The sequence below is a fragment of the Mus musculus genome, chromosome 14 (genome assembly GCF_000001635.26).
Source record: "Mus musculus strain C57BL/6J chromosome 14, GRCm38.p6 C57BL/6J".
Taxonomy (NCBI): Eukaryota; Metazoa; Chordata; class Mammalia; order Rodentia; family Muridae; genus Mus; species Mus musculus.
The window spans coordinates 5,096,655-5,320,122 of NC_000080.6; the positions used below are offsets into that span (position 1 = coordinate 5,096,655).

Genomic DNA, 223,468 nt, shown 5'->3' on the forward strand with positions numbered 1-223,468 from the left:
GCTGGGAGATTTCAAAACAAAACCAATAGAAACATCAGGAATACTAACTACAACAACTTTTTAAAAACCTTCTGAGTGCTAGGATTGCAGGCATGTACCAACTCTGCCTTATAATAAACAAACAAACAAACAAACAAACAAACATCCCTATTCCAGTCCTAACAGTTGCCCCAGAGAGAGCTGTGTGACACTGCATACTGCTTCCTTTCCCCAGATAGCTCAGGTCTTCAGTTCTCTACCAGGTCTGCTGGACCTAAGATACTGTAGTTGAACTTCTTGGTTCCATGGTATGATTCTGCAACAATCCTTTTCTTGGTAAAATTGAGCCTCTATAGAGTAAGCCCCTTGTTGGTGGATCCAGGACCCTTTAGGCCAGCAAACACAGGAGGAAATGTGGAGATAAGGTGTGGAGCAGAGAATGAAGCTAAAGCCATCCTGAGCCTTCCCCACCTGGAGATCCATCCCACATACAGACACCAAGGCCAGACACTATGGAAGATGCCAATAAGTGCTTTCTGAGAGGAGCCTGCTACAGTTGTCTACTCAGAGGCTCCACCTGAGAGTGACAAATACCAAGGCACATTTTTGCAGCCCCTCTTTGGAATGAGCATAGAGTCCCCAGTGGAAGAGTTGGAGAAAGGACTGAATGAGCTATAGGGGGTTGCAACCATAGGAAGAACAACAATATCAACCAACCATATCCCCTAGATATCCCAGGGACTAAACCACCAATCACACATGGACTGGCCCATGGCTCTAGGCACATGTGTGCCAGATGACAGCCTTGTTGGACATCAATGGGAGGAAAGGCCCTTGGTCCTTTAAAAGCTCCATGCCCCGGTGTATAGGAATGCTAGGCTAGCAAGAGAGCACTGTGTGGTGGAGCACCCTCATAGAAGCAGTTCAAAGGGGCATGAGGTAAGTGGGTTTTAGGCAGAAAACCGGAAAAATAGCTAACATTTGAAATGTAAGATTAAAGTGTTTTAAAATAGAAAAAGAAATGATTTGAAGACAGAGAAATTAAACTAGACTGATGGACACTTGATCATGGACAAAGTCATGAATATGCAATGCAAAAAGAAACATCTTCAATAAATGTCGCTGGTCTAACTTGGAGTAAGTATGTAGAAAAATGAAAGTAGATGCATATTTGTCACCTGGCACAATACTCAAGGCCAGGTGAATTAAAGAACTCAACATAAAACCAGATTCACTGAATCTAACTGAAGAGAAAGCAGGAAAGACCGTCAAACTCATGGGAATGGGGATAAATGTCATAAACAGAAGTCCAATAGCTCAGACTCTAACATCAAAATTTATAAATGGGCCACAAGAAACTGAAAAGCTTCTATAAGACAAAGGGCATAGCCAATAGGACAAATTGGCAAACTACACATTAGGAAAAAAACGTTCACCAACAATGTCAAGGTCTGCCTGATCCAAAGTCAGGACTATGAAGCTCAACCCTATCTCAGAAAAGCAAAGCTAAACAAAAATAAAAATAAATGTTTGTCAAGAAAGCACTAGGTAGAAAAGTACTCTCATCTGTCTGAAATGCCCAAACGTGGTGGTGTGTGCTGTAGATTCAGCTACTCAGGAAACTGAGGCAGGAGGATGGTTTGAGGTCAGGGATTAGGTGGGAAGAACATAACAGACCCTGTCTCCTTATAAAAATAACCCAAATAACCCAAAAAACACCCACATCTGTAAAACAAAAAGCCCCAGAGTGAGAAATAAGTGCATAGGTATGTGTGTGTGTGTGTGTGTGTGACAGAGAGAGAGAGAGAGACAGACAGAGACAGACAGAGACAGAGAGAGAGACAGAGACAGAGAGGTGGTGCTAGCCCAGGGGAGCTTAGAAATAGTGACCATCTTTATTTCAGCTCCTTGAATGGTAGTTTTACCCCCACGGCCATCACATTCTTTTGAGAACATTTTCTGTACCACACATCACCACTTTTAAAATCTTTTTTAAAGAGGAGGATCTTATAATGCCTCTGTAAGCATGGAGTTTCTGCAGCTTCATAATTTTAATGTTTTGCATATCACGTGTTTAGAATGCACTGAAAGCCTCAGCTTTGTCAACCACGATGTCAGTGGTTCTTTCTCAACCTGTGGGTCACAACCCCTGTACAGGATACCCTGCATATCAGATATTTACATTAAGACTCATAACGGTAGCAAAATTACAGTTAAGAAGTAGCAATGGAAATAATTTTATGGTTCAGGCCATGAGGAACTGTATTAAAGAGTCACAATTATGAAGGAGGAGAACCACTGCTCTGGCCAATCATATCTGACTCGGTCTGTTTCCAGAGCAAGGCAGGTGCTTTGTAAATGTGTGCCTGTGTCATTCTGCCCACTTTCTCCATTTCTCTCCTGGGTTTAATTTTGTGTACTGTTCTTTTTCTTATGTTCTTCACAGTCTGTCTCAGGCTTTGTTTTGGTAAAGTATGGACAGGCGACTGTTATCTAAGAAGGTTATGTTGATCAGGCAATACGTTCAGTAAGGGCACACCATGTGGTCTCCCTGACATTCTCACAGCACTGCTGAGGGATGAAGTAGATGTTCTCTTCACATCCACCATAACAACCCCAGGGGTACCATGATGACACTCTCTCCTGTAAGGCCCATAGAGAAACTCAGATTTCAACTGAGTGACAGCTGCCACTCAGGGGATCCAAGTGAGACACTATTAGTTCTGGGTAACATAGGCACAAAGGTGCAAGTAGTTTTTATTCCTTTGGCTTTTTGAGGCAATGTCTCTCAAAGGCCTTGAACCCCTGATCCTTCCCACCCTTTCAATTGATTTCTGAAGATTGAATAAGTATCAGGAATTTTGAATTACCTTTTCCTTAAACTGGGTTCTCTTGCAGAACTCGGGCTATGTTGTGTTTTATTTTGTTTTTCGTTTTCACTTCCACAGATTTGGAATGTTTTGGGTTGAACAGTATGTTAGAATGCAAGGGAGGTCTATCAGTTCTTAGTGGCTTTAAAGATTGGAGGGAAATGATGAGACTATTGTATAACAATGTTTGAAAACATGTTTAGATGGTTTCACAATGAATACATTGTTGTGAGAACAGTGTTGATACCATGAGCCCCTGAATAATTCTTTTGTTTTTACAGTGTTTGTGGGTTTCCTCTTTCCCTTCCCTCCTCCATTTACTTCCATCTCTTCCTCCATCCACCCCTCTACCCCTCTCTCACTCCCTCTTTCCCCCTCTCCATCCCTCCCTCCTTCCTTTCTTCCCTTCCTTACTTCTATGAGGTTATATAAAGGAGGAACAGAGCAAGGAGAAAGAGTGGAGGATGCAAAGAAAAGCAGTGATGTCACACCTCACATTTTACCTTGTGTTTATAAACTAGTATGTACATTATTCATGATGGTCTCTAGTTATATTTTTTATATTTTAATGTTCACAATTGTATTACAAACATCCTTAAAAAGGAGATACTAGTAGTATGAATGCCTATGAAGTTGGCGTGTTACCACATCCAAGTCATTAAAGAAACTACTAAGTATTTATGAACACTCAACATCAAAACTTTAAAAATCTAAGTATATAGTAGCCTCCAAAAAACCTCCAGCTTGCAGATGGTGGTGGAGTAACCATTACTGCATCACCAAGGAGGCAGGAGCAGGGAGATCTGTGTGAGCGTAAGCCTAGCTTGATGACAGAAAAACTGCTTCAAATTAACAAATGAACACATAAACAAACCCTGGGGGGAGGGGGAGCTACAGACTGTATTGAAAACTTCTTTCTCTACCACAGTACTAGGGATTGAACTCAGGACCTTGTGAATATTAAGTTAGCACTGCAAGCACCCACTACTGAGCTACATCCTGATAACATTCAATAAAATCCATTCATACGTGTATACAATGTATCTTAGTTGTAGTCATTCCTTGGTTACTCCCTCTAGCCTTACCACCATCACCTCCTGCCCCTAGCCTGTCTTCCATATGCTTCGATCAACACCCTTCCCTCAACAAGTCTCCTGTATCCCTCCCAACTTCATGTTGTTTAATAAAATCATCCACTAAGTCCAACTGGTGCTGCCTGTATTCGTGCATGCCTGCTGGGCATACAAAGGGGCGTGGGAAACCTGCCAATGGCCACCTTTCTCAAAGAAAAGTGGCTCTCTGTCCTTTAGCTTTTATCAGTTGCCATTAGCAACTCAGCAAGGGATGGGGTTGGGGTATTGAGAATCCCTCCCCCTCCACAATGGAAAGTTTAACTCTCTGGATCTTGTGAAGGGCTTGCATGGGTAAACACAGCTGCTGTGAATGTGTGTGTGTAACAGCCATGGTGTGTTCAGAGGCCAGCCTCTCACAGTATTCCTCACCATTCATCAGGTTTTTACACTCACTCTTTCCATAGCTTCTTCAATACTGTTTCCTGAGCCTTGAAGTAGGTAGGGATCCTCTACAAAACAAAAAACTGCATGATATTTATACAGAAGCCAGTGTTAAGCCGTACTTAAGGTTCACATTTGTAATGAAATAAGTAACTGGGCCTCCACAAGTTCCATGGGAATCGCAGACTAACCATTTGGTTTTCCTCTGCCTCATTTTCTCCTCCTCCTCCTGCTCCTCCTCTTCCTCCTCCCCTCTCTTTAGCATCCTACTCCTCCTTCTTCTTCTACATCCTCCTTTTCCTCTTCCTCCTCCATCTTCTCCTCTCCTTCTCCTCTTCCTCCCCTTCTTCATCTTTTCATTCTTCCTTGAGCCTCCTGGCCCACTAGGGCCCTTCTATCTTGCATCACCTCTGCCCTCTCAAGGCATGCAATATCCTGTATCTCATTCTTCCTTTAGTTCAGCTGCCTTCTCTTCACATGGTGGTCTATCTTGGGCTGTCTGCTCAGACCACATCTCACCCAATTTCCTTGCTACATTCCCAGTGGACAAGCCCGGTGATTCACTCTTGATCTTTGGACAATATTCAGAATGAAGCAGGAAGAAAGCAAGCGGTAGTCTTTTGTGAGTACCTAAATCTTCATTTTTCTTCAGGTCTTTTCTTATTGCCTTTAAGAGGAACATAATTCTTCATCAGCTATCATAGCCTCAGAGCAAGCCTTGTCACTTGGAGCTGTATCTTCAGGTTTCACCTTTTCCTTTGTAGGCATGAAGGTCCTCTCCAAGAACTCAGCAAAGCTGACTGGAATCCAGGCATTTCTTTCTGTTCTCCTGGAAGTCTGCAGGAAGACAGCTCCTGGGCCTTTTCTTCCTCCAGCCAACCAAGTCTCCTTTACCCAAGGTGACCCATGGCGTGCGGGGAGAAGGGGGGCTCTATCTGAGTGGGCTTTTTCCTGAGTCCAAACCAGATGCTTCCTTCTCCATACGATTGTCAGCTGGCTTCACTTTTCATATTATTTTAAGCTTTAATTATTTTTCTCTCCTTGTGGAGCAACAATTGTGGTAATAAAACCAGATACCAACTCTTATCTCAGGTTAGTAATAAAGTTGTTGCCTACTATCTAGAAATGTACCTGCCTTTTCTTTTTTCTTTCCTTTTCTCTTTCCTTTCCTTTCCTTTCCTTTCCTTTCCTTTCCTTTCCTTTCCTTTCCTTTCCTTTCCTTTCCTTTTCGTTTCTTTTCTTTTCTGTAAAATGTGGCATATTACAGGTTGGGATGTATCACCGTTGGTGGAGTGTTTACCTAGCTAGTATATACAAAGCCCTTGTTTAAATTCCTAGCACTGTGTAGGTATGGTGACTCGTGTCTGTAATCTCAGAACTCTACAGGTAGACATGTGGGAAGCAGAAATTCATCCTCAGCATACAGTGAGTTTCAAGTTGGCCTGACCCAGAAGAACTCAGGGGAAAAAAGCTGATGTCTTTTCTCTCTCTCTCTCTCTCTCTCTCTCTCTCTCTCTCTCTCTCTCTCTCTCTCTCTCTCTTTCTCTCTTTCATAATTCTTTTGGTAGAGAGAAGGAAAGAGATGAACATGTATTAAGTTCCCTGGTATCTACCAAATTTGTGTATTACTTGTCGGTTAATATTATAACAAACATTAAATTGTATTCAGAACCATATTTTGATTATTATCTTTGTGTGCTTTGGATCTCACGACAGTGATAGTTACCTGAGGTGCTTAACTACCGTTTCTGTGACAGTAAATTATTTAAGTTTACTCTCTCCCTCTACAGCCCAACAGTGTGTAGTTTGTATGGTTCATTTGTTGTTGGCTTGTTGTTATTGATGTTGTTTGTGTTGCTGATGCTAGAGTCTGGGGCCTTGGACATGTTCGGCAGGCAAATGCTCCACCACTGAGCCTCCAGCCACTTTGCTGGAGGTTTTTGTAGCTGTAGATTGTAATGAAGAAGTTTTTCATCTTTTATATTTGAAAAAGATACCACGGCACGATACACAGCTACAACCAATGCACTAAGATAAATAACCAACCCAACAGAGTGACATTATGATGCAGTAGTTGTAAGAATCAATTTAAAAGATATATCACTTCAACCTTGGGTTTGCCTATGTTCTCATCTGTGAGATTTAAAATCTTTTGAAACATTGAATGAAGCCTCTCATCTATCATCTACTGCCATTAAATATCACATATTCACAGCTGGAGAAATGGACCAGCCGACATCCGGAAAAGTCCTCCAGTCATTCAAGAAAGAGTTCCTGACTAAGGACAAATTGTTTCAACTGATTTCTTTCCTAAGGTTTGATTTTGCATTGTATGTTCACTTTTATAGCGGCTTGCTGATCTCTTCGTGGACCAGAGAAGGAGGAAGTACTACTCTCTGTTTATTTTTTCACCAAAAGATTAATTCAGGTCAATCTCATCTCTCAGGTTTGTTCTTGTAGTGGTTTTGAAGGTTTCAAAGGAAAGGTTGCTGCATGGATTGCTATGAAGCTGCAGATGTTTGCAAGTGAGTTAGAGAGTGACTTCTACAAGCAGATCAGATTGGTGGTCCTGGTCTTCTGGCTGTTAGGGGAACACCACTTTGGCCACTGATTCAAAGAATGTTCTGTTGAGAGCATTTGCTAAGGGGGTTCTGATGATGGCAACTTGCTGATGTCAGGGAACTCCAGGGACACGAGCTCACTGAATCACTGCTTTCATTGGAAAAGTAACTTTTGGCCATAACAATTCTCTGCTGGCTAACTTAATGTCAACTTGGCACCAGCTGAAGTTATCTGAGAGGAGGGAACCTCAATGGAGAAAATGCCAACACAAAATCATGCTGTTGGTACACCTATAGGACATTTTCTTAATTAGATTGATGGATGTGGGCCCAGCCCATTGTGGGTGGGGCCGTCACTTGCCTGGTGGTCCTAGGTTCTATAAGAAATTAGGTTGAGCAAGCCATAAGGAGCAAGCCAGTAAGCAGTATTCCTCAGTGGCCTCTGCATCAGCTCCTGTCTCCAGATTTCTATACTGTTTGAGTTCCTGTCCAGATTCCTTCCATGATGAGCTGTATTGTGGAAGTATAAGTCAAATAAACTTTCCTTCCCAAGTTACTTTGGTTATGATATTGCCACAATAGCAGCTCTAAGAAAGAAATTCCTATTAAAAAAAAGTCATTTAACATACCAACTAATAAATCTATTAGGATGTATGTTGGCACGTGATAGCAAGTAGGACTCTAAATGTTAATTTCTATGATAAGGGTTTGTTATTCCTAAGCACCAAGGAAGTGCAAATCAACCACAGTGACATTCTGCCTCATACCCCATACCTGTGAGCACAGATATCAAAAACAGAGCAGAGAGATCAGGCCCTGCTGACAGCATACAGTAAAGGCATCATTCTGTGTCTCTGCCTTCCCTCTGGGGGTCATGAATGCCACCAATGTGCCACTTGGGGAAGGCAAAACTCAGGGATATTAGGCTGTGTTTCTTCCTAGCCCCTGGGGTGCTGAGCCACATTGCTCAGGGAAGGCTGAAACAGTCTCAGATAGGGGGCCCAGCCTGTGTTTCTCTGGCTGAAAACAGCAGGGTTGGGGGGAGGGGGGGTCCTATGCACCCAGAAGCTCCTGGGAACCATGATGAGTTGAAAATGGTTGTCCCAATCCTCTTGTGTACGCAGATACCACTGAGAACTTCAAGTAGTTGGGAACAGGAGCCAGTAGCCATATATGAACCCAGTGTGGGGAATTCAGCTTAGCTCCAGGTGAGTGCCAGGACTATGGAGGGGCTAGAAGAGGGGTCCTCTACAGGAGACTTAACCACAGCTCTGTGTGTCTAAGCCTAACCCCCGCCATCCCCATCCCCCCACAGCCCACTGTCCCCCACACCCTTCAGGTCTTTGATGAAGAAGACAGTCCTTGCTTGTCTAAACTGTTTTATTCAGGGTAGATGAAAATGCACAAGTCTTACTCTGGGTGAACCAGAGATTGAATATCTTTCACAGAATTGGAGGGAAGCTCATTGGCTAATCACTTAGAGCCTAGCTAGATACCCCATCACAATAGAAAACTCTATGCAATGTCACCGGTTGTCATGGTCCTCTGGTGACACAGTCCACTGCCTCACAAAGGATATCTGTGTGCACTCCAGGCAAGAATGTAAATTGGTGGAGCCACAGGCAAAACAACATGGAAGTTCCTGAAAAGAAATATAAAAAAGATGTAACTTCCTCATGAGGTGTTTGAAATAATTGTCTAATATTGGCCTGTAGGCAAGTCTGTCGGGCATTTTCTTGATTAAGGATTGATGTGGTAAGGCTAAGCCCACTGCAAGAAGTGGGTTGCCTTGGCAGGTGGTCCTGTGGTGTAAGGAAGCAGGCTGAACAAGCCATGAGGAGCAAGCTTGTAAGCAGGGCTCCACCATGGCGTCCTGCACTGACTTCAGTTCATGATGGTCTATAACTGTAAGCTGAGAGAAACTCTTTCCTGCCTGTGGTAGTCACTGTTCTATTACTGTGATGAAATACTACAAACAATGTAAGATACAATGAAGCTTTTAACTGAGGGCTTGCTTAGAGTTTCATATAGTCCAAGGTCATCATGGTTGGAAGTATGACCGCAGACAGGCAGGCCTAGTGCTAGAGCAACAGCTAAGAGCTAACTAACATCCTGATCTTCAGGGAGAAAGAGATTGACACTGATTCTGACTTGGTCTTTTGAAATGGGCTGAGAAAGAAGTTAGGGAAACAACACTGTTCACAAGAGTAAAAACCAATAGAAAATACCTTGGTGTGACTCTAACTAAGGAAGTAAAAGATCTGTATGATAAGAACTTCAAGTCTCTGAAGAAAGAAATTAAAGAAGATCTCAGAAGATGGAAAGATCTTCTATGCTCATGGATTGGCAGGATCAATATAGTAAAAATGGCTATCTTGTCAAATGCAATCTACAGATTCAATGCAATCTTCCTCAAAATTCCAACTCAATTCTTCAATGAATTAGAAAGGGCAATCTGCAAATTCATCTGGAATTACAAAAAACCTAGGATAGCAAAAACTGTTCTCCAGGATAAAAGAACCTCTGGTGGAAATACATACAAAAGTTGACCAGATTTGGTACAAGCTTGTAATTCCAGCCCTCAGAAGGTTTTTAAAATTGTTGTTGGTAGCCTGACCTAAAGCTGTACTACAGAGCATTGTGATCAAAAATTGCATGGTCTTGGTATAACGATAGACAAGTAGACCAATGGAATAAAATTGAATACACAGAAATGAACCCACACACCTATGGTCATTTGATCCTTGACAAGGGAGCTAAAACCATCCAGTGGAGAAAAGACAGCATTTTCAAAAAATGGTGCTGGCACTACTGGCGGTTAACATGTAGAAGAATGGGAATTGATCCATTCCTATCTCCTTGTACTAAGGTCAAATCTAAGTGGATCAAGGAATTCCACATAAAACCAGAGACCATGAAACTTATAGAGGAGAAAGTGGGGAAAAGCATAGAAGATATGGGCACAGGGGGAAAGTTCCTGAATAGAACAGGAATGGCTTGTGCTGTAAGATTGAGAATGGACAAATGGGACCTCATGAAACTGCAAAGCTTCTGTAAAGCAAAAGACAACGTCAATAAGACAAAAAGGCCACCAATAGGTTGGGAAAGGATCTTTACCTATCCCAAATCGGATAGGGGACTAATAACCAATATGTATAAAGAACACAAGAAGGTGGACTTCAGAAAATCCAATAACACCATTAAAAAGTGGGGCTCAGAGCTAAACAAAGAATTGTCACCTGAGGAATACCGAATGTCAGAGAAGCACTTGAAAAATGTTCAGCATTCTTAATCATCAGGGAAATGCAAATCAAAACAACCCTGAGATTCCACTTCACACCAGTCAGAATGGCTAAGATCAAAAATTCTGGTGACAGCAGATGCTGGCAAGGATGTGGAGAAAAAGGAACATTTCTCCGTTGTTGGTGGGATTGCAAGCTTGTACAACCACTCTGGAAATCAGTCTGGCAGTTCCTCAGAAAATTGGACATAGGACTACTGGAGGATCCCAGAATACCACTCCTGGGCATATATCCAGAATATGCCCCAACTGGTAAGAAGGACACATGCTCCACTATGTTCATAGCAGCCTTATTTATTATAGCCAGAAGCTGGAAATAACCCAGATGCCCCTCAACAGAGGAATGGATACAGAAAATGTGGTACATTTACACAATGGAGTACTACTCAGCTATTAAAAAGAATAAATTTATGAAATTCCTAGCCAAATGGATGGACCTGGAGGGCATCATACTGAGTGAGGTAACCCAATCACAAAAGAATTCACATGATATGTACTCACTGGTAAGTGGATATTATCCCAGAAACTTAGAATACCCAAGATATGAGATACAATTTGCAAAACACAAGAAACTCAAGAAGAACTAAGACCGAAGTGTGGACACTTTGCCCCTTCTTATAATTGGGAACAAAACACCCAGGAAAGAGTTACAGAGACAAAATTTGGAGTTGAGAAGAAAGGATGTATCATCTAGAAACTGCCATAGAAGTGGATGCTCACAGTCAGCTATTGGATGGATCACATGGCCACCAATGGAGGAGCTAGAGAAAGTACCCAAGGAGCTAAAGGGATCTGCAACCCTATAGGTGGAACAAAATATGAACTAACCAGTACACTCCCCCCCAATCCCCCCCCCCTCTGCCGGAGCTCATGTCTCAGTCTGAGTATGTATCTGAAGATGGCCTAGTTGGCCATCAGTGGAAGACGAGGCCCCTTGTTCTTGCAAACTTTATATGCCTCAGTACAGGGGAACACCAGGGCCAAAAAGTGGGAGTGAGTGAGTAGGGGAGTGGTAGGGGGAGGATATGGGGGACTTTTGGGATAGCATTGGAAATGTAAATGAAGAAAATCACAAATAAAAAAAGGGAAAAAAAGAGAACTTCAAGTCTCTGAAGAAAGAAATTGCAGAAGATCATAGAAGATGGAAAAGATCTCCTGAGCTATCTGGGGAAAGGAAGCAGCATGCAGTGTCACACAGCTCTCTCTGAGGCAACTGCTAGAACTGGAATAGGGATGTTTGTTTGTTTGTTTGTTTGTTTGTTTATTATAAAAGCATACAAAAGTTAGCCAGAGTTGGTACATGCCTGTGATTCCAGCACTCAGGTTTTTAAAAAATTGTTGTTGTTAGTATTCCTGTTGATTCTATTGGATTTGTTTTGAACTCTCCCAGCTATTTGCACTGGACCCAGAAAATTAAGCCCATGCTCTGTACAGACCTATCATTCATGTTAATCAGTGATTTTATTCTTAGCAATCACTCCTCAGATGATCTCATTACTCACTTTCAAATAAGGAAAACAGTCATACAAACATTAGTTAACTTGTATGGTCTCACGTAACCAACTCATCATGACTATAGAGTGGCATCCCAATCTTTGGAATACCCAAGCTTCTATTTTTGAGATGACAGGCCTCTGTGGAAGACTCCATTAGCTGGCAGAGGACCTGGAATGTCTGGCGCTTGAAGGCCAAGGCTGCCCCTCCAGTGTCTCTGAAGCTTGAGGCAGAGGTCAGCCAACAACACAGGAACACTTGGCCACAGCTGGTTCAGGTCTGTGTTTTGGATGAGCCCTGAGACCTGGATGAACACAGGTCTCCAGAGTTCTGGTAAAGGTGAGCACAAACACTTAGACTCGAGGAGAATGATGGACCTTTGGGATGCAAGTCTTTCTTTTTTTTTTTATCTTTGCTTTGTACATAGTTTATGTCAAAATCAACTTTTTCTATACTCCAGACCTTACTTAATCAGTCTGACAGAAATTTTGAACCCTCTGACAAACATCACTCCATCCCTCTTCTACCTTTTTCCCTGGACCATCATTCTCAGAGATGAGCCATTCTGAGGGAATCCTAATAGCCCCAAAGGTAGTCATCTTTGGCACTTGATCTTTAGGAAAGTAGGCAGAGTTCTGCCCCAGATGATTGCAGATGTTCCTCTTGGCCTCCAACTTGTCTGGAAACCTTTGGTCTTACTTCTCCCTTCTCATCTTATTTGGACCTAGATCCCAATATTTGCACACAAAACAGAGGCTGGAGATTCTTAATGATACCTTGTAGTTTATTGTTTCTGTTTAAAACACTAGGTAGAAACTCCCATGACCTCCCAAGACAAAATGATTTACAATTTGAAAGTCAGTGACCAAATGCCCTATTGTCTCCTCCCTGGAGAAATCATGATTAAAAAATTAATAATAATCCACGGTGGTAGAATGTTGCTTTGTTTGTTTGTCCGTTTATTAGTTTTGGTGGTGGTGGGTTTTTTATTTTGTTCTGTTTTTTTGAGACAAGGTCTGTCAGTGTAACCCTGGATGTCCGGGGAACTTACAACATAAAGCAGGATGGCTACAACCTCAGAGAGATCCACCTGCCTCTGCCTCCCAAGTGGTGGGATTAAAGTCGTACACAAGCATATCAGATAATAATCTTTTAATTGCCTAAACTATATCTCATAAAGGAAGAAAAACAGAAGTCAAAATTGCCTCACTCTAAAGCTACTTTCATGATTAATTAAAAGCAAGGTACTCATCAGCTGACTGTGTTCTGTGTTTAGCACACTTTTGCCAAATTTAGAGAACAATTTAAAGCCATTCAGAATTAACAATGAAAATACATGAATGTCAAACAAAATAAGAAATCCATATCTTACTCAGGAGACATTTTTGACACACAAAGATTTCTGACCTTGGCTGAGATAATTGTTTTATTGTTGTTTTGGGGGGTTTTGTTTGTTTGTTTTTTCTTTTTGTTTGTTTGTTTGGGTGTTTTTTTTGGTATTTTGGTTTTTTTTTTCTGAGACAGGGATTCTCTATGTAGCTCTGGCTGTCCTGGAGCTCACTCTGTAGACCAGGCTGGCCTCGAAGTCAGAAATCTGCCTGCCTCTGCCTCTCAAGTGCTGGGATTAAAGGCATGCATCACCGCTGCCAGGCAGGCTGAGATAATTCAATGGCTGAAAGTCATGGAGACAGTTCTCATCCGAGTGTACCACCGTATGACCAACCATTAACTATGCCAGCTTGAAAGTAGAGCAACAATCTCCAGCCATTGAGGCATAATGAAAGATTACTGTACTCACAGGCCAACAAAAGGCGCAAACAGACTTATTCACATTCAGAGTTTATAGCAATGTCCTTTCAGACCATTGATATCTACGAAATGCATATGAAATACCTACAGCACTGAGTCTAAAGGGGACTCCACCTCACAGGGAACATACAGAAGGGTAAAGAGGAAAACCAAGAATGGAAACCTTACTGCTCCCAGTTGCCTTTTTCAAGCCAACATCTCTTTCAAGCCTGCAGATTTTTTTTTGCCTTTGGGAAATTAAGTTGGACACAAAATCATCTTGCTTTTCACATAGCAACGTAAATGTAACTACCTGAAGTCCTACTCAGCTGACAGGAGGAAAGATACAAGTGAAAAACAGAGAATGAGTAAAGAGGAAAAAAATGTACCTAGTCAATAGGAAGATGAACAAAATGGACCAAAGACATCAAAAAAGATGGAGGTGAGGAGGGCACTAATATACAGGAGATCACTGTCAAACTACATGCCCTTCAAAGAACAGTCTTAGCCCTGAGCTGGGGCAGTGCCAGCACACTTTTTTTTTTTTAATTTTTTATTAGGTATTTAGCTCATTTACATTTCCAATGCTATACCAAAAGTCCCCCATACCCACCCACCCCCACTCCCCTACCCACCCACTCCCCCTTTTTGGCCCTGGCGTTCCCCTGTACTGGGGCATATAAATTTTGCGTGTCCAATGGGCCTCTCTTTCCAGTGATGGCCGACTAGGCCATCTTTTGATACATATGCATCTAGAGTCAAGAGCTCCGGGGTACTGGTTAGTTCATAATGTTGTTCCACCTATAGGGTTGCAGATCCCTTTAGCTCCTTGGGTACTTTCTCTAGCTCCTCCATTGGGAGCCCTGTGATCCATCCATTAGCTGACTGTGAGCATCCACTTCTGTGTTTGCTAGGCCCCGGCATAGTCTCACAAGAGACAGCTACATCTGGGTCCTTTCGATAAAATCTTGCTAGTGTATGCAATGGTGTCAGCGTTTGGATGCTGATTATGGGGTGGATCCCTGGATAAGGCAGAAATTACATGGTCCATCCTTTCATCTCAGCTCCAAACTTTGTCTCTGTAACTCCTTCCAAGGGTGTTTTGTTCCCACTTCTAAGGAGGGGCATAGTGTCCACACTTCAGTCTTCATTTTTCTTGAGTTTCATGTGTTTAGGAAATTGTATCTTATATCTTGGGTATCCTAGGTTTTGGGCTAATATCCACTTATCAGTGAGTACATATTGTGTGAGTTCCTTTGTGAATGTGTTACCTCACTCAGGATGATGCCCTCCAGGTCCATCCATTTGGCTAGGAATTTCATAAATTCATTCTTTTTAATAGCTGAGTAGTACTCCATTGTGTAGATGTACCACATTTTCTGTATCCATTCCTCTGTTGAGGGGCATCTGGGTTCTTTCCAGCTTCTGGCTATTATAAATAAGGCTGCTATGAACATAGTGGAGCATGTGTCCTTCTTACCAGTTGGGGCATCTTCTGGATATATGCCCAGGAGAGGTATTGCTGGATCCTCCGGTAGTACTATGTCCAATTTTCTGAGGAACCGCCAGACGGATTTCCAGAGTGGTTGTACAAGCCTGCATTCCCACCAACAATGGAGGAGTGTTCCTCTTTCTCCACATCCTCGCCAGCATCTGCTGTCACCTGAATTTTTGATCTTAGACATTCTGACTGGTGTGAGGTGGAATCTCAGGGTTGTTTTGATTTGCATTTCCCTGATGATTAAGGATGTTGAACATTTTTTCAGGTGCTTCTCTGCCATTCGGTATTCCTCAGGTGAGAATTCTTTGTTCAGTTCTGAGCCCCATTTTTTAATGGGGTTATTTGATTTTCTGAAGTCCACCTTCTTGAGTTCTTTATATATGTTGGATATTAGTCCCCTATCTGATTTAGGATAGGTAAAGATCCTTTCCCAATCTGTTGGTGGTCTCTTTGTCTTATTGACGGTGTCTTTTGCCTTGCAGAAACTTTGGAGTTTCATTAGGTCCCATTTGTCAATTCTCGATCTTACAGCACAAGCCATTGCTGTTCTGTTCAGGAATTTTTCCCCTGTGCCCATATCTTCAAGGCTTTTCCCCACTTTCTCCTCTATAAGTTTCAGTGTCTCTGGTTTTATGTGAAGTTCTTTGATCCATTTAGATTTGACCTTAGTACAAGGAGATAAGTATGGATATATTCGCATTCTTCTACATGATAACAACCAGTTGTGCCAGCACCATTTGTTGAAAATGCTGTCTTTCTTCCACTGGATGGTTTTAGCTCCCTTGTTGAAGATCAAGTGACCATAGGTGTGTGGGTTCATTTCTGGGTCTTCAATTCTATTCCATTGGTCTACTTGTCTGTCTCTATACCAGTACCATGCAGTTTTTACCACAATTGCTCTGTAGTAAAGCTTTAGGTCAGGCATGGTGATTCCACCAGAGGTTCTTTTATCCTTGAGAAGAGTTTTTGCTATCCTAGGTTTTTTGTTATTCCAGATGAATTTGCAAATTGCTCCTTCTAATTCGTTGAAGAATTGAGTTGGAATTTTGATGGGGATTGCATTGAATCTGTAGATTGCTTTTGGCAAGATAGCCATTTTTACAATATTGATCCTGCCAATCCATGAGCATGGGAGATCTTTCCATCTTCTGAGATCTTCTTTAATTTCTTTCTTCAGAGACTTGAAGTTTTTATCATACAGATCTTTCACTTCCTTAGTTAGAGTCACGCCGAGATATTTTATATGATTTGTGACTATTGAGAAGGGTGTTGTTTCCCTAATTTCTTTCTCAGTCTGTTTATTCTTTGTATAAAGAAAGGCCATTGACTTGTTTGAGTTTCTTTTATATCCAGCTACTTCACCAAAGCTGTTTATCAGGTTTAGGAGTTCTCTGGTGGAATTTTTGGGGTCACTTATATATACTATCATATCATCTGCAAAAAGTGATATTTTGACTTCCTCTTTTCCAATTTGTATCCCCTTGATCTCCTTTTGTTGTCAGATTGCTCCGGCTAATACTTCAAGTACTATGTTGAAAAGGTAGGGAGAAAGTGGGCAGCCTTGTCTAGTCCCTGATTTTAGTGGGATTGCTTCCAGCTTCTCTCCATTTACTTTGATGTTGGCTACTGGTTTGCTGTAGATTGCTTTTATCATGTTTAGGTATGGGCCTTGAATTCCCGATCGTTCCAGAACTTTTATCATGAATGGGTGTTGGATCTTGTCAAATGCTTTTTCTGCATCTAACGAGATGATCATGTGGTTTTTGTCTTTGAGTTTGTTTATATAATGGATTACATTGATGGATTTTCGTATATTAAACCATCCCTGCATCCCTGGAATAAAACCTACTTGGTCAGGATGGATGATTGCTTTAATGTGTTCTTGGATTCGGTTAGCGAGAATTTTATTGAGGATTTTTGCATCGATATTCATAAGAGAAATTGGACTGAAGTTCTCTATCTTTGTTGGATCTTTCTGTGGTTTAGGTATCAGAGTAATAGTGGCTTCATAAAATGAGTTGGGTAGAGTACCTTCTACTTCTATCTTGTGAAAAAGTTTGTGCAGAACTGGAATTAGATCTTCTTTGAAGGTCTGATAGAACTCTGCACTAAACCCGTCTGGTCCTGGGCTTTTTTTAGCTGGGAGACTATTTATAACTGCTTCTATTTCTTTAGGGGATATGGGACTGTTTAGAAGGTCAACTTGATCCTGATTCAACTTTGGTACCTGGTATCTGTCCAGAAATTTGTCCATTTCGTCCAGGTTTTCCAGTTTTGTTGAGTATAGCCTTTTGTAGAAGGATCTGATGGTGTTTTGGATTTCTTCAGGATCTGTTGTTATGTCTCCCTTTTCAGTTCTGATTTTGTTAATTAGGATTTTGTCCCTGTGCCCTCTAGTGAGTCTAGCTAATGGTTTATCTATCTTGTTGATTTTCTCAAAGAACCAACTCCTCGTTTGGTTAATTCTTTGAATAGTTCTTCTTGTTTCCACTTGGTTGATTTCACCCCTGAGTTTGATTATTTCCTGCCGTCTACTCCTCTTGGGTGAATTTGCTTCCTTTTTTTCTAGAGCTTTTAGATTTGTTGTCAAGCTGCTAGTATGTGCTCTCTCCCGTTTCTTCTTGGAGGCACTCAGAGCTATGAGTTTCCCTCTTAGAAATGCTTTCATTGTGTCCCAAAGGTTTGGGTACGTTGTGGCTTCATTTTCATTAAACTCTAAAAAGTCTTTAATTTCTTTCTTTATTCCTTCCTTGACCAAGGTATCATTGAGAAGAGTGTTGTTCAGTTTCCAGGTGAGTGTTGGCTTTCTATTATTTTTTTTGTTATTGAAGATCAGCCTTAGACCATGGTGATCTGATAGGATACATGGGACAATTTCAATATTTTTGAATCTGTTGAGGCCTGTTTTGTGACCTATTATGTGGTCAATTTTGGAGAAGGTACCATGAGGTGCTGAGAAGAAGGTATATCCTTTTGTTTTAGGATAAAATGTTCTGTAGATATCTGTCAGATCCATTTGTTTCATCACTTCTGTTAGTTTCAGTGTGTCCCTGTTTAGTTTCTGTTTCCATGATCTGTCCATTGGTGAAAGTGGTGTGTTGAAGTCTCCCACTATTATTGTGTGAGGTGCAATGTGTGCTTTGAGCTTTACTAAAGTTTCTTTAATGAATGTGGCTGCCCTTGTATTTGGAGCATAGATATTCAGAATTGAGAGTTCCTCTTGGAGGATTTTACCTTTGATGAGAACGAAGTGCCCCTCCTTGTCTTTTTTGATGACTTTGGGTTCGAAGTCAATCTTATCAGATATTAGGATGGCTACTCCAGCTTGTTTCTTCATACCATTTGCTTGGAAAATTGTTTTTCAGCCTTTCATTCTGAGGTAGTGTCTATCTTTTTCTCTGAGATGAGTTTCCTGTAAGCAACAAAATATCGGGTCTTGTTTGTGTAGCCAGTTTGTTAGTCTATGTCTTTTTATTGGGGAGTTGAGACCATTGATGTTAAGAGATATTAAGGAAAAGTAATTGTTGCTTCCTGTTATTTTTGTTGTTAAAGTTGGCATTCTGTTCTTGTGGCTGTCTTCTTTTAGGTTTGTTGAGGGATTACCTTCCTGTTTTTTCTAGGGCGTTGTTCCCGTTCTTGTATTGGTTTTTTTCTGTTATTATCCTTTGAAGGGCTGGATTCATGGAGAGATAATGTGTGAATTTGGTTTTGTCGTGGAATACTTTGGTTTCTCCATCTATGGTAATTGAGAGTTTGGCTGGGTATAGTAGCCTGGGCTGGAATTTGTGTTCTCTTAGTGTCTGTATAACATCTGTCCGGGCTCTTCTGGCTTTCATAGTCTCTGGTGAAATATCTGGTGTAAATTCTGATAGGCTTGCCTTTATATGTTACTTGACCTTTTTCCCTTACTGCTTTTAGTATTCTATCTTTATTTAGTGCATTTGTTGTTCTGATTATTATGTGTCGGGAGGAATTTCTTTTCTGGTCCAGTCTATTTGGAGTTCTGTAGGCTTCTTGTATGTTCATAGGCATCTCTTTCTTTAGATTTGGGAAGTTTTCTTCAATAATTTTGTTGAAGATGTTTGCTGGTCCTTTGAGTTGAAAATCTTCATTCTCATCCACTCCTATTACCCGTAGGTTTGGTCTTCTTATTGTGTCCTGGATTTCCTGGATATTTTGAGTTAGGATCTTTTTGCATTTTCCATTTTCTTTGATTGTTGTGCCGATGTTCTCTATGGAATCTTCTGCACCTGAGATTCTCTCTTCCATCTCTTGTATTCTGTTGCTGATGCTCAAATCTATGGTTCCAGATTTCTTTCCTAGGGTTTCTATCTCCAGTGTTGCCTCACTTTGAGTTTTCTTTATTGTGTCTACTTCCCTTTTTAGGTCTAGTATGGTTTTGTTCATTTCCATCACCTGTTTGTATGTTTTTTCCTCTTTTTCTGTAAGGACTTCAACCTGTTTGATTGTGTTTTCCTGTTTTTCTCTAAGGACTTGTAACTCTTTAGCAGTGTTCTCCTGTATTTCTTTAAGTGATTTATTAAAGTCCTTCTTGGTGTCCTCTGCCATCATCATGAGATATGCTTTTAAATCTAGGTCTAGGTTTTCAGGTGTGTTGGGGTGTCCTGGACTGGACGAAGTGGGAGTGCTGGGTTCTGATGATGGTGAGTGGTCTTGGTTCCTGTTAGTAAGATTCCTACGTTTACCTTTCGCCATCTGGTAATCTCTGGAGTTAGTAGTTATAGTTGACTCTGTTTAGAGATTGTTCTTCTGGTGATTCTGTTACCATCTATCAGCAGACCTGGGAGACAGATTCTCTCTTCTGAGTTTCAGTGCTCAGAGCACTCTCTGCTGGCAAGCTCTCTTACAGGGAAGGTGCGCAGATATCTTGTTTTTGGACCTCCTGCTGGCCTAAGAAGAAGGCCCAAAACAGGGACTTTCTCAGAAGCTGTGTTGCTTTGGCAGTTCCCAGAAGCTGTCAGCTTCTGTGGTGCAGACTCTCACCTGTGCAGACTAAATTCCTAAGTTCCAGGGAGTCCCGGAATCAAGATGGCGACCGCTGCTGCTGAGGCTGAGGCCGCCTCCCAAGCCAGGCGGACACCTGTCCTCTGGTCCGGACGGTGGCCGGCTGTCTGCGGCCCGCCAAGGGTGCTGCCTCAGCGGCTCTGTGCTTCTGCCTGCCCCAGAAGCTGTCCGGTTCTCTGCTGCACCCTCTCACCTGTTCAGACTAATTTCCTAAGTTCTGCTGAGTCCTGGAACCAAGATGGCGACCGCTGCTGCTGAGGCTGGGGCCGCCTCCCAAGCCAGGCGGACACCTGTCCTCTGGTCCGGATGGTGGCCGGCTGGCCAGCACACTTCTTTTTCTCTGCCTGTCTGTCTGTCTGTCTGTCTGTCTGTCTGTCTGTCTCTGTGTTTCTCTGTCTCTGTCTCTCTCTCTCTCTGTTTCTCTGTCTCTGTCTCTCTCTCTCCCTCCCTCCCTCTCCCTCCTCCGTGTCTTTCTCTCTCCCTCCCCCTCTCTCTCTCTCACACACACACACACACACATCCTATTCTTTACATTAAAAGTTGTCCTATACACTACCCTGCCCCCCAAAATGGTGAGATTAGTGTACTGTCCTAAAACCACCAATTTCCTCCCACTAAAATGATTAATTAAATGATCTCATACCGTGTTATTTCAACCAAATGAAACTGTCTACACTTTGCCAACTTTGAACTGCTGAAAGCAATTTAGCACAGCTCATCTGAATGGCCTACTATCACTAAAAAGAAGGAAGTAAATATACAGAAAGCCATTAGGGAATAGTCCTACTAGCAGTTTTTAAACAGAATATATACACATTGTGTGTGTGTAGAAATATCTACGAATATAAAAATAGACAGTGATATTTTCTAAATGTCTATTTTTTGAGAGAGGGTCTCACTATGTCACCCAAGTTAGCCTTGATCTTTAGGCAATCCTCCTGCATCAGTTTCCCTGGTGCTGGGACTACAGGTATATACCATGTTATTTGGTTATCTTAAAAAATGTATAAATGCATATATATATATGCGTGTGTGTTTATATGTGTGTATATATACATACAGACAGACACACACACACACACACACACACACACACATATATATACATATATATATATATATATATATATATATATATATATATATTCTTACGTGTATGTTGTACATAAATAATATATAACACTTGTAAGTGCATAGAGATTTTCTGGAAGCACCGCAAGAAAACATCACTTACGATTGCCTCTGAGAGGAAACCAGAGATCAGTGGAAGATGGGATTTCTCTCATGGCTAGAATCCTTTCCTGTAGCCTCTTGTATTGTTAGTATGTGTGGGTTTGAATATGCTTGGCCCAGGGAGTGGCACTATTAGGAGGTATGGCCTTGTTAAAGAAGGCATGGCCTTATTGGAAGAAGTGTGACAGTGTGGGGGTGGTCTTGTAGACTCTCCTCCTAGCTGCCTGGATGCTAGTCTTCTCCTGCTTGACTTTGGAACAAGATGTGGAATTATCAAATATTCCTATACCATGCCTGCCTGGATACTGCCATGCTCCAGCCTTGATGATAATGGACTGAACCTCTGAACCTGTAAGCCAGCCCCAATTAAATGCTCTCCCTCTGTTGCCTTGGTCAAGGTGTCTCTTCATAGAAATGAAACCCTAACTAAGACAGTATTTCTTGCTACATACATGTCTTATTGTTGTTTTGAGATAGGGCCTTACAAGATAGGCCAGACTATAGTCAAATTTACCATCCTCTTGCCTCAGCCTTCTGAGCAGTATAATTAAAATACCCATTGCCAGCTTGTACAATGTTTTCAATTAAGAAAATGCCTAGACACTTTTCAAATGTCTCAAGTAAAGCAATGTCCATTTTAGTATGCAAATACTTTAGTGTATCATGAAATATTTACAAAAAGTATTTCAAACAAGGTTAATTACTTAAACTCTGGCCTTTTGTTAGTTTGGTTTTGAGACAGAGTTTGATGTAGCCCAGGCTGGCCTGGGACTCCCTTTTTAAATGAGGATAGTCTTGAAGCACTTATCCCCTGCCTCTATGCCCTGAGCATTAGAATTCCAGGTGAGTGACACTGCACCTTGTTTCTATGCAATACTGGGAACTAAATCCAGAGCTTCATGCATGCTAGCAAAGCAGTCTACCAGTGAGCTGCCTCCCCAGCCCAAACTGTTCTGCACTGTTCACTGCCTGCCAAACAGGGGAATGACCCCGGGGATCTTCAATGGGAACTAAAGTCAGTGGGCTTGTTCTAATGATAATATTCACATTGCAAGTATTTCATAACTATGCAGTCATTCATGGAAAGATATTTGTGTGTGTGTGTGCACGCGCGTGCACGTCACAAGCACATATTCGATGAGGTCATGGTCAGCTGTCTTCTTCTTCTTCTTCTTCCTCTTCCTCCTCTTCTTCCTCCTCCTCCTCCTCCTCCTCCTCCTCCTCCTCCTCCTCCTCCTCCTCCTCCTCCTCCTCCTCCTCCTCCTCCTCCTCCTCCTCCTCCTCCTCCTCTTCTTCTTCTTCTTCTTCTTCTTCTTCTTCTTCTTCTTCTTCTTCTGAGACAGGATTTCTCTGTGTAGCCCTGCCTTTCCTGGAACTTACTTTGTAGACCAGGCTGGCCTCAAACTCAGAAATCCACCTGCCTCTGCCTCCCAAGTGCTGAGATTAAAGGCTGGCATCACTATGACCTGCAGCTGTCTTCTTTAGTCACTTTGCTCTTTAATTTTTGGACAAGGTTGATCCTTAAACCTGAATCTCTGATTGGCTTGGCCAACAACTCATGGGGATCCTCCTGTGAATGCCTCCCCAGCACCTGTCTTTTATCAAATGTGGTAGAGGGGTCTGAATAAGAATGACTGCCCCCATCCCTGACCCCTCCCTACCCCCACTCCACACAAGCATGCCCCCAGTCTATGGAATGTAAACACTTGGTCCTCAGTCAGTGGCATTATTTGGGAAGGAATTAGGAGTTTCTTTCTGGAGGAAGTACCTCACTTGGGGGGGGCAGTGTCTGGGAATTTAAAGCTTCACACTGCTCTCAGTTGGCTCTCTCTGTTCCAGGCCTTCAGTGCATCATGCTGCAGCTTCCTGCTTCTACTGCTATGCCTGCCTCATGCAGCCATGCCTCCCCACCAGGATGACCTCTTATGCTTTTGGAAGTAAAAGCCCCAAAACAATCTTCTATAAGCTCTCCTGGTCAAGGTATTTTTATCACAGCAACAAAAAGGCAACAAAGACACATGAGTATTGGGGATGTGCCTCAGTTCCTCCACTTACACAGCAAGCACCTTACAGTCCGAGTCCTTGCTCCTCCCCTCAAATATTTTCAAGTTCTATGAACAACACACTCACCTGTGGGCCATACACCTAACTACACAACTCGATCAGGAGCACATTTGCACATCTATATGTAAGCATGTAGTATGTATAAGTGTGTGAATGCAGAACTAAACGCACTATTAGTAATCCTAATCCATCATACTTAGAGGGTCTTGATGTATCTTCAGGATGACTGAGAAAACACTGTTAGTGTGGCCTCAAAACCAACTAAGCCTTAGCCAAATCTGGGGCCTGTGCCTCTATTCAAGCCTCTCTCACCTTATACTCCTAGGGAGAAGATGAGGAAATATCTTCATTCTCCTAAGGGTGTTTCTCTTCTTACCTGGATAATTCCCAAAGACTAGGAACCCACTGTTACCTTTAGTAGCTCTACTTAAATTACCTCCTCCACAGACCTCACCTTCTCCTCTCAGGAGCAGTATGTGAGCTAAGAGCCACCATGATGGGCACAACAGCACAAGTTACAGCCTGGACTGCAGGAGGTGGGCCATGAGGCAGAGGCCCGTTAGTCTTAGCAACTTATTACTGTGACTTCAGATGTTTGAACACAAAACCATTTTTTATAAATACTGACATATGAGCCAGTATAAAATGCAGATTTCCTGATATTCTGATATGAATATCAGAAGCAGTATTCCAAAACTTGATAATTAGCCATAATCGTGGCAAATGTTTCTCAGAAAGTCCAAAAAAAAAAAAAAAAAAAAAAAAAACAACAACAACAAACCCAAACACCTTTAATCCCAGCACTCAGGTGTCAGAGGCAGGCAGATTTCTGAGTTTGAGGAGAGCCTGGTCTACAAAGTGAGTTCCTGGACAGCCAGGGCTATACAGAGAAACGCTGTCTCGAAAAACCACAACAACAACAAAACAAAAACAAACAAACAAAAAACATTTTCTTAGATTTATTGTAGCCGTCATAAACATGCTTTATCCAAAAATTGAACATTACAATCTTTCATGTTCATTAAGCCAACAACTTAATAGTGCCCTCTATCAAATTTTTTGTTCAATCTTACTTCCTCAGTTCAATTTATGCCATCCCTAATTTTTTTTCAAATGGCATGAATCTTACTTGCCGATATTGATATTAATAGGCATGGAATTTTGACCATTGCATATAAGTATATGATGTGCCAAATTTGAAACCTGCCATTTTTCTCTTTAACTCACTTTTTCAGGTTTGTTTGTTCGTTTTGTTTTGTTTTGTTTTTTATGACACAGGGTTTCTCTGCATAGTCCTGGCTGTCTTGGAACAACCTTTGTAGATCAGTCTTGAACTCAGAAATCTGCCTGCCTCTGCCTCAGGAGTGCTGGAATTAAAGGCTTGTGCCACCACTGTCCGGCCAGGGTTTTGGGTCTTTTGGTTTGTTTATTTTTGTTTTTGTTTTGTTTTGTTTTGAATAATTTTTCACAAGTTAAATGTATGGTTAGCTTTAGTTTTCAAAAAATCGAAATTCAGAAAAATTACAAATGCTATGAACTTCAAATCCGTCTCCATTAAACAGTAGTTCCAAGATGTCTGAGTAAACATGGCTGAAGCAACCTTTGACTCTGGTAACTGAAGTCATTGTCATGTATACATCTACTGAATTTTACATGCCAGCACATGCTCAAACAAACACTAATCCAAACTGTTTCCATGTAAGACTCCCATAAGCCTTAGGCAGTTAATTGTCATGAAATGACTGTAGATGAATTGCTTTTGCAAATCTGTTACTAGAGGGAGCATCCACTAATTTAATCATTTCCCTCCTCAAAATCTTGCTTTAACTCCTCCACCAACGACAGTCTAGGTGTTGAAGACTTCTAAACTAAGAAGAACTTTAGAATATCTAAGTCCCTTAACATCCAGTAGCCTCTGCCTTCATTATTAAAGGAAAGCTCAACTTTGAGACTAATCAGCACAAAAATGCCACAAAAGCACTACCACACCCTGAAATACCCTAAAGAAATTAATTTGTGATGAACCACCATGGATGTCTGAGCCCTACACTTTGAGGGAACCTGCAACACAGAAGCCTGGGCAGCCTGTGGGCACAGCACACCAGGGAAACTGACTGAGAGTCTCAAGCTGCTCAGCTTGCTGTGGGTGGGAAAGCACAGTGGCTGGCAGAATACAGCATCCAGCAGGGCTTCCATAGCATGCAGCTCATGGGTGAACAACCAAACTCCCTTTAAGTTTCCTAGGTGGGATCTCGCCACCCGGCTCTAACCGTGCTTCAAGATGCTTGCTGTGATGGCTAGACAAGTGTTCCAGAACACACCCTAGATATCTCTTAAACCCACCTCAGGAATCCCTAGAGCACCTTCCAGTCCTCTGCGCCAGGCCACGCCCCATCCAGGTCGCCCCACCCCCGCCCCCCCTGCACCACTCTTCTGGATACCACTTCCAGGGATCTCCCAGAGCATTCCCTCTGCCCACAGCCCTCTCACAGGTCCACGGCCGAGCCTTACCTTGGTCCCCATCTGTTCAGAGGTGGACACTTTATGGATCAGCTTCTGGGGCCCCCCCTGTTCCAATTCACTGTAGGATGAATCCTTTCCAGGTCCTGCAGCAGTGGGGCAAACCACACTGGCCTCAGGGACAGCTCCTCCTGCGAAGCCCTGAGGGTGGTGCTGGCTGCAGGCCCAGGCATCCTCTCTGATTCCTGCAGGGACACAGCAGTGCCCCAGGGGCTGTGGTCAGCTGCTGGGCTCTGCCCGAAAGTCTGAGCCCTGCCCCTAGCTAGCACCATCTTCCGTGATCCCCTCCGCGCAGCACCCTGGACCCGGGACCCTGGATCACAAACCTCCCCTGTCTAGACCTCTTGGGTCCTCTGTGCACTTCACGCCTGGGCACCCAGCCTTGGGATGTTCTGGTGTTGCTGACCCAGGATATGACCAGCACCAGAATGAGATGACAGATGTCGAGATACGCCTCGAAGGACCTCCCTCTCACTCCTCCTAGGGTCTGGAGGGCTCAGAGGGAATAGAGTAGAGATAGGAAGGGGCATGAAGCAGCAGGTCAGGCAGTGGAGATCCTCCTCCCCTTGTTCTAGGCAGCAGGAGTGAGGAGAAGGCTCCTGAGGGAAAGGGGGACATGGAGCTATCTCCTATGTTCTAGGGTGCACTCTGAACCCCGAATCCCTCCACATACTTGGACCACAAAGTACAACTCCAGCTAATTAAATGTTCCCTCTGCCCTGGAGAAGAACTCGGTCTCATGGACCCTCACTCAGCAACATTGCTAGGACCTTGCCTTCCCACCTCTGACTGGGGGTTCGGGGCCTTTAGGCCACCTCTACAGTGCTGTTTAGCTTCGGGCCCACCCCCATCTGGCGCATTAGGTAGAGAAGAGCATTTTCTGGGAGGTTCAGCTCTGCTCTGAGAGCTTTTGGTTCAGAAAGAGCGATTCCCTTTGGCTAACAGGAAGCTGGGAAGGGCATGGTGAGGACTCAGAAACAAGAGAGGACATGCATGCAGCCCAAGATGACAATATGCCGAAATAAATGTCTAGGCTAAAGCGCCCATCCAGAATGCCTGGAAGAATGCACCGAACTACGTGAACAAAGTATAAAGCAAAGAATATATATACACACATCCACAGGAGAGAACACCACTCCCTGGTCCAGACTAAAGTCTGAGGAAAGAGAATCCACAGGCTGGAGCCTCAGCTCCCAGGCTTCCCTGGCCAGCTGCTTCAGCACAGCCACAGGGAAGAGCTACCTTGCAGCAGCAGTGCACAATGCACATTCGACCTCAAAATCCTACACAGGTGGGGGAAGAGGGGCTGAGGGAGAGGGTAGGAAAAGGACAGGCTTCCTGCTGTCCACCTTAGAAACCTTCACAGTGCTGTTAGTGATTTTCCAATGGTGAAGTCCCTACCGACTTGGGGGGGGTGCTCTCTTCAGTAGATCAATTCTTTTAGCCCTTCAGGTTCCTCCCCTAGTTTGTCACTTAGCCTTGACCTTGAAAATTCCTGGAAATTAAGATTTGGGGTTTTGATTCTTTCAGGTTTCAGGTGCAACCTTAAGCCCAGCTATGATCAGCTGCCAGCTCTAAGAGATTTTAACTACACTGAAAACGTGAAATCCCTTTAGGTCATTCAGCAAGAGAGTGCTGCCATGTTTCTCAAACACAGAGACAGCCTCTCTTGTGCTTCAGTTATTCTCTTTAGCTAGGGAAAACATGGGGTAAAATGGACTTCAAAAGTCCTTCTGGCCCTATAATATGAACTTCTTTACCTACAAGTACACACTGCCGAGAACTTTCTAAGAAACAATAGCATTAAATGGCCTTGGTCGGAGATCCAGATCAGTGCCTAGAGTACAGAAAGCCCATACACGGCCAAAAACAAAACAATGCCCTTTTATTGACCTTTGTCTTAGTCTGACTATTTGGTCACAGACAAGTCAAGACAAAGACCCCTAGTAAAAGGCTTACCACAGTTCAGACTTTTCCTTTTAATGTAAAGAAGACAGAGGGCACAAGCTGGGACCAAAATGTGATTATGATTCTAATGTTCTCTTCCCCACACTCTATATAGTGAAAGGTCACTTTGGCAGCTATCCTGTATTTCAACCTACACATTAAACTTTCAGGTTTTATATAGCAACATTTCCCAGAATCCAGTCAAGGGTGACTGAAGTGAAAGGTGGTCTAAGGCCCATGCCTATTTGGGGAAGAAGACGGGTTCCATTTCTTACTCTTTGAAAGGATGCTGATTGCTTAGAGACACATTGCACAGCTTCACATCCAGGAGCCAGGCAATTAATTCCTCAAAGTTCAGGTATCCATTACTTATAAAAACCTAGCCTTGCAGCCCACTCTGATCAACACAGAATTCAGTAGCCAGCTCCTAAGGCCTGTAACTTTGAAAAGCAAAGCCAGTCTAAGCTGGTTCCTGCTAAGTAAATGACTGCAACTCAACAGCATCTGCAGCTGTAGAGGAAACCCAGGATGGCTGAAAATACTGTGTAGGCAAAGAAAGGAAAGCTGCCTCATTTCCCACTAAAGGCAGCTCAGGGGAAAAGCCTGGTAGAAGCCCATTGCTTCTGAGAAACTTTCAAGGAATCCCCAATTTAAAATAGTTTCTGACCTACTAACTGCTTCTCCTACTTAAAAGCTTTCACAGTGGTTCTCTGACCTAAGGGACATGCACTTGCCTTTTCTTTGTTCAGTTTGTTTCTTTGTCTTGAGGGAGTCCCCTAGCACACCTCAGGCCCAATCTGACTTGGCATTTATGGCAGGTCTCCAGCATCAAACTCTATTTCTCTAAATGGCTACTACCATTTCAAATACATGGCATATTGTCTCATTTGGTTTATAAAAAGTTCCTTGACTTTCTTTAGTGTTTTAGATTTTCAAATAATTTCTCCCATGCTGCTCACGAATTCTCTTTTATTACTGTTACTTTGAGATCTTCATTGGTCAGCCATTGTAGTGCACACCTTTGGTTGCAGAATTCCAGAGGCAGCTGCCAGCAAGCCTCTGAAATGTGAAGCCAGCCTGGGCTATACAATAAAACTTCCATGTAGAACATATCACTAATCTTGTTGAAAGCTTGCATGTTGGAGTTTAAGATATGAGTGCTCCCAAGAGCTGGAAGCCCGTCTGGCCTACATTGTAACAGGCCCGCAAGGGCTACACAGCAAGATCTTGTTTCAAACAAACAAACAAACAAACAAACAAACAAAAGCAAGAAAGAGTCTTGGCCGTACAGTGTATAGATGCTACAGTCAGGGTTATACAGAAAGGAGTAAAGCTGAACCCCCAGTCAGTTTTCTTCTTAATAAGGTGCCATACCCTCACCCCCAAATTACAAGAGACATAAGCCAAAGCTGATTAAAACTTTATGAACACTCTATTACTACTTACACGTATTTTGAACTAATCAATTGCTCACAAGCAGAATCATGAGACACTTAAAGTGTCTAATCCCATGTTCTAAGGTTTTACCTTCAATTGTGATAGAACTTAAGAGTTATGTGTCATATCTTGAAAACCATGAGTGGGTACTTGAGAAGCCATGGTGCAGGGCTCATGTTCCTGATCAGTCCAGAAGCAAAGGACTACAGATGGAACCAGCACAGACTGGAAGGCTGCCCTGGCAGCAATATGGAACCGATTCCGCAATCACTATGTGTTCCGTAGTCAGAACTTAACATTCAAAACGTTTGCCCTGGGTCAATTTTCTTAGTTGTTACGCGGATAACAAAACATTCCGTGAGCAACAGTGCTGTCGATTACAGGAACTTCTGTGGTCCTAGCCCACAAGGGCAAAGACTCACCATCCAGGCAGAAAGGGGAACTGTACAACCTCTAGCTTGTATTGTGGCCTTTTTGCTTTGAAACACTTCTCTTTCTAAGTGTCCATTAATTCTGGACTATTAACTGGTATACTGCCATCAGTTAATGCCAACAGGTACAGAAACATTTGAAAATAAAAAACAATTTTAGGCAATGACGTATAGTCAAGCCTCTCTCCACTTAAGGTATTTTGTAAATACTCCCACATTTTTAAACTGAGCTCGAATTCTAACTACCTATCTGCTACCCACTCCCACCCAAGATTAAGGACTGCTTTGCTAAATATCTTCTAATCGCTCATTCTCAACAGCAAAACACTTTGATTCTACTTACTTATTTACTTTAGTGATGCTAGGGCAAGCCTTGCACTGGCATATGCTCTGTCCCAGATCTACATCCCAGGCCCCATTTTTTTCTTCTGTCTCTGGATCCAGAGTCTCAATATGTAGCTTATGCTGGCTCCCCAATCTGGGCCCTCTTTCCTCACCTAGTTGTTGTGAATACAGGTGTGCAGCACCGCACCCAATTCCCCAAATACTTTTTGGGCTAAAATTTAAATTATGCCTATATTCACTAACACTGGACTATATTCCAAAGCTAGCAACAAAGAAAACCAAGAAACTTACTATGCTAGCAAGTGTCTCCTTTAGGCTCAAGACTTAGCCAGAATAACGCTAAATAAATTAATATGTATCCAAATGTATCTTATTAACTTAATTTCACTCCCTCACAGAGAGAATGGCAGAAAGTCCCAGAAAATCCCTTTTCTCCACAGGAATCTCCAAGGAATCTTTTGATTTTCTCTCTGAATAGGAGAAATCAGGCCATCAAGGTTTAGGCTCCATCAGGAGAGAGGGAGAAAGGGAGATAGAGGAAGAAAGAGAGAGAGAGAGAGAGAGAGAGAGAGAGAGAGAGAGAGAGAGGGAGGGAGGGAGGGAGGGAGGGAGGGAGGAAGGGAGGGAGGGAGGGAGAGAGAGAGAGAGAGAGAGAGAGAGAGAGAGAGGGAGAGAGAGAGAGAGAGAGAGAGAGAGAGAGAATGAGAATAAGGGAAGGGAGAAGGGAAGAAGGGAGAAGGGAGAAGGGAGGAGAGAGGAGAAATTAGAGAGGAGAGAGAAGACAGAAGAGAGAAGAGAAAGCATAGTATGCCTTGGTTGCCTGGTGAAACAAAAAACATCTATGAGTATTTTAACCTATATGTCTTTGACACTGCAGACCTATTGCATAGGAAGTCTTTCCATCCAGAAAATAAGCATCAGAGAGATAGTCAGCTGTCCTTTCAAAATAGGACAAGAGAAATATACTCTTCTGCATTTTGGCCAGAATAAACCTGATAATATGCAAGGCTTCTCTCTCTTTTAGGGGTGATGATCAGAATGGTCTCAAGCAACTCCAGAATTTCCACACCAAAGCAGAAGGCTTATGAACTCAAGGACCAAAAAGTCCAGCCAAGCAGCTATTGATGCTAAAACTAAAGGCAGATTCATCAGTGCAGCCAAATCCCCACTGAATCTAATGGAAGAGAAAGCAGGAAAGAGCCTCAAACTCATGGGAATGGGGATAAATATCATAAATGAACTCCAATATCTCAGGTTCTAACATCAAAATTTATAAATGGGCCACAAGAAACTGAAAAGCTTCTGTAAGACAAAGGGCATAGCCAATAGGACAAATTGGCAAGCTATATATTCGGAAATAATGTTTACCAACTCCCCATCCAATGCACAGCTAATATACAAAATATATAAAGAATTCAAGTAGCTAACCACCATAAGAGCTAAGTACACCATCTAAAAATGGGGTATAGAACTACACAAAAAATTCACAATGAATCTTGAATGGCTGAGAGCACTGAAGAAGTCTGCAACATCCTTAATCTTCAGGGAATAAAACCAAAATGACCCTGAGGTTGGTGTCCAGGAGTATACTTTCTAGTGAAGAATGCCAAGATCAAAAACTTCTGTGAAAACACATGGTCAGAATTTAAAGAAACAGAAACATTCTTCCATTTCTGGTAGGACTGCAAACTGCTATGACAACTATGGAAATCAATATGGAGGTTCCTCAGAAATTCCCACATAGATCTACTTGAAGGCCATGTACCAACCTTACTGGTGAATGGCCTGCAACTTTCAGTTTTCACTTGATGGCTTATTACTCAGATTTTCTTATTTATTGAGCTATGACTTTGCTCTTGGAAAGCATTTGGTCTCTCTGATTCTAAAGCAGTTCTTTGTTCTTACACATTTTTTGAGGAACCTCTATCCACTGGGACTTATTTATACCTTCAAATCCCTCTAAATTGGGGGACTTTTTATACTTGAGGAAGCTGAGTGACAAAAGCAAAGTATGTTGAGCCCTTTGGTGTCCAGTGCACACGAATCTATGGGAGTCTAGATATGATAATCCTCTAGAACATTCCTTAGGAAAGCAGCAGGAAAACAGCAGTATGCTCTAAGGTACCTGTGTGACCTCACTTACCTTTGCCAGCTTTGTGGGTTTCTCTACTGCTGGTCTGAGAACAATTGGAAACTCCTGGAATAGATGTCTCATATCTCATTTCCTTTGTCATTGTTAGTATACTAGTGGGAGTAGGTTTGAAGGAAAAATACTCTCAAGAACATTAATAAAACAAGTGCTTCATATGGACCATCAGGATGAAGTACCAAGTTCAAGGACAGTTCTGCAAGAACTGCTCAAAGCCAGCCAAGTGGAGCAAGAAGAAAGCCAAGCAGAAGTCATTCATTACCAGCACCTGCAGCACCTTTCTCCAGGACAGGGTCACTTAGCTTTGGTAGGAGAAGGGATGACCTGAGATAGCTGCCCCATATTCCTTCAGAAAAGAAGCAGCCAGCAATATTGGGGAAAGAATATGGGTGTCAGGGGGCAAAAAAACAGAGTGTAAAGTGAATTAGTAAAAAGATATTAATACAAAAATATTTAATTATTTAACAAAATGTGACAAAATGTATTGTTCTAGTAACTCTAGTGTGTATACACTGGCAATCACTTTAACACACAGAGAGACTAGAAGTTGTAAAGTAGGGTACCTTTTTTATTGACATAAAATATGAACATAGCAAAGATAAATAAAAAAGAAAGACTTGCATCCAAAAGATCCATTATTCTACCCAAGTCTAAGTGTTCGTGCTCACCTTCACAAGAATTCAAGAGACCTCTGTTCATCCAGGTCTCAGGGCTCATCCAAAGTACAGTCCTGAACCTGATGTGGCCAACCAAGTGTTCCTGTGTTGTTGGCTGACCTCTGCCTCAGGCTTCAGAGGCACTGGAGGGGCAGTCTTGGCCTTTAGGTGGCAGCCATTTCAGGTCCTCTACCATACCAGATAATGAGTCTTCCACAGAGGCCTGTCAACTCAAAAATAGAAGCTTGGGTATTTCCAAAGTTTGGGATGCCACTCTACAGTCACGATGAATTGGTTACATGAGATCATACAAGTTAACTAATGTCTGTATGACTATTTTCCTTATTTGAAAGTGAGTAATGAGATCATCTGAGGAGTGGGTGCTAAGAGTAAAATCACTGATTAAAATGAGTGATAGGACTGTACAGAGTATGGGCTTAATTTTCTGGGTCAAGTGCAAATAGCTGGGAAAGTTCAAAACAAAACCAATAGAAACAACAGGAATACTAACAAAAACAACTGTTTAAAAACCTTCTGAGTGCTGGGATTACAGGCATGTACCAACTCTACCCTACTTTTTTGTGTATGTATAACAAACAAACAAACAAACATCCCTATTCTAGTTCTAGCAGTTGCATCAGAGAGAGCTGTGTGACACTGCATGCTGCTTCCTTTCCCCAGATAGCTCAGGTCTTCTGTCCTATACCAGGTCAGCTGGAGCTAAAGCTGGTGCCATGCCATGATTCTGCAACAATCCTTTTCTTGGTAAAATTGATCCTGTATACAGTGAGCCCCTTGTTGTTGGATCCAGGCCCCGTTAGGCCAGCAAACACATAAGCCACCCTCAGTGAAAGAGAAAAGGAAAATTGGAAGAAAAAGACCTCAACTTTGAATCTATCACCTATCTCCCCTTGATTTTTGAGCTCTGCATATTGATATTGTTTGGCTCAAGAAGGGAGTGAAATTCAGATGGTTTCCCAATGAAGACATACATAGTTTTTCACTCTTTATCTGTGAGGTTAGCGGGCATTATAGCACAGATTCAGCAGACCCAGCATAAGAACACAGAAGCCAGAGATGATAATGCCAAGGGACAGCATCCTGAACTTATAGACACATTAAAATTGAGGTTTCATCTCAACTCAGGCCATTGCACTCCCTGTCCTACCTCCTGAGTCTTATACTTGCTGTGAGTACAGTATCACGGTACAACCAGCAACATCCTTATTGCTCAACTTCTCCATTCCGGAAGACAGATATTGGAGAAGTTATTGCAATGAGGCTAAAATGAAGTAATGTAAAGTCCGGGATGATCTTTGCTCTCTGATGCCCACTTAAATTGTCTGGTTGTATTTGAGAACAGGACCATGTGCAAGATAATGTTTTGAAGATGGGACAGCAAGTTTACCATTTATATTTGCCCTGTAGTTGATCCCCTATGTTTGAAAGAATAGGGAGTTTTCCTTATAAAAGATAGCATTGCAAACCAGAGATTTTGTGAAACACATAGATATATATATACGTATATATGTATGTATTTATGTATGGAAAGAATGACAAGAATAACCACTATCAAGGAATGCACCGTTAGAAAATATCATCCAGGTTTTATACAATTAAATGTATAGGAGAAAGATATTTGCCTCTGTGATACAGGAAATCCCTGGGAAATTGGAGTATATGTCATATGAATTGATTCAGGTGGCATATTTATTTTTGAGAAAAATCTACTACATCCACAGTCCCTAGAGATTTGGGGCTAACAAAATCTCTTAAGCATGTCAGAGTCCTAACCAACGTTCCTCCTCAAAAGCACATGACATCTAATAAAGCAGTTAGAACTCTCCAGCTTTGGAAGGATAGGTTGCCAAAGGGGATCCCACGGGTCCATGAGAGGCTCCAGGAGAGGCACCCCAGAAAAGGACCAAGTTGGGGAGAACTAGTTAGCAGGTAGGTCATGGCAGTTGCTAGTGATATCATCAGTAATGCCTTCCTTGGAGAATCTCTTGTATCTAGGATAGAACTAGAATCTTCTGTGTTGTCACCTGTGTTGTGGTGACAGCAACTGCCTGTGGTTCATCACTTCTGTTTGCTCTGGGATTACCAGCAGGAATGTTTTCCTGGCTGCTCAGGCTATGTCAGAAAGAGAATGGCGATGAAGGAGAGACCAGACCAACGGAGAAGGAAGAGGGAATCCTTTCTCATGAAAAAGGAAGAAGGAAGTCATTCTTGAGAAGGCACAGTGAGTCCTGGGCAGAGTGGGGAACTTCCTGGTAGAGGTAGGCTTGAGCTGGGCCGTCCAGGAGTAGGTCTTACAAGCTGAAGCCTTGGACTTTGTCAATGTCAGACAAAGAGTCAAAAATTTCTGATAACTAGTTTAACAGAGCCAGGAATTGACAAACCTGCAGCTACTTTTCTGGGAGCTATTTAATTTCAATTTGAGTGGCAAAGAATGCCAGGAGTGGGCACTATGGGAATATCAGTGTGTTATTCCTTTCATGGAAGGGAGTTGAAGCACTTCACCTTCCAGATTACTGTAGGTAACTTGAGTATCTGATGAAAAGAACAGAGAAGGATGCTCCCCTGGTCATGTCATGTGGTGAGGACTCAGACACATTGGATTTGAAGACACACTATTAATTAGTGCTTGATAGTGCTAAGCACTATGAAATCCAGGATTTCCCTGCAACACATCTGATATGACCTGACAATGTTCCCCATATCTTTACGTCTGAGGCAAATTATAGATTTCAGGGCAAGGGGTCCTGTAATAGGGAGTGTGGCATATGTCTGACAATGGTGGTTAGGAAGAGGACATAGCTTAGCAAACCAGCTGGAAGATAGCTTTTCTGCTCTTTTAGGGATTCACCCTGTCTTTACCTTTTCTCTCCCTCAGTCTTCTTCTTGGGACTCAGAATGGTCTCCCCTCTCCTGGGCCATCAAGTATGCAAATTCTTTTGTGTTTACCTATCTGCAGGGTCTGCTAGAAATACTTCAACCCAAAATTCCAAAATGACTAAGAAGAGATCAAAAATAAATGAACTAGAAGAACTGAAATTAGATATGAGGAAGATCAGCAATGACATGGAGGAAATGTGTGGAATCCTGAACCTTTACATGTATGAGGATTTGAACTACAGGTAGGAATTATGCCCAGTACCCTGTTGCCTGTATTGTGCCATCTGTTAACCCAATTTCCTTCCATGAATGGAGTGTGTCATCTCCCATCATTCAATTAAGTAGCCCTGACAGGTGTTTAATTGTTGGATAAACAAGGTGCTGTGTGTTTATTATCATCTTTTGTACTTGACCTTGGGGTGCTTGCAATCTGATTGTTGCTGTCAACAGCTGGAAGGACCTGCTCACACTTACTGTCTCTCAGTGTGTGAATGCAATACCTGCAGGCTATCACACGTTTACTCTGATATTGTTCATTATATTCTGAGAGATGGCACCTCCCTGGATTTATTTGGCATTCTAATTGTGTCTATGTGTGTGAACTTAGCTGTGTATGTTTTGTTCAGGACTGAGGCTCTGGGACCTTTGATGGGGTCTGAGGATTTGTGTGATGCACAGTTTGCAGGTCCTTTTAGTGTTTGTCCATAGAGGTCCAAAGTGATCACCAGGGAAGTTTGCTCCTGGTGTTTCCTTGTTGTCACACAGGAATCTCCTGGGGGAGGAGATGTGATAAAGCCTTTCTCCTGTAAATACTAGTTGTGTCCTCTGGGAATTCACATAACAACAGGAACCAAGGAATGAGAATCCCTGCCTTAAAAATAAGAGGAAAGTCATTACAGATATCTACTGGACCCATGCCTGTGGCACAGTGTAGTGTAAAATTGTCATAGAAGTACTCTATTCCTACATGCTTGCCCGGGAAGCCATTGAAGGTCAGCTAGCTCCATTTGGTCCCCTGGCTCTGCTGTCCTCTGCCCAGGATAGTAAGTTTAATTAGCACCTAGGGGACCCAGTTTTAAGGAACTAGGATGTGGCATGCAATTGGCTTGGGTAGTCCATGATACAGCCTGTTTGCACATGATTATTGAATCCTCAATTCAGCAGATTATTTGCTTCTTGGGCCATGCCCTAACACAGAATGAACACTGAATTCAACATCATTAAATCACAACATGAGAAGACAATGTTGGATATGGATAAAATGACCCAGTCCATAATTATTTCCATGAAGTTCTCCGAGGAACTGTTAAAAGATAACTATTCCTACAGGTGAGTCAGTGACACAACTGAGACCCCCAGAACTAGGCAGGGAATGCTTCTGTCCTTTTAGGACTTTGAACAAATGCAAGGGCTCTGGTTCTATGTTATCTGTTTTTTTATTTAGGAAAACTGCCCTGAGGCAAGGGTCTTGGATTTGTACCTCTTGGACTCAGTTGTCCTAAGTGTGAAGAGTGTCCAAGACCCTCCAATCTTTATTCTTCCAAATTCAAGGCCCTCTATATAGAAAACTTTTCCACCACGCTGGGAATATCCAGGAACCCTGAACCTCTAGGGTTCTGACCACAGATTAAAAGATCTAGGATTCCCGACAAAAATGGAAAGAGTGTACACTTGTTGGGTCAGCTCACCTCTCTCAGAGGAGATAAGCCCTCTCCCTGCTGAAGGTTTTATGGTCCCACAGACCTATAATCAACCATGAAGAACATTTCCTCTTCTGTGATGTATAGGGTGCACTCTTGGTGTCAGGGCTTTCAGAAGTTTGTTGAGTCCTGTGGAATATGGCTGGTATCTTGATTTGACCTGCCTCTGTTTGGTGCTGCTACATATACTGTAGACTCTTCTGGGACTGTCAGGGGTTCAGGGCCCTAGTGAGACCATGGGACTTGTAGGAGTGGAAAGCCAATGGAATCTGGCTGGGAATCACCAATTTTTCTTTGTGGATCAGCATCAAGCAGAAACACCGCCTCCGTGAGTGCACTCAACTAAAGGAAAAAGTGAGGATATTACTGAATGAGAACAGAAAGCTGCTGGTGGAGCAGGCTGGAACGCAAGTGTCCCATGGGGAAGAAAAGAGGTTCTGTGAGGAGGCCAGCAAGAACATCTGTGCCTCAAGTGCCAAGGAGCAGCAGGTAGGATGATGTGTATCAGAGGCAGATTGCCCTCATGTCTAAACATAAACATAGACAATCAAATGTAATAGTCCACCAACTTCTCCAGGCACTCACCTATGTCTCCTCCAAGTGTTTGTTTATGTGATCATCTACAGGACTCTCTGTGGAGGTAGCCTGGTTCAAGAAACTGCATGTTTGGCATGCAAATGTTCCTGCTCTGCTAGAATCACTAAGGGAGATAGGTTGATTACACATCACAACACTACATGCCTTAAGTTTGAAGGATGCTGTGTTGGAGCCCTTCTTGATAATAGAAAGAGCTTTGAAGGAAGAAGTAAAGGCCTGTAGCTCATTTGCTTTACAGGGATCTTATGAGATTCTAGGTAGGAAATAGTTTGCAGGGATGACAGCCTTGTGTAATTGACAAATAAGTGGATTTCATAGCTGTCTTTTTGCCACTTCCATTCACCCCTTTCCCCTCTATCTCAAAATAGTCTCTACAGGCTTCATATATCTTGGTTCACACTGAGAGGTCCTGAGTAGCATATTGTCAGTCCCATTTTCTTTGAGTGATGTTGGAGTGGTCATTCCTGGGCCTTAGAGTCTGGAGTTGTCTGGATGACCAGAGATGACAGAGAGGCTTCTCACAGGCTCAGGTTTGGTGTGTGATTTCTGAGGCTTCATGAAAAAATTTCTTAATATATGCCCCCAATTCTGACCAAGAAGAGTGTTCTCTAGTGATTTTTGTTAGATGTTTTTTTTTTTTTTTCTCTCCCCTGTGACAGGGATTCTCTGTGAAGCACCTGCTGTCATGGAACTCACTCTGTAGACCCGGCTGTTTTTGAATTCAGAAATCTGCCTGCCTCTGCCTCCCAAGTGCTGGGATTAAAGTAGTGAGCCACTATGACCTGGCTTCTCTAGGGCATTTTATTCCTCTAAAATAATCGCAGAGTCGTTGGGTCTCCCTTGAAACATCTCCTCTGCATAGTCTGAATTATCTTGGTCCTGAACCATAACAGATACCTCATTGTTTTCTGCTCAGTTATGATTTTATGTGAATCAGTCTGTGTGTGCTTCTGTGTGTGTCTTTGTCTCTGACAGTATGTCTGTGTGTTTCTTTTTGTGTATGCATTGTTTTCTTGACCTGTGTCTCTCTCGGTATGTTGGGAGGCCATTCAGTGACATCTGAGTTGTCCAGTTATTCTCTATATTACTTCTTTGAGCATTGGTCTCTCAATAAAAGTGACATTTCCTGTTTTGTTCTGTCCAGTAGTCTTTGCATCTCCTGTTCACTATCAGGTAGCACCCCCTCTCTCATTTATTTCATCAAATTAATAAACAATACAGCTATTTTAAAAATAAGTGTTAGATTTCTTCACTTTCCCTGCATAGAGTTATCTCCCTAGGAGATTTGGGTTTGTCTTATTGGCTCCACCATGAACATGCATAGAATCCTACTGTGCATCCCTCTGCTAACATGGCTTTTGCTAACTATATCGTGGGCATGGCTTTGTTTCAGGATAGATTCCTCCTCATAGTTGGCACAGTGCTGCATTTCATAAATGTCACAGCACGTTATTTCACCAGCTTTTTTTCTGACTGATATTGAGGAAGATTTAATATCACATGAACTGTAATAGGTTGAAAAGTTCCTGGGTAGTGACCAAAAGTCACTGTCTTCCTCTGATGCTACCAAGGAACCAGTGTAGGTATAGTGAGGGGACCGAGAGAGTCAACATGGGGCTTGCTGGGGGCTTTTCTTAGGAATCTCTTTCTTGGGAATTTGGTATTGTGTTGTCCAGGTTATCTGTGCAGAGCTTGTAACTTCCTGGTAGGACCAGAAAGCATCTGCATAAAAATTTTTTTGAAGAGGAGTTAATTACAGATGAGGGCCGCAAAGACTGCCTGAGTCTAAGAACCTTATACACATATACATCAGAGGTCCCAGTAGCTGCTCATGCAACAGGAACTTTGCTGGGCGACAGTAATATTTTCATTGATTTGTGTTTGTGTGTCTCTGTGTGTATTGTGTGGTGTGTATGTTTTTGTTCCTTGTGTGTGGTGTGTGTGTTTGTCTGTGTGTGTTTGGACCACGTTTGGCTGAGCTTGTTTATACTAAAGTTGTGTATTAGTGTAATACTAGGTAATTTTGTGTTTGTGATATGGGTGCTTATATATACAAATGTGTGTGTGTGTGTGTGTGTGTGTGTGATTGTGCATAAATGCAGCTGTGTGTGTCTCTAGAGGTCAAATTTAATGAGAAATACACTCTGAGGTTTGAGTTTGCACCTATGAAATATCAAATACAGCAGTCCAATTATTCTGCATGCTCACCTAACACCCAAGAATAAAAGGACACAAGAATTCTTGTAGGGTCAGATTTTTAACTGACTAGAGACAAAACTATTGATTCTCATTGAAATCTTTAGAGCAAATGTAAGGGATATTGTATATGGAGGTAAGGAGGACATTGCTGTATAAAATCGTTGTGTTTATGACCCTTTTCTGCTCTTGGTGACCTGTGAAGGACCACTGGAAGGTCAGGTGGCTCACTGTGTCTTCTAAGCATTCCAGGTTGTTTTCCTCATTGCCTGCCACCATTACATTTCCTGCTATCTCTGCTCAGTAAAGCTTTGCCTTGTACTTTGTCTTGGATTTTACTCATTGAGAGATTGAGTTGCTTGGAGCTGAACTTTGATCCAGCAGAATTCCCATAGCTGTGGAGCAAACCAGGCCTGCTTCAGGAGCCCATTGACGGTCTTGATAATCTAAAGTACTCACACTATCTTATCTGTGTAGCATTCAGAGGGGCTGTTCTTCAACATCATTTTCTCAGAGTTAAAATCAGCCTCAGTTGGGGTTGGGAGAAATGAGGACCTTCAGACAGTTCTGGTAGTATAAAATTGGTTATGTCTGTTAGAAGCCATGTTCTGAAAGTAGAAAAGAAGTCCTCATTGACCCAGTCCTTCCAGAACAAGTAGGAGGTATCCACAGAGTCTAGGGTATTCAGGGTTGTAGTGGTCCTCAGAGCAACCCTGAAGGTGAAGTTATCCTGATGTCTGTTTGCTGAAGAATGAAATGGTACTGTGTGGTGCAGCCCTTCCATGAACTCAGTGTGAGATAATCCATGCAAGCTTTTGTCCTTCAACTAGTCAGCCTTTTCTTACTCAAAATAGCCCTGAGACAATCACATTCTGGGGAGAAAATGGTTCCTTTGGATCCTGTTATAGACAGTTCCTATTACTCTGGGCTCATACCTTTGGACACCAAGTCAGTTAGGTGATGGAAAATGGAGATCCTATTGAAAGAATTTGTTTACTTTGAGACAAGTCTGAAACAGTGATCAAGAACAAGAGGCTGGTCCACCACCAACATGTGAGTCTAGGCTGGGAAACAAACCTATTCTACACAGCCTTGGGAACTTGCTGAGCCAGATTGGATAATAGGACAAGAACCCTGATTCCCAGACCGGTTTATGAGTGGAAAGCATATCACTGACTGCGCTGCCTATATGCTTTGCCCACTAAGTACCTTTCCCATTCAAGATTTGGTTTTTTATGCCTCTAAAGTTTCCTGGGAGATTTTTATATTTGTATTAACCGGGAAACTAAACGGGGCACTGCAATACAATATGCTTTTATTGCATAAACACAAATAGGTGTGTTTGAGAGTATGCCCTACAATAGTCATAGATGTACAGGGGTGTTCTGTTTTTTTCATGACCATCACTTTTAAGGTTCATTGCTCGGCCTTGGGAATGTTTTTATTTAGCAAACTCTTGCAGATTCTAGGACCTATGAAGTACCCATGGGGTTTTGTGTTGTATGTTGTCTCTGGTTATTTGGAGATAGAGGGATTGACAAGAGGAACCTTGTGAGGTTCCTGCACTGGAGAAATAATCATAGCCTTCACTTCAGTTCAGGGCATGCTCGCACCCCATAAGGAATCCACATGGTTTTCTAGGTTGCACACATCTCTCTTGGACTCACATTCAGACATTGTTCAATTGTTATTACTCAATATAATATACCCGCACAACTGGGGAAATGTGGTGTTTTTTATAAACTCCAGTATAATGTGACATTGACAGTTCTGATTCTAGCAGTTTTTAAAAGGTGAGAAACAATTCCAAGCTCAGGTGTTCTATGACACTTGGGATGCACGGTATGATCTCAGCTGATAGGTCATGTTGGTTTGTCCAGCTGAATAGAGCTGTTCTGGGAGGGACAGCTCAATTAACAAATGCTTACCAGGCCTTTGTTTCTTCCTTCCCTAAGTCTGAAATAGTCCAGCAGAAAGCAGAACATGGCACAGACCACGACATGATCTCCCTCAAAGAGAAGTGCTGGATGAAGAGCACTGAGTGTGCACAGGAAATACACCACTGTTGCCTCTCATCCCTAATAACCATGGCTGTAATGGGCTGTATGCTCCTCCTTTATTTTGTTTCTTTGGTATGAACAGGCTTTAATTTCATCTAGGCTCTGGCCCAGGAAGAGTGCACATTTAAAGGGATTAAGAGAAATGCTGAGACACATTAAGAGCTGCTGGGCATCCAGGAAGAATCTGAGTGCAAATTTATCTTTTCCTGATGGGTCATCATGACTAATTACATGGAGATCAGTCAACAAAATTGTAAAACCTTGGATCCAAGTCTACAACATGTGTTCTGCTTTGACTTGGGAGGCCATATCCTTCAGACCCACACTCCAAAAGGAGAGTGTTGCTTAAATTTCTCCTGCAAAGATTTTTACCTGCAGGAACTGCTTTTCTACTTAGTTGCCAAGGACAGCCACAGGCTATAAGTCTGTGCTACAAAATAAGCAGACTAAGAATTTTGCTTTGCACAATTTTTTGGTTTGATTTTGGTTTGAGTTTTGATTAGTTTAGTGATTTGGTTTTTCTTGTTTTCATTCAAAGTTTTGTTATTAATTGGTTGTTTATTTGTTCTTGTAATTAATTTGATATTTTGATAAGGCTATATACAGTACATATTGACTGTCAGCTTTTAGTTACAATTGAGTACATTGCATTTATTCTTATGACTAACACCTTGATCTCCAACTCTTCACTCTTAAAAACCTTGTTATTTCAGGTGTGATCATGAAATCCCACAGATATCAGACCCAGATGGATCTCTGCATTCTTCACGGGACCTGGGCTCCATAGTTTCTTCTGAGCCAGACTGCACTACAAAGTCCATCATAAATTCATTGTGGAGAGTGTGTCCAACTCTCTGGATAGGAACTTAATGTTGGAAAACTTACCCATGCTGCATCCTTGTTGTCAAATATTTAGCTACTGTGAAAATTCTGTGGATGATGATATTGAACACATTAATGGCAAATACATCAGTATTTCTGTAATAACTCTCATTAATTAAAAGCATAGTCTAAGGGAATAAAAAGCTGTCAGAAAACACAGCAGTGTATGCTTCAGCTTTCCTTCAAATATAAAATCACTGGTAACTGCAAGTAGAGATAATAAATTCCACAATCTGTTTGGGGACAGGTTTCTCTACGGGTCTTTCAACATTCATTTTATTACTTTATGATTCACCTGTGTCTGCCAAAAGACATCATTCAAAAACGATGAAGACTGCAATTAGGTATCATCCTATAAAATCCTAACATAAGCTTTTTTATTTGATATTTTCTTTACATACATTTCAAATGTTAAACCCTTTCCTTGTTTCCTCTCTGAAGATCCCCTTTTTCCTACCCCCAACCCCTGATTCCCAACCTCCCCACTCCCTCTTCCTGGCCCTGGCATTCCCCTTTACTGTGGCACAGAACCTTCACAGGACCAAGGATCTCCTCCCAGTGATGACCAACCAGGCCTTCCTCTACTACATATTTAGCTAGATCCATGAGTTTCACCATGTGTTTTCTTTGGCTGGTGGTTTAGTCCCAGGGATCTCTGGAGGTACTGGTTAGTTCATATTGTTGTTCCTTCTATGGGGCTGCAAACCCTTCAGCTCCATAGTTCCTTTCTCTAGCTCCTTCACTGGGGACCCTGTGCTTTGACCAATAGATGGCTGTGAACATCTACTGCTGTATTGGTCAGGCAGTGGCAGAGCCTCTCAGTAGACAGATATATCAGGCTCCTGTCAGCAATCTCTTGTTGGCATCTGTTGTAGTGTCTGGTTTTTGTGGTTGTTTATGGGATGGATCCCCAGGTGAAGTCTCTGGATGGATATGAGGTATCCTCCTGCCTCAGCACAAATTTGAACACAAATTTGTACACATGCATCCACACACAGGTATACAGGCACACCAAACAGGCGCTGACACTGTAACCTAAGTACATTATGAATCCCTTTGACCTTTTCTGGTCTATGCATCTTTTATCTGTCTTTAAACACAGACAACATACCTGACATACCACTTTGTAACCTGTAGTCTCCCCTCCCCCAGCCTGAAACCTGCTTGCTCAGGGGTGGAGCTTCTTGCTCAATCATTCTGCCATGCCCACTGCTGGAACCTGCTGCTTTGCTGTTCGGAGCCCTGCACATTGTCACTCTGCTATTGGAACCCAAGATTAATTGGCGGGAATAGGGGCCCCCTTTCCCTGCTTTATAGTTGCGTGTGGAACAGTAAAATTGAGCTTTGATCAGAATGACTGTCTTAGCTACATTTCTTTATCTCGCCACCTAGCCCCTCTTCTCTTCCAGGTTTCCAAAATGCCTTTCCAGGCTAGAACCCATGTTGTGATCTGCTGGCCGGACACAACAGTAACCTCATGTACTAAAGAGAAGTTCTTTAAGTCAGACGTGATGGAACATTACTGATATCCAAAGACTCAGGAAAGGTGTGAAAATTACAAGTCCAGGGCCACCATGAGCTACATCATGCTATTTCCAAACAAAACAAAACAAAACAAAACAAAACAAAACAAAACAAAACCAAAGTTTGTTTTATAAGCATTTGTTCAGTTGGTAGAGTACTTCCCTAGCATGAACTCAGGGAGATGGAGACAGGTAAGTCAATGTCTTCCGCTTCATAACAAGTTTGGGAGTAGTCTGGCTACAGGGAAATGGGTAGATGTGAGATCAACAATACAGTGTGTGTGTGTTCTCAGAGAGAGAGAGAGAGGGAGAGAGAGAGAGAGAGAGTTTATTGTTAAGACACTTAGATGTGACTTTGATAACTTCTCTCTTGAGCAGTCCATGGGCACTGTGGAGGTCTGAATGCAAATAGCCCCCATATATTTGGGAAGGATTAAGAGGTGTAGCCTAATGGAGGAGTTTCAAAAGCCGATAGCATTCCCTGTCTCCTGCCTGTGGATCAGATGTAAACTCTCAGCTACCACTCCAGTATGATACCTGTCTCCTGCCATGCTCCCCACCATAAGAGTCATGGACTAGCACTCTGCACCCAGGAGCCCCTGTAGACGCCTTCTTCTATACGTTGCCTTGGTCATGCTTTCTCTCCATAGCAGTAGCAAAGTAACCAAGACGGCCCCGTGATATGTACAACTACCACCCCCCAACCCCCACACAGTCGTTCTCAGTAAACTCCATTTATGGTTCATACAGACTTGTACTGAATTTCTCTTTTGTGGTGTAAGTTAAGAGTCTCATTTTTCAGTGAGTAGAAGTCCCCCTAAGGGACAGTTGTCAATGTTGAGCTGTGTCTTCCTTTTCCACTGCCATTACTATGCAGCCCAGGACTGCTTGGGGAACTTTCCTGAAGTGCCTTTCCCAGCCCTTAAGTTTCAAAGGCCCTCTCTAGTCTCCTGGATTCCTGCCTCCCTGCTAGATGTCATGCTGGCTACTGAGTCACCTACAGCTGCCTTCAGGCTCCTTATGTGATTAATCTCCAGAATTGATTCTGAGAGAATAATCACAGAATTATTGATCCCGAGAGCACCTGGGTTGATTCTTGGCAACTGCGTGTCTTGGCTTTGGAGCTCTAAGCTGGAATCTGAAGTGGCTGGGTCCTACCACTGTATAGAGGGGCTCTGCTAGAAGTATTCTTGGGGGATCATAAGAACTAGCTTCCCATGCTGCCCCTGGCTTTTCCCCTGCACATTTGGAGGGAACCTCATATTTTCTATTTCTTTAAAAGAAAACGTATTTATTTTCAAGTTTATTTTAGGTGTATGAGCATTTTGCCCACAGTATATGTCTTTGCACCATGACTTTGCTGTATGCGTAGAGGCCAGAAGAGGGTGTCAGATCCTCTGAAATTGGAGTTGCAGATGAATGTTAGCCATTGTGTGAGTGCTAGGAACCCAACTTGGGTCCCCTGGAAGACAACCAGTGCTCTTAACCTATAGCTGACTCTCCTGCCCTGAACGTGTCATTTCTTGAACTACAAGTAAATCTGTCACAATTTATATTTATTTTAGACTCAATTGTTTCATCCTCTCTCTGTGGAAAGCAGACCTCATGTTGGTTTGTTCTTTTCTCTGCATCGTTAACAACCTCACCCAGCAGTCATGGAATACTTTTTCATAGTTTTCTATACTGATCTCTTTGTTAGATGAATCATTTGTAATTATTAATCATTTTCTTCTCTTACAAGCAACAACAACTTTGCGGAGAAAAAAATACATGATCTTACCATACTTTAGCCAAAAGGAAGGAAAAAAAATACATGCAATTATGGAATCCTGTTGCACATTAATAACCAGTAGCCATGTTGAGACATAACCTACCAATTCAAAAATTCTTATTTTATCATATGTACACTTTTTACACATTGGGCTTTAGGTAGTTAAAATATTTAACAGTTTTTTATTTTTAATAATAACATTTTTTTTTACTATTAGTAATGTGTGTGTGTGTGTGCAGAAGAACATGCTATTCTGTACATGTGCGGGTCAGGGGACAACTTTGTAGCCTTAGTTCTCTCCTTCCACATTTATGTGCATTTAGTGATCTATTTAACTGACATCATTAGGCTTGTGTGGCCCATGCCTTTACCCACTGAGCCATCTCACCAGCCCTATATTGTGCTTTAAAAAATCTGTCTTTCATTTTAAAATGACATTTAGTTTTTTTTTCTCTCTTAATAATTAGGTGAGATGAGGACAACAGGAAAATAAGGTCATTTGTAGAATTTACACCTTGAGTTATGAGCTAGAAATAACACCAAATCCAGACACTATTGCTGATGCCAGGGCTATGTAGAAAGATCCTGTTGTACATACATGCCCACCCACCCATGCCCACATACAGGTTTAAAAGATAAATAAAAAACAAAGTATATTAAAAACGACCTAACAGCTTTTTAAAAGAATGAGATGAAAGTTTTAAGGAGATTAATAAATGAGAAGACAGTGGTCATATTAAGAAATTAAGAAGCAGGCTAAACAGAGACAGGGAGATTACTACAAGTTTGAAGCCAGTCCCATCTCTGTAGAGACTGGTAGGCCAATCACCAGAACTACATAGCAAAACCTTACCTCAAAAGGACAAGAAATCAGCACTGGCAACTGAACATTGTTGCAAACAAAATTAGGGAATTGGATAATATTTCAGAGAAAAGTATCCAAGACTAGCAAAACACACACAGACACAAACAAAACAAAACAAAACAAATCATCATCACCATCACCATCACCAGCAACAACAACAACAACAACAACACCAAACAGGAGAATGGTGAAAGAAAGATCGAGATTTGGAGGATAGTATAAAATCTCTGTGTCAAATCTAGTTATAGAAACTCAAAATAGAGAAAATTGCATGGAACAGGAATGAAGATAAGTAACAGTTGAATTTAAAACATTTTCAGTCTTCTCTTGAGGGACATCTGGGTTGTTTCCAGCTTCTGGCTATTATAAATAAGGCTGCTATAAACATAGTGGAACATGTGTCCTGGTTATATGTTGGGGTATGTTTTGGGTACATGCCAATTAGTGGTATAGCTGGGTCTTCAGGTAGATCTATTTACAAATTTCTGAGGAATCGCCAGATTGATTTCAGAAGTGGTTTGACCAGCTTTCAGTCCCACCAGCAATGGAGGAGTGTTCCTCTTTCTCCGTATCTTCGCCAGCATCTGCTGTCACCTGAATTTTTGATCTTAGCCATTCTGACTGGTGTGAGGTAGAATCTCAGGGTTGTGTGGTTTGCATTTCCCTGGTGACTAGGGATGTTGAACATTTCTTTAGGTGCTTCATGGTCATTCAGTATTCCTCAGTTGGGAATTCTCTGTTTAGCTCTGTTCCCCATTTTTAATAGGGTTATTTGGTTCTCTGGAGTTCTTCTTGAGTTCTTTGTATAGACTGGATATTAGCCTTTGATAGTATATAGGATTGGTAAAGATCTTTTCCCAATCTGTTGGTTGCCATTTTGTTTCATTGACAGGGTTCTTTGCCATACAAAATGTTTGCAATTTTTTGAGGTCCCATTTGCCGATTGTTGATATTAGTTATCTGGAGACACCAAACCCAGACACTATTGTTGATGCCAAGAAGCACTTGCTGACAGGAATCTGGTATGAGTGTCCCCTGACCAATACAGATGCAGATACTCATAGGCAACCATCTAACTGAGCATGAGGATACCAGTGAAAGAGCTAGGGGAAGGACTGAAGGAGCTGAAGGGGGTTGCATCCCCATAGGAAGAGCAATATCAACTAACTGGACCACCCCATGCTCCAAGAGACTAAACCATCAACCAAAGAGTATACATGGAGGGATCCATGGCTCCAGATACATATGTAGCAGAGGATGACCTTGTTCGGCATTAGTGGGAGGAGAGGCCCTTGGTCCTGTGCAGGTTTGATGACCCAGTGTAGGGGGATGCTAAAGGAAGGGTGGGAGTAGGTGGGGGAGTGGGGGATCACCCTCATATAGGCAAAGAGGAGGCAGGAGAAAGAGGGTTGGGTGGGGGTGGTTGTGGACAGTTAAAGGGGGATATCATTTGAAATGTAAACAAAATGATTAATTAAAAATCCACCCCCCAAACACAAAAAACATTTTCAGATTTAGAGAAGGATTTATATTTCAGGGTAAAATGAATATCAATTTCATAAGAAGAAACAAACAATCCTAAAACTAAAATCCACTTAGATTCAAACCATTAGTCCAAACACAAAATGAAAATATTAAAACTTGATGGACAGAAACATAGTGGACTGAGAGTAGACATCTCATTGCTGGCCCAAGGTGCCAAAAGGTTGTTATGAAGGGTTGGTGTTAATCACTTTCCATGTAGAATTCTGTAGACATTGAAATTTTGATGTAGGCATAGGAGGAAATAAAAATACAAGACTCAGAGGCCTTTGGTGAAAGAAATTGAAAAGCACATTCTCAGACACACACACAGACACACACAGACACACACACAGACACACACACACACAGACACACACACACACAGAGATACACACACACACAAACACCAGTGTCTAGAGTTCTGTGAAGCAATGCCCCTCCCTGCCTTTTTTGTCTCCCACAGGAGACGCTATATCACTTCCCTCCTCTGTAAAAAGCACATTCTCAGACACACACATACACACACACACACAGACACACACACACACACAGAGACACACAGACACACACACACAGACACACACACACAGAGAGACACACACACATGCAGACACACACACAGACACACACAGACACACACACAGACACACACACACACACAGACACACACACAGACACACACACACACACACACACACACACACACACACACACACACCACTGTCTGTAGAGGTCTGTGAAGCAATGCTGCTCCTTGCTTTTTTTGTCTCCCACCCCAAACTCTGTATCACTTCCCTCCTCTGTATGAGGGCAAAGCCTTAGGAGGTGGATGGTAATGTGGAACAGAGGACACACCCGATAATCTCCTAAAGTGTACTGTTCCCTGAGAAGGAAATAAGGTGAGGGGGAGGGGCAGTGGCAGCAAGGTTTTCCTAGAGCCCTTTAGTCTGATTAATACACACAATGAATGAAAACAGTCATGCTAAAAGTAGTGCTCTTAGGATGGTCTGGTAGTAGTGAGATCAAACCGTATTTTTAGGACATCCTTAAAACACAATGACTTGGAAGAGTTGAAAAACAGAACTAGTTATACTGTGCATTCAGGAGCAAAGAGAACACTTTTATTATACAGGACAGAATTTAATGTTATAAGACAATGGAGATGGTATTCTGTTTCTTGCTTTATGTTTTGAATTGTTTTATGTGAGTGTGTGCCTGCCTGTCTATCTGGGCACCATGTTCATGCAGGTACCTGAGGCCAGAAGAGGGTATTGGATCTTTTGGAACTGGTGTTACAGGTAGCTGTGAGCTGCCCAAGGTGGTTACTGGGCACTGAACGTGGGTCCTCAGGAAGAACACTGAGTGTTCTTAGTCACTGAGCCATCTTTCCAGCCCCTCCACCTACAAGACACCAGTTCCATTTATACAGAATCTGCTATCATAACCAGACCCCTTCCTTAGGTGCTCATGCAAGTTAGGACTTCAACGGGAACTGGGGAGATACGAACATTTAGAACATAGAAACAGCTGTATATGTAGTCACATTAATGAAGCAATCTGGATTATAACCCTGGCTCTGGGAGATACACAGGTCCCTGGGCAAGCTGCATTCTTCTTTTCTTGTTTTAATGTCTTTTCTTTCTTTCCTTCCTTCCTTCTTTCTTTCTTTCTTTCTTTCTTTTTTTCTTTCTGTCTTTCTTTCTATAAAAAATAACGTATGTGTGTGTTTGAGACAGAGACAGGGACAGAAAGAGAGAGAGAGAGAGAGTGAGAGAGAGAGAGAGAGAGAGAGAGAGAGAGAGGAAACACAACTTTTTGGAGTTGGGTTGCTCATTCTGCCAGATGGGTTTGGGAGTCTGAAAGCAGGGAGTTTGCTTTGGAGCACCCACACTGGGTGCCTCCTAACTCCAGCTCTAGGGGTACTGGATGCTTCTGGCCTCCATGAGAATTCACACTGCTGTGCACAAACCCACACACAGACACAGACACCCAAGTGAAAAAGAAAAGTCAAAAAATGTAACAACATGCTTGAAAACCAGCAGTTCGCTTCTGGTCTGGGATAGCTCAGTTGGCCTAGAGGAATGAAGGGCTGGGTTTGAGTGAGCCCCAGTGTTCATCTGTGATCCCAGTGCTGAGGTAAAGGCAGCATGGTCAGAATGATGGAGATCTGTGAGTTATCATCTGGCTGCTAACTAAAAGCAAGGGAGGAACTTGTAGACTGCTCACTCACCCCACTTAACCCTCATTCAAAGTAAATGAAGGACAGGCTACTTAGGCAGCAGATAAGAGGCCACTGAACAAAGCATAGTCACAAACAAAGAGGACCCAACATTCCAAGGCCCCTTTAAAGGAGAGATTCAGGAATGCAAATCTAGTCAGTCAAGTCACAGAAAGTGAGGGCTGGAAACCATCCAGTGGCTTAGCTCTCTCCACAATCCTTAGTGACCTTTATAGGTGTAGCTCCAGTGGAATATTAGCCTTGGAAGTTAGTATGACGTGGGAGCATGCTGGATCAAGTATGTGTTTTGAATTCTCGGTTTCAAAACGTGTGAATGCATCTGTCTACCAGACTAAGGGCCAGGAGATGCAGGAGTCTGAAGTCCATGAGAGAGGAAATGATCCATGCAAATGCAGTCACTCCTCTGTTTGCAACTAGATGGAAACTGTCTCCACTGCCAGTAAAGATGATTTCAGAAAAGATGATTGAAAAACTTGCTAGTTGCAATTTTCATTTTCTTTTTCCCAGAGAGCAGCAGGAGAGACAGTTGACATTTGAGCTGTCTCTGAACTGCCCCTGTCCCTAATTTGAGTTGAGAGCTCACAGGGAACCACAGACCTGCTCCTTAGCTGGTTTTCTTTTCACAAAATCTTTCATCCATAGAAAATGAACAAAAGCAGGGCTCCCCAGCCAGCCCAGCCAGACATCCCAGCTGCCAGAATAGGTGCTTGGGAGCGGCTCAGGGGCGCAAAGCACAGCCTTGCTCTGTTGAAGCCAGGTACTGTCCTGGGCAATTGGCTCCAGGCTCAGCTCAGGAGGCAACCACCTGGAGCTACAGGCACCCGAGGCAAGGAATGCCTGAAGGAAAGGGGCCAGGTCCTGCTCAACCCTCCTGAGCTACTTGCCCCTGACATCCCCGATGCTCCTGTTGAGCCTGGGTCCTTGGTGAAGCTTCCTCTTTTAGCTGCACCACCGCCAGGTGCCTGTGACCGCCTGGTGGCTGCTTTCCTTTCGGCGCCATATATGGCCTGGCAGGGGGGGTCACATGCATCCCGGGCCGCCGGCCGGGAGGGGTCGCTGGGGAAGGGGCAGACGGCGGGAGAAAAGGGGAGGGGGTCGGAGGCAGAGACAGGAGAGGGGTGGGGTGGCAGATTCTGGGGCCATGGGAGGCAGCAAAGGCTTGAGGAGCCCAGTGCTCGCCACCGCGCCATGGAGCTGCACTCATGCGGCTGCGGAGGTGGTGGTGGAGGAAGGGACCGGCGCGGGGGGCGGGGGGGGGGGGTGGCGAAGGCGTCCGAAGCCAGAGAGCGCCGTGTCCCTGGGCTCCGTCGGTCAGCGGGCGCGGGCCCGCAGGATGGAGCCGCAGCACGTGCGCCCCGTGCTTGGATCCCAGAGCCCAGCCTGGGAGGAACCGGTGAGTACCGCGCCCGCGCCCGCGCCCGCGCCCACCCCTCCCGCTTGTCCTTGCTCCCCGCCTCGACGTCCCGGCCAGGTTCCGTTCCGGAAGCGGTCCGGGATGAGGTCCCCAGCTGCTTCCCAGCCGGGACAGCGCTTCCTCCCGCGCCCTGGCTCCTCCTTGCTCCCCGCCCGAAGCGCCTTTGTCTGGTCCGCCTCTGGATCCGGAGAGGACCATTTCCGCGCTTCATCCTTTTCTCAGCTTTGCACTTTATTTCCTAGAGTGGCATGGAGGTCAGGGAACTGGAGGGGGCTGGGTTGCGCGGTCAGCGGGTGCGGCCAGGAGGAGATGGGGGTTCACCTCTTGACCATGAGCTGGCAGTCACCTGGGCACGCAGGTTCCCGAGGACCGCCGCCTGGGAAGGCCCGCGGCTGCCAGAAGCCCAGAGCCACGCCTCCGACTCGGGTAGCCTAGGCTGCCCTGAACTGTTCTGAGGGTCAAGGACCTGGCCAGGGATCCAGCCCCAGATAACTTCGCTTTCCCCTGGACCTCACAGCACACGCCACGCGCAGATTGAGTCACTTTTGGGGCTCAGTGTTGCCTGTGAGAAGATGCGAGTCGGGGTCTTTGGATTTATTCCCTAAAATCCATTAACTTATTTCTTGCACCTCAAACTGAACCTTCTGTTATCCATCCATCCATTCAGGGATTCCTCGCAGGAATCCCCGCCCTGCGTAGACCCTTGTAATCTTGAGTGGGCAATGAATTTTGGCCCTGCATACCCTATCTATGTATTTCTTACTCCTTTTTGATTGACGTTGTGAACCGTCTCAAAAGCCTGGTCTAAAATTTCTGGCTTCATCCCTGCTGAGGTGCTGTTCCAGTGAAGTTGTCCCAGGGACTTCCTGAGTCTGCTCAGGTGCGCCCTCTGCCTGTTGAGAGCTTGTAGGTCAGGGGCCAGGCTTGCTTCTTTTCCTACCCTTAGACTTCCAGCCCTTTTGCCAGGGTACAATTTACTGCCTCCTGCTTCCTGACCTTTCACGAGTGTCCTTCGACTTTGATCCATCTGCCACTGCGTTTGTTTTTGTGAGTTTGCACGTTAGGTAGCCCATCTGCTCGTGTTCTATTGCGATCATTATTAGGGAGTAAGGTGTTCTTGGTTAAACATACAATTCAGTCTTGACATTTTAGATCATTGGGAATGAAATCCAGCGACCTGTTTTGAACTTTACTATATAAAATCTTATCAGCTTCCACCACGTACAGCGGGAAGCTCCAAGTTATGTGTGGTGCTTTTTGGGTGCTGAATGCTAGGACTTCACCGCAGTTAGGAAATTAGAGAACCTCCGGCTTTCTTCTCCAAAGTGCTAAGAAACAGAGTGCTTTCTTATTCTCCTAGAAAATCTTCAGTACTCGTCTCGCAACATGAACGTTTAAAGCTAAAACCTTCACAGAGATGTGAGATGGAGCAGGAGCAGTGGCTAAATGTTGAACTCTTCAAAACTTGGCGTATGTAAGTGGCTAAGGCATTTTATTAGTTCAGCACATATTCTTATCCAACACCTGTCGTGTTCTGAGATTGTTGGGCAAGCTGTTAACTCTCAGACAAGCGTTGTCCCCAAGAACCTTACTTTATAGCTGAAGGTTGACATCTATCCAAGTATGTGTCATAAAAAGTTCTCACGAGGGATTTTATTCAGAACTTTGTGTAATGACTACAATATTTAAGGATTTTTCAAATGCTTTATATAACTACATAAGAAAGTTGTGTTACCTGAACGACTAAAAGAGGAGTGTATTCAAGAGAAAGCAAGAATGTAGTAGAGGAAACAGCTTTAAATGTTAAATTTTCTGGCATGGGGTGCAATGGGGTTGACGATTTAATCTAAATATGTTTTGAAGGAACACTGGGTCCATCCGAATCTGTGTTGTTTATGTTTGGGACAGAGCATCACACTGTAGGACAGGCTGCTGTGGGATTTACCCGGTAGGCCAGGCAGGCCTGAAACTGCATGCCCTGCTCTTGCTTCAGCAGAGTACAAGGCATCATCAAATTCCCCAAAATCAGAGTCTTTAACTTTGATTCAGGGATCTCAAGAATCTGAATGAAGTGAGTTCTGGTTTCCTTCAGAATGAATCGATATGACCGTCATGCGGCATGCTATACTTACAACATTAATTGCTAGTCTATATATAATTTTAAGAAGCCACACTGTCTGTCTGTCTGTCTAACACACACACACAGACACACACAGACACACCGACACAGAGAGAGAGAGGGGGGAGCGAGAGCGAGAGAGTAAGAGAGAGAGACAGAGAGAGAGAGAGATATCAGATCTAAGCAGTAGAATCACAGCTTTTTGAAGCCCCAACTCTGTGTGCTCAGAGACTCTCATTTTCAAGCTTTGTGTGTGTCCCCTCCCCCCATTGCTTCCTAGTAGGTGGCACAGAACAAGCAGCTGGTACATGCTCTGGCAACCACAACTAGAGACCCAGCTCCATGCCTTTCCCACCAAGATATATTTATACTCTGAACCAAAATAAATCCATACTCTCTTAAAACAAAATGAAAGAACAACAAAGAAAGCAAACCTGTTTTCACTGGGATTCCAGTTCTGAGTTGGTTTTTCAAAAAACTTTCTTAAAATTTAAATATAGGGAATTTAATATTTTACCATACAAACTTGACTAAATGGGATTACTGTGTTATCATGGCATGTGGCAACATGTATGCAAGAATTTGCTCTCTCTCTCTCTCTCTCTCTCTCTTCCCCTCTCTCCCATCTATGATGTATTTTTCAGTGAACACAGTTTGAGTTTCAAGAAGATTGGATCTTGTAACAAAGGGTATATTTTAATGTTTGAAGCTATATGTGATCATATTGACTAACAGCACACATGTGGTCCAGGCTTCATAAGAGAATGACAGTAAAAGAGCCATTAGCTACAATCCAAGTACCTTCTGCCCTGCTTTCTATTAGAGGTAGGGACCAAAGAAAATGTTGGGACACAAGTTGAAGTAGGGGAGAGAAAGGAGGTGATGGGAATGCCTGGCCTGGTTCTGCCTGCCTTTAATTTCAGCACTTGGGAGTACTCAGAGACAAGTAGATATCTGTGAGTTCAAGGCCCGGCAGGCTCTTCCTGGGTGTGCTTCCAAGCATCAGTACTTGAGGCAGGTGTTCCTTCTGCATCCATATTCATCCTAATCTGAATTTTCAGGAGTATTTTATTTCACATTTAGATGAATAGGGGAATTTTGAGAAAGAAATGAAACATTCCTGGGGAAATTTTTGAAAATAAACAATCAGTTCCCCATGGGGGAATTAGTAATGAGTTTCCAACCAATCTAATGGAGGTCTTTGGAAGGAGGAGGTACTGAAAGGATTCCCTTCAGTGTTAGGAGTGGCTCCTGGAAAGTGCATCATGAATTGTGAGGAGAGCTAGTTAGCATGGTTGCAGTGTCAGCTCCCCATGACATCAGCAGTTCCTTCCCTAGACATTCTTTTGTATCCTGGAGAGGCCTGGCATGGTTTGAGATGTCACCTGTGTTGTGGCAACACCAACTGCACTTGGACCACTTTATGCACTGCCTTTCCTAATCATCCATAGATATGTTGGCTAGAGGAAGGATGCTACTTAGGAGAAAGAATGGACACAAGTGAGAGGAAGAAAGATGACCCTTGACCCTCAGACCAAAGCATCAAGAAATAAATGGTCCTTGAAAATGCGCCACCATAAGTATTGGTCAGAAGATGGGAAAATTCCTGAAGGAGACCACAGTCTGTTTCTGGGTCTTCAGGAATTGGGACTCAGTAGTTAGTCTCTCTGGGAAGCTTCTGGCCTTCCCTGCTTGTCATGGATCCTGAATTTGTCAATGATTACAGGACATTAGTTTGTCCCAGATCAATGAAGTTTTAAGGCCAAAGCTGTTGTCCTGGGAGTTTCAGGCTTCTGCTCTTACAGGGGAAATGGGTTTGAACGGGACAAAAGTGAAAGCAGCAGCAGGCAGAGGACTGTGAGTGAGATGTCAGCACCTCAGGGCTGGGCATCACTGTCCTTTACCCCAGGGACTCCATTAGGTGAACTGTCTGTCCAGCTCTCCTAAGAAGGAAAGAAATTGGCTTCCCAGGGAAGACCTTTCATTTCTCAGATGTCACAGAAGAACGTCTCTGAACAGTGTTCCCTAAAAGTTGCCCACATAGGTAGCAGGTGTGGGTATCAGTTTGTTCTCTAGTCTAGCCACTGGACTGTCAAAATAGTGAGCCAGAGTAGAGACTGGTGCTTTCTTGCCAACTCTGGGCACACTGGGCTCTCACGCAGCTGACTTGGTGAGTCTGGGAACTCGTTGTGCTCTTGCACTGTTTTTCCATCCATAGTCTTGTTTCTAGAGTGACCTGACAGGAGATATGGGCATCTCCACACCATCTTGGTGCTTGTGGGCTATGATAATTTTCTGATGGTTTCTATACCACAAGCTTATGGACAGTACTGCCTAATTAAATCATACGCAGCTATGAATAGGCCTGAGGATCCTGTCCTTGGTCACATGATGCATGTGCAAAGTGAAGCGAAAGAGGAATGACTGGGTCACATGCATTCCTGTTTTGTCAGATGTCTGTATAGGACTCAGTGTTCTGTCAATGCTCTGTTCCTTGACAGTATGCATATTCACTTGTGTTCATCTACCCATAGGGGCTGCTGGTGTACCACCATCATCCCCAACACTCCTGTTCAGAAGATGGGTGAGGAAAGTGGAAAGTCTAATCAGTCAGCCGATGACCAGTGGGAAAAATGAGCTACAAGATCACCTGATCTTCATCAGTGAGAAAGCTTTGCACAAGAGGTATTTTTCATTCTGTCAAACATCATGGTCAATTTCTTGGGTCTATGGTATGGCCTACAATTTATTCTTATTAAATTTTATGGTACTGGGAGACTGTAACTCCAGGGTGTCACTGTGCCCAACCTTTTCTCCCTAAACATTCTCACAGGCTGAACTTGAAGTCAGAGCAGGAGTGAGCTGCGGACATAGGGTATTCTATTTTTTTTATATGAAAATGAAATCCTACCACTCAGGGATTGAAGAGGATGTGATGTCTCAGCATGTATTGATAGAGGCACTGACATGTGACCGTTTGAGTGAGATATTAGTTGCTGTGAGGTTTTGATTGATTGTTTGCTTGCTTGAGTTCATTGTTTGTTTGTTTGCAAAGCTTTGTAATTGTCTGGCAGGTGTTGCTTGCTGAAGCTTGCTATATCACCAGGAAAGCTTGGTCCCATTTGGTCCATCCTGATACATGATAGAAGGTCTTGGGCTCATTAATACTCTTCTCAGATTTTGGGCCTTATAAACAGAATGTCCTCTGCATTTCCTCTGGATTCTATTTCAATTGTACTTTCTCATTCTCCCTGCAAATACACCCTGATTCTGTGTGCATGCATGTGTGTGTGTGTGTGTGTGACTCTCTCTATATTCTGGTCATAAGGGTATGTGCTAGGCCCTGAGGAATTGCCTGCCTTACAGTCTGCTGACAATGCCAATGCTTAGGACTGGAAACCATACTTCAAGCAACAATGCACTTGCATTATGTGTTCAACTTGATGAAATATTTGAGTTCTGTGGTGAATTCACCATGACCTCCTCATTCTGGGTAATTCTCCCTGAAATGTGGATTATATAGTTTGGCCAAATTCATAGGACTAGGCCAAAGATCAAGAGTCCTTGTTCTGAAAGAAAAAAAAAAGGAGAAATGTCCTCATAGTTTCTGTATACCCACACCTGTGCCATAAACTACTGAGAGTTTAGAGACCTCGTCTGTCCCTCCAGGCCTATGCGGGAGCTCAAACAACCAGAACTCTAACCACCTGGACACCCAGCCTCTGGAGACCTTTGGACAAGATAGCAAGATTAATAAGCTTAGATGATCCTAGTACATAGGAGGTAGAAGGTAACATACTGTGAGCTTGGATAGTTCAGAATCCATCCTGGATTCAGGTGACCCTTGAAGCCTGTGTTCTTGGGACTCTTTGCTCTTGGGGCCAGGCCCAACCACAGATCAAATCCTTACTATGAAAAATTGAAAGTGGAGACTAAGCAGGTAATGTTGGACCTGCAGAGCTTACAGAATGTGTACACTGAGGCCTCAGAGACATTTGAATTCCTGGCAAAGAGAAAGGCTGCTATAGGTAACTGTCTGTCTTGCTTGGGAGCACATGAGCTGTAGAATTGCCATCTCTGCTTTTGATCCTGCACAGGAGACTCTCGACCTCTGGTTCTTGCTTTCTGCCACTTCACACAGGAGCCTTTAGATTTTTCTGTTGTAAACCTGTGGGTTGAAACACTTTTTGGGGTAAAAAAAAAAGGTCAAAGGACCCTTTCACAGAGGTTGTGTATCAGACAATCCTTTATCTCAGACACTTCTATTATGGCTTATAACAGTACAAAAATTATAGTACCCAAGTAGCAATTAAAATAAGCTTAAGTTGGGAGGTCACTGCATTAAAGCATCCACAGCATTTGGTAAATTGAGAAACCCTGGTCTTGACAGAAGAACTATTTGTATCATGTGAGGTCTTCTTGACCCCCGGGGCTGAGTCAGGATCTGTAGAGAGCTAGTTACCAGCAGACCCATATATAGCAAGTGTTCCCCTTGTTTCTCCTTTCCAATTCATAGTGCCTTTGCCCATTCCTTCGTGATGTTTCTCCATTAGGATGGACAGATAGGGACAACTGTAGTCCACTTCTTCTTTTTAGGAAACATGGATCCCTCTTAGTGTTGGGACTTTTGGAAGTAGCATGAGTGTTTCTGGAATTTGCTGTTCTCTAATTTTTGCTTTCTGAGTGCAGCTCACCTAGATGTCCTGAGTTCTTATCTAGGTCTTCCTGAGAACCAGGGTCTGATGGGGTTGATGGTGTTTCTTATAAGTTAATAGGAAAAGGATAGCAGGGGCTTTGTATGCATTGGGTGTTTGCAGAAACCTGCAGAGCCACCTTCTGATGGAACTGAATCAGCTGAAGAAGAAGGTAGACATGCTGAGGAGGCACAGGAATAAGAAAGTGCTGGAAGATGAGGCACTGGTGCTGCAGTACTTGTGGGACTTAAAGGGGCTCCATAAGGACCAATAGGAAGAGGCCAGTGACTTCCAGAGTCAGGAACAACAGGTAGAGACAGGCAGCTTTGTCAGGCTAATGGTTAGCTCCATCTGCCCTTGTAACTTCTAGACGAGCTCATCCACCTACCTGTGCTTTCATCCATCATCTTACTCATCCACACAGCAATCTAAGTACATACCTCATGACAGCCAATTGTTCAGGTCTATGTCCAAGCACAAATATTTCTGGGGAATGAGCTTCTTGTGAGAAAGTGGATTATCAGCAAGCAAATCCACCTCTGCTTAATACTTCAGCCCAAAGATGAGTACAGTTCAATAATACACCACACGCCAACAGGGTTCAGTGCACAGAGCTTTAAGTGAGTGAAGTCAGGGCTTGTGGCTTATTTGCTTGGCATCAGTCATATAATTCACATGTGAGAAGCAGCTTGCAAGGGTGGGGGGAATCCCTTTGCAAATGCCAAATGAGCAGTTCTTGATGTCATCTTTTTTGGGGTGACATGTGGCATTTCTCATCTTTGCTGTCTACATTTCAAGACAATCTTTTTAATCTGCCCAGGACAGACTCACACTGACTGAACTCTGACTAGCAGAGTGTTAGCCATGTTTTTTGTCAATGAGGCTGGAGTATTCTCCTTTTCTGTAGATTGCATTCTCCTGTTGACTGGATGACTATGGATGTGGGTAGGGATTCTGACAAGCTAGGGTCATGGTGTCAGAGATTTAAGATTGCAAGAGGAAATTTTATGCAACCACTTCAGCATAGTCTGGCCAAGCAAAGCATGCTCACCATAGCAATTGTATCTTCCACCTTTTGTTTAGCATAGTGTAAGATACCGCTCAAATTGCTGGTATGCTATAACTAAACGAATGTGTTCTTGCAGCACGAGGTGCTTTCTTTTTGGTATTTTGCTCTCATTTACATACTCTGTGTGTGGTGGATAGGCTGCGGATATGTGTGTTTTTGTGTGTGGGTATATTTTCTTTTTTGTATAGTATAGGCATGTGGTATTTTTTTTTCATGCACTTTTTCATGCATTTTCTTCATTTTCTAGAAGGTCTCATTGGGTTTCATTTTCAGCCTCTGTCTTGAAATACTGTTTGCTCTTTCGCCCAGAAGCTGGCTGCTTTGCTTGCCTGGCTGATCATCAACCACTGGTATCCTTTGCAAACACTTGCATTTTTAATCCAGTGTGTGCATGCTTTTTGATACCCCTCCACTAAGAACATATATTCTAATTATCAGGAACAGGATAGTCTGGAGCAAAGGCTATAGTACTGCTGAGCAGAAGGACCTGGTCATGCAGAAGAAGAACAAGCAATAAAAAAAAAATCTGGTCTTGCTTGGTTGTCTCTCAGATGAAGTAGGAACAAAGCCTGGGAGGATCCTGTGGAGTGACTTTTGTGGGCTTCTTTCTGCTCATGGACAACCTGATGGTCACAGCCAGAAAGAGAACACATCAGAGTTTACATGGATCTAGTCTTCAGGACCTTCTGTCCAGGAAACAATATGTTTGATACTCAGTGAGTGTCTTCCTCCATTCCAAACTCTCTGATATGTTATGAGCTTGCTGTTTTTGAACACACAGAGATGCTCCTGTTTATAACTTTTAAGTGATGGGATTTAAAGGAGTGCATAACCATGGTTGGAAGAAACTACACTTTTATTGAGAAATACTGCCTGTAGACCTGAGATTGCCACCCTTGAACCCGGGTCTCTGCAGTTTCTGCCTATTTCTAGTGAATAGTGTTCTCTGGATAGAGAAGATTTAGGAGGTAGCTGGATGAACCCAGGCAGAGCCTCTGCTGCAGGGATGCCTAGAGCACTTCAGAGGAGTGTTCTGTAACAGAGTCCCATAAGAGCCAGCATACAGCATCCAGAGCTAGTCCTAAGTCTAACACATCATAATGAAAGTCATTTTTAAACAAACAGGATCACTTTCCCTCCCAGGTCCTTCCCTCCCTCCCTAACATGGTAGGGGGCAGTTGGTGTGGGGAGAGGGAAACCTGATCTGGTATTGGTAGAGGGAAAATGACTGAAGTCCTGATGTCTGGCAGAAAGAATGTAAACAGGCAGCCTCAGGAAACTGGACCCCCAGAATGCACCAGAGGCAGTGTCTTTTGCTTTGCAATTTTGTGAGGTCCCATTTGTCGATTCTCGATCTTACAGCACAAGCCATTGCTGTTCTATTCAGGAACTTTTTCCTTGTGCCCATATCTTTGAGGCTTTTCCCCACTTTCTCCTCTATAAGTTTCAGTGTCTCTGGTTTTATGTGGAGTACTTTGATCCACTTAGACTTGAGTCTTGTTTAAGGAGATAAGAATGGATCAATTTGCATTCTTCTACATAACTGCCAGTTGTGGCAGCACCATTTGGTGAAAATGCTGTCTTTTTCCCACTGGATGGTTTTAGCTCCCTTGTCAAAGATCAAGTGACCATAGGTGTATGGATTCATTACTGAGTCTTCAATTCTTTTCCATTGATCTACCTGTCTGTCGCTGTACCAGTACCATGCAGTTTTTAGCACAAGTGCTCTGTACTACAGCTTGAGTTCAGGCATGGTGATTCCCCCAGAGGTTCTTTTATTGTTGGGAATAGTTTTTGCTATCTTAGGTTTTTTTTATTATTCCAGATGAATTTGCAAATTGCATTTTCTAACTCAGTGAAGAATTGAGTTGGAAGTTTGAATCTGTAGATTGCTTTCATCAGGATAGCCATTTTGACTATATCAATCCTGCCAACCCACGAGCATGGGGGATCTTTCCATCTTCTGTGTTCTTCTTCAATTTCTTTCTTCACAGACTTGAAGTTCTTATCATACAGATCTTTCACTTCCTTAGTTAGTGTCACGCCAAGGTATTTTATATTGTTTGTGACTCTTGTGAATGGTGTTGTTTCCCTAATTTCTTTCTCAGCCCGTTTATCCTGTGTGTAGAGAAAGGGCATTCATTTGTTTGAGTTAATTTTATATCCAGCTACTGCACTGAAGCTGTTTATCAGGATTAGGAGTTTTCTGGTGGAATTATTAGGGTCACTTATACATACTATCATATCATCTGCAAATAGTGATAGTTTGACTTCTTCCTTTCCAATTTGTATCCCCTCGATCTTTCTTTGTTGTCGAATTGCTCTGGCTAGGACTTCAAGTACTATATTGAATAGGTAGGGAGAAAGTGGGCATCCTTGTCTAGTTCCTGATTTTACTGAGATTGCTTCCAACTTCTCTCCATTTTGTTTGATGGTGGTTTTCTGTAGATTGCTTTTGTCATGTTTAGGTATGGGCCTTGAATTCCTGATCTTTCCAAGACTTTTATCATGAATGGGTATTGGATTTTGTCAAATGCTTTCTCAGCATCTAATGAGATAATCATGTGTTTTTTTTCTTTGATTTGGTTTATATTGTGAATTACGCTGATGGATTTGCGTATATTAAACCATCCCTGCATTCCTGGGATCCAGCCTACTTGGTCATGATGGATGATTGTCTTGATGTGTTCTTGGATTCGGTTTGTGAGGATTTTATTAAGTATTTTTGCATCCATGGTCATAAGAGAAATTGGTCTGAAGTTCTCTTTCTTTCTTGGATCTTTGTGTGGTTTAGGTATCAGAGTAATTGTGGCTTCATAGAAAGAATTGGGTAGAGTGCCTTCTGTTTCTATTTTGTGGAATAGTTTGAGGAGAGTTGGAATCAGGTCTTCTTCGAAGGTCTGTTAGAACTTTGCACTAAACCCGTCAGGTCCTGGACTTTTTGGGGCTGGGAGACTATTGATGACTGCTTCTATTTCTTTAGGGAAATGATAGTGTTTACATCGTTAATCTGATTCTGATTTAACTTTGGTATCTGGTATCTGTCTAGGAAGTTGTTTATTTCATACAGGTTTTCAGTTTTCCTGAGTATAGCCTTTTGTAGTAGGATCTGATGATGTTTTGGATTTCCTCAGGTTCTGTTGTTATGTTATAAAGAACTCAAGTAGATAACCTTCATAAGAGCTAAGAACACAATCTAAAAATGAGGTAGAGAACTAAACACAACATTCACAACAACGCATCTTGAATGGCTGAGAAGCACTGAAGAAGTGTGCAAAGTCCTTTTTTTTCAGGTAAATGAATACCAAAATGACCCTGAGGTGGTGTCCAGCGTTATACTTTCCAGTGAAGAATGCTAAGATCAAAAAAACTCATGTGAAAACATATGTTGGTGAGAATTTGAAGAAAGAGGAACATTCTTCCATTTCTGGTGGGACTGCAAAGTGCTATGGCAACTCTGGAAATCAAAATGGAGTTCCTCAGAAATTTTCAGATAGATCTACCTGAGAGCCAAGGACCAACCTTACTGGTGCATGGCCTGCTACTTTCAGTTTTCACTTGATGGCTTGTTACTCAGATTTTCTTATTGGACTATGACTTTGCATTGTCTTTCTGATTCTCAAGCAGTTCTCTGTTCTTACACATTGTTTTGAGGTACCTCTAGCCACTGGGACTTATTTATAGCTTCAAATCCCTCTAAATTGGGGGACTTCTAATACTTGGAGAAGCTGAGTGACAAAAGCAAAGTATGTTGAGCCCTTTGGTGTCCAGTGCACACGAATCTATGGGAGTTTAGATATAATAATCCTCTAGAACATTCTTTAGGAAAGCAGCAGTATGCTCTCAGGTCCCTGTGTGACCTCAGTTACCTTTGCCAGCTTTGTGGGCTTCTCTACTGCTGGTCTGAGAACAATTGGAAACTCCTGGAATAGATGTCTCATATCTCATTTCCTTTGTCTTTGTTAGTATACTGATGGGATTCGGTTTGATGGAAATATACTCTCAAGAATAATTAATAAAACCAATGCTTCTTACGGACCATCAGGATGAAGTACCAAGTTCAAGGACAGTTCTGCAAGAACTGCTCAAAGACAGCCAAGTGGAACAAGAAGAAAGCCAAGCAGAAGTCATTCATTCCCAGCACCCTCAGCACCTTTCTCCAGGACAGGGTCACTCAGCTTTGGTAGAAGAAGGGATGACCTGAGATAGCTGCCCCATATTCCCTCAGAAAAGAAGCAGCCAGCAATATTGGGGAAAGAATATAGGTGTCAGGGGGCAGAAAGCAGAGTGTAAAGTGAATAAATAAAAAGATATCAATAAAATATATTTAATTATTTAAAAAAATTGGACAGAATGTATTGTTCTAGTAACTCTAGTGTGTATACACAGGCAATAACTTTAACACCCAGAGAGAATAGATGTTGTAAAGTAGGGTGCCTTTGGTATTGACATAAACTAGGAACATAGCAAAGATAAATAAAAAAGAAAGATGTTTGTCCCATAGATCCATTATTCTCCTCAAGTCTAAGTGTTTGTGCTCACTTTTACCAGAACTCTGGAAACCTCTGTTAATCCAGGTCTCAGGGCTCATCCAAAGTACAGTCCTGAACTGGCTGTGGCCAAGGGTTCCTGTGTTGTTGGCTGACCTCTGCCTCAGGCTTCAGAGGCACTGGAGGGGCAGTTTTGGCCTTCAGGTGGCAGCCATTCCAGGTCCCCTACCATACCAGATAGCAAGTCTTCCACAGATGCCTGACATCTCAAAAATAGAAGCTTGGGTATTTCAAAGATTGGGATGCCACTCTACAGTCATGATGAGTTGATTACGTGAGACCATACAAGTTAACTAATGTCTGTATGACTGTTTTCTTTATTTGAAAGTGAGTAATGAGATCATCTCAGGAGTGGTTGCTAAGAATAAAATCACTGATTAACATAAATGATAGGACTGTACAGAGCATGGGCTTAATATTCTGGGTCCAGTGCAAATAGCTGGGAGAGTTCAAAACAAAACCAACCAAAGCAACAGGAATACAAACAACAACAATTGTTTAAAACCCTTTTGAGTGCTGAGATTACTGGCATGTACCAACTGTGGCTAACTTTTTTTGTTTTTATAATTAACAACCAAACATACAAACAAACAAACATCCCTATTCCAATTCCAGCAGTTTGCATCAGAGAGAGCTGTGTGACACTGCATGCTGCTTCCTTTCCTCAGATAGCTCAGGTCGTCAGTCCTATACCAGGTCAGCTGGACCTAAGACAGTGTAGTTGAACTACTTGCTGTCACGACATGATTCTACAACAATCCTTTTCTTGGTAAAATTGAGCCTCTATAGAGTAAGCCCCATGTTGTCGGAACCAGGACCCTTTAGGCCAGCAAACACACAAGCCACCCTTAGTGAAAGAGAAAAGGAAAAATCACATTGGAAAAAAATATGCGCCCTAATTGTAAGAAAAAGCCCTCATCTTTGAAGCCATCACCTATCTCCCCCTGATTTTTGAGCTCTGCATATTGATATTGTGTGGCTCAAGAAGGTAGTGAAATTCAGATGTTTTCTGAAAGAAGATATACATGATTTTTCACTCTTAAATCTGTGAGGTTAGGGGGCACAGGTTCAGCAAAGCCAGCATAAGAACACAAAAGCCAGAGATGATAATGCCAAAGGGACAGCATCCTGACCTTATAGACACATTAAAATTGAGGTTTCATCTCAATTCAGGTCATTGCACTCCCAGCCCTACCTTCTGAGTATTATATTTGCTGTGAGTACAGTATGACGTTACAACCTGCAACACCCTCATTTCTCAACTTAGCAATTCTGGAAGACAGATATTGGAGAAGTAATTGCTATGAGGCTACAATGCAGTAATGTACAGTCCAGGATGACCACTACTCTCTGTTGCCCACTTAAATTGTCTGGTTGTATTTGAGAATGGGAGCATGTGCAGGATAATGTTTTGAAGAAGGGACAGCAAGTTTGTAAAAGATAGGGTTGTAAACCAGAGATTTTGTGAAACTCATGTATATATATATATATATATATATATATATATATATATATGAAAAAATGCCCTCTGTCAAGGAATACACCGTTAGAAAATATTGTCCATGTTTTGTACAATTAAACCTATAGGAGAAAGATATTTGCCTCTGTGAGACAGGAAAACCCTGGGAAATTGGAGTGTATGTCACATGAATTGACACAGCTGGTATATTTACTGTTGTGAAACATCTACTACATCCACAGTCCCTAGAGTTTTGGGTGCCAACAAAATCTCTTAAGCATGTCAGAGTCCTAAGCAACGTTCCCCCTCAAAAGCACATGACATCTAATGAAGCAGTAGAATTCTCCAGCTTTGGAAGGAGAGGTTGCCAAAGGGGATCACACGGGTCCATGAGAGGCTCCAGGAGAGGCACCCCAGAAAAGGACCAAGCTGGGCAGAACTAGTTAACAGGTAGGTCATGGCAGTTGCTAGTGACATCATCAGTAATGCCTTCCTTGGAGAATCTCTTGTATCTAGGATAGAACTAGAATCTTCTGTGTTGTCACCTGTGTTGTGGTGACAGCAACTGCCTGTGGTTCATCCCTTCTGTTTGCTCTGGGTTCACCAGCAGGAATGTTTTCCTGGCTGCTCAGGCTATTTCAGAAAGAGAATGGCTATGAAGGAGAGACCAGACCAACAGAGAAGGAAGAGGGAATCCTTTCTCATGAAAAAGGAAGAAGGAAATGGTTATGGAGAAGGCACAGTGAGTCCTGGGCAGAGTTGGGGAAATTCCTGGTAGAGGTAGGCTTGAGCTGGGCCTTCCAGGAGTAGGTCTTACAAGCTGAAGCCTTGGACTTTGTCAATGTCAAAGAGTCAAGAATTTCTGATGATTAGTTTGACAGAGCCAGGAATTGACAAACCTGCAGCTACTTTTCTGGGAGCTATTTAATTTCATTTTGAGTGGCAAAAAATGCCAGGAGTGGGCACTATGAGAATAACAGTGTGTCCTTTCATGGAAGGGAGTTGAAGCACTTCATCTTCCAGATTACTGTAGGTAACTTGAGTCTCTGATGAAAAGAACAGAGAAGGATGCTCCCCTGGTCATGTCATGTGGTGAGGACTCAGACACTTTGGATTTGAAGACACACGATTAATTAGTGCTTGATAGTGCTAAGCACTATGAACTTCAGGATTTCCCTGCGTCCCATCTGATATGACCTGACAATGTTCCCCATATCTTTATGTCTGAGGCAGCTTATACATTTCAAGGCAACCGGGCCTGTAACAGGGAGTGTGGCATATGTCTGACAATGGTGGTTAGGAAGAGGAACATAGCTTAGCAAACCAGCTGGAAGATAGCTTTTCTGCTCTTTTAGGAATTCACTGTCTTTATCTTTTCTCTCCCTCCATCTTCTTCTTGGGACTCAGAATGGTCTCCCCTGCCCCTGGGCCATCAAGTATGCAAATTCTTTTGTGTTTACCTATCTGCAGGGTCTGCTAGAAATACTTCAACCCAAAATTCCAAAATGACTAAGAAGAGATCAAAAAGAAATGAACTAGAAGAACTGAAATTGGATATGAGGAAGATCAGCAATGACATGGAGGAAATGTGTGGAATCCTGAACCTTTACATGTATGAGGATTTGAACTACAGGTAGGAATTATGCCCAGTACCCTGTTGACTGTATTGTGCCATCTGTTAACCCAATTTCCTTCCATGAATGGAGTGCGTCATCTCCCATCATTCAATTAAGTAGCCCTGACAGGTGTTTAATTGTTGGATAAACAAGGTGCTGTGTGTTTATTATCATCTTCTTTTGTACTTGACCTTGGGGTTTTTGCATTCTGATTGTTTCTGTGAACAGCTAGAATGTCCTGCTCACACTTACTGTCTCTCAGTGTGTGAATGCAATGCCTGCAGGCTTCAAGGCTTTACTCTGATATTGTTCATTATATTCTGAGAGATGGCACCTGTCTGGATTTATTTGGCATTCTAATTGTGTCTGTGTGTGTGAACATAGTTGTGTGTGTTTTGTTCAGGACTGGGGCTTTGGGACCTTTGATGGGGTCTGAGGATTTGTGTGATGCACAGTTTGCAGGTCCAGTTAGTGTTGAGTCCATAGAGGTCCAAAGTGATCACCAGGGAAGTTTGCTCCTGGTGTTTCCTTGTTGTCACACAGGAATCTCCTGGAGGAGGAGATGTGATAAAGCCTTTCTCCTGTAAATACTAGTTGTGTCCTCTGGGAATTCACATAACAACAGGAACCAAGGAATGAGAATCCCTGCCTTAAAAATAAGAGGAAAGTCATTACAGATATCTACTGGACCCTTGCCTGTGGCACAGTGTAGTGTAAAATTGTCATAGAATTACTCTATTCCTACATGCTTGCCCGGGAAGCCCTTGAAGGTCAGCTAGCTCCATTTGGTCTCCTGGCTCTGCTGTCCTCTGCCCAGGATAGTAAGTTTAATTAGCACCTAGGGGACCCAGTTTGAATGAGCCAGGATGTGGCATGCACTTGGCTTGGGTAGTACATGATATAGCCTGTTTGCACATGATTATTGATTCCTTAATTCAGCATATTATTTGCTTCTTGGGCCATGCCACAGGATGAACACTGAATTCAACATCATTAAATCACAACATGAGAAGACAATGTTGGATATGAATAAAATGATCCAGTCCATAATTGGTTCCATGCAGTATTCCAAGGAACTGATAGAAGATAACTATTCCTACAGGTGAGTCAGTGACACAACTGACACCCCCAGAACTAGGCAGGGAATGCTTCTGTCCTTTTAGGACTTTGAACAAAAGCAAGGGTTCTGGTTCTATGCTATCTGTTTTTTATTTAGGAACCCTGCCCTGAGGCAAGGGTCTTGGATTTGTACCTCTTGGACACAGGTGTCCTAAGTGTGAAGAGTGTCCAAGACCCTCCAATCTTTATTCTTCCAAATTCAAGATCCTCTACATAGAAAACTTTTCCACCACGCTGGGAATATCCAGGAACCCTGAACCTCTGGGTTTCTGACCACAGATTAAAAGATCTAGGATTCCCAACAAAAATGTAAAGATTGCACACCTGTTTGGTCGTCTCACTTCTCTCAGAGGGGCTAAGCCCTCTCCCTGCTGAAGGTTTTATGGTACCACAGACCTATAATCAACCATGAGGAACATTTCCTCTTCTGTCATGTATATGGTGTACTCTTCGTGTCAGGGTTTTTAGAAGTTTGTTGAGTCCTGTGGAATATGGCTGGTATCTTGATATGACCTGCCTCTGTTTGGTGCTCCTATGTAACTGTGGACTCTTCTGGGGGCTGTCTGGGAATCAGGGCCCTTGCAGGGATCATAGGACTTGTAGGAGTGGCAAGCCAATGGAATCTGGCTGGGAATCACCAATTTTTCTTTGTGGATCAGCATTAAGGAGGACCACCTCCTCCGTGAGTGCACTCAACTCCACGAAAATGTAAGGATATTACTGAATGAGAACAGAAGGCTGCTGGTGGAGCAGGCTGGCCACAAGTGTCCTGTGGGGAAGAAAAGAGGTTCTCTGAGGAGGCCAGCAAGAACATCTGTGTCCCAAGTCCCAAGGAACAGCAGGTAGGATGATGTGTATCAGAGGCAGATTGCCCTCATGTCTAAACATAAACATAGACAATCAAATGTAATAGTCCACCAACTTCTCCAGGCACTCACCTATGTTTCCTCCAAGTGTTTGTTTATGTGATCATCTACAGGGCTCTCTGTGGAGGTAGCCTGGTTCAAGAAACTGCATATTTGGCATGCAAATGTTCCTGCTCTGCTAGAATCACTAAGGGAGATAGGTTGATTAGACATCACAACACTATATGCCTTAAGTTTGAAGGGTGCTGTGTTGGAGCCCTTCTTGAGAATAGCAAGAGCTTTGAGGGAAGAAGTAAAGGCCTGTAGCTCATTTGCTTTACAGGGAACTTGTGAGATTCTAGGTAGGAAATAGTTTGCAGGGATGACAGCCTAGTTTAATTGACAAATAAGTGGATTTCATTACTGTCTTTTGGCGGCTTTTCTATTCCCCCCTTTTCTGCTCTATCTCAAAATGGTCTCTTCAGGCTTCATATATCTTGGTTCACACTGAGAGAGCCTGAGTAGCAGCTTGTCAGTTCAATTTTCTTTGAGTGCTGTTGGAGTGGTCATTCCTGGGCCTTAGAGTCTGGAGTTGGCTGGATGACCAGAGATGATAGAAAGGCTTCACACAGGCTCAGGTTTGGTGTGTGATTTCTGAGGCTTCATGAAAAAATTTCTTAATATATGCCCCCAAATTGGACCATTGTTAGATGTTTCCCTCCCCCCCTCCCCCCAGACAGGGTTTCTCTGTTCACACTGGCTGTCCTGGAACTCACTCTGTATACCCGGCTGGCCTCAAACTCAGAAATCTGCCTGCCTCTGCCTCCCAAGTGCTGGGATTAAAGGAGTGTGCCACTATGACCCCACTTCTCTTGTGCTTTTTCTTCCTCTAAAATAATCGAGGAGTCCTTGGGTCTCCCTTGAAACATTACCTCTGCATAGTCTGAATTATCTTGGTCCTGAACCATAACAGATACCTCATTGTTTTCTGCTCAGTTTTGATTTTATGTGAATAAGTCTGTGTGTGCTTGTGTGTGTGTCTGTGACTGTGTGTCTGTGTGTTTCTTTTTGTGTATACATGGTTTTTCCGACCTGTGTCTCAATCAGCCTCAGTGGGGGTTGGGAGAAATGAGGACCTTCACACAGTTCTGGTAGTATAAAACTGGTTATGTCTGTTAGAAGCCATGTTCAGAAAGTGGAAAAGAAGTCCTCTTTGACCCAGTGCTTCCAGAACAAGTAGGAGTTATCCACAGAGTCTAGGTGCTCAGGGTTATAGTGGTCCTCAGAGCAGCCCCAAAGGGAGAAGTCATCCTGATGTCCATCTGCTGAAGTTTGAAAAGGCCCTGTGTGGTGCAGCCCTTCCATGAACTCAGTGTGAAATAATCCATGCAAGCATTTGTCCTTCAACTAGTCAGCCTTATCCTACTCAAAATAGCCCTGACACAGTCACATTCTCGGGAGAAAACGTTTCTTTTGGATCCTGGTTATAGACAGTTCCTATTACTCTGGGCTCATGCCTTTGGACACCAAGTCAGTTAGGTGATAGAAAAGGGAGATCCTATTGGAAGAAACTGATTACTTTAGGACAAGTCTGAAACAGGGAACGAGAACAAGAGGCTGGTCCACCACCAACATGTGAGCCTAGGCTGGGAAACAAAACTATTCTACATAGCCTTGGGAACTTGCTGAGCCAGATTGGATAATAAGACAAGAACCCTGATTCCCAGACCGGTTTATGAGTGGAAAGCATATCACTGACTGCGCTGCCTATATACTATGCCTACTAAGTACCTTTCCCATTCAAGATTTGTTTTTTATTCCTGCAAAGTATCCTGGGAGATTTTTATATTTGTATTAACTGCGAAACTAAAAAGGTCACTGCGATACAATATGCTTGTATTGCATAAACCTAAATATTATGTGTGTTTGAGAGTATGCCCTGCAATAGTCATAGATGTACAGGGGTGTTGTTCTGTTTCTTCATGACCATCACTTTTAAGGTTCATTGCCCAGCCTTGGTAATATTTTTATTTAGCACACTTTTGCAGATTCTAGGACCCATGAAGTAGCCATGGGTAGTGTGTTGTATGGTGTCTCTGGTTATTTGCAGATAGAGGGATTGACAAGAGGAACCCTGTGAGGTTCCTGCACTGGAGAAATAATCATAGCCTTCACTTCAGTTCAGGGCACGCTCCTACCCCATAAGGAATCCACATGGTTTCTAGGTTGCACACATCTCTCTTGAACTCACATTCAAACATTGCTACAATGTTATTACTCAATATAATATACCCGCACAACTGGGGAAATGTGGTGTTTTTTAGAACTCCAGTATAATGTGTAGCTGACAGTTCCAATTCTAGCAGTTTTTAAAAGGTGAGAAACAATTCCAAGATCAGGTGCTCTATGACACTTGGGATGCACGTTATGATCTCAGCTGATAGGATATGTTGGTTTGTCCAGCTGAATAGAGCTGTTCTGGGAGAGACAGCTCAATTGACAAATGCTTAACTGGCCTTTGTTTCTTTCTTCCCTAATTGTGAAATAGTCCAGCAGAAAGCAGAACATGGCACAGACCAGGACATGATCTCCCTCAAAGAGAAGTGCTGGAGGAAGAGCACTGAGTGTGCACAGGAAATACACCACTGTTGCCTCTCATCCCTAATAACCATGGCTGTAATGGGCTGTATGCTCCTCCTTTATTTTGTTTCTTTGGTATGAACAGGCCTTAATTTCATCTAGCCTCTGGCCCAGGAAGAGTGCACATTTAAAGGGACTCAGAGAAATGCTGAGACACATCAAGAGCTGCTGGGCATCCAGGAAGAATCTGAGTGCAAATTTCTCTTTTCCTGATTGGTCATCATCAATAATTACATGGAGATCAGTCAACAAAATTGTAAATCCTTGGATCCAAGTTTACAACATGTGTTCTGCTTTGACTTGGGAGGCCATATCCTTCAGACCCACACTCCAAAAGGAGAGTGTTGCTTAAATTTCTCCTGCAAAGTTTGTTACCTCCAGGAACTGCTTTTCTACTAAGTTGACAAGGACAGCCACAGGCTGTAAGGCTGTGCGACAAAATGAGCAGACTAAGAATTTTGCTTTGCACAATTTTTGTGGTTTGATTTTGGTTTGAGTTTTGATTAGTTTAGGTATTTGGTTTTTCTTGTTTTCATTCAAAGTTTTGTTATTTATTGGTGATTTATTGTTCTTTTAAGTAATTTGATATTTTGATAAGGTTATACACAGTACATATTTAATGTCAGCTTTCAGTTACAATTGAGTACATTGCATTTATTCTTATGACTAACACAGTGATCTCCAACTCTTCACTCTAAGAGCCTTGTTATTTCAGGTGTGATCATGAAAGCCCACAGATATCAGACCCAGATGGATCTCTGCACTCTTCATGGGACTTGGGCTCCATAGTTTCTTCTGAGCCAGACTGAACTACAAAGTCCTTCATACATTCAGTATGGAGAGTATGTCCAACTGTCTGGATAGGAACTTAATGATGGAAAACTTACCCATGCTGCATCGTTGCTGTCAAATATTTAGCTACTGTGAAAATACTGTGGATGATGGTGCTGAACGCATTAATGGCAAATACATCAGTATTTCTGTAATAGCTCTCATTAAATCAAAGCATAGTCTAAGGGAATAAAAAGCTGTCAGAAAACACAGCAGTGTATGCTTCTGCTTTCCTTCAAATATACAATCACTGGAAACTGCAAGTAGAGATAATAAATTCCACAATCTTTTGGGGGATAGGTTTCTGTGGGGGTCCTTCAATGTTCATTTTATTACTTTATGATTCACCTGTGTCTGCCAAAAAACATCATTCAAAAACAATGAAGATTGTAATTAGGTATCATCCTATAAAATCCTAACAAATGCCTTTTTTATTTGATATTTTCTTTACTTACATTTCAAATGCTAAACCCTTTCCTAGTTTCCCCTCTGAAGATCCCCTGTTTACTACACCAACCCCTGCTCACCAACTCACCCACTCCCTTCCTCCTGTCCTAGGCATGCCCCTCTACTGGGGCATAGAACATTCATAGGACCAAGGACTCTCCTCCAGTTGATGACCAACCAGGCCATCCTCCTCTACACATTTACCTAGAGCAATGAGATCCATCATGTGTTTTCTTTGTTTGGTGGTTTAGTCCAAGTGATCTCTGGAGGTACTGGTTAGTTCATATTGTTGTTCCTCTTATGGGGCTCTAAACCCTTCAGCTCCATAGGTCCTCTCTCTAGCTCCTTCACTGGGGACCCTGTGCTCTGACTAATTGATGGCTGTGAGCATGTACTTCTGTATTTGTCAGGCACTGGCAGAACCTCTCAGTTGGCAGCTATATCAGGCTCCTGTCAGCAATCTCTTGTTGGCATCCGTAGTAGTGTCTGGTTTTTCTGGTTGTTTATGGGATGGATCCCCAGGTGAAGCAGTCTCTGGATGGTCATTCCTTCAGTCTCTGCTTCACATTATGTTGCTGTCACTCCTTCCATGGTTATTTTGTTCCTCATTCTAATAAGGATCAAAGTATCCTCACTTTGGTCTTCCTTTTTCTTGAGTTTTGTATGCTTTGCGTTTTGTATCTTGGGTATTCCAAGGTTCTGGGCTAATATCCTCTTATCAGCAAGTACATGTCATACGTGTTCCTTTGTGATTGGATTACCTTACTCAGGATGATATCCTACAGATCCATCCATTTGTCTAAAAATTTCATGAATTCATTCTTTTTAATAGCTGAGTAGTTCTTCATTGTACAAATGTACCATATTTTCTGTATCCATTCCTCTGTTGATGGACATCTTGGTTCTTTCCAGCTACTGGCTATCATAATTAAGGCTGCTATGAACATAATGCAGCTAGTGCAGATTCAAGGCAATTTATATACTACATAGCCTATAAAACATCATTGTTACCCGACTTGGAAGGGACACAGCAAGTCAGACTCATCTGTCATTTGGGGACAATAAGACTTGAGAGTAACTTTTAGGAGTTTTCAAGTTTAAGACAAGCTTAAGTAGAGGACCAAAAGGGGAATGTGGCTGTTATCAGTCTGCAATCAGTTGACCCCTAGAAAGGTTGTTATTTTTTAAGTGCTATATGACTCTAAAAATCCTAGTGTAAGGGGTCAGATTAACCCTGCAATTGAAAACATTACCAAACCAGGAATGTGCTATGCTGAGCACTCACAGAGAGTTATGAGGAGCTGCCCTAGGCTCCTTTTACAGCAAGTAAAAATAGACAAAGAGATCAAATATCCTAACACCACAAGATGATAAAGCTGACAACTGTTGATTGCACTGAGTATCAGGGAGTTTAGATTCTTGTGCATCTATAGAATGTCATGCAACATCTGCATCAGGGACAATATATAAGGAGGTGGTGCTCAGTGGCATGACAAACAACCAAGAAGAGCCATAGCCTCTACCCCTCAGCTCTGGATGCTGATACTAAAAGGTTTTAGTTTGTCACCACCTGTCCCAGGACTGCTGGCATCATTTCTTGCATATGTTTACTCTAGCACTTGTCTACCTTGGGTACAAACCCAGAGGTCAGTCCCACAGCCCAAAGAAGAGGCTCCACTCCACACACTCACTCTATCATGACCAGGATCTTAGAATCCCAGGATCCCAGAATCCCAGGAGTTAGTCACACAAGAATCTTAGAGTCTCACAGGCAACTTGTCTCCCAGGAACTGCGACACACCCAGAATCTCAGGGTCACAGGATCCCGGAATTTTACACCTGTATCCTTATAGCTTTAATGATCAAGGACAAGGATGCAGCTGGGACTGAGCGTGTGAAGAAGATGCAGGACATGTTCAATGCTGAGATCCTGTTGTCTAGACATTCTTAAGCTCTGCAGATGTGGGCTTACAGATGCATCTTTGCACTCAAATGACATATACTGATTTTAAAATTAGAATTACCTTTAATCTTGCTTTTTCCTTAGAGAAGTGAGGTAGGATTTCTTCCTTGGGGAAACAATATTTTCATGCTTTCTTAAGCACTTCACTTTTACTGTGAAATCTTTTGAAATGACTTCCTGAAGATGCACAAACTGTGATTCCCTAGGCTCATGTTGAATCTCCTTCAAAGTCTCGTCAGCAGACTGATCTAAGAGTAGGGACCAGATGTCATTGTCATAATTCTGTTCAGGTTTGTACTTTAAACTTTTGCTGAATATGTGCTCGTGGAATGTTTTTTTTTTTTCCCCCAGAGGTCTTGTTTTCAAAATAACTCTGTCTTTACATATTACTATGTATGGATGAAGAAAAAGGGGCAACTACTTACTAATTCTCAGTTAAATATCTTCTTATGTGTTCCTGTACTCACACAGTCACTAGAAATTGTTAATCAGTCAAAATCATTTATTTTAGTAGAGTAGATTATAACCATGAACCAATATACTTAGTTTACTATTGATGACTGTGTTGATTACAATAAATACATGAATGATAGGACTGTACAGAGTATGGGCTTAATTTTCTGGGTCCAGTGCAAATAGCTGGGAGAGTTCAAACTAAAATTAGTAGAAACAGCAGGAATACTAACAAATCCCAAAGATCTAATATTCTACTCATGTCTAAGTGTTTGTTCTCACCTTTACCAGAACTCGGAAGAATTCTGTTCATCCAGGTCTCAGGTCTCATCCAAAACACAGACCTGAACCAGCTGTGGCCAAGTGTTCCTGTTCTGCCTCAAGCTTCAGAGACCCTGGAGGGGCAGCCTTGGCCTTCAGGTGGCAGCCATTCCAGGTCCTCTGCCAGCTAATGGAGTCTTCCACAGAGGCCTGTCATCTCCAAAATAGAAGCTGGGGTATTCCAAAGATTGGGATGCCACTCTACAGTCATGATGAGTTGGTTATGTGAGACCATACAAGTTAACTAATGTCTGTATGACTGTTTTCCTTATTTGAAAGTGAGTAATGAGATCATCTGAGGAGTGGTTGCTAAGAATAAAATCACTGATTAACGTGAATGATAGGACTGTACAGAGCATGGGCTTAGTTTTCTGGGTCCAGTGCAAAGAGCTGGGAGAGTTCAAAACAAAACCAATAGAAACAACAGCAATACTAACTACAACAATTTTTAAAAAACATTCTGAGTGCTGGAATTACAGACATGTACAAACTCTACCTTATAATAAACAAACAAACAAACAAACATCCCTATTCCAGTTTTAGCAGTTTCTAGCAGTTGCCTCAGAGAGAGCTGTGCGACACTGCATGCTGCTTCCTTTCCCCAGATAGCTCAGGTCTTCAGTTCTCTACCAGGTCAGCTGGACCTAAGTTACTGTAATTGACCTTCTTGGTGCCATGGTATGATTCTGCAACAATCCTTTTCTTAGTAAAATTGAGCCTGTATAGAGTAAGCCCCTTGTTGGTGGATCCAGGACCCTTTAGGCCAGCAAACACAGGAGGAAATGTGGAGATAAGGTGTGGAGCAGAGAGTGAAGCAAAAGCCATCCTGAGCCTTCCCCACCTGGAGATCCATCCCACATACAGACACCAAGGCCAGACACCATGGAAGATGCCAATAAGTGCTTTCTGACAGGAGCCTGCTATAGTTGTCTCCTCAGAGGCTCCACCTGAGAGTGACAAATACAGAGGCACATTTTTGCAGCCCCTCTTTGGAATGAGCATAGAGTCCCCAGTGGAAGAATTGGAGAAAGGAATGGATGAGCTATAGGGGGTTACAACCATAGGAAGAACAACAATGTCAACCAACCATATCCACTAGAACTCCCAGGGACTAAACCACCAATCACACATGGAGTGACCCATGGCTCTAAGCAGATGTGTGCCAGATGACAGCCTTGTTGGACATCAATGGGAGAAAAGGCCCTTGGTCCTTTAAAGGCTTGATGCCCCAGTGTAGGGGAATGCTAGGCTAGCAAGAGAGCACTGTGTGGGTGCCTGGAGGAGCACCCTCATAGAAGCAGTTCGAAGGAGCATGAGATAAGTGGGTTTTAGGCAGGAAACCAGAAAAATAGCTAACATTTGAAATGTAAGATTAAAGTGATTTAAAAAGGAAAAAGAAATGATTTGAAGACTGAGAAATTAAACTAGACTTATGAACACTTGATCATGGACAAAGTCATGCATATGCAATGCAAAAAGAAACATCTTCAATAAATGTCGCTGGTCTAAATTGGAGTAAGTATGTAGAAAAATGAAAGTTGATCCATATTTGTCACCTGGCACAATACTCAAGGCCAGGTGGATTAAAGAACTCAACATAAAACCAGATTCACTGAATCTAACTGAAGACAAAGCAGGAAAGAGCCTCAAACTCATGGGAATGGGGATAAATGTCATAAACAGAAGTCCAATAGCTCATATTCTAACATCAAAATTTATAAATGGGCCACAAGAAACTGAAAAGCTTCTATAAGACAAAGGGCATAGCCAATAGGACAAATTGGCAAACTACACATTAGGAAAAAAAACGTTCACCAACAATGTCAAGGTCTGCCTTATCCACAGTCAGGACTATGAAGCTCAACCCTATCTCAGAAAAGCAAATCGAAACAAAAAAAAAAAAAAAAAAAAAAAAAAAAAAAAAAAAAAACGTTTGTCAGGAAAGCACTAGGTAGAAAAGTACTCTCATCTGTCTGAAATGCCCAAACGTGGTGGTGTGTGCTGTAGATTCAGCTACTCAGGAAACTGAGGCAGGAGGATGGTTTGAGGTCAGGGATTAGGTGTGAAGAACATAACAGAACATGTCTCCTTATAAAAATAACCCAAATAAGCCAAAAAACACCCACATCTGTAAAACAAAAAGCCCCAGAGTGAGAAATAAGTGCATACGTGTGTGTGTGTGTGTGAGAGAGAGAGAGACAGAGAGACAGAGACAGAGAGACAAAGAGACAGACAGACAGAGACAGAGAGACAGAGAGACAGAGACAGAGCAACAGAGACAGAGAGACAGAGAGAGAGACAGAGACAGAGACAGAGAGACAGAGTGACAGAGAGAGACAGAGAGACAGAGAGATGGTGCTAGCCCCAGGGGAGCTTAGAAATAGTGACCATCTTTATTTCAGCTTCTAGAATGGTGGTTTTACCCGCAAGGCCTTCACATTCTTTTGAGAACATTTTCTGTACCACACATCACCACTTTTAAAATCTTTTTTAAACAGGAGGATCTTATAATGCTTCTGTAAGCATGGAGTTTCTGCTGCTTCCCAATTTTAATGTTTAGCATATCACGTGTTTAGAATGCACTGAAAGCCTCAGCTTTGTCAACCACGATGTCAGTGGTTCTTTCTCAACCTGTGGGTCACAACCCCTGTACAGGATACCCCGCATATCAGATATTTACATTAAGACTCATAACGGTAGCAAAATTACAGTTAAGAAGTAGCAATGGAAATAATTTTATGGTTCAGGTCATGAGGAACTGTATTAAGAGTCACAATTATGAAGGATGAGAACCACTGCTCTGGCCAATCATATCTGACTCTGTCTGTTCCCAGAGCAAGGCAGGTGCTTTGTAAATGTGTGCCTGTGTCATTCTGCCCACTTTCTCCATTTCTCTCCCGGGTTTAATTCTGTGTACTGTTCTTTTTTTTTTTTTTTTTTTTTTTGTTCTACGCACTCTGTCTCGGGCTTTGTTTTGGTAAATTATGGACAGGCGACTGTGATCTAAGAAGGTTATGTTGATCAGGCAAGACGTTCAGTAAGGGCACACCATGTGATCTCCCGGACATTCTCACAGCACTGCTGAGGGAGGAAGTAGATGTTCTCTTCACATCCACCATAACAACCCCAGAGGGTACCATGATGACACTCTCTCCTGTAAGGTCCATAGAGAAACTCAGATTTCAACTGAGTGACAGCTGCCACTCAGGGGATCCAAGTGAGACACTATTAGTTCTGGGTAACATAGGCACAAAGGTGCAAGTAGTTTTTATTCCTTTGGCTTTTTGAGGCAATGTCTCTCAAAGGTCTTGAACCCCTGATCCTTCCCACCCTTTCAAATGATTTCTAAAGACTGAATAAGTATCAGGGATTTTGAATTACCTTTTCCTTAAACTGGATTCTCTTGTAGAACTCGGGCTATGTTGTGTTTTATTTTGTTTTTCATTTTCACTTCCACAGAGTTGAAATGTTTTGGGTTGAACAGGATGTTAGAATGCAAGGGAAGTCTGTCAGTTCTTGGTGGCTTTAAAGATCGGAGTGAAATGATGAGACCCTTGTATAACAATGCTTGAAAGCATTTTTAGACGGTTTCACAATATGTTATTGTGAGATCAGTGTTGATAACATGAGCCTCTGAATAATTGTTTTTTTATTATAGTGTATGTGGGTTTCCCCTTTCCCTTCCCTCCTTCCATTTACCTCCATCTCTCCCTCCATCCATCCCTCCACCCCTCTCTGCCCCCTTTCTTTCCCTCCCTCCCTCCCTGCTTTCTTCCTTCCTTCCCTTTCTTACTTCTATGAGCTTGCATAAAGGAGGAATAGAGCCAGGAGAAAGAGTGGAGGATGCAAAGATAGGCGGTGATGTCACACCTCACATTTTCACTTCTGTTTATAAACTAGTATGTACATTATTCATGATGGTCTCTAGTTATATTTTTTATATTTTAATGTTCACAATTTTATTACAAACATCCTTAAAAAGGAGATACTAGTAGTATGAATGCCTATGAAGTTGGCCGTGTTACCACATGCAAGACATTAAAGAAACTACTAAGTATTTATGAACACTCAACATGAAAACTTTAAAAATCTAAGTATATAGTAGCCTCCAAAAAACCTCCAGCTTGCAGATGGTGGTGGAGTAACCATTACTGCATCACAAAGGAGGCAGGAGCAGGGGGAATCTGTGTGAGTGTAAGCCTAGCTTGATGACAGAGAAACTGCTTCAAACAAACAAATGAACACATAAACAAACCCTGGGTGGAGGGGGAGCTACAGACTGTATTGAAAACTTCTTTCTCTACCACAGTACTAGGGATTGAACTCAGAACCTTGTGAATATTAAGTTAGCACTGCAAGCACCCACTACTGAGCTACATCCTGATAACATACAATAAAATCCATTCATACGTGTATACAATGTATCTTAGTTGTAGTCATTCCTTGTTCACTCCCTCTAGCATTACCACTATCACCTCCTGCCCCCAACAGGTCTCCCATACTTTTGGAATCACCACACTTCCCTCAACAAGTCTCCTGTATCTCTCCCAACTTCATGTTGTTTCATAAAATCACACACTAAGTCCCACTGGTGCTGCCTGTATATATGCATGCCTGCTGGGTCATACACAGGGGTGTGGGAAACCTGCCAATGGCCACCTTTCTCAAAGGAAAGTGGCTCTCTGTCCTTTAGCAGTTATCAGTTGCCATTAGCAACTCAGTAAGGGAAGGGCATGGGGTATTGAGAATCCCTCCCCCTCCACAATGGAAAGTTTAACACTCTGGATCTTGTGAAGGGCTTGCACAGGTAAACACAGCTGCTGTGAACGTGTGTGTGTAACAGCCATGGTGTGTTCAGAGGCCAGCCTCTCACAGTATTCTTCTCCATTCATCAGGTTTTTACACTCACTCTTTCCATAGCTTCTTCAATACTGTTTCCTGAGCCTTAAAGTAGGTAGGGATCCTATACAAAACAAAAAACTGTATGATATTTATAGAGAAGCCAGTGTTAACCTGTACTTAAGTTTCACATTTGTAATGAAATAGTAACCGGGCCTCCACAAATTCCATGGGAATCGCAGACTAACCATTTGGTTTTCCTCTGCCTCATTTCCTCCTCCTTCTCGTCCTCCTCATCCCCATTATCCTCATCATTGTCATCGTCGTCCTCCTCCTCCTTCCCCCCTCCCTCCTCCCACTTCTTTTTCTCCTCCTTCCTCTTCTTCTCCTCCTCCAATTTCTTCTTATTCTCCTTGTCCCCCTCCCCTCCTCCTCCTCCTCCTTCTTCTACATCATCCTTCTCTTCTTCCTCCTCCATCTTCTCCTCCTCCTTTTCCTCTTCCTCATCTTCTTCATCTATTCATTCTTCTTTGAGCCTCCTGGCCCACCAGGGCCCTTCTATCTTTCATCACCTCTGCACACTCAAGGTATGCAATATCCCCTAGCTCATACTTCCTTTAGTTCAGCTGCCTTCTCTTCACATGGTGGTCTATCTTGGGCTGTCTGCTCAGACCACATCTCACCCAATTTCCTTGCTACATTCCCAGTGGACAAGCCCTGGGATTCAATCATGATCTTTGGACAATATTCAGAATGAAGCAGGAAGAAAGCAAGCGGTAGTCTTTTGTGAGTATCTGAGTCTTCATTCTTCTTCCGTTCTTTTCTTATTGCCTTAAGAGGAACATAATTCTTCATCAGCTATCATAGCCTCAGAGCAAGCCTTGTCACTTGGAGCTGTATCTTCAGGTTTCACCTTTTCCTTTGTAGGCATGAAGGTCCTCTCCAAGAACTCACCAAAGCTGGACTGGACCCAGGCATTTCTTTCTGTTCTCCTGGAAGTCTGCAGGAAGACAGCTCCTGGGCCTTTTCTTCCTCCAGCCAACCAAGTCTCCTTTACCCAAGGTGACCCTTGGCGTGCGGCGAGAAGGGTGGCTCTACCTGAGTGGGCTTTTTCCTGAGTCCAAACCAGATACTTCCTTCTCCATACTATTGTCAGCTAGCTTCACTTTTCATACTATTTTAAGCTTTAATTTTTTTTCTCTCCTTGTGGAGCAACAATTGTGGTAATAAAACCAGATACCAACTCTTATCTCAGGTTAGTAATAAAGTTGTTGCCTACTATCTAGAAATGTACCTGCCTTTTCTTTTTTCTTTCCTTTTCTCTTTTCTTTTCTGTTCTTTTCTTTTCTTTTCCTTTCCTTTCCTTTCCTTTCATTTCCTGTTTGTTTCTTTTCTTTTCTGTAAAATGTGGCATTTTACAGGTTGGGATGTAGCACCGTTGGTGGAGTGTTTACCTAGCTAGTATATACAAAGCCCTTGTTTAAATTCCTAGCACTGTGTAGGTATGGTGACTCGTGTCTGTAATCTCAAAACTCTACAGGTAGAAATGTGGGAAGCAGAAATTCATCCTCAGCGTACAGTGAGCTTCAAGTTGGCCTGACCAAGAGAAACAAGGGGGGAAAAAGCTGATGTCTTTTCTCCCCCCCTCTCTCTCTCTCTCTCTCTCTCTCTCTATTTGTCCTAATTCTTTTGGTAGAGAGAAGGAAAGAGATGAACATGTATTGAGTTCCCTGGTATCTACCAAATTTGTATATTACTTGTTGGTTAATATTATAACAAACATTAAATTGTATTCAGAACCATATTTTGATTACTATCTTTGTGTGCTTTGGATCTCATGACAGTGATAGTTACCTGAGGTGCTTAACTACCATTTTTGTGACAGTAAACTATTCAAGTTTACCCTCTCCCTCTACAACCCAATGCTGTGTAGTTTGTATGGTACATTTGTTGTTGGCTTGTTGTTATTGATGTTGTTTGTGTTGCTGAGGCTAGAGTCTGGGGCCTTGTACATGTTGGGCAGGCAAATGCTCCACCACTGTGCCTCCAGCCACTTTGCTGGAGGTTTTTGTAGCTGTAGATTGTAATGAAGAAGTTTTTCATCTTTTATATTTGAAAAAGATACCACGGCACGATACACAGCTACAACCGATGCACCAAGATAAATAACCAACCCAACAGAGCGACATTATGATGCAGTAGTTGTAAGAATCAATTTAAAAGATATATCACCTCATCCTTGGGTTTGCCTATGTTCTCATCTGTGAGATTTAAAATCTTTTGAAACATTGAATGAAGCCTCTCATCTATCATCTACTGCCAATAAATATCACATATTCACAGCTGGAGAAATGGACCAGCCGACACCCGGAATAGTCCTCCAGTCATTCAAGAAAGAGTTCCTGACTAAGGACAAATATTTCAACTGATTTCTTTCCTGAGGTTTGATTTTGCATTGTGTGTTCACTTTTAAAGCTGCTTGCTGATCTCTTCGTGGACCAGAGATGGAGGAAGTACTCCACTCTGTTTATTTTTTCACCACAAGATTAATTCAGGTCAATCTCAGCTCTCAGGTTTGTTCTTGTAGTGGTTTTGAAGGTTTCAAAGGAAAGGTTGCTGCATGGATTGCTATGAAGCTGCAGACGCTTGCAAGTGAGTTAGGGAGTGACTTCTACAAGCAGATCAGATTTGTGGCCCTGGTCTTCTGGCTTTTAGGGGAACACCACTTTGTCCACTGTTTCAAAGAATGTTCTGTTGAGAGCATTTGCTAAGGGGGTTCTCATGATGGCAACTTGCTGAGGTCAGGGAACTCCAGGGACATGAACTCACTGAATCACTGCTTTCATTGGAAAAGTAACTTTTGGCCATAACAATTCTCTGCTGGCTAACTTAATGTCAACTTGGCACCAGCTGAAGTTATCTGAGAGGAGGGAACCTCAATGGAGAAAATGCCAACACAAAATCATGCTGTTGGTACACCTATAGGACATTTTCTTAATTAGATTGATGGATGTGGGCCCAGCCCATTGTGGGTGGGGCCGTTACTTGCCTGGTGGTCCTAGGTTCTATAAGAAATTAGGTTGAGCAAGCCATAAGGAGCAAGCCAGTAAGCAGGATTCCTCAGTGGCCTCTGCATCAGCTCCTGTCTCCAGATTTCTATACTGTTTGAGTTCCTGTCCAGATTCCTTCCATGATGAGCTGTGATGTGGAAGTATAAGTCAAATAAACTTTCCTTCCCAAGTTACTTTGGTTATAATATTGCCACAATAGCAGATCTAAGAAAGAAATTGCAATTAAAAAAAAAGTCATTTAACATACCAACTAATAAATCTATTAGGATGTATGGTGGCACATGATAGCAAGTAGGACTCTAAATGTTAATTTCTATGATAAGGGTTTGTTATCCCTAAGCACCAAGGAAGTGCAAATCAACCACAGTGACATTCTGCCTCATACCCCATAGCTGTGAGCACAGATATCAAAAACAGAGCAGAGAGATCATGCCCTGCTGACAGCATACAGTAAAGGCATCATTCTGTGTCTCTGCCTTCCCTCTGGGGGTTAGGAATGCCACCAATGTGCCGCTTGGGGAAGGCAAAACTCAGGGATATTAGGCTGTGTTTCTTCCTAGCCCCTGGAGTGCTGAGCCACATTGCTCAGGGAAGGCTGAAACAGTCTCAGGGGGCCCAGACTGTGTTTCTCTGGCTGAAAACAGCAGGGTTGGGGGGAGGGGGAGTCCTGTGCACCCAGAATTTCCTGGGAACCATGATGAGTTGAAAATGGTTGTCCCAATCCTCTTGTGTATGCAGATACCACTGAGAACTTCAAGTAGTTGGGAACAGGAGCCAATAGCCCTAGATGAACCCAGTGTGGGGAATTCAGCTTAGCTCCAGGTGAGTGCCAGGGCTATGGAGGGGCTAGAAGAGGGGTCCTCTACAGGAGAATTAACCACAGCTCTGTGTGTCTAAGCCTTACCCCCCGCCATCCCCATCCCCCCACAGCCCACTGTCCCCCACACCCTTCAGGTCTTTGATGAAGAAGACAGTCCTTGCTTGTCTAAACTATTTTATTCAGGGTAGATGAAAATGCACAAGTCTTACTCTGGGTGAACCAGAGATTGAATATCTTTCACAGAATTGGAGGGAAGCTCATGGGCTAATCACTTAGAGCCTAGCTAGATACCCCATCACAATAGAAAACTCTATGAAATGTCACCGGTTGTCATGGTCCTCTGGTGACACAGTCCACTGCCTCACAAAGGATATCTGTGTGCACTCCAGGCAAGAATGTAAATTGGTGGAGCCACAGGCAAAACAATATGGAAGTTCCTCAAAAGAAATATAAAAAAGATGTAGCTTCCTCATGAGGTGTTTGAGATAATTGTCTCATAATGGCCTGTAGGCAATTCTGTGGGGCATTTTCTTGATTAAGGATTGATGTGGTAAGGCTAAGCCCACTGCAAGAAGTGGGTTGCCTTGGCAGGTGGTCCTGTGGTGTAAGGAAGCAGGCTGAACAAGCCATGAGGAGCAACCCTGTAAGCAGGGCTCCACCATGGCGTCCTGCACTGACTTTAGTTCATGATGGTCTATAACTGTAAGCTGAGAGAAACTCTTTCCTGCCTGTGGTAGTCACTGTTCTATTACTGTGATGAAATACTATAAACAAGGTAAGATACAATGAAGCTTTTAACTGAGGGCTTGCTTAGAGTTTCATAGAGTCCAAGGTCATCATGTTTGGAAGTATGGCCGCTGACAGGTAGGCCTAGTGCTAGAGCAACAGCTAAGAGCTTACTAACATCCTTATCTGCAGGGAGTAAGAGATTGACACTGATTCTGACTTGGTCTTTTGAAATGGGCTGAGAAAGAAATTACGGAAACAACACTGTTCACAAGAGTAAAATCCAATAGAAAATACCTTGGTGTGACTCTAAGGAAGTAAAAGATCTGTATGATAAGAACTTCAAGTCTCTGAAGAAAGAAATTAAAGAAGATCTCAGAAGATGGAAAGATCTTCTATGCTCATGGATTGGCAGGATAAATATAGTAAAAATGACTATCTTGTCAAATGCAATCTACAGATTCAATGCAATCTTCCTCAAAATTCCAACTCAATTCTTCAATGAATTAGAAAGGGCAATCTGCAAATTCATCTGGAATTACAAAAAACCTAGGATAGCAAAAACTGTTCTCCAGGATAAAAGATCCTCTGGTGGAAATACATACAAAAGTTGACCAGATTTGGTACAAGCTTGTAATTCCAGCCCTCAGAAGGTTTTTTAAAAAATGTTGTTGTTAGCCTGACCTAAAGCTGTACTACAGAGCATTGTGATCAAAAATTGCTTGATCTTGGTATAACGATAGACAAGTAGACCAATGGAATAGAATTGAATACACAGAAATGAACCCACACACCTATGGTCATTTGATCCTTGACAAGGGAGCTAAAACCATCCAGTGGAGAAAAGACATCATTTTCAAAAAATGGTGCTGGCACTACTGGCAGTTAACATGTAGAAGAATGGGAATTGATCCATTCCTACCTCCTTGTACTAAGGGCAAATCTAAGTGGATCAAGGAATTCCACATAAAACCAGAGACCATGAAACTTATAGAGGAGAAAGTGGGGAAAAGCATAGAAGATATGGGCACAGGGGGGAAAGTTCCTGAATAGAACAGGAATGGCTTGTGCTGTAAGATTGAGAATGGACAAATGGGACCTCATGAAACTGCAAAGCTTCTGTAAAGCAAAAGACACCGTCAATAAGACAAAAAGGCCACCAACAAATTGGGAAAGGATCTTTACCTATCCTAAATCAGATAGGGGACTAATAACCAATATGTATCAAGAACACAAGAAGGTGGACTTCAGAAAATCCAATAACCCCATTAAAAAGTGGGTCTCAGAGCTAAACAAAGAATTGTCACCTGAGGAATACCGAATGGCAGAGAAGCACTTGAAAAATGTTCAGCATCCTTAATCATCAGGGAAATGCAAATCAAAACAACCCTGAGATTCTACTTCATACCAGTCAGAATGGCTAAGATCAAAAATTCTGGTGACAGCAGATGCTGGCAAGGATGTGGAGAAAGAGGAACACTCCTCCATTGTTGGTGGGATTGCAAGCTTGTAAAACCACTCTGGACATCAGTCTGGCAGTTCCTTAGAAAATTGGACATAGTACTCTTGGTGGATCCCAGAATACCACTCCTGGGCATATATCCAGAAGATGTTCCAACTGGTAAGAAGGACACATGCTCCACTCTGTTCATAGCAGCCTTATTTATTATAGCCAGAAGCTGGAAATAACCCAGATGCCCCTCAACAGAGGAATGGATACAGAAAATGTGGTACATTTACCCAATGGAGTACTACTCAGCTATTAAAAAGAATGAATTTATGAAATTCCTAGGCAAACAGATGGACCTGGAGGACATCATCCTGAGTGAGGTAACACATTCACAAAGGAACTCACACAATATGTACTCACTGGTAAGTGGATATTAGCCCAGAAACTTAGAATACCCAAGATATAAGATACAATTTCCTAAACACATGAAACTCAAGAAAAATGAAGACTGAAGTGTGGACACTATGCCCCTCCTTAGAAGTGGGAACAAAACACCCATGGAAGGAGTTACAGAGACAAAGTTTGGAGCTGAGATGAAAGGATGGTCCATGTAGAGACTGCCATATCCAGGGATCCACCCCATAATCAGCATCCAAACGCTGACACCATTGCATACACTAGCAAGATTTTATCGAAAGGACCCAGATGTAGCTGTCTCTTGTGAGACTATGCCGGGGCCTAGCAAACACAGAAGTGGATGCTCACAGTCAGCTAATGGATGGATCACAGGGCTCCCAATGGAGGAGATAGAGAAAGTACCCAAGGAGCTAAAGGGATCTGCAACCCTATAGGTGGAACAACATTATGAACTAACCAGTACCCCGGAGCTCTTGACTCTAGCTGCATATGTATCAAAAGATGACCTAGTCGGCCATCACTAGAAAAAGAGGCCCTTTGGACAGGCAAACTTTATATGCCCTAGTACAGGGGAACACCAGGGCCAAAAAGGGGGAGTGGGTGGGTAGGGGAGTGGGGGCGGGTGGGCATGGGGGACTTTTGGTATAACATTGGAAATGTAAATGAGCTAAATACCTAATAAAAATGGAAAAAAAAGAGAAAATATTATCCAGGTTTTATACAGTTAAACATATATGAGAAAGATATTTGCCTCTGTGAGACAGGAAAACCTTGGGAAATTGGAGTGTATGTCACATGATTTGACTCAGGTGGTATATTTATTGTTGTGAAACATCTACTACATCCACAGTCCCCAGAGATTTGGGTGCTAACAACATCCCTTAAGTATGACAGAGTCCTAGCCAACGTTCCCCCTCAAAAGCACATGACATCTAATGAAGTAGTTAGAATTCTCCAGCTTTGAAAGGAGATCCCACAGGACCGTGAGAGGCTCCAGGAGAGGCACCCCAGAAAAGGACCAAGCTGGGGAGAACCAGTTAGCTGTTAGGTCATGGCAGTTGCTAGTGACATCATCAGTAATGCCTTCCTGGAGAGTCTCTTGTAATTAGGAAAGAACTAGAATCTTCTGTGTTGTCACCTGTGTTGTGGTGACAGCAACTGCCTGTGGTTCATCCCTTCTGTTTACTCTGGGTTCACCAGCAGGAATGTTTTCCTGGCTGCTCAGGCTATGTCAGAAAGAGAATGGCGATGAAGGAGAGATCAGAACAACAGAGAAGGAAGAGGGAATCCTTTCTCATGAAAAAGGAAGAAGGAAATCATTCTGGAGAAGGCACAGTGAGTCCTGGGCAGAGTTGGAGAACTTCCTGGTAGAGGTAGGCTTGAGCTGGGCCTTCCAGGAGTAGGTCTTAGAAGCTGAAGCCTTGGACTTTGTCAATGTCAGACAAAGAGTCAAGAATTTCTGATGATTAGTTTGACAGAGGCAGGAATTGACAAACCTGCAGCTACTTTTCTGGGAGCTATTTAATATCATTTTGAGTGGCAAAGAATGCCAGGAGTGGGTACTATGAGAATAACAGTGTGTCTTTTCTTGGAAGTTAGTTGAAGCACTTCATCTTCCAGATTACTGTAGGTAACTTGAGTCTCTGATGAAAAGAACAGAGAAGGATGCTCCCCTGGTCTTGTCATGTGGTGAGGACTCAGACACTCTGGATTTGAAGACACATGATTAATTAGGGCTTGAGAGTGCTAAGCACTATGAACTTCAGGATTTCCCTGCATCCCATCTGATATGACCTGACAATGTTCCCCACATCTTTATGTCTGAGGCAGCTTATAGATTTCAAGGCAACGGGGCCTGTAACAGGGAGTGTGGCATATGTCTGACAATGGTGGTTAGGAAGAGGAACATAGCTTAGCAAACCAGCTGGATGATAGCTTTTCTGCTCTTTTTGGATTCACCCTGTCTTTATCTTTCTCTCCCTCCATCTTCTTCTTGGGACTCAGAATAGTCTCCCCTGCCCCTAGGCCATCAAGTATGCAAATTCTTTTGTGTTTATCTATCTGCAGGGTCTGCTAGAAATACTTCAACCCAAAATTCCAAAATCACTAAGCAGAGATCAAAAATAAATGAACTAGAAGAACTGAAATTGGATATGAGGAAGATCAGCAATGACATGGAGGAAATGGGTGGAATCCTGGAACTTTACATATATGAGGATTTGAACTACAGGTAGGAATTATGCCCTGTTGACTGTATTGTGCCATCTGTTAACCCAATTTCCTTCCATGAATGGACTGTGTCATCTCTCATCATTCAATTAAGTAGCCCTGACAGGTGTTTAATTGTTGGATAAAAAAGGTGCAGTGTGTTTATTATCATTTTCTTTTGTACTTGACCTTGGGGTGCTTGCAATCTGATTGTTGCTGTAAACAGTTGGAAGGACCTGCTCACACTTACTGTCTCTCAGTGTGTGAATGCAATGCCTGTATTGTTCCTTATATTCTGAGAGATGGCACCTCACAGGATTTATTTGGCATTCTAATTGTGTCTGTGTGTGTGAACGTAGTTGTGTGTGTTTTGTTCAGGACTGGGGTTCTGGGACCTTTGATGGGGTCTGAGGATTTGTGTGATGCACAGTTTGTAGGTCCTATTCGTGTTGAGTCCATAGAGGCCCAAAGTGATCATCAGGGAAGTTTTCTCCTGGTTTCCTTGGTGTCACACAGGAATCACCTGGGAGAGGAGGTGTGATAAAGCCTTTCTCCTGTAAATACTAGTTGTGTCCTCTGGGAAATCAAATAACAACAGGACCTAAGGAATGAAAATCCCTGCCTTAAAAATAAGAGGAAAGTCATTACAAATATCTACTGGACCCAAGCCTGTGGCACAGTGTAGTGGAAAATTGTCATTGAAGTAGTCTATTCCTTCATGCTTGCCCAGGAAGCTCTTGAAGGTCAGCTAGCTCCATTTGGTCCCCTGGCTCTGCTGTCCTCTGCCCAGGATAGTAAGTTTAATTAGCACCAAGGGGACCCAGTTTGAATGAGCCAGGATGTGGCATGTACTTGGTTTGGGTAGTCCATGATACAGCCTGTTTGCACATGATTATTGAATCCTTAATTCAGCAGATTATTTGCTTCTTGGGCTATGTCCTAACACAGGATGAACACTGAATTCAACATCATTAAATCACAACATGAGAAGACAATGTTGGATATGAATGAAATGATCCAGTCCATAATTGGTTCCATGCAGTACTCCAAGGAACTGATAGAAGATAACTATTCCTACAGGTGAGTCAGTGACACTACTGAAACCCCCAGAACTAGGCAGGGAATGCTTCTGTCCTTTTAGGACTTTGAACAAAAGCAAGGACTCTGGTTCTATGCTATCTGTTATTTTTATCCAGGAACCCTGCCCTGAGGCAAGGGTCTTTTATTTGTACCTCTTGGACACAGTTGTCCTAAGTGTGAAGTGTGTCCAAGACCCTCCAAACTTTATTCTTCCAAATTCAAGATCCTCTACATAGAAAACTTTTCCACCACGCTGGGAATATCCAGGAACCCTGAACCTCTAGGGTTCTGACCACAAATTAAAAGATCTAGGATTCCTGACAAAAATGGAAAGAGTGTACACCTGTTTGGTGGTCTCACCTCTCTCAGAGGGGATAAGCCCTCCCTTGATGAAGGTTTTATGGTACCACAGACCTATAATCTACCATGAGGATCTTCTGTGATGTATAGGGAAAACTCTTGGGGACAGGGTTTTCAGAATGTTGTGGAATCCTCTGGAATATGGGTGGTATCTTGATTTGACTTGTCTTTGTTTGGTTCTGCTATGTATATTGTGGACTCTTCTCTGGCTTTCTGGGGATCAGGGCCCTTGCAGGGATCATGGGACTTGTAGGAGTGAAAAGCCAATGGAATCTGGCTGGGAATCATCAATTTTTCTTTGTGGATCAGCATTAAGGAGGACCACCTCCTCCGTGAGTGCACTCAACTCAGCGAAAAAGTAAGGATATTACTGAATGAGAACAGAAAGCTGCTAGTGGAGCAGGCTGGAACGCAATTGTCTCATGAGGAAGAAAAGAGGTTCTGTGAGGAGGCCAGCAAGAACATCTGTGCTTCAAGTGCAAAGGAACAGCAGGTAGGATGATGTGTATCAGAGGCAGATTGCCCTCATGTCTAACCATAAACATAGACAATCCAATGTCACAGTCCACCAACTTCTCCAGGCACTCACCTATGTCTCCTCCAAGTGTTTGTTTATGTGATCATCTATATGGCTCTCTGTGGAGATAGCCTGGTTCAAGAAACTGCATGTTTGGCATGCAAATGTTCCTGCTCTGCTAGAATCACTAAGGGAGATAGGTTGATCACAACACAACAGCACATGCCTTAAGTTTGAAGGGTGCTGTGTTGGAGCCCTTGTTGAGAATAGCAAGAGCTTTGAAGGAAGAAGTAAAGGCCTGTAGAACATTTGCTTTACAGGGATCTTGTGAGATTCTAGGTAGGAAATAGTTTAAAGGGATGACAGCCTAGATTAATTGACAAATAAGTGGATTTCTTTGCTGTCTTTTGGTGGCTTTTCTATTCCCCCCTTCCCCCCTCTATCTCAAAATGGTCTCTTCAGGCTTCATATATCTTGGTTCACATTGAGAGAGCCTGAGTAGAAGCTTGTCAGTTCTATTTTCTTTGAGTGCTGTTGGAGTGGTCAATCCTGGGCCTTAGAATCTGGAGTTGTCTGGATGACCAGAGATGATAGAAAGGCTTCTCACAGGCTCAGGTTTGGTGTGGGATTTCTGAGGCTTCATGAAAAAATTTCTTAATATATGCCCCCAATTCTTACCAAGAAGAGTGTTCTCTAGTGATTTTTGTTAGATGTTTCCCTCCTTCCCCCCTCCCCCTGACAGGGTTTCTCTGTTCACACTGGCTGTCCTGGAACTCACTCTGTATACCTGGCTGGCCTCGAACTCTGAAATCTGCCTGCCTCTGCCTCCCAAGTGCTGGGATTAAAGTAGTGTGCCACTATGACCCGGCTTCTCTAGTGCTTTTTATTCCTCTAAAATAATCGCAGAGTCGTTGGGTCTCCCTTGAAACATCTCCTCTGCATAGTCTGAATTATCTTGGTCCTGAACCATAACAGATACCTCATTGTTTTCTGCTCACTTATGATTTTATGTCAACAACTCTGTGTGTGCTTGTGTGTGTGTCTGTGTCTGTGACTGTGTGTCTATGTGTTTCTTTTTGTGTGTGCATGGTTTTTCCGACCTGTGTCTCTCTCTTGTATGTTGGGAGGCCATTCAATGACATCTGAATTGTCCAGTCATTCTCTATATTACTTCTTTGAGCCTTGGTCTCTCAATAAACGTGACATTTACTGTTTTGTTCTGTCCAGTAGTCTTTGCATCTCCTGGCCACTATCAGGAAGCTCTCCCTCTCTTATTTATTTCAACAAATTGATAAACAATACAGCTATGTTAAAAATAAGTGTTAGATGTCTTCACTTTCCCTGCATAGAATTATCTCCCTGGGGGATTTGGGTCTGTCTTATTGTCTCCATCATGAACATGCACAGAATCCTACCATGCATCCCCCTGCTAACATGATTTTTGCTAACTATATCGTGGGCATAACTTTGTTTCAGGATACTTTCCTCCTCATAGTTGGCACAGTGCTGCATTTCATAAATGTCACAGCACGTCATTCAACCAGCTTTCTTCTGACTGATATTGAGGAAGATTTAATATCACATGAACTGTAATAGGTTGAAAAGTTACTGGGTAGTGACCAAAAGTCACTGTCTTCCTCTGATGTTACCAAGGAACCAGTGTAGTTATAGTGAAGGCTACTGAGAGAGTCAACATGGGGCTTGCTGGAGGCTTTTCTTAGGAATGTCTTTCATGGGAATTTGGTATTGTGTTGTCCAGGTTATCTGTGCCGAGCTTGTAACTTCCTTGTAGGACCAGAAAGTATCTGCATGAAAAAAGTTTCTGAAGAGGAGTTAATTAGAGATGAGGGCCTCAAAGACTGCCTGAGTCTAAGAACCTTATACACATACACATTAGAGGTCCTAGTAGGTGCTCATGCAACAGGAAATGTGCTGGGCGACAGTAATATTTTCATTGATTTGAGTTTGTGTGTCTCTGTGTGTGTATTGTGTCCTGTATATGTTTTTGTTTCTTTTGTATGGTGTGTGTGTTTGTCTGTGTGTGTTTTGACCACCTTTGCCTGAGCTTGTTTATACTAAAGTTGTGTGTTTGTGTAATACCCTTGTATTTTGTGTTTGTGATATGGGTGCTTGTATATACAAATGTGTGTGTGTGTGTGTGTGTGAATGTGCATAAATGAAGCTGTGTGTATCTCTAGAGGCCAAATTTAATGAGAAATGCACTCTGAGGTTTTAGTTTGCACCTATGAAATATCAAATACAGCAGTCCAATTATTCTGCATGCTCACCTAACACCCAAGAAAAAAGGACACAAAAAATGTTGTAGGGTCAAATTTTTAACTGACTAGAAACAAAACTATTAATTCTCATTGAAATCATTAGAGCAAATGTAAGGGATATGGTATATATAGGTAAGGAGGACATAGCTGTATAAAATCCATGTGTTTATGTCCCTTTTCTGCTCTTGGTGAATTGTGAAGGACCACTGGAAGGTCAGGTGGCTCACTGTGTCTTCTAAGCATTCCAGGTTGTTTTCCTCATTGCCTGCCACCATTACATTTCCTGCTACCTCTGCTCAGTAAAGCTTTGCCTTGTAGTTTGTCTTGGATTTTACTCATTGAGAGATTGAGTTGCTTGGAGCTGAACTTGCATCCAGCAGAATTCCCATAGCTGTGGAGCAAACCAGGCCTGTTACAGGAGCCCATTGAGGGTCTTGATAATCTAAAGTACTCACACTATCTTATCTGTGTAGCATTCAGCGGGACTGTTCTTCAACATCATTTTCTCAGAGTTAAAATCAGCCTCAGTGGGGGTTGGGAGAAATGAGGACCTTCAGACAGTTCTGGTAGTATAAAATTGGTTATGTGTTTTAGAAGCCATGTTCAGAAAGCAGAAGCTATCCTGATGTCCATCTGCTGAAGAATGAAAAGGTCCTAATGGTGCAGCCCTTCCATAAACTCAGTGTGAGATAATCCATGCAAACTTTTGTCCTTCAACTAGTGAGCCCTATCTTACTCAAAATAGCCCTGACACAATCACATTCTGGGGAGAAAATGTTTCCTTTGGATCCTGTTATAGACAGTTCCTATTACTCTGGGCTCATACCTTTGGACACCAAGTCAGTCAGGTGATGGAAAGGGGAGATCCTATTGGAAGAAACTGTTTACTTTGGGACAAGTCTGAAACAGTGAGCAACAACAAGAGGCTGGTCCACCACCAACATGTGAGCCTAGGCTGGGAAACAAACCTATTCTACACAGCCTTGGGAACTTGCTGAGCCAGATTGGATAATAGGACAAGAACCCTGAATCCCAGACCGGTTTATGAGTGGAAAGCACATCACTGACTGTGTTGCCTATATGCTATGCCCACTAAGTATCTTTCCCCTTCAAGATTTGTTTTTTATGCCTCCAATGTTTCCTGGGAGATTTTTATATTTGTATTAACCGGGAAACTAAACAGGTCACTGCAATACAATATGCTTGTATTGCATAAACACAAATATTATGTGTGTTTGAATGTGTGCCCTACAATAGTCACAGATGTACAGGGGTGTTGTTTTGTTTTTTTCATGACCATAACTTTTAAGGTTCATTGCTCGGCCTTGGGAATATTTTTCTTTAGCAAACTCTTGCAGATTCTAGGACCTATGAAGTACCCATGGGCTTTTGTGTTGTAAGGTGTCTCTGGTTATTTGCAGATAGGGGGATTGACAAGAGGAACCCTGTGAGGTTCCTGCACTGGAGAAACAATCATAGCCTTCACTTCTGTTCAGGGCACGCTCGCACCCCATAAGGAATCCACATGGTTTTCTAAGTTGCACACATCTCTCTTGAATTCACATTCAGACATTGCTACAATGTTATTACTCAATATAATATACCCGCATAACTGGAGAAATGTGGTGTTTTTTTTAGAACTCCAGTATAATGTGTAGTTGACAGTTCAGTTTCTAGCAGTTTTTAAAAGGTGAGAAACAATTTCAAGCTCAGGTGCTCTATGACACTTGGGATGCACGTTATGATCTCAGCTGATATGTCATGTTGGTTTGTCCATCTGAATAAAGATGTTCTGGGAGGGACAGTTGAATTGACAAATGCTTACCAGGACATTTTTTTCTTTTTCTCTAAGTGTGTAAACTCCAGTAGAAACCGGAACATGGCACAGACCACGACATGATCTCCCTCAAAGAGAAGTGCTGGAGGAGGAGCACTGAGTGTGCACAGGAAATACACCACTGTTGCCTCTCATCCCTAATAACCATGGCTGCAATGGGCTGTATGCTCCTCCTTTATTTTGGTTTCTTTGGTCTGAACAGGCCTTAATTTCATCTAGCCTGGACTGGAATCCAGGCATTTCTTTCTGTTCTCTTGGAAGTCTGCAGGAAGACAGCTCCTGGGACTTTTCTTCCTCCAGGCAACCAATTCTCCTTTACCCAAGGTGACCCTTGGCGTGCGGCGAGAAGGGGGCTCTACCACAGTGGGCTTTTTCCTGAGTCCAAACCAGATGCTTCCTTCTCCATAATATTGTTCAGCTGGCTTCACTTTTCATGCTATTTTAAGCTTTAATTTTTTTTTTCTCCTTGTGGATCAACAATTTTGGTAATAAAACAAGAAACAAACACTTGTCTCAGGTTAGTAATAAAGTTGTTGCCTACTATCTAGAAATGTACCTGCCTTTTCTTTTTTTCTTTTTTCTTTTCTTTTCTTTTCTTTTCTTTCCTTTCCTTTCCTTTCCTTTCCTTTTCTTTTTCTTTCTGTAAAATGTGGCATTTTACAGGTTGGGATGTAGCACCGTTGGTGGAGTGTTTACCTAGCTACTATTTACAAAGCCCTTGTTTCAATCCCTAGCACTGTGTAAGGTAGGTTGTGACTCGTGTCTGTAATCTCAGAACTCTACAGGTAGACATGTGGGAAGCAGAAATTCATCCTCAGCGTACAGTGAGTTTCAGGTTGGCCTGACCCAGAGGAACATGGAAAAAACAAAAACAAGAAAACCTAAAAGCTGATGTGTTTTCTCTCTCTCTCTCTCTCTCTCTCTCTCTCTCTTGTCATAATTCTTTTGGTAGAGGGAAGGAAAGAGAAGAACATGTATTGATTTCCCTGGTATCTACCAAATTTGTATATTACTTGTCGGTTAATATTATAACAAACATTAAATTGTATTCAGAAACATATTTTGATTATTATCTTTGTGTGTTTTGGATCTCATGGCAGTAATAGGTACCCGAGGTGTTAACTACCGTTTCTGTAACAGTAAACTGTCTCTCTCTACAGCCCAATGCTGTGTAGTTTGTATGGTTCATTTGTTGTTGGCTTGTTGTTATTGATGTTGTTTGTGTTGCTGAGGCTAGAGTCTGGGGCCTTGTACATGTTGGGCAGGCAAATTCTCCACCACTGAGTCTCCAGCCACTTTTCTGGAGGTTTTTGTTGCTGTAGATTGTACTGAAGAAGTCTTTCAGCTTTTATATTTGAAAAAGATACCACGGCAAGATACACAGCCACAACCAATGCACCAAGATAAATAACCAACCCAACAGAGCGACATTATGATGCAGTAGTTGTAAGAATCAATTTAAAAGATATATTACCTCATTCTTGGGTTTGCCTATGTTCTTAATTTTTAGATTAAAAATCTTTTGAAACATTGAATGACACCTCTCATCTATCAACTACTGCCATTAAATATCGCATCTTCACAGCTGAATAAATAGACCAGCCAACATCCAGAATAGTCCTCCAGTCATTCAAGAAAGAGTTCCTAACTAAGGACAAATTGTTTCTACTGATTTCTTTCCTGGGGTTTCATTTTGGATTGCATGTTCACTTTTAAAGATGCTTGCTGATCTCTTCGTGGACCAGAGATGGAGGAAGCACTCCACTCTATTTATTTTTTCACCACAAGATTAATTCAGGTCAATCTCAGCTCTCAGGTTTGTTCTTGTAGTGGTTTTGAATGTTTCAAAGGAAATGTTGCTGCATGGAGAGCTATGAAGCTGCTGATGTTTGCAAGTCAGTTAGAGAGTGACTTCTACAAGCAGATCAGATTGGTGGCCCTGGTCTTCTGGCTGTCAGGGGAACACCACTTTGGCCACTGATTCAAAGAATGTTCTGTTGAGAGCATTTGCTAAGGGGGTTCTGATGATGGCAACTTGCTGATGTCAGGGAACTCCAGGGACATGAGCTCACTGAATCACTGCTTTCATTGGAAAAGGAACTTTTTGGCCAGAACAATCCTCTTAGAATCTATCTTTCTGCACAGCAGCTCTGGATCATTTCTCCAATGCCCTGACTGGTTTAGCCTTAACTATAGGGGAAATCACACACACACACACACACACACACACACACACACACACACACACACACACACACACACTGTGGTTAGCATCTGCTTTCTTTCCCTGTCTACCTGGGCCACAAAATTTCTCCACCTCAAATATTTTCAGGTCTCAATAGATAAAAGTTCTGAAACTTCATCTTGATATGCACCAATAATACAGTAACACACAATTTCTAGCAGTCTATGTAACATTGATGTTTTGTCCAGGAGGCTCATAGCTCTTTTTTCAAGTAATCACCTAATCCAACCCTAAGTCACAAAAATTGCAAACCTGAAGACAAAAAGAATCTATTCTGAGTCAGGTGAAGTCTCTGCAATGTTCTTTTGAAGTTCATATACTGTTTTCAGATCTTCCCTCTGATATTCTAAAATGTCACCATCATTCCTTCACTGAGGGCTTTATGAAGAATGAAGTAGGAATATTGAATCCTCTCTGTGGCATTGGCTTTAACTCACTCAGTCTTGGAAGATACACTCATATCATGGATAAATTCTGTTCTGCCACCCACAGTGCAGAGCAAGTTACAAATCTATCAGATATGTGTCAGCATCTACATGTTCACAGTAATTCATGCTTCATGATTTATGACCACACATCTTGAACGATAATATGTCCTGTCTTGATCAAACAAGCTTCACATTATCATCCCCAAATTTTATCATTCGCCATCACCTTCAGTTTTAAAACAAACCCTGTAACATCAGTTATGGTTCTCTCTGCTGGAAATCAGGAATGCATGGAAAATAATTTGTAGGGTCCTTATGATCTGTTTCTGCTATCACAAAATTCAGGAAGTCATAATTTTCCCAATAACTCGAATTATCATTGTCATGACAGCTTTAGTCATCTCAGGGTTATGCTTTCTACATCCTAAGCTTCAGTCAAAATATTAATAGCAACCTCCAGCTATGCTGACCGAGTGCAGTTTGCTGTTTCTGTCTAGTAGTTGTGCTGTCACATGATCCATAAGTGATCCTCATATAGTTTTCCTTTATACTCAGCTGGATCTCATCATAATGAATGGGGCTGGGAGCCCACAATTCTGCCTTGTATATAGGGTGTCACCCTGCCTCTGGATAATTTTGCATTGTACTATCTGTACACGTCTTTCAGCTGATGTTCATTGATCCAGCAACAACATACATAGCTGTTGAGCTTCAGGGTAGTATATGAAATAGCTCAGCCAAATGATTAGTAGCTCCAACCTGCAATGTGCATATTGCCTGGTAAACATAGAGCTTTTTCAAGCATTGGTATATTTTGCCCTGAATCATCAATCTCTGTTGGTATAAAATACACTGTCTTGGCTTGCTGACCTGTGGAGAAAAGTAAGTTCCTCATTAGGCTGATACTATAATATGCTTTCAGTCAATCTCTGCTTGTGACCTTCTGGAGAAGTAGCTGAACATTGGGAGCATCTGCTCTTCAAAGAGGTCAAACATGCCCTCTACAAATACTTTCTCAGGACTGGACATTTCAGTCCAGCGGTGAAACCGGAGTCTCCAGTAATTTTCTTTATGGAGGAACAAATGAGTAACGGGAGGAATGTGGGACTGTTGTCATCTCTGACACAAATTATCTTCGTCCACATGTTACTCTTGTGCGTGTGATGGAGTCATTCTGCTTTAGCACTGTACTGGGGTTGGAATCTTATGCATTTGGTTGTCATCTGTTTGGATAACAACCTAGATCAACACAGTTGACAACATTCTTTCATGACACATTTCCCTACACATAGGGAGAACTGAGGACTCAGTAAGCTTACCACTGCCTTGGGCAGTAAACTGAAAAGATTCTTTCTTGCTCACGTGCAAATCTTCCCTCCATGTGGGCTACTTGTTGGTGGATATCTGGGTTTTGAGTACAGTTATAAGGAGTTGGGCAGAGGACATGGAAGTTGAAAGGAGGGGCAGTTGAGTGCAGAGAAAGTCAATGTTTGACCTTGCTTACTGAATGTAATAAACCAAAGGGGCAGTGGTTCCCATAATCCAAATAAGTGAATCATGTGACTATGAAACAGCATGTGATTATATTGGAGAGTCCTATATTACTGGATAACTGGATAGATACCAGGACATTTTTAGCTCTTTTGTTTTCAATGAAGTAGTTCAAACTTCTATGTAGGTTTGTATTTTTAGTGTATTTTGCAAAGAGTCACTTTCTTGATGCATATACTTTTTCCAATTATGGCCACTCCCACCTAATTTATCGAATTGGTTTTTTCTTCCAAGTCCACTGAGTACTTCAAATTTAATATGAGAAACTGAAGACAATGTCCTAAATCTTGTCTCTTGTCTTAGGATTTCCATTGTTGTCAAGTGACACATGACCACAATAATTCTTAGAAAGAAAAATTTTATTGAGGCTGGTTTACAGTGCAGAAGTTTAGTCCATTATCATCATGGTGGGGAGCATGGCAGTGTGCAGGCAGAAATCGAGCTGGAGGACCTGAGAGCTCTAAATTTTGATCTGCAAGTAGCAGAAAGAGATTGGGTTATACTAGGCTTGAGCATATATCAGACCTTGAAGCCCTCTTCCAGTTACACACTTCCTCTAACAAGGCTACACCTAGTGCAACAAGACCACACCTCTTAGTAGAGCCATTCTCAATGGGTCAAGCATTCAAACACACAAGTCCATGCAGGCCATGCCTATTCCAACCACCTCATCTTGGAATTACTCCACACTATCAGCTGGTATCTCATCCTAATTAGGACCAGGTGGTAAATTGTACTGAAATCCTGAATTGGGGAAGTTTTGGGTCCTAGTAATTCTTCATAGCTCCAACAGTCATTAAGTTCTGTGTCTGTTGTTCTGTCTTTATCGTTGAGGAGAGCATGCCTACTTCTTTTGTATTTATTTTAATGTTTCAAAATGTTATTTACAATCACATAATACATTTTTATCTAAAACACCACACTTTACTTCCCTCAATTCGTTCCTATCTGTAACCACTATTCCTTTACACACTATGTATTTTTAAAGAAGATAACAGAGCCCACTTAGCATGGATAGAATTAGCAAAATCTACTGGAGCATGAGTAGCCTCTCAGGGATGTATCCCCAAAGAAAACTGGCTCTCTTCTCCTCAGCAGCCACCACTTGCCAGCAAGTCCTTACCTAAGGATGGTCCTGCATGAGCCTCTCCCTTGTTAATGCTGAGAAGTTCATTGCCCAGATCTTGCTCACCTTTTGGGCATGCAGTTACAATTGCTATGAAGTAATGTGTGCAGCAGCCCTATCATAACAGATAAATACTGTTTTGGTTTGGACATCCTTACCTCTGCATCTCAAAAATTTCCTCTACCTTTTTCTGCCATAACTCCATAGCCTTGTAGTATGAGGTTGTGATATAGCCGGGTCATGTAAGCTGAGAACTCCACAGACCCATATTCTCTGTACATTGATCAAGTGGTCTTTTAGGACTCTAATAACTGTTATACACTGTTAGGAGAAGTATAGGACCAGAAAGGTGTACAACTTACAGAGAAAGTCTGACACAAGAGTGAGTTTGAAACATGTCCAATCCCTGAAAATATCCTGAATACAACACTAGGAGCATTGTGTCCTCCTTGTCTGAGCCTGCATGTTCCAGCTCACTTACAACACCTACCTCCACCACCCTTGAGGTAATCATTTACTCTGGTGACTAGATTACAGGTTAAACTTCCTTTCACTCTATTATGACAGAACCAGCCAACACATGGAGTTCTTCATGCAAATGAAACATTCACAGCACATTTGCACTGGAGAATAATGCAGTTACCCTGAAAGCCCCTACCTACATGTTCACTCCAATTTAAGGAGATCTGTTTCACTGAAAACCGTCTCAAGAGAAGACTATTTCTCCCACACTTACACCAACCAAGATCTTGGTATCCTAACTGGCTACTCATCATTCTTTCCAGTCAAGCCTGGGGTACAATGGTGCCTAGATATGCCCAAGGGAAAAACAGATTTGACTGACAGAGACTCTTTTCTGATGATTACCTAGAGCTATACTATTTTATGTGTCTAGAAATGAAACTTAGAAGACAAATTAATACTATTTATTTACAGTGGGCAAATAGTAGCCAGATCTCCCCTAGGGGCTATGTCCTACACATACATATTTAGCCCAGTCAACATCAACAACAAATAAATGTGGAACTTTGAATCTAGTGTGGAAAGGGTTGGTTATTCCCATAACATTCACACTACTGTTTCACTTGGGATCGTGATTTGCTGGCTGAGGAACATTGTTGATCACAGGGTTCACTGTTGAGGAAATGGTTGATTATTTTCTCACTGTTAGCATGAAGGCCATATCCTAATATTGTGAATGTTATCAGGCAGGGATGAACCTTGCAGGTTAGTACCAGATTGAGTTCTCCATGTCCTATGACTCAAGGATATAATGTCTTCAGCAAAAGGACCTTAACATTGAGTTTTGGAGGCTAACCATGAGCCATGGGATTATTCCATATTTTTGAAGGGATTGTATCTATGGGACATTTTTACTAGATAAATTTTTGGGTGAGAAACTTTCTTGTCAGTATAGAGTAACTCCATTTAAATCCATTATATATATGCAGATGTACATATTTTACCACCTGTTTACTAATCGGTCTAAAATTATGTACGGGACTATGGAACTATCTTATCATGTTCATAATTAACAAGGTTCACAAGGTTCATGGGTGGGTGAGACTGTTGAAGGCTTTCCCCCAGCAGGTTATAAAAAATATAGTAGACAAAGAATTGATACATCTGTAACATGGATCAATCTTGAAAACAATGCTAAGTGAAAGAAGCAGTTCATGAAGTCTACTGCAGCCTGAACACATTTATATTTAAATAGTCACCCAAAAATATTCCTCCATGCTCTGACACAACTAGATATAAAGCACAGTTATTGTAGTATGTGACCTCCCAGATCTCAGCTACTTAAGGCATCTTTGGAAGAGTAGAAATTTTAGTAATGAGGCCTTATTTGTTGCAACTCTACCATTCTGCATAACTCGCCTTTATCAGTCATTCCCTACCCTAAATTTGAAAAGTTAAAATGAATAACGCAATCCATAGATATTTGCTTTAGAGTGCAACACTCTTTTCCTTATAGCTCTTAGTCATTTCCTGACATTTCTAAGAGCTGTTGAAATCTTCTAATGGGTGGTCACTTAATGAGTGGACCCTGGCCCCTCAAATACTTCCAGATCCTGTATTTTGTTTTTGTTTTTGTTTTTGTTTGCTTGCTTGTTTTGTTTTTCGAGACAGGGTTTCTCTGTATGGCCCTGGCTGACCTGGAATTCACTTCGAACTCAGAAATTCGCCTGTCTCTGCCTCCCAAGTGCTGGGATTAAAGGTGTGCACCACCACTGCCCGCCAGATCCTGTATTTTTATTCAGGTCTTTGGTCAGAAAGACAATGAGAATATTATCAAATAATTATTTTGTGTGCTTTGTTTTCTTTTAATTGATGTAGGTAGTATCCTATCTCAGCATGTCTATTAATTTCATGGACCCAAACATTATCAGTCTGACAGAGCTCCACAGTGAGAGCCACACTGTTGACAAACAGTAATAACAGCAGTAAGATATGTTAGGAACTTAACTTTACTGATTGTGGAATCAATTATTCTTTTAAAAATCTGAGAGAATTGAATATAAATAGTAAATACATTAACAACTAGTATAACTCCATAGGTTGCTTTAACCCCATCATGTATTCTAGCTTTTTACTAAAAATATGATACTAACAAAGAAAAAGTTAAATAAATGCTTTGTTTGTATCATAACCAGTTGGAAACAGATAGAACGGACTGAAGGCAGTCAAGACTGTATCTCACTTAGTTGTTTCCACAAATTAAACCATTAGCCAAACTTCCAGAAACTTCTTCAACAATCTACATTTGCAGTTGCTCTTAAGAAGCTGAACCTTGTGTATTTGGAGCCAGAGTTATAGACTGGTCCTTGTAGATGAAGCACACATGTGCATTAGTGTGCTAGGGATCCACCTTTAGTTTTCATGTCACTTTGCATCTATAATTATTAGAATTTACAACCCTTTGCTGTTTATCAAAAGAGAGATGCTAGTGTTTCTTAATATGGTTAGTATGGATTTCTATTGAAGTACTATAAATTTGCTAATAGTGGTTGAAAATGGCATTAGATTTTAGAGTTGAAGATGCAGCTCACTGTTAAAGCACTTATTCCAACAGGAGAATGTCAGCCTTCATGGGTTAATACTGGTTATGCTTGAGAAGGTTATACTTATTCTAAAAGTTGCATCCTTCTTTTTATTCCTATGCCTTTGAGGTACTGACTTTGCAGCTCATTGAGCAAAATGCAATCCAAAGGGATTGTATCTGAATTCTCTTAACAAACATTGATATTTTATTTCTAGTTTGTGATTTGCATAAATTTTTAGTATACAGACATATAAAATGTATGCAAGTATAGAAATTTACAAAATGAAAGTCAGAGTTTACAGTAACTTCTATTTCTTCTTAATCATTAGAATACATGTACAATTGATATCCAGCAAAAGTTCCAATCTTTTAGAATTAGAGAGATTCTCATATTCAATCACCACAACCACAGATTTCCTCAGTCACCAGCTCTTAATCTAAATCACTGGTGAGGCATTGCTTGCTAACTTTTCAAATCCATATACAAAGCAGTTAATAGCGCCTACAATAATCATGCTATGTAGCACTGAGAAGCATATCTTTACAGGCAGGTAGTAACTTGCAGGGTCAACAAGTGCTGAGGCTGGAGGATTATTTCAGGATTTGGTTCTTCTACCATGTGGACCCAAGATCAAACTCAAGTAATCATGTTTGGCGAGTGGCACATTTACCCATTGTACCATTTAACTGGACCCTCAAACAGTTATTACATGAATTAAAGCACAGTATGGTTCCATGGAGCTTTTTCTTCTCTGCTTAGTCTTGGTTATCACTTACCACTCTGCACTGTTTAAAAATTTCCACTTGCCCCTAAATCAGATAGGGGACTAATATCCAATGTATATCTAAAGAACTCAAGAAGGTGGACTCCAGAAGATCAAATAACCCCATTAAAAATGGGGCTCAAAACTAAACAAAGAATTCTCACCTGAGGAATACCAAATGGCTGAGAAGCACCTGAAAAAAAAATGCTCAACATCCTTAATCATCAGGGAAATGCAAATCAAAACAACACTGGAGAAAGAGGAACAATCCTCCATTGTTGGTGGGATTGCAAGCTTGTACAGCCACTCTGGAAATCAGTCTGGTGGTTTCTCAGAAAATTGGACATAGTATTACAGGAGGATCCCGCAATACCTCTTCTGGGCATATATCCAGAAGATGTTCCAACTGGTAATAAGGACACATGCTCCACTATGTTCATAGCAGCCTTATTTATAATAGCCAGAAGCTGGAAAGAACCCAGATGCCCTTCAACAGAGGAATGGATACAGAAAATGTGGTACATTTACAGAATAGAGCACTACTCAGCTATTAAAAAGAATGAATTAATGAAATTCCTAGGCAAATGGATGGACCTAGAGGGCATCATCCTGAGTGAGGTAACCCAATCACAAAAGAACTCACATGATATGTACTCACTGATAAGTGGATATTAGCCCAGAAACTTAGAATACCCAAGATACAAGTTACAAATTGCAAAACACATGAAACTCAAGAAGAAGGAAGACCAAAGTGTGGATACTTTGCCCCTTCTTAGAATTGGGAACAAAACACCCATGGAAGAAGTTACAAAGACAAAGTTTTGAGCTAAGACGAAAGGATGGATGATCTAGAGACTGCCATACCCGGCGATCCATCCCACAATCAGCCTCCAAACGGTGACATCATTGCATACACCAGCAAGATTTTGCTGAAAGAACCCTGATATAGCTGTCTCTTGTGAGGCTATACCTGTGCCTGGCAAACACCGAAGTGGATGCTAAAAGTCAGCTATTGGATAGAACATAGGGCCCCCAATGGAGGAGCTAGAGAAAGTACCCAAGGAGCTGAAGGGGTCTGCAACCCTGTAGGTGGAACTGTTGTCTTAGTTAAGGTTTTATTGCTGTGAACAGACACCATGACCAAGGCAAGTCTTATAAAAACAACATTTAATTGGGGCTGGCTTATGGGTTCAGAGGTTCAGTCCATTATCATCAAGGTGGGAGCATGGCAGTATCCAGGTAGGCATGGCGCAGGAGGAGCTGAGAGTTATATGTCTTCATCCAAAGGCTGCTAGTGGAAGACTAACCAGTAACCCCAGGGCTTGTGTCTCTAGCTGCATATGTAGCAGAAGATGGTCTAGTCAGCCATCACTGGGAAGAGAGACCCCTTGGTCTTGCAAACTTTATATGTCTCAGTACAGGGGAATGCCAGGGCCATGAAGTGGGATGGGGTGGGTATGGAAGTGGGGGTGGGGGACTTTTGGGATAGCAATTGAAATGTAAATGAAGAAAATACCTAATTAAAAAAATTTGGAAATGGAAAAAAAACAGAAAAAAGAAAAAGAAAAAGAAAATGCCTTGCAACATTACAAGGAATTGACACAAGTCTGTTCTGAGGGACATACAGTTACACATATGAGGCAAATGTCATTTTTGTATAATTTAATTGGGTTTTCTTCTTATATAGTCAGGAGGATTAGACATTCTGCTCCCTTCTTCCTTCAGTGCATCTTGGAGTTTCGACCCATAAGTTCTTGCACCCATAATTACATAACTTATCATAGACTCAGACTGTGGTGTTGTGAGGAAGTGAAGACATGTTACAGGCATATGAAACTCAGATGGGCTGTTGGGAGCAGCACCTGCCTGTACAGGTGTCAAGGCAGCTAAAATCAGAGCAATATGCAGGACAGCTAGCTTTAAGCTAAGGCACCAGTGTGGATGGAGTGGGCAGGGAAGGTGTGGAATGCTCAAGGGAAAGAATGGCTTGGAACTAAAAGAGGGAGAATCAGAAGATCTGTGTGGAGAACGGGTACAGAGAGGTGGGGGCCTGATTGGGCAGATGTTAATGTCACTGTATGATGTTAACACTGTATACCCACTTGAATGAATAAGAAAATTTCATAATGTAATGGGAAAAAATTTCCACTTGCAGGCTCCTCCCCATCTGCTTTCATAGAACATATATTCTGCCCTCCCACTTACCTTGAGATCTGTCTCTTTTTTTTTTCTTCCCTTTTATAGTCCCATTACTGCTTTCTGGACTTTACAGGCCCTTCATATTAAACACATTTGTCTGGAACTCCATAGCTATGACCCACATGTAAGACAGAAGAGACACATGGATTCAAAGTATCCATTTTTCTTCCCAAATCTTCATTTGTTCTGCTGCTCATGTTCCCTAGACCTGAGCTGAGGTTCTAAGGCCTCCGAATCTCTGCAGCTGGTTGGAAGTTTGAACAGTGTTTCTTTTTCTCTTTTTCCTGCTTTTGCACTACTGCTTGTTTTGTTTTTCACACAGCTTCTCATTTAACTAGATGAGGGGCTCCCAGATTCTGTCTCTGTCTCCCTGTTTCTCTCTCTGTCCCTCTCTATCTTGTCCTCTCCCACTGTGAGTGTGTGTGTGTGTGTGTGTGTGTGTGTGTGTGTGTGTGTGTGTGTGTGTGAGTGTGTGTGTGAGTTCCTATCCTCTCATCCTTTTATGTTCATAAAGACACAGTTCAGACCAGTTTAAGCACATAACTTGCTTCTAAATTCCAGTGTGGCCTCAAGGTGTTATCTCTACAAGACACTACTTTAAATAAGAGTTGACATCCTCCTAAGGGAAATGATTTTGGGGGAAAAGCACAGAGATCTGAAGAAAATGCATTCCAAACTGTCCATGTGTTGACTCCTCTTTACAGCAACTCTCAAGGAGAAACATTGTATATAGTTTAGAAAGGATGTATGCTACAATATCCCAGAGTGGTTCCACTTGCTAGCTTCTTGCCTGACATTCTCATGTTCTTCTGATAGATAGTGTATCTAAAGCTAGCAACAGCACATTTTTAAGAACATAGGAATTGCCACAAATGGGTCTGTGCCAAGGTATTTGGCATTTCTTTGCTGGGTGTAGCACCATAGCAGTGATCTATATCATGTTCACCTCTGTGGCTGAGGGTTTAGTGTGAGTGAGTGTGAGTGTGAGTGAGTGAGTGAGTGTGTGTGTGTTTCCAGCTCATGTTGTTTCTACATAGCTCAGGCTGATATCTTACTTGCTACTACTCTGTCCTCAGCTCCTTGATTCAACATATGGGCCAACATACTCTTCCTGGGATTGTTTGCTTCTGATGGCTGAGGGGATCACTTGGGCTGATTCAGGACTCACATGGATCCAGCTAGACCTATGAGTAGCTTATCATAACTTCACTAACATCCTCAAAGCTGTAGTGAGTTCTGATGAGGATTTCGGGGAAATTCTCATCACTATGTATGTGATTTCCTTTGAACACCCACTCAAAGAGTGTATAGTCCTAGAATCTTCTCCAGATGCTTGTTCATTTCAGAGGATTCATCCTGCTGGCTCTGTATCAAACAATTCTAAATTCTCGTCATCCTTTTTTTTTCTTATCTTCCTTACTATGAACCTCAGAATGGAAAGAGCCACTTCTAGCAGTGCTTGGAAATTGAACCTTAAATTCCCTCATAGATTAAAAAGTTTCTAATAAACCAGAGAGCTATTGGAAAGTGGAGATGATAAAGAGCTTTGTTGTCACAAATGACAAGGAGAAAAAAAAATCCCCTGGTCAAAGCCAGAGGTTCTAACCCTTTACATCGCACTGTCTACCAGTGTGATATCAAACCTGCCAATGACACTTTATAGTTCTGAATGCCTGACCTCTCTCTAGCCAGGCATCTTTCCTCAAATTCAAATGCAGGTTTGGACCATCACTCTTTCTGCCAGTGTTTGCTCCTTGTATCAGAGGGCTAAGCTTGTGTCTGCCAGTCCTTAGGTATCTCCAGCCTGACCTGTCACTGGCTGAGCCCACCTTTTCTAACATCATAACGATTGGAATTTATTCTGTTGAAGCTTTGAGGGAAATCTCCATCTTATGTGACACATCTTTGTCACACACAGGCCCCCCCACCCTGACACATTTTACGGGCCCTGAGGATCTTCCTTTTGTCCTTGTATATGTCAGGTGACTGGCTTTTGATATGCATTATCCTGATCCAACTTCCTAGCAACTTTTCTCATCATCCTGATTAGAGGAATTAAGGAGGGCAAGAGCTGGGCTGTGTGGGAAAAGTGAGTGTCCACCTTCCCACATGAAGTAATGACATGATTCTAATGTAGCAGAGATTTCACACTTTTTTGGTAGAAGGGGATGCTAAAGACTTTTTCTGGGTCTCGGGGAAGGCCTGTGGAAAGGTATGTTAAATTGTGGAAAAGCTAACTACGTGTAGGCTCCTGGTGATGACCCTAACAGCTCCTTCACTGGACATTGTCTTGTATCCTGGAGAGCCTTAGCATCCTCTGTGATGCCACCAGTGTTGTGATGCCGTCAACTATTCTGGGGCATTTGTTTGTTGCACATAAGGTTACCCATAAATATGTAGGCCAGACTGAACAAGCTGCTTCAGAGAGAGAATGGAGAGCCTAACAAGAGCAGAGAGAGGCAGAAGGAATCCAGCCTTTGCTGTCAGAGTAAAACAGCAAGAAACAAGAGTTCTGTGGTTGGCACAGAAAGTCCTGAGCAAGGGATGGATGACAATCTTCCTGAAGTAAATGGTCTGGAGATATGTCTTCTAGTTTTGGGGCTCTGTAGCTGTGAGTTCCTGGGAAGAAATCAGCCTCATAGGCTCCAGCTTGAAGCATGCTGCCCTTGTCTTTCGGTGTTTCTTTAGGGTTTTTCCCCACTATGCAACTTCTTTTTTATTATTAGATATTTTCTTTATTAAATTTCAAATGTTATTCCCTTTCCTAGTATCCTCTCTAAAAATCCCCTATCCCCCCCCCTGCCCCTGATCCCCAAGATAACCTTCCTCCTTCTTTGCCCTGGCATTCCCCTATTCTGGGGCATAGAACCATCAAAGGACCCAGGGCCTCTCCTCCCATTGATGACCGACTAGGCCATTCTCTGCTACATATGCAGCTAGAGCCATGAGACCCACCGTGAGCTTTCTTTGATTGGTGGTTTAGTCCCAGGGAGCTCTGGGGTTACTGGTTAGTTCATATTGTTGTTCTTCCTATGGGGCTGCAAACACATTCAGCTCCTGGATACTTCCTCTAGCTCATTCATTGGGGAACCACGCTTTGGTCTTCCTTCTTCTTGAGTTTCATGTGTTTTGCAAATTGTATTTTGGGTACTCTGATCATCTGGGCTAATATCCACTTATCAGTAAGTACATATCATGTGTGCTCTTTGTGATTGGGTTACCACACTTAGGAAGATGTCCTCCAGATCCATCCATTTGCCTAAGAACTTCATAAATTCATTGTTTTTAATAGCTTTGTAAATGTACCACATTTTCTATATCTATTACTCTGTTGAGGGACATCTAGGTTCTTTCCAGCTTCTGGATATTATAAATAAGGCTGCTATGAACATAGTGGAGCATGTGACCTTGTTACAAGTTGGAGCGTCTTCTGGGTATATGCCCAGGAGTAATATTGCTGGATCCTCTGGTAGTACTATGTCCAATTTTCTGAGGAACTACCAAACTGATTTCCAGAGTGGTTGTACAAGCTTGCAATCCCACCAACAATGGAGGAGTGTTCCTCTTTCTCCACAACCTTGCCAGCATCTGCTGTCAACTGAAATTTTGATCTTAGCCATTCTGACCTGAGGTGGAATCTACGGTTGTTTTGATTTGCATTTCCCTGATGATTAAGGATGTTGAACATTTTTTAGGTGTCTCAGCCATTCAGTATTCCTCAGTTGAGAATTATTGTTTAGCTCTGTACCCCATTTTTAATGGGGTTCTTTGGTTTTCTGGAGTCTAACTTCTTCTTTTGGGGTGGTGGTTGTGGTTTCGAGACAGGGTTTTTCTATATAGCTCTGGCTGTCCTGGAACTCAATTTGTAGACCAGGCTGGCCTCCAACTCAGAAATCGGCCTGCCTCTGCCTCTCCAGTGCTGGGATTAAAAGTGTGCACCACCATGCCCGGCTGAGTCTAACTTCTTATCCAGAGATGGGCAACTTTCCTCATGTACAGACCAACCTAAGACATGGGACCCGGTGGTGATAGGGTTAACCTATGACAGGAAAGGCTGTGACATTGGAGGAATGACCTAAGACAGTAACCACAGTAGATGGACATGACTGCAGAGGCCTAGACCAGCCTCAAATTTTAATAAAATAAAAAGGGGGAAATGTGGAGAGCCGTGCCATTAGCAATCGCCATTATAAGATGGCGCCGGCTTCCACTGAGCCTAATTAGTAAACAAGCCTTATGCGCAAGTGCAAGAGTAAATTCACGCCCAGTCACTGCCCATCTCGGGGCGTAGTAATGGGGTGATGGGCGAGCAACTAATCAGGTGCTGTCACGCCACATCAGGTGCTGAACCGTCACGCTGCGGGCTATATAAGCAGCACCATTTTCCGGGTTCGGGGTCTTCCTTATGTTGAAGCAATAAAAGCTTTGCCGTAGAAGGATCCGGTTGTCCGAGTGAATTCTTGCCGGCGAGATACTAGCTCGGGTGAGAGTCCTGGGGTTAAAGCACTCCCTGGAGGCAAGCTCTCCTCTGGGAGGGAAGGTGCTCGGAGGACTGAGGGTCAGCTCCACCTCCTGGCTGCAGATGTAGGCCTGTAGGACCCTGTCCCAGAAGCTCTGTTGCTTCTGTGGCCTGTCCTCTTCTGAGTAGACCTGCCTTCATTTCTTTAGGTTTTATGCATTCCTTTTCCACAGGCTTTTCCATGGGACTTAGCATCATCTCTCCTGGTCTCTCTTATTTTTCTCTACTCTACCTAAAAGGACTATCCTGAAGGCATCATCTGCACTGCTCTTCCCCAGTGATCAGGATACAGAGATGAACAAGGCAGATAAACTGCCATTTCACCCTCAGATTATGACCTATGAGAGGAATGAACTGCATGCAATTCTGGATCATTATAGCAACAGTGATTTGAAGAACATGTAAGCATTACACCCAGTTCTGTTTTCTGTTTTGACACCATAACATCATCCCCAGTATTTGTCAGATCACAAGAGGTTGTGCCTCAATCATATTCTCATCCCCAGACTAATTTTTATATATTCTTCTAAGAGACAGAACTGATACCTGGTTAGTAGGTATATGTACTGTGTGGGAAGTATTCTGATCCCCTTCCTCCAAATAAAAAGCAGAGCCTGTCGCATGGAGTCAGGGGATAAGGGTACTAGAGTGTGATCTCACAGCACACATTTCAAGAGGTCTTGACAGGTGTTAGCTTCTGTCATATGCTAGGTATTGTGAGTTTATGGTGAGTCTTTGTACTTAATCATCATGAGCATTGGTGCTGATTGCTCAGACTACAGCAGAAGTGATCTGGTGCCATTTGGTCTGTCGAAGTTTGTGAACAGATTTTACCATTGCTCCTTTCTTGTCTACTGCCTTAGACTCTGGGACAGTGCCAATTTCCTTCATTTTTTTGCATGTTTCCCTCTGGATTTTGGTAATTAGGCTTCTGGTCACCAGGATGATTTTCCTTTTACAAGTTCCAAGCAGTGCCAGTGCTGAGACCAGGGAGCCACACTTTGACCCTCGCTGCTCTTGGCCTATGGCCCTATGTGTTCACCTTGGAGATATATCAGAATTCCTTGTAAACCGTAATCCAGACATCTTTATGTTGGATTTCCTCCTTGAAAATACTGATTGTGTGCTCTGGGCTTCCATGGAGTAACAGGAACCCAGGATCAAAAATCCTTGTTCTGAAGAAAACACAAATGTCACCGCGGGTTTCATGTGAGCCTATATCCCCTGGAAAATTTTTAGAGAGTTAGTTTACTCCTCCAGGCCCATTGAGGGTTCTCATTCATCTCTGGCTCCCTACCTCTGGTTTCCTTTTCTCTGCTGTTTTGGATCATGAGAATAAGTTTAATAAACAACAGGAAGTTCCAGTGTGTAAGAGCTAGTGTTTGACATCCAGTGTGCTAGAACAGTTCAGGACTCACACCTGAATTCATGTTTTCTTTGAGATCTGTGTTCATGGGCTTCTTTGTTGTTGAGGTCAGAACCAAGATATAGATAGATAGATAGATAGATAGATAGATAGATAGATAGATTTTGCTATTTGATTTCTATCACTCAAAAAACATTAATTTAGCACTAGGTGTTGCAAGTAACGTTGAATCTACTTCCTGTGAAGTAATTCTGCTCTATTTTAAACTTAAACTGATGAAACAGATGCGTTCCATGCCAGGGACTAAGTTGAACTACAGTTGAGTATCCCCAGATGCACACACAGTTCATTCAGAAAAGTGAGGCATTAATGCTAAAATTAAACTCAACAACTTTACCCAGCAGTATTTTCTTGAAATGTGTGCCTAGGATTTATTGAAAACACCATTTTCGTGACCAAAGGTGAACACAATTCAAATGACTGTCAACTAGAGAACTACGAAATAAATTGTGCTTTCCTTATACAATAGAATGGAGGATGCAGTCAGTTACCAGAGCAGCCACACAGGTAAAACTCTATAACAAACAAGCATGTTATATACACATGAAATCTAAACACAAAAGTGAAGTAAATGCATAGAATTTCAAACTGGGAGTTGATAATGTAACTCAGTGAGTCCAGAGTGTGCCAGGATTGACAGCTAGAGTTTGATCCCAGGGATGGATGTGGTAGCATGACAGAACCTGCTAGTGCATGTTGTCCTTGGCCCCACACACATGCTATAGCACAATCTTGCCCATGCACATATATACATGCAAAAATCAATAAATGCAATAACTATTTTGAGAACAAATTTCACAACCATGTAACTCTAAACGATATATTGTTTAGTGACGTAGATATTCCTGGCTAAATGATGGGGAAATCAAGCTTCCCTTCAGGTTCAAGATAGAAAATGAGTGAAGGGAAGCTGCCAGCATATTGCTAGAGAGGAGACCACAAAGGCTTTGTAGGTTCTGGAAGGTTTTACTTCCAAACACATGAGTATAACTTGTATCTATCCATGACAGTATACTCACCCCACTTTGATGTTTTCTGAATGACAGAGACCTGCAGGGAGGAGCATTGACACTGTTGTGCCAGCTGCAGGGACACAATGACTTTCCCTTCTTCCTTCCCTGTTAGCTGTGGCATACCTCACTATCACTTGGCACTTATTCCATGCTCCTTACATTACTGTTAGCTGTGAACAAGTCTATTTTCCTCTGCCCTTAATTTGTTCATTCAGCTAACCATCATGGAATGTCCATAAAGTGTCAACAGGCAGGAAAGGGCATCAATGAAGAGACCATCCAATAAAGAAGAGACAGCTGGATTACTGGTGTGGTGACAAGCCTCTTATTTCAACACCATGGACATAGGGCAGAAGGATCATGACTCTGTGCCTGCCTGGGAAACATGAGACTCTATCAACAACAGTAATATGAATAAAATAAAGAAAGGCCTGATTATCAGTGGTGGGAAAGAAAGAACCATCTGTGAATATGGCCTGATTTGGTACTAGGCCCTCAAGTAAGGGCTCCAAAAGAGATATCACTATGGAAGCTGAGAGCTCATCCTTTCTAACATCCCAGCATGTGTTTTCTAGAACAGACAGTCCCATCAATATGCCACTGCCAAAGCCAGGGGACAGCTGGGCCTGGAGAAATGAAGGCCCAAGTTATGAGAACTCTACTACCTTAACTGCAGACAGTCACAAGCATCTTTTACTCTTACTGGAGGAGTCTTCTTGTTTTTTTTTGCTCACAGGACACTTACTGATAAGACTGACAACTGTGCAAAAGCAGGCACATTATCCAAATGGGCCTGGCCAGAGGGTCTGAGCCAAAGTTTGGCTGTATCAAGCCCCTTTACTGCTACGTGCATAATCTAGTGATTCATCTTCTCTATGCTGAAGAAAGATGGGTCTCATTGTCTGGGACAATGTTTGTGAATCTTAAATGGACTGAGACTAGATGAGTACCCATCATTCCTCAGAAACGTAAATCAATGAATGAATGTTTGAACTCAAGACACCACAAATATTCAGTTTCAATATTACATTTGAAACAATTCAGGAAGGTACAGTGAAGTTGAAAGTAGCTGCATTGGTAGTTCTAAATTGTTTGTGTGTGTCTTTATGTTTGAAATTTCTTTTTCATTTCCCATAGTTCGATCCAGGGCCTTGATCATACGAGATCAGTGCTCTACCAAGGGCCAGAGTTAATCCTTCTTCTTATCCACAAGGTTGACTTCACCATGACTCAATTGTGCCATTTGTTCAAAAAACAGACTGTACCTTGTATGGTGGCTCTGAGGACTGAAACACAAAGCTTGAAACTGTTCAGCCTGATCCTACTGGTGTACATGCTGAGATTTGAGGTCCTTTGCTTCTTTCTGGAGATGAAGAGCAGAACAGTCTTGGATGGAAGTCGTTCCATTGAGGGAGAATTTCCCTTCCCAAATCCATGAGGCTCAGAGTACCAGGATACAACTTACAATCCCTAAAACCAGAGCAAAGAAAGGGCATTGGTACCCACTGCCTAAGCAACTATAGGCCTCTGATCACATTGCTTGTCATCATAGTATGCTACTACATAGAGTTTCCCAAAAGGTTCCTAAGCTTGCACATCTGGCCAGTGAGGAGAGAGAATAACAATACCAAGTAGGATTGCTTATGGCGCCTGGAGAAGGCCGCTTGGAATAATCAATTCATTTCTTGACTCTATGCCAGTGTACACCCTGGGGAAAAGGAAGGAATGAGACTCAGATATGGTCATAGTAAAGGGAAGTAGGTAAATTGGAAGCTGAACTAAGGTTAGGTCTGAGGAATGCGAAAGAGTAAGAGCCATCCCAACTGTCCAAAGCATCTTTCTCATAAAAAAATGTGTAATCAGAATTTTCCTATTTCACTGAGAAAACAATGCCCCCCAAACACCACCATCCATGGCACTGTTTAGATGGTTATACTGAGGATTATATCTCTCCCGCACTCCGAACAAAGGTATTTTGGTGATTTGAAGAAAGATTCCCAACAGAAGTGTCTGTATCTATATGCTTAATCTTCAGGGAGTGAGACAATTAGAGTAGGATTATGTGGTGTGGCTTGGTGGAGAAAATACAACCTTCTGGAAGGAATTGTGTCACTGCAGGTGGGCTTTGAGATTTTCACACCCCATTTTGGTCCCTTTTCATCTCTCTGGTCATTCTGTTAGGATGCAGTTTTCAGATAAATACAGCACCAAGCCTGACATCATGCATTCTGCCATGTTTACTATGGGATTAATCCTCCAAAATGTAAGCAACCCCACAATTAAATTCTTTAATAGGACTTGCCTTGGCCATGCTGACTCTTCACAACAGTAGAATGGTGACTAAGTTAGCCATGGGAAGTGGAATCAACTATAACTCAACTTTCTCTACATGGCAATATAGGGAGGAAGACTGCAGCTTCTACCCCAGTGGTAGCAGTTCTAAGGAAGGCATAATTATTAGTGCTTTGGCAAGCCATCCACCTGCCATCACTTTCTGAGACATCAGAGAGTTTTTGAACCTTCCTTTCTTTATTTCTGATTGACCTGGACCAGCACATCCTACATCAGTGACAAATTATTGATGGGGAGGTGCCAGGAGTTTAGAAGGATAGAGAAGATAGAAGCTGTGTCTTCAGATCTTTTACTAATTTGGCTTAATCCAAGCAGGTTTATGAAGAAATACAGCATCATATAGATTATTTACATGGGGAAATGGCCACAGTCATCAAAGAGCCAAGTGTAATTGTGTTGCCAAAGAGAGCATGGGACACCTCAGAAACAGGTGAATAAGCCCTGATAGCCAGAGCCCAAGAGATGGATCCAAAAACACCACAACCTTGATGCCCTGGAGGCATGGGCTCCAGTCCTAGATCATTCTTCTTTTTTTTTTTTAACTTGGCAATGAGATCTTTCTTGAGTGGTCCCATGAATGCTTTATTCCCCTCCATGGTCTGGAAATGACCATGACAAAACTTGGAGGCGGTGTCAATGAACTTCAGGTCAATCTTCTCAAGGGCCTGACTTTTGATCTGGACCTGTAAGGACTTACAAAGGGTAAGCACTCGCTTCTTGGTCCCCACCACACAGCCTTTGATCATGATGAAGTCATTGGTTACCTCACCATAATGGACAAAGCCACCCAGTGGGTTGATGCTCTTATCAGACAGGTCATAGTCAGTAGATGCATTGTTCTTGATCAGTTTACCATCCTTAATGAGGTATCCTTGACCAATCTTGTAAATCTTCTTGATAATCTCTGTTCAGTGATGGTAGCCTTTCTGTCCAGCTCGAGCCATAGAGAAGGCTGCACAGGCAGGGTTCCAGGCTCTAATCCAGGCAACTTTGTGCAAACCTCGATGGGTCTTTTGGGGTAGTTTCTTTGTCTGCCAACAACTGGTCACCCCTTTGTATCCTTTGCCTTTTGTCACGCTGATGACATCAATCATCCCATCCTGCCCCAACACCTGGTTTACAGGAACCTGCTGCTCCAACTTCTCTTGGGCCCAGTCTTGATTCTCAGCCACAGTGCCTCCATTCACCTGGATCTCCATCAAGTGTGCCTTCTGGCACAGAGGAAGCAGACTCATCTGAGTGTGAACAATTATGCGAATGGCCTGGCAATAGTTCTTCATGCTGTTGAAGTCATTTTCCAACTGCTTCTTGCCTGTGTCATCCTGCCATTTCTCACAGTACTTGGTAAAAGTCGTCTTCTTAGATTTGTGCCACTTCTTATAGAACTGCCTTTTACACTCATCACTGATATGCTCAACAAATATAGTCATGAAGGTCCAGAGGCCTCGTGGGGTTTCAACATATCTTACAATGCCCACAACCACCATTGGTGGGGTTTCCACAATGGTCACAGTCTCCAGAACTTCTTTTTTGTTCACCTTAGATCCTGGCCTGTCAACTTCCCAGACGATGTGGGTCATGGCACCCTTGTAGCCTAGAAAAGCTGTGAGGTGAACAGGCTTGGAAGGGTCATCCTTGGGGAGGCTCTTCATTTTCCCATGATGCCGGCTGTTGTGCCTGTGAGGCAAGAAGCCCAATGACCCATGCCTGGGAGCTGAGAATTTCCTGTGAGGCATCTTGCCACCACATGCCGCTTATAGAGCTAGATCATTCTTATTGAGGCTACTCCTGAACAAGGACACAGAACGAGAGTTGTTTGTCCTTTAACAATTGACTCTGAGAAATCTTTGGGTAGGCCTACCTCTCCACTTCTGATTCTCCTGTTGCTGGTGGTTTCATTTCATGAATTGGATTTAGTTAATAAGTATATTTATGGCTCTTGTTTCTTCAGGCTGCTATATAACATGTCCACCAGAAGTGATCCTCAATGATGTGGGTCTGGGTACCAGAGGTTTTCCATGGAGATCTCTGGCCAGGCCTAATGCCAGGGTTCCAGCCAAGGGAAGTGATTGCAGGCAAAGATGAAGTTTCTGCCATGCCTTCCAGGTCACTCAGTAACTCTGAGCTGCTTTGCACTGAGTTGGGTTGGGCTGGGCCAAGGAGAAGCCGACTATTCAGTGAGGAGTGCAGTGGAACCTCAGATGGAGAGATCTCTTCCCAAGTGTTACAGCTCTTGGAACATAACACTCAGATGACAGAGTAGTTCTCGAGCACCTTTAATTCCCTGGATAGGATTTATATACAGTTTTTGGGGTGATTCAGGGTTCGACAGCAGGTACCTCTCATTTGTGGGAAGGCTTGGTGCTGCTCCTACGTGACTGATAGCCACACACCTCTCCTGTGGGGGCTGTGGGGATGGTAACTTTGACAGGAGCCAGAAGGCCAGGAGACATGATGGAACACCTTCCGTCCCATGTAGGTGGAAATCACCATCCATCTAGTCTCTGGGGTTCCAGACCTTTGTTCGACTGGAGACCAGGCTGTCTGTGCACAGCCCACTACCCCACAAAATGGTAACATTTTTATTATTTCCCTCAAATGTTTGTTGGGCCATTTAAAAAGATCTATTGGTATATAACATGTACCCCACACCACAAACCCCTGATTTCTGATTTCTTGAGGTCTACACATGGGTTTTCTTACATAGTTAAAGGGACAGTGTTTGGATGACAGGGTAGAGATTAAGGTGGAGAGTTCCTATCCCCACACTTATTACCTGAAAACCAGCTAAATAAAACTCTTTCTTCCTCTATGCCTCTATTTACAGAGAGGAAACTAGGAAAGGGGACAACATTTGAAATGTAAATAAAGAAAATAATAATAATAATAATAATAATAATAATAATCTCTTTCCTTCAGTTTCCAGCTGATTCTGTGAAGTTTCTCTCTCAGAGAAAGTCTATCAATAGCATTCATCTTAGCATGAGCGCTAGTCTGCTACTATTGTCGTTGTCACTCTATTTTGCTCAAAAGAGAATAGAAGGATAGAGGGTTACAGGATAATACCCAGCTGGTGTATTGCAAAGGCAACCTACCAGTCAAGCTTTTGGAGCAGTTGAAATTGCCTGCATGAGTCCTGTATTAGTGAGTTTCCTGTGACTGCCAGATGGTGTACCTTGTCAATGTCATTATATTAGTCCTATCACTTAATTTCCTAAAGATTCTAGTAAGCAGAGGTGTGTACCACCAAGGTGTAATAAAGAACGGCAGGCTCTCAATAAGACAAAAAGGCCACCAACAGATTGGAAAAGAATCTTTACCTATCCTAAATCAGACAGGGGACTAATATCCAACATATATAAAGAACTCAAGAAGGTGGACTCCAGAAAATCAAATAACCCCATTAAAAATGGGTCTCAAAACTAAACAAAGAATTCTCACCTGAGGAATACTGAATGGCTAAGAAGCACCTGAAAAAATGTTCAGCATCCTTAATCATCAGGGAAATGCAAATCAAAACAACCCTGAGATTCCACCTCACACCAGTCAGAATGGCTAAGATCAAAAATTCAGGTAACAGCAGATGCTGGCAAGTATGTGGAGAAAGAGGAACAATCCTCCATTGTTGGTAGGATTGCAAGCTTGTACAACCACTCTGGAAATCAGTCTGGTGGTTTCTCAGAAAATTGGACATAGTATACCAGAGTATCCCGCAATACCTCTCCTGGGCATCTATCCAGAAGATATTCCAACCTATAAGAAGGACACATGCTCCACTATGTTCATAGAAGCCTTATTTATAATAGCCAGAAGCTGGAAAGAACCCAGATGCCCCTCAACAGAGGAATGGATACAGAAAATGTGGTACATTTACACAATGGAGTACTACTCAGGTATTAAAAAGAATGAATTAATGAAATTCCTAGGCAAATGGATGGACCTGGAGGGCATCATCCTGAGTGAGGTAACCCAATCACAAAAGAACTCACATGATATGTACTCATTAATAAGTGGATAATAGTCCAGAAACTTAGAATACCCAAGATATAAGATACAATTTGCAAAACACATGAAAATCAAGAAGATTGAAGACCAAAGTGTGGACACTTTGCTCCTTCTTAGAATTGGGAACAACACACCCATGGAATGAGTTACAGAGACAAAGATTGGAGCTGAGATGAAAGGATGGACCACCTAGAGACATCCCTACCCAGGGATCCATCCCATAATCAGCCTCCAAACGCGGACACCATTGCACACACTAGCAAGATTTTGATGAAAAGACCCTGATATAGCTGTCCCTTGTGAGGCTATGCCAGGGCCTAGCAAACACAGAAGTGGATGCTCACAGTCAGATATTGGATGGATCACAGGGCCCCCAGTGGAGGAGCTAGAGAAAGTACACAAGGAGCTAAAGGGGTCTGCAACCCTATAGGTGGAACAACAATATGATCTAACCAGTACCTCCCAGAGCTCGTGTGTCTAGCTGTATATGTATCAGAAGATGGCCTAGTTGGCCATCACTGGAAAGAGAGGCCAATAGGTCTTGCAAACTTTATATGCCTCTGTACAGGGGAATGCAAGGGCCAAGAAGTGGGAGTGGGTGGGTAGGGGAGTGGAGGGGGAGGGTATGGGGGACTTTTGGGATAGCACTGGAAATATAAATGAAGAAAATACCTAATTAAAAAAAAAGAACTGCAAGCTCAGGAAAAGTTAAGTAAACAGCTTGAGGAGCTAGCCAATTAATATCCAGTAGAGATTTGAAATGATTTCTGTGTAGGAAGAGAGGTACAGGGGAAGATAGGTGCATGACAGGAGCTGGTTATAGAGACATAGGGCCAGTGCAGGGTGAAACGGTAAGAGAAAGAAAGGAAGATGTTGTGAGGGTTAAACTAGAAGTGGCAGAGGGTGTAGGAAGCAGGGACCTCTGAGGTGACTTCAGGTGAGTGGTAGTGAGTAGACTTTCTTCTATTCTATTATTTTAATGTGCCGGTGCCCTGGAAGCTACAAGAGACTGTAAATTCCCCAGAGCTGGGGATAGAGGCAGAACTGAGCTGTCTGATGTGGGTGATGAGAACCAAACTGAGGTATCCTGTAAGATCAGCTCGCACCCTAAATGACTGGGTCATCTAGTCGTTCCAGAGAATCAATTTCCACATTGAGTTATTGTCAGAAATCAGGTTGTAAAGTGCCAGGGATGCAGTGCTGTTGCCCAGTATCTACAAGGAGGTATTGATTTCTTTCTGAAAGAAAACAAAAAAGGACACAGTAGGACCTGGGGGATAAGGGAAGTACCAATTCAGCCTGAATAAAAGGATGGGCACATGGCTGAGCAGTCATGGATATAATGTGTGTCTTTGCATATGGTAAAGGAGGGTTCAGAACAGGGAAGGGCTTCTCTCACTGAAAAAGACAATGCCCTTTGACAAAGGAGGTAAAAACATGCAGCAGAAAAAAGACAGCATTTTTCAAGAAATGGTGCTGGTTCAACTGTCGGTTAGCATGTAGCAGAATGCAAATTGACCCATTCTTTTCTCCTTGTATAAAGCTCAAATCCAGGTGGATCAAGGACCTCCGCATGAAACCAGATACACTGAAATTAATAGAAAATAAAGTCGGGAAGAGCCTTAAACACATGGGCATAGGGGAAATTTTCCTAAATAGAACACTTATAGCTTATGCTCTAAGATCAAGAATTGACAAATGAGACCTCATAAAATTGCAAACCTTCTGTAAGGCAAATGACACTGTCAATAGGACAAAACAGCAACCAAACAGATTGGGTTCAGATCTTTACCAATCCTACGTCCCATAGAGGCCTAATATCCAATATATACTAAGAACTCAGGAAGCTAAACTCCAGAGAAACAAATAACCCAATTATAAAATGGGGCCCAGAGCTAAACAAAGAATTCTCACCTGAGGAATACTGAATGGCTGAGAAGCCCCTGAAAAAGTGTTCAGCATCCTTAATCATCAGAGAAATGCAAAATAAAACAACCCTTAGAGTCTACCTCACACAGGTCAGAATGGCTAAGATAAAAAACTCAGGTCACAGCAGATGCTGGTGAGGATATGGAGAAAGGAACACTCCTCCATTACTGGTGGGATTGCAAACTAGTACAATGACTCTGGAAATCAGTTTGGCTGTTCCTCAGAAAATTGGACATAGTACTACCTGAGGACCCAGCAATACCACTCCTGGTCATAGTTCCAAAATATGCTCCAGCATGTAATAAGGACACATGCTCTTCTATGTTCATAGCAGCCTTATTTATAGTAGACAGAAGCTGGAAAGAACCCAGATGTCCCTCAACAGAGAAATGGATACAGAAAATGTGGTACATTTACACAATGGAGTACTACTCAGTTATTAAAAACATTGACTTCATTAAATTCTTAGGCAAATGGATGGAACTAGAAAATATCATCCTGAGTGAGGTAACCCAATTACAAAAGAACACACATGGTATGTACTCACTGATAAGTGGATATTAGCTCAGAAGCTCGGAATATCTAAGATATAATTCACAGACAACATGAAGCTCAAGAAGGACGATTTAAGTGTGGAACCTTCGGTCCTCCTTAGAAGCAGGAACAAAATCCCCATGGGAGGACAGTCAGAGACAAACTGTGAAGCAGAGACTGAAGGAAATGCCATTCACAGACTGCCCCACCTGGGCATCCATTCCATATACAATCAACAAACCCAGACACTATTGTGGTTGCGAACAAGTGCTTGCTGACAGGAACCTCATATAGCTGTCACCTGAGAGACTCCTGATAAATGCAGAGGTGGATGCTCTCAGCCAAACACTGGCCTGAGCACAGGGTCTCCAATGGAGGAGCTAGAGAAAGGACCCAAGGAGCTGAATCGGTTTGCAGCTCCACTGGAGGTACAACAATATGAACCATCCAGTTCCCCCAGAGCTCCCAGGGACTAAATTACCAACCAAAGAGTACACTTGGAGGGACCCATGGTTGCAGCCACATATGTAGCAGGGGATGCCTTTGTCAGACATCAATGGGAAGAAGGCCCTTGGTCTTGTGTAGTCTTGATGTCCCAGTGTAGAGGAATGCCAGGACAGAAAATTGGGAGTAGTCAAGTTGGTGAGCAAGGGGAGAGGGGATGGGATAGGGGGTTTTTGGAGGGGAAATGAGGAAAGTGGATAACATTTGAAATGTAAGTAAAGAAATTATCTAATAAAAAAAAGAAATTCTTTAACTGGGGAACTCCTCAACCTCACATATCTAAATCTCTAATACTGACAGAAAGGAGTTTCTGCCAAGGTCATTGTTAAAATCAACACTAAAGCACTAAATATGTTCCCAGTTTCTGTCAGCTAGTTTCCAGTGACACTAAAAGCATCTTATAAAGGACTGAACAAAAGTACTATGCACCACTGCACAGAATGTGAGACAATCTCACCAACCATGCTGCCTCACTGGATTATTCAGAAGATTTCTAGGAACACAAACTAATTCTCTTCACTCTCCTTTGACTGTTATTCAGAGACTATGTTTCTCTTCTGTATCTATACTTGTTTTTCATGGAACTTAGTTATTTCTCATCACAAACCAAATCAGTGTCCAATGTCACTTTTCCTTCCCTTTCCCACTGTGTCCATCCCATCATCATCAGGATGTCTATTATTCCTAAGAAGACATAAGATGAGAATCTGAGTGATGACTTCGGATCTGTGGTTGCTGTCAGGATAAGTACTGGTCAGCCAGACAGAAGTTATCGAGGTGTAAGGGAGAGGGGAAAGCCAGGCAGTCTGTGTAAAGCTACGGTTCCATGATAGCAGTCACCTCCATTGTCTAAACCTGTTGTTTGTATGGTATCACCTGAAATCAAGTGTCTCAGTGGAGTAACTGTCTTTTACAAAGTTGGCCTTTGGGCATACCTGTGATACAGTCATGTCTCGTTGATAACTGGGTAGGAGCACCCAGGAGACTGTGGGAGTTACCATTACCTGAGCAAATGGTCATGGGTGGTATGAGGATAAGATCTGAAGATGAACCTACCAGGCAAGTCAGCAAGCACCAATTCTTCATGTTTTCTGCTGTAATTCCTCAGTACTGAAGGTGGGCCAGGAAGGATGGATGCCTGAAAAGAAGATCTCATAGGCACATGCCTCCGTGTCAGAATTCTGGGAACTGTTGGGCTTCAGTGACTTTACCCTCCTCTAATCCCAACTGAAATAGAAGTTTGAAGTGGGATAGTCAACTGGAAGTGGAGCAGGAGGGGTCAAGCCCATCTGTGGCAGGACCTAGGATGGAGTGGTCACCACCTCTGCCTTCTCCATTTTTGTCTCTTCTCTTCAAGTATGGTTACAACCTCAGCTAACTTGGTTTTGCCAGAAAGAGGAAGCAGAGGAAGAGGCATTCCATGATCATGCCTTATTACCAGTGATGCAGGAGGTTAGTTCCAGCCTATCAATCACATAGCCTTCCTATTTACAGTTCCCTAGCCTGAAGGCCCAATTCAGTCTGTGTCACTCTGCTGCCCTCACTAAGCCCTGATGCTATCTGGCCATGTACAGAGAGGGAAAATGACACCAACAGGGAGCCACAGAGCAAGGAATGGCTCATATAGTATTTACAGAGCCTTGCCCATGCCACGACACAGGTAAAGGCCATGAACAGGGTGCTGCAGTACACCATACTATTGAGCTTCTGTGAGCAGTCACAGCAGGAACAGGAGGTAGTAGGCACCAAAGCAGAGATATTGCTCTACTGTCTCCTGGGCATGTAGCAGGACCACTTCCAGGACCTTCATGCTGCCCTGGAGAAGACAGTTCATCTGCTACCTGAAGGGTATCTTGGGCTCAACAGTTTAGCAAGAGGTAGACAAGTCTTTGACCAGAGGTCACCTCTCTGGTCTCCCTTTTTCTTTGTAGCGTATGGTGAGTTAGCAAGTATCTAGTTAAAGCCACTTCTCCATCTCTATGGCATGGGTGACACCTTACTCATCCTATACATAGGAGGAACTGATGCTTATACAAGAATTCTTACTTCTATTCTGAGGATCCCTGGGCACAATAATAAAACCTTGCCTTCCCTCTTGTGGTCGCCCCTGCTATAGGGTCCTCTGGAGCCATCAGGACCTGGGAGGATCTTCTATCCCTTTGCATCAAAAGGCTGCAACAAGCAAGGCTGGAATTAATGCCAGGAGCTGAATTCCTATATTTTGATTCCCCACTAATCCATTTTAGGATTACTTGGGCCTTTTTATTTTGGGGCTGTTCAAGATTCCTTTTGGCTTTCTTGAGCTCAGTCTCCTAGCTCTTCTAGATTTGCTCTTAACTGTGCATAATGCCTCTTCCAGTTCCTAAGATATTGTGGTTCAAGAAAAAATAACTGAGGAAGTTGTTGTATACCATGGGAAAAACTTAGTGATTGTGGCTGAGTCCCAATTATTCTCTGCAAGTCTTAGGTGCTTTACAAAAGAAAACATGGACTTGGGTTATTAAAGGAACACACCACAACAGCCTCAACTCAAGAATTTCTGCTCTATGAGGCACTGTATTTTTTTTTCTGAAAAATCATCAGATAAATGAAATTACAGAAGCAGAATGAATGTCTGGTTAATATTTTATATTAACAAATACACAATAATGGGAAAGGAAAACAATTTTGGGAAATGAGCCAGGTAGCTCTGACATCAACCACCTCATTAAATAGCTGTCAAGACTCAACTGCTCATGAATTAAGCTTAGTGCCCTGGTAGAAACATCCTATGGTGAAAAATCCTTAGCCTAAGCACAAGGTTTTGCTGACTCCCTTTCTTTTGCTTTGCATTCATTTTCTACTTTCTTTTCTGCGTTTTCTTTAACTTATAATTTTTTTTGCATACCAACTTGATCTGAAACTCATTTTTACATGGAGCTAATTTTTTCTATTACATTCCCCATTTTTTTAGTGGAATCAATCAAACTATTGATTCATGTTGAGGTACAGGATGATGGGGAGCCTGTAAGGCTAATATTTAGGTCACTGTCTTCCCCCTGGCTGTAGGAGAATGAGTAAAGTATGGTGGCTGAATTTTAAGGTTCCCGGAATCCACTGCAGTTAACCTTGACATCCATGGAGGGACATTGAGATGTGTAAAGAAGTGAGACAGAGAAAAATATGCATCTGTTTTAGCCAGATAAAATTTAATACCTAGGAAGTAAGCCATTTAATCAGAAAGAAGCAGACAATTTGAGTAGACCTTTCTGTAAATTTCTCTTTATAATTATTTTAAGCGGTATTTGTAAAGGAGCCTGGAGAACAAAATGAGCCCTGTTATGACAATGGGCATCTTTCAAAATCATTTGGTTATCTTGCCAGAGGAAAGGGGTGTTTGTGTGTTTGTTTGTTTGTTTATTTGTTTTTCTGGAAAAGTAGAACTAGTTACACTTGTTTCTCACAGTCCAGTTCTTTGTGAAGGGTGAGCAGACACTGAGATTGGTAGGGTTATCAGACTGAGAATTACCTGTTTGAACTGCCTTTGGCTAGTTGATCCCGTCTAATCCTTGAAAATTCTGTAAGCCATTTTCAAGTGCCATTGTGCGTGTTTCCCAAAGGACAGTCAGGCCCATCATGCTGTGTACCTTGTAACGCTGGTGATAGAAAGGGCTTACAGACCTGGCATGTACTGTGTGATAATTGTTTCACTCACACAAAGTCCTGAGTTTTATCTCACAACCAGAAAATAAAAATGCACAGTCATATTCCATGTGCAGGTGGAGAGCATTCTCAGCAGTCCTGGCTTCCATTCTCCAGACAATCCAGGATTTTCTCCATGCACTATCTGCTGCCATGAGTTGAACATAAATCTTTAGTGAGGGAAATGATTATGCTTTCAGTGAAAACAATCTGGTATTTATGAATAAGTAAGCAGAACCTAAATTTTTATTGTATCAACACTTTCTGGGCTATGGAGAGAGCTTAGCAGTAAAGAGTGCCTAGTGCTATTCTCTGAGGCCAGGTTCTTTTCTAGCACCCAAGTAGAAATAGTACACAATATTTAGTAACTCCAGGTCTGGCGATCTGATCCCTCTTCTGACCTTCATGGATATCCCACATAGGAAACATACATCCACACAGACAAACACATAAACAAGACTCTGTGTCATGGCGAGAGCCCTGAAGGTGGAGGAAGATGTAAGTTCCCTCTGGTCTGTGGATATTTGTTTATATGACATTTTACTACACCTGCCTTATGGGTTTTATCTTTATTTGTGTATGTGTGTGCATGGTTATTTTTGTTGTTGCCCATGAATGTATTTGGAGGCCAGAATTTAATCTTGGGTGCTCTTTATCATGACCATTGATATTTTTTTTTAAATAAATGCTTTCATTTAGATTTTCTAACTGTGAATACTATGGATTCCATTAGGACACTTTCATGTAGGTTTATGGTGTGCTTGTGTTACACTCACCTTTTGGTACACTCTCGTGCAATTCCCAGGCCTGCTCATCCCCTTTCCACCCCAAACTAATTCTTCTAATTTGATCTCTTTTTAAAAATTTAATGTGAAAATGAATTTCATGAAGTCTGAGTCTGAGCTCAGGAGTGAAACAGGGATTATTTACCTGAAAATGGCACATTAAGAATGTTTATACACCGAAGACAATTCTATCCCTGTCCTAATCTTTAACAGAGACATAGGGTTTCCTCATCACCCAGCATGCTAAGATGCTGACGGAACTTGACTTGTGCATGCTTGGCACAGTTTCATGGCTGTGAGTACCTAAAATATCACTAGTTTTAGCTTTCTGTGTCATACTTAAGAAGAATCTGTCCCCTTTCCTAGCACAAATGCCAAAGTCTTTGAAATGGCACAGAATCTGGGTACAATTTAAAGGCTCCCTGTCGACCTTATACTTAATGCTTCAGTGGGGATTTGGCTGCACTGATGAATCTGCCTTTAGTTTTAGCTTCAATAGCTGCTTGGCTGGACTTTTTGGTCCTTGAGTTCATAAGCCTTCTGCTTTGGTGTGGAAATTCTGGAGTTGCTTGAGACCATTCTGATCATCACCCCTAAAAGAGAGAGAAGTCTTGCATATTACCAGGTTTATTCTGGCCAAAATGCAGAAGAGTATATTTCTCTTGTCCTATTTTGAAAAGACAGTTGACTACCTCTCTGATGCTTATTTTCTGGATGGAAAGACTTCCTATGCAATAGGAATGCATTGTCAAAGACATATAGGTTAAAATACTCATAGATCTTTTTTGTTTCACCACTCAACCAAGGCATACTATGCTTTCTCTTCTCTCCTCTCTCTCCTCCCCCCTCTCCCTTCTCTCCTCCCCCCTCTCCCTTCTCCCTTCTCTCCTCCCCACTCTCCCTTCTACCCTCTCCCCTCTCCCCTCTTCTCTCTCCCTCTCTCTCCTGATGGAGCCTAAACCTTGATGGCCTGATTTCTCATATTCGGAGAGAAAAACAAAAGATTCCTTGGAGATTCCTGTGTAGAAAAGGGATTTTCTGGGACTTCCTGCCATTCTCTCTGTGAGGGAGTGAAATTAAGTTAATTAGCTAAATTTGGATACATATTAGTTTATTTAGCATTATTCTGGCTAAGTCTTGAGCCTAAAGAAGATACTTGCTAGCATAGTAAGTTTCTTAGTTTTCTTTGGTGCTAGCTTTGGAATATATTCCAGTGTTAGTGAATATAGGCATAATTTAAATTTTAGCCCAAAAAGTATTTGGGGAATTGGGTGTTGTGCTGCACACCTGTATTCACAAAAACTAGGTGAGGAAAGAGGGCCCAGATTGTAGAGTCAGCATAAGCTACATATTGAGACTCTGTATCCAGAGAAAAGAGTAGAAAAGAATGGGGGCTGGGATGTAGATCTGGGACAGAGCATATGTCAGTGCAAGCCTTGCCCTAGCATCACTAAAGTAAACAAGTGAGGAGAATCAAAGTGTTTTGCTGTTGAGAATGAGCAGGTAGGAAGATATTTAGCAAAGCAGTCCTTAATCGTGGGTGAGAGTGGGTAGCAGATAGGTCGTTACAATTCTAACTCAGTTTAAAAATGTGGGAGTAATCCAATGAAGGAGCTAGAGAAAGTACCCAAGAAGCTAAAGGGATCTGCAACCCTATAGGTGGAACAACATTATGAACTAACCAGTACCCTGGAGCTCTTGACTCTAGCTGCATATGTATCAAAAGATGGCCTAGGCGGCCATCACTGGAAGGAGAGGCCCATTGGATACGCAAACTTTATATGCCCCAGTACAGGGGAACGCCAGGGCCAAAAAAAAGGGGAGTGGGTGGGTAGGGGAGTGGGGGTGGGTGGCTATGGGGGACTTTTGGTATAGCATTGGAAATGTAAATGAGCTAAATACCTAATAAAAAATGGAAAAAAAATGTGGGAGTATTTACAAAATATCTTAAGTGGAAGGAGGCTTGACTATACTTCATTGCCTAAAATTGGTTTTTATTTTCAAATGGTTCTGTACCTGTTGGCATTAACTGATGGCAGTATACCAGTTAATAGTCCAGAATTAATGGACACTTAGAAAGAGAAGTGTTTCAAAGCAAAAAGGCCACAATACAAGCTAGAGGTTGTACAGTTCCACATTCTGCCTGGATGCTGAGTCTTTGGCCTTGTGGGCTAGGACCACAGAAGTTCCTGTAATCGACAGCACTGTTGCTCACGGATTGTTTTGTTATCGGCGTAACAACTAAGAAAATTGACCCAGGGCAAACGTTTTGAATGTTAAGTTCTGACTATGGAATACATAGTGATTGCTGAGTCAGTTCCATATTGCTGCCAGGGCAGCCTTCCAGTCTGTGCTGGTTCCATCTGTAGTCCTTTGGTTCTGGACTGATCAGGAACATGAGCCCTGCACCATGGCTTCTCAAGTACCCACTCATGGTTTTCAAGATATGACACATAACTCTTAAGTTCTATCACAATTGAAGGTAAAACCGTAGAACATGGGATTAGACACTTTAAGTGACTCATGATTCTGCTTGTGAGCAATTGATTAGTTCAGAATAACTGTAAGTAGTAATAGAGTGTTCATAAAGTTTTAATCAGCTTTGGCTCATGTCTCTTGTACTTTGGGGGTGGTGGTATGGCACCTTATTAAGTAGAAAACTGACTGGAGAGGTCAGCTTTACTCCTTTCTGTTTAACCCTGACTGTAGCATCTTTAGACTGTATGGCCAAGACTCTTTCTTGCTTTTGTTTGTTTGTTTGTTTGTTTGAAACTAGATTTTGCTGTGTAGCCCTTGCGGGCCTGTTACAATGTAGCCCAGACTGGCTTCCAGCTCTTGGCAGCACTCATACCTTAAACACCAACACGCAAGCTTTCAACAAGATTAGTGATATGTTCTACATGGAAGTTTTATTGTATAGCCCAGGCTGGCCTCACATTTCAGAGGTCTGCTGGCCTCTGCCTCTGGAATTCTGTAACCAAAGTTGTGCACAACAATGGCTCACCAATGAAGATCTCAAGGTAACAGTAATAAAAGGGAATTCATGAGCAACAGGGGAAAAATTATTTGAAACTCTAAAACACTAAAGAAAGTCAAGGAACTTTTTATAAACCAAATGAGACAATATGCCATGTATTTGAAATTGTAGTAGCCATATTGAGAAATAGAGTTTGATGCTGGAGACCTGCCATAAATGCCAATTCAGATTGGGCCTGAGGTGTGCTAGGGGACTCCCTCAAGACAAAGAAACAAACTGAACAAAGAAAAGACAAGTGGATGTCCCTTAGGTCAGAGAACCATTGTGAAAGCTTTTAACTAGGAAAAGCAGTTAGTAGGTTAGAAACTATTTTAAATTGGGGATTCCTTGAAAGTTTCTCAGAAGCAATGGGCTTCCACCAGGCTTTTCCCCTGAGCTGCCTTTAGTGGGAAATGAGGCAGCTTTCCTTTCTTTGCCTACACAGTATTTCCACCCATCCTGGGTTTCCTCTACAGCTGCAGATGCTGTAGAGTTGCAGTCATTTACTTAGCAGGAACCAGCTTAGACTGGCTTTGCTTTTCAAAGCTACAGGCCTTAGGAGCTGGCTACTGAATTCTGTTTTGATCAGAGCGGGCTGCAAGGCTAGGTTTTTATAAGTAATGGATACCTGAACTTTGAGGAATTAATTGCCTGGTTCCTGGATGTGAAGCTGTGCAATGTGTCTTTAAGCAATCAGCATCCTTTGAAAGAGTAAGAAATGGAACCCGTCTTCTTCACCAAATAGGCATGGGCCTTAGACCACCTTTCACTTCAGTCACCCTTGACTGGATTCTGGGAAATGTTGCTATATAAAACCTGGAAGTTTAATGTGTAGGTTGAAATACAGGATAGCTGCCAAAGTGACCTTTCACTATATAGAGTGTGGGGAAGAGAACATTAGAATCATAATCACATTTTGGTCCCAGCTTGTGCCCTCTGTCTTCTTTACATTAAAAGGAAAAGTCTGAACTGCGTTAGGCCTTTTACTAGGGGTCTTTGTCTTGACTTGTCTGTGACCAAATAGTCAGACTAAGACAAAGGTCAATAAAAGGGCATTATTTTGGTTTTGGCCATGTATAGGCTTTCTGTACTCTAGGCACTGATCTGGATCTCCAAACAAGGCCATTTAATGCTATTGTTTCTTAGAAAGTTCTTGGCAGTGTGTACTTGTAGGTACAGAAGTTCATATTATAGGGCCAGACGGACTTTTGAAGTCCATTTCACCCCGTGATTTCCCTCGCTAAAGGGAATAACTGACGCACAAGAGAGGCTGTCTCTGTGCTAAAAGGATTGCTCTACTGAGAACCCCCCACCAAGTCGGTAGAGAATTCACCATTGGAAAATCACTAACAGCACTGTGAAGTTTTCTAAGGTGGACAGCAGGAAGCCTGTCCTTTTCCTACCCTCTCCCTCAGCCCCTCTTCCCCACCTGTGTAGGATTTTGAGGTTGAATGTGCATTGTGCACTGCTGCTGCAACGTAGCTCTTCCCTGTGGCTGTGCTGAAGCAGCTGGCCAGGGAAGCCTGGGAGCTGAGGCTCCAGCCTGTGGATTCTCTTTCCTCAGACTTTAGTCTGGACCAGGGAGTGGTATTCTCTCCTGTGGATGTGTGTATATATATTCTTTACTTTATACTTTGTTCACGTAGTTCGGTGCATTCTTCCAGGCATTCTGGATGGGCGCTTTAGCCTAGACATTTATTTTGGCATATTGTCATCTTGGGCTGCATGCATGTCCTCTCTTGTTTCTGAGTCCTCACCATGCTCTTCCCAGCTTCCTGTTAGCCAAAGGGAATCACTCTTTCTGAACCAAAAGCTCTCAGAGCAGAGCTGAACCTCCCAGAAAATGCTCTTCTCTACCTAATGCGCCAGATGGGGGTGGGCCCGAAACTAAACAGCACTGTAGAGGTGGCCTAAAGGACCGGAACCCCCAGGCAGAGGTGGGAGGTAAGGTCCTAGCAATGGTGCTGAGTGAGGGTCCGTAAGACCCAGTTCTTCTCCTGTGCAGAGGGAACTTTTACTTAGCTGGAATGGTACCTTGTGGTCCGAGCATGTGGAGGGATTCGGGGTTCAGAGTGCACCCCAGAACATAGGAGATAGCTCCATGTCCCCCTTTCCCTCAGGAGCCTTCTCCTCACTCCTGCTGCCTATTACAAGGGGAGGAGGATCTCCACTGCCTGGCCTGCTGCATCATGCCCCTGCCTATCTCTACTCTCCATTTCCTCTGAGCCCTCCAGACCCTAGGAAGAGTGAGAGGGCGGTCCTTCGAGGTTTATCTCGACATCTGTCATCTCATTCTGGTGCTGGTCATATCCTGGGTCAGCAACACCAGAACATCCCAAGGTTGGGTGCCCAGGCGTGAAGTGCACAGAGGACCCAAGAGGTCTAGGCAGGGGAGGCTTGTGATCCAGGGTCCCGGGTCCAGGGTGCTGCGCGGAGGGGATCACAGAAGATGGTGCTAGCTAGGGGCAGGGCTCAAACTTTCAGGCAGAGCCCAGCAGCTGACCACAGCCCCTGGGGCACTGCTGTGTCCCTGCAGGAATCAGAGAGGATGCCTGGGCCTGCAGCCAGCACCACCCTCAGGGCTTCGCAGGAGGAGCTGTCCCTGGGGCCAGTGTGGTTTGCCCCACTGCTGCAGGACCTGGAGAGGATTCATCCTACAGTGAATTGGAACAGGAGGGGCCCCAGAAGCTGATCCATAAAGTGTCCACCTCTGAACAGATGGGGACCAAGGTAAGGCTCGGGCGTGGACCTGTGAGAGGGCTGTGGGCAGAGGGAATGCTCTGGGAGATCCCTGGAAGTGGTATCCAGAAGAGTGGTGCAGGGGGCCGGGGGGGGGGGGGGAGGGGCGGCCTGGATGGGGCGTGGCCTGGCGCAGAGGACTGGAAGGTGCTCTAGGGATTCCTGAGGTGTGTTGAAGAGATATCTATGGTGTGTTCTGGAACACTTGTCTAGCCATCATAGCAAGCATCTTGAAGCACGGTTAGAGCTTGGTGGCGAGATGCCACCTAGGAAACTTAAAGGGAGTTTGGTTGTTCACCCATGAGCTGCATGCTATGGAAGCCCTGCTGGAAGCTGTATTCTGCCAGCCACTGTGCTTTCCCACCCACAGCAAGCTGAGCAGCTTGAGTCTCTCAGTCAGTTTCCCTGGTGTGCTGTGCCCACAGGCTGCCCAGGCTTCTGTGTTGCAGGTTCCCTCAAAGTGTAGGGCTCAGACATCCATGGTGGTTCATCACAAATTAATTTCTTTAGGGTATTTCAGGGTGTGGTAGTGCTTTTGTGGCATTTTTGTGCTGATTAGTCTCAAAGTTGAGCTTTCCTTTAATAATGAAGGCAGAGGCTACTGGATGTTAAGGGACTTAGATATTTTAACATTCTTCTTAGTTTAGAAGTCTTCAACACCTAGACTGTCGTTGGTGGAGGAGTTAAAGCAAGATTTTGAGGAGGAAAATGATTAAATTAGTGGATGCTCCCTCTAGTAACAGATTTGCAAAAGCAATTCATCTACAGTCATTTCATGACAATTAGCTGCCTAAGGCTTATGGGAGTCTTACATGGAAACAATTTGGATTAGTGTTTGTTTGAGCATGTGCTGGCATCTAAAATTCAGTAGATGTATACATGACAATGACTTCAGTTACCAGAGTCAAAGGTTGCTTCAGCCATGTTTACTCAGACATCTTGGAACTACTGTTTAATGGAGACGGATTTGAAGTTCATGGCATTTGTAATTTTTCTGAATATGATTTTTTGAAAACTAAAGCTAACCATACTTTTAACTTGTGAAAAATTTTTCAAAACAAAACAAAACAAAAACAAAAATAAACAAACCAAAAGACACAAAACCCTGGCCGGACAGTGGTGGCACAAGCCTTTAATCCCAGCACTCCTGAGGCAGAGGCAGGCAGATTTCTGAGTTCAAGACTGGTCTACAAAGGTTGTTCCAAGACAGCCAGGACTATGCAGAGAAACCCCGTGTCATAAAAAACAAAACAAAACAAAACGAACAAACAAACCTGAAAAAGTGAATTAAAGAGAAAAATGGCAGGTTTCAAAAATGGCACATCATATACTTATATGCAATGGTCAAAATTCCATGCCTATTAATATCAATATCGGCTTGTAAGATTCATGCCATTTGAAAAAAAATTAGGGATGGCATAAATTGAACTGAGGAAGTAAGATTGAACAAAAAATTTGATAGAGGGCACTATTAAGTTGTTGGCTTAATGAACATGAAACATTGTAATGTTTAATTTTTGGATAAAACATGTTTATGACGGCTACAATAAATCTAAGAAAATATTTTTGTTTGTTTGTTTTTGTTTTGTTGTTGTTGTGGTTTTTTGAGACAGCGTTTCTCTGTATAGCCCTGGCTGTCCAGGAACTCACTTTGTAAACCAGGCTCTCCTCAAACTCAGAAATCTGCCTGCCTCTGACTCCTGAGTGCTGGGATTAAAGGTGTTTGGGTTTGTTGTTGTTGTTGTTGTTGTTTTTTTTTTTTTTTGGACTTTCTGACAAACATTTGCCATGATTATGGCTAATTATCAAGTTTTGGAATACTGCTTCTGATATTCATATCAGAATATCAGGAAATCTGCATTTTATACTGGCTCATATGTCAGTATTTATAAAAAGTGGTTTTCTGCTCAAACATCTGAAGTCAGAGTATTAAGTTGCTAAGACTAGTGGGCCTCTGCCTCACGGCCCACCTCCTGCAGTCCAGGCTGTAACTTGTGCTGTGGTGCCCATCACTGTGGCATTCCAGGCTGTAACTTGTGCTGTTGTGCCCATCATGGTGGCTCTTAGCTCACATACTGCTCCTGAGGGGAGAAGGTGAGGTCTGTGGAGGAGGTAATTTAAGTAGAGCTACTAAAGGTAACAGTGGGTTCCTAGTCTTTGGGAATTATCCAGGTAAGAAGAGAAGCACCCTTAGGAGAATGAAGATATTTCCTCATCTTCTCCCTAGGAGTATAAGGTGAGAGAGGCTTGAATAGAGGCGCAGGCCCCAGATTTGGCTAAGGCTTAGTTGGTTTTGAGGCCACACTAACAGTGTTTTCTCAGTCATCCTGAAGATACATCAAGACACTCTAAGTATGACGGGTTAGGATTACTATTAGTGCATTTAGTTCTGCATTCACACACTTATACATACTACATGCTTACATATACATGTGTAAATGTGCTCCTGATCGAGTTGTGTAGGTAGGTGTATGGCCCACAGGTGAGTGTGTTGTTCATAAAACTTGAAAATATTTGAGGGGAGGAGCAAGGACTCGGACTGTAAGGTGCTTGCTGTGTAAGTGGAGGAACTGAGGCGCATCCCCAATACTCATGTGTCTTTGTTGCCTTTTTGTTGCTGTGATAAAAATACCTTGACCAGGAGAGCTTATAGAAGATTGTTTTGGGGCTTTTACTTCCAGAAGCATAAGAGGTCATCCTGGTGGGGAGGCATGGCTGCATGAGGCAGGCATAGCAGTAGAAGCAGGAAGCTGCAGCATGATGCACTGAAGACTTGGAACAGAGAGAGCCAACTGAGAGCAGTGTGAAGTTTTAAATTCCTAGACCCTGCCCCCTCCCCCAGTGAGGTACTTCCTCCAGAAAGAAACTCCTAATTCCTTCCCAAATAGTGCCACTGACTGAGGACCAAGTGTTTACCTTCCATAGACTGGGGGCATGCTTGTGTGGAGTGGGGGTAGGGAGGGGTCAGGGATGGGGGCAGTCATTCTTATTAAGACCCCTCTACCACATTTGATAAAAGACAGGTGCTGGGGAGGCATTCACAGGAGGATCCCCATGAGTTGTTGGCCAAGCCAATCAGACATTCAGGTTTAAGGATCAACCTTGTCCAAAAATTAAAGAGCAAAGTGACTAAAGAAGACAGCTGCAGGTCATAGTGATGCCTGCCTTTAATCCCAGCACTTGGGAGGCAGAGGCAGGTGGATTTCTGAGTTTGAGGCCAGCCTGGTCTACAAAGTAAGTTCCAGGAAAGCCAGGGCTACACAGAGAAATCCTGTCTCAGAAGAAGAAGAAGAAGAAGAAGAAGAAGAAGAAGAAGAAGAAGAAGAAGAAGAAGAAGAAGAAGAAGAAGAAGAAGAAGAAGAAGAAGAAGAGGATGAGGAGGAGGAGGAGGAGGAGGAGGAGGAAGAAGAAGACAGCTGTTCTTGACCTCATCGAATATGTCCTTGTGATGTGCACGCGCGTGCGCACACACACACAAATATCTTTCCATGAATGACTGCATAGTTATGAAATACTTGCAATGTGAATATTATCATTGGAACAAAGCCCACTCACTTTATTTCCCATTGAAGATCCCCGGGGTCATTCCCCTGTTTGGCAGGCAGTGAACAGTGCAGAACAGTTTGGGCTGGGGATGCAGCTCACTGGTAGACTGCTTTGCTAGCATGCATGAAGCTCTGGATTTAGTTCCCAGTATTGCATAGAAACAAGGTGCAGTGTCACTCACCTGTAATTCTAATGCTCAGGGCATATAGGCAGGGGATCAGTGCTGCAAGGCTCTCCTCATTTACAAAGGGAGTCCCAGGCCAGCCTGGGCTACATCAAACTCTGTCTCAAAACGAAACTAACAAAAGGCCAGAGTTTAAGAAATTAACCTTGTTTGAAATACTTTTTGTAAATATTTCATGATACACTAAAGTATTTGCATACTAAAATGGACATTGCTTTACTTGAGACATTTGAAAAGTGTCTAGGCATTTTCTTAATTGAAAACATTGTACAAGCTGGCAATGGGTATTTTAATTATACTGCTCAGAAGGCTGAGGCAAGAGGATGGTAAATTTGACTATAGCCTGGCCTATCTTGTAAGGCCCTATCTCAAAAAAACAATAAGACATGTATGTAGTCAGACATACTGTCTTAGTTAGGGTTTCATTTCTATGAAGAGACACCTTGACCAAGGCAACAGAGGGAGAACATTTAATTGGGGCTGGCTTACAGGTTCAGAGGTTCAGTCCAATATCATCAAGGCAGGAGCATGGCAGTGTCCAGGCAGGCATGGTATAGGAATAGTTGAGAATTCCACATCTTGTTCCAAAGTCAAGCAGGAGAAGACTAGCATCCAGGCAGCTAGGAGGAGAGTCTACAAGCCCACCCCCACACTGTCACACTTCTTCCAATAAGGCCATGCCTTCTTTAACAAGGCCAAACCTCCTAATAGTGCCACTCCCTGGGCCAAGCATATTCAAACCCACACATACTAACAATACAAGAGGCTACAGGAAAGGATTCTAGCCATGAGAGAAATCCCATCTTCCACTGACCTCAGGTTTCCTCTCAGAGGCAATCATAAGTGATGTTTTCTTGGGGTGCTTCCAGAAAATCTCTATGCAGTTACAAGTGTTATATATTATTTATGTACAACTTACATGTAAGAATATATATATATATATATATATATATATATACATAAATACACACGCATATATATATATATATATATGTGAATTTATACATTTTTTAAGATAACCAAATAACATGGTATATACCTGTAGTCCCAGCACCAGGGAAACTGATGCAGGAGGATTGCCTAAAGATCAAGGCTAACTTGGGTGACATAGTGAGACCCTCTCTCAAAAAATAGACATTTAGAAAATATCACTGTCTATTTTTATATTCGTAGATATTTATACACACAAACAATGTGTATATATTCTGTTTAAAAACTGATAGTAGGACTATTCCCTAATGGCCTTCTGTATATTTACTTCCTTCTTTTTAGTGATAGTAGGCCATTCAGATGAGCTGTGCTAAATTGCTTTCAGCAGTTCAAAGTTGACAAAGTGTAGACAGTTTCATTTGGTTGAAATAACACGGTATGAGATCATTTAATTAATCAGTTTAGTGGGAGGAAATTGGTGGTTTTAGGACAGTACACTAATCTCAACATTTTTCGGGGTGGGGTAGTGTATATGACAACTTTTAATGTAAAGAATAGGGTGTGTGTGTGTGTGTGTGTGTGTGTGTGTGAGGGGGGGGAGGGAGAGAGACAGACACGGAGGAGGGTGAGGGAGGGAGGGAGAGAGAGAGACAGAAACAGAGAAACAGAGAGACAGAGAGACAGAGAAACACAGAGACAGACAGACAGACAGACAGACAGACAGACAGACAGACAGACAGACAGACAGAGAAAAAGAAGTGTGCTGGCACTGCCCCAGCTCAGGGCTAAGACTGTGCTTTGAAGGGCATGTGGTTTGACAGTGATCTCCTGTATCTTAGTGCCCTCCTCACCTCCATCTTTTTGATGTCTTTGGTCCATTTTGTTCATCTTCCTATTGACTAGGTACATTTTTTTCCTCTTCACTCATTCTCTGTTTTTCACTTGTATCTTTTCTCCTGTCAGCTGAGTAGGACTTCAGGTAGTTACATTTAGGTTGCCGTGTGATAAGCAAGATAATTTTGTGTCCAACTTAATTCCCGAAAGGCAAAAAAAAAAAATCTGCAGGCTTGAAAGAGATGTTGGCTTGAAAAAGGCAACTGGGAGCAGTAAGGTTTCCATTCTTGATTTGCCTCTTTACCCTTCTGTATGTTCCCTGTGAGGTGGAGTCCCCTTTAGACTTGGTGCTGTAGGTATTTCATATGCATTTCGTAGATATCAATGGTCTGAAAGGACATTGCTATAAACTCTGAATGTGAATAAGTCTGTGTGCGCCTTTTGTTGGCCTGTGAGTACAGTAATCTTTCATTATGCCTCAATGGCTAGAGATTGTTGCTCTACTTTCAAGCTGGCATGGTTAATGGTCGGTCATACGGTGGTACACTCGGATGAGAACTGTCTCCATGACTTTCAGCCATTGAATTATCTCAGCCTGCCTGGCAGTGGTGATGCATGCCTTTAATCCCAGCACTTGAGAGGTAGAGGCAGGCAGATTTCTGAGTTCGAGGCCAGCCTGATCTACAGAGTGAGCTCCAGGACAGCCAGGACTACATAGAGAATCCCTGTCTCAGAAAAAAAAACAAAATACCAAAAAAAAAACAAAAACAACAACAACAAAAAAAACCAAACAAACAAAGCCCCAAAAAACAACAAAAAAAGAAATATCTCAGCCAAGGTCAGAAAGCTTTTGTGTCAAAAATGTCTCCTGAGTAAGTAATGGATTTCTTATTTTGTTTGACATTCATGTATATTCATTGTTAATTCTGAATGGCTTTAAATTGTTCTCTAAATTTGGCAAAAGTGTGCTAAACACAGAACACAGTCAGCTGATGAGTACCTTGCTTTTAATTAATCATGAAAGTAGCTTTACAGTGAGGCAATTTGGACTTCTGTTTTTCTTTGCTTTATGAGATATAGTTTAGGCAATTAAAACACTATTATCTGATATGCTTGTGCACGAATTTAATCCCACCACTTGGGAGGCAGAGGCAGGTGGATCTCTCTGAGGTTGTAGCCATCCTGCTTTATGTTGTAAGTTCCCCGGACATCCAGGGTTACACTGACAGACCTTGTCTCAAAAAAACAGAACAAAATAAAAAACCCACCACCCCCAAAACTAATAAACGGACAAACAAACAAAGCAACATTCTACCACCGTGTATTATTATTAATTTTTTAATGATGATTTCTCCAGGGAGGAGACAATAGGGCATTTGGTCACTGACTTTCAAATTGTAAATCATTTTGTCTTGGGAGGTCATGGGAGTTTCTACCTAGTGTTTTAAACAGAAACAATAAACCACAAGGTATCGTTAAGAATCTTCAGCCTCTGTTCTGTGTGGAAATATTGGGATCTAGGTCCAAATAAGATGAGAAGGGAGAAGTAAGACCAAAGGTTTCCAGACAAGTTGGAGGCAAAGAGGAACATCTGCTTTCATCTGGGGCAGAACTCTGCCTACTTTCCTAAAGATCAAGTGCCAAAGATGACTACCTTTGGGGCTATTAGGATTCCCTCAGAATGGCTCATCTCTGAGAATGATGGTCCAGGGAAAAAGGTAGAAGAGGGATGGAGTGATGTTTGTCAGAGGGTGCAAAATTTCTGTCAGACTGATTAAGTAAGGTCTGGAGTATAGAACAAGTTGATTTTGACATAAACTATCTACAAAGCAAAGATAAATAAAAAAGAAAGACTTGCATCCCAAAGGTCCATCATTCTCCTCGAGTCTAAGTGTTTGTGCTCAGCTTTACCAGAACTCTGGAGACCTGTGTTCATCCAGGTCTCAGGGCTCATCCAAAACACAGACCTGAACCAGCTGTGGCCAAGTGTTCCTGTGTTGTTGGCTGACCTCTGCCTCAAGCTTCAGAGACACTGGAGGGGCAGCCTTGGCCTTCAAGCGCCAGACATTCCAGGTCCTCTGCCAGCTAATGGAGTCTTCCACAGAGTCCTGTCATCTCCAAAATAGAAGCTTGGGTATTCCAAAGATTGGGATGCCACTCTACAGTCATGATGAGTTGGTTACGTGAGACCATACAAGTTAACTAATGTCTGTATGACTGTTTTCCTTATTTGAAAGTGAGTAATGAGATCATCTGAGGAGTGGTTGCTAAGAATAAAATCACTGATTAACATGAATGATAGGTCTGTACAGAGCATGGGCTTAATTTTCTGGGTCCAGTGCAAATAGCTGGGCGAGTTCAAAACAAAACCAATAGAATCAACAGGAATACTAACAACAACAATTTTTTAAAAACCTGAGTGCTGGAATCACAGGCATGTACCAACTCTGGCTAACTTTTGTACGCGTTTATAATAAACAAACAAACAAACAAACATCCCTATTCCAGTTCTAGTAGTAGCCCCAGAGAGAGCTGTGTGACACTGCATGCTGCTTCCTTTCCCCAGATAGCTCAGGAGATCTTTTCCATCTTCTATGATCTTCTGCAATTTCTTTCTTCAGAGACTTGAAGTTCTCTTTTTTTCCTTTTTTTTTATTAGTGATTTTCTTCATTTACATTTCCAATGCTTTAGCAAAAGTCCCCCATATCCTCCTCCCACCACTCCCTTATTCACCCACTCCCACTTCTTGGCCCTGGTGTTCCCCTGTACTGAGGCACATAAAGTTTGGAAGAACAAGGGTCCTCTTCTTCCACTGATGGCCAACTAGGCCATCTTCAGATACATACTCAGACTGAGACAGGAGCTCCGGCCGGGGAGGGGGGGCGGGCCGAGTGGGGGGGAGGGTACTGGTTAGTTCATATTTTTGTTCCACCTATAGGGTTGCAGATCCCTTTAGCTCCTTGGGTACTTTCTCTAGCTCCTCCATTGGCGGCCATGTGATCCATCCAATAGCTGACTGTGAGCATCCACTTCTATGGCAGTTTCTAGATGATACATCCTTTCTTATCAACTCCAAATTTTGTCTCTGTAACTCTTTCCTGGGTGTTTTGTTCCCAATTATAAGAAGGGGCAAAGTGTCCACACTTTGGTCTTAGTTCTTCTTGAGTTTCTTGTGTTTTGCAATTGTATCTCATATCTTGGGTATTCTAAGTTTCTGGGATAATATCCACTTACCAGTGAGTACATATCATGTGAATTCTTTTGTGATTGGGTTACCTCACTCAGTATGATGCTACCTCCAGGTCCAACCATTTGGCTAGGAATTTCATAAATTCATTCTTTTTAATAGCTGAGTAGTACTCCATTGTGTAAATGTACCACATTTTCTGTATCCATTCCTCTGTTGAGGGGCATCTGGGTTCTTTCCAGCTTCTGGCTATAATAAATAAGGCTGCTATGAACATAGTGGAGCATGTGTCCTTCTTACCAGTTGGAACATCTTCTTGATATATGCCCAGGAGTGGTATTCTGGGATCCTCCAGTAGTCCTATGTCCAATTTTCTGAAGAACTGCCAGACTGATTTCCAGAGTGGTTGTACAAGCTTGCAATCCCACCAACAACGGAGAAATGTTCCTCTTTCTCCACATCCTTGCCAGCATCTGCTGTCACCAGAATTTTTGATCTTAGCCATTCTGACTGGTGTGAAGTAGAATCTCAGGGTTGTTTTGATTTGCATTTCCCTGATGATTAAGGATGCTGAACATTTTTCAAGTGCTTCTCTGCCATTCGGTATTCCTCAGGTGACAATTCTTTGTTTAGCTCTGAGCCCCACTTTTTAATGGGGTTATTGGATTTTCTAAAGTCCACCTTCTTGTGTTCTTTATACATATTCGTTATTAGTCCTCTATCCGATTTGGGATAGGTAAAGAACCTTTCCCAACCTATTGGTGGCCTTTTTGTCTTATTGACGGTGTCTTTTGCTTTACAGAAGCTTTGCAGTTTCATGAGGTCCCATTTGTCTATTCTCAATCTTACAGCACAAGCCATTGCTGTTCTATTCAGGAACTTTCCCCCTGTGCCCATATCTTCTATGCTTTTCCCCACTTTCTCCTCTATAAGTTTCATGGTCTCTGGTTTTATGTGGAATTCATTGATCCACTTAGATTTGACCTTAGTACAAAGAGATAGGAATGGATCAATTCCCATTCTTCTACATGTTAACCACCAGTAGTGCCAGCACCATTTTTTGAAAATGCTGTCTTTTCTCCACTGGATGGTTTTAGCTCCCTTGTCAAGGATCAAATGACCATAGGTGTGTGGGTTCATTTCTGTGTATTCAATTCTATTCCATTGGTCTATTTGTCTATCGTTATACCAAGACCATGCAATTTTTGATCACAATGCTCTGTAGTACAGCTTTAGGTCAGGATAACAACAACAATTTTTAAAAAACCTTCTGAGGGCTGGAATTACAAGCTTGTACCAAATCTGATCAACTTTTGTATGTATTTCCACCAGAGGTTCTTTTATCCTGGAGAACAGTTTTTGCTATCGTAGGTTTTTTGTAATTCCAGATGAATTTGCAGATTGCCCTTTCTAATTCATTGAAGAATTGAGTTGGAATTTTGATGAAGATTGCATTGAATCTGTAGATTGCATTTGACAAGATAGCCATTTTTACTATATTGATCCTGCCAATTCATGAGCATAGAAGACCTTTCCATCTTCTGAGATCTTCTTTAATTTCTTTCTTCAGAGACTTGAAGTTTTTATCATACAGATCTTTTACTTCCTTAGTTAGAGTCACACCAAGGTATTTTCTATTGGATTTTACTCTTGTGAACAGTGTTGTTTCCGTAAGTTCTTTCTCAGCCCATTTCAAAAGACCAAGTCAGAATCAGTGTCAATCTCTTACTCCCTGCAGATAAGGATGTTAGTTAACTCTTAGCTGTTGCTCTAGCACTAGGCCTGCCTGTCTGCGGCCATACTTCCAACCATGATGACCTTGGACTCTATGAAACTCTAAGCAAGCCCTCAGTTAAAAGCTTCGTTGTATCTTACCTTGTTTATAGTATTTCATCACAATAATAGAACAGTGACTACCACAGGCAGGAAAGAGTTTCTCTCAGCTTACAGTTATAGACCATCATGAACTAAAGTCAGTGCAGGACGCCATGGTGGAGCCCTGCTTACAGGGTTGCTCCTCATGGCTTGTTCAGCCTGCTTCCTTACACCACAGGACCACCTGCCAAGGCAACCCACTTCTTGCAGTGGGCTTAGCCCTACCACATCAACCCTTAATCAAGAAAATGCCCCATAGACTTGCCTACAGGCCAATATGAGACAATTATCTCAAACACCTCATGAGGAAGCTACCTCTTTTTTATATTTCTTTTCAGTAACTTCCATGTTGTTTTGCCTGTGGCTCCACCAATTTACATTCTTGCCTAGAGTGCACACAGATATCCTTTGTGAGGCAGGTGACTGTGTTACCAGAGGACCATGACAACCGGTGACATTGCATAGAGTTTTCTATTGTGATGGGGTATCTAACTAGGCTCTAAGTGATTAGCCAATGAGCTTTCCTCCAATTCTGTGAAAGATATTCAATCTCTGGTTCACCCAGAGTAAGACTTGTGCATTTTCATCTACCCTGAATAAAACAGTTTAGACAAGCAAGGATTGTCTTCTTCATCAAGGACCTGAAGGGTGTGGGGGACAGTGGGCTGTGGGGGGATGGGGATGGCAGGGGGTAAGGCTTAGACACACAGAGCTGTGGTTATGTCTCCTGTAGAGGACCCCTCTTCTAGCCCCTCCATAGTCCTGGCACTCACCTGGAGCTAAGCTGAATTCCCCACACTGGGTTCATATAGGGCTACTGGCTCCTGTTCCCAACTACTTGAAGTTCCCAGTGGTATCTGCATACACAAGAGGATTGGGACCACCATTTTCAACTCATCATGGTTCCCAGGAGCATCTGGGTGCATAGGACTCCCCCTCCCCCCAACCCTGCTGTTTTCAGCCAGACAAACACAGGCTGGGCCCCCTATCTGAGACTGTTTCAGCCTTCCCTGAGCAATGTGGCTCAGGACCCCAGGGGCTAGGAAGAAACACATCCTAATATCCCTGAGTTTTGCCTTCCCCAAGTGGCACATTGGTGGCATTCCTGACCCCCAGAGGGAAGGCAGAGACACAGAATGATGCCTTTACTGTATGCTGTCAGCAGGGCCTGATCTCTCTGCTCTGTTTTTGATATCTGTGCTCACAGGTATGGGGTATGAAGCAGAATGTCACTGTGGTTGATTTGCACTTCCTTGGTGCGTAGGGATAACAAACCCTTATCATAGAAATTAACATTTAGAGTCCTACTTGCTATCATGTGCCAACATACATCCTAATAGATTTATTAGTTGGTATGTTAAATGACTTTTTTTTTTAATTGGAATTTCTTTCTTAGAGCTTCTATTGTGGCAATATCATAACCAAAGTAACTTGGGAAGGAAAGTTTATTTGACTTATACTTCCACAATACAGCTCATCATGGAAGGAATCTGGACAGGAACTCAAACAGTATAGAAATCTGGAGACAGGAGCTGATGCAGAGGCCACTGAGGAATGCTGCTTACTGGCTTGCTCCTTATGGCTTGCTCAACCTAATTTCTTATAGAACCTAGGACCACCAGGCAAGTGACGGCCCCACCCACAATGGGCTGGGCCCACATCCATCAATCTAATTAAGAAAATGTCCTATAGGTGTACCAACAGCCTGATTTTGTGTTGGCATTTTCTCCATTGAGGTTACCTCCTCTCAGATAACTTCAGCTGGTGCCAAGTTGACATAAAGTTAGCCAGCAGAGAATTGTTATGGCCAAAAGTTACTTTTCCAATGAAAGCAGTGATTCATTGAGCTCATGTCCCTGGAGTTCCCTGACATTAGCAAGTTGCCATCATCAGAACCCCCTTAGCAAATGCTCTCAACAGAACATTCTTTGAAACAGTGGCCAAAGTGGTGTTCCCTTAACAGCCAGAAGACCAGGGTCACCAATCTGATCTGCTTGTAGAAGTCACTCTCTAACTCACTTGCAAACATCTGCAGCTTCATATCAATCCATGCAGCAACCTTTCCTTTGAAACCTTCAAAACCACTACAAGAACAAACCTGAGAGCAGAGATTGACCTGAATTAATCTTGTGATGAAAAAATAAACAGAGTGTAGTACTTCCTCCATCTCTGGTCCACGGAGAGATCAGCAAGCCGCTTTAAAAGTGAACATACAATGCAAAATCAAACCTCAGGAAAGAAATCAGTTGAAACAATTTGTCCTTAGTCAGGAACTCTTTCTTGAATGACTGGAGGACTATTCCGGATGTCGGCTGGTCCATTTCTCCAGCTGTGAATATGTGATATTTAATGGCAGTAGATGATAGATGAGAGGCTTCATTCAATGTTTCAAAAGATTTTAAATCTCACAGATGAGAACATAGGCAAACCCAAGGATGAGGTGATATATCTTTTAAATTGATTCTTACAACTACTGCATCATAATGTCACTCTGTTGGGTTGGTTATTTATTTAGTGCATTGGTTGTAGCTGTGTATCGTGCCGTGGTATCTTTTTCAAATATAAAAGATGAAAAACTACTTCATTACAATCTACAGCTACAAAAACCTCCAGCAAAGTGGCTGGAGGCTCAGTGGTGGAGCATTTGCCTGCCGAACATGTCCAAGGCCCCAGACTCTAGCATCAGCAACACAAACAACACCAATAACAACAAGCCAACAACAAATGAACCATACAAACTACACACTGTTGGGCTGTAGAGGGAGAGAGTAAACTTAAATAATTTACTGTCACAGAAATGGTAGTTAAGCACCTCAGGTAACTATCACTGTCGTGAGATCCAAAGCACACAAAGATAATAATCAAAATATGGTTCTGAATACAATTTAATGTTTGTTATAATATTAACCGACAAGTAATAAACAAATTTTGTAGATACCAGGGAACTTAATACATGTTCATCTCTTTCCTTCTCTCTACCAAAAGAATTATGAAAGAGAGAAAGAGAGAGAGAGAGAAAGAGAGAGAGAGAGAGAGAGAGAGAGAGAGAGAGAGAGAGAGAGAGAGAGAGAGAAGACATCAGCTTTTTTCCCCAGAGTTCTTCTGGGTCAGGCCAACTTGAAACTCACTGTATGCTGAGGATGAATTTCTGCTTCCCACATGTCTACCTGTAGAGTTCTGAGATTACAGACACGAGTCACCATACCTACACAGTGCTAGGAATTTAAACAACGGCTTTGTATATACTAGCTAGGTAAACACTCCACCAACGTTGCTACATCCCAACCTGTAAAATGCCACATTTTACAGAAAAGAAAAGAAACGGAAAGGAAAGGAAAGGAAAGGAAAGGAAAGGAAAGGAAAGGAAAGGAAAGGAAAGGAAAGGAAAGGAAAGGAAAGAGAAAAGGAAAGAAAAAAGAAAAGGCAGGTACATTTCTAGATAGTAGGCAACAACTTTATTACTAACCTGAGATAAGAGTTGGTATCTGGTTTTATTACCACAATTGTTGCTCCGCAAGGAGAGAAAAATAATTAAAGCTTAAAATAATATGAAAAGTGAAGCCAGCTACAATCATATGTAGAAGGACGCATCTGGTTTGGACTCAGGAAAAAGCCCACTCAGGTATAGCCCCCATCTCCCCGCACGCCATGGGTCACCTTGGGTAAAGGAGACTTGGTTGCCTGGAGGAAGAAAAGGCCCAGGGGCTGTCTTCCTGCAGACTTCCAAGAGAACAGAAAGAAATGCCTGGATTCCAGTCCAGCTTTGCTGAGTTCTTGGAGAGGACCTTCATGCCTACAAAGGAAAAGGTGAAACCTGAAGATACAGCTCCAAGTGACAACGCTTGCTCTGAGGCTATGATAGCTGATGAAGAATTATGTTCCTCTTAAAGGCAATAAGAAAGGAACTGAAGAAAAATGAAGACTTAGGTACTCACAAAAGACTACCGCTTTCTTCCTGATTCGTTCTGAATATTGTCCAAAGATCAAGAGTGAATCACGGGGCTTGTCCACTGGGAATGTAGCAAGGAAATTGGGTGAGATGTGGTCTGAGCAGACAGCCCAAGATAGACCACCATGTGAAGAGAAGGCAGCAGAACTAAAGGAAGAAAGAGATACAGGATATTGTATGCCTTGAGAGGGCAGAGGTGATGCAAGATACAATGGCCCTAGTGGGCCAGGAGGCTCAAGGAAGAATGAATAGATGAAGAAGAGGAGGAAGAGGAGAAGGAGAGGAGAAGATGGAGGAGGAAGAGGAAAAGGAGGATGTAGAAGAAGAAGGAGGAGGAGGAGGGGAAAGAGAGGGGAGGAGGAAGAGGAGGAGCAGGAGGAGGAGGAGAAAATGAGGCAGAGGAAAACCAAATGGTTAGTCTGTGATTCCCATGGAACTTGTGGAGGCCCAGTTACTTATTTCATTACAAATGTGAAACTTAAGTACGGCTTAACACTGGCTTCTCTATAAATATCATGCAGTTTTTTGTTTTGTATAGGATCCCTACCTACTTCAAGGCTCAGGAAACAGTATTGAAGAAGCTATGGAAAGAGTGAGTGTAAAAACCTGATGAATGGTGAGGAATACTGTGAGAGGCTGGCCTCTGAACACACCATGGCTGTTACACACACACATTCACAGCAGCTGTGTTTACCCATGCAAGCCCTTCACAAGATCCAGAGAGTTAAACTTTCCATTGTGGAGGGGGAGGGATTCTCAATACCCCAACCCCATCCCTTGCTGAGTTGCTAATGGCAACTGATAAAAGCTAAAGGACAGAGAGCCACTTTTCTTTGAGAAAGGTGGCCATTGGCAGGTTTCCCACGCCCCTTGGTATGCCCAGCAAGCATGCACGAATACAGGCAGCACCAGTTGGACTTAGTGGGTGATTTTATTAAACAACATGAAGTTGGGAGGGATACAGGAGACTTGTTGAGGGAAGGGTGTTGATCGAAGCATATGGAAGACAGGCTAGGGGCAGGAGGTGATGGTGGTAAGGCTAGAGGGAGTAACCAAGGAATGACTACAACTAAGATACATTGTATACACGTACGAATGGATTTTATTGAATGTTATCAGGATGTAGCTCAGTAGTGGGTGCTTGCAGTGCTAACTTAATATTCACAAGGTCCTGAGTTCAATCCCTAGTACTCTGGTAGAGAAAGAAGTTTTCAATACAGTCTGTAGCTCCCCCTCCCCCCAGGGTTTGTTTATGTGTTCATTTGTTTGTTTGAAGCAGTTTCTCTGTCATCAAGCTAGGCTTACGCTCACACAGATCTCCCTGCTCCTGCCTCCTTGGTGATGCATTAATGGTTACTCCACCACCATCTGCAAGCTGGAGGTTTTTTGGAGGCTACTATATACTTAGATTTTTAAAGTTTTGATGTTGAGTGTTCATAAATACTTAGTAGTTTCTTTAATGACTTGGATGTGGTAACACGGCCAACTTCATAGGCATTCATACTACTAGTATCTCCTTTTTAAGGATGTTTGTAATAAAATTGTGAACATTAAAATATAAAAAATATAACTAGAGACCATCATGAATAATGTACATACTAGTTTATAAACACAAGGTAAAATGTGAGGTGTGACATCACCGCTTTTCTTTGCATCCTCCACTCTTTCTCCTTGCTCTGTTCCTCCTTTATATAACCTCATAGAAGTAAGGAAGGGAAGAAAGGAAGGAGGGAGGGATGGAGAGGGGGAAAGAGGGAGTGAGAGAGGGGTTGAGGGGTGGATGGAGGAAGAGATGGAGGTAAATGGAGGATTGAAGGGAAAGAGGAAACTCACATACACTGTAATAACAAAAGAATTATTCAGGGGCTCATGGTATCAACAATGTTCTCACAATAATGTATTCATTGTGAAACCATCTAAACATGTTTTCAAGCATTGTTATACAAGGGTCTCATCATTTCCCTCCAATCTTTAAAGCCACTAAGAACTGATAGACCTCCCTTGCATTCTAACATACTGTTCAACCCAAAACATTCCAAATCTGTGGAAGTGAAAACGAAAAACAAAATAAAACACAACATAGCCCGAGTTCTGCAAGAGAACCCAGTTTAAGGAAAAGGTAATTCAAAATCCCTGATACTTATTCAGTCTTCAGAAATCAATTGAAAGGGTGGGAAGGATCAGGGGTTCAAGGCCTTTGAGAGACATTGCCTCAAAAAGCCAAAGGAATAAAAACTACTTGCACCTTTGTGCCTATGTTACCCAGAACTAATAGTGTCTCACTTGGATCCCCTGAGTGGCAGCTGTCACTCAGTTGAAATCTGAGTTTCTCTGTGGGCCTTACAGGAGAGAGTGTCATCATGGTACCCCTGGGGTTGTTATGGTGGATGTGAAGAGAACATCTACTTCATCCCTCAGCAGTGCTGTGTGAATGTCCGGGAGACCACATGGTGTGCCCTTACTGAACATCTTGCCTGATCAACATAACCTTCTTAGATCACAGTCACCTGTCCATACTTTACCAAAACAAAGCCTGAGACAGACTGTGTAGAACAAAAAAAAAAAAAAAAAGAACAGTACACAGAATTAAACCCGGGAGAGAAATGGAGAAAGTGGGCAGAATGACACAGGCACACATTTCCAAAGCACCTGCCTTGCTCTGGGAACAGACAGAGTCAGATATGATTGGCCAGAGCAGTGGTTCTCCTCCTTCATAATTGTGAATCTTTAATACAGTTCCTCATGACCTGAACCATAAAATTATTTCCATTGCTACTTCTTAACTGTAATTTTGCTACCGTTATGAGTCTTAATGTAAATATCTGATATGCAGGGTATCCTGTACAGGGGTTGTGACCCACAGGTTGAGAAAGAACCACTGACATCATGGTTGACAAAGCTGAGGCATTGAGTGCATTATAAACACGTGATATGTGAAACATTAAAATTACGAAGCAGCAGAAACTCCACTCTTACAGAAGCATTATAAGATCCTCCTCTTTAAAAAAAGATTTTAAAAATGGTGATGTGTGGTACAGAAAATCTTCTCAAATGAATGTGATGGCCGTGCAGGTAAAACCACCATTCTAGAAGCTGAAATAAAGATGGTCACTATTTCTAAGCTCCCCTGGGCTAGCACCACCTCTCTGTCTCTCTGTCTCTCTCTGTCTCTCTGTCTCTGTCTCTGTCTCTCTCTCTGTCTCTCTGTCTCTGTCTCTGTCTCTCTCTGTCTCTCTTACACACACACACACACACACACACACACACACACGTATGCACTTATTTCTCACTCTGGGGCTCTTTGTTTTGCGGGTAAAACCACCATTCTAGAAGCTGAAATAAAGATGGTCACTATTTCTAAGCTCCCCTGGGCTAGCACCAACTCTGTGTCTCTCTGTCTCTCTGTCTGTCTGTCTGTCTGTCTGTCTCTCTCTCTCTCTCTCTCTCTCTCTCTCACACACACACACACACACACACACACACACACACACACACCTATGCACTTATTTCTCACTCTGGGGCTTTTTGTTTTACAGATGTGGGTGTTTTTTGGGTTACTTGGGTTATTTTTATAAGGAGACAGGGTCTGTTATGTTCTTCCCACCTAATCCCTGACCTCAAAACATCCTCCTGCCTCAGTTTCCTGAGTAGCTGAATCTACAGCACACACCACCACGTTTGGGCATTTAAGACAGACGAGAGTACTTTTCTACCTAGTGCTTTCCTGACAAACGTTTATTTTTATTTTTGTTTCACTTTGCTTTTCTGAGATACGGTTGAGCTTCATAGTCCTGACTGTGGATCAGGCAGATCTTGACATTGTTGGTGAACGTTTTTTTCCTAATGTGTAGTTTGCCAATTTGTCCTATTGGGTATGCCCTTTGTCTTATAGAAGCTTTTCAGTTTCTTGTGGCCCATTTATAAATTTTGATGTTAGAGTCTGAGCTGTTGGACTTCTGTTTATGACATTTATCCCCATTCCCATGAGTTTGATGGTCTTTCCTGCTTTCTCTTCAGTTAGATTCAGTGAATCTGGTTTTATGTTGAGGTCTTTAATCCACCTGGCCTTGAGTATTGGGCCAGGTGACAAATATGCATCTATTTTCATTTTTCTACATACTTACTCCAAGTTAGACCAGCGACATTTATTGAAGATGTTCCTTTTTGCATTGAATATTCATGACTTTGTCCATGATCAAGTGTCCATGAGTCTAGTTTAATTTCTCAGTCTTCAAATCATTTCTTTTTCTATTTTAAAACACTTTAATCTTACATTTCAAATGCTAGCTATTTTTCCGGTTTTCTGCCTAAAACCCACTTACCTCATGCCCCTTCGAACTGCTTCTATGGGGGTGCTCCTCTAGGCACCCACACAGTGCTCTCTTGCTAGCCTAGCATTCCCCTACACTGGGGCATCGAGCCTTTAAAGGACCAAGGGCCTTTTCTCCCATTGATGTCCAACAAGGCTGTCATCTGGCACACATCTGCCTAGAGCCATGGGTCACTCCATGTGTGATTGGTGGTTTATTCCCTGGGAGTTCTAGGGGATATGGTTGGTTGACATTGTTGTTCTTCCCATGCTTGTAACCCCCTATAGCTCATTCAGTCCTTTCTCCAACTCTTTTACTGAGGACTCTATGCGCATTCCAAAGAGGGGCTGCAAAAATGTGCCTCTGTATTTGTCACTCTCAGGTGGAGCCTCTGAGGAGACAACTGTAGCAGGCTCCTGTCAGAAAGCACTTATTGGCATCTTCCATAGTGTCTGGCCTTGGTGTCTGTATGTGGGATGGATCTCCAGGTGGGGAAGGCTCAGGATGGCTTTTGCTTCATTCTCTACTCCACACCTTATCTCCACATTTCTGCCTGTGTTTGCTTGCTTAAATGGTCCTGGTACCACCAACAAGGGGCTTACTCTATACAGGCTCAATTTTACCAAGAAAAGGATTGTTGCAGAATTATACCATGGCACCAAGAAGGTCAACTACAGTATCTTAGGTCCAGCTAACCTGGTAGAGAATTGAAGACCCGAGCTATCTGGGGAAAGGAAGCAGCAAGAAATGGCACACAGCTCTCTCTGAGGCAACTGCTAGAACTGGAATAGGGATGTTTGTTTGTTTGTTTGTTTGTTTGTTTGTTTATTATAAGGTAGAGTTTGTACATGCCTGTAATTCCAGCACTCAGAAGGTTTTTTAAAAATTGTTGTAGTTAGTATTGTTGTTGTTTCTATTGGTTTTGTTTTGAACTCTCCCAGCTCTTTTTACTGGACCCAGAAAACTAAGCCCATGCTCTGTACAGACCTATCATTCACGTTATCAGTGATTTTATTCTTAGCAACCACTCCTTAGATGATGTCATTACTCACTTTCAAATAAGGAAAACATCATACAGACATTAGTTAAATTGTATGGTTTCATGTATCCAACTCATCATGACTGTAGAGTGGCATCACAATCTTTGGAATACCCAAGCTTCTATTTTTGAGATGACAGGCCTCTGTGGAAGACTCCATTAGCTGACAGAGGACCTGGAATGGCTGCCACCTGAAGGCCAAGGCTGCCCCTCCAGTGTCTCTGAAGCCTGAGGCAGAGGTCAGCCAACAACACAGGAACACTTGCCCACAGCTGGTTCAGGTCTGGATTTTGGGTGAGACCTGAGACCTGGATGAACAGAGTTCTCCTGAGTTCTGGTAAAGGGGAGAACAAACACTTAGACTTGAGGAGAATTTTGGATCTTTGGGATTTGTTAGTATTCTATTCTATTATTATTATTATTATTATTATTCTATAGTATTCTGCTATTTCTACTAATTTTAGTTTGAACTCTCCCAGCTATTTGCACTGGACCCAGAAAATTAAGCCCATACTCTGTACAGTCCTATCATTCATGTATTTATTGTAATCAACACAGTCATCAATAGTAAACTAAGTATATTGGTTCATGGTTATAGTCTACTCTACTAAAATAAATGATTTGGACTGATTAACAATTTCTAGTGATTGTGTGAGTACAGGAACACATAAAAAGATATTTAACTGAGAATCAGTAAGTAGTTGCCCCTTTTTCTTAATCCATACATTGTAATATGTAAAGACAGAGTTATTTTGAAAACAAGACCTCTGGGAAAAAAAAAAAAAAAAAAAAACTTTCCGCGAGCACATATTCAGCAAAAGTTTAAAGTAGAAACCTGAACAGAATTATGACAATGACATCTGGTCCCTACTCTTAGATCAGTCTGCTGACAAGACTTTGAAGGGGATTCAACATGAGCCTAGTGAACCACAGTTTGTGCATCTTCAGGAAGTCATTTCAAAAGATTTCAAAGTAAAAGTGAAGTGCTTAAGATAGCATGAAAATATTGTTTCCCCAAGGAAGAAATCCTACCTCACTTCTCTAAGGAAGAAGCAAGATTAAAGGTAATTCTATTTTAAAAACAGTATGTCATTTGAGTGCAAAGATGCATCTGTGAGCCCACATCTGCAGAGCTTAAGAATGTCTAGACAACAGGATCTCAGCGTTGAACATGTCCTGTATCTTCTTCACACCCTCAGTCCCAGCTGCATCCTTGTCCTTGACCATTAAAGCTATAAGGATACAGGTGTAAAATTCCGGGATCCTGTGATCCTGAGATTTGGGTGTGTCGCAGTTCCTGGGAGAAAAGTTGCCTGTGAGAATCTAGATTCTTGTGTGACTAACTCCTGGGATTCTGGGATCCTGGGATTCTAAGATCCTGATCATGATAGAGTGAGTGCCTAGTAGTGGAGCCTCCTCTGTGGGCTGTGGGACTCCCCTCTGGGTTTGTACCCAAGTTAGACAAGTGCTAGAGTAAACATATGCAAGAAATGATGCCAGCAGTCCTGGGACAGGTGGTGAAAAACTAAAACCTTTTAGTCTCAGCATCCAGAGCAGAGGGGTAGAGGCTATGGCTCTTCTTGGTTGTTTGTCATGCCACTGAGCAGCCATCTCCTTATGTATTGTCCCTGATGAAGATGTTGCATGACAATCTGCAGATGCACAAGAAACTAAACTCCCTGATACTCAGTGCAATCTACAGTTGTCAGTTTTATCATCTTGTGGTGTTAGGATATTTGATCTCTTTGTCTATTTTTACTTGCTGTAAAAGGAGCCTAGGGCAGCTCCTCATAACTCTCTGTGAGTGCTCAGCATAGCACATTCCTGGTTTGGTAATGTTTTCAATTGCAGGGTTAATCTGACCCCTTACAAGAGGATTTGTAGAGTCATATAGCACTTAACTATAACAACCTTTCTAGGGGTCAACTGATTGCAGACTGATAACAGCCACCTTCCCCTTTTGGTCCTCTACTTAAGCTTGTCTTAAACTTGAAATATCCTAAAAGTTACTCTCAAGAATTATTGTCCCCAAATGACAGATGAGTCTGACTTGCTGTGTCCCTTTCAAGTCGGGTAACAACGATGATTTATAGGCTATGTAGTATATAAATTGCCTTGAATCTGCACTAGCTCCATTATGTTCATAGCAGCCTTAATTATGATAGCCAGTAGCTGGAAAGAACTAAGATTTCCATCAACAGAGGAATTGATACCGAAAATACGGTACATTTGTACAATGAAGAACTAGTCAGCTATTAAAAAGAATGAATTCATGAAATTTTTAGACAAATGGATGGATCTGTAGGATATCATCCTGAGTAAGGTAATCCAATCACAAAAGAACACATATGACATGTACTTGCTCGTAAGGGGATATTAGCCCAGAACCTTGGAATACCCAAGATACAAAACACAAAGCATACAAAACTGAAGAAAAAGGAAGACCAAAGTGAGGATACTTTAATCCTTATTAGAATGAGGAACAAAATACCCATGGAAGGAGTGACAGCAACATAATGTGAAGCAGAGACTGAAGGAATGACCATCCAGAGACTGCTTCACCTGGGGATCCATCTCATAAACAACCAGAAAAACCAGACACTACTACGGATGCCAACAAGAGATTGCTGACAGGAGCCTGATATAGCTGCCAACTGAGAGGTTCTGCCAGTGCCTGACAAATACAGAAGTACATGCTCACAGCCATCAAATGGTCAGAGCACAGGGTCCCCAGTGAAGGAGCTAGAGAGAGGACCTATGGAGCTGAAGGGTTTAGAGCCCCATAAGAGGAACAACAATATGAACTAACCAGTACCTCCAGAGATCACTTGGACTAAACCACCAAACAAAGAAAACACATGATGGAACTCATTGCTCTAGGTAAATGTGTAGAGGAGGATGGCCTGGTTGGTCATCACTGGGAGGAGAGTCCTTGGTCCTATGAATGTTCTATGCCCCAGTAGAGGGGCATGCCAAGGCCAGGAGGAAGGGAGTGGGTGGGTTGGGGAGCAGGGGTTGGTGTAGTAAACAGGGGATCTTCAGAGGGTAAACTAGGAAAGGGTTTAGCATTTGAAATGTAAGTAAAGAAAATATCAAATAAAAAAGGCATTTGTTAGGATTTTATAGGATGATACCTAATTACAATCTTCATTGTTTTTGAATGATGTTTTTTGGCAGACACAGATGAATCATAAAGTAATAAAATGAACATTGAAGGACCCCCACAGAAACCTATCCCCCAAAAGATTGTGGAATTTATTATCTCTACTTGCAGTTTCCAGTGATTGTATATTTGAAGGAACACAGAAGTATACACTGCTGTGTTTTCTGACAGCTTTTTATTCCCTTAGACTATGCTTTGATATAATGAGAGCTATTACAGAAAAACTGATGTATTTGCCATTAATGCGTTCAACACCATCATCCACAGTATTTTCACAGTAGCTAAATATTTGACAGCAACGATGCAGCATGGGTAAGTTTTCCATCATTAAGTTCCTATCCAGACAGTTGGACACACTCTCCATACTGAATGTATGAAGGACTTTGTAGTTCAGTCTGGCTCAGAAGAAACTATGGAGCCCAAGTCCCATGAAGAGTGCAGAGATCCATCTGGGTCTGATATCTGTGGGATTTCATGATCACACCTGAAATAACAAGGCTCTTAGAGTGAAGAGTTGGAGATCACTGTGTTAGTCATAAGAATAAATGCAATGTACTCAATTGTAACTAAAAGCTGACAGTCAATATGTACTGTGTATAACCTTATCAAAATATCAAATTACTTAAAAGAACAATAAATAACCAATAAATAACAAAACTTTGAATGAAAACAAGAAAAACCAAATACCTAAACTAATCAAAACTCAAACCAAAATCAAACCACAAAAATTGTGCAAAGCAAAATTCTTAGTCTGCTCATTTTGTAGCACAGCCTTACAGCCTGTGGATGTCCTTGGCAACTTAGTAGAAAAGCAGTTCCTGGAGGTAGCAATCTTTGCAGGAGAAATTTAAGTAACACTCTCCTTTTGGAGTATGGGTCTGAAGGATATGGCCTCCCAAGTCAAAGCAGAACACATGTTGTAGACTTGGATCCAAGGATTTACAATTTTGTTGACTGATCTCCATGTAATTATTGATGATGACCCATCAGGAAAAGATAAATTTGCACTCAGATTCTTCCTGGATGCCCAGCAGCTCTTGATGTGTCTCAGCATTTCTCTGAGTCCCTTTAAATGTGCACTCTTCCTGGGCCAGAGGCTAGATGAAATTAAGGCCTGTTCATACCAAAGAAACAAAATAAAGGAGGAGCATACAGCCCATTACAGCCATGGTTATTAGGGATGAGAGGCAACAGTGGTGTATTTCCTGTGCACACTCAGTGCTCTTCCTCCAGCACTTCTCTTTGAGGGAGATCATGTCCTGGTCTGTGCCATGTTCTGCTTTCAGCTGGACTATTTCACACTTAGCTAAGAAAGAAACAAAGGCCGGTTAAGCATTTGTCAATTGAGCTGTCTCTCCCAGAACAGCTCTATTCAGCTGGACAAACCAACATGTCCTATTAGCTGAGATCATACCGTGCATCCCAAGTGTCATAGAGCACCTGATCTTGGAATTGTTTCTCCCCTTTTAAAAACTGCTAGAATTGGAACTGTCAGCTACACATTATACTGGAGTTCTAAAAAACACTATATTTCCCCAGTTGTGCGGGTATATTATATTGAGTAATAACATTGTAGCAATGTTTGAATGTGAGTTCAAGAGAGATGTGTGCAACCTAGAAACCATGTGGATTCCTTATGGGGTAGGAGTGTGCCCTGAACTGAAGTGAAGGCTATGATTATTTCTCCAGTGCAGGAACCTCACAGGGTTCCTCTTGTCAATCCCTCTATCTCCAAATAACCAGAGACACCATACAACACAATACCCATGGGTAATTCATGGTTCCTAGAATCTGCAAGAGTGTGCTAAATAAAAATATTACCAAGGCCGGGCAATGAACCTTAAAAGTGATGGTCATGAAGAAACAGAACAACACCCCTGTACATCTATGACTATTGCAGGGCATACTCTCAAACACACATAATATTTAGGTTTATGCAATACAAGCATATTGTATTGCAGTGACCTTTTTAGTTTCGCAGTTAATACAAATATAAAAATCTCCCAGGATACTTTGCAGGAATAAAAAAGAAATCTTGAATGGGAAAGGTACTTAGTGGGCATAGTATATAGGCAGCGCAGTCAGTGATATGCTTTCCACTCATATACAGGTCTGGGAATCAGGGTTCTTGTCCTATTATCCAATCTGGCTCAGCAAGTTCCCAAGGCTGTGTAGAATAGGTTTGTTTCCCAGCCTAGGCTCACATGTTGGTGGTGGACCAGCCTCTTGTTCTTGTTCCCTGTTTCAGACTTATCCTAAATAAACAATTTCTTCCAATAGGATCTCCCTTTTCTATCACCTAACTGACTTGGTGTCCAAAGGCATGAGCCCAGAGTAATAGGAACTGTCTACAACCAGGATCCAAAAGAAACGTTTTCTCCCCAGAATGTGACTGTTTCAGGGCTATTTTGAGTAGGATAAGGCTGACTAGTTGAAGGACAAATGCTTGCATGGATTATCTCAAACAGAGTTCATGGAAGGGCTGCACCACACAGGGCCTTTTCATCCTTCAGCAGATGGACATCAGGATAGCTTCTCCTTCAGGGCTGCTCTGAGGACCACTACAACCCTGAACGCCCTCAACTCTGTGGATAACTCCTCCTTGTTCTTGAAGCACTGGGTCAAATTGGACTTCTTTTCCACTTTCTGAATATGGCTTTTAACAGACATAACCAGTTTTATACTACCAGAACTGTCTGAAGGTCCTCATTTCTCTCAGCCCCCACTGATCCTGATAGAGACACAGGTCGGAAAAACCATGCATACACAAAAAGAAACACACAGACACACAGTCACAGAAACACACACAAGCACACACAGACTCACATAAAATCATAACTGAGCAGAAAACAATGAGGTATCTGTTATGGTTCAGGACCAAGATAATTCAGACTATGCAGAGGTAATGTTTCAAGGGAGACCCAAGGACTCTGCGATTATTTTAGAGGAAGAAAAAGCACGAGAGAAGCGGGGTCATAGTGGCACACTCCTTTAATCCCAGCACTTGGGAGGCAGAGGCAGGCAGATTTCTGAGTTTGAGGCCAGCCGGGTATACAGAGTGAGTTCCAGGACAGCCAGTGTGAACAGAGAAACCCTGTCTGGGGGAGGGGGGGAGGGAAACATCTAACAATGGTCCAATTTGGGGGCATATATTAAGAAATTTTTTCATGAAGCCTCAGAAATCACACAGCAAACCTGAGCCTGTGAGAAGCCTCTCTGTCATCTCTGGTCATCCAGACAAGTCCAGACTCTAAGGCCCAGGAATGACCACTCCAACAGCACTCAAAGAAAATGGGACTGACAATATGCTACTCAGGACCTCTCAGTGTGAACCAAGATATATGAAGCCTGCAGAGACCATTTTGAGATAGAGGGGAAAGGCGGGAATAGAGAAGCCACCAAAAGACAGCAATGAAATCCACTTATTTGTCAATTACACAAGGCTGTCATCCCTGCAAACTATTTCCTACCTAGAATCTCACAAGATCCCTGTAAAGCAAATGAGCTACAGGCCTTTACTTCTTCCTTCAAAGCTCTTGCTATTCTCAACAAGGGCTCCAACACAGCATCCTTCAAACTTAAGGCATGTAGTGTTGTGATGTGTAAACAACCTATCACCCTTAGTGATTCTAGCAGAGCAGGAACATTTGCATGCCAAACATGCAGTTTCTTAAACCAGGCTACCTCCACAGAGAGCCCTGTAGATGATCACATAAACAAACACTTGGAGGAGACATAGGTGAGTGCCTGGAGAAGTTGGTATACTGTTGCATTGGATTGTCTATGTTTATGGTTAGACATGAGGGCAATCTGCCTCTGATACACATCATCCTACCTGCTGCTCCTTGGCACTTGAGGCACAGATGTTCTTGCTGGCCTCCTCACAGAACCTCTTTTCTTCCCCACGGGACACTTGCGTTCCAGCCTGCTCCACCAGCACCTTTCTGTTCTCATTCAGTAATATCCTCACTTTTTCCTTTAGTTGAGTGCACTCATGGAGGCGGTGTTTCTGCTTGATGCTGATCCACAAAAAAAAAAAAAAAAAAAAAAAAAAAAAAAAAATTGGTGATTCCCAGCCAGATTCCATTGGCTTGCCACTACTACAAGTCCCATGGTCCCACAAGGGCCCTGAACCCCAGACAGTCCCAGAAGAGTCTACAGTATACATAGCAGCAGCAAACAGAGGCAGGTCAAATCAAGATACCACCCATGTTCCACAGGACTCAAAAAACTTCTGAAAGCCCTGACACCAAGAGTGCACCCTATACATCACAGAAGAGGAAATGTTCTTCATGGTTGATTATAGGTCTGTGGTACCATAAAACCTTCAGCAGGGAGAGGGCTTATCTCCTCTGAGAGAGGTGAGCTGACCCAACAAGTGTACACTCTTTCCATTTTTGTCTGGAATCCTAGATCTTTTAATCTGAGGTCAGAACCCTAGAGGTTCAGAGTTCCTGGATATTCCCAGCGTGGTGGAAAAGTTTTCTATGTAGAGGACCTTGAATTTGGAAGAATAAAGATTGGAGAGTCTTGGACACTCTTCACACTTAGGACAACTGAGTCCAAGAGGTACAAATCCAAGACCCTTGCCTCAGGGCAGGGTTCCTAAATAAAAAACAGATAACATAGAACCAGAGCCCTTGCGTTTTTTCAAAGTCCTAAAAGGACAGAAGCATTCCCTGCCTAGTTCTGGGGGTCTCAGTTGTGTCACTGACTCACCTGTAGGAATAGTTATCTTTTAACAGTTCCTTGGAGAACTTCATGGAAGCAATTATGGACTGGGTCATTTTATCCATATCCAACATTGTCTTCTCATGTTGTGATTTAATGATGTTGAATTCAGTGTTCATCCTGTGTTAGGGCATGGCCCAAGAAGCAAATAATGTGCTGAATTGAGGATTCAATAATCATGTGCAAAAAGGCTGTATCATGGACTACCCAAGCCAATTGCATGCCACATCCTAGTTCCTTAAAACTGGGTCCCCTTGGTGCTAATTAAACTTACTATCCTGGGCAGAGGACAGCAGAGCCAGGGGACCTAATGGAGCTAGCTGACCTTCAAGAGCTTCCTGGGCAAGCATGAAGGAATAGACTACTTCTATGACAATTTTCCAATACACTGTGCCACAGGCAAGGGTCCTATAGGTATCTGTAATGACTTTCCTCTTATTTTTAAGGCAGGGATTCTCAATCCTTGGTTCCTGTTGTTATGTGAATTCCCAGAGGACACAACTATTATTTACAGGAGAAAGGCTTTATCACATCTCCTCCCCCAGAAGATTCCTGTGTGACAACCAGGAAACACCAGGAGCAAACTTCCCTGGTGATCACTTTGGACCTCTATGGACTCACACCAACAGGACCTGCAAACTGTGCATCACACAAATCCTCAGACCCCATCAAAGGACCCAGAGCCTCAGTCCTGAACAAAACACACACAGCTAAGTTCACACACATAGACACAATTAGAATGCCAAATAAATCCAGAGAGGTGCCATCACTCAGAATATGATGAACAATATCAGAGTAAAGGTGTGATAGCCTGCAGGCATTGCATTCACACACTGAGAGGCAGCAAGTGTGAGCAGGTCCTTCCAGCTGTTGACAGCAACAATCAGATTGCAAGCACCCCAAGGTCAAGTACAAAAGAAGATGATAATAAACACATAGCACCTTGTTTATCCAACAATTAAACACCTGTCAGGGCAACTTAATTGAATGATGGGAGATGACACACTCCATTCATGGAAGGAAATTGGGTTAACAGATGGCACAATACAGGCAACAGGGTACTGGGCATAATTCCTACCTGTAGTTCAAATCCTCATACATGTAAACGTTCAGGATTCCACACATTTCCTCCATGTCATTGCTGATCTTCCTCATATCCAATTTCAGTTCTCTAACTTTATTTATATTTGATATCTGATTAGTGATGTTGGAATTTTGGGTTGAAGTATTTCTAGCAGACCCTGCAGATAGATAAACACAAATGAATTTGCATACTTGATGGCCCAGGAGAGGGGAGACCATTCTGAGTCCCAAGAAGAAGACTGAGGGAGAGAAAAGGTAAAGACAGGGTGAATCCCTAAAAGAGCAGAAAAGCTATCTTCCAGCTGGTTTGCTAAGCTATGTCCTCTTCCTAATCACCACTGTCAGGCATATGCCACACTCCCTGTTACAGGACCCCTTGCCCTGAAATCTATAATTTGCCTCAGACATAAAGATATGGGGAACATTGTCAGGTCATATCAGATGCGTTTCAGGGAAATCCTGAAGTTCATAGTGCTTAGCACTATCAAGCTCTAATTAATCGAGTGTCTTCAAATTCAAAGTGTCTGAGTCCTCACCACATGACATGACCAGGGAAGCATCCTTCTCTGTTCTTTTCATCAGAGACTCATGTAACCTACAGTAATCTGGAAGATGAAGTGTTTCAACTCCCTTCCATGAAAGGAATAACACACTGATATTCCGATAGTGCCCACTCCTGGCATTCTTTGCCACTCAAATTGAAATTAAATAGCTCCCAGAAAAGTAGCTGCAGGTTTGTCAATTACTGGCTCTGTCAAACTAATCATCAGAAATTCTTGACTCTTTGACATTGGCAAAGTCCAAGGCTTCAGCTTGTAAGACCTACTCCTGGAAGGCCCAGCTCAAGCCTAACTCTACCAGGAAGATCCCCAACTCTGCCCAGGACTCACTGTGCCTTCTCCAGAATGATTTCCTTTTTCATGAGAAAGGATTCCTTCTTCCTTCTTTGTTGGTCTGGTGTCTCCTTCATCACCATTCTCTTTCTGACATAGCCTGAGCAGCCAGGAAAACATTCCTGCTGGTGATCCCAGAGCAAACAGAAGTGATGAACCACAGGCAGTTGTTGTCACCACAACACAGGTGACAACACAGAAGATTCTAGTTCTCTCCTAGATGCAAGAGATTCTCCAAGGAAGGCATTACTGATGATGTCACTAGCAACTGCCATGATCTACCTGCTAACTAGTTCTCCCCAACTTGGTCCTTTTCTGGGGTGCCTCTCCTGGAGCCTCTCATGGACCCGTGGGATCCCCTTTGGAAACCTCTCCTTCCAAAGCTGGAGAATTCTAACTGCTTCATTAGATGTCATGTGCTTTTGAGGGGGAACTTTGGTTAGGACTCTGACATGCTTAAGAGATTTTGTTAGCCCCAAATCTCTAGGGACTGTGGATGTAGTAGATTTTTCTCAACAATAAATATGCCACCTGTGTCAATTCATATGACATATACTCCAATTTCCCAGGGATTTCCTGTATCACAGAGGCAAATATCTTTCTCCTATACGTTTAATTGTATAAAACCTGGATGATATTTTCTAACGGTGCATTCCTTGATAGTGGTCATTGGTCATTCTTGTCATTCTTTCCATACATAAATACATATATATATATATATATATATATATATATATATATATATATATATATATATATATATATATATATATGTATATATATATCCATGTGTTTCACAAAATCTCTGGTTTACAATGCTATCTTTTATAAGGAAAACTCCCTATTCTTTCAAACATAGGGGATCAACTACAGGGCAAATATAAATGGTAAACTTGCTGTCCTATCTTCAAAACATTATCTTGCACATGGTCCTGTTCTCAAATACAACCAGACAATTTAAGTGGGCATCATAGAGCAAAGGTCATCCTGGACTGTACATTACTACATTGTAGCCTCATAGCCATGACTTCTGTAATATCTGTCTTCCTAAATTGCAAAGTTGAGCAATAAGGATGTTGCGGGTTGTACCATGATGCTGTACACACAGCAAATATAAGACTCAGGGGGATGGATGATTGCTTTAATGTGTTCTTGGATTCGGTTAGTGAGAATTTTATTGAGTATTTTTGCATCAATATTAGTAAGAGAAATTGGTCTGAAGTCCTCTATCTTTGTTGGATCTTTCTGTGGTTTAGGTATCAGAGTAATTGTGGCTTCATAAAATGAGTTGGGTAGAGTACCTTCTACTTCTATTTTGTGAAATAGTTTGTGCAGAACTGGAATTAGTTCTTCTTTGAAGGTCTGATAAAACTCTGCACTAAACCTGTCTGGTCCTGGGCTTTTTTTGGCTGGGAGACTATTAATGACTGCTTCTATTTCTTTAGGGGATATGGAACTGTTTAGATCGTTAACTTGATCCTGATTTAACTTTGGTACCTGGTATCTGTCCAGAAATTTGTCCATTTTGTCCAGGTTTTCCAGTTTTGTTGAGTATAGCCTTTTTTAGAAGGATCTTATGGTGTTTTCGATTTCTTCAGGATCTGTTGTTATGTCTCCCTCCTCCATTGCTGGTGGGATTGCAAGCTTGTACAACCACTCTGTAAATCAGTCTGGCGGTTCCTCAGAAAATTGGACATAGTAATACAGGAAGATCCCGCAATACCTCTCCTGGGCATATATCCAGAAGATGTCCCAACCGGTAAGAAGGACACATGCTCCACTATGTTCATAGCAGCCTTATTTATAATAGCCAGAAGCTGGAAAGGACCCAGATGCCCCTCAACAGAGGAATGGATACAAAAAAATGTGGTACATCTACACAATGGAGTACTACTCAGCTATTAAAAAGAAAGAATTTATGAAATTCCTAAGCAAATGGTTGGACCTGGAGGGCATCATCCTGAGTGAGGTAACACAATCACAAAAGAACTCAAATAATATGTACTCACTGATAAGTGGATATTAGCCCTGAAACTTAATATATTGAGATATAAGGTACAATTTGCAAAACACATGAAACTGAAAAAGAACGAAGACCAAAGTGTGGACACTTTGCCCCTTCTTAGAATTGATAACAATTACCCATGGAAGGAGTTACAGAGACAAAGTTTGGAGCTGAGACAAAAGGGTGGACCATCAAGAGACTGCCATATCCAGGGATCCATCCCATAATTAGCCTCCAAATGATGACAACATTGCATACACTAGCAAGCATTTAGTGCAAGGACCTTGATATAGCCGTCTCTTGTGAGACTAGGCTGGGGCCTAACAAACACAGAAGTAGATGCTCACAGTCAACTATTGGATGGATCACAGGGCCCCCAATGGAGGAGCTAGAGAAAGTACCCAAGGAGCTAAAGGGATCTGCAACCCTATAGGTAGAACAACATTATGAACTAACCAGTACCCCGGAGCTCTTGTCTGTAGCTGCATACATATCAAAAGATGGCCTTGTCGGCCATCACTGGAAAGAGAGGCCCACTGGACAGGCAAACTTTATATGCCCCAGTACAGGGGAATGCCAGGGCCAAAAAATGGGAATGGGTGGGTAGGGAGGTGGGGGTGTGGGAGGCTTTTGGGATAGCATTGGAAATGTAATTGAGGAAAATATGTAATAAAAAAATTTTTTAAAAAAGACTCAGGGGGTAGGGCTGGGAGTGCAATGACCTGAGTTGAGATGAAACCTCAATTTTAATGTGTCTATAAGTTCAGGATGCTGTCCCTTTGGCATTATCATCTCTGGCTTCTGTGTTCTTATGCTGGCTTTGCTGAACCTGTGCTATAATACCCCCTAACCTCACAGATAAAGAGTGAAAAATCATGTATGTCTTCTTTGGGAAAACATCTGAATTTCACTACCTTCTTGAGCCACACAATATCAATATGCAGAGCTCAAAAATCAGGAGAAAATAGGTGATGGCTTCAAAGATGAGGGCTTTTTCTTCCAATGATGGCACATATTGTTGCAATGTGATTTTTCCTTTTCTCTTTCACTAAGGGTGGCTTGTGTGTTTGCTGGCCTAAAGTATCCTGGATCCACCAACAAGGGGCTTACTCTATACAGGCTCAGTTTTACCAAGAAAAGGATTGTTGCAGAATCATACCATGGCAGTAAGAAGGTCAACTACACTGTCTTAGGTCCAGCTGACCTGGTAGAGAACTGAAGACCTGAGCTAACTGGGGAAAGTGAGCAGCATGCAGTGTCACACAGCTCTCTCTGAGGCAACTGCTAGAACTGGAATAGGGATGTTTGTTTGTTTGTTTATTATAAATACATACAAACCTTAGCCAGAGTTGGTACATAACTATAATCCCAGCACTAAGAAGGTTTTTAAAAAATTGTTGTTTCTAATATTCCTGTTGTTTCTATTGGTTTTGTTTTGAACTCTCCCAGCTCTTTGCACTGGAAGCAGAAAATTAAGCCCATGCTCTGTACAGTCCTATCATTCACGTTAATCAGTGATTATATTCTTAGCAACCACTCTTCAGATGATGTCATTACTCACTTTCAAATAAGGAAAACAGTCATACAGACATTAGTTAACTTGTATGATCTCACGTAACCAACTCATCATGACTATAGAGTGGCATCCCAATCTTTAGAATAACCCAAGCTTCTATTTTTGAGATGACAGACCTCTGTGGAAGACTCCATTAGCTGACAGAGGACCTGGAATGGCTGCCACCTGAAGGCCAAGGCTGCCCCTCCAGTGTCTCTGAAGCTTGAGGCAGAACAGGAACACTTGGCCACAGCTGGTTCAGGTCTGTATTTTGGATGAGACCTGAGACCTGGATGAACAGAGGTCTCTAGAATTCTGGTGAAGGTGACCACAAACACTTAGACTTGAGGAGAATAATAGATCTTTGGGATGAACATCTTTCTTTTTTATTTATCTTTGCAATGTGTATACTTTATGTCAATAACAAAGGCACCCTAGTTTACAACATCTAGTCTATCTGGGTGTTAAACTGATTGCCTGTGTATACACTAGAATTACTATAACAATACATTTTGTGCCATTTTTTTAAATAATTAAATATTTTTGTATTAATATCTTTTTACTTATTCACTTTACACTCTGCTTACTGCCCCATGACACCCATAATCTTTCCCCAATATTCCTGGCCCCTTCTTTTCTGAGGGAATATGGGGAAGCTATCTCAGGTCATCCCTTCTCCTACCAAAACTAAGTGACCCTGTCCTGGAGAAAGTTGCTGAGGGTGGTGGTAATGAATGACTTCTGCTTGGCTTTCTTCTTGCTCCACTTGGCTGGCTTTGACCAGTTCGTGCAGAACTTTCCTTGAACTTGGTACTTCATCCTGATGGTCCATAAAAAGCACTGGTTTGATTAATGTTTGAGAGTATATTTCCATCAAACCTATTCCCACTAGTATACTAACAATGACAAAGGAAATTAGATATGAGACATCTATTCCAGGAGTTTCCAATTGTTCTCAGACCAGCAGTAGAGAAGCCCACAAAGCTGACAAATGTGAGGTCACACAGGGACCTGAGAGCATACTGCTGCTTTCCTAAAGAATGTTCTAGAGGATTAACATATCTAGACTCCCATAGATTCGTGTGCACTGGACACCAAAGGGCTCAACATACTTTGCTTTTGTCACTCAGCTTCTCCAAGTATTAGAAGTCCCCCAATTTAGAGGGATTTAAAGGTATAAATAAGTCCCAGTGGCTAGAGGTACCTCAAAAAATGTGTAAGAACAGAGAACTGCTTGAGAATCAGAAAGACAAGAGCAAAGTCATAGCCCAATAAGAAAATCTGAGTAACAAGCCATCAAGTGAAAACTGAAAGTAGCAGGCCATGCACCAGTAAGGTTGGTCCTTGTCTCTCAGGTAGATCAATCTGAAAATTTCTGAGGAACTCCATATTGGTTTCCAGAGTTGCCATAGCACTTTGCAGTTCCACCAGAAATGGAAGAATGTTCCTCTTTCTTCAAATTCTCACCAACATATGCTTTCACATGAGTTTTTTTGATCTTAGCATTCTTCACTGGAAAGTATACCGCTGGAAACCAGCCTCAGGGTCATTTTGGTTTTCATTTATCTGAAGACAAAGGACGTTGCACACTTCTTCAGTGCTTCTCAGCCATTCAAGATGAGTTGTTGTGAATGTTGTGTTTAGTTCTCTACCACATTTTATTTTGTGTTCTTAGCTCTTATGGTGGTTATCTACTTGAGTTCTTTATATATTTTGGATATTAGTGCTCCACTGGATGGGGGGTTAGTGAACATTTTTCTCCCAATATGTAGTTTGTCAATCTGTCCTACTGGCTATGCCCTTTGTCTTATAGAAGCTTTTCAGTTTCTTGTGGCCCATTTATAAATTTTGATGTTAGAGTCTGAGCTATTGGAGTTCCCGTTTATGACATTTATCCCCGGATTCCCATAAGTTTGAGGCCCTTTCCTGCTTTCTCTTCAGTTAGATTCAGTGAATCTGGTTTTATGTTGAGATCTTTAATCAACCTGGACTTGAGTATTGTGCCAGGTGACAAATATGCATCTACTTTCTTTTTTCTACATACTTACTCCCAGTTAGACCAGCGACATTTATTTTAGGTGTTTCTTTTTTCTATTGTATATTTTTTAATTTGGCGAAGATCAAGTGTCCATAAGTATAGTTTAATTTCTGGGTCTTCATTTTTTTTTCTATTTTAAAACACTTTAATCTTACATTTCAAATGTTAGCCATTTTTTCTGGTTTCCTGCCTAGAACCCACTTATCTCATGTCCCTTCCACCTGCTTTTTTGAGGGTGCTCCCCGACGCACCCACACAGTGTTCTCTTACTACCCTGACATTCCCCTACACTGGGGCATCGAGCCTTTAAAGGACCAAGGTCCTTTCCTCTCATTGATGTCCAACAAGGACGTCATCTGGCACAATGTGCCTAGAGCCATGGGTCAGTCCATGTGTGATTGGTGGTTTAGTCCCTGGGAGTTCTAGGGGATATGGTTGGTTGATATTGTTGTTCTTCCTATGGTTGCAACCCCCTATAGCTCATTCAGTCCTTTCTCCAACTCTTCCACTGGGGACTCTATATTCAATCCAAAGAGTGGCTGCAAAAATGTGCCTTATTATTTGTCACTCTCAGGTGGAGCCTCTGAGGAGACACCTATAGCAGGATCCTGTCAGAAAGCACTTATTGTCATCTTCCATATTGTCTGGGTTTGGTGTCTATATGTGGGATGGATCTCCAGGTGGGGAAGGCTCAGGATGGCTTTTGCTTCGTTCTCTGCTCCACACCTTGTCTCCACATTTCCTCTTGTGACTATTATGTTCATCCTTCTTTTTTTTTTTTTTTTTTTTTTTTTTTGACTTTCAATATTGTCTCCTATGTTTATATGCCTGGCTCTTTCTTGTTTTTTAACCTTATTATCATATGTCCTGGGAGATTCAGACTAATGGAGCCCATATCTGTTCATAAGCCCAGGCGTATATAAATGACCTTCCCAGGTGTTCTCCGTTTCCTTGTTAGCATTTCCTTCAAGGATAGGGAGTAAAAGCCAGGGAGTCAAAGCAAAGGCATAGAGAGGGATTGTGAATGGTGATGCTCAGATTTCTAAAGCAGGGAATATACAAAGCCTAAAAGAGAAATAAGGGAAAGCTTATCTATCCTTAGAATGCAGGTGGGGGACACATACAGAAGTAGAGGACAGCAGGGTTTCAGGAAGTATCTTGTTATTACCATATTAGGACTCTTTGGGTATCAAACAGAAACCCAAAGCAAACTAACTTAAGCAGAAAGAGGGGATTATTTATACAAGACACAAGATATCATAGAATACAGGGGCAGAAATGCAGTTGAAGGGTCAGCAATTAAAGGGATGACTGGAGCCACTGGGAACTGGGAGGCTTCCACGATGAGCCATTGCTTCTCCTGCCATTTGTATTTCCTGGGAAGAATGAATTTCTCAGCTGATTGGTGCATATGACAGATACCAGATGGCCACCCTCAGCTCCCAAGGTAACAGAAAGACTTGGCCATGTTTTTTCCAGTTTCACCACCTTAGTCTGACATCTCTGGTTAGGAAGAATAAGACATCTCTAACTTTAATCACCTGTGATCAAAATCAAGCTTCAGCATAAAATCCTGATTTCTAGGAATTAAGAATAAAAAAGTAGCCAGGAACTGTTGTAAGCTAGGGTGATCGTTGAAAGTGGGCACTCTTAATGTTACAATCAGGAATCTAGAGGTAAGAGGGGGAAAAATCCAAGGCCAGGAACATGAAGAAACTGATTGGTACTTAACTGGTTAGACTCATAAATTGACCCCACATAACAATTTCAAGTTTGCTTATTTCTCTCAAATATTTCTAGTATACCTTTTCAATGGATTCCCCTTCTTGCTCTAGTAATGTGTTGTGGAAATTCCTACTTACCTGGTCATTCTGGGCTCCTCACTGGGAACATCCCACCCCATTCCACACCCCTTTTTTGCCTATGTAAATTATATTCATTCATTAAAAGTTAGCTTAACCCTTCATCTGTTTATTAATCTTTTTGTATTCCTACCAAATTTGCTAATTAACTTTTATTAAATAAACTTTTCCAAACAGACTATATGGTCCTTTAGGTCAAAGACAGTGTTTGTGTCCTTTGTGATTCTTTGAAAATTCTAAGTATGAATGTAATTAGTTAAATATAACTGCAGTAATCAGAGAACATTCAAACGCCAGATGAAAAGGAGTAGGAGAGGTGGGGTCTAAGTAAAATGGTGTGCTATGCTGTGACAGTAGGAGAGGTGGGTCTAAGTCAGATGGTGTGCTATAGTGTGACAGTAGGAGAGGTGGGCCTAAGTCAGATGGTGTGCTATGGTGTGACAGTAGGAGAGGTGGGTCTAAGTCAGATGGTGTGCTATGGTGTGACAGTAGGAGAGGTGGGTCTAAGTCAGATAGTGTGCTGTGGTGTGACAGTAGGAGAGGTGGGTCTAAGTCAGATGGTATGCTATGGTGTGACAATAGGAGAGGTGGGCCTAAGTCAGATGGTGTGCTATGGTGTGACAGTAGGAGAGGTGGGTCTAAGTCAGATGGTGTGCTATGGTGTGACAGTAGGAGAGGTGGGTCTAAGTCAGATAGTGTGCTGTGGTGTGACAGTAGGAGAGATGGGTCTAAGTCAGATGGTATGCTATGGTGTGACAATAGGAGAGGTGGGCCTAAGTCAGATGGTGTGCTATTGTGTGACAGTAGGAGAGGTGGGTCTAAGTCAGATGGTGTGCTATTGTGTGACAGTAGGAGAGGTGGGTCTAAGTCAGATGGTGTGCTATGCTGTGTAGTAGGAGAGGTGGGTCTAAGTCAGATGGTGTGTGATGGTGTGACAGTAGGAGAGGTGGGTCTAAGTCAGATGGTGTGCGATGGTGTGATTATAAGTAAACACCATTTGCAGTGTACCTTTTAAAACAATTCGAAAATTATAAAAGACTGGCTGATTTTAATAATTGAAGAATACATTAATTAGGGAGTCAAGTCTGAACATTTCTAATTTCTATCATCTTTCTGATGATAGACCCTTACCACATAGGAAATGAACTTCAGAGAATGCTGTACTGAAAAATGAACTAGTTTAAAACAGGTTTAAGGGGAGCCTGAGCTGCATAGCAAGATCCGGAGGCTGGGGAGGGGAGGCAGGAGACAGAGACAGAGAGACAGAAAGAGAGAAGGATAGACAGAGACAGCGACACACATAGAGAGAGAGACAGAGTCAAAGAGACAGAGAGACATTCAAGAAGTAAACTACTTAAATATGCATGGTGCTAGGGAATGGACACATAGCCTCGGTTTAGGGCATTGTTAATATTTTTTCTAGCATTTGAATTTAATAGCTTTAAAGTCCCTTCTTCAAAGTGTATGTTCAATTTTATTAGGAAGAACAAGGTAAACTCCTCTTTGTGGGTCAATTGAGAATATTTCCATAGATGATAAAATCAATAAAACATACAACAGCCTTATAGACATTCAAGTATGGCCAGCTTTAATTTATTGTACTTGCTGGAAATGAAGCAAAAGCTTTTCAATTAAATTCTGGTCTGCATTGAGATGAGTGAGAAACTTCTATTTGAGGAAGGCTGATAAAATATTTAAGAACTCAGTAACTATTGGTCCAGCACCACATATATACTTATCCCTATGCATTTTACATTGCCACTGGGGAAGCACCATACACTAAGCATCTAAATTTGAAAGCCTAAAACATTTCCAAATCCAAAACTTGCTAAGCACCAAGACAGTGCCACCAGGAGAAACTTCCACACTTGACCTCAATTGAAGGGTCATAGTAAAAGCATAAGCTCATTAAAAATCCTGTAAATCATTAATTTCAGGCTATATTCATGAGGTGTGAAATATAAATGAATTTTGTGTTTTGACTTGTGTCTTAGCCACACACACACACCATTTTTCATTAAAAAAAGTTTTTAAAGCAAGGTGGTCCAATATTTTGAGATTCTCAATTTGTACCTTTTACAAAAGTTTAGAAGTTTTAAATCCCGAGAAATTAAACTTTTGAAATAGCCCAGTTATCAGTGAAAGCAGAGTCTTCCTTACACACACACACACACACACACACACACACACACACACACACACAGGACTGTTAACTAAGCCTGGTGGTGTAAGCTTGCAATATCAACTACACAAAAGACTGAAGCAGCGCTGGGTAACTGCATTAATGCAGGCAAACCAGCTGAGGACGTGACATCATGACTGATAACCTTTAGTGCACAGGCAACTTCACATGGGCGGAGGCCATGGCAACCTGTCAGGGTGTATTTCTTTGCTTGATGGCTCCTATGGATTCTGAGGCATCAATTTGAAGATGGAGCTCAATTTCAGGATGTAATGAAGATGGAACTGTAGCTCTTCATTCCATGTCAGCTTGACAGGCTGTCTGGCATCTATCTTCATAGACAGCTGTCTCTTTTGCAACTTCTCAGAGACATCAAGGCATCTGTCTGCTTACAATAGTTTCTCATTATTTCAGAGCCGATGGTTGTAGTCCAGTGGCTGTCTAGAGTCTCCCTCTCCTCACTCCTTGCTTTGAGTTTGGTGAGGTGAGCCGTGACCTGGATTTCAGCAGTTATCAGTCTGGGAAGATCAATGCTACTGTCAGAGTAGAGAACGAGAAAGTTCAGTTACTGAAGTTCTTGCCACACAAGCTTGAAGACCTGGGTTTGAGCCTCACCCCAGATGTGACGGTGTGCACTTGTGATTCTAGCACACAGGAGACAGGTAGATCCTTGGAGCTTACTGGTCAGCCACCCTGGCTAACAGAAGAGCTCCAGACCAATAAGAACCCACTTTACAAACAAAGCGGGGGCTAAGCGATGCCTTGGCTTTAGCACTAAGAGCACTTGCTGCTCTTACAGAAGATCAGAGCTCAGTTCCCAGCACCCAGGTCAAGCAACCCACAGCTAAAGGTAACTCCAGCTCTGGGAATTTGGCACCTTGTCTTGGTCCCTTTGGGTATCCACACTCATGTGGCACACACACACACACACACACACATCCATAAATCTAAAACTGTGTTTTTCAAATGATGACATTCTTTCTTCTGTAAAGTTATTTCTGTCCTGGAGACATGTCAGTTGACAAGTCACAAGTACAGTGACAAGAGCTTGGCCTTCCACCTTCAAAAGCTTTAATGTCTATTTTCTGCTACTCAGGATATTCTTCTCCATGGATATAGTGTAATGGTCAGAGCCAATAGTGGTACACATTCCCATTCTAATAGTGAGACCCCATTTAAATGTGAAAAATGACCCCAATCATAATTTCTTTAGCAAAAGGACCTGATTGAAAATCCTGTCTTGCACTTAGCTGTCCTGTGTGACACAGCTTCTCTTGAGACCTTGACACATTTTTAAGATTGTGGTCCATTTATTTTATGCAAGGTCACTCAGTTTGGGCTCATCTGACATTTCTTTCCTTTCACTATGTGGTCCTTGCGGATCAAACTCAGGGCGTGAGGCATGGCAACAAAGATATTTACCCACTGAACGTTTTGCTGTCCCCCTTATCTGATATTTTGTTCTGATTAAATTCTAGTTAGAAAACCTTGACCACATAGAGTGTTGCTTTGTTGCCCAGCTCCAAGTGGGACTTGATTTTGAGTTGCCACTTACTATTGACATTAACTTTGATTATTGACTAAGGTGACATCCTCACAGTTTCTCCATGAGAAGTAATTCTTTTTCCCTTTGCAGTTCTTCAGTATCTTGAAATTTGGGAAAGGTAGATCAAGATTGTGTGACTCTTTTCTTACTCATGAAACATCCTGGTTTGTTTGTTTGTTCTTAATATATTTAATTATGTTGCTATGGACTCAGGTGTCCCCACTTAATCAATAGTTTATAATCTTTGTTAATTTATTATTTATTTTACATGTACAGGTATTTTGCCTGCATGTCTTTCTGTACACCATGTGTGTGCCTGGCACTCATGGAGGGCAGAGAGGGTACCAGATCCTCTATAAGCAGCACTGTGGGTTCTGGGAATTGAACCCAGGTCTGCAGGAAGAACAGCCATGCTTTTAACCACTCGACCATTTCTCTCTCCAGCTCCTGTCATCTGTTATTTTGATCTTAAATTAGCACAGGCTAAAAGCTGGTTACTCTGTCCTTTGGGTGTGAATCCCTCATTCCTTTGAGCATTTGCCTAGTTTGGAGTAAAAGCAGGTTCTCCTCTTATTTCTTTCTCAGCCCTGAAGTCATCCTTTCCTCCAGGGAGCCCTGGTTCCTTAGAGAATGGCATTTAAGAACCAAGATCTGGCTGTGCAATATGGTCATTGCTCACAGGTCCTCTCCCTGAACAGAGCTAGAAAATGCATGTACATGTTCACATATACACATACAGATATAAATTCACACACATACAGACATAGTTTAAAAAAAAACAGAGGTGAAGTATATGTGAATATAACCACACATTTATACCCAAACCACCAAGTCCTATTCTATACTGTAGGGTTAGTATCATTTTTTTTCATCTCCACATTTATAACCTCCCCCATCTCCCTTCATCCCTTTCCCCTGCATGGAACTGAGTTTCCACTCCACACCTCCCCTTCTCTACAGAAGATGTCTTGCACATCCTTCGTATCTCTCTTGATCATATTTTCTTTTTCCTCTGTGTTTTTTTTGATCATATAGAGAATATTTGTAATAGCTTCTTTGGAAAAATCCCTATCCACAAATTCTATTCTTATTAGGTTAGCCTGGGCAACATAAGACGACCCTTTCTCACAAATAAATGTTTGCCCTTCAGTCGGCAGCAGTGTATGTAACACAGTTTGAAAACATTCCATTACTATCCATTATTAATTGTGACATCACCAGTAGTCCCTTTCGGGGACAATCTCTTGTATTCAGGAGAACCCTAGAATCACCTTTGATGTCACCAGTGTTGTGGTGACACCAGCAGCCTATGGAGAATCCCTTTAGAGCCTATTAGTTTTGCAAGCAGGCATGTTGTTCAGGCTGCTTAGGCTATTTTGAAGTGAGAATGGAAAACAAGGAGAGGCCATATCAAGACAGAAGGAGGCTGACCTTCTATCATGCTGTAGAACAACAAGAAAGCAATGGTCCTGGGGAAGGTCCAGTGAGTCCTGGGCAGGATTTGGGGAGCTTCCTGGAGGAGGAAAGCTTATGCTGCTCCTTCCAGGAGTAGGACTTATGATTTGAACCTCAGTCTTCCTAAATGGCAGACCCAGACTCAATAATTTCTGCAGATCAATTTGGCAGAGAGCCGGGAATTGACATGTGTCAATCTGCTTTCCTCAGAGCTCTTTACTTTCATACTGAGTGGGCCTGGAGGAGTCTCTGTGAGAATAACAGAGTGTTGCTGTCAGGATAGTGTTGAAGCACTTCATCCTAAGCATATTCCTGTAGGATACATGAGTATGTGATGCCAAGAGCAAAGACGAATACTCTCCTGGTCATGTCAGACAGACCTCACGTTCTCAGACACTTTGGTCTTGAACAAACATGATTAGGGCTTGGGTGCTAATCAGTATGGATTCCAAGAATTCCCTGCATCACATCAAACATGAGCTAACAATGTCCTTTAATTCTTCTTGCCTGGGCCAGCTGATACATTTCAGAGCCAGGGAGATGGCAGTAGGGTGTGAGGCATATGTCTACCTATGGTGCTTGGGAACAGGGACATAGCTGAGGAGCCCAGCTTGAAGATAACTTTCCTGCTCTTTCAGGGATTCACTAGTGTCTCTAGCAACACTTCTTCCTCAGATTTCTATTTGGGACTAAGCATGGTTTCTCCTGGCCCTGTGCCATCATCTATGCAAGTTTACTAGTGTTTATCTACCTACAGGATCTACTGGAAGGCATCATCCCAACCCTCCACCATCTCTAAGGAGGAGGAGAGGTTGAAGAGGTTGGAGAATCTGACGATCTCCAGAAGATGACAAATGGGAGGGATGAACTCTGGGGAATCCTGGCCCATTACACTAACAAGGATTTGAACAACAACAGGTAGTCATTATGCCCAGTTCTTTGCTATCTTGGGCCCTCTCTGTTAACCCAAGATTTCCTCACATCACAGGAGGCTACAACTCCAGAGTGTTCTCATGCCCAAAATCATTTTCCTGATTACATCTTAGATACAGAACTTGAAGTTCAGATAGGAGTGAGATGGGGTCACAGGCTCTTTTGATTCCCCCAAAAGTAAACCAGAGCCTGTGGCCTGAATCACAGTCTGGGAATAAGGGTAGAAGTGTGTGAGCTCTCATCCTGCATTTTAAGAAGCCTGGACATGTGTTGGCTTATGGAAATTGCTAGGTGCTGTGTGCTTATGGCAAATCACTTTTGTAACTGACCTGGAGGTACTTTGGTTCTAATTGGTCCTGTCAACAGCTGGAGAGTTCTGGTCCCACGTGCTGCCTCTCAGTGTGACAGGATTTCTGCAGGTCACTGCTTTTCTCTGATTTTGCTCATTGTACTCTGAATTGTATTTATTTGGCATTCTAAGTGTGTGTGTGTGTGTGTGTGTGTTTACCTTACAATCCAGGGAGTCTCTGGCCTTTATTTGGCCAGAGGATTGGCCTGAATCAATTTTCAGGTCATGAGAGTGATGAGGACAAGGAGCCTCCCATTTTAGCAGCACAGCACATGACCTCTGTGCTCACCTTGGGTGCACGTTGGAAACTCCTAGTATGTGTTTTTACAAAGCCTTTCACTGTAGATATTATGTCCTTTGGGGATTTATGTAGCAATAGAACCAAGGATTGACAATTCCTTGTCTAAAAACAGGAGAAGGGTCATCACAGGTTTAAGGTGGACCCAGGCCTGTGGCACAGGCTCCTGGAAAGTTCTTGGAGAGCTCATCTATTCCTTCAAGTCCCCTCAGGGAGCTAAAGCAGGTCAGCTCTCTTCTTTTACTTCCCTAGCTCTACTGGCCCCAGGCCAAGAGTAATAATTTTAATAATCACCAAGAGGAACCAGTACCAAGGAGCAGGATGTGGCATATGTGGGCTGAGGTAGTCCACGATTCAGCTTGAACTGACATGATCCTTGTAGCCTCAGTTCAAGAGATTATTTGCTCCTTGGGCCATGCCATCCCACAGGATCAACTTTGAGGCCTTCATGCTCGAGATGCAACACCAACAGGTGATAGCCAACCTGCAGAAAATATCCCAGGACATCAGTGAGGCTTCTATGTGATGCTCCATGGCCAATATGAATTGTTGTCTGAGGCTGTCAGTGGTTCAGGGCTCATGATGGGAGGATGGTCCTTGGGAGGAGTGGGAGGAAGGTGCTGCCTGGGAGTCACAATTTTTTGTTTGTGGCTCAGCATCAGGCACTGCCACCTCCTGAGTGAATCTAACCACCTTCAGCACAAAGTCAGGATGTTGTGGAAGGAGAACAGGCAGCTGCTAGGGGAGCAGATTGCATTGGAAAAATGCTCCAAAGAAACAAAGAGGCTGTGTAAAGAAGGCAGCCTGAATATCTATGACCTATGTACCAAGCAGCAGCAGGTAGGATGAATGAAGCATCAGGGGCAGGTTGCAGTCATATCTAAGCATAAACACAGTCAAGCCTAGGCCACCATCCTGCACCTTATCCAAGATCTCTCCTATGGCTCACCCAGTAGTTCATTTCTGTGATCATTTACAAGACTTTCTGTGGTGTTAGCCTCTTGCAAGAAGCTGAAGGATAGTCCAGGTCACCTTGGGCAAGGAGTCGGTGAACACCCCCAAGATCCCCTAGAGGACTCTCCACACGATCTTAGGACCACTGGTGAGTGGAACACAACTTCTGTTCCGATCCAATCGCCTGGGACCTGAGAAAGCATTAGAGAAGCAGGAAACCCGGCCTGACCAGGGTCACAAGTCCCTTCCAGTAGGTGCCAGGACTTGGTCACCTGGGCGCAGAGTTGACAGACACCCCCAGGGTCCCTAGAAGACAGACTGTGATAAAGGACCCCGTTTTGGGCTCCAGACATCTGGACACCTTCCCTGACAGAGGAGAGGTGTCCGCCCTGCCCTGGAGGGCTTTGCTGGAGCACCTGGGGGAGCCATCTTGGTTCCCGGATCCCTCTGAGACTAGTCTGTGCAGATGAGAGTGTGAACTACAGAAGCAACACAGCTTCTGGAACAAGTCCTGTTTCCGGCCTTCATCTTCTGCCAAGAGGGAGGTCTGAATGCCAGATATCTGTGCACCTTCCCTGTAAGAGTAGAGCTTGCCTGCAGAGAGCGCTATGACCACTGAAACTCAGAGGAGAGAATTAGTCTCCCAGGTCTGCTGATAGAGGATAACAGAATCTCGAGAGGAACAATCTCTAACCAGAGACAACTATAACAACTAACTCCAGAGACTACCAGATGGCGAAAGGCAAACGTAAGAATCTTACTAACAGAAACCAAGACCACTCACCATCTTCAGAACCCAGCACTCTAACCTCGCCCAGTCCTGGGCACCACAACACACCCGAAAAGCTAGACCGAGATTTAAAAGCATATCTCATGATGATGGTAGAGGACATCAAGAAGGACTTTAATAACTCACTTAAAGAAATACAGGAGAACACTGCTAAAGAGTTACAAGTCCTGAAAGAAAAAGAGGAAAACACATCCAAACAGGTGATGGAAATGAACAAAACCATACTAGACCAAAAAAGGGAAGTGAACACAATAAAGAAAACCCAAGGTGAGGCAAAGCTGGAGATAGAAACCCTAGGAAAGAAATCTGGAACCATAGATTTGAGCATCAGCAACGGAATACAAGAGATGGAAGAGAGAATCTCAGGTGCAGAAGATTCTATAGAGAACATCAGCACAACAAAGACAATGCAAAATACAAAAAGATCCTAACTTAAAACATCCAGGAAATTCAGGACACAATGAGAAGACCAAACCTACAGATAATAAGAGTAGATGAGAATGAAGATTTTTCACCAGAGACTATGAAAGCCAGAAGATCCTGGACAGATGTTATACAGACACTAAGAGAACACAAATGCCAGCCCAGGCTACTATACACAGACAAACTTTCAATTACCATAGATGGAGAAACCAGAGTATTCCACGACAAAACCAAATTCACACATTATCTTTCCACGAATCCAGTTCTTCAAAGTATAATAACAGAAAAATAAACAATACAAGGATGGAAACCACGCCCTAGAAAAAACAAGAAAGTAATCCTTCAACAAACCTAAAAGAAGACAGCCACAAGAACAGAATGCCAACTCTAACAACAAAAATAATAGGAAGCAACAATTACTTTTCCTTAATATCTCTTAATATCAATGGAGTCTATTCCCCAATAAAAAGACAGACTAACAGACTGGCTACACAAACAGAACCCAACATTTTGCTTACAGGAAACCCATCTCAGGGAAAAAGACAGACACTACCTCAGAATGAAAGGCTGGAAAACAATTTTCCAAGCAAATAGTCTAAAGAAACAAGCTTGAGTAGCCATTCTTATATAAATAAAATCGACTTCCACCCGAAAGTTATCAAAAAAGACAAGGAGGGACACTTCATAGTCATCAAAGGTAAAATCCTCCAAGAGGAACTCTCAATTCTGAATATCTATGCTCCAAATGCAAGGGCAGCCACATTCATTAAAAAAAAAAAAAAAAAACTTTAGTAAAGCTCAAAGCACTCATTGCACCTCACACAATAATAGTGGGAGAATTCAACACACCACTTTCACCAATGGATGGATCGTGGAAACAGAAACAAAACAGGGACAGAGTGAAACTAACAGAAGTTATGAAACAAATGGATTCCATTGGCTTTCCACTCCTACAAGTCCCATGATCCCTGCAAGGGCCCTGATCCCCAGAAAGCCTGAGAAGAGTCCACAATATACATAGCAGAACCAAACAAAGACAAGTCAAATCAAGATACCACCCATATTCCAGAGGACTCAACAAACTTCTGAAAACCCTGACACCAAGAGTTTTTCCTATACATCACACAAGAGGAAATGTTCCTCATGGTTGATTATAGGTCTGTGGTACCATAAAACCTTCAGCAGGGAGAGGACTTACCCCCTCTGAAAGTTGTAGAAGACCCAAAAGGTGTAAACTCTTTCCATTTTCATCGGGAATCCTATATCTTTTAATCTGTGGTCAGAAACCTAGAGGTTCAGGGTGTCTGGATATTCCCAGCAAGGTGGAAAAGTTTTCAATGTACAGGATCTTGAATTTGGAAGAATAAAGATTGGAGGGTCTTGGACACTCTTCACACTTAGGACGACTGAGTCCAAGAGGTACAAATCCAAGATCCTTGCTTCAAGGCAGGGTTCCTGGATAAAAAACAGATAGCATAGAACCAGAGCCCTTGCTTTTGTTCAAAGTCCTAAAAGGATAGAAGCATTCCTTGCCTAGTTCTGGGGGTCTCAGTTGTGTCACTGACTCACCTGTAGGAATAGTTATCTTCTATCAGTTCCTTGGAGTACTGCATGGAACCAATTATGGACTGGATCATTTTATTCATATCCAACATTGTCTTCTCATGTTGTGATTTAATGATGTCGAATTCAGTGTTCATCCTGTGTTAGGGCATGACCCAAGAAGCAAATAATCTGCTGAATTAAGGATTCAATAATCATGTGCCAACAGGCTATGTCATGGACTACCAAGCCAAGTGCATGCCACATCCTGGCTCATTCAAACTGGGTCCCCTTGGTGCTAATTAAACTTACTATCCTGGGTAGAGGACAGCAGAGCCAGGGGACCAAATGGAGCTAGCTAACCTTCAAGAGCTTACCGGACAAGCATGAAAGAATAGACTACTTCTATGACAATTTTCCACTAAACTGTGCCACAGGCATGGGTCCAGTAGATATCTGTAATGACTTTCCTCTTGTTTTTAAGGCAGGGATTATCATTCCTTGGTTCCTGTTGTTATTTGAATTCCCAGAGGACACAACTAGTATTTACAGGAGAAAGGCTTTATCACACCTCCTCCCCCAGGAGATTCCTGTGTGACAACCAGGAAACACCAGGAGCAAACTTCCCTGGTGATCACTTTGGACCTCTATGGACTCAACACTATCAGGACCTGCAAACTGTGCTTCACACTAATCCTCAGACCCCATCAAAGGTCCCAGAGCCCCAGTCCTGAACAAAACACACACACATCTACATTCACACACACAGACACAATTAGAATGCCAAATAAATCCTGTGAGGTGACATCTCTCAGAATATAATAAACAATATCAGAGTAAAGCCGTGATAGCCTGCAGGCATTGCATTCACACACTGAGAGACAGTATGTGTGAGCAGGTCCTTCCAGCTGTTGACAGCAACAATCAGATTGCAAGCACCCCAAGGTCAAGTACAAAAGAAGATGACAGCACCTTGTTTATCCAACAATTAAACACCTGTCAGGGCTACTTAATTGAATGATGAGAGATGACACACACCATTCATGGAAGGAAATTGGGGTAACAGATGGCAGAATACAGTCAATAGGGTATTGGTCATAATTCCTACCTGTAGTTTAAATCCTCATACATGTAAACATTCAGGATTCCACACATTTCCTTCCTCTCATTGCTGATCTTCCTTATATGCAATTTCAGTTCTTCTACTTTATTTATATTTGATATCTGATTTGTGATGTTGGAATTTTGGGTTGAAGTATTTCTAGCAGACCCTGCAGATAGATAAACACAAATGAATTTGCATACTTGATGGCCCAGTGGCAGGGGAGACCATTCAGAGTCCCAAGAAGAAGACTGAGGGAGAGAAAAGGTAAAGACAGGGTGAATCCATAAAAGAGCAGGAAAGCTATCTTCTAGCTGGTTTGCTAAGCTATGTTCCTCTTCCTAACAACCATTGTCAGACATATGCCACACTCCCTGTTACAGGCCCCCTTGCCCTGAAATCTATAAGCTGCCTCAAACATAAAGATATGGGGAACATTGTCAGGTCATATCAGATGTGATGCAGGGAAATCCTGGAGTTCATAGTGCTTAGCACTATCAAGCCCTAATTAATCATGTGTCTTCAAATCCAAAGTGTCTGAGACCTCACCACATGACATGACCAGGGGAGCATCCTTCTCTGTTCTTTTCATCAGAGATTCAAGTTACTTACAGTAATCTGGAAGGTGAAGTGCTTCAACTCCCTTCCATGAAAGGATGTACTGTTATTCTCATAGTGCCCACTCCTGGCATTCTTTGCCACTCAAAATGAAATTAAATAGCTCCCAGAAAAGTAGCTGCAGGTTTGTCAATTCCTGGCTCTGTTAAACTAATTATCAGAAATTCTTGACTCTTTGTCTGACATTGACAAAGTCCAAGGCTTCAGCTTGTAAGACCTACTCCTGGAAGGCCCAGCTCAAGCCTACCTCTACCAGGAAGTTCCCCAACCTTGCCCAGGACTCACTGTGCCTTCTCCAGAACAATTTCCTTCTTCCTTTTTCATGAGAAAGGATTCCCTCTTCCTTCTTTTTTGGTCTGGTCTCTCCTTCATTGCCATTCTCTTTCTGACATAGCCTGAGCAGCCAGGAAAACATTCCTGCTGGTGAACCCAGAGCAAACAGAAGGGATGAAACACAGGCAGTTGCTGTCACCACAACACAGGTGACAACACAGAGGATTCTAGTTCTCTCCTAGATACAAGAGATTCTCCAAGGAAGGCATTACTGATGATGTCACTAGCAACTGCCATGATCTACCTGCTAACTAGTTCTGCCCAGCTTGGTCCTTTTCTGGGGTGCCTCTCCTGGAACCTCTCATGGACCCGTGGGATCCCCTTTGGCAACCTCTCCTTCCAAAGCTGGAGAATTCTACTGCTTCATTAGATGTCATGTGCTTTTGAGGGGGAACGTTGGTTAGGACTCTGACATGCTTAAGAGATTTTGTTAGCACCCAAATCTCTAGGGACTGTGGATATAGTAGATGTTTCACAACAATAAATATGCCACCTGAGTCAATTCATGTGACATACACTCCAATTTCCCAGGGTTTTCCTGTCTCACAGAGGTAAATATCTTTTTTCTATATGTTTAATTGTATAAAACCTGGATAATATTTTCTAACTGTGCATTCCTTGATAGTGTGCATTTTTTCCATATATATATATCCATGGGTTTTACAAAATCTCTTATTTACAATCCTATCTTTTACAAGGAAAACTCTCTTTTCTTTGAAACATAGGGGATCAACTACAGGGCAAATATAAATGGTAAACTTGCTGTCCCATCTTCAAAACATTATCTTGCACATGGTCCTGTTCTCAAATACAACCAGACAATTTAAGTGGGCATCAGAGAGCAAAGGTCATCCCTGACATTACATTACTACATTGTAGCCTCATTGCAATAACTTCTCCAATATCTGTCTTCCAGAATTGAGAAGTTGAGCAATAAGGATGTTGCTGGTTGTACCGTGATACTGTACTCACAGCAAGTATAAGACTCAGGAGGTAGGGCAGGGAGTGCAATGGCCTGAGTTGAGATGAAACCTCAATTTTAATGTGTCTATAAGTTCAGGATGCTGCATACATATCACAAGATGGCCTTGTCGGCCATCACTGGAAAGAGAGGCCCACTGGACAGGCAAACTTTATATGCCCCAGTACAGGGGAACGCCAGGGCCAAAAAATGGGAATGGGTGGGTAGGGAGGTGGGGGTGTGGGAGGCTTTTGGGATAGCATTGGAAATGTAATTGAGGAAAATATGTAATAAAAAAATTTTTTAAATAAGACTCAGGGGGTAGGGCTGGGAGTGCAATGACCTGAGTTGAGATGAAACCTCAATTTTAATGTGTCTATAAGTTCAGGATGCTGTCCCTTTGGCATTATCATCTCTGGCTTCTGTGTTCTTATGCTGGCTTTGCTGAACCTGTGCTATAATACCCCCTAACCTCACAGATAAAGAGTGAAAAATCATGTATGTCTTCTTTGGGAAACCATCTGAATTTCACTACCTTCTTGAGCCACACAATATCAATATGCAGAGCTCAAAAATCAAGGGGAGATAGGTGATAGCTTCAGAGTTGAGGGCTTTTTCTTCCAATTAGGGCACATATTTTTTTCAATGTCATTTTTCCTTTTCTCTTTCACTGAGGGTAGCTTGTGTGTTTGCTGGCCTAACGGGTCCTGGATCCAACAACAAGGGGCTCACTCTATACAGGATCAATTTTACCAAGGAAAGGCTTGTTGCAGAATCATGCCATGGCACCAACAAGGTCAACTACACTGTCTTAGGTCCAGCTGATCTGGTATAGGACAGAAGACCTGAGCTATCTGGGGAAAGGAAGCAGCATGCAGTGTCACACAGCTCTCTCTGATGCAACTGCTAGAACTAGAATAGGGATGTTTGTTTGTTTGTTTGTTTGTTTGTTTATTATTAATACATTAAAAATAGCGTAGAGTTGTTACATGGCTCTAATCCCAGCACTCAGAAGGTTTTTAAACAATTGTTTTTTTTAGTATTCATGTTGTTTCTATTGGTTTTGTTTTCAACTCTCCCAGCTATTTGCACTGGACCCAGAAAATTAAGTCCATTCTCTGTACAGTCCTATCACTCATTTTAATCAGTGATTTTACTCTTAGCAACCACTCCTCAGATGATCTAATTTCTCATTTTCAAATAAGTAAAACAGTCATAAAGACATTTGTTAACTTGTATGTTCTCATGTAACCAATTCATCATGACTGTAGTGTGGCATTCCAATCTATGGAATACCCAAGCTTCTATTTTTGAAATGACAGGCCTCTGTGGAAGACTCCATTAGCTGGCAGAGGGCATGGAATGGCTGCCGCCTGAAGGCCAAGGCTGCCCCTCCAGTGTCTCTGGAACCTGAGGCAGAGCTCAGCCAACAACACAGGAACACTTGGCCACAGCTGGTTCAGTATTGTATTTTGGATGGGCCCTGAGACCTGGATGAACAGAGGTCTCTAGAATCCTGGTGAAGGTGAGCACAAACACTTAGACTTGAGGAGAATAATGGATCTTTGGGATGCACGTCTTTCTTTTTTATTTATCTTTGCTATGTTCATAGTTTATGTCAATAAAAAAGGCATCCTACTTTACAACATCTAGTCTCTCTGTGTGTTAAAGTGATTCCATTGTATACACACTAGAATTACTAGAACAATACATTTTGTCCCATTTTGTTAAATAATTAAATATTTTTGTATTAATATCTTTTTACTTATTCACTTTACACTCTGCTTTTTGCCCCCTGACACCCATATTCTTTCCCCAATATTGCTGGCCGCTTCTTTTCTGAAGGAATATGGGGCAACTATCTCAGGTCATCCCTTCTCCTACCAAAGCTAAGTGACCCTGTCCTGGAGAAAGGTGCTGAGGGTGGTGGTAATGAATGACTTATGCTTGGATTTCTTCTTGCTCCACTTGGCTGGCTTTGAGCAATTCTTGCAGAACTGTCCTTGAACTTGGTACTTCGTCCTGATGGTCCATATGAAGCACTTGTTTTATTAATGTTCTTGAGAGTATTTTTTCCATCAAACCTACTCCCACTAGTATACTAACAATGACAAAGAAAATGAGATATGAGACATCTATTCCAGGAGTTTCCAATTGTTCTCAGACCAGCAGTAGAGAAGCCCACAAAGCTGGCAAAGGTAAGTGAGGTCACACAGGTACCTTAGAGCATACTGCTGTTTTCCTGCTGCTTTCCTAAAGAATGTTCTAGAGGATTATCATATCTAGACTCCCATAGATTCGTGTGCACTGGACACCAAAGGGCTCAACATACTTTGCTTTTGTCACTCAGCTTCCTCAAGTATAAAAAGTCCCCCAATTTAGAGGGATTTGAAGGTATAAATAAGTCCCAGTGGATAGAGGTTCCTCAAAAAATTTGTAAGAACAGAGAACTGCTTGAGAATCAGAGAGACCAAATGCTTACCAAGAGCAAAATCACAGCTCAATAAATAAGAAAATCTGAGTAATAAACCATCAAGTGAAAATGGTAAGTTGCACGCCATTCACCAGTAAGGTTGGTACATGGCCTTCAGGTAGATCTATGTGGGAATATCTGAGGAACCTCCATATTGATTTCCATAGTTGTCATAGCAGTTTGCAGTCCTACCAGAAATGGAAGAATGTTCCTGTTTCTTTAAATTCTGACCATGTGTTTTCACAGAAGTTTTTGATCTTGGCATTCTTCACTAGAAAGTATACTGCTGGACACCAACCTCAGGGTCATTTTGGTTTTATTCCCTGAAGATTAAGGACGTTGCACACTTCTTCAGTGCTCTCAGCCATTCAAGATTCATTGTGAATTTTTTGTGTAGTTCTATACCCCATTTTTAGATGGTGTTCTTAGCTCTTATGGTGGATAGCTACTTGAATTCTTTATATATTTTGGATATTAGCCATGCATTGGATGTGGAGTTGGTAAACATTATTTTAGAGTTTAATGAAAATGAAGCCACAACGTACCCAAACCTATGGGACACAATGAAAGCATTTCTAAGAGGGAAACTCATAGCGCTGAGTGCCTCCAAGAAGAAACGGGAGACAGCACATACTAGCAGCTTGACAACACATCTAAAAGCCCTAGAAAAAAAGGAAGCAAATTCACCCAAGAGGAGTAGACGGCAGGAAATAATCAAACTCAGGGGTGAAATCAACCAAGTGGAAACAAGAAGAACTATTCAAAGAATTAACCAAACGAGGAGTTGGTTCTTGGAGAAAATCAACAAGATAGATAAACCCTTAGCTAGACTCACTAAAGGGCACAGGGACAAAATCCTAATTAACAAAATCAGAAATGAAAAGGGAGACATAACAACAGATCCTGAAGAAATCCAAAACACCATCAGATCCTTCTACAAAAGGCTATACTCAACAAAACTGGAAAACCTGGACGAAATGGACAAATTTCTGGACAGATACCAGGTACCAAAGTTGAATCAGGATCAAGTTGACCTTCTAAACAGTCCCATATCACCTAAAGAAATAGAAGCAGTTATTAATAGTCTCCCAACCAAAAAAAGCCCAGGACCAGATGGGTTTAGTGCAGAGTTCTATCAGACCTTCAAAGAAGATCTAATTCCAATTCTGCACAAACTATTTCACAAAATAGAAGTAGAAGGTACTCTACCCAACTCATTTTATGAAGCCACTATTACTCTGATACCTAAACCACAGAAAGATCCAACAAAGATAGAGAACTTCAGACCAATTTCTCTTATGAATATCGATGCAAAAATCCTCAATAAAATTCTCGCTAACCGAATCCAAGAACACATTAAAGCAATCATCCATCCTGACCAAGTAGGTTTTATTCCAGGGATGCAGGGATGGTTTAATATACGAAAATCCATCAATGTAATCCATTATATAAACAAACTCAAAGACAAAAACCACATGATCATCTCGTTAGATGCAGAAAAAGCATTTGACAAGATCCAACACCCATTCATGATAAACGTTTTGGAAAGATCAGGAATTCAAGGCCCATACCTAAACATGATAAAAGCAATCTACAGCAAACCAGTAGCCAACATCAAAGTAAATGGAGAGAAGCTGGAAGCAATCCCACTAAAATCAGGGACTAGACAAGGCTGCCCACTTTCTCCCTACCTTTTCAACATAGTACTTGAAGTATTAGCCAGAGCAATTCGACAACAAAAGGAGATCAAGGGGATACAAATTGGAAAAGAGGAAGTCAAAATATCACTTTTTGCAGATGATATGATAGTATATATAAGTGACCCTAAAAATTCTACCAGAGAACTCCTAAACCTGATAAACAGCTTCGGTGAAGTAGCTGGATATAAAATAAACTCAAACAAGTCAATGGCCTTTCTCTATACAAAGAATAAACAGGCTGAGAAAGAAATTAGGGAAACAACACCCTTCTCAATAGTCACAAATAATATAAAATATCTTGGCGTGACTCTAACTAAGGAGGTGAAAGATCTGTATGATAAAAACTTCAAATCTCTGAAGAAAGAAATTAAAGAAGATCTCAGAAGATGGAAAGATCTCCCATGCTCATGGATTGGCAGGATCAACATTGTAAAAATGGCTATCTTGCCAAAAGCAATCTACAGATTCAATGCAATCCCCATCAAAATTCCAACTCAATTCTTCAACGAATTGGAAGGAGCAATTTGCAAATTTGTCTGGAATAACAAAAAACCTAGGATAGCAAAAAGTCTTCTCAAGGATAAAAGAACTTCTGGCGGAATCACCATGCCAGACCTAAAGCTTTACTACAGAGCAATTGTGATAAAAACTGCATGGTACTGGTATAGAGACAGACAAGTAGACCAATGGAATAGAATTGAAGATCCAGAAATGAACCCACACACCTATGGTCACTTGATCTTCGACAAGGGAGCTAAAACCATCCAGTGGAAGAAAGACAGCATTTTCAACAATTGGTGCTGGCACAACTGGTTGTTATCATGTAGAAGAATGTGAATCGATCCATACTTATCTCCTTGTACTAAGGTCAAATCTAAATGGATCAAGGAACTTCACATAAAACCAGAGACACTGAAACTTATAGAGGAGAAAGTGGGGAAAAGCCTTGAAGATATGGGCACAGGGGAAAAATTCCTGAACAGAACAGCAATGGCTTGTGCTGTAAGATCGAGAATCAACAAATGGGACCTAATGAAACTCCAAAGTTTCCTCAAGGCAAAAGACACCGTCAATAAGACAAAAAGACCACCAACAGATTGGGAAAGGATCTTTACCTATCCTAAATCAGATAGGGGACTAATATCCAACATATATAAAGAACTCAAGAAGGTGGACTTCAGAAAATCAAATAACCCCATTAAAAAATGGGGCTCAGAACTGAACAAAGAATTCTCACCTGAGGAATACCGAATGGCAGAGAAGCACTTGAAAAAATGTTCAACATCCTTAATCATCAGGGAAATGCAAATCAAAACAACCCTGTGATTCCACCTCACACCAGTCAGAATGGCTAAGATCAAAAATTCAGGTGACAGCAGATGCTGGCGAGGATGTGGAGAAAGAGGAACACTCCTCCATTGTTGGTGGGAGTGCAGGCTTGTACAACCACTCTGGAAATCAGTCTGGCGGTTCCTCAGAAAACTGGACATAGTACTACCAGAGGATCCAGCAATACCTCTCCTGGGCATATATCCAGAAGATGCCCCAACAGGTAAGAAGGACACATGCTCCATTATGTTCATAGCAGCCTTATTTATAATAGCCAGAAGCTGGAAAGAACCTAGATGCCCCTCAACAGAGGAATGGATACAGAAAATGTGGTACATCTACACAATGGAGTACTACTCAGCTATTAAAAAGAATGAATTTATGAAATTCCTAGCCAAATGGATGGACCTGGAGGGCATCATCCTGAGTGAGGTAACACATTCACAAAGAAACTCACACAATATGTATTCACTGATAAGTGGATATTAGCCCCAAACCTAGGATACCCAAGATATAAGATATAATTTGCTAAACACATGAAACTCAAGGAGAATGAAGACTGAAGTGTGGACACTATGCCCCTCCTTAGATTTGGGAACAAAACACCCATGGAAGGAGTTACAGAGACGGAGTTTGGAGCTGAGATGAAAGGATGGACCATGTAGAGACTGCCATAGCCAGGGATCCACCCCATAATCAGCATCCAAACGCTGACACCATTGCATACACTAGCAAGATTTTATTGAAAGGACGCAGATGTAGCTGTCTCTTGTGAGACTATGCCGGGGCCCAGCAAACACAGAAGTGGATGCTCACAGTCAGCTAATGGATGGATCATAGGGCTCCCAATGGAGGAGCTAGAGAAAGTAGCCAAGGAGCTAAAGGGATCTGCAACCCTATAGGTGGAACAACATTATGAGCTAACCAGTACCCCGGAGCTCTTGACTCTAGCTGCATATATATCAAAAGATGGCCTAGTCGGCCATCACTGGAAAGAGAGGCCCATTGGACTTGCAAACTTTATATGCCCCAGTACAGGGGAATACCAGGGCCAAAAAGGGGGAGTGGGTGGGCAGGGGAGTGGGGGTGGGTGGATATGGGGGACTTTTGGTATAGCATTGGAAATGTAAATGAGTTAAATACCTAATAAAAAATGGAAAAAAAAAAAAGAAAGTATACTGCTGTACACCAACCTCAGGGTCATTTTGGTTTTATTCCCTGAAGATTAAGGACGTTGCAGACTTCTTCAGTGCTCTCAGCCATTCAAGATTCATTGTGAATTTTTTGTGTAGTTCTATACCCCATTTTTAGATGGTGTTCTTAGCTCTTATGGTGGTTAGCTACTTGAATTCTTTATATATTTTGTATATTAGCCGTGCATTGGATGGGGAGTTGGTAAACATTATTTCCGAATATGTAGCTTGCCAATTTGTCCTATTGGCTATGCCCTTTGTCTTATAGAATCTTTTCAGTTTCTTGTGGCCCATTTATAAATTTTGATGTTAGAAACTGAGCTATTGGAGTTCGTTTATGATATTTATCCCCATTCCCATGAGTTTGAGGCTCTTTCCTGCTTTCTCTTCCATTAGATTAAGTGGGGATTTGGCTGCACTGATGAATCTGCCTTTAGTTTTAGCATCAATAGCTGCTTGGCTGGACTTTTTGGTCCTTGAGTTCATAAGCCTTCTGCTTTGGTGTGGAAATTCTGGAGTTGCTTGAGACCATTCTGATCATCACCCCTAAAAGAGAGAGAAGCCTTGCATATTATCAGGTTTATTCTGGCCAAAATGCAGAAGAGTATATTTCTCTTGTCCTATTTTGAAAGGACAGCTGACTGTCTCTCTGATGCTTATTTTCTGGATGGAAAGACTTCCTATGCAATAGGTCTGCAGTGTCAAAGACATATAGGTTAAAATACTCATAGATGTTTTTTGTTTCACCACTCAACCAAGGCATACTATGCTTTCTTTTCTCTCTTCTGTCTTCTCTCTCCTCTCTTCTTTCTCCTCTCTCCTCTCTCCTCTCTTATCCCTTCTCTCTTCCATCTTCTCTCGTCTCTCTCCTCCCTCCTCCCTTCTCCCTTCTTCCCTTCTCCCTTCCCTTATTCTCATTCTCATTCTCTCTCTCTCTCTCTCTCTCTCTCTCTCTCTCTCTCTCTCTCTCTCTCTCTCTGTCTCTCTCTCTCTTTCTTCCTCTATCTCCCTCTCTCCCTCTCTCCTGATGGAGCCTAAACTTTGATGGCCTGATTTCTCCTATTCAGAGAGAAAAACAAAAGATTGCTTGGAGATTCATGTGGAGAAAAGGGATTTTCTGGGACTTCCTGCCATTCTCTCTGTGAGGGAGTGAAATTAAGTTAATTAGATACATTTGGATACATATTAGCTTTATTTAGCGTTATTCTGGCTAAGTCTTGAGCCTAAAGGAGATATTGCTAGCAGAGTAAGTTTCTTGGTTTTCTTTGTTGCTAGCTTTGGAATATAGTCCAGTGTTTGTGAATATAGGCATAATTTAAATTTTAGCCCAAAAAGTATTTGGGGAATTGGGTGTGGTGCTGCACACCTGTATTCACAACAACTAGGTGAGGAAAGAGGGCCCAGATTGGGGAGCCAGCATAAGCTACATATTGAGACTCTGGATCCAGAAACAGAAGAAAAAATGGGGGGTGAGATGTAGATCTGGGACAGAGCATATGCCAGTGCAAGGCTTGCCCTAGCATCACTAAAGTAAATAAGTAAGTAGAATCAAAGTGTTTTGCTGTTGAGAATGAGCGATTAGAAGATATTTAGCAAAGCAGTCCTTAATCTTGGGTGGGAGTGGGTAGCAAATAGGTAGTTAGAATTCGAGCTCAGTTTAAAAATGTGGGAGTATTTATAAAATACCTTAAGTGGAGAGAGGCTTGACTATATGTCATTGCCTAAAATTGGTTTTTATTTTCAAATGGTTCTGTACCTGTTGGCATTAACTGATGGCAGTATACCAGTTAATAGTCCAGAATTAATGGACACTTAGAAAGAGAAGTGTTTCAAAGCAAAAAGGCCACAATACAAGCTAGAGGTTGTACAGTTCCCCTTTCTGCCTGGATGGTGATTCTTTGCCCTTGTGGGCTAGGACCACAGAAGTTCCTGTAATCGACAGCACTGTTGCTCACGGAATGTTTTGTTATCGGCGTAACAACTAAGAAAATTGACCCAGGGCAAACGTTTTGAATGTTAAGTTCTGACTATGGAATACATAGTGATTGCTGAGTCAGTTCCATATTGCTGCCAGGGCAGCCTTCCAGTCTGTGCTGGTTCCGTCTGTAGTCCTTTGGTTCTGGACTGATCAGGAACATGAGCCCTGCACCATGGCTTCTCAATTACCCACTCATGGTTTTCAAGATATCACACATAACTCTTAAGTTCTATCACAATTGAAGGTAAAACCTTAGGACATGGGATTAGACACTTTAAGTGACTCATGATTCTGCTTGTGAACAATTGATTAGTTCAAAATACCTGTAAGTAGTAATAGAGTGTTCATAATGTTTTAATCAGCTTTGGCTTATGCCTCTTGTACTTTGCGGGTGATGGTATGGCACCTTATTAAGAAGAAAACTGACTGGGGGTTCAGCTTTACTCCTTTCTGTATAACCCTGACTGTAGCATCTATACACTGTATGGCCAAGACTCTTTCTTGCTTTTGTTTGTTTGTTTGTTTGTTTGTTTGTTTGTTTGAAACAAGATCTTGCTGTGTAGCCCTTGCGGGCCTGTTACAATGTAGCCCAGACTGGCTTCCAGCTCTTGGGAGCACTCATACCTTAAACTCCAACATGCAAGCTTTCAACAAGATTAGTGATATGTTCTACATGGAAGTTTTATTGTATAGCCCAGGCTGGCTTCACATTTCAGAGGCTTGCTGGCATCTGCCTCTGGAATTCTGCAACCAAAGGTGTGCACTACAGTGGCTCACCAATGAAGATCTCAAAGTAACAGTAATAAAAGGGAATTCGTGAGCAGCAGGGGAGAAATTATTTGAAAATCTAAAACACTAAAGAAAGTCAAGGAACTTTTTATAAACCAAATGAGACAATATGCCATGTATTTGAAATGGTAGTAGCCATTTCGAGAAATAGAGTTTGATGCTGGAGACCTGCCATAAATGCCAAGTCAGATTGGGCCTGAGGTGTGCTAGGGGACTCCCTCAAAACAAAGAAACAAACTGAACAAAGAAAAGGCAAGTGCATGTCCCTTAGGTCAGAGAACCACTGTGAAAGCTTTTAACTAGGAGAAGCAGTTAGTAGGTCAGAAACTATTTTAAATTGGGGATTCCTTGAAAGTTTCTCAGAAGCAATGGGCTTCCACCAGGCTTTTCCCCTGAGCTGCCTTTAGTGGGAAATGAGGCAGCTTTCCTTTCTTTGCCTACACAGTATTTTCAGCCATCCTGGGTTTCCTCTACAGCTGCAGATGCTGTTGAGTTGCAGTCATTTACTTAGCAGGAACCAGCTTAGACTGGCTTTGCTTTTCAAAGTTACAGGCCTTAGGAGCTGGCTACTGAATTCTGTGTTGATCAGAGCGGGCTGCAAGGCTAGGTTTTTATAAGTAATGGATACCTGAACTTTGAGGAATTAATTGACTGGCTCCTGGATGTGAAGATGTGCAATGTGTGTCTAAGCAATCAGCATCCTTTCAAAGAGTAAGAAATGGAACCTGTCTTCTTTCCCAAATAGGCATGGGTCTTAGACCACCTTTCACTTCAGTCACCCTTGACTGGATTCTGGGAAATGTTGCTATATAAAACCTGAAAGTTTAATGTGTGGGTTGAAATACAGGATAGCTGCCAAAGTGACCTTTCACTATATAGAGTGTGGGGAAGAGAACATTAGAATCATAATCACATTTTGGTCCCAGCTTGTGCCCTCTGTCTTCTTTACATTAAAAGGAAAAGTCTGAACTGTGTCAGGCCTTTTACTAGGGGTCTTTGTCTTGACTTGTCTGTGACCAAATAGTCAGACTAAGACAAAGTTCAATAAAAGGGCATTGTTTTGTTTTTGGCCCTGTATAGGCTTTCTGTACTCTAGGCACTGATCTGGATCTCCGACCAAGGCCATTTGATGCTATTGTTTCTTAGAAAGTTCTCAGCAGTGTGTACTTGTAGGTACAGAAGTTCATATTATAGGGCCAGAAGGACTTTTGAAGTCCATTTCACCCCGTGATTTCTCTTGCTAAAGGGAATAACTGACGCACAAGAGAGACTGTCTCTGTGCTAAAAGGATTGCTCTACTGAGAACCCCCCACCAAGTCAGTAGAGAATTCACCATTGGAAAATCACTAACAGCACTGTGAAGTTTTCTAAGGTGGACAGCAGGAAGCCTGTCCTTTTCCTACCCTCTCCCTCAGCCCCTCTTCCCCACCTGTGTAGGATTTTGAGGTTGAATGTGCATTGTGCACTGCTGCTGCAAGGTAGCTCTTCCCTGTGGCTGTGCTGAAGCAGCTGGCCAGGGAAGCCTGGGAGCTGAGGCTCCAGCCTGTGGATTCTCTTTCCTCAGACTTTAGTCTGGACCAGGGAGTGGTGTTCTCTCCTGTGGATGTGTGTATATATATTATTTACTTTATACTTTGTTCACGTAGTTCGATGCATTCTCCCAGGCATTCTGGATGGGCGCTTTAGCCTAGACATTTATTTCAGCATATTGTCATCTTGGGCTGCATGCATGTCCTCTCTTGTTTCTGAGTCCTCACCATGCCCTTCCCAGCTTCCTGTTAGCCAAAGGGAATCGCTCTTTCTGAACCAAAAGCTCTCAGAGCAGAGCTGAACCTCCCAGAAAATGCTCTTCTCTACCTAATGCGCCAGATGGGGGTGGGCCCGAAACTAAACAGCACTGTAGAGGTGGCCTAAAGGACCGGAACCCCCAGGCAGACGTGCGGATGTAAGGTCCTAGCAATGGTGCTGAGTGAGGGTACATGAGACGAGTTCTTCTCCCGGGCAAAGGGAACTTTTACTTAGCTGGAATGGTACTTTGTGGTCCGAGTATGTGGAGGGATTCGGGGTTCAGAGTGCACCCCAGAACATAAGAGATAGCTCCATGCCCCCCTTTCCCTCAGGAGCCTTCTCCTCACTCCTGCTGCCTAGAACAAGGGGAGGAGGATCTCCACTGCCTGAGCTGCTGCATCATGCCCCTTCCTATCTCTACTCTATTCCCTCTGAGCCCTCCAGACCCTAGGAGGAGTGAGAGGGAGGTCCTTCGAGGCGTATCTCAACATCTGTCATCTCATTCTGGTGTTGGTCATATCCTGGGTCAGCAACACCAGAACATCCCAAGGCTGGGTGCCCAGGCGTGAAGTGCACAGAGGACCCAAGAGGTCTAGGCAGGGGAGGCTTGTGATCCAGGGTCCTGGGTCCAGGGTGCTGCGCGGAGGGGATCACGGAAGATGGTGCTAGCTAGGGGCAGGGCTCAGACTTTCGGGCAGAGCCCAGCAGCTGACCACAGCCCCTGGGGCACTGCTGTGTCCCTGCAGGAATCAGAGAGGATGCCTGGGCCTGCAGCCAGCACCACCCTCAGGGCTTCCCAGGAGGAGCTGTCCCTGAGGCCAGTGTGGTTTGCCCCACTGCTGCAGGACCTGGAGAAGATTCATCCTACAGTGAATTGGAACAGGAGGGGCCCCAGAAGCTGATCCATAAAGTGTCCACCTCTGAACAGATGGGGACCAAGGTAAGGCTTGGCCGTGGACCTGTGAGAGGGCTGTGGGCAGAGGGAATGCTCTGGGAGATCCCTGGAAGTGGTATCCAGAAGAGTGGTGCAGGGGGGCCGGGAGGGGGGGCGGCCTGGATGGGGCGTGGCCTGGCTCAGAGGACTGGAAGGTGCTCTAGGGATTCCTGAGGTGTGTTGAAGAGATATCTATGGTGTGTTCTGGAACACTTGTCTAGCCATCATAGCAAGCATCTTGAAGCACGGTTAGAGCCGGGTGGCGAGATCCCACCTAGGAAACTTAAAGGGAGTTTGGTTGTTCACCCATGAGCTGCATGCTATGGAAGCCCTGCTGGAAGCTGTATTCTGCCAGCCACTGTGCTTTCCCACCCACAGCAAGCTGAGCAGCTTGAGTCTCTCAGTCAGTTTCCCTGGTGTGCTGTGCCCACAGGCTGCCCAGGCTTCTGTGTTGCAGGTTCCCTCAAAGTTTAGGGCTCAGACATCCATGGTGGTTCATCACAAATTAATTTCTTTAGGGTATTTCAGGGTGTGGTAGTGCTTTTGTGGCATTTTTGTGCTGATTAGTCTCAAAGTTGAGCTTTCCTTTAATAATGAAGGCAGAGGCTACTGGATGTTAAGGGACTTAGATATTTTAACATTCTTCTTAGTTTAGAAGTCTTCAACACCTAGACTGTCGTTGGTGGAGGAGTTAAAGCAAGATTTTGAGGAGGGAAATAATTAAATTAGTGGATGCTCCCTCTAGTAACAGATTTGCAAAAGCAATTCATCCACACTCATTTCATGACAATTAACTGCCTAAGGCTTATGGGAGTCTTACATGGAAACAATTTTGATTAGTGTTTGTTTGAGCATGTGCTGGCATGTAAAATTCAGTAGATGTATACATGACAATGACTTCAGTTACCAGAGTCAAAGGTTGCTTCAGCCATGTTTACTCAGACATCTTGGAACTACTGTTTAATGGAGACGGATTTGAAGTTCATAGCATTTGTAATTTTTCTGCATTTCGATTTTTTGAAAACTAAAGCTAACCATACATTTAACTTGTGAAAAATTATTCAAAACAAAACAAAACAAAAACAAAAATAAACAAACCAAAAGACCCAAAACCCTGGCCGGACAGTGGTGGCACAAGCCTTTAATCCCAGCACTCCTGAGGCAGAGGCAGGCAGATTTCTGAGTTCAAGACTGGTCTACAAAGGTTGTTCCAAGACAGCCAGGACTATGCAGAGAAACCCTGTGTCATAAAAAACAAAACAAAACAAAACGAACAAACAAACCTGAAAAAGTGAGTTAAAGAGAAAAATGGCAGGTTTCAAATTTGGCACATCATATACTTATATGCAATGGTCAAAATTCCATGCCTATTAATATCAATATCGGCTAGTAAGATTCATGCCATTTGAAAAAAAATTAGGGATGGCATAAATTGAACTGAGGAAGTAAGATTGAACAAAAAATTTGATAGAGGGAACTATTAAGTTGTTGGCTTAATGAACATGAAAGATTGTAATGTTTAATTTTTGGATAAAGCATGTTTATGATGGCTACAATAAATCTAAGAAAATGTTTTTGTTTGTTTGTTTTTGTTTTGTTGTTGTTGTGGTTTTTCGAGACAGCATTTCTCTGTATAGCCCTGGCTGTCCAGGAACTCACTTTGTAGACCAGGCTTTCCTCAAAGTCAGAAATCTGTCTGCCTCTGACACCTGTGTGCTGGGATTAAAGGTGTTTGGGTTTGTTGTTGTTGTTGTTGTTTTTTTTTTTTTTTTTTGGACTTTCTGACAAACATTTGCCACGATTATGGCTAATTATCAAGTTTTGGAATACTGCTTCTGATATTCATATCAGAATATCAGGAAATCTGCATTTTATACTGGCTCATATGTCAGTATTTATAAAAAATGGTTTTGTGTTCAAACATCTGAAGTCACAGTAATAAGTTGCTAAGACTAATGGGCCTCTGCCTCATGGCCCACCTCCTGCAGTCCAGGCTGTAACTTGTGCTGTGGTGCCCATCACTGTGGCACTCCAGGCTGTAACTTGTGCTGTTGTGCCCATCATGGTGGCTCTTAGCTCACATACTGCTCCTGAGAGGAGAAAGAGAGGTCTGTGGAGGAGGTAATTGAAGTAGAGCTACGAAAGGTAACAGTGGGTTCCTAGTCTTTGGGAATTATCCAGGTAAGAAGAGAAGCACCCTTAGAAAAATGAAGATATTTCCTCATCTTCTCCCTAGGAGTATAAGGTGAGAGAGGCTTGAATAGAGGCACAGGCCCCAGATTTGGCTAAGGCTTAGTTGGTTTTGAGGCCACACTAACAGTGTTTTCTCAGTCATCCTGAAGATACATCAAGACACTCTAAGTATGATGGGTTAGGATTACTAATAGTGCATTTAGTTCTGCATTCACACACTTATACATACTACATGCTTACATATAGATGTGTAAATGTGCTCCTGATCGAGTAGTGTGAGTAGGTGTATGGCCCACAGGTGAGTGTGTTGTTCATAGAACTTGAAAATATTTGAGGGGAGGAGCCAGGACTCGGTCTGTAAGGTGCTTGCTGTGTAAGTGGAGGAACTGAGGCACATCCCCAATACTCATGTGTCTTTGTTGCCTTTTTGTTGCTGTGATTAAAATACCTTGACCAGCAGAGCTTATAGAAGATTGTTTTGGGGCTTTTACTTCCAGAAGCTTAAGAGGTCTTCCTGGGAGGGAGGCATGGCTGCATGAGGCAGGTATAGCAGTAGAAGCAGGAAGCTGTAGCCTGATGCACTGAAGTCCTGGAACAGAGAGAGCTAATTGAGAGCAGTGTGAAGCTTTAAACTCCCAGACCCTGCCCCCACAGTGAGGTACTTCCTCCAGAAAGAAACCCCTAATCCTTCCCAAATAATGCCACTGACTGAGGACCAAGTGTTTACATTCCATAGACTGGGGGCATGCTTGTGTGGAGTGGGGGTAGGGAGGGGTCAGGGATGGGGGCAATCATTCTTATTCAGACCCCTCTACCACATTTGATAAAAGACAGGTGCTGGGGAGGCATTCACAGGAGGATCCCCATGAGTTGTTGGACAAGCCAATCAGAGATTCAGGTTTAAGGATCAACCTTGTCCAAAAATTAAAGAGCAAAGTGACTAAAGAAGACAGCTGCAGGTCATAGTGATGCCCGCCTTTAATCCCAGCACTTGGGAGGCAGAGGCAGGTGGATTTCTGAGTTTGAGGCCAGCCTGGTCTACAAAGTAAGTTCCAGGAAAGCCACGGCTACACAAAGAAACCACTTCGAAGAGGAAGAAGAAGAAGAAGAAGAAGAAGAAGAAGAAGAAGAAGAAGAAGAAGAAGAAGAAGAAGAAGAAGAAGAAGAAGAAGAAGAAGAAGAGGAAGAGGAAGAAGAGGAAGACAGCTGACCTTGACCTCATCGAATATGTGCTTGTCACATGTATGTGTGAGCACGCGCGCGCACACAAACACACACACACACACACACACACACACACACACAATTATCTTTCCATGAATGACTGCATAGTTATTAAATACTTGCAATGTGAATATTATCATTGGAACAAAGCCCACTCACTTTAGTTCCCATTGATCCCCAGGGTTATTCCCCTGTTTGGCAGGCAGTGAACAGTGCAGAACAGTTTGGGCTGGGGAGGCAGCTCACTGGTAGACTGCTTTGCTAGCAGGCATGAATCTCTGGATTTAGTTCCCAATATTACATAGAAACAAGGTGCAGTGTCACTCACCTGGAATTCTAATGCTCAGGGCATAGAGGCAGGGGATAAGTGCTTCAAGACTATCCTCATTTACAAAGGGAGTCCCAGGCCAGCCTGGGCTACATCAAACTCTGTCTCAAAACCAAACTAACAAAAGGCCAGAGTTTAAGTAATTAACCTTGTTTGAAATACTCTTTGTAAATATTTCATGATACACTGAAGTATTTGCATACTAAAATGGACATTGCATTACTTGAGACATTTGAAAAGTGTCTAGGTATTTTCTTAATTGAAAACATTTTAAAAGCTGGCAGTGGGTATTTTAATTATACTGCTCAGAAGGCTGAGGCAAGAGGATGGTAAACTTGACTATAGCCTGGCCTATCTTGTAAGGCCCTATCTCAAAACAACAATAAGACATGTATGTAGTCAGACATACTGTCTTAGTTAGGGTTTCATTTCTAAGAAGAGACACCTTGACCAAGTCAACAGAGGGAGAACATTTAATTGGGGCTGGCTTACAGGTTCAGAGGTTCAGTCCATTATCATCAAGGCAGGAGCATGGCAGTCATGGCAGGCATGGTATAGGAATAGTTGAGAATTCCACATCTTGTTCCAAAGTCAAGCAGGAGAAGACTAGCATCCAGGCAGCTAGGAGGAGAGTCTACAAGACCACCCCCACACTGTCACACTTCTTCCAATAAGGCCATGCCTTCTTTAACAAGGCCACACCTCCTAATAGTGCCACTCCCTGGGCCAAGCATATTCAAACCCACACATACTAACAATACAAGAGGCTATGGGAAAGGATTCTAGCCATGAGAGCAATCCCATCTTCCACTGATCTCTGGTTTCCTCTCAGAGGCAATCATAAGTGATGTTTTCTTGGGGTGCTTCCAGAAAATCTCTATGCAGTTACAAGTGTTATATATTATTTATGTACAACTTTCATGTAAGAATATATATATATATATACATACATATATACATATATGAACACACATGCATATATATACATATATATATATATGCATATATACATTTTTTTAAGATAACCAACTATCATGGTATATACCTGTAGTCCCAGCACCAGGGAAACTGATGCAGGAGGATTGCCTAAAGACCAAGGCTAACCTGGGTGACATAGTGAGACCCTCTCTCAAAAAACAGACATTTAGAAAATATCACTGTCTATTTTTATATTTGTAGATATTTATACACACACACAATGTACATATATTCTGTTTAAAAACTGCTACTAGGACTGTTCCCTAATGGCCTTCTGTATATTTACTTCCTTCTTTTTAGTGATAGTAGGCCATTCAGATGAGCTGTGCTAAATTGCTTTCAGCAGTTCAAAGTTCGCAAAGTGTAGACAGTTTCATTTGGTTGAAATAACACAGTATGAGGTCATTTAATTAATCAGTTTAGTGGAAGGAAATTGGTGGTTTTAGGACAGTACACTAATCTCACCATTTTTGGGCGCGGGGTAGTACATATGACAACTTTTAATGTAAAGAATAGGGTGTGTGTGAGAGGGGGGAGGGAGAGAGAGAGAGACGGAGGGAGGGAGAGGGAGGGAGGGAGAGAGAGAGAGAGACAGAGACAGAGAAACAGAGAGAGAGAGAGGCAGACAAAAAGACAGACAGAGAAAAAAGAAGTGTGCTGGCACTGCCCCAGCTCAGGGCTAAGACTGTGCTTTGAAGGGCATGTAGTTTGACAGTGATCTCCTGTATCTTAGCGCCTTCCTCACCTCCATCTTTTTGATGTCTTTGGTCCATTTTGTTTGTCTTCCTAGTGTCTAGGTACATTTTTATCCTCTTACTCATTCTGTTTTTCACTTGTATCTCTTCTCCTGTCAGGTGAGAGGGACTTCAGCTAGTTACATTTAGGTTGCTTTGTGATAAGCAAGATGATTTTGTGTCCAAATTAATTTCCCAAAGGAAAAAAATCTGCAGGCTTGAAAGAGATGTTGGCTTGAAAAAGGCAACTGGGAGCAGTAAGGTTTCCATTCTTGGTTTGCCTCTTTACCCTTCTGTATGTTCCCTGTGAGGTGGAGTTCCCTTTAGACTCAGTGCTGTAGGTATTTCATATGCATTTCGTAGGTATCAATGGTCTGAAAGGACATTGCTATAAACTCTGAATGTGAATAAGTCTGTGTGCGACTTTTGTTGGACTGTGAGTACAGTAATCTTTCATTATGCCTCAATGGCTGGAAATTGTTGCTCTACTTTCAAGCTGGCATGGTTAATAGTCGGTCTTATGGTGGTACACTCGGATGAGAACTGTCTCCATGACTTTCTTCCATTGAATTATCTCAGCCTGCCTGGCAGAGGTGGTGCATGCCTTTAATCCCAGCACTTGAGAGGCAGAGGCAGGCAGATTTCTGAGTTCGAGGCCAGCCTGGTCTACAGAGTGAGCTTCAGGACAGCCAGGGCTACATAGAGAAACCCTGTCTCAGAAAAAAAAAAAAAAAAAAAAAAAAAAAAAACAGAATACCAAAAAACAAAACAAAAACAAAAACCCAAACAAACAAAAAGAAAGAAAGAAAGAAACAAACAAACAAACAAATAAACAAACAAACACCAAAAAAACAACAATAAAAGAATTATCTCAGCCTTATACATTTCCAATGCCATACCAAAAGTCCCCCATACCCACCCACCCCCACTCCCCTACCTGCCCACTCCCCCTTTTTGGCCCTGGCGTTCCCCTGTAATGGGGCATATAAAGTTTGCGTGTCCAATGGGCCTCTCTTTCCAGTGATGGCCGAATAGGCCATCTTTTGATACATATGCAGCTAGAGTCAAGAGCTCCGGGGTACTGGTTAGTTCATAATGTTGATCCACCTATAGGGTTGCAGATTCCTTTAGCTCCTTGGCTACTTTCTCTAGCACCTCCATTGGGAGCCCTGTGATCCATCCATTAGCTGACTGTGAGCATCCACTTCTGTGTTTGCTAGGCCCCGGCATAGTCTCACAAGAGACAGCTACATCTGGGTCCTTTCGATAAAATCTTGCTAGTGTATGCAATGGTGTCAGCCTTTGGATGCTGATTATGGAGTGGATCCCTGGATATGGCAGTCTCTACATGGTCCATCCTTTCATCTCAGCTCCAAACTTTGTCTCTGTAACTCCTTCCATGGGTGTTTTGTTCCCACTTCTAAGGAGGGGCATAGTGTCCACACTTCAGTCTTAATTTTTCAAGAGTTTCATGTGTTTAGGAAATTGTATCTTATATCTTGGGTATCCTAGGTTTTGGGCTAATATCCACTTATCAGTGAGTACATATTTTGTGAGTTCCTTTGTGAATATGTTACCTCACTCAGGATGATGCCCTCCAGGTCCATCCATTTGGCTAGGAATTTCATAAATTCATTCTTTTTAATAGCTGAGTAGTACTCCATTGTGTAGATGTACCACATTTTCTGTATCCATTCCTCTGTTGAGGGGCATCTGGGTTCTTTCCAGCTTCTGGCTATTATAAATAAGGCTGCTATAAACATAGTGGAGCATGTGTCCTTCTTACTAGTTGGGGCATCTTCTGGATATATGCCCAGGAGAGGGATTGCTGGATCCTCCGGTAGTACTATGTCCAATTTTCTGAGGAACCTCCAGACGGATTTCCAGAGTGGTTGTTCAAGCCTGCAATCCCACCAACAATGGAGGAGTGTTCCTCGTTCTCCACATCCTCGCCAGCATCTGCTGTCACCTGAATTTTTGATCTTAGCAATTCTGACTGGTGTGAGGTGGAATCTCAGGGTTGTTTTGATTTGCATTTCCCTGATGATTAAGGATGTTGAACATTTTTTCAGGTGCTTCTCTGCCATTCGGTATTCCTCGGGTGAGAATTCTTTGTTCGGTTCTGAGCCCCATTTTTTAATGGGGCTATTTGATTTTCTGAAGTCCACCTTCTTGAGTTCTTTATATATGTTGGATATTAGTCCCCTATCTGATTTAGGATAGGTAAAGATCCTTTCCCAATCTGTTGGTGGTCTTTTTGTCTTATTGACGGTGTCTTTTGCCTTGCAGAAACTTTGGAGTTTCATTAGGTCCCATTTGTCGATTCTCGATCTTACAGCACAAGCCATTGCTGTTCTGTTCAGGAATTTTTCCCCTGTGCCCATATCTTCAAGGCTTTTCCCCACTTTCTCCTCTATAAGTTTCAGTGTCTCTGGTTTTATGTGAAGTTCCTTGATCCATTTAGATTTGACCTTAGTACAAGGAGATAAGTATGGATTGATTCGCATTCTTCTACATGATAACAACCAGTTGTGCCAGCACCAATTGTTGAAAATGCTGTCTTTCTTCCACTGGATGGTTTTAGCTCCCTTGTCGAAGATCAAGTGACCATAGGTGTGTGGGTTCATTTCTGGGTCTTCAATTCTATTCCATTGGTCTACTTGTCTGTCTCTATACCAGTACCATGCAGTTTTTATCACAATTGCTCTGTAGTAAAGCTTTAGGTCAGGCATGGTGATTCCCCCAGAGGTTCTTTTATCCTTGAGAAGAGTTTTTGCTATCCTAGGTTTTTTGTTATTCCAGATGAATTTACAAATTGCTCCTTTTAATTCGGTGAAGAATTGAGTTGGAATTTTGATGGGGATTGCATTGAATCTGTAGATTGCTTTTGACAAGATAGCCATTTTTACAATGTTGATCCTGCCAATCCATGAGCATGGGAGATCTTTCCATCTTCTGAGATCTTCTTTAATTTCTTTCTTCAGAGACTTGAAGTTTTTATCATACAGATCTTTCACTTCCTTAGTTAGAGTCACGCCAAGATATTTTATATTATTTGTGACTATTGAGAAGGGTGTTGTTTCCCTAATTTCTTTCTCAGCCTGTTTATTCTTTGTGTAGAGAAAGGCCATTGACTTGTTTGAGTTAATTTTATATCCAGCTACTTCACCGAAGCTGTTTATCAGGTTTAGGAGTTCTCTGGTGGAATTTTTAGGGTCACTTATATATACTATCATATCATCTGCAAAAAGTGATATTTTGACTTCCTCTTTTCCAATTTGTATCCCCTTGATCTCCTTTTGTTGCCGAATTGCTCTGGCTAATACTTCAAGTACTATGTTGAAAAGGTAGGGAGAAAGTGGGCAGCCTTGTCTAGTCCCTGATTTTAGTGGGATTGCTTCCAGCTTCTCTCCATTTACTTTGATGTTGGCTATTGGTTTGCTGTAGATTGCTTTTATCATGTTTAGGTATGGGCCTTGAATTCCTGATCTTTCCAGAACTTTTATCATGAATGGGTGTTGGATCTTGTCAAATGCTTTTTCTGCATCTAACAAGATGATCATGTGGTTTTTGTCTTTGAGTTTGTTTATATAGTGGATTACATTGATGGATTTTCGTATATTAAACCATCCCTGCATCCCTGGAATAAAACCTACTTGGTCAGGATGGATGATTGCTTTAATGTGTTCTTGGATTCGGTTAGCGAGAATTTTATTGAGGATTTTTGCATCGATATTCATAAGAGAAATTGGTCTGAAGTTCTCTATCTTTGTTGGATCTTTCTGTGGTTTAGGTATCAGAGTAACAGTGGCTTCATAAAATGAGTTGGGTAGAGTACCTTCTACTTCTATCTTGTGAAAAAGTTTGTGCAGAACTGGAATTAGATCTTCTTTGATGGTCTGATAGAACTCTGCACTAAACCCGTCTGGTCCTGGGCTTTTTTTGGCTGGGAGACTATTTATAACTGCTTCTATTTCTTTAGGGGATATGGGACTGTTTAGAAGGTCAACTTGATCCTGATTCAACTTTGGTACCTGGTATCTGTCCAGAAATTTGTCCATTTCGTCCAGGTTTTCCAGTTTTGTTGAGTATAGCCTTTTGTAGAAGGATCTGATGGTGTTTTGGATTTCTTCAGGATCTGTTGTTATGTCTCCCTTTTCAGTTCTGATTTTGTTAACTAGGATTTTGTCTCTGTGCCCTCTAGTGAGTCTAGCTAAGGGTTTATCTATCTTGTTGATTTTCTCCAAGAACCAACTCCTCGTTTGGTTAATTCTTTGAATAGTTCTTCTTGTTTCCACTTGGTTGATTTCATCCCTGAGTTTGATTATTTCCTGCCGTCTACTCCTCTTGGGTGAATTTGCTTCCTTTTTTTCTAGAGCTTTTAGATGTGTTGTCAAGCTGCTAGTATGTGCTCTCACCCGTTTCTTCTTGGAGACACTCAGAGCTATGAGTTTCCCTCTTAGAAATGCTTTCATTGTGTCCCAAAGGTTTGGGTACGTTGTGGCTTCATTTTCATTAAACTCTAAAAAGTCTTTAATTTCTTTCTTTATTCCTTCCTTGACCAAGGTATCATTGAGAAGAGTGTTGTTCAGTTTCCACGTGAGTGTTGGCTTTCTGTTATTTTTTTTTGTTATTGAAGATCAGACTTAGTGCATGGTGATCTGATAGGATACATGGGACAATTTCAATATTTTTGAATCTGTTGAGGCCTGTTTTGTGACCTATTATGTGGTCAATTTTGGAGAAGGTACCATGAGGTGCTGAGAAGAAGGTATATCCTTTTGTTTTAGGATAAAATGTTCTGTAGATATATGTCAGATCCATTTGCTTCATCACTTCTGTTAGTTTCAGTGTGTCCCTGTTTAGTTTCTGTTTCCACGATCTGTCCATTGATGAAAGTGGTGTGTTGAAGTCTCCCACTATTATTGTGTGAGGTGCAATGTGTGCTTTGAGCTTTACTAAAGTGTCTTTAGTGAATGTGGCTGCCCTTGTATTTGGAGCATAGATATTCAGAATTGAGAGTTCCTCTTGGAGGATTTTACCTTTGATGAGAACGAAGTGCCCCTCCTTGTCTTTTTTGATGAGTTTGGGTTGGAAGTCAATCTTATCAGATATTAGGATGGCTACTCCAGCTTGTTTCTTCATACCATTTGCTTGGAAAATTGTTTTCCAGCCTTTTCTTCTGAGGTAGTGTCTATCTTTTTCTCTGAGATGTGTTTCCTGTAAGCAGCAAAATGTTGGGTCTTGTTTGTGTAGCCAGTTTGTTAGTCTATGTCTTTTTATTGGGGAGTTGAGACCATTGATGTTAAGAGATATTAAGGAAAAGTAATTTTTGCTTCCTGTTATTTTTGTTGTTAAAGTTGGCATTCTGTTCTTGTGGCTGTCTTCTTTTAGGTTTGTTGAGGAATTACCTTCTTGTTTTTTCTAGGGCGTTGTTCCCATTCTTGTATTGGTTTTTTTCTGTTATTATCCTTTGAAGGGCTGGATTCGTGGAAAGATAATGTGTGAATTTGGTTTTGTCGTGGAATACTTTGGTTTCTCCATCTATGGTAATTGAGAGTTTGGGTGGGTATAGTAGCCTGGGCTGGAATTTGTGTTCTCTTAGTGTCTGTATAACATCTGTCCAGGCTCTTCTGGCTTTCATAGTCTCTGGTGAAAAATCTGGTGTAATTCTGATAGGCTTGCCTTTATATGTTACTTGACCTTTTTCCCTTACTGCTTTTAGTATTCTATCTTTATTTAGTGCATTTGTTGTTCTGATTATTATGTGTCGGGAGGAATTTCTTTTCTGGTCCAGTCTATTTGGAGTTCTGTAGGCTTCTTGTATGTTCATAGGCATCTCTTTCATTAGATTTGGGAAGTTTTCTTCAATAATTTTGTTGAAGATGTTTGCTGGTCCTTTGAGTTGAAAATCTTCATTCTCATCCACTCCTATTATCCGTAGGTTTGGTCTTCTAATTGTGTCCTGGATTTCCTGGATGTTTTTAAGTTAGGATCTTTTTGCATTTTCCATTTTCTTTTATTGTTGTGCCGATGTTCTCTATGGAATCTTCTGCACCTGAGATTCTCTCTTCCATCTCTTGTATTCTGTTGCTGATGCTCAAATCTATGGTTCCAGATTTCTTTCCTAGGGTTTCTATCTCCAGTGTTGCCTCACTTTGAGTTTTCTTTATTGTGTCTACTTCCCTTTTTAGGTCTAGTATGGTTTTGTTCATTTCCATCACCTGTTTGTATGTTTTTTCCTCTTTTTCTGTAAGGACTTCTACCTGTTTGATTGTGTTTTCCTGTTTTTCTTTAAGGACTTGTAACTCTTTAGCAGTGTTCTCCTGTATTTCTTTAAGTGTTTTATTAAAGTCCTTCTTGATGTCCTCTACCATCATCATGAGATATGCTTTTAAATCTAGGTCTAGGTTTTCGGGTGTGTTGGGGTGCCCTGGACTGGGCGAAGTGGGAGTGCTGGGTTCTGATGATGGTGAGTGGTCTTGGTTCCTGTTAGTAGGATTCCTACGTTTACCTTTCACCATCTGGTAATCTCTGGAGTTAGTAGTTATAGTTGACTCTGTTTAGAGATTGTTCTTCTGGTGATTCTGTTACCATCTATCAGCAGACCTGGGAGACAGATTCTCTCCTCTGAGTTTCAGTGCTCAGAGCACTCTCTGCTGGCAAGCTCTCTTACAGGGAAGGTGTGCAGATATCTTGTTTTTGGACCTTCTCCTGGTCGAAGAAGAAGGCCCAAAACAGGGCCTTTCTCAGAAGCTGTGTTGCTTTGGCAGTTCCCAGAAGCTGTCAGCTTCTGTGGTGCAGACTCTCACCTGTGCAGACTAAATTCCTAAGTTCCAGGGAGTCCCAGAACCAAGATGTCGACCGCTGCTCCTGAGGCTGAGGCCGCCTCCCGAGCCAGGCAGACACCTGTCCTCTGGTCCGGAAGGTGGCCGGCTGTCTGTAGCCTGCAAAGTGTGCTGCCTCAGCGGCTCTGTGCTTCTGCCTGTCCCAGAAGCTGTCCGGTTCTCTGGCTGCGCTCCATCTTCATCTCGTGAAAAAAAACAAACCGAGCCCCTTCCCCAGATTAGAACTGGATCTGGACCCTTCTATTCGTTAGTCAGGGGGTCCTTCCATTTTACCAATGCATAAGAACTAGAAGTAACTGGATGCCAGTGGCGATCCGCTGCAGACTGACCCTTAATATCAGTTTGCAAAAAATTTAGAACAAATAAAGTAAAGGCAAGATGAGCCTTGGTGACCTTGCGGGATATAGCTGCCCCTGTTCTGTCTTAAAAAGCCAATTTTTTAAGGTGGGATGAGCCCGTTCAACTATTCTTTGTCGCATGGGGTATAAGGAATTCCAGTTTTATGTTTGATACCGAATTCCTTACAGAATGAAATAAAATTTTTACTACAATGGGGATGGCCCGTTATCTGTCTTAATAAGTTTAGGCAATCCCATAGCATTAAATGCTTGCAGACAATGATCAATTATGTTTTTAGAAGCCTCTCCTGTATGGAGAGAAGGGATCTTGACGGCATATTGAAGTTAAATGTACCACAGGTTTCAAATAAGGGTACTGATTGTGCAACATATAAACTGTCAGAAAAGAAATTAAAAGCCTCATGCACAGACTGAAAGACCTTTAGTACTGCTGTTAATTTGGCTAACTGAGCCGAAAGGCCAGGAGTCTCTATGATAACTTGTTGATTATTAATAAGATATCCAGCTCACCCTTTAGAGGAGCCATCAGTAAAAATCAATAGAGCATTATATAAAGGCTGTAAGGAAGTCATTTTAGGAAATATCACATCACGTACATTTCAAAATTTTATCAACCTATCTTGGGGGTAGTGGCTGTCTATAGTTCCCTTAAAAGGCTGAACAATGATATCTGGCTCTTTGCAGAAATAAGTTAATGTCTGTCTTCTTCCAGTGATCATCATCTGTGCCACTGCTTTGTGATATGGCAAGATATTACATTTAGGAGAAATCTTTGAGTGTATCCACATTAAAGGAAATTTTTTGCCATAGCAGTTCCATAGGCACATGAGTCGTATTAAAAATTAACAGATGCAGGGGCAAGGAGTAACCTATATAAGTGACAAATTGCTCTTCAATAGCTTTTTCCACTAGCTGTAAGGCCAGCAATCCTTCTGAGGTTAGGGATCTAGGGGAAGTGAGGGATGTGCTCTGAATTAACTTTGCTAGGTAATTTAGAATATAGGAATCTCTAACATTGGACTGAATATTAGACCAGTCTAAGATTGAGTTAGAATGACTGGTCACACTGAAGAAAAGAGAAAAATCATTATAACTCTATTCAATGACTAATTTTACTAAGTCAGTATATACAGTCTCTGATGAACTATTGCCATAAAGTTAAAAGGCTAGATGCTAGTCTAAACTGGAAAAATGGCAAGCAAGGATGGATCTAAAACATGAATTTAATTTAGTTTTTTAGTCATTACAATCAGGACACTGAGTCAACTTACCTGCCAGCTCTTCACACGAATTAATATGCTTCTGCAGCATTCTGTGGAGAGAGCCTGTCTTTCCCTTTCCTAATAAGGTAGCTGTTTTAGGATCAATCTATAAGCCAATAAGTAGATCCTTTTAAGGTACTATAAAGCATTTATTAAATTCTTTGACATTTAAATTTCAAAAAAAAAGGTATGATTTAAATAGTGTGCATGGGAATGCACTAAATAGTATGTACGGGGATACAATTTCTCTCTTTTTTGTCTTTTAAGAAGTTAAAGTTTTAAAATTTCACAATAACTAACCTTTTGAATGAATAACTTGTTGAAAAGACATTTTAAATACTTGGCTGTAAAGGGGCAGTGACTAATTGCACTTTCAATCATTTTTCTTAAGGAGCGGTTGTAACTAGAAAGCTTGAAAAGTTATTAAGAGTCACATGTGCATAATTTATTTATTTATTAACTAGAAATATGTATAAGCAATCACAAATTTGAGAATTAATTGTATCTGAGGGATGAACAATTTTAAGCAATTGTGAGCTCAGAGATATGGCATTGACTATTAATATACAAATTAAGGTTTGATTGTTCAGCATTTTAAAACAACATCTACAGCCCACAACTAGATTATCTGTGCTGAAACAGGGGAAACTGTGTGTCTTAAGACTCCGCCCCACAGCAGCTAGTTGGGCCCACGTGGGCCAACGATCAGCTGGGAAATGAGAAAAATGACTTTACAATAATATTTTTTCTGGCCAAAGAATTGTCTTGGGCACAACTAATATTTAATTACCAATGAATATAATTAATAACAATTATAAAAGCTTTCTTTATTTTTTTGTAAAACCTTTTGTAGTAAACTAAAACCCTAAGTAATAAAAGGATATTGTCTCTGAATCTCTTGGGTGAGAGCAAGGATTTAAGGTAAACTTCCCTTGAGAAGCATTAGTTAATAAAATACTTTCCACTTAGGAGACAATATACACTGAAAGATTAAAACTCTTGGCTTCTTGTATAGAAGCAGAAACAATAAAAATTTTTCTTACATAAAGTAAAGTTACAATAGCCATACCTAGAGGCAGAATTTTCTAGTGATTACCAGTTCACTAGAAACAAAACTCTTTAAATTTAAGCATTATTTTTAAACATCTGAATAGATCTGCAACACTGTTAAAAAGAAATTTTCTTGAACACAGGGAAAAACTTTCTCAGGCACTGTTTGCAAAACACAAGAAGGCCACAAGCCGCTCTGGGGCTGCCCAGAGCCCTGCATTGACTCAAATATAAAATATTTTTTAATCTGAGCATCCTGGCCCTCCTGTAATAAGGACAGATTCTAGAGAAACAATATAACGGTCTTCGCCTCTAATTTTTGATACTCTATCATAAGATGACTTACAGTTAAAACGTTTTTCACAACTTTAGTGTTGTGGAAAAATTGCCCATACTGCAGTTTCCTGCCAGGCAGCAACTATAGCCAAACTGATTGTTTGAGGGTCTGATATATGCAGAAAGACAAACATAACTAGATAACTCTGTCACAGTTTTGTATGAAGTGAGCTGTGTGAGCACTCTCATAAGATGATTACTCTTGTAATTATCTTAATTAACAATATATGGGTGAGTAGAAAATCTTAAATTTGTAATCAAACTGCAAGCTGCAGTCAATGGAACAATGGCAGTTTTAACCATAATTTTTAAGTTTCTTGTGCAAGATTAGGATAATACCTACAACCTCGGGAAAGCAAAACCCAAGTTTAAAACAATTTATCATCTTTAAAATCAATATAGGAGCATTACTATCATATTACAAAGTTTGGCTGCCAATTGATACCTATGAATACCTATTAAAGCAAGCTTTAATGCTTTAATAAAGAGGCATTGCTTTAAATCTTATCTTAAATTTTACTATTTAGGATAGGAACCACATTAATTATTATCTAAACTAGAAATATCTTTAGAGACCCAGCCTCTTGGCCTGCCTTATGCCACCTGTCAGAAGGACTCTAAACTTGAGTTATCAAATTTAACACTAACCATCTGTAACAATGTAACAATTATTAATCTTAACCAACAACTTATGAGCTGATTGTGAAAACACTCAGAGCACATTACCAATAAAAAGGAACCAAATGAAGCAGTTACATTTAGACCAATCAGAGAATATTAAGTTTTGTAGCTACAATCATAGAATAAAAGGCACTTTACCATTTGTCAAACACATTAATCACGAACCATTTATCAGCTTTTTTACTCCAAAACTAAGAAGCTGTGCACTTGCCCTTTTTTCCTAAAACGAACAGTTTTTCCAGCAGGGGCCCTCCTGCCACGTGTCTGATTCCTGGCTGAAGCACGTGGCAGCTCTCGGCTTTGAAGATAAAGTTTCTTTTACCATCTTTATTATCCAACATAAAACATAGAACATTCATTCATACTGACTGGACACGAACATACATGAATTGAACACGAGAACAGATTGGTGCACCAGACATTAGACAAGACACAAAAGGGGACACAGTACTACTTCTGCTATAAGGCCCAGAGATAAGAAAGCATGGCACTCCTGAAATTTCTCTCTGCTTTTTGGGACAATTTCCTCCCTCATGATGCAATCTGCCTAATTATTAATTCCCTTTTAATAAACCCTTTCTTTTCTCACGCCTAAAAATGTAGCTTCTGTGAGCCACGGCCTACCGCCTGTTACAGTACCCAGCTCCTGTTAAGCTTCACTGCTGAACCTAAGTGAATTAGCTCTCGGGTTTAACGATGTTTCAGCTTAGCCTATACCGACCTTCTCCAGTATGAATTTCCTTTATCCTTTAATTATTTTCTTCTTCTATGGAGCTCCAAACCAGCAGTGCCTCTTCCAAAAATCCTTTGCCTTTTCTCAGTCCCTCGTTAGTTCGCCAAATGTTGGGTCCTGCCAGCAGATCACAGCCTGGGTTCTAGCCTGGAAAGGCATTTTGGAAACCTGGAAGAGAAGAGGGGCTGGGCTGCAAGAGATAAGGAAGGAACCAAGACAAAGGTCTCTGCTAAAGGTTCAATTTTTACTTTTCCAGCACTCAGTTATGAAGGAAGGAAAGGCCGGATTCCTGCCAAATAATCTTGGAGTCCAGTAGCAGGGTGACCACTTGTATGGCTCTGAACAGCAAAGCAGCAGCTTACAGCAGTGGGCATGGCAGAACAATTGAGCCTGCAAGCTCCATCCAGGTGTAAACAGTTGAACCATTAAGGCTCAGGGATGGGAGGCTACACAAAGCAAAGATAAATAAAAAAGAAAGACTTGCATTCCAAAGATCCATCATTCTCGTTGAGTCTAAGTGTTTGTGCTCACCTTCACCAGGTCTCTGGAGACCTGTGTTCATCCAGGTCTGAGGGCTCATCCAAAATAGAGTCCTGAACTAGCTGTGGCCAAGTGTTCCTGTGTTGTTGGCTGATCTCTGTCTCAAGCTTCAGAGACACTGGAGGGGCAGCCTTGGCCTTCAATCGCCAGCCATTCCAGGTCCTCTGCCAGCTAATGGAATCTTCCACAGAGGCCTGCCATCTCAAAAGTAGAAGCTAGGGTATTCCAAAGATTGTGATGCCACTCAACAGTCATGATGAGTTGGTTACATGAGACCATGCAAGTTAACTAATGTCTGTATGACTGTTTTCCTTATTTGAAAGTGAGTAATGAGATCATCTGAGGAGTGGTTGCTAAGAATAAAATCACTGATTAACGTGAATGATAGGACTGTACAGAGCATGGGCTTAATTTTCTGGGTCCAGTGCAAATAGCTGGGAGAGTTCAAAACAAAACCAATAGAAACAACAGAAATACAAACAACAATATTTTTTTTAAAAAAAAAACTTCTGAGTGCTGGAATCACAGGCATGTACCAAGTCTGGCTAATTTTTGTGTGATTTTATAATAAACAAACACACAAACAAACAAACAAACCAAAAACATCCCTATTCAAGTTCTAGCAGTTGCCTCAGAGAGAGCTGTGTGACACTGCATGCTGCTTCCTTTCCCCAGATAGCTCAGGGGATCTTGTCCATCTTCTATGATCTTCTGCAATTTCTTTCTTCAGAGAAATGAAGTTCTCTTTTTTTCCCTTTTTTTATTTGTGATTTTCTTCATTTACATTTCCAATGCTATCCCAAAAGTCCTCCATATCCTCCCCCTACCACTCCCCTACTCACCCACTCCCACTTTTTGGCCCTCGTGTTCCTCTGTACTGAGGCATATAAAGTTTGCAAGAACAAGGGGCCTCTCTTTCCACTGATGGCCAACTAGGGTATCTTCTGATACATATGCAGATAGAGACATGATCTCCGGAAGAGGGGTGAAGGGGGAGAGGGTACTGGTTAGTTCATATTGTTGTTCCACCTAGAGGGTTTCAGATCCCTTTAGCTCCTTGGGTACTTTCTCTAGCTCCTCCATTGGGGGCCCTGTGATCCATCCAATAGCTGACTGTGAGCAGCCACTTCTATGGCAGTTTCTAGATGGTACATCCTTTCTTCTCAGCTCCAAATTTTGTCTCTGTAACTCCTTCCATGGGTGTTTTGTTCCCAATTATAAAAAGGTGCAAAGTGTCCACACTTTGGTCTTAGTTATTCTTGAGTTTCTTGTGTTTTGCATATTGTATCTCATACCTGGGGTTTTCTAAATTTCTGGGCTAATATCCACTTATTAGTGGGTACATATCATGTGAATTCTTTTGTGATTGGGTTACCTCACTCAGTATGATGTCCTCCAGTTCCATCTGTTTGCCTAGGAATTTCATAAATTCATTCTTTTTAATAGCTGAGTAGTACTCCATTGGGTAAATGTACCACATTTTCTGTATCCATTCCTCTGTTGAGGGGCATCTGGATTCTTTCGAGCTTCTGGCGATTATAAATAAGGCTGCTATGAACATAGTAGAGCATGTGTCCTTCTTACCAGTTGGAACATCTTCTGGATATATGCCCAGGAGAGGTATTCTGGGATCCTCCAGGAGTACTATGTCCAATTTTCTGAGGAACTGCCAGACTGATTTCCAGAGTGGTTGTAAAAGCTTGCAATCACACCAACAATAGAGGAGTGTTCTCCTTTCTCCACATCCTTGCTAGCATCTGCTGTCACCAGAATTTTTGATCTTAGCCATTCTGACTGGTGTGTAGTGGAATCTCAGGGTTGTTTTGATTTGCATTTCCCTGATGATTAAGGATGCTGAACATTTTTCAAGTGCTTCTCTGACATTCGGTATTCCTCAGGTGACAATTTTTGGTTTAGCTCTGAGCCACACTTTTTTATGGGGTTATTGTATTTTCTGGAGTCCACCTTCTTGTATTCTTTATACATATTGGTTATTAGTCCCCTATCTGATTTAGGATAAGTAAAGATCCTTTCCCAATCTGTTGGTGGTCTTTTTGTCTTATTGACTGTGTCTTTTGCATTACAGAAGCTTTGCAGTTTCATGAGGTCCCATTTGTCAATTCTCAATCTTACAGCACAAACCATTCCTGTTCTATTCAGGAACTTTCCACCTATGCCTATATGTTCTACGCTTTTCCCAACTTTCTCCTCTATAATTTTCATGGTCTCTGGTTTTATGTGGAATTCCTTGATCCACTTAGATATGACCTTAGTACAAGGAGATAGGAATGGATCAATTCCCATTCTTCTACATGTTACCCGCCAGTAGTGCCAGCACCATTTTTTGAAAATGCTGCCTTTTCTCCACTGGATGGTTTTAGCTCCCTTGTCAAGGATCAAATGACCATAGGTGTGTGGGTTCATTTCTGTGTATTCAATTCTATTCCATTGGTCTACTTGTCTATCGTTATACCAAGACCATGCAATTTTGGATCACAATTGCTCTGTAGTACAGCTTTAGGTCAGGCTACCAACAACAATTTAAAAAAAAAAACCTTCTGAGGGCTGGAATTACAAGCTTGTACCAAATCTGGTCAACTTTTGTATGTATTTCCACCAGAGGTTCTTTTATCCTGGAGAACAGTTTTTGCTATCCTAGGTTTTTTGTAATTCCAGATGAATTTGCAGATTGCCCTTTCTAATTCATTGAAGAATTGAGTTGGAATTTTGATGAAGATTGCATTGAATCTGTAGATTGCATTTGACAAGATAGCCATTTTTACTATATTGATCCTGCTAATCCATGAGCATAGAAGACCTTTCCATCTTCTGAGATCTTCTTTAATATCTTTCTTCAGAGACTTGAAGTTCATATCATACAGATCTTTTACTTCCTTAGTTAGAGTAACACGAAGGTATTTTCTATTGGTTTTTACTCTTGTGAACAGTGTTGTTTCCGTAAGTTCTTTCTCAGCCCATTTCAAAAGACCAAGTCAGAATCAGTGTCAATCTCTTTCTCCCTCCAGATCAGGATGTTAGTAAGCTCTTAGCTGTTGCTCTAGCACTAGGCCTGCCTGTCTGGGGGCCATACTTCCAAACATGATGACCATGGACTCTATGAAACTCTAAGCAAGCCCTCAGATAAAAGCTTCATTGTATGTTACCTTGTTTATAGTATTTCATCACAGCAATAGAACAGTGACTACCACAGGCAGTAAAGAATTTCTCCCAGCTTACAGTTATAGACCATCATGAACTGAAGTCAGTGCAGGACGCCATGGTGGAGCCCTGCTTACAAGCTTGCTCCTCATGGCTTCTTCAGCCTGCTTTCTTATACCACAGGACCACCTGCCAAGGCAATCCACTTCTTGCAGTGGGCTTAGCCCTACCACATCAATCCTTAATCAAGAAAATGCCCCACAGACTTGCCTACAGGCCAATATGAGACAATTATCTCAAACACCTCATGAGGAAGCTACCTCATTTTTATATTTCTTTTGAGGAACTTCCATGTTGTTTTGCCTGTGGCTCCACCAATTTACATTCTTGCCTGGAGTGCACATAGCTATCCTTTGTGAGGCAGTTGACTGTGTCACCAGAGGACCATAACAACCAGTGATATTGCATAGAGTTTTCTATTGTGATGGGGTATCTAACTAGGCTCTAAGTGATTAGCCAATGAGCTTCCCTCCAATTCTGTGAAAGATATTCAATCTCTGGTTCACCCAGAGTAAGACATGTGCATTTTCATCTGCCCTGAATAAAACAGTTTAGACAAGCAAAGATTGTCTTCTTCATCAAGGACCTGAAGGGCGTGAGGGACAGTGGGCTGTGGTGGGATGGGGATGGCAGGGGGTAAGGCTTAGACACACAGAGCTGTTGTTAAGTCTCCTGTAGAGGACCCCTCTTCTAGCCCCTCCATAGTCCTGGCACTCACCTTAAGCTAAGCTTAATTCCCCACACTGGGTTCAACTAGGGCTACTGGCTCCTGTTCCCAACTACTTGAGGTTCCCAGTGGTGTCTGCGTACACAGGAGGATTGGGACCAACATTTTCAACTCATCATGGTTCCCAGGAGCTTCTGGGTGCACAGGACTCCCCCTCCCCCCAACCCTGCTGTTTTCAGCCAGAGAAACACAGGCTGTGCTCCCTATCTGTGACTGTGTTTCAGCCTTCCCTGAGCAATGTGGCTCAGCACCCCAGGGGCTAGGAAGAAACACAGCCTAATATCCCTGAGTTTTGCCTTCCCCAAGTGGCACATTGGTGGCATTCCTAACCCCCAGAGGGAAGGCAGAGACACAGAATGATGCCTTTACTGTATGCTGTCAGCAGGGCCTGATCTCTCTGCTCTGTTTTTGATATCTGTGCTCACAGGTATGGGGTATGAGGCAGAATGTCACTGTGGTTGATTTGTACTTCCTTGGTGCTTAGGGATAACAAACCCTTATCATAGAAATTAACATTTAGAGTCCTACTTGCTATCATGTGCCAACATACATCCTAATAGATTTAATAGTTGGATATGTTAAATGAATTTTTAATTGAAATTTGTTATATAGAGCTTCTATTGCTGCAATATCATAACCTAAGTAACTTTGGAAGGAAACTTTATTTGACTTATACTTCCACATCACAGCTCATCATGGAAGGAATCTGGACAGGAACTCAAACAGTATAGACATCTGGAGACAGGAGCTGATGCAGAGGCCACTGAGGAATGCTGCTTACTGGCTTGCTCCTTATGGCTTGCTCAACCTAATTTCTCATAGAACCTAGGACCACCAGGCAAGTGACGGCCCCACCCACAATGGGCTGGGCCCACATCCATCAATCTAATTAAGAAAATGTCCTATAGGTGTACCAACAGCATGATCTTGTGGAGGCATTTTCTCCATTGAGGTTCCCTCCTCTCAGATAACTTCAGCTGGTGCCAAGTTGACATAAAGTTAGTCAGCAGAGAATTGTTATGGCCAAAAGATACTTTTCCAATGAAAGCAGTGATTCAGTGAGTTCATGTCCCTGGAGTTCACTGACATCAGCAAGTTGCCATCATCAGAACCCCCTTAGCAAATGCTCTCAACAGAACATTCTTTGAATCAGTGGCCAAAGTGGTGTTCCCCTAACAGCCAGAAGACCTCGGCCCCAATCTGATCTGCTTGTAAAAGTCACTCTAACTCACTTGCAAACATCAGCAGCTTCATAGCTCTCCACGCAGCAATATTTCCTTTGAAACCTTCAAAACCACTACAAGAACAAACCTGAGAGCTGAGATTGACCTGAATTAATCTTGTGGTGAAAAAATAAATAGAGTGGAGTGCTTCCTCCATCTCTGGTCCACGAAGAGATCAGCAAGCAGCTTTAAAAGTGAACACACAATGCAAAATCAAACCCCAGGAAAGAAACCAGTAGAAACAATTTGTCCTTAGTCAGTAACTCTTTCTTGAATGACTGGAGGACTATTCCGGGTGTCGGCTCGTCCATTTCTCCAGCTGTGAATATGTGATATTTAATGGCAGTAGATGATAGATGAGAGGCTTCATTCAATGTTTCAAAAGATTTTTAATCTCACAGATGAGAACATAGGCAAACCCAAGGATGAGGTGATATATCTTTTAAATTGAGTCTTACAACTACTGCATCATAATGTCACCCTGTTGGGTTGGTTATTTATCTTGGTGCATTGTTTGTGGCTGTGTATCATGCCGTGGTATCTTTTTCAAATATAAAAGATGAAAAACTTCTTCAGTACACTCTACAACTTCAAAAACCTCCAGCAAAGTGGCTGGAGGCACAGTAGTGGAGCATTTGCCTGCCCAATATGTACAAGGCCCCAGACTCTAGACTCAGCAACACAAACAACATCAATAACAACAAGCCAACAACAAATGTATCATACAAACTACACAGCCTTGGGCTGTAGAGGGAGAGGGTAAACTTGAATAGTTTACTGTCACAGAAATGGTAGTTAAGCACCTCAGGTAACTATCACTGTCATGAGATCCAAAGCACACAAAGACAGTAATCAAAATATGGTTCTGAATACAATTTAATGTTTGTTATAATATTAATCAACAAGTAATATACAAATTTGGTAGATACCAGAAAACTCAATACATGTTCATCTCTTTCCTTCTCTCTACCAGAAGAATTTGGACAAAAAGAGAGAGAGAATGAGAGAGAGAGAGAGAGAGAGAGAGAGAGAGAGAGAGAGAGAGAGGGAGAGGGAGAGGGAGAGGGAGAGGGAGAGGGAGAGGGAGTGATGGAGGGAGAAGGAGAGAAAGAGAGAGAGAGAGCGAGAGAGAGAGAGAGAGAGAGAGAGAGAGAGAGAGAGAGAGAAAGACATCAGCTCCCCCCCCCTTGTTTCTCTTGTTCAGGCCAACTTGAACCTCACTGAACGCTGAGGATGAATTTCTGCTTCCCACATGTCTACCTGTAGAGTTTTGAGATTACAGACATGAGTCACCATACCTACACAGTGCTAGGGATTGAAACAAGTGCTTTGTATATACTAGCTAAGTAAACACTCCACCAACGGTGCTACATCCCAACCTGTAAAATGTCACATTTTACAGAAAGGAAAGAAACAAAAAGGAAAGGAAAGGAAAGGAAAGGAAAGGAAAGGAAAGGAAAGGAAAGGAAAGGAAAGAAAAAAAGAAAGGAAAAGAAAAGAGAAAAGGAAAGAAAAAAGAAAAGGCAGGTACATTTCTAGATAGTAAGAAACAACTTTATTACTAACCTGAGATAAGAGTTGGTATCTTGTTTTATTACCACAATTGTTGCTCCGCAAGGAGAGAAAAAAAAATTAAAGCTTAAAATAGAATGAAAAGTGAAGCTAGCTGACAATAGTATGGAGAAGGAAGTATCTGGTTTGGATTCAGGAAAAAGCCCACTCAGGTAGAGACACCCTTCTCCCCGCACGCCAAGGGTCACCTTGGGTAAAGGAGACTTGGTTGGCTGGAGGAAGAAAAGGCCCAGGAGCTGTCTTCCTGCAGACTTCCAAGAGAACAGAAAGAAATGCCTGGATTCCAGTCAGCTTTGCTGAGTTCTTGGAGAGGACCTTCATGCCTACAAAGGAAAAGGTGAAACCTGAAGATACAGCTCCAAGTGACAAGGCTTGCTCTGAGGCTATGATAGCTGATGAAGAATTATGTTCCTCTTAAGGCAATAAGAAAGGAACGGAAGAAGAATGAAGACTCAGATACTCACAAAAGACTACCACTTGCTTTCTTTTTGCTTCATTCAGAATATTGTCCAAAGATCAAGAGTGAATCACGGGGCTTGTCCACTGGGAATGTAGCAAGGAAATTGGGTGAGATGTGGTCTGAGCAGACAGCCCAAGATAGACCACCATGTGAAGAGAAGGCAGCTGAACTAAAGGAAGTATGAGCTACAGGATATTGCATGCCTTGAGAGGGCAGAGGTGATGCAAGATAGAAGGGCCCTGGAGGCTCAACAAAGAATGAAAAGATGAAGAAGAGGAGGAAGAGGGGAAGGAGGAGGTAGAAGAAGAAGGAGGAGGAGGAGAGGGGGAGGAGAGGAGAAGGAGGAGGGAACGGGGACAGGGAGAAAAAGAAGAAAGTGGAGGAGGAGAAGAAGAAGAGGAAGGAGGAGGAGAAAAAGAAGAGGGCAGAGGAGGAGCAGGAGGAGGAAGAGGAAATTCAGGCAGAGGAAAACCAAATAGTTAGTCTGTGATTCCTATGGAACTTGTGGAGGCCCAGTTACTTATTTCATTACAAATGTGAAACTTAAGTATAGCTTAACACTGGCTTCTGTATAAATATCATACAGTTTTTTGTTTTGTACAGGATCCCTACCTACTTCAAGGCTCAGGAAACAGTATTGAAGAAGCTATGGAAAGAGTGAGTGTAAAAACCTGATGAATGGAGAGGAATACTGTGAGAGGCTGGCCTCTGAACACACCATGGCTGTTACACACACACATTCACAGCAGCTGTGTTTACCTGTGCAATCCCTTCACAAGATCCAGTGAGTTAAACTTTCCATTGTGGAGGGGGAGGGATTCTCAATACCCCAACCCCTTCCCTTGCTGAGTTGCTAATGGCAACTGATAACTGCTAAAGGACAGAGAGCCACTTTTCTTTGAGAAAGGTAGCCATTGACAGGTTTCCCACGCCCCTTTGTATGCCCAGCAGGCATGCACGAATACAGGCAGCACCAGTGGGACTTAGTGGGTGATTTTATAAAACAACATGAAGTTGGGAAGGATACAGGAGATTGTTGAGGGAAGGGTGTTGATCTAAGTGTATGGGAGACAGGTTGGGGGCAGGAGGTGGTGGTGGTAAGGATAGAGGGAGTAACCAAGGAATGACTACAACTAAGATACATTGTATACAGCAATGAATGGTTTTTATTGTATGTTATCAGGATGGAGCTCAGTAGTGGGTGTTTGCAGTGCTAACTTAATATTCACAAGGTCCTGAGTTCAATCCCTAGTACTGTGGTAGAGAAAGAAGTTTTTAATACAGTCTGTAGCTCCCCCATACCCTCAGGGGTTGTTTATGTGTTCCTTTGTTGGTTTGAAACAGTTTCTCTGTCATCAAGCTAGGCTTACACTCACACAGATCCCCCTTTTCGTGCCTCCTTGGTGATGCATTAATGGTTACTCCACCACCATCTGCAAGCTGGAGGTTTTTTGGAGGCTACTATATACTTAGATTTTTAAAGTTTTGATGTTGAGTGTTCATAAATACATAGTAGTTTCTTTAATGACTTGCATGTGGTAGCACGGTCAACTTCATAGGCATTTATACTACTAGTATCTCTTTTTAAGAATGTTTGTAATACAATTGTGAACATTAAAATATAAAAAATATTACTAGAGACCATCATGAATAATGTACATACTAGTTTATAAATGCAAGTGAAAATGTGAGGTGTGACATCACCGCTTTTTTGCATCCTCCACTCTTTCTCCTTGCTCTCTTCCTCCTTTATATAAGCTTATAGAAGTAAGAAAGGGAAGAAAGGAAGGAGGGATGGAGGGATAGAGGGAGGAAGAGAGGGAGGAAGGGAAAGAGGGAGTGAGAGAGCGGTGGAGGGATGGATGGAGGGAGATATGGAGGTATATGGAGGAGAGAAGGGAAAGGGGAAACCCACAAACACTGTAATAACAAAAGAATTATTCAAGAGCTCATGGTATCAACACTGTTCTCACAATAATGTATTCATTGTGAAACCATCTAAATATGATTTCAAGCATTGTTATACAAGGGTCTCATCATTTCCCTCCCATCTTTAAAGCCACCAAGAAC

At 42.2% G+C, this 223,468-nt stretch overlaps 3 protein-coding genes, 3 long non-coding RNA genes and 3 pseudogenes across 25 annotated transcripts; 4 read left to right on the forward strand and 5 right to left on the reverse strand.

The window, feature by feature from the left end:
* Positions 1-8,388: 8,388 nt before the first annotated feature.
* Positions 8,389-125,083, reverse strand: Gm26552. 5 transcript variants are annotated; one of them, XR_003950946.1, is made up of 4 exons: positions 124,912-125,083; positions 115,797-116,001; positions 32,828-33,038; positions 8,389-8,566 (listed from the first exon to the last, which is right to left on the reverse strand). It is a non-coding gene; the product is annotated as a predicted gene, 26552 (long non-coding RNA). The 5 variants fall into 5 exon arrangements; XR_003950947.1 differs by lacking the exon at positions 8,389-8,566 and adding an exon at positions 25,933-26,035; XR_003950945.1 differs by lacking the exons at positions 8,389-8,566; positions 32,828-33,038 and adding exons at positions 100,822-100,910; positions 101,562-101,679.
* Positions 34,928-40,050, forward strand: Gm8279 (predicted gene 8279). Its single transcript, XM_030248153.1, has 4 exons — positions 34,928-35,057; positions 35,793-35,955; positions 36,911-37,042; positions 37,719-40,050. Exons 1-4 carry the CDS (start codon positions 34,928-34,930, stop codon positions 37,909-37,911), a joined length of 618 nt encoding a protein of 205 aa, XP_030104013.1. The 3' UTR covers positions 37,912-40,050.
* On the forward strand, positions 51,164-73,638 carry Gm3317 (predicted gene 3317). 16 transcript variants are annotated; one of them, XM_030247946.1, is made up of 5 exons: positions 51,164-52,463; positions 67,846-68,008; positions 68,962-69,093; positions 69,770-69,952; positions 72,504-72,579. In XM_030247946.1, the coding sequence occupies exons 1-5, from the start codon at positions 51,716-51,718 to the stop codon at positions 72,577-72,579; spliced, it is 1,302 nt and encodes a 433-aa protein (XP_030103806.1). In that variant the 5' UTR covers positions 51,164-51,715. The 16 variants fall into 16 exon arrangements, 11 of the variants coding, with proteins under 11 accessions (XP_030103806.1, XP_030103808.1, XP_030103809.1 ...); NM_001242941.2 differs by lacking the exon at positions 51,164-52,463 and adding an exon at positions 66,988-67,117 and having other exon boundaries at positions 72,504-73,638; XR_003950896.1 differs by lacking the exons at positions 68,962-69,093; positions 69,770-69,952; positions 72,504-72,579 and adding exons at positions 57,138-57,288; positions 60,918-61,082 and having other exon boundaries at positions 51,521-52,463; positions 67,846-67,885.
* Gm8271 (predicted gene 8271) lies at positions 89,139-96,330 on the forward strand. The gene is made up of 5 exons (XM_011244806.1): positions 89,139-89,268; positions 90,001-90,163; positions 91,090-91,221; positions 91,891-92,074; positions 96,230-96,330. Exons 1-5 carry the CDS (start codon positions 89,139-89,141, stop codon positions 96,275-96,277), a joined length of 657 nt encoding a protein of 218 aa, XP_011243108.1. The 3' UTR covers positions 96,278-96,330.
* On the reverse strand, positions 117,426-118,645 carry Gm3326 (predicted gene 3326; annotated as a pseudogene).
* Positions 125,084-125,136: 53 nt separating the features above from the next.
* Positions 125,137-126,458, forward strand: Gm46464. The gene is made up of 2 exons (XR_001781354.2): positions 125,137-125,307; positions 125,972-126,458. It is a non-coding gene; the product is annotated as a predicted gene, 46464 (long non-coding RNA).
* A 2,394-nt stretch (positions 126,459-128,852) lies between these two features.
* On the reverse strand, positions 128,853-136,768 carry Gm41088. Its single transcript, XR_874121.2, has 2 exons — positions 136,709-136,768; positions 128,853-128,914 (listed from the first exon to the last, which is right to left on the reverse strand). It is a non-coding gene; the product is annotated as a predicted gene, 41088 (long non-coding RNA).
* On the reverse strand, positions 157,253-163,926 carry Gm3526 (predicted gene 3526; annotated as a pseudogene).
* Positions 181,761-183,873, reverse strand: Gm3339 (predicted gene 3339; annotated as a pseudogene).

Coding starts and splice junctions, on each gene's coding strand:
- Gm3317 (XM_030247946.1), top strand. CDS start 51,716: ATGAACAAAAGCAGGGCTCCCCAGCCAGCCCAGCCAGACATCCCAGCT. Junction 52,464..67,845: donor GCCCAGCCTGGGAGGAACCG/GTGAGTACCGCG, acceptor ACCTATCTGCAG/GGTCTGCTAGAAATACTTCA. Junction 69,953..72,503: donor CAAGTCCCAAGGAACAGCAG/GTAGGATGATGT, acceptor ATTGTGAAATAG/TCCAGCAGAAAGCAGAACAT.
- Gm8271 (XM_011244806.1), top strand. CDS start 89,139: ATGTTTTCCTGGCTGCTCAGGCTATGTCAGAAAGAGAATGGCGATGAA. Junction 90,164..91,089: donor TATGAGGATTTGAACTACAG/GTAGGAATTATG, acceptor GTCCTAACACAG/GATGAACACTGAATTCAACA. Junction 92,075..96,229: donor CAAGTGCAAAGGAACAGCAG/GTAGGATGATGT, acceptor TTTTTCTCTAAG/TGTGTAAACTCCAGTAGAAA.
- Gm8279 (XM_030248153.1), top strand. CDS start 34,928: ATGTTTTCCTGGCTGCTCAGGCTATGTCAGAAAGAGAATGGCGATGAA. Junction 35,058..35,792: donor GTCATTCTTGAGAAGGCACA/GTGAGTCCTGGG, acceptor ACCTATCTGCAG/GGTCTGCTAGAAATACTTCA. Junction 35,956..36,910: donor TATGAGGATTTGAACTACAG/GTAGGAATTATG, acceptor GCCCTAACACAG/AATGAACACTGAATTCAACA.